At 42.5% G+C, this 276,154-nt stretch overlaps 3 protein-coding genes and 14 non-coding genes across 21 annotated transcripts; 6 read left to right on the forward strand and 11 right to left on the reverse strand.

The window, feature by feature from the left end:
- The first annotated feature begins 25,094 nt into the window (after nt 1–25,094).
- Nucleotides 25,095–138,960, forward strand: htr2cl1 (5-hydroxytryptamine (serotonin) receptor 2C, G protein-coupled-like 1). Of its 2 annotated transcripts, none has more exons than XM_085450753.1 (8): nt 25,095–25,213; nt 88,023–88,198; nt 99,305–100,334; nt 115,201–115,401; nt 127,872–128,035; nt 128,140–128,293; nt 130,844–131,076; nt 132,288–138,960. In XM_085450753.1, exons 3-8 carry the CDS (start codon nt 99,911–99,913, stop codon nt 132,870–132,872), a joined length of 1,761 nt encoding a protein of 586 aa, XP_085306879.1. In that variant the 5' UTR covers nt 25,095–25,213; nt 88,023–88,198; nt 99,305–99,910; the 3' UTR covers nt 132,873–138,960. The 2 variants fall into 2 exon arrangements, with proteins under 2 accessions (XP_085306879.1, XP_085306880.1); XM_085450754.1 differs by having other exon boundaries at nt 88,023–88,187.
- trnak-cuu (transfer RNA lysine (anticodon CUU)) lies at nt 107,728–107,801 on the reverse strand. The gene has a single exon. It is a non-coding gene; the product is annotated as a tRNA-Lys (tRNA).
- On the forward strand, nt 113,530–113,602 carry trnak-cuu (transfer RNA lysine (anticodon CUU)). The gene has a single exon. It is a non-coding gene; the product is annotated as a tRNA-Lys (tRNA).
- On the forward strand, nt 121,251–121,323 carry trnak-cuu (transfer RNA lysine (anticodon CUU)). The gene has a single exon. It is a non-coding gene; the product is annotated as a tRNA-Lys (tRNA).
- A 13,451-nt stretch (nt 138,961–152,411) lies between the features above and the next one.
- LOC146714289 (actin-binding protein WASF3) lies at nt 152,412–217,915 on the forward strand. Of its 4 annotated transcripts, none has more exons than XM_085450757.1 (11): nt 152,412–152,505; nt 189,069–189,213; nt 198,630–198,764; nt 203,444–203,597; nt 203,686–203,803; nt 208,688–208,756; nt 209,292–209,336; nt 210,677–210,810; nt 211,314–211,616; nt 211,721–212,133; nt 212,458–217,915. In XM_085450757.1, the coding sequence occupies exons 2-11, from the start codon at nt 189,081–189,083 to the stop codon at nt 212,613–212,615; spliced, it is 1,662 nt and encodes a 553-aa protein (XP_085306883.1). In that variant the 5' UTR covers nt 152,412–152,505; nt 189,069–189,080; the 3' UTR covers nt 212,616–217,915. The 4 variants fall into 4 exon arrangements, with proteins under 4 accessions (XP_085306883.1, XP_085306881.1, XP_085306884.1 ...); XM_085450755.1 differs by lacking the exon at nt 152,412–152,505 and adding an exon at nt 153,100–153,135; XM_085450756.1 differs by lacking the exon at nt 152,412–152,505 and adding an exon at nt 188,802–188,883.
- trnak-cuu (transfer RNA lysine (anticodon CUU)) lies at nt 154,137–154,209 on the forward strand. The gene has a single exon. It is a non-coding gene; the product is annotated as a tRNA-Lys (tRNA).
- On the forward strand, nt 156,167–156,239 carry trnak-cuu (transfer RNA lysine (anticodon CUU)). Its single transcript has one exon. It is a non-coding gene; the product is annotated as a tRNA-Lys (tRNA).
- On the reverse strand, nt 156,674–156,746 carry trnak-cuu (transfer RNA lysine (anticodon CUU)). Its single transcript has one exon. It is a non-coding gene; the product is annotated as a tRNA-Lys (tRNA).
- Nucleotides 166,021–166,093, reverse strand: trnak-cuu (transfer RNA lysine (anticodon CUU)). The gene has a single exon. It is a non-coding gene; the product is annotated as a tRNA-Lys (tRNA).
- Nucleotides 166,465–166,537, reverse strand: trnak-cuu (transfer RNA lysine (anticodon CUU)). The gene has a single exon. It is a non-coding gene; the product is annotated as a tRNA-Lys (tRNA).
- On the reverse strand, nt 167,796–167,868 carry trnak-cuu (transfer RNA lysine (anticodon CUU)). The gene has a single exon. It is a non-coding gene; the product is annotated as a tRNA-Lys (tRNA).
- trnak-cuu (transfer RNA lysine (anticodon CUU)) lies at nt 168,278–168,350 on the reverse strand. Its single transcript has one exon. It is a non-coding gene; the product is annotated as a tRNA-Lys (tRNA).
- On the reverse strand, nt 169,609–169,681 carry trnak-cuu (transfer RNA lysine (anticodon CUU)). The gene has a single exon. It is a non-coding gene; the product is annotated as a tRNA-Lys (tRNA).
- trnak-cuu (transfer RNA lysine (anticodon CUU)) lies at nt 170,091–170,163 on the reverse strand. Its single transcript has one exon. It is a non-coding gene; the product is annotated as a tRNA-Lys (tRNA).
- trnak-cuu (transfer RNA lysine (anticodon CUU)) lies at nt 171,422–171,494 on the reverse strand. Its single transcript has one exon. It is a non-coding gene; the product is annotated as a tRNA-Lys (tRNA).
- trnak-cuu (transfer RNA lysine (anticodon CUU)) lies at nt 171,904–171,976 on the reverse strand. The gene has a single exon. It is a non-coding gene; the product is annotated as a tRNA-Lys (tRNA).
- Nucleotides 217,916–225,262: 7,347 nt separating the features above from the next.
- On the reverse strand, nt 225,263–235,733 carry gpr185b (G protein-coupled receptor 185 b). The gene is made up of 2 exons (XM_085450759.1): nt 235,475–235,733; nt 225,263–234,018 (listed from the first exon to the last, which is right to left on the reverse strand). The coding sequence occupies exon 2, from the start codon at nt 234,014–234,016 to the stop codon at nt 232,946–232,948; it is 1,071 nt and encodes a 356-aa protein (XP_085306885.1). The 5' UTR covers nt 234,017–234,018; nt 235,475–235,733; the 3' UTR covers nt 225,263–232,945.
- Between the last annotated feature and the right edge of the window lie 40,421 nt (nt 235,734–276,154).

Consider the following 276,154-nt stretch of genomic DNA (forward strand, 5'->3'; position numbering starts at 1 on the left):
CCTGGTCCACTTGATGGCTTTGAAAAATCATGCTAAATAACAGATAAGTAAATAAATGACATAAATGTTCCTGTTGTTTTACTGTATACCGTATGATTTTCTTTAACAGTGGCTCTACAGTTAAACGTTTTCTTGAATTAACATAAACTTAATGTTTTATAATTACAGGACAGTATAGGCAATGAGCTACGAGAACTTTCTCTGTAACTTTATACAATTTCTCACAATATAAGCTCAAAGAATTGCAGTGACAGATTTCGTGCATTTGTTACAGCAGCATCTCTTTATCATGTATAAAGACTTAGATGGGCTGTTGAAATTGAAACTCTTTTCCCTACACTGAGATATCTGAGAGACTAAATGTGTAGTTAAACTTCTTTAGACTGACAGAAAGGAGATTTTGGCTACGTCCACACTCGCCCGGATAGATCTGAAAATGCTCCGCATCCACACTAGTGTTTTCAGTCGTTTTCACAGAGTTGTGCGTCCACATTGAAACGGCCGAAAATGCTGAGGTTCCAGTACTGCGCATGCGTGAAACACAAGAAGATTCGACCTGCCTCATTTCTGTCTGCTGTTTATTTACTTTCCGGCTCTTTGAAAAGTCGTGGAAAAATGTCGAGAAAAGCACCGAGTTTTTTAAATAGACTTTCACTAGCTGGGCCCATGTTCTCATTTTAGGTTTGACAGTGTTTTAGTAAGTAAAAGTGAATGTTTTGACATGAATTGAGCTGCGGTTTGGGGAAGGCCTTGAAGGGCACTGGCGACGGCTCCCGGGCATGGCAGATCCCCGTGTACTAAATAGAAGTGAAGAAGTTAAAGAATTGAGAACAAGGAGGGAGGGTGGGGCACGTAAACGAGAATGATCAGCTTGCAGAACTGAGGGAACCTATATAGATGACAGCCGGAAGGAGCGTGTTTGAAGGCGTCGTCCTGCTTCCAATACATAATCTGCAAAACAATGAGGTGGAGTTGTTGCTGCAAGTAACACAAAAGTACAAAGTTGAGAGTGAGTGAGAATTAAAGAATTCAAAGAAAAGCTATCTGGAGCATGTACAGACTGATATTAATCTTTAATAGGGCTGTCAAAACTGAGAGCAAACAAAACAACTGCTGTATAATGCCCTCCGCTATCTTTCTTTAATCGGTCACATGACTGCATCACATGACTAAAATGCATCATCGTTTTCAAAAGTCTCCGTTTTCGCTGTCCACTCTGTGGCGTGAAAGCACCCTGTTCAAATGTATTCATTTTCGAGAGCATTTTCAAAACGCTGCGTTTTCCTTCGGGGAAACGAAAACATATTAGTGTGGGCGTAGCCTTCAATTGGTCCGGCCTACTTAAGGTCAAAGTAGGCTGCTCCAAAAAAAGCCTTTATTTGTCAGTTGCAGGTCTTTTGCCCACAAACGAGATGACAGACCTTGCCGACCGTACATATAATACAAACATCACATTGGGGAGACAGGTCAGGCTAGGTAGCGAGGAAAAAAAAAAACATTGAAATGTGTAACACAGAAGGATAATACAGGAATGCACAGGTATCAACACACCATAACACAATAAACACAGCATGGGATAGTGTTCCAGTGCGTACATCTGATCTGGGACCGCTGCAATCTTCGACTGCGCCTCCAACTGACCCGATGTCCACATCATGGGGGAGGTAAGCGTTGGAGGTGGCGTTGGATAGGGAGGGTGATGCGTCAGTGAGTGCTTATCAGTATATATATGTGTGTGCGTGTCTATAGTTCAGCTGAGACAGTGTCCTTCGCCCCGCCAGGCTAAGTAAACAGTCTTCCAGCCAACCCAGGTGGCCTTGCATGGAATGGGAAGGAACGGACTCAACACAGTCGTTATCAGGGAGTTTTTGTTCAGCTCCAGCCTTGAGCCCACAGCTGGCGCCGAAGGGGTAGCCGCATTATGATGGTGATTTTTCTTTTGCAAACAACTCGTGAGAAGTTCAAGCTGTTTTTAACACGCCGACACTGGTCTGTCAATCTCCCGTTAATAGCTGCGAGTTTCTCCGTGATGTTATTAGCCGTCGATTCTGTGGTCTTGTCACTCTTTTGCTCACAGAGCAGATTCTGAGACCTCACGACCGCAGCCAACTGATCCGAGATGTAATCCAGCTTCCGCCCAGAGATGTTGTTCTGAGTTGATTCTTTCCTGATGTAATCCAACATACATACGCTCAGAGGTCTTATTCTGAGCATTCACTGCAGTCGTAAGCGCCTCCAAGCTCTTAACCATGCTGCCTTCAGTGAGCCCTTTCTGAGAAGTCGCACCTGTCGTTCCAATCCCAGCGGGCAGCCTTGTGGGGGTTTGAACAGGTTTCCGCTCTCTTAATTCTCCGATAAGCCAGGGCCAAGCCAGCTCCGATCAGCAAGAACCCTGTTATCGTGGTTCCGAATAGGTAGATATCTTCAGCGTCCTCGATCGACAGTCCCGCCAGGCACACGATCCTCTGCCACCCGTCCATCGTGTATCCGGCAGGGAAAGTCCCTCCAGGGCACTCGGGTTCTCCCGAGCCCAGACTTCTCGTTAAAGGGTGTCAATAGCATTCAGAGACCAGTTGATCAAATCCATAAATGATGTATGAACGATGTAACACAAGAAAACCGATGTTTTCTATGAACAGGTACACTCACCACCACACTGCTGAAACTATCATGAGTCTCTACAGCGCACATGATCTATGTCAGCGCATCCATACAGCTCATAAAGATGCACTGAGCCCGCTAAACACAGTTTTCAGCGAAGGTTTCAGTCAACATACAACATGACATACAGTATTTTTGTATTCATGCACATCAGCTTATAAGATGATGGCAACTAGAATTCTAAGTCTTTACCTTGCAGCTACAGACTGGTTTCTTTACTGAATTACTTGAAAGGTGAAACAGGTTAAGTTTTGTAATTCTGCTGAGAAAACTTCTGTAGTTGTAATTCTGCAGTTCTGGCTTTACCTGCCGTTTCTGTCATATAACAAATGTTATCTGACTCATCGCAGTTCAGAGCAGATCAAAGAAACAAAAGCTGTTCATCATTTCCTTAGTTCTAAACTTATTTCTTCCAGTCGTTGGATGACTGATGCTGTCAAATTGTGTTTTTACTTAATAGTAATAATCCTCTAAATGGGAGCTGGTGGCTCAGTTGTTTGAACCCCACAATCGGACGAGTCTGCGAGCTTCTGCGGTGTATGGCAGGGGCCCAGTGGGAAATTAAATCTTAACCCTGGCTATGTTTGTTTTATGACCTTTTGTTCAAGCCAGCAGAACAGCACAAAGAAAGAACTGAACAGCCCAAAACACTACCCTCCCCCTCACCTTTGGCTCCGCTGAACCTTTTATTAGACATTGCAGTGAGAGGTACAATAAAATCTGTGAGAAAGGAAGAGGCCAGGGTCTATCGATAAGACTCTATAGAACCTGGTGAGTAAATTAATCCTAATCCGATTCACAGCATAGTCAGAGACTGTTCGGACTACAGGCAGGTGTCTAAATATGCACAGAAACTTTAATTCTCCTTTCTTTGACAGTAAATTTCTCTCATTTGTTCTGATTATGTGTTCTTTGGCTTTGATTTGGATTCAGACAAAAAGACTAAGATTAATTTGGGGTTCAGCTCAAAGCTGCTTTTACTTGGATTTGTTAACTTAGCATAACTAATCCCTTCTCTGACCTTTCTTCTCTCTACCCAAACCAGTTCAAAGCAGAAACTATTAGGACTCTCTGGCATTTTTAATGTCCAATATTTTAAAAGTATATTGTTAAACTCATGAAAGCTAAACCTGAACAAAATTAAATGCATGCCTAGGAGAATTTTCATTCTGTAAAGGACTTATTAACGGAATTTAATCTTATGATATTACAATATTTTGTGCAGTTGAAGAAATCCAGACAGCTTGCATGATGTTGTTCTCATTCTAAACATTTATACTACTAAGTTCAACCAACTGTTGATGTCTCACCACCAGTGAGGTGCGCTGCAGTCAACCACTAATAGTTAGGTGTCGAAAAAAAACAGTTATCTCTGTGCAGTCTGTATTTATGCACCTTCACTGAAATGCTCACCTAATGCTACAAGCCGATGTTAGAAGAACTGGGAAGTGCACAAGAAACTCAAAAGGCACCAAAACACCTTGAGCTAGTTTCATGTTCAGAAATTGCTCAATTTAACGACAATTTCCATCACTGCACCCCACGTTGTTGAGTTGGAGTTTGTATGTTGTCCAACAGTACAACGACATGTTTGGTCAACTTGCTATTCAGAACTGGCCATTGATGTGGAAGTTAAATAGACTGGTTCTTACATGGTGTTGTTACAAGTACTCAAAGCACTTTATACAACTTACCTCTAGCAATTCATACACCGGTGAACGCATCAGAGATAAAGGATTGACGGCATCGAGCCACCAACTTCCTTATTAGTAAATGACCTGCTCTGCCTCCCGAGCCATAGCCACTCCCTATGGATGGATGGATGAATGGGAAACAGATTTTTTTTCACTTTATTAAATGACTTGAATATATAAAACTCAACTGTCACTCTTATATAATAATTTTCAATTTTTCCTTTGCCCTTTCCTCAGATACTAAAACGAAGAAACATGGTCGATCTTGCAGTGCAGCGTAAGCTTGTCATGTTTTGCCATTTCAACCTTTGCCCTGACATTTTATTTCTCTGTCTCTAAAGTACAATCCCTCACTCACACTCTACGACAGGACCCTGCTGGGCAGATTAATCACAGATGCTGTTTGGGAGAAAACATGAGCAACAAACAATGTAAAGCCTGAGTTTGGCAGAAGCCATCAGCGAGCGTCACACCTGAACCTTTTAACGTGCATTGCCCTCCTTTCTTTGCTCTTTTCATTCACCTCTCTGTGGACATTTACTACAGCTGGCTTCAAGCACCGTGTGTTTGTATATTAGCTGTAATCAGTATGTATGACTTCTACCTCGGTTGCTTTACCTCCTGTCTCCCTCTTGTCTACCTCTTAGCCTCTCATTAAATTTGAAAACCATAATGAAATTCAAACAGGATGGAAAACACCTCCACTCTCCTCCTCCACCCTCGATTTCCTCTCTTTCTTTTCCTCACCTCGTCCCCTTGTTTTCAGCCTCCTCTTCTGCCTCCTCTCATCTCTCCCTGTCTCCTTATGCCCCTCTCACCTCCTCCATCGCTCTGTCCTTCTTCTTTTTTTTGTTTTTTTATAATGAAATCCACCATTTGGGGAAAAGAGAGTGAGAAAAAAAGACACAGAAAACAAAACAGAAAGTCTGCAGCACCTGCTCTCACAAAATGGCTGCAGTCATGTCTGCAAAAAGTCATTTTAAAAGTGCAGGTGACATCTAACCCCAGACTGTGAAACAGCAGCGTTTCAGAAGGCAGTTTGAACCGAGTGGAGACGTCTATTTAGACAGTTGAAGCGTGAAAGAAAATTATAACCTCTTAGCATCAAACTACCCCCTTTTCTCTTTTGTTTTCCCTCTTAAATATGCTCTCCCCCTTCCCTCTATCCCCTTGCTGTCTTTCTATTTCCCCCTCCCTCCTTCTTCCACCTCCTCATCTTCTTCACTCTGTCTTTCCTGTCTCTCTGTGGCAGTGAATACCGAATCAGTCGGAGACAGACGGTGCGTGGGGTCTCCCCAGAGGAGGGCTAAAAAAAACACACACACAGCGAGCGCACACATGCGCACAGACATATGCCGTTGCAAGAAAAGCCTCGCATCTCCATATGAATGCACGTATGCACACGAGGACACACGCTGAGCGCATTTTAGCGCTGATAAATTGCGACAGTGTAATTTGCCTTGTCGGTAAATCTGCACTTTCCGAGTCTCAGATGGCTTCTTCAAATATGAGTGAAGCCACGGGGAGGCTCCGACGAGGAGATTAATGAAAAGTAAATAAATAAAAACATAAATAAATGCACACATGCACGTTCACGTGGTGGCTGAGCTGTGAAACGGTGTGTGTTTCGGCAGGATTCGTGTCTTTGATCGTATTTTCAGTCATTTTTGCTTTTTTATGATCTTCCTGTTATCTACCAAATGGTAATCAAACCCTTCTTCCTTTGTTCATTCTTTTTGGTCTCTCTGCATATGTTCTTTCATCTTAGTCTCTCTCAACTTCACACTGAGTATCCTTTCTTCGTCTTCTGCTTTCCTTTGATTCTCATTAACTTTACTCTGGCTTCTTTCTCTTCTTTTTCTTTTTTTTCTGTGAATCTCACTCGTGACCCCGCACCGCATGATTCAAAGTTTACATGTCTTAAAGAAGTAGATACCGACTTTGCACGCTGTGAAGATAATTTAATAGTGTAAACATGCTACAGCCGATTTTCTTCCTGTGATGTCAAAAGCTTCCGAGCTACCAAGCGGACCTGCTGTTATACGCCTTTTGTTTCTGTGGTCAGCTTTTTAAATTCAAGGCTGCGCTCGAGAGACTGAAATTGGTCTGCTTATGAGTTGCTGTGAGAAAAGTTCAGCCCTCCCCTCCCACGCTGCCCGCCCCCATTGGCTGCCTATCCCCTCAAGGACGTCTCCTTGTGCACCACCATCAGTAATCCTACTGTGTTTGAATCTCTGCATGCAAGGTCTTTCCAGCCCACTTTCATGTGTCCGTGTCTCCATCTGCTTTTCCAGAGACCAAACAGCCTGGAGTTTCGAAGTGCACTGAGAGCAGTACCAGCAAATTTAGATGAAGTAACCTTGTTTTTCTTTTTTTGCATGTTGCCGGTGAAGTTGCAGAACTTTTTTGGCGCGTCGGTTTAACCCTCTCAGGCTCAAATTAAGTTTTTGTTGCTAATGCACAAAAGAATACCTGCAGTGGTACTTCTGAGTTAAAAAAAAACCCTCATAAAATATGTATGTGGGGTGTATGTGGGGTAATCAGGTTGTTAGCTTTTAACTGTTGCAAATCTGCAACGCCTGCCTTGAGAGGGTTAAGATTCTTGGCTTGAAAACTGATCTACACCTTTGAAATAAATGTGTAGATCAGTATAGTCAGTATTTGGACAGTAACTTTCTTCTTCTAGCTTCTCGGCCTTTGTTCTCCTCCTGCACTCGTCATTGTGCGTTTGAGTTCACCTGCCCCCTTTTCTATTTTCTCTCCTGGTGGTTTCCCGAAGGATCACAAGCAGCATTTCAACTTTAAGGCTTGATTCCAACCAAACCCCTGTATCCTCCCAGTCTGTGATGCTTGTAACCCTCACAACTGTGTAACACTTACAGCTCTGAAGGTTCTCTTAAATAAGTTGTGAGGTTGAAATCCAGCGGCAAGTTTTAGGATGTCACTTTCTGAAAATCAGCATCTATTACATCTTAACAGCTTTAAAAACCAGGGAGCTGGACTTCTTTAAGTTTGTGAAGACATTTTGTTCTTCTTTAGAAATGAAGAAGCCTCTTGGATAAGAGGTGAAACCTCTTCACAAACTTAAACTATCATGACTTTGATGACTAAGAACCTACATAGACGATCTATCACATGATAGCATGATAGCACTATGTAAAAGTCTTGAGCCATCTCTTAATGGGAAATAGGTGCAGCAAAGTATTGAATTACTGTCATTCTGAAAAATGAAGCTGGTGCCAATCAGATGTTTTCCAGATGGGGTAATGCATGGTAGATCAAGATCTGATGGAGCTCAAAGATCTTAAACAGCACTCGCTGACCATTATTGATGAGGCTTCAGTGAGCAGTTGATGGCTCAATTGAAGGTCCAGATGTATGTAGATTTGGCTAAAAATTGGATGAACCTGGACTATTTTTGAGTCTGAATGATTCATCAGTCAGTGTTCGGGAGCTTAACGACAAGAACATTCCTCTTAAAATGGTCAAATAAGGGCTGAACTAAAAATGGGTGAACAAGCAGCCAATGTCCTTCAGAAAGCCTCGAGAACTCTTGCACAAGACCACTTTTACAAATTACAACAAAGTCTGGCCCCTTTAAAAAGAAAAAGAAAAGAGGGCTGGCTTGAGAAATTTGCACAGTACAGATAGATGGATAAGGATCATGTCCAAGACTTTTTGGAAAATGCAGCTTTTCCATTTCAGTTTCATTCTAAAATGCCCCCTCTTTCCTTCTCTTGTTCCTTAGTTTTGGCATTTATAACAACAAAGATTAAAAGGTTATGAAGACCTTTTAAACACGTAGAAAGATCTTGTACAGATTTTACAGAAAGGCCATTTCATTTGGTCTGTTACTGAAAACAATTCTGAAATAACCTCATGAAACTCATTTCTGGCAATGTGTGGAGTTTCATCCATATCAGACACAACAGGTGCTGCAACTTCACAGAGGGTGGTTAATATAAGTCACTTGCTCTTGAGACTGTTTGTTTCAGAATAGCACTTAATGTAGCAGACCCTCCACACAAATGGATTGCCACCTTCCTGCAGTGCTCAATGTTTAACGTTGCTTTAGTTTTATTTTCTGTCCAAGTTATAATTGTAACCTCAAAATCTGGCATTTACGAGCACGGGTGTGTAGTTCTGCTATAACATACAAACAAAACCTTGTGATCCATCAAATCAATATATGTAAAATGATTTTTTAAATTACTATTAATCATATAAAACACAATTTGACCTGTTAAACTTTGTCATTCAGACCATATTTTAAATGAAGAGGAAAGCAAAATTACTCAAAGCGCAGTTAAGTCAAGCAAAGAGCCGATACGTGGAGCTCTGCCTGGATTTATTATATAAAATCAAAAACAGTTTTTATTTGGCTTTGCTGGGCTCGGTCCTTCGCATCCTCATTTGTCTGAGGATGAACAGTGCAAAGGAGAAGAAATATGGCTGCGGGAGAAGTCGTTGAAATAAAACTGTGATATGAGATTATTGCTGAGTCTGTGCCTCGATGATAAGATGCAAGAGAGGTGAGTCAGCATATATAAAATAGCATTTCATGCCTTTCTTGAAATAAGCACCAAATGTCTCGTGTGCTTTATTTGCTCTTGTGATTACTAGAGTCTGATCCATTCCAGTTGGTCACAAAAGATGAACCCAGAGCGTGTTTGTTCGCTCTGGGAAGCAGAGAGGGAGACGCGGGGAAGGTGTGACAATAAACGCTAAGGAATGCGGCAGAGAAGTGACAAGGCAATTTTTAGCTGAATGGAAATATGGGGACCTTCAAGAAGATACAGAGCGAACAGACCAAACACAGGGAGATGGGGGCACAGCAAGATTTGAGGGCTGCAAGAGATTTATGGCACAGAAATGGAGTCCCAGAAATTAGAAATGGGAAACATAAGGAGGAGAATAAAGTTGATAATTTAGAGGTTTCAAATGTAAGAGAAAGGGACAAATAATGAAGGGATTAAGGGATGGAAGACAAAGATACGGGAAGTTAGAAGAGTAGACGAAAGGTGGAGATGGGAAATACCCAAAAACTGTTTTAAAAGCAGTGATGAGGACTGACCAAAGAAAGGTCAGAAAGCGAAGATTAGAGAGGATTTTACACGGGCAGTGTAAAAGACATATATAAATTATGCAACCATAAAAGAAAACTTTAAGCTGGAAGCAGTAGCTGAAGAAGCAAAGGCGAGAAGAGGGAATTCCTTTGCTCCCCTAAGAGAACAAAGCAGGGAAATGAAGTTGAGAGGCCAAGATGAAAATGAATAAATTAACACTGTAGTGAAAGAAAAAGGAAAAACCCACAAGTTTAAGTTGAGTGAACTTATGAACAAATAACTCACTCAAGTCATTAAGTTCAGTCTTATCATCAAGATTAATGTCTCTATCTCTTACATAACCTTTATGTAATATCCATCTCTGTCACTTCCATTCCTTTCACTCTTTAACTCAGCATGCAGAGGTAAATTAGCTAATCAGTGGAGACACACCTATCAGAGGCAACATTATGATCGCCTGCATATTTTGGGTTGCTCCCCTTTTGGAGCCCTGACCTGTTGAGATACAGACGCCACTAGACCCCTGAAGGTGTGATGTGGTATCTGGCACCACAGATGTGAAGGCAGTCTCCACATCTGTGGTGTAAGTTGGGGACTCCAGGTGTTTGTCCAGCACATCCCAGTGATCCTCCATTGGATTGAGATATAATGAATCTAGATGCCAAGTCAGCCCCTTAAACTCATTGATGTGTTCCTCAAACTATCCCTGGCAGAGCACATTATCCTGCTGAAAGTGCCCCACAGCCATCAGGGAGTGTTTCCATGAAAGTTTTTGGTCTGCAACACAAGATAGATAGGTGGTAGTGTCAAAGTAACATCCACATGGAAGGCTTCTCAACAAAACACTGCCTACCAGCTTGCCTTTCTATAGTGCATCCTGGTGCCAGGTGTTCCGCAGGTAAGTGACGTACACACACACGGCTGTCCACGTGATGTAAAAGAAAACGTGAATCGTCAAGCCACCTTCTTCTATTTTAGTGTGAGCTAGTTCTGATACTCACCATTGCCATTGTTGGAGCTTTTGGCCATGGACAGGGGTCAGCATGGGCATCCTGATTGGTCTGTGGCTGTGCAGCCCCATAATCAACAGACTGTGGTGCTCTGTGTATTCTTGCAGCTTTCTATCAAAACCAACGTGAACTTTTTTAGCAAACTGAGCTACAGTAGCTCATCTGTTGGATCGCACCACCATGGCCCTGTCACTGGTTTACCAGGGTTCCTTCCTTGAACCACTTTTGATTCTGACCACTGCAGAGCTGGAAAAACCTACGAGGGTGCCGTCATCCTCCTAAAAACGAACACTCAAAACATAAAAACCTATCATTTATCAGTGTATGCAACAATTTGATGCATACATTAGGCGTTAGTTGAACCAGATATCCATTACATGCTGCAAACCTAGGCCCTTGCTGCAGAGGCCTAGCCAAGAGATCATTGTGCATGTTCATCATGGTAATATGTGCTTAAACATCTTAACCCCGACCCCCCCCCAACACACACACACACAATTAGAGTCCAACTCTAGCACATGAGGCGTGTCTATTTGTGTGTGTGTGTGCGTGTGTTACTAACAATCTGCATGTATCCGATCGTTTTGACACATTTCTCGAGTCTGCCGGAGCTCATTTGGTGAAAGAATGAAGCATTCATAAAACTGCATATAGAATTCCATCTTGTGCTGTAACATTAATGCAACATCATCGAGGCAAACCTGCGAGGAAAGTGTTGAGCCTATTCCCGTCACGTATGCTCTTTTCCTCTGCATCCTAAAGTCTGAGCAGGACTGTGGGGCCAATGTAAATGTAGATTTTTAAGTCATCCCTTGATGCCTCCTACCCATTTATTTTTACTCCCAGTAGTTCTACCTGCTGCTCTCTGCTGCCTGATGTATATGCACATATACGCACACATATGCACCATGCTTGACTGCACACTCTTCACCAGCGCGCACACACTGGGGATTTCATATTTATGCCTGCCTGTGAAGATGGTTTCTCTCATGCACACAAACACAGTGACGTCCAGGTTAAAAGAGGAGAATGAGAATCTCAGACAATATTATCTGCATTGGTCAAGGCTTTTGCAGACTGGCACACATGCACAGACAAAATGTACACGCACGCACACACTGATGCTGGTTAAAAGCGTGCAACAGCCACAGTCTCCCAGCAAATATTATCTGCTTTGGTCAAGGCCCTGCGGCTAGCACGCGCTATGTCTCGTCACTAATGCAATGTGTTTTTTCATTAGCATTCAGTCATAGGAGACAATTACACGGGTCATCCTGCATTTTAATGGAGAAATAATGGACTTGCAGGGAGAGATGGTTTGAGGGTAGAGACACAGAAAGAAAAGAAAGACTATGAGAAAGACGGGGAGAAATAATACGCTGATGTGGACTGTCTGTCTTACTTTTCCTGCATGCTTATCAAACCCTCAACAAAGAAGCATCTGTGTGTGTTTGTGTGAAGTCCTAAACATTCACATGCATGTGTATGACATGGATAAAATTAGCCTACAGTAAAAACAACCAATGATTTTTCTATAACCTTTATTTTATCAGGCAGACACCCTGATATTAAGGCTGTCTGTTCTCAGCTCTGAGAATGATGTGAAGGCAGTGACTACAGTGTTTTTACAGAGGCTGTGACCGGCTCTTATTAGCAGAGGTGGACAAAGTACAGACATCCATCACTTACAGTACAGACACTTGTATTAAAAATACTCTGGTAAAGCCAGAAATGTGAAAATGTACTCAAAATACATATAAAGGAAAAAGTAGCTCCTTGGAGGACGTTTCTATACTAGCTGTGTTTTGGTGGTTTTGCCAAGCTATTTGAATCTCATGGCACATTCATATAACGATGAAATAATATTACTATTAGGGAATAAGGATTTCCAACTCAATTCCAATTCAAATTCTAATGGATTTACACTGCTTGACCATCTCTTAGGTTTTTTTGTATTTCTCAACTTAAATGTTTCAGGTCATCGAACTGATTTTAATAGTTGAGTAAACACAATGCTGTTTTTTTTTTTTTTTTCTGCCGCCTGTCCCATTTGGTTCTTTAGCCATCAGAATTGTTGTCTGAAGACCAACAAGGATACCCAATGGATTTACTTTGCCAAATGGATCATCGTGGCATTGCTGTATTGGTCCATTTGGTCGATCTTTGTTTTTATTATTTATTATATTTTATTTTCAGATGTTACAGACGGGACAGACATGAGTGAGAGATAGCAAAGGGAGAAAGAAAGAGGAAGGAAAGGAAAAACAGAAGGGGAGAGGGACAGTGAGAAAGGGGGGGAGAAAAAACAATAAAAATCTCCTGGATCACCTGTTGAGAGAAGAATAGAAAACAAGCAAAAAAAGACAAAAAAAAAAAGCAACATACTAAACACAACACCATCGCATTAATCTAGCTAAGTGTAAACAGCAGTAAATACTAAATATTCAATGTTGTTGTGCAGCACGCAGGACAGATGTGCTTCGAAGTAGCAGCCAAGAAAGGTGTAATTTGGGTCTACGAGCAGTGAACACCCGTGTGCATACCTGTGTGGATCAGCGCGCTTGTATTCCAAAGGTTTCTCCATGTAACGATCTGCTAGGGAGTGTGGGGGGGCCACAGCCCCGTCCTCCAGGGTGTGAAGCAGGTATGGAGGAGATCAAAACTCCAGACATCCAGAGGCCCCCAGAACACAAGAGACCAAGGAAGACCAACAGAGGGGCAGCCGCGCCACTGTCCCGGAAAGAGCTGAGGAGAGTCCCAGATGAGGGTTCACTCAGCAGCCGCGGAGCAGAAGCCAGGGGGAGTTGCAGTGACGCGCCCGTGAGCTCCGCCGGCCGCCAGCTGTGCCTGAGTGACCGAGCCCCAGGCCGAGAGGCCGGGGGCACCCCACCCCCGAAGGGGCCCAAGCGAGCCCCAGGCTCCAGGCCCCGATAAGCGGCCGCCAAGGAGTGAGCCGGTGTGTACCTGGACGCCCACCCCCAGACACAAGGAACCACCAACGCACCGACACCTGAGGGAGTCTGCCACCGGCAGGGGAAGTGGTGGTAGGTGGAGATAGGCCTCTAAACCTTGGAGGGCCTGAGGTGTCCCCAGAGAGGTGGCGTCTGATACCCAACCTGACATATAGACACAGACATACAGGCACACACAGACACAAACATCCATTCCCCCCCTCATGCTCTCATATGCACTCACTCCACACTCAACCACCGTGGAGACAGACATAAAGAGACGCTGTACACACGATCACACTCCCCAAGCGTACTCTACAAACCGGGTCTAGGTACCCTTGCCCCTGGAGGGGGGAACTGCACCCAGACCCAGGTGGTGTTACCCTTTTCCCTGCGGTGGGGAGAGGCAGACCACCCCGACTCCGTAGCAGCAGGGAGGCCCCACACTCCAGACCGCAGTCGGACGGCCAACTCCACCTAGCCCTCCCGCTCCAGCAGGCCGCAGAGAATGGGGGTGGGAGAAGACTCCAAACCTCCCTCCACCCGCTCATTGTAGTGCTGATGCATGTGTGTTCTAAGGTGCAATTAAAACCCAGGAGGGCATGGAGCTACCTGCCAAGGAGCAGCAGGTAAGCGCATAGTCCCTCCTGATAGCCCTCAATGTCTAAGTGTATTTAAAATTGAGAGGTGGGCAACGACGCCAGGGGTGAGGTATACACCCTGATGGTAATTTGGACTCCGTGATTGTGCCCACCCCCAAGATCCTATATGTATGTGTAATGAGAGTGTGAATAATGTGAATGTCTAAGTTGTGGGATAAAATTGAGGCAGAGGCAGCCAGAAGGGGACAGAGGGGGGGATAGCCTCCTCTTCACCCTGGTGACATACCCCTACTCCAAGGCCCTGCATGTGTGGGTGGTTGTGGTGGAGCGGGAAGAGAGAGGCAGCTGGAGATGGGGAGGGAAGGAAGGGAGGGGCAGGTGACCCCTCCCTGGGGCCAGCTCCCCCGCTGACCCCAGTAGGCACTCCCACACTCCGCGACCCGCCAGGGAAAGGGGGCCCAGGCCCATCCAGACCGGGGCCCAGTGCAGCAGCGCCCCCCCGGCCCCACAGAGCCCGGGACAGTCCACCCAACCCCACCACAGAGAAAACTGCACCCACCCCACCATCCACTCATCTTCCAGACTACATGAGACAGTAAACGCCCAGGCTGAGATCTTCCTCCACCTCTCCTGTATCTCCCCCTCCTGCAGAGAGAGTTCCTGAAGAGAGGAAAGCTCCTGCAAGATGTGACCATCTCCCCCACCAGTTGAAGAGCCCCCCAGGTGGTTCGACGCACCGGCGGCACCCTGCTCCAGGGCCGGGCCCCCATGCACCCACCCGCCCACAACCCCGGCAACACACCAACCAGGATCCAAGCCCCCGAGGCCCGGCCCGGGCCCCAGCCCAGAGACGGAGTGCCCCCAGAACCTCACGCCCATCCCGGACCCACCCAGGGCCAGCCAGGCTACCAGGTCAGTAACCCACGTCCGTCAGCACAGACCCTCCCCTAGCCCCGCTGCACGCAGCCGCGAGGAAACAGTCACCTGAGAGCCAACAGAGCCCCCAACCGGACATGACCGCTACCCCGGGTTGAGCCCCCCAAGGAAGATGCCTCCGGGGAACCCCCCGACGCCCTAAGCCTGTCCCTACCCCCACACCAATCACAACAGTGAAGGTGGGACCAAATTATGACCCCCCACCCCCACTAGGTGATGGAGCTGATAAAAGGAGTCCAGAGCAATTGATCTGATGTGGTGGCAGAGGCTGTATCAAGACTAATGTAATCTAATAGATAATTTCTATATTGGTTAGAATTAAGATTATTTTTATTTTTCCAGTTCATGAGGACTGTTTTCTTGGCTATGCATAGGGCAGTGAAAACCATATGGGCTATATTCTTTTCTGAAGTGACATTATCTAAGCTGCCCAGTAAACACACTAAGGGGGAGACACAATGCTGTTTTTAAATGATGATTTTATTTATTAAAGGAATAAAAGCTACTCAAACCTACCTGGACCTATGTCAGAAAGTAACCACCCTCCAAACCTGATAGCTGGTTGTTCCATAGTTGTCAGAAAAAACTGCAATCAGATGTTTGCAATAACTAGCAATGACTCAAAGTAAACGTGTCTTACTGCTGAAACCAGTTGCAGCCTTTACTTTGAAGGTGAACAGCACGGTGGCACGGTGGTTAGCACTGTTGCCGCACAGTGGGGCTAAGTTGAGAAGATAGAGCTGGGTGACTGCTGGTGACTGCCCAACAAGTGATATGACCATTCAACAGGAAGATAACATCCAAACTGGGTACGCATATTCAGGCACAGCCATGTACTGCACACTGCCTTTGCAATGCTATTGAGTAAGTGCTTTCCAAAAGGACAGAGTGGAGCAGAAACAGTGTTATTGATCAGTGTACAGATAAATGTGACTGATGCTGCATAAGTGATTTAAGATGTATGAATGCTTTTAGATGTTTTTCACTGACCGTGGACAACCACTTGATTCCTGTAGCAGCTTTTAATTATTGCTAAAACCTCAAAAAATGCACCTCAAGCATTTGCAAATCAAGTATTTGACAGTCAGATCGCAACTGATTAAATATTCCTTTAATTTGTAGATGTTGAGTTTCCAGCCTCCATAAGCAACACCGGGGTCAATGTGGATTATACTGTGTATGATACTGAGACCTGAGGGAACTGTAACAGAGGTTTGTTTAATTATAAAAATGCTAATTTCGATCTGTGCTGACTTCCTGTGTTCCATGTAACTCTTTAATAATGGTTCAAAATGAAAAAGAGCAGTGTGTGCATGGAATATCACACAGAAACCTTTCTGTACTAAGATAAGTGTTTTCCATGCATATGTACATTTTATAACATATCTAATGGATGTGCAAGATGTACAATTTGTGACAGACAGAACGTGATTCATTGTAAATGTGATGCATTTTTATGTATATAACCATATTGCACAAGAAGAAGAAATAAAGCATATAATAGAATGTAAGTTATTTTAATTAAGTTGAATTATTTAATCAGTTAATTAATAATTAAAATGTAAAAAATGTATAATAACTGGTAGCGACAGAGGTAACTGTGCACTGTGGGTCTCCTAATTGTACTGGCCTCAAAGGGGTCTGTTTACCAGATTGCTTATTTATTACTAGATGTATTACCAAGTAGAGCACAACAAGTCAAACGAACCAGGGAAATTTCAGCAATTTAAAACAGTAAGAAGGGCAATAATATACCCTAACACACCTAGCTAACAAGCCATCACACTAATGAGGTACACAGCACAGGCTCATATTGTCACGTTGTAAGGGTAGGATGAGGAATGTGGACAGAGCCCTGCACAAATAAGTTAATTTACATGCAAATATACAGAATAATCAGAATCATCTTTATTTGGCCAGGTTTGTTCACACAAACAAGGAGTTTGACTCCGGTTCACTTTGTGCTCTTCATACAAAAATAAACATTTTTAAATAGACAATATATAAATTGGCATATTTACACAGAAGGAGAACATAAATACGAGAAGTTTGAAAGTAAGTAAAACACAAGTTAATCTTAAGAAACTATACAATTAGAACAAATTACAACTGGGCATGAATGGTAGGTATAAATAGGCTGAACATAGTGCAACCTGGATGAACATTATATATTAATATTTCTAATAATATAATAATATCCAAATGTACCCAGCCCTATGTGAAAAAGTCAAAGAAACGTGGAAGTATGACAAATATGCAAAAAGGAAATGCTGTTTCCTCTGACCGTCTGTCTCAGGGACTTGCTTTTTGTTGTTTTTTGTTGGACGCTTACTGTTTCTGATGGAAAAACAATAACATTTGTTGCACAGGATGTTTATCATCTAAATATTTATCATGATATGATCAACTTTAAAAGATTGAGAAATATACTGTTGTGTTTTTGGAGTGATGTCATGATTCATATATGCACAACAACCAATGAGTGAGGTTAATGGTAACGTCTACACCAGGGGTGGGCAATTCCAGGCCAGGTTAACACGGCCTGTTCATGCAAACTGAAAGATTAGGAGCTGTGGCCCAATACTTTTGTCCATATGGTGTGTGTTATGTATCCCAGCGGCAATAAAGACAAACTGGATCTTAATCAGACAAGTTGTGATACCTCATCAGAGATTGGTTGTTTTCGGATCAGATGAGAAAGAAGCAGCTTTCCAGTCCTCTGTTACGTATCGGCACAAGAAGTGGCAGGTCGTTAACTGCGAGGCCGAGCTCGGTCACTGATGAAGCCCCCTTCAATGGATCAAAGTGCCTTCTGTTCACGTGATTGTGAAACTCGAGTGGCTTGGCTTAGTTGCCGTCTCCTGAAAGCTGCTTCGATCGTGTTTAATGTGTAAATGGCTCATGGCGTTCGTGATCAATGGATTGGGTGAGAGTTTACTACAACCTCTGATTTGAAGTAAATTACAACATGCAAGGTTTCCAAATTAGTCTGTTGTTTTAAAGTTATTCATTCTGGTTTTTGAGATTTGAGGATTTGAGTTTCTTAACAAGATATTTTATGATAACTCTAATGCCAGCTAATGCATATAGAGCTTGCATTACAGTTCCCTTTAATGTGTGTGTTCATGTTCTGTCCTTTTATTTGAGATTGTACTTGAAGAGCTGCTACAATCAGCAGAAAGCTAATTGAATGGTTTGTGTGTGTGTGTTTGTGGCACTGCATATGGAGTATCTATTTACTTTACACTGTAGCTGTGTGAGAAAGCTTTCTCTTTGGAGTATATGATTAGTGAAAAGCTATTTCCTATACGTGGGTAGTAAAGCCTGCGTGTGTGTGTGTGTGTGTGTGTGTGTGTGTGTGTGTGTGTGTGTGTGTGTGTGTGTGCTGGTCCCATCTGTTTTCCACCCTCTCACTCTCTCCATCTCCTCAAGCCTGTCTGCTCTTGGCTACAATCTATCTTCGTCGCCATTTGATGCCGCAGCTAATCATCACAAAATCTACCAACCTGCATTCTCGTGCTCGTCCTTTTTCTTTCTCCCCATTTCATATTTCAGTTTTATGGCTTCTGGTTTTTACTATCTCTCCTGTAATACAGCAGTCTGCCTCTCTCATTCTTTTCTCCCTGTTGTTTTTTTATTAAATGCAAACAAAAAGATAACCTTCATCACATCTACAGTGTCAAACACTTTCAATATTTTTTGTTTGTATAAATGTGAGCTGAGGAATGTGTGTATCCAGGGCTTTGTCAGAAGAACATTTCTATTACACCTATGGTGAATGACTAACACTTAAGTGGCTCCGCGCTGCACAGCATGACAATATCGTTCATTAAATTGCCACTGCTGTCACAGAGGTGCTACCGGGAGATGTAATTATGTAAAAACATTCCCCTGTGCTGCTCGGATGGTTTAATATCTACAAAAATCTGCTGTAACTCCAGCATTGCTGATGTTACCATTGTAGTTGAAGGCTGCTGCTAGGTGAGGAGTAAAGGGAGCAGGATGAGAAATGCGAAGGACAAAAGGCAGCACTGGCAGAACTGAGCTGGAAAAACAAAGATGGTGTTTTACTTGGCAGCCTGGGAATGGAGGAAAAATGAAACAAAGGAGGAAAAACTAGAAGGGAAAGGGATGACAAAAACTATTGAAAACAGTTACTTAAACAATAAAACAGCAATGCTACCCTCTGCTTTCCATAAGACCAAGTTGTTCTACTTGCAAGTTTAAACTGATCTGTCAGGTCAGAAAATATGAAGTCAACACTAATATGGTGACATCAGTCATAGCCACAGCAGATCACGCAGTCAAGGTCAACCAGATACTGGGCAGATTACTTGATCTCAGTGCCAGCCCACATCAGCTGGCATATATAGAGCAGGTTATTTAAGTTGCTGTAGCCTGATCAGAGCTTTTGCGCATGTGCAAGCTGCTCTGCAACCCACCTCCAACCCATCTCCCAATTCCCATATCATTTATATACAGGAGACCAGAAAGAGATCCAACAGTGAGTGTCTACAGCCATCTGTAAAACACGATGGAGGCTCTGTCATGGTTTGGGCCTCTATTTCAGCCTTCGGTGTTGGAGATCTTGTCAGCCTTGTCATCTGAAAGCATCTGATTGGCATCAGATTCATTTTCAAGCATGACATTGATCCCAAACACACACCAGTGCAGCAAAAGCAAACCAGGAAAACTAAACTGGAGCACTACTAGTCATGGATTGGCCTCCCCGGAGCCCTGACCTCAACATTATTGATGTTGTTGGATCATCTTAAAGAAGAGCTTTGAATGTCCTTCAAAAAGCCTGGAGAGCTATTCCTAAAGACTACTTAAAGAAACTACAAGAAAGCTTCCCTGAGAGAGTTCAGGCCGTGTTGAAGGATAAACATGGTCATACCAAATATTGACTTTCAAGCTTGGTACTGTAGAATTGTACAACCTCTGTTTTTCCTTATATACTGCCTTTCCATGTATGTCTGCACATGTTCCAATAAGTCGCTGTACCTATTTCCCATTTTTCTAGCAAAATACAAAGAATTGATGGATGTCTCGAGACTTTTTTTTACAGTACTGTATTACCTTTGCAAACATTAAAATTGCTGTGTACTCTACACTCAACCGATGGCTTCAGATAGAGAATTTAGAGAATTTAGAGTGTGTGGCCTTAGCACATCTAGTTGTGTCCCTGGGATTTACTTTGCAGAGATGTCCCACACAGATGTTGTATGTGATTTAAAATGAAGAACTACGTGGTTAGCATAGCGCATGTCGTGCCTCATACACCACTAAAGAAAAACAACAAAGGGTCAAAGACAAATTCACTGAAAAACGTCTGCATCAGTAAGTCTTTAGAATCTAAAACGCAAAACACGCTACCGTACAAGGACGACACCCGTGAATACACCACCATTGTTAACCTTGTCATTTCAGTTAGGGTTTCCAACTACAAAGCCTGCGTTCAGATGTGTCTTTAGGCTAACTGTCTAATCCGTTGTGGCTTGTGTTTAGCTGATACTTCAAGCTAATTACATCTCCATCATTTCCAGAAACAAAATTAAATCAAGCAAGATAATTAACGGACTGAGAGCTTTCTACCCTTGCTGTTGTTACATCAGAGCTTAAGTGTTGCTTTTTTGAGATCTTATTTAACAACTCTGACAGCAGAAACAGCTTTGTTAAAGATTGAGGATAAGCTCTTGTTGCCTAGAGAGCAAAAAGTGTTGCTTATTGTGGTTTCAGCTGAGCTTTTTGAGTAGTTGGAGGCATGCTCCGATCCCAAAAAGCACAGCCTTGCCAACCCTGGTGGTAACAGGGGATCTAATTAGCAAATTAGCAAACTTTATTGTTCATGTAGTGCTTTTTTTCCATATGCTTTTGGAAAGGAAAGTCAGCTTGTACCTAGGCATGTTAGTGTTTGAATGTTAAGTAGGGTTTATATTTCCTGAGACACACAGAAGTTAAAGGTTCATTTGGAAATATATACTGAGAGCTTCTGCACTCCACATAAATGAGAGAGTGACAGAGCAATATATTTCATCCCTACTGGCCGCCACCGCAGCTTTGACCTTTGCGCTTCTTATATTGGCTGCTTGTGATGGTGGCTTCTCGCATTAATAGCGCTGGTCCAAGGTGGCTGACAAGGAGGATCGTGGCTGGGTTCTGTTGTTCGATTTTCGAGTCGCTGTCACAATTAACTGTGAAAACAGAAAACGAGAGAAGAAAGAGTGAAGCGGGACGAGGGATCAATAAATGTCACAGCTACATGAGATACACATGAATGCACCTCTGCCTTAGGGTTGGTTGGTTGGTTTATTTCTTTGTATTAACTTTCTGATATCTTTTGCATTAGACATGCAAATGGGGTGGATCTGTGGTGACTTTGGTGAGTGGTATTTAATAAGCTGCACAGCAGTCCCTGAAAGGATTGAAATTCCCTGACTCTGATGATCCTCTCTTACTGCCACAAGACTGACATTTGTGATTTCATTTTAAAGATCTTAAAAAAACACCTTGGATCGATTGGCTCAAAATTTGGTACACGGGTCAAATTCTTGTCTTTTCAGTAAGCACGACTATAACACCTTGATAGAGAGGATAGTGTTGTCCTCCCTGGACTTCCTGAGTTGCTGGAGTCTTCCTCTGTGCACTTTGCATGTTCTCACTGTGCATACATGGGTTATTTTCAGGTACTCGGCTTCCTGCCACGGTCCAAAGACATGTTTACATCTATTAACCCAGCACGCATGAGTGTGAATGGTGGCTGTCTTCCTGTTCGCCCTGCGACAGACTGGCGAACTGTTCAGTGTGTTTTTTCACTGTAATACAGCTGAAATAGGGTTCAGCCTATAAGTAGTTAGGATAATGGATGGACAGTGGTAGCATTGTACAAACCATTATGCAAATACTTTGGCTTGTGACCACATACCACAGCTAATGACTGTTCCTTAACTGAGCTCAGCTGTACTTTGTAGAAGTATACCAGCATAATTAAGTGCTCAGGCAAAAACAAACATGGTATGTCATAATGTGCATGTTATTTCTGTGACTTTAGATCCAGGTCTTTAAACAACTTCTAAATACCTTTTTTGTTTAAGTTCCATAGAGCGTTGTTATTGGTCATTATTATAAACTCTTAGTTTTCTTAGACACAACAGGAAAAAAATATCCCACGGCCACTTCTCAACACATTTCTTTTGTCCATATTTGTGCAATGTGTTCATGGTGCATGTATGGTGATGCACTATGTTGGACTGGTGCAGTTCATTGTAAACGTTAAATTATATCACAGGTAGCAGATATCAGTTTATATTAAAAGCAATAACAGTGATTAGAGTCACTGAATTCTACCTTTTTATAGAAGCATTGTGGTGCCAGGGGGTTGGAAATCAGCCAAATAACCTCTGCTTCTATCTTGTTGAATTCAATTGGCTAAACCCACAAAGAGCAGTGACTCTCACAACAACAATTGCAAAGGTCAGCTGATTACAGCCTCTACTCAATGCAGGGTTGACATTACTCATAATAAAATTAATGTCATGTGTAAATACAGTTCCTTTATATATCCGTATGTCGTTTTAAAATCACAAACACAGCTAACAATATTAGCTCGGTGGCGAGTAGCCTTCAGTATCTTTGATATCCTATTGCTGTGTGATTTATTACTACTACTGAAGTGGCACATAACCCAGGTAGCTACCGCAACTAAAACAAGGTAGTTGCAGTGGGCTAGCGTTAGTTTTTTAGAAAGAGCTTACCTCCTGATGTTTCTTTAGGTTGGAGTCTTTTGAAGCTGAGAGCAGCTTGGTTGCTGGCAAACAGAGTTTGCATCACACGGTCAGATTTCGCCCATTCCTTTCTTCTTTAAATGTGAAGTGTTGTCTGAATTTCCAAGTAAGAAATGCATTCCTGCCCGCACACTGCTGGCTCTGTTGTGCTGGCTTTGGGTCCATAGTGTACCTGACACCACCAACATTAACAGGACACTTACATTAGAGCTCCTTGTTACGTGTTTTGTTTGGGTTTACGGCAATGCTAGGAATTATCAAAATTAGAGAGGGGATAGGAAGGGGATAGCCTAACATATGAAACAGGAAACACCGCTTTGTAATCCATTTATTTCAACAAAGTAACTGTATTCTAATTATCACCTTTTTAAATGGTAACTGTACAGTTAGTCATATTTTGTATTTTAAATACGTAACAGGAGATATTCTGTTACTCCCCAACACTGGTGAAGAAATTTTTTTTTTATCCTTCCTGTTTCTTTTTTCAAATGTCAGATGGCTGGTAGAAGACGATCTGTGAAATACGAAGCAGAGACAAAAGAAAGCATCAAGTCCGAGGGTAATGAAGTAACAGTAAAAGCAGCACTCTGACAAAGCCAAATGAAGCGTTCATGGCTCATGGCTCAGGCTGTTTATCGTACTGAAGAAGAATGGATGGGTGTAAATGGCTTCTGAAATGGTCAATATTACCTGTACATATAAAGAAGCAGCCCCTTTGAATATTACTGTTCCACTGAATAGCAATTATCAGGTGGAATTACTTCCATGGAGAGGCTAGTTACCGCCCTTTAGTTACTATCATAGCCATTATCCACTCTAATGACCAATCAAAAGAAAGTAAACCATATTATGATGGAGGACTCTAATGCTCGTACGTATAAAGTCTGAAGACCTTCACCCTGGTGACCTGGAAAATTGATCCATATGGAACATATGTTAAACTAAAGAGCACATGAAAATGAACTAAAGTCAAGCATGGAAATGGAAGTCACTTCAATAAACAGGTGGTGAGAGATATTCTGCTACCACACGTCTCACAGTACATCATAAATTATGACTTGATCCCTTAATGAATTTTGCTCACTTCCAAAGGAACAAACAGTCTCTGATTTTATATAAGCTTCATTTTAATGGAGAGAGACATAATATCAACAAAAAAATCAGGTCAAGCATGCTACATAAAAGTTATAAACTGTTTTTTGTGCATTAAAGTGAGTTAAAGAGCTTCGAAAGAAAAGTGCTCAATTGGACAGAGATCTACTGAGTGCGGAGGCTGTTTGAGTACAGTGAACTTACTGTAATGTCCAGGAAACCAGTTTGAGATTATTTGAGCTTTGTGAAATTGTGTGTTGTCTAAGGAGCTTGGAAAGAAAAGCGTCTGGACTTCTTTAAGTTGCTTGAAGACGTTTCACCTCTCATCCGATAAGCTTCTTCAGTTCTAGCATCAAATGGTGGAGAGTCCCAGATTTAAGCTCTGTGGGAGTAACCCGTCAAGAGGGAAAACGGGTAAATAGTAAATGGTCTGTATTTGTATAGCGCTTTTACTAGTCCCTAAGGACGCCAAAGCGCTTTACACAACCAGTCATCCACCCATTCACACACTGGTGATGGTAAGCTACATTGTAGCCACAGCCGCCCTGGGGCGCACTGACAGAGGCAAGGCTGCCGGACACTGGCACCACCGGACCCTCTAACCACCACCAGTACGCAACGAGTAAAGTGTCTTGCCCAAAGACACAACGACTGAGACTGTCCAAGCTGGGGCTCGAACCGGCAACCTTCCGATTACAAGGCGAACTCCCAACTCTTGAGCCACAATCGCCGATCGCCATTGTAAACCACCGCCTCTGTTCAAAGATGGTCGCTCACAGTGCACATAGATGGCTTCTTTCACTCCTCTTTCAAACCATCTGTCCTCTCTGTCCAAAATGTGAACATTGACATCCTTGAAGGAGTGACCTTTGTCCTTTAGATGCAAATGGACAGCCGAGTCTTGTCCCGTTGAGGCGGCTCTTCTATGTAGAGACTATGATGATCTTAGACTACGATGACCTGGATGACTGAGAACCTTCACAGACATTAGAGTGGTTTAAGGATCCAGTCCCCAAGTAAGATGTTTTGTATCAAACTATCAATCACACCATACAGACATGTCAACTTGGCCTACAAGACTACCTGTAACGAGCTACGAATCCCTTTTTCAATAATCACAATTGTTTTGCTATATTTATTTGTATATATGAAAAAAAAAATTTTCCAGCAAGACGCTGTGACAACTCTTGCCTGAATGCCATCCGGGATTATTGAATGAATGAAAATTGTTTTTCACTCGGCACCAAATAGATTCTAAAATTCTAAATTTATCCACCATTTGTTTCTCTTCCAGACTGAAAAGCACAAGTCAGATGTTAGACACTTCAGTGTTTCCAAAGCACACATGAAAGCACGCTGAGGCTGTTCACCCATGGGAGACCGTTACACGCGAAGATCAAAACAGCATTTGGCACGGGTGAGTACATCACCGACACACACATATGAACACAAAATGCGACCGGATTCAGTTCAGTTATTCATAAGTATGGAATGCAGACTTAGAGTCTCAATCAGTCATATTAGTGCGTCAGATTGTGCGCCGACTGGCTGGTCAGTCATTATGCTGTGATATAAACAGGAAGTATATGAGATTTCACAGCTTTGTTTGTGTGTGTGTGTTTTTCAGAAATGGCATTATGCCATATTTTTTGTTATTTTTATAGTGTTTGCTTGTAGATGTGGGCCGTAGCGGTGTGAGAACTCAGTCTTAAACAACCTGACACAATCTGAATTTTGCCACAGGCTATGTATCGTTTGGATGCGTCTCACAGTGGGATCTAGGACCACCGTTTTGCCACATTTGTCAAGGGACTGTCAACTTGCATCTGAAGCAGCCCAAAATCTCTAGAGTGTAAAGAACTTACACATGCACAAACACATACAGACTCACAATCCAGTATCATACAGTCAAAGCTGTGCAGAGCTCAGAGATGCTGTAGGCGTGTTTAGTGTTGGGTTCAGACAAAGAACATTCAGTGTTATGTGGCACCATCTGTCCCTGAACAGCAAAACTCCCACGTGAGGGCATCTACACACACTTACAAAGAAGCACACACAAACATAGATGGATATACAATAAGTAAATACTCTCATGTCCCCCTCACATGTTCTCATATTTTGCTAATTATCTCCCTTACGGATGCCTGATTTCCCCTCGCTTCCTCCGTCTTTTTCACCTCTGTCTCCTCTCGTCTCCCGCTGCATCTGATAGAGTCTATTTAAGGGGACTGCGCACACACACAAACGCACACACACAAACGCACACACACAAATCGCCCTCTCCCTGTTGCTCTCAGGCTGTCTTTCACTTTGGGAAAGTTGCAGCTTTCATCCAACTTTGACGACTTCACATTAATTAGCTCAGTGGTTTGTTCTTCTGCTGGAGTGTGTGCTAGTTAGCAAAGTGGTGTCTGCTGATATTTGATAAGTGGGTGTGCACTACACTTTCTCTGTGACATTTCGGTGTCTGTCATTCGGAAAAAGCACACCCACATTTTGATGCCACGGCATGAGAGACCCTTATTGGCATAATCCCCTAGTTACCAAGGGCCTGGTTTAAGATAAGGAGTAGTAGAATGGCTTTGTAATCAGTGCAAAGTTTCTTTAATGAAACAATGAACTAAAGGAATTTAATTACTTACGCTTCCCTGGTCATGAGGAGACCAGTTGTTTGGCTTTTGGGAGGCATGTTGGCTCCACTCTTCTCTAATAGTTTTCTAACTGGTCAACAGTCCTGGGTCTTTCTAACATTTTTCTTTCATGAGGGAACAAATGCTGTTGTATTAGATCCAGTGTAGTATTGCCTTCTGGATATTGAAGGCCTTCCCGGAAGTAGATTTCTGGATAGGAGCAGATGTTTGAAAATCTGTGTATAGCTTTCAGGACTGATGCAGCCTTTCCAGATGTGCAAGATGCCAATTTCATAGGCACTAATGCGACCTCCTACCATCAGGTATCTTGGCTTTTTGAAAAAAGTGTTAGTAACAAGCCGGATGATCCCTTTCCACTTTAGTAACTTTTAAAGTGAGCAATAGTTCTCCAAGTTTTTTGAAGGTTGTTGAAAGTTTTTTTGGTTCATTTTCACTCATTTTCAGTCCAGTCCTTGTACTTAACCATCTTGGGAATAATGTTGACTCAGGGATTAACCAGTGGTGTGTCTACGTATAACAAAAACTTAAGAACAATTTTTCAATTGTATCTTTAAACACTTTGTTACTAGCAGCCTGTTGCATAAGCACACGTTCCCATTTCTTTAAATGTTTTTTAAAAGGGGGGAAATATTCCTGCACAGACCTGACATAGGGATCGAGGGCCAGTTCTTTCAGGTGATCCATCACCAAAGGTCTGATGGAGTGAAAGGTTTGATTCAAATCATCATCAATACTGTAGAGAAGGTCAGGAGGGCAACGGTGAGTGTCCACAGCCATCTGTAAAATACGGTGCAGGCACTGTCATGGTTTGAGGCTCAGGTTCAGTCAGTTGTGTCGGAGGTCGTGTTAAAATGAATGGAATTATGAAAACAGTACAGTCAGATTTTGATTCACAATGCAATAACATCCTAAAAAAATTTAATAATTTCATTTTTACGGCATGACAATGATCCCAAGCATACTGTCAGTGTAGTAAAGACATGGCCAGAAAATCACACAGTGAAACACTATCAGTCATGGATCGGCCTCCCCAGATCTCGAACCTCAACATTATTGAAGCAGTGTGGGATCATCTAAATGCAGCCAACATCCAAAGAAGAGCTTTGAATGTCCTTCAAGAAGCCTGGAGAACTATTCCTACTTAAAGAAATGACAAGAAAGCTGCCTGAGAGAGTTCAGACTGTGTTGAAGGATAAAGGTGGTCATACCAAATATTGACTTTCAAGCTCCTTGTATTGTAAAAGCTCTGTTTCTCCCTTATATAATGTATTAAGATGTATATTTGCACTTTTCAAAAAATCAGTACACTTTAATATTAAACCCTGGTCACGTTATGTTGTGGCTGCACAGTCAGCTAATGCTTGTTTTGCTCTTGTTAGCATGAATCCACGACACATATTGCTGTTACATTTCACGAAATGTTTGTTTTAAGAGTCTTAGGATTCTACTGACTGTTATTAATATTATTATTGTTATTATGTCTATTATTGCAGGACCTTTACCTTATAATACAAAGTGCTTTGAGGTGACTGTTGTTGTGATTTGGCGCCATATGACTGAAAATGAAAACTGAATTGAATTTCCGTGCAAAGAAAAACTGGCTTTATGAGTGTCACTTCAATAACTTTCAGTAATATTGCATGTATGTTTGTAGCTTTGAAGGGTTAATGAGACTACATATTACCACCACTTTTCAGTTTTATTAGTTTGCCTTAATTATGCATCAAGTGCAAGTACCACAGATCCATAAAGCCACTGCAGACTAAACAAGCTTTGCATTTCTTGGTAAACTTTGTTGAATTATGCCTGACTCTCATTCTCCTGACTTAAGGACTTCTGGTTTTCCTGTAATATTTAAATTTGGGGGTTTAAAAAAAGATGCTCCAATTCCAACCAAAAAGCACTTCCTACCTTAGAGAGACCAGCCTCCTCAAAAAACTTAACTTCTTCTGACACGTAAAATTGGTTTTTACAGAGACAGAAGTCAGAGATGCATACCCTGACATTTTAGAGTATTTTTAGTTGGTGTTTGAACAAGTCAGAGAGTCTGAGTGTCTGTTTTCCTTCCTCACTACCTCTCATGCTGCAGCTCTCATGTGATGATGAGACATTGTGTCATGTGCCCATCTGTCAGTGATGACTATGCCCTGATATCAGTACAAAATACACATATATACTAAACACATGCATGTTCTCTGTTGAGGAGGAGGAGAAAAAGGCCGTGTCTCTCAAGTTAATTAGTCTCTCTGGCACTGCGCTCCCCTCTTCCCTTCTCCAAAAGAGCACCAAGGTCAGATTACTTCTCATGATGGATCTCCGCATGTGTTCATGTCCCACTTTCTCCCGTTTTTCTCCGTTACACACATAAAGACGCACGTGCTTTCACAATGTCTTTGATCCTAAAGCCAGAATCGATTTGTTTTGTTGATGCAGTAGAGCTACCGAGTGTAATGACCTCTTCACTGTAGCTGCAGGGACAACATGTGTGTGTATGCGTGTGGCTGCAGGGATCAGCCATAATGAAGTGTGAATCCATCTGATAAAAAAAGTGTGTGAGTCGGTGAACTTCCCCAAGGGACTTACACACTGCTTTTACACAGATTACCTCTGCAAGAGTGCGCCTCTGTCTAGTTAAGCTACTTTCACTTCATTTAATCTTAATTTCCTTTTAGTTTGACGTGCAGCTTTTTGATTGTTACAAATTAAACGTGAGTTAAGGCCTCTACACACCAAACGTATAAAATTTGTGGAAATATTTCGTGCGTCAAAAATATTTTTGAATTTTCCTATTCCTAACGCTACAGAGGAGAATTAGGGCCACATTAAGAAAAAAACATATATTATTGTTCATTTTGAAATTTTGAAATTACACTAGACTCACTATTTAGAGAGTAAAAAAGTAGAAATACTGTTTTGAAAAGAAAAAAGTCAAAATGTGGAGATTTAAGTTGTCCTTTCAAGCCAAATTCCTTCCATGGCTGCTGTGCTCTGCAAAATGCCTTCACCACAGAACACCAGACGTGGCAGGCCCGCCATCAGAGCTCAGCTCTCTTCACAGATGAGAGCAGGTTCACGCTGAGCACTTGTGACAGACATGAAAGAGTCTGGAGAAACCGTGGCGATTGTTAAGCCGCCTGCAACATCATCCAGCATGACGGGTTTGGCAGTGGGTCAGTGACGGTGTGGGGAGGCATGTCCTCCTTTGTGTTGGTGAATGCCACACGGTGCTGGGTATGTGAGCAGAGGTCCCACTAATGGACGTCAGGACCGCATGGAGTCTGTGCCCGACGAGTAACCCGCTGGTGCTCGTTTTGCACGTCTCTCGGGGCGCGCCTCCTATTCCTCCTCACACACAGCAGCAGATCCTGAGCCTTAGGATGGTGTCTCCTCCACACTCTTGACACAGGATGCTACTTTGCAACCTGAATATGCCGCAGGTTATCTTTCCTAAGCGGGCAGATTGACATCTCAGAAGTTTAACTGACTTTGTGTTTTAATGCTTTTTTACAAAATCCTTTAGTTGTTTTTCTACATTAAATTAATCACATTCTCAGGCTTCAAACAGCAACATGTAGTGATGAAAAGAACCCATAAAGTGTGAGCGGTGTGTGTTCGAGGAGATGTGTGGCAGACGCTGAAGGAGCAGGTGCAGAGTGGACCGGCGGGTTCACAAAGGCGAGGAGCTGATTGGCAGGACTTTGCAGAAAGCTGACTGGCTGGCACACGCGGGAATCTGGAGTGCAGAGAGTTTGGAAACTACAGAGAAAAAAGTAGTTGTTATTACTGCTACACTTAATGGAAAAATTTGACAGAGAGTGGGTGGAAGAGCTGGAGTTAATATACTGCAGGACGATGATGTATACCTGTGTGGGGAAAGATGCTGGTGGAAGGAAGAACGTGCACAGGAAAAAGATTGATCTGAATCACAGAGCTGTATCACAATAAGTGAATGCAGATGTGCATTAATTTACTCATGACTCATGACAGTCTCTTCCACATATATCTGCATGCAACATGGCAGCTTTATATCCTTACTAGCTTCACATATGGTGACTGTCAAAACAATAAGAACAGAAGAATAAACGATACGTCAAGACCAAGTAGGAAGAAAGAGAAAAAAACTGAAAAGTAAAAGTCCAGTGAAAAAAACAACCTTACTCATAAAACTTAGGATGCTCTTTTGAAGTCGGCTTACACATATGGAGAGTTTGCTTCTGCAGAGGTTTGGTTGCTGAAGGTTCAGTTCTTGGTAGTGAATGACAGGAAACTGTACTTTCCCGTTGTTGCCAGGGAACTGGGAACTTTTACTTTTGCACGAGCAGGACCTTTCAAGCTCTACTAATCCTTCCTGCACCGCGCTGCATCTCTATGTTTGCCTGCGTTGCCCGTATGCTGCCACTTTGACGGCATCACGCTCATCACCAAGAAGCCAATTCGCTCGCTTAGTGCAGAGCCACTTCACTTCTCACTCACTCAGCTCAATTAAGGCTTAAAGCACTTGAGACAGTCATTTTCTGTAAATTGTACCGATTTCTTCTAGAGCAGCATCTGATGCACTGATTTTTAATGACTGGGTCACAACACTCTGGCTGAGGGTAGTTCTGACATTGCAATTGCTGCATCTTCCTTTACGTTTGTGGTGGCTTTTTGGCCAACCGAGGAACAAAGTGCATCACAAAGTACTTTGACGCTTCCCTTCCATTAATAGTGATTATTAAGCTTTTTTTCCACCCAGAAAGCTGACGCTGCAGTGGGAGTGGGACTGTCTCAAACCCCAACACTGGTATTTGTAGCCGCTGCCACTGTGTTTAAGTACCAGCTGAGACCATGAGCATGAGCAGTCCTATCTGAGGACTTTTGGGAATAAACTCTGAGTAACCCAAGTTCTTAAATTTATGCCTTGTGCAATCAGGCTGTCCAACACTATCTGTGGTGCTAACGCAGCCAAAAGGACAAGCTAATCTCCTTAATTATCACCGTAAGCTATTCATGATGATGATGCAGTCACTGTAGTGCTACAACAGGTTTATGGCCTTTGGATTACCCCGTACCCAGTACACTGGGGACATGGATCCCCAGGACATCTTTGTCACGGGCTGGGTCTGTGATCCAGCATTTTGGGTTCAGTTTGTATTGTTGACTTATGTTATTGAAGATATGTTAAGTTCTGGTTGTTGCTATTATTTATTAGGATCTGAGTTTCCTTGTATTTTGTCATTCATTGTTTATGTTAAGTTCATTTAGATATTAGCTCCTAGATTGTTTTAGTTTTTGTTCTTTGCTTGTTAAAGCCATTTGTGTCTTCGCCCCCTGTGGTTAAGTCTTTCTTGTTGGCTCATGTCTTAAGCTGTCATGTTTCATGTCTGCATGGTTCATTTGTCAAGTATGTGTCTTGTCTGCATCCCGTCATGTTTCCTGTTTATTTTGAAAGTCTTGTTTCCATGTTCTATGTGCTAAGTTTACACTTCCCCTGCGGTCTCATTATGATTTTTTGTGGCAGCTGTTTCCTCATGTGTTTCCACTTCCCATGATCACCCCTTGTGTGTCTGTGTGTTTCCGTTCAGTCTTCGTCAGATCGTCTGTACTATTTTCCCCATGTCAAGTCATAGTTCAAAGATCATAGTTACTGTCATAGTTCACAGTCATAGCAGTCACAATCGTCATAGTTTCCTACTCAGTCTGTCTCTTCGTCTGTGTCTGCTCCTGGGTCCTCCTCACTCTTGTTCTTATCGCTAAAATGGCCTGCATTTGTATAGCGCTTTACTCAGTCCCTAAGGACCCCAAAGCGCTTTACACTACATTCAGTCATCCACCCATTCACACACACATTCACACACTGGTGATGGCAAGCTACATTGTAGCCACAGCTGCCCTGGGGCGCACTCACCGAGGCGAGGCTGCCGGACACTGGCGCCACCGGGCCCTCTGACCACCACCAGTAATGGTGGTGGTCAGAGGGCTAATGATAGTTCCTCATGGTTTGCTTCATGTTTGGGCTCATTGCCAATAATTTATGTGTTTAATGCATATGTACAGAAGAGAAGATGACAAGCATGTGCCTGTATAACTCTCTGGCCAGCGAATGTAACGCAAATACCTTCAGGACTTGACGTCATTTCACATGCGTGTTCATCAGGTTTTGATAGGGTGATTGGGGTTTTTTGTTGGTTTTTTTGCTCTTTGTCAGTATTTACAGTATTTACATTTTCTTGTGCTATGTTGTCCTATTCTTGTGAAAATATGTCATATTCAACAGTCAGGCTTTCCTATTGGCTAATTTTTGAGTCATTTTCCACTTATTGTAAGCCTATTAACAGGAAGCGATTGGTCATGCACAACAATGCCTCTAAAAGAGCCATTAATCAGCCATTTCATTAACTTTTCACCTACTTATTACTCTAATCAACCAATCACATGGCAGAAATTCAAGACAACCTGCTGAGGATTAAATTAGACATCAGGATGAGGAAGAAAGGCGATTTACTGTAAGTGGTTTGAATGTGTTGTGGTTGTTGGTGACAGATGGGCGGTCTGAGTATTTTTAGAAACTGCTGATCTATACTCAGATATCAGCTATCTGCTACACCCCTTGCCCCACAGGCTAAGTCAGCAAAGCGTAACTAATAAAACCACTGGTGAGTGTAAAGAGCCAATGTGGTACTAATATGCATGCTTAAAGCAGCTTCTAAGTGTCTGAATATATGTTCCTTTTCCTCTTGGCTGAATTCCTTGTAAAGAAAGTATAGCAGCAATTATTTGCTGCTATACTTTCAATTATTTGAAAGTATAGCAGTTGCTATACCAGGAAAAAGTATCCAAAATGTATCTGCAGAGGAAGTGCTCTTATTACGAATCATTTCAGTGAGGGAAATGCGGCATTAGTCAGCTCAGCCCTGACAGGGCTGCAGACCAAAAACAGCTGCTGAGTCTGGTTTAGGAAGCGTTCCTCCCTCTAATCAAGTGTTTTTCTTTAAGTGGGCAATCACTTATTAATTAGCAACTCCCAAGCCATAGCGAGCTCTCCTGACAGGCTGCCAAAAGAAAGATAATCAGAGTATATGGGCCTTTCAACTTTGGGGAACACAGTTGACAACCCATCACCGCACCCCCTCTGGGTGCACAAATCCAAATTAGCTCTCGTCACACCCTCTTGAATTTTTATGTCGATAGCAGACGCATGTCCCCATGACTGCCGGCCAAGATTCTGCAAATGTTTTAGGTGAAAAAAAGTCCATTATTCATTATCTGAATTCTCCACAGCGGTGTCAAATGGTAGAAATATAAGTGAGCGTCCTGCATTTGGGTGAAATTCCTCACCGGTGGGCAAATACTGAGAACTGCAGATTCATATAAGTCAATGCATTGGAGTTGATGCTGGAAGATCAGGTTAGAAACAGCCTTCAACTCACTTTTACCTCAATCTTAAAACGTAGTAAACATGAAGTACTGACTGTCTCAATACCACAGTCACACGTATACCCACAAACTAATTGCTCTCCTTCAGGCTGTCTATCAAACAGCTCCTGGCTTTTTAATGACATGCTAATAAGGCACTAACGACAGAGGGAAAAAAAGCCTAACAAGCTTTGCAATTAAAATGGCCGAAAAAATTTTCCTCCTCCTCTTCAGTCCTTCTTCTCTTCCGCTCCTCCCCAGGCGGGGGGTTGCCGGGCGTTTTGTCAGCCCTACTTGGTTTAAGTAGTTTTTATAATGGAGGCTGCCACATCAAGAAAGCGTCAGGAAGGATGCGAGTGCACATGAGAGGAGAGAGAGTGTGTTAAGTGTGTCCTTTTTGTTTCGTTTCCAATAATGTTCCTTTATGAGAGAGAAGGGCTGTGTCAGAATGCTGAGTAAAAGTCTCTGGAGGGTTGCCTACACACAAACACACACGCACACACACCGTGTGGGCGCACGGACACCCACTCGCAGTTTTTGTGCATTTACACACAAAGCTGTGCACTCTGGTCCTCCCACTCGCTCTGCTTTCTTCTTCACCTTAGAGTCTTCGCAATAATGCGAAAGGACAAGGTCTCTGAAAAATTCAAACGGGAGCGGGAAGAGGGAGAAAAAGGAAAAGAGATGGTCCCCGTCACGAGAGGGATGAAGGGTCACCCCGTGTCCGCGTCGTTAACATAAATTATCGAACGCGTCTCCCCTGTTGACTGTCAAGCTGCTGCCCATCCACCCTCTGCCCCTCATTAAATATGAACGTGAAGCCCTTGCGGTGTGCGTTGGGGGAATGTAAGTGAAAAGTGGCCAAAACATGAACTTTCAGCATATGCTGTATCCTCTGTGATGCTTTCATTGCTTGTTGCGACCAAATTCAGTCAACAAGGGAGCCAATTTTCAAGAGTGTGTGCTTTTTTTCTCTTGGTGAAGGAAAATTGGATGCTGTTCATCTGCGAGTATTGTGTAGTTTGCATTGCTGGCATGTCTCTTATTAGTCTCCTCGGCAACACTAACACCAGACTCATCTGTACTGAATAGCATGAAAAAGTCACAGCACAGTACTTTGGATGCAACGTGGACGCACAAAGTCGGCACAGCTGCTGATCAAAGAGCTTCAGTCCGATGTTTATTTAATGATTCACATGTGGCGTAAATGAACTGACTCCATCTTATCCAATCTCTTTTTCTCTATTTTTACTTGGTAGGCTTTTCCTTTGCATTAGCAATGTAGGCATCAGCAACTTTTAAACATCTGGATTTCATGTGTGTTTATATAAAGTTAAAGGCTTTGCTCGTCTACCTTCACACACATATGAATGTTAGGAGTGAGTTTATGGGAATTTTGACCATTCCGCCAGAAGCACATTGGACGAGAAGGCCTGGCTCACAGTTTTTGCTCTAATTCATCCCAAATTCTGTCGGGTTGAGGTCAGGAGTCTGTGCAGGCCAGCCAAGTTCTTCCACACCATAATCGCTCATCTAATAATAAAATGGAAGATCAGATCATTAAATAATTTTTACTGCTTGTTAGCCAGCTACTGTGGTTATTTAAGGTACTTGCAACCATATTTTAGTTATCCAAACCTACCAGACACTTTGTGTAGAAGTAATTGCACCAAAATTGGTTGAGTCACGCGTGGCTAGAAGAACTGCAGTCAGATAACTTTGACCTCTTCTCTGTGGAATTGTTTTTCACATCGATCGGCTATGTTTGGATATCTGGTTTCCTTAATTCCCTTTTGAGAACTGCATTTTGTTTTATCTTGGGTTGTCTTTGTCTAATATTGAAATTTGATTCATGATCTAGAACATGCTCCTGTGATAAATATGCAAATAATAAGAAAAAGAGCAAATACTGTCTCACAGCACTCTGTGTGGATCCATCCACTGTGGCGACCCCACGTGTGAGCAGCTGAACGAAGCTTTTAATGTCATGAACTTTGAAATTTAACTCGCTAGCTGAGGCTCACACAGGCTGAGATGTAGCTCTTGGGTTCTGTGTAGTTTCTCTGAGCATTGCTCAGTCTGACCTTCGAGTTCACTCCTGTGAAAACTGTAGCATTGTGTTAACTCACACCTGACTGCTCCACAGCACAAAACTGCCAAAACTTCTGATTTTATAGAGGTGCTCACCCTTCTTGATGATAACTTGGCTGGCTGCTACTTATACTCTTAATTCCCAAAGAAGCAGTAAGGATGTACTTAGTATTTCAAAGGACTGCAGAGAGTCCTGTGAAAACTTTGTTTCTGAGATTACTGTCTGTATGTCTGTATAAGGCAACATGCCTTTTCTCCCCATGGATGTGTTGCTGTCTAGCAAACACATGCACGCAGGCAAGAAGAAACAGTGCCTTGTAGAGTCATCGCAGCAACCTCTGAGCACCGCACAGTGCAGGTTTTAGTGGCAGCTGTGTTAACTTTATTATCTGCTAAGTGCTCAGATTGTACAGAATTTGTTTGTTGAGCCCGTCTATAAATCAGGAATACAAGCCTGAAATGCACAGCCACACAAACGCTCAGCTCTTAATCTGCTGTGCAGACAAAGTAGCGAGGGCAGGAGCAGCATAAACAGGAGCCGTGCATTCATAAAAAAACTTTAAGTTGTGTTTGTATGAAGTTTCTACAAACCCGTGATCAGGAGAAACTCTTGGCAGTGAATTATTTCTTATGATGTCACCTTTATACAGTTTGCAGCAACCTTTAAAAAATAATCTTTGCTTTGGTAATAGATAGATTTGGACTAGATTTGGAGAGTTGGACTGTCTTTTAATTCTTCATGGCACAGGTTCCTCAGAGATTCTGGTCAAACATTTGGCTGCAGTGTTACACATCTCCCAAATTTCCAGTTCTACCACATCCCAAAGATGCTCTATTGGATGTATTGGACTGAGAGTTTTTAAATTGTGTTGATAGGCCACGTAAAACCAGAGTTATGATAAAACATGGCATTTAGTTGTTTTGAACGGGGGGAAGTTTTAGGAGTGACGGCGGTGTTTTGAGATGTGAAAGATTTGCGACATTTAGCGCAAATCTTGTGTCGTTAGTGTGTAGTGTAGTCAATAGTTTTGTTGTTTGTGTCAGAACAATGAGGCGACTGCTGAATGTTACAGGTGTTACAGGAGTGATACGTCTCCTGCTGTCAGGCCTGCAGGTATCAGGCTGTTGTTCTCCTTTATATCATAGTGGACAAATTATTTTTTGGAGCAGCACAAATAATTTGTTTGGCATCAGATTTGATGCAGAACAGCTGATTGTTCTGTAAATAGTTTGAAATGTTTATTTAAAAAACGCCTCGGCTGCATTTTTAGATAAAACAGCTGCAAAAAACGTTGTTGTTTCAAAAACTCAGTAACTTTTTTGAAGAAGTAACTTTATAAGTAATTGCCCAACATTGGTCATTATTTACTGTATTTTGCAGACAGAGTTACAGGACTCTCTCCCAGACCACAGACTCATACTCATAATACCAGTCAGAGCTTTATTTAAAAAAGAAAAAGAAAGAAAGGAAGTTTTGTTTTCAAAATTGGAGTTCAAGTTGTTTTTACTTCCAATAGTGTTAACGTACTACACAGATCATGAACAAGATTTTTTTTTTCATTGTAAGTGGGCTAAAGCAGTTAATTAATAGTAGTCTAACATAAATGCTGTAATTTGATTATTTTAATAAACCATGTAACTTGGATGGATTCGATGCTGGCGTGACCACAGTGCACACGCCTGCTGTCACTCACAGTGGTCCAAGGGACCGCTCATGGAGTTTGTGTGTTCGCTCAGACACGTGAAAAATTAGAGGGAGCATTGACCAACACCATTACCCCACCAACAGCAGCCCGTGTTGATTCAAACCTGGATGGATTTTTGCTTTGGTGTTGTTTAAACCAAACTCTGAATGTTGCAGCAGAAATCAAGATAAACTTTAGTGAGCATGTGTGAACTGTAGCCTCAGTTCCCTGTGTCACCCTGTTTGCTCTGCTGACATTAAAGAGGGTAAGGAGGTAATGCTTAGTAACCAGTAATTAGACTACTTTTCTATTGTTATTTTGGAAACAAAAGAGAATCAAAGGCCTTTTGTGCACTGCGAATACATAAGTTCAGATTTCAAAAGAACTCTACTCTTTCAGTTCACAAACGAAGCGCCGTGCTTTGGGCCAAAACAATCTTTAAGGACACGTTCAAAGCTAACATCAGGCAGTCCGAGGATCTTGAGTAAGGTGTGTATCAACGTGCTGGAAGCATGCAACACTCAGAGCATTAATCCAGAAAAACACAAAGTGAATTTCATATTTAAAGACCAACTTTGAAAACAAAAAATAGACCTGAAAAAATCACAGCCAGTACTTTAATTCCTGTTTTTCTTATAGTCCTTAAACTTCAATTACATTCCTCACAGCAGGAAAATTGTCCTACAGCCATTTATTTATTTTTTGCACCAGCTTTTATAGGGGGAGAGGTGGTGTACGCTCTCAGTCTGCTGCAGGGCTAACACAGAGACACAGACAGAGTCACACATGTGGCCAATGTTTTTGGACTGTGGGAGAAAGCCGGAGAACACATGCGGACACCTTCCACACAGAAGGGTCACAGTTGGCTGATGGATTTAAACCCACCATCTTCTAATTGTAAGGCAACGGTGCATTGTTCTTGTTTTTTAAAAAAATAGAAAAACGAAAAGAAAAAAACTGGAGTTCATCCAGTCATTTCCATGCCACCTAATCATCCCTGCTAATGGATTATTCCTTTAAAATAACTCATGTTCAGAATAATTCATGCAGATCGGGGCAGTCCAGTAATTTTATGGGACTCTCTAAGTGTGTGGTGCAGCAGGTTCCTGTCAACAGATTGCCAAAAAAGTAATGAAGGAAGAGGTAATAACAGAGTCTGTTGTAAACCTACAGATTAGGGTTAGGAGCTTTACACACACCCTTACTAACGTAGGGCAGTTTTACATAATCCTGTATCACATAGTACTCCCTCTCAAATCCACACAAACTGGACCATGAGCAGAAACAGAAACTGCACTCTGTGACTGTTTATATTGGAACTGTGAGGTCTTTCTCTGTACTCGGACTGGAAAAATCTCCACACATGTTATGATGACATTGTTAGTGTCGGGCTTGCACTGTTAGTGAGAAAACTGGGGAGTTAAATCGGCTCACAGACCGTATGAGCAGAGAAAACATGAGTTCCAGGCTTGATATTTTTCTATTATTAAGTTGGGAAAAGTTGTCCTCTTTTTTCCCTCACAGCACATCCGAGGTGGTCACGCAGCTCTTGGCAGTACATGTTTCTCCCGCACTTTTTCAAATATGCAGCAATAACCCTTTAAACCCTAAACCATCAGCATTTTTAGCAAGGGTGGGCAACTCCAGGCCTCAAGGGCCGGTGTTTTGCAGGTTTTAGACATCACCCTGGGTCAACACACCTGAATCAAATGATTAGTTCATTATCAGGCCTCTGGACAACTTCAAGATATGTTCAGGAGGTAATTTAGTCAGCTGTGTTAGATCAAAGATACATCTAAAACCTGCAGGAAATCGGCCCTTGAGCCCTGGAGTTACCAACCCCTGGTTTAAAGGGTAAAATGCCACAATTGCTTTTGTTCCCCCAAGTTTTCCTTCAGGCAAAATCTGTAGATATTTTCCAGGTATCTATTTACCAGAAAAGAAATTGGAAATCAGAGCAGCAACAGGGAGAAGGTCAACCCTAACTAAGTAAGACGTGATAGACCTAAATTACAAATACTGGAAAGGCAATATATTACACAAAAGTGGTGAACGAATGATTTAGGGTAATTGCATTTTCATTTTGGAGCTAAACAAAGCTACTATGCTAAACAAAGTCTCTCTGATGGCTCAGTCACACCTCCTTGTGACTATGTAAAAAGGCGGTGATTTTGCCGTCATACACTAATTGCCAGTAGTGTGTCAACATAGTGGATGCCCAGAAGTTGACCAGTCAACACTCTCAACCGTTTTGATCAAAAGGTTGCCCTTTGTGAGGCAGCCTGTCTCCAAACACTAAGGACAGACTCCAGTCATCCTTGGGGTGTTTTCACACCTGCAGTGTTTAGTCCGTTTAAATTAAACTGTGGTTTGTTTTCCCTCTTGATGCATTTGTGCAGATGTGAACACAGTAATCGCTCTCAGGTGTGGACCGAGAAACTTCAGAGAAGGTGGTCTCTATTTGTGCCGTTTCAAATTAACTCCAGAACAATTCAATTATGCTGTAAACATAATCCGACCTTAATCCAATTACTAGGTGTACTTTGATGTTAAAAACATCCCCTAGCCATGTATGCTTTGTATTCTGGGATGGAACAGGGTACTACAGATGTGCAAAAGTCTGTACGGGCTAGCAAGTAGCCTGGCCAACAAGCAGACTGAATATTCTCACATGGTTTGTAGTGAAGCATTTTGGTTCAGTTGGAGTTTTCTCTGCGAGAAAAGAAACCAAATCAAATCACGTGGAAAAGCTGCAAGCTTAAAAACATAGAGAGAGTGAGCTATAGGTGTAAAAACACCCTCACACACACTGGGATTGGTTTGCTTATACTTGCTGCCTAATTTATAAACACAGATATGCGATATGTCTCTTTGCAGTTGGGACTCATCTCAACTGGCTGTATTCTGGTCGTATTCCTATATATGCAGTTAAATTGCTGTCCTGCAGCAACAAATTGCATCTAACTGACAACTTGACCCCAATCAGTCACAAACTGATAGCAGACTGATTTTCTCTTATGGCCATTTTATTGACTTCCTGACACATCAGAGTCACTTTGAAGATGGCAACTGACTGCGAGTGGGCCTTGGTCCCTGTCTTCAAAGCAACCAGTTCATTGCCGAGTGGCAGTAATTCTGCTCATTCTGTAATCGCCAGCCACTGTTGTCTGGCCACAAAGTTATTTTGCCTTTGCTTTCTGCTCCTTCTTTGTCTTCATCTATCCCTTTTCTCATTATGCTCTCAGTCTCCCTCCTTGTTAATGTGACCAGTGACAGGATTCAGCACAATGAAACTACAGACGTCAGTGGATTCATCAAATGCCACCTACGCGGCATGTGCTGTGTACCAGTACTAAGGATGTGAATTGAAGGTGAAGGCTCCAGTATCGTCGCGCTCACCACTACACGCATGCCTTTCTCTCTTTTTCTGCCCTGGTGCCCTTTAGATGAAACAAGAGAGAGGGAAAAGGTAGAGTGTAGGGTTCAAGCAAAGCTGATACCATCCTAGTTCATCAAATTGTGGCATGCAGATAACATAAATTTAAACAAATGCCAGGACAAAGACAAATAGGAACCTAGCAAATGGGAGAAGGTGAGAGATCTAAAGATGTCTAAAAATCTGTACGTGTGTTCTACAATGGAATGTCTATTAACTGTGCAACATTTTCAAAATATGTCAACATTTAATGGATTTCATGTACGGTGGCCCTGAGAGTTCAAAGTTGCATTTTAACTTAAGAAAACTCCAGCAAACAGAAAATGGCTGCAAAAGCACACAAAAGACAACAGATGCTGAATAAAACACAATATAGGACACAAACTGAAAATCTCACTCACAATGGAAGTGTTTGTGAGGGAACAGCTGCAGAAATGAACAGAAACCAAAACGTGCCAAGGATTGCACTTAAAAGAAGCTGAGGGCTCATGGTGAGGGAGAAAAAGATGGAAGGTAGTGTGTGTTTTAATCATGATTCATGTAATACTGTAGATACATGTTTGCTATTAGCTGTTTACTGTTAGCTTGTCACTTCTGCAGCTGGTCAGTCACATATCCGTATGCGTGGGTTAGAAATAGATCCAGGGTAAAGGAACAATCCAAAAACTGAAAATCAGTGCAGCAGATATTGTGCATTGAATGACACAGGGAAATGCTATGGTTTGGGTATAGGTGAGGGTTAGGCCATCCTCCATGGTGTGAAATGATATGTGAAAAGCTAAATACGTTGTTTCAGCACTTCCCCATACCAGGCTGTAAAGCTGCTGCAATCTGGATGTTGCAAGTAACTGGTCATAAGGGGGGGATTATGCTCCTGGAAAGGCAATAAGAAGACAAAAACCATTTCACAGTGAGCCTTGTTTTACTGGTTAAACCCCAAATTCTGCATGGAAATGTGTGAATCATATTTGAGTGGCAGGTTTGAAATAAGATAAGATAAGATAAGATAAGATAAGATAAGATAGAACTTTATTAATCCCTCGGGTGGGTTCCTCTGGGAAATTCGACTTCCAAAAAAAGCACAGCAACGACCAAAGTTACAGTTACAGAACTGTTATATATATATATACACACACACACATATATAAATACAGAGACAAATATAAATAAAATATACAAAGGGGATAAATAGAATAAATAGAAATAAAAAATAAAAATACAAGTGAATTGCACATTTCAAGTATTGAGTCTATTGCACTGTTGACTATTTACAAAAAGTATTGCACAAGGTATTGTACAGTGAGGTGAAGAGGCACTACAGCTTAGTTGTTCCCCCCTCCTTTGTCCTCCTGTTTCCCCTCCCTCTCCCCTCCAGAGAGGAGTTAAACAGTCTGATGGCGTGTGGGACAAAGGAGTTTTTAAGTCTGTTAGTTCTTGTCTTGGGGAGAAGCAACCTGTCACTGAACAGACTCTTCTGGTTGTTTATGGCCGTGTGCAGAGGATGCCCAGCATTGTCCATAATGTCCATCAGTTTCTTTAATGTCCTTTTCTCTGCCACTGTCACCAGAGTGTCCAGCTTCATGCCGACCACAGAGCTAGCCCTCCTGATCAGTTTCTCCAGCCTGGATGAGTCCTTCTTTGCTGTGCTGCTCCCCCAGCACACCACAGCATAGAAAAGTACTCCAGCAACCACTGACTGGTAAAACATCCTCAGGAGCTTCCTGCAGATGTTAAAAGACCTCAGCCTCCTGAGGAAGTACAGTCGGCTTTGGGCTTTTTTATACAGGTGCTCTGTGTTGCATGACCAGTCCAGTTTATTGTCCACCCACAGCCCGAGGTACTTGTACTTGTTGACCACCTCCACCTCCTCCCCCTCTATCTGAACTGGCAGTGGACCTTCTCTGGACCTCCCGAAGTCCACAACCAAATGACGATGAACAAAGCAGTCAAAGTTATGCAAGTAGAGCATTACACAACAAATTACACAAAAGAAACAGCCGTGTAGCTGTCTCTGGGTGACCCTCGTAGGTGTTTGCCAATTTGCATTTGGTTGAAGCATGTGCTAGCCTTAAGTCACAGCTGAGACGCTCATGTGTCCAGTGGGCATTTGCTACAATCTGGCAGCACAAATGAATGCACTGTGGACATTTTTGTGCTGGGAATAATACAGGCAGCTACACTCTTCATTTGGCAGAAGCCAAATGAAACTCCAACATGTCACAGGAGGACAGTTTGTTTTTAACAACCAAACAAATTTATCTTAACATGACCGCCATAGACACAAGAGATTGTTTCCATCTGCAGTAACATAAATCTATTGTATGTATCTATCACCCCAGCACAGAACAGAGCAGGCATTAATGCCAACAGTTAATGTTGTGGAAATTTTAACAATAACCTGCAACACACCCAGTGAGCTTGATTTGAAGTGGGTTTAATAAACACATTGCAATGTGGAGAGAGCATCCCAGTGAAACACCAGGACCATCTCTGAATTGTGGCCACCGCCCTTACATCTTATATACAGACACACAGACAAAGAACATTCCTCAAACTCTTACATGTTGGCCCCTCTCACGGGGGGGGGGGCTATACAGGGAGTGCAGAATTATTAGGCAAATGAGTGTTTTGTCCACATCATCCTCTTCATGCATGTTGTCTTACTCCAAGCTGTATAGGCTCGAAAGCCTACTACCAATTAAGCATATTAGGTGATGTGCATCTCTGTAATGAGAAGGGGTGTGGTCTAATGACATCAACACCCTATATCAGGTGTGCATAATTATTAGGCAACGTCCTTTCCTTTGGCAAAATGGGTCAAAAGAAGGACTTGACAGGCTCAGAAAAGTCAAAAATAGTGAGATATCTTGCAGAGGGATGCAGCAGTCTCAAAATTGCAAAGCTTCTGAAGCGTGATCATCGAACAATCAAGCGTTTCATTCAAAATAGTCAACAGGGTCGCAAGAAGCGTGTGGAAAAACCAAGGCGCAAAATAACTGCCCATGAACTGAGAAAAGTCAAGCGTGCAGCTGCCAAGATGCCACTTGCCACCAGTTTGGCCATATTTCAGAGCTACAACATCACTGGAGTGCCCAAAAGCACAAGGTGTGCAATACTCAGAGACATGGCCAAGGTAAGAAAGGCTGAAAGACGACCACCACTGAACAAGACACACAAGCTGAAACGTCAAGACTGGGCCAAGAAATATCTCAAGACTGGTTTTTCTAAGGTTTTATGGACTGATGAAATGAGAGTGAGTCTTGATGGGCCAGATGGATGGGCCCGTGGCTGGATTGGTAAAGGGCAGAGAGCTCCAGTCCGACTCAGACGCCAGCAAGGTGGAGGTGGAGTACTGGTTTGGGCTGGTATCATCAAAGATGAGCTTGTGGGGCCTTTTCGGGTTGAGGATGGAGTCAAGCTCAACTCCCAGTCCTACTGCCAGTTTCTGGAAGACACCTTCTTCAAGCAGTGGTACAGGAAGAAGTCTGCATCCTTCAAGAAAAACATGGTTTTCATGCAGGACAATGCTCCATCACACGCGTCCAAGTACTCCACAGTGTGGCTGGCAAGAAAGGGTATAAAAGAAGAAAAACTAATGACATGGCCACCTTGTTCACCTGATCTGAACCCCATTGAGAACCTGTGGTCCATCATCAAATGTGAGATTTACAAGGAGGGAAAACAGTACACCTCTCTGAACAGTGTCTGGGAGGCTGTGGTTGCTGCTGCACGCAATGTTGATGGTGAACAGATCAAAACACTGACAGAATCCATGGATGGCAGGCTTTTGAGTGTCCTTGCAAAGAAAGGTGGCTATATTGGTCGCTGATTTGTTTTTGTTTTGTTTTTGAATGTATATTTGTGAATGTGGAGATGTTATATTGGTTTCACAGGTAAAAATAAATGATTGAAATGGGTATATATTTGTTTTTTGTTAAGTTGCCTAATAATTATGCACAGTAATAGTCATCTGCACACACAGATATCCCCCTAAAATAGCTAAAACTAAAAACAAACTAAAAACTACTTCCAAAAACATTCAGCTTTGATATTAATGAGTTTTTTGGGTTCATTGAGAACATGGTTGTTGTTCAATAATAAAATTATTCCTCAAAAATACAACTTGCCTAATAATTCTGCACTCCCTGTACCTCCTCCCTCACAGAGAGAATTATGACCTTGTTTTCTGCTTAGCCATCACCTAATGCTGGGCTTACACTGTGCAATTTTTGCCCCATTTTGAGCCGATTTTTGAGTCGTGTGACCGTTTAGGCGATCGGCCCGATTTTGGCCTTCATCGTGCGTCGTGCATCTTGTAGTATACGTGGGGTAACGAGACGCGATTAACACCTCACGACGAACTCCCGATCATCAATCGCTTGGTCGCGAGGATTTCAAACCTGTTTGGGTCGTGAGGGTGTCACCGCAGTTTGTCACACTGCGCACGCGCAAACACAAATGTCAGCGAAAAAGACGGCGCAGCACGGCAGTGCAGCGTGTGCACTATCCACAAGCGATGGAGGCACAACTTGTAGAACTTTGGAAAGCTCATCCGAGCCTTTTCGATGTGGCCTCACAAAATTATCACGACACAACAACCTTGAAAATAGTTGGATCTACACTGCTGCTCAATCACAGCTGCCTGATCAATGTTTTTCATTAGCAATTTAGCAAAGTTGATGGTGGTGGTGTGCGTGTCTGTGTGAGTGAAAGACAGAGAGGGAGAGCGAGCGACAGAATTTCTGTTATAACCTTCATTTTATGGACGCACAGTGTGAACACTCTGGTCGCATCAGAGCATCGGGCTGTATAGTGTGAGACCCTGCATCGTGACCTACGAACTTCTAACCCCTGCGAGTCAATCGTACAGTTTGAGCAGGAGCTGAATCGCGCGACTGAAAAAATCGCACAGTGTCTGCCCAGCATGAGGATTTACATCCCTGATAAGCAGAAGGAGCCTCACTATCTGTTTAACGTCTCCCATTTCAATGGCCTCACTGTGTTAACTTTCCACATGCATGTAAAGTAGTGGCAGGAGTGCTCTTACTATAGTAAAGTGAGAAAGTAATATTACTATAACTAATGTGATATGATTAAATATGTGATTAATACATGAGAAAAGAAATCTGCCACCACATTACATTGGTTTAGGTGGGTTGCAAAGAGGCTTGCAGATGTGCAGCCATTGTAACGCAACTTATATAGCACACCCAACTTAATATCTGACAAAAGCAGAGCTGTCAGGTGGAAGTCTTTGTGCTAATTACATTATCTTGAATTCATATTATGTGTGATTGACTGTGTGTATCATGTGAAGAGAAATATATGAATTATATGGCATGTTCTTTAAACTTATTACACAATAAAAGGCCTACGTTCAAGACGTTAGTGAGCAATGAAACCAAAACAGAATCTTTTTTTTTTTTTCAGATCTTTGAGGCATCGTTCATTTCTTCTGAGAAAAACACAAGAGTATGGATGTATGCTGAGGGACACAATTTTAGTACCCTATTTTTATACTATATTTTATACCCTATTTTTTGGACTATAAGGCACACTTAAAATCCTTTAATTTTCTCAAAAATCCACAGTGCGCCATATATATGAATTCTGGTTGAAAACAGAATTTATTAAATTTAACGGAGTTACAAGTTAGCAGGAAGTTAGCTCGCTAGTTTCCACCTAAACATCATATGCCATGTTCTGACTGAGAGATTTCTGAAAAAATGTAATTGTACAGCTATGCTATCACTCCCAACATAAATGAAGACAGAAAACTAAACAGTAGTGACGTTTCAGGGTTACTGAAGTTGGACTAGATGGTATATAATGCTGTGCTACGTGATCGCTAGCAACACAGCTACGCTAACAAACAGTTATGCTAACTTAGCATAATAAACATTGAAGCTGGAGGATGAACGCTAACTTTTTTCCACTCGATAAAAGTTAACGTGAGGGTTCCCGATGGTTAGGGACGAATGCAATCGCATGGCAGGATGCTGTAACTGGACCAAACTTCAGCCAGGAGAACAACTGAGATAATCCATCCACAATACGAGGTTACTCATTAATATACTGCAGAGAGACGTGCATCAGCAAAATTAAAACACGTTTCATTTATAGCTTATTTTTATTCCTTTATTTGACAAGCAATTTGATTATCAAGATGTTGGGAAAATTTTAAAATTATATTTCTGGAGGTTTCTCAAGAGCTAATTCATATTTGTGTGTGTATTTACATTTTGTCACGAGACAGAGGCGTAACTTAAACACAGGAAATGTATGTTTTAGTGGTTGGATTATTTGAAAAATTGATGGATGGGACAAAAAAATTCCCGCCATTGTAAATGGTAAATGGCCTGTATTTGTATAGCGCTTTACTAGTCCCTAAGGACCCCAAAGCGCTTTACACATCCAGTCATCCACCCATTCACACACACATTCACACACTGGTGATGGCAGCTACATTGTAGCCACAGCCACCCTGGGGCGCACTGACAGAGGCGAAGCTGCCGGACACTGGCGCCACCGGGCGCCAGTGTCATTGTACAGTGCCCCCCTGTATATCTGAAAGACTATTCAGATGTCTCCACGGGGACCATATCTTACTAAACTGTCTCACATAAATTGAAAATTTTGCCTTCATTTTTGCAAAAAACGATTTAGTTCGGATTCATTCATCTCTTCCTTTTTGCTTCCATGCTTCCATCTTATTTGCTCATTCAGTCTGAGCAAACAGCTAAAGTTATGAGCCTGAGAAGAATTGAAGGCGTTGATGGACAGAAAGAAAGATGAGGGCAGAAAAAGGGGAGAGAATGCATCAGTTGTTTGACAGAGAGGATGACCCTCATCAGCGCTAATGGATGCTGCAGAAAACTGCTCTGTAATGAACATTTTTATTACTTAGTTGTCCCTATGTGAGCGCTCCGTGTGATATGAACAGTATGCTGGTCATCACCCCATCCATCTCCTCTGTGTCTTAGTCGCTCTGTCTTCTAGTGTGTGTGTGTGTGTGTGTGTGTGTGTGTGTGTGTGTGTGTGTGTGTGTGTGTGTGTGTACACATGAGGGTTTGAGAGAGCAGTTTGTGCTGTTTATATTTGCCGGCCCGAATCGTTTGCATTCTATAATAATGTTTGCTGAACTTTATCTGTGCATGCTCTCTTGCAAATTATCTGTGTGTGTGTGAAAGAGAGAGAGAGAGAGAGAGGGAGAGTCACTGATACATATTCTGTTAGATGTGATCAGCTTGCTTATGTCCTGTGGTCAAATGTGCTTCCTTTGTTTTCAGCCTCTAATAAACAGCAAAAGTGGCCGTTTAAGGTGGAATGAAAGAACCTGAAATACAACAGCAGTACTTCCCTAGAGGGAAACCCAGATATAGAACACTGTTTAGCATTTAGAGTTTGCATTTCTATGTGAATACAAGCTACTCAGCAGAGGCTGATTTCATCATGATCAAACTCTACAATTAATCATACTAAGAGCACTGCACATCCAAATTAAGGGTCTTTACAGACCAATTTATTAGATGGCCTCAGATGGGGGTACTGGGATATACAGCGATGCTTTCTCATAGAGTTTCTTTATATTTTGCTCCCAAGGAGTCAGGCTTTCTGGTAATTTTCAAGTGGTCTTGAACAATTTCGGAGTGTTTATATGGACATTGGCTGCATTTCAAAGTGTTTTCAGCTGTGTTCGTTTCAAAAATTGTGACTGCAAAAGGGTTTTCTCATTGGCTGCTAACGTGACGAGCACAAATCACAAGCCAACGAGCACAACAGTGATAATTCTCCTTTCAAAAATGTAGAATGACCAAGATGTTACGAAATGGACGAAGTGAACGACTGAGCCCACATACTCATCAGGAAAGCGTTTGCAGAGTTCAATCAGAAAGCTGTTTTTGCCCTACACTTCTGTAGGACTGGAAGTTGTTTTGCAGTCACAGCTATCGCCTTCTGATGCTTCCATCATGTCTATTAAAGCAGCGGTCCTTAACCATTTTATCGCCACGGACCGGTTTATGTCCGACAATATTTTCATGGACCGGCCTTTAAGGTGCTGCAGATAAATACAACAAAATAAAACTAGTACTGATACCAAAAAAAAAGAAGATACACAGGGGAAAAAAACAGGGAAACTGAGTTAATGATAAAAATGATATAAAAATAATGCTAAAAAACCCTGAAAACCATCAATTTCACACCCGAGCCCCAACTCTCGCGGCCTGATACCAAATGACTCATGGACCGGTACCCGTCCATGGCCCGGGGATTGGGGACCGCTGTATTAAGGAATTAAGCCGATACAAACAACAGTATGCCGCTACACCATGTAGATGGTGGTCATCAAAGCTCTGTGTAGCACGTGTGGACCACCAACCCACACTCTTTACATGGAACATAGTATCTTTTGCATGTAAAACCTGATAAATTAAGACAAAAATTGATTGAAAGGTGAACATTTGTTAGCAATAAGAAGCTACGGTTTTAAAAAGCCACAAAATAACAAGTAAACAATAAAATAGATAAACAGTTATTAGGCATGACAATATTGTGACAATTATCTTCATCCCAGTATCCAGTCAAATAATACTATTGGTGTGTTTTTGTGTCATGTTGAGAGTGAATAATGTAGAGAAAAGCCACAGTGATCCATCACAGCCATCCTGCTGCTGATGGATCACTGTGGCTTTTCTCTACATTAAAAAAACTGCCATAATTGATTTACCTCCACCCTTTAATCACTGTCGCCCTCTCTCTCCTTTCCTTCTTCTTTCTCCCCCTTGTTTTTTGTCCCCATTTGCCATCTTTTGTGAAGATGACAACATTGATCATGTGTATTTGAGGAGCTGTCCCCTCTTTCAATAGCAATCTAATTCTCATTTTCACCATTTAAACAGTCAGGGTACCTTAAAAATGACATGTCAAGACTAATCTTTTCAGAGACTTTTGACTAGAATTAGAAACTGTAATAAGGGAAGACTTTTTTGCCCTGTTTTCCTGTTATTTGCCTCATTGCATCTTGTCCTGCATTATAGTATAATAAATAGTCAGAGCTCTCTTAATCCCAAATTATCCCCTGTGGATTAAGCCTTCTGAATATCCTAAATAAAAGAAACTTGAAAAAGGAGGCGCTTTTGTAAACCTGAAATTCCTTTTTTCTCAACTGTGGTCTTGACAGAGCTTAAATGCATCTCGCAAACATAGAGGGAGCAGTGTAAGCAGTCAAACCCACGCCACACCTATCTAAAGCAGAGAAAGCATGTTGTCTCACACTGATGTTCCAGCAGTAAATACACACATATACACACTTCCTCAGGTGATTAAAAGGTCTTCACCAAAACCCTGCTGGGTATTTCATTTCATGGTGCATTACCCCCTTCCCTTGTCTGTGCGCGTGTGTGTTGTTGTGTTCCCTGGCGTGTGAATCCAAATCTAAGCCTTCATCCTTATGTTTTCCTGTTTGCACAGTCTGCATCTTCTATCCGTAAATTAAGAGACACGCAGAAGCATCGGCGGATCGGTCCCAATTTGGATTTGCTATTAGTATTTGTGTTGCCCACGCCACGCTTTGTTGGTTGCATCTTCTTGTGTGCTGCATGCCGATGAAGGTCAATTAAATTGAATCGGACAAAACGCAGGCAGACAGTGATGAGACGCCGCAAGCCTGAGAGCCAAAGCAACCAGTGCGAGTGAGACAATGAAGGGCATGAAAATGTGAAAATACAGCAAAGGAAAATTGATCAGTGATCAATTTAATTGGATCATTTGGAAAATGTTGTCTAATCTTAGTAGTGCATTTACCCTAGGTAGCTTATAAATGCCAGGATGCTATAGCTGACGTCTTCTCTCTTCACTGCCTCCATGTCACCCTGTCTCTCTGCACATCCTCCTTCACTACATCCATGAGCCTCCTCTGTGGTCTTCCTCTTCTCCTCCTGCCTGGCGGCTCCATATTTGTACAGGGCTTAGATGTTTTTGGACGTGTGCAGAGGAAGGTATTCCCCCTAAGCCTTCTCTCTCTGACTTTGTCTCCAAACTGCTCAATCTGAGCTCTTCCTGTGATGGAATCATTTCTAATCACTGGTCATAACCAACAATAATCCCATGTAGACCTTCCTTCTCTCTGTCATATCAGCCTTTTTAGGATTTTTAAAGTCCTTGGCCTCACCTCCACCCTCCTGCCTTTCCTACTCTCTCACTGCCTCATAACATGCCTTCCCCCTTTCCTCTTGTCTTTGTCTTTCGCCATCAATACCCTGTTTGCACACAGCACTGGAGGCCAAAGCATTAAGTAAAGAGCATCAACTCTATCAAGTCCCTCTCTCTTGGAAAGGCTTTAACAAGCAATTATTTATTTCTCCGATTCAACCATTGGAACATTAAGGCATGTTCACATGATTTTGCTATGGTGAAAACAGAGAAGATGTCAGTTTATAGTACAAAACTCAGAGTTTCAGAGTGGTCAGTACTTCACTGATGGTCTTGTGTATTGCCTAAACTAATATACTACAGAGTAAATTGCTGTTCCATCAAAAAAAAAAAAAAAAAATTTACTTGAAAAAGGAAGCCGGAGTTTTGGATCAAAATTGTTGACATAAAATTTCTTCTATACCGTGTATAACTGTATTAAACATAGCTTATGTTGGCATTGCAGAAACCGACAGGCAGACCAAATATCTTTGAAAAGGAAACATTTTCTGGCTGCTCCTTTGCCTCTTTCAGGTGGCTCCAAATAACATTGTTTACTGCTCTCCTCCCATTTTCTCCCCTTCTGAGTCATCTCCGTCTTTCATTTCTGCCTCTTTGTGCCATCTCCTTTCTACTCCCTGACTTTCCATCACTGCTGATTGCAGCATGCGATCTGATTTCCACCTGTGTGTGCATGTGTGTCCACTGCTTTAATTATGTTTGTCTGTATCTGTGTAGTTTTCTTCATTGTGTGTGTAAAACCTTGTCTTTCTTATATTGTCTATTTCACATTGTCTTGACTGAACAGAATGAATCAGGCTGTGTTTACACGCATATTGGACAGGTTTAAAGCCCTACATCTTGATGAAATTTGGGTTTTTAAGCCCACTAGCAGTCTCATAGGTCTTGGCATGATGAAGATAAGCAGTACAAACCATGGTTGATCATTTCCACCTTGTGGAAAACTCAGCTTATACATAACAACCTCTCAAGAACTAATCCCCTCAACTTGCAGGCTGGAGCTAATTTGCATGAGCTGGTGGACAAGGCTTTTTAAATTTATAATGTAATCCTTTACCATCACATTTCTTCCCTATAGAAGGCAATACATGCCGACTCATACATCAGCCCAATGCAACCCTGGACAATTTGGTCTTTTTCCTTCAGAACTGGTTCCTGGTTCAATTGGGTATGGTTGAATGACTTCAATTTACAGTTGTCTATTGTGTAGTGTGGTGGATTTTACAGTGTTTGAACAGAGTCCGCTGCAGGCAAATAGTGGAGGTCTCGGTGGAGACAGATTTGAATAATCTTCGTTTCGGCATAATAAAGAATGTAAAAGTTACAGCCAGGCTCTTTAAATGCATGAAGTGATTATTTTCATTTAAAATGATTAAATATGTAACTTTGAGGGGCAGAATTAATTGTCTATTAGAAATTTAATCAGCTTTAATAACATTCAACTATAAAGGCCCATCGGCAGTGTTAGTCATCTTTCCTTATTAGTGCGGGTCGAAGCTGCAAGAGGACTTTAGGTCTACAGTCAAGGGCACTGAGAGAAGACTGGAGGGTCTTACTGCTTAAAGACCTCCAGGAGACCAATTAGATAAGGGGATGGAGGAAGGAGTGATGGATATACAGAAGAAGAAGAGTGCTGGGAGGGATGGGCTGATGAATTGTAGGGAGCAAGAAGTGGTATAGCCAGATGGAGGAAAGAGTCCAGTATAGCATCAGACGGACGGAATAGGAGAGGCACATGAATGCAACAGGACGAAACTGTGGAAAAAGGATGAGATGACAGAATGCAGGAACACAAGGAAAGAGGCGGCCATCTGCGAGGCTGTAATTAGGCAAAGTGGTGCTTTGAGGTAAATGCTAATGCCCAGATGCTAACATAGCTAATAAAAATTCTAAAAGATTGATGTTTAGCAGGAACTATTTATCATGTACACTCTCTGAGTTTAGTACTTCTAACATTTGCTAATTAGTATTGAACGTGTTGAACACTGAAAGGAGTGGAGTATAAAGTGGAGTAGTGAGCCAAGCATTTATGATCATTCTGACTCTTGATGCATGCTGCTGAACTGAACATGGTGCATCAATTTAGGACCACAAAAGAAAAAGCTGTTGACCTCAACATGCATTATCTACCACACACATCAGTTAGAGGCAATTTGAGGTCCAGTATCTTCCCCAAGAACACTTGAGCCTTTGGACTAAAGGAGCCAGAACCACCAACCTTTCATTCCCATTTCGAAATCACAGACATCTGTGTGGTTGCATTAAGCAAGTGTCAGCTAATAAAGCTCCGAGCCTAAAGGATAGATGAGAATCAGGCTGCAGATTTCTGGTAACTTTTTCTTTTTAATTTTCTTTTTTCCCAGTCTTTATCCCTACTGACACTGGATTAGACTTCATGGAGCCCTGAACCCACAGAAGGATTTATACAACTGTTCACATTAAGCAGTAATGCTCCCCAAGACTTTGATATGTAAAGTGAGTTGTGTTCCCTTTTAAGGGACCACCAGTACCATTACAAGTCATCCTGAGGGGAACGTGGTTTTCATTGACCTCTGGTGGCAGCTGAGGTAATACTTGTTCATTACAAACCGAAAGAGAACAATTCCGGGAATCACCTGAGTCATTAGGATTCACTGTCATCCATCGCTTGGCTTAATTATTATATTAGACTTTAGATTTTAGTCTGGACTAAATTGAAGACTGACAGGCAGTCATTTGCCATTTCAGGAGCTTCCGGGCTTAAAGTCCTCTGGCACTGTATCGGAATTCCGGTGTAGGGCAAAATTCGATTTACGTACATTGTAGCATGTTTATGAAATAGTCAATTGAATTCAGTTTTATTTATATAGCACCAAATCACAACAGACTCCTCAAGGCACTTCATATTGTAAGGTAAAGACCCTACAATCAAGCAATCAAACAACCCTTGTTTGATGGTTGTGCAATCACCTTGTGATCAAAAGGGGTGTGCTACATGTTCAGGTTGTTGCACACTCAAGCTATGGGCGATCAGCTGGTCATTATAAGTGTTTGCACTCAGTCTCGAACTACGGATTTTTCCTAGTCACAAGGAGTCATTACATAGAAAGAAGCAACTTTCGTAGGCTATTCCTTATGGCTTTAAAAAATTGCATGGGTTTGGATACAATCACATTGAGATTTTTGACTGAGGAAACAGTGAATGATGCATTTTTGTTTTGGTTCAAACATTTAGGAGCTAAACGCGTTGACGCAGTGCAGCCCTCACACGGGGCGATCCGCGTTAACTCGCTGACGGAGGTTAATGCGGTTATGGTGTTAACGTCATTTTCAAGACAATTTGATGAGATTAACGCTGACAGCAATAGTTGCTTCTAGTTTGCTGCATTTATTACTTCATTATTATACTTCAACTGTTTAGTTTACTTAGACACGTTTTTACCATCAGTGGTGCAGAAAAGGTAAGAAATGGTTCATGACGTTACACCTGAATACAAAACGTTAAGCTGACCCAGACTCTTCACAAAATTAGAAATGTTTGCTTGAACAGGAATTGTGTTGGTTGAATGCCATGCTTAAAGGGGTCAAAAGAAAGGTGGCAACTGAAATGAGGCATAAAGATAAGATAAGATAACTCTTTATTGTCATTGCATATTCATACTTAGTACAATAATACAACGAAAGTGGAAAAAGGCAGAAATGCAGAAAAAGAAAGAAGGGAAAGGAGACAATGTGTGTTGAGGAAGCTAGTGTAAAAAAGGCAAACAGATACACGTACTGAGAAGAATAATCGTAACAAATGCCACATTAACAAATAATGATAGCAGTAGAATATTGAATTGACTAAGAAAAACATTATAAGCACTTGGGAGGAAGCTAAATGGGTAAAATTCAGCAGGAAAAAATGAGACAAAAGAAGTACGTGATGGTGTTAAGGCTAAATGGAGGTTAAATGTGAGCATTTTCAGGTATTGCCATTCCCCTCACCTATTAATGTCAGCATCCATCAGCAGAGACCTGACCTCCACACCAATGCGGTTGGATATACTGTACCTGTGTGTCTGTGTGCAGTCGTAAATCTTTCAAATCCTCCTTCAGAACAGAAAGTCCTTGTACAAAATAGCGTGTCCTTCCGCACTTGCAGATAAAAGCCTCAGTGATGTACCGTACGTGATTCAGTGCAACACTGGCTGAAGCCGATCATCGTCAATAACAATACAAACATAGTACAAACTGGTGATTTGTTGGACTGGACTGGAGTACTGAGTACATAAGATCTGCACACAGCGAATGAACACAAAGGTCATTGTTCTGAATGTCCTACATACATAGGCTATCATCACCATAGTAAGATGCCCATACCGCCACCTTTATATTTTGTTTAAAGAATGAAAGCAATATCTTGTTTCTTAAAATTTATTTGTGGTTTTGTATTGCATATTCCTTTCATGTTATTGTGTTAGGTCTTTGCATCATTAAAACTCAGGTGGTCAGCACAGACTCTGACATGTGAAGCTAATCGGATGGCCGTGTTTGTTTTGTCAAAAGTCAATCTTAGTAGCACAACTTTTTACTGTCGCAGCAGCAGTAACAAAGCACAGATATTAAGAGTTATAACAGCGATTATTGCTGTTTGTTCAATTTAGGGAATCGTCAAACCTCGTGGTTCCAGACCTGTGATCTGTTATTCCATTACTTTATTCATGGATTTCATATATCAGGAAAACTCAAACTCCAAGATTAAATTATCATCTTTATCTGTGATAGTGTAGTGGTTTACACTTTCCTTAATAAGCAAAAGAACCCCGGTTCAACTCGTGTACTCATCAGAGTAGTCAACATTTTCCAGTCTTCCATTATCCAAGTTTGGTGACTCCATGGCGTCACGTGAAGGCTGTGTGCAGGCAGGAGTGGTAGTAGGAGGACCCACTGTGCAAACACTCAGAGGCGGAAAGTAACTCAAACTCAGATTTATTGCTAAAAGCAAACGGTAACAAACTTGGTAACAAACTTGCACATAAACTTACACAGACAGACCACAGAGCAAGTAGCGGGTAGATCATGGCACAGACACAGAGAAACACAGGGCTTAAATACACAGAGGGATCAATCAGGGAATGGGTAACAGGAGGGAAACACAGCTGGGGCAAATCAGGCCTAACGAGACAGGGGAAGCAGATACATTAACATAAGACGTGGACCTTCAAAATAAAACAGGAAACAGACTGAACTTATAGACACAGACTAACAAGCAGGCACTGTAACAAAGACGTGGGAACAGGGCAGACACAGACACTGACTGGACACAGAATAGAGGGAGTATGGAAACCCAAACCTGAGAACTACATAATCAAACATCAAGAAGAACTGGGGAAAAATTAGAAATGCAAAACCAAAACCAAGATGAGAACACAAATAAAAAGGTACAAAACTGAAACCACTGGGTCAACAACCCAGGTACCCTAACACATGGAAATAGTTGCCTCAGTTTCCTGTTTTTTTTTTTTAGGAACAGCAGTGCCACCTGGTGTTCTGCTGCTACAGCCTCAGAGGACCAAACGAGGACGATGTGTTGTAGGTTCTTCTTCTTAAATATTTTGATTGCAACAGTTGATCATTTAAGTTAACTTTTGCTTTCCTCTCCGCTCGAAGCAGTCTGCCCAGTCTCCTCTGCTATAACTGCTACTGGGTGGGTATTTTCACTTTCAAGCTATTCTCTGTAAAGTAGAGATGGCACGATACCACTTTTTTATGTCCGATACCGATATCATAAATTTGGATATCGGCCGATACCGATATGAATCCGATATAGTGTTTTTTAATCAACAAAGCTGTTTTTTAAATATCTTGCTGCATTTTGTATAAGTTCATACTCAAGTTTAAAACAACAACTACACTAAAGCTATTCTGTTATACCTGTATGCAAAAAAAATGTTTCATAGTTCAGCAATACTGATCAATCTAATAAACTTAAACCTACACCATCCTCCCTATTCTGGTATTTTAAAGAGTACTTAGCATAAATATTAAGCAACCTAACTAATAGGGTTCCAACTCCCAGCAACAACAAAAATAAATAAATAAAAAATAGGGAACCACCCCTCACGCTCCACCTCATGATGCTTAATCGACGTAATCAACCTTAATTTGATGCAGTGTGAAAAAAAATACACAGAAATCAATTATTTTTCAAGAAATATTAAATAGATTCAACATCTTTCTTCAACAAAATTGCAGACTGCACAGATGGTACCTTCCCAAAGGAAAAAGTACTATAGCTTACTAGGGTATATTAGACTTAACAGTTACTATATGCAGTAATTGACTTCTATACATTTTACATCAAATTAAAACTTTGGGTGTCAGATAATTATTTATTAAAAGCTCGACATTTTAAATGAGAATAAGAAAGAAAAGTATGTCTTTGTGCCCCCTTTTCCCTGTTCATGCCCTATCGGCCCCCCTGGCTAAACTTTGCTAGATGCGCCCCTGCACAGTTACCAGCCGTCAGCTACGTAGAAAAAGATCCTGGTGTAGAAAGAAATATTAAATAAATTCTAACAACAGCTTATCAAGCTTAAACGTTCTGCTGTTGTTCAGCCGCTGGTTTCCTCTTTCTGGTGCAAAGTGGGCCAAAAGCAAACTACAGACACGGACTCGCGACAGAAAAGCCGATCAGCTGATCGTTAAGCAGTTTCATGATTGAAGTAGCAGCAGGAGAGAGAGGCAGTCGCTTGTTAAGCTTAACGCAGGAATGCTTTACAAACATTCAGAGATGGACTTACACACTTGCTTTACTTCTCTCGGGGATAACTTTGTCGGAGATGAAATGCCGGGTTGCTAGCGAAGCTCCAAATGCTATCCAGACCACCGACAGGTCCCGCATGCCACAGCCGCTCTATCACGTGATGCATACTGCTCCGACGTGCTAACGTTCTGAGGCGAGTTACGGCGTGTTGCAAGTTTTGTGAGGTGCTTTCGTGATATTTAATGGATCGGATTACATTTTTTATTTTTCTCCGATATCCGATCCAGTAATTTAGGTCAGTATCGGACCGATACCGATACGTAATATCGGATCGGTCCATCTCTACTGTAAAGCTTACAAATATTTATGTGAAAAAATTCACTTCCTGAAGGCCAAGATGTGGCATGGAAATTGGCAAAGCACGCCCCTTTTATGGCTACACTCGTGTAGTGAATGTGTAAGAGTACGACAACGAGAAGTAAACAAACGTGCTTCAAAATGTGACCTGGGTTTAAGCTTTAAAGAGCCGAGGAGCACTTTTGTTCTCCTTCAGCATGCTCTATATAAGGTAAAAGTGGAGTGGCAAAGGATCAAAGGATAAAGAAAAAGAGTGAGTGGGGGTGTGGAGATATAAATATCTAGAGCAACAGAGAGATGAGGACGTGTCCCTCTCTTTCCTCCGTCCTTCAAATGTCTGCTTTTCAGTTTTTCTCCTCCACTTAAAATTTACTGGGAGGCATGGGGAGAGATGGATAGACTGAGAGGAAGAGGCAGCGCGAGAGATGGAGGAGTGTGTCGCTGCCTACTCAAGGGCAAAGAGCACCTTGACAGCCTTTCTTGAGGAAAGACTAGTCATGTCAGCCTCTCCTCTCTGTGTGTTATTCTGTCTCATATACAATTTCTTTTCCTGTCAATTTATTTCTTATTTCTCCCTTGCTGGCTTTCACTTCCCTTTCATATAGGAAACCTGAGCAATATGCACAACTGTTTGTTCAGAAAACTTTATTTAAAAAGGAAGTTCAGAGCAGCTCAGCCTAACACTCCTACTGAGGAAGCGACCGCAAACGCATCAAGCATTTATGCATTTGTGTTCAGTTAAAACATGTGTCCTGATATTTAATTATTGTTTTCACTCATTTTGATAAAAGCAACATTTTCTAATTTCTGCTTGGTCTCTTCTCCTGTTTTTTTGTTTACTTTTTCATTTTTTGTGCAGTTATGTGTGTAAATAAAAGTCCCAGAATTTGCCTTGTACTGGAAATCAACACTTGGCAGGAACGAACGTGTTTTCTAATATGCCAAGAAATTATTGTTTTCCTCCCAAAATGCTAAAAAAAAAACGCACTTTTTTGTAAAACCCAAGTCTTAATAATCCTTCAGCAAGATGTGAAGAATAGCCATCTGTGCACATAGATGTTCTGCAAAAAAAGCATCACTTACACCTGAGCACCTGCACAGAGACATGTTGACTGAGGTTTGTATGTGACAGTTTCACAGATGTCAACTTAACCCAAATTTATAAGCAAAGGTTCCACTTCTCCAAATCAGGTTTGCTGTAAGTCAACAGTGCTAATAATACATTGCTAAAGAAGTCCCAAGTTGAAATTACTGAGTTCCCGTTTGGAAATTGAATCTGGAACACTCCCTCAAATGATTTCTGACTTGAAAAGCACTAGCAAGTGCGAGTTGACGATTCAAGATGGTGGTGACCACAAACAGTGGTAAAACAGTTTCCATCAGTACTGTCACTGTTGTGTATTTGTGCCTCACTAAATAAGCCATACACAGAGTAGGGGCCGGGGTCTGTCCATTAATGTCCCGCAGCTGTGTTTATAAGCTCACTGTTGGTCTGTATTACTAGTGACACATGAATAGCTAAGTTGCTAAGAACCAAAACACATCCTATTTTTCCTCGCTTTTTCTGCTAACTCGGGACTGACATCACTCCCGACATCTGACATCCGAGTCCCGATGTATGTGGAACGCACCATGATCCCTGAATCTATGAACGACCGGTACGCTCCAACCTTGTACACAACGTAACGCCCAAATCTTGTCACGGTGGGGCGTGACAACTTTCACTGTTCACTTGTGCACTAACATGTACCACTCTTTGGCTTGTGCCACTATAATGAGATCATCTATCTCATTTGACTGGGACTGGTTTTAAAGATGCACTGATCAGTGTATGTTACTGCCTTCCTTCCTCTCTCTCTGACACACACTCGAATGCACAAACAGCTGTAATCCATCTTAATACCTCAGGGAGTGATTAGTGGGATAGACGAGGATACGTCTGTAACTGATGGTCTTATAGGCCGACATATAATAACAGCTACTGTGGCTGATGTTCTTACTGTGTGACCCAAAGGCTGTGTGTGTGTGTGTGTGTGTGTGTGTGTGTGTGTGTGTGTGTGTGTGTGTGTGTGTGTGTGTGTGTGTGTGTGTGTGTGTGTGTTGTAATTTTCCTGATTTTTCTGATTTGTTTATTGCTGCACTATGAAAGCTTCCTGTGTGTGTAAGCACCATAAAGGTAATGAATGTTGGCATTACAAATAAAAACATAAATCAAGTATTTAAACATATCTTTACACACACACACACACATCAAATCCATTTTGTGCTTGGCAGGTCTTTACAGTAGAATTATCATGAAAGAGCTGTTAACCTTGAGCAGATAAGCTTTCTCTGCACCTTTTTTATTATAGTGCACATGACACACACACACAGTCATCATCACCATCGTATAAAAGTCTTTAAGGCAAAAAGCTCAAACACTGAAACACACACACACGTTTTCTTTCATTCGCTCGCTGATGACTTGATGACATTAACCCTGAATGACATGCAATGACTTCTACTCCAGTCTTGTGCCGAAGTCGATGTGGTGAAAGCCGCAATGTGTGCATCATCTGCAATAGGTGTTAATTTTGGATCAACTTACCCGTCCAGATGTTTTTGTGTTGTAATATTTTTGTTTTTGCCATTAACCCAACACGCAGAGCAAGTATCACGAGCAGTCAGCTGAGTTTTCTGTCGAGTCCTACTGGATGATGAGAACAATGCAGGTGAAAACAATTTTTATGTGTTTGGCTGCATGAAGTGCATAACTGTATTTTAATGTGTATACCATTCACTTGTGTCTCTTTCTATTATGTTTAATAGAGTAGCAACTCTTGTGCTTAACATAGACTTGAACATCGCATAAAGCCTGAAGATTTATCAGCTTCACAACAGGCATCTACTTATTGATAATAAACAGTAAACCAATAGTTAATGTAAGCTTACAGCAGATGGATGTCTTCCTTCTCTCACCCCAACCGGTCGCAGCAGATGGCCGCCCCTCCCTGAGCCTGGTTCTGCCGGAGGTTTCTTCCTGTTAAAAGGGAGTTTTTCCTTCCCACTGTTGCCAAAGTGCTTGCTCATAGGGGGTCATATGATTGTTGGGGTTTTTTCTCTGTATCTATGAAGCGCCTTGAGGCGACTTATGTTGTGATTTGGCGCTATATAAATAAAATTGAATTGAATTGAATTGAATTGAAATTGAATTGAATTGACTACAGCTGCTTCTAGGTTCAATGTGTTGTGCATTCAGAAATGACTTCCGCATGTTTGTAATCATTGATTATTTGAGTTATTGTTGCCTTCCTGTCAACTCAAAAAGCAGTCTGCCCATTCCACTCTGACCTCTGGCACCAACAGGGCATCTTCCCTCAGTGAACTCACTGGGTAGTTTGTTGTCAGGACATTCTCCTTCCCTGTAAACCTTAGAAAATTCAAATTCAAATTTTTATTTGTCACGTACACAGTCATACACAGTACGATATGTAGTGAAATGCTTAGACAACTGCTCGTGACCTAAAGAAAACAAAAAAAGGAAAAGGCTATGAATAAGATAGGAAATAAATATGAAAAATTAAAAAGGGTAAATTTAACTAGGAAGGAATAAAATATAAATTAAGGTTAAAAATGAAATAACTGTACAACACAAATTAGAATGAAGGGTAAATTTAACTGGGAAAGAATAAGATAAAATATATAAATTAAAGTTGAAAATAAAATAACTGTACAACAACATACACAATACACAGTATAGAACTATATAAGAATGTATGAAGAAATATAAATAAATAAATATATACACAATAACAGCAGCTGTACAAGTATTAACTGGAAATGAAGAATGTAGTGACCAGTGTTGTGCAATCCACATTATGTCTTGTGCAGTGCAAATATGCTTAAAGTGATTTAAGTGATGAAGTGAAACAAAGTCCAGAATGTCCAGTGTGTGTGTAAGAACTATATGTGTGGGTCAGTACTGTGTGGTGGTGTGATTGAGAGACCGTATCGCCTGCGGGAAGAAGCTCCTCCTCAGTCTCTCTGTGTTGGTCTTCAGGGAGCGGAATCGCTTTCCTGACCTCAACAGACAGAACAGTCCGTTGTTGGGATGGCTGAGGTCCTTCACGATCTTCCTGGCCTTGGTCCAGCACCGCCTGCTGTAGATTGAGTGCAGGTCAGGGAGCTCGGAGCGGATGGTGCGCTCAGCTGACCGCACAACCCTCTGTAGAGCTCGTCTGTCCTGCATGGTGCTGTTCCCGAACCAGGTTAAGATGTTTAAGATGTGAAAGCTGTGTGGGGAAATCCCAGCAGATTAGCAGGACGGGCTGGGCTGAAATACTCACACACTACATATTCATACAGTACTTACTACAGCCCATCTGGGACCAACAACCAATCACATTTCTTCCTCATTCTCATGCTCAGATTGAACTTAAGCAGGTTGCCTGGCCATGTCTGTAAACCTGATTGCATTGAGTTCCAGCCATGTGTGACTGGCTGATTAGATATTTGTGTTGATGATTAGTTGAACAGGCGTACCTAATTCCCACCTGTCCTAATGTAAATTGGCTGGTGAGTGTATACTATAATTTATATTATATTCTAATTACTTTGTGTAATGTGAAACAACTGCTTTATGAATTATATATTATGTATTGTATTGCAACTGTAAAAATAATGATTGCATTATCAGTTTTGTGTTTTACCACCTCCTCTGCCTTCTTTCATGTTTTTTGGAACAAACATCATAAGCTACGCATTCAACATTATGCTGGCCATAAAAAATGCGCTCATAGATGCACGAAATGGTATTTGTCAAACTTCATAACCCATTAGTAAAGATTAGTCTAAACGTACGTTTAATTAAATAATAATTCACCGTTTGGTAACAATGGAATTATACAGCGTTACAAAAAAACTGATAGATGAGGTAACGTATGGATTAAAACCCAAAGGCTGTGTTGTGTTTTGGTGTCACATAATTGCTTCGCCCCCCTCATTTTATACTCTGTTGTCAAAACTCAGCCGCTGTGTAATTTAATTCAGTTTGGATTGCTTTCAGACAAAAATGTTCAATATTTAATTTGACTCTCTCCACATTGTTCTGTGACAGCTTCAGACGCCTGCAAGTTTTAATCACAGCTGAGTTTTGCAGAGCTGAGGTCTTGACAATTAACATGCGCGATCAAATGTGTACAGGGTGGTCCATATATATGGATACACGGTAATAACATGGGAATGGTTGGTGATATTAAAGTCCTGTTTGTGGCACATTAGTATATGTGAGGGGGCAAACTCTTCAAGATGGGTGGTGACCATGGTGGCCATTTAGAAGTCGGCCATCTTAGATACAACTTTTGTTTTTTCAATAGGAAGAGGGCCATGTGACACATCAAACTTATTGGTAATGTCACAAGAAAAACAATGGTGTGCTTGGTTTCAACATAACTTTATTCTTTCATGAGTTATTTACAAGTTTCTCTTTGTTCACAGCCATTGATATGTCGAAGAGGTTAACACGTGAGGAGCGGATCGAAATCGTGTTGATATCTGGTGAACGCAGTAACCGGGTCATTGCAGCAGATTTCAATGCAAGACACCCTACGAGACCACCCATCTCCCATGCTACAGTTAGCAAACTGCTTGCTAAGTTTCGTGAAACTGGTTCAGTGTTGGATTTGCCAAAATGTGGACGCAAGAAAACTGTCACTAATGAAGAAACATCAGTGGCTGTCCTAGCTTCATTCAGCAAGAGCCCACAGCGTAGCACTCGTCGCATGTCACTGGAGAGTGGCATTAGTCGAACATCTCTTCGGCAGATATTAGCTACTCACAAATGGCACCCTTACAAACTCCAGCTACTGCAGCATATCAACGAGGATGACCCAGATTGGCTCACAGAATTTGCAGAATGGGCAAAACAAAAATTGGAACAGGACCCTCAGTTCACACAGAAGATTTTGTTCAGTGATGAGGCAAACTTTTATGTGAATGGTGAAGTTAACAAACAAAACGAACCCACATTGGATGGATCCCTCCAAGACTGTTGGAACAACAAAAGTGATGGTTTGGTGTGGTATATGGGGTACAATGATAGTGGGTCCATTCTTCGTCAATGGAAACCTCAAGGCCACTGGATATTTGAATTTGCTACATGATGATGTGTTTCCCTCTTTATGCACTGAAGCTGGCACGTTCCCTGAGTTTTTCCAGCAAGATGGTGCACCACCACATTATGGGTGCCAGGTCCGAGCATTCCTAGATGAATAGTTTCCTGGAAAGTGGATTGGTCGTTGTGGGCCAGTTGAATGGCTCCCAAGGTTTTCTGATCTGACCCCCTTAGACTTTTATCTTTGGGGTCATCTGAAGGCAATTGTCTATGGTGTGAAGATATGAGATGTGCAGCACTTGAAACTACGGATACTGGATGCCTGTGCTGGCATTTCTCCTGCGGTGTTGCTATCAGTGTGTGAAGAGTGGGAGAAGAGGGTTGCATTGACAATCCAACACATTGGGCAGCACATTGAACACATTTTATATGTGGTCAGAAACTTGTAAATAACTCATGAAAGAATAAAGTTACTTTGAAACCAAGCACACCATTGTTTTTCTTGTGACAATACCAATAAGTTTGATATGTCACATGGCCCTCTTCCTATTGAAAAAACAAAAGTTGTATCCAAGATGGCCGACTTCTAAATGGCCACCATGGTCACCACCCATCTTGAGGAGTTTGCCCCCTCACATATACTAATGTGCCACAAACAGGACTTTAATATCACCAACCATTCCCATGTTATTACCGTGTATCCATATAAATGGCCCACCCTGTACAATAAGGCTATGAAAAAGTCATTTGATCCAGACAAAAAATTCCAAACTTTATTTTCAGAGTCGTTAAAATTCCCCTTTCTTAGCTACCACTCAATAGATATTAAATCAGCAGCAGCAGAGCCATCATTTACAAAGTAGAGCACTCATAATCTACTGCAGGAAACAACTAAAGAAGAAAAAAAGGCAGCCTTTCTCCCGTTTTTACACCCGGTGGCTGTGTTCAACTAATGATACTCCTGAAAAAGCCAATATTTTACAGAGTACAAAACAGTAAAGCTCAGTGATTTCATGAAAATAACTAAAAAACATCACTTGCTGTTGTTTGAAAAAAAAAAAAAAAGAGGGAAGGGAGGTAAAGGCCAAGAGGATTTCTGCAGTAAATGGAAGGCTCATTGTGACAAAACCACCTCTGACACTGAAAGTGTAAGCGGATGATTTAGAGGTTGGAGAGGGTCTCACATACACAGGGACGCAAACACATTTTGATCAACAATAACAACTACAGTCAAAGGAAGAAGGAAATAGGAAAATTACAAAAGCGTATTTTAACAAACTGGATGACATTGCATACAGAGGACAAAGAAAACACAAACTTCAAAGATGGTTTTAAAATAGAAACACTATAAAGGTCGGTAACTAGCTCCCTTGTTAGAAGAGCTGACAGTGACATTAAGAAGCAACTAGCTGTGCAGTGCGGGCATTAGAAGCCCATCTGGGACATCTGTTTGAGCGGTCCAGTTGCCCTGATGAAAATACACTCATACAGCTTACACTGTGTTCACGCAAGTGGTCACCATCTGGTGTGCTATACATAGTCCTGTCGGGAAAGTGATGCACTTTCAGTACATTCCAGGATGGAAAGCTATGCTCCATAAGACTTACGAGCACCACTGGAACAAATGTTTGACTATTACATTGCTCATACATATTATGTTTGTTTGATTTTGCACAGCAATTTGTAGAAAGTGCTACTTCAGGACTTTCCTTTCCATGCATGTATGGAAAGTTTTTTTAAAAAAATAGAGAACAGAAAAAACATTAAGCATGAGAAATATGACAAATGAGTCAAAAGCAGCATAAAAGGTAGAAACTGGAGTAGAGCTGGGTTGCAACGTGCCTTGCAGATGTTAAATGCTGAGATGAAACCTTTATTTTGAAGGTGAATGGTCTCCATGTCCTATGCGCATTGCACTCTTCAGTTTCACTCCCATTTCACTGGCAAGTGTTAGCAGACAGGTTAGCATCATTCGTGCAAATGACAAATTACTGTACCAATCTGCTATGACAACACCAAGAAGTACTGTTCTGTATTGCACCTTCCTTGCAATCAATTTTGCTCGGCGACAGCCAGCAGCCTTTAACAGCTACTTCTCAGCCAGTCAGAGACTACACATTTTTCCAAAGTGACCACAGGGTGCCAAGTGGCCACTTACCTGCGTATGTAGGTTTGTATGATTACGGTTTAACAATCAATTTTGACTGACAGCAAACCAGTCAAAGCCAGTCAGAGAATACTCATTTTTCCCTGACAACCTGTGGTTGGTTAAAAAGTGTTCCTGCTTTACCAGGTGTAACAATTAAGTTTAGCATCCAGGCATCCATGAAAACAAATTTATAAATTTAACAGAGTTACAAGTTAGCAGGAAGTTAGCTCACTAGTTTCCACCTAAACATGATATAGCATGTTCTCACAGAGATGTTTCTGAAAAAATTAAAATGTACAGCTCTGCTATCACTTCCAACATAAATGAAGACAGAAAACTAAACAGCAGTGACTTTAGGGTTAATGAAGTTGGACTAGCAGGTATATAATAATGTGCTACATGATTGCTAGCGACACAGCTATGTTAGCGTAACATAAACACAGCAAAGCTGGAGGGTGAACGCTAACGTTTTTTCCACTTGATAAAAGTTAACGTGAAGGTTCCCAGTGCTTTAAATGGACCAAACTTCAGTCAGGAGAACAACTGAGATAATCCATCCACAATACGAGGTTAGTCATTAATATACTGCAACAACATGGGAATAGAGCAGCTGCGAGAGAATTCAACATTAATAAATCAATGGTACAGAAGTGGAGGAAGCAAGAAGAATGAGTTGAGTAAAGTTTGACTTATCTGACTGTTTTGTTTCGCTTAATGCACCTTATGGTCTGAAAAATAAAATATGATTTTTGTATTTTTCTCCAGCATTACTGGTTCTGTTTGTCAACTATCAGATACCCTAAAGTGTTCACAATCCACCCAGTACAAATATAACAGACTTACTGACTGGATATATCAAGTACACAGACACACAAAACACACATCGTATTTTACCTTCAGTCTCCCACCTTCATTGTTTCTTTCAGTCTCTCATTTCTCGTGATCTTTCTGGGGTGAAATCAACTTGTCCAACAGCATCTTTTATTTTCTGTTTCTCACTATATAGTTCCCTCAGGGAACGCTTCCTTTATTACTTTCCCAGAACTGGATATGTAGTGATAGATCTGTCAGTGTATTTTATTTTGAACACAGAGTTTGATAAATAGCTGCAAATAAAACAAATGACAACACAAAAATGAATGCATGAATAATAAATGAATAAAATATTAAACCTTTGTTTGAAACTAATGTATGTAGGAAGCTTGAAGATGCCACACAGGTTTTTTTTAAAGACACTATGTCTTGATTCCCACTTAAAACGTGTTCAAATTGCAGTTGTGCAAAGCCCTAATAGAAATTATTTGATGTCTTCGAATGCCACTCAAAAATAAGAATTAATTTACAATGCAGCCATGTGAAAAAGAAAGTGTATATAAGACTTTATACACTCCTGTTAAAAGCAGGTACACCCTGTGAGTGAGTAGAACCACCTTTAGCAGCAATTGCTTGAAGTAGTCATTTTCTGTATGACCTGATGAGTCTGTCACATCATTGTGGAGGAATTTTGGCCGACTTTTCTTTACAATGTTGCTTCAGTTCATTGATATGTGCAGGGATTCGTTTATACACAGCTCTCTTAAGGTCCCACCGCAGCATTTAAGTCAGGTTGAGGTCTGGACTTTGACTGGACCAGTGCAGCACTTTGATTCTTTCCTTTTTCAACCATTCTGTTTTTGATCTGCTGCTGTGCTTGGAATCATTGTCCTATTGAATGACCCAGTTTCAGCCAAGCTTTAGCTGTCAGACAGATGCCTTACATTTGGCTCTAATATACTTTGGTATACAGAGATATTCATGGGCAACTCAATGACTCCAAGGTGCCCAGGTCCTGGCGCTGCAGAGAAAACCCAAATCATCACCCCTCCACGCTTCAAGTTGATGTGAGGTGGTGGAGGGGTGATTTGCTGTGCCTGGGCTAATCTGTCCAAAGGACATTGTTCCAGAGACACTGTTCTGTCATTGTCTTTTTAGAAGAGGCTTGTTCATTCTTTTTAATTGTACTGACATGAACTTTAACATTTAGTATGCGAAGGCCAGTAGAGTCTGAAAGGGGGAAGGAAAAACTCCCATTTAACAAGAAGAAACCTCCAGCAGAATTAGGCTTAGGCGGAAGGGGAGGGATAGCCATTTGCCACAACCATACTTACCCCCTTTATTTCTAGAGAAGCAGTCGCTGTCTACATAGTTTGTCACTTGTATCCAACACTGGAGCCACTCATGCAAGTTTTGTAAATATATATATTAGAGATGGCACGATACCACTTTTTTATGTCCGATACCGATACCGATATCATAAATTTGGATATCTGCCGATACCGATATGAATCCGATATAGTGTTTTTTAATCAACAAAACTGTTTTTTAAAATATCTTGCTGCATTTTGCAAGTCTGCAAGTTCATACTCAAGTTTAAAACAACAACTACACTAAAGCTATTCTGTTATACCTGTATACAAAAAAAATATTTCATAGTTCAGCAATACTGATCAATCTAATAAACTTAGACCTACACCATCCTCCCTATTCTGGTATTTTAAAGAGTACTTAGCGTAAATATTAAGCAACCTAACTAATAGGGTTCCAACTCCCAGCAACAACAAAAATAAATAAATAAAAAATAGGGAACCACCCCTCACGCGCCACCTCATGATGCTTAATCGACGTAATCAACCTTAATTTGATGCAGTGTGAAAAAAAAATGCACAGAAATCAATTATTTTTCAAGAAATATTAAATAGATTCAACATCTTTCTTCAACAAAATTGCAGACTGCACAGATGGTACCTTCCCAAAGTAAAAAGTACTATAGCTTACTAGGGTATATATATTAGACTTAATAGTCACTATATACAGTAATTGACTTCTATTCATTTTACATCAAATTAAAACTTTGGGTGTCAGATAATTATTTATTAAAAGCTCGACATTTTAAATGAGAATAAGAAAGAAAAGTATGTCTTTGTGCCCCCTTTTCCCTGTTCATGCCCTATCGGCCCCCCTGGCTAAACTTTGCTAGATCCGCCCCTGCACAGTTACCAGCCGTCAGCTACGTAGAAAAAGATCCTGGTGTAGAAAGAAATATTAAATAAATTCTAACAACAGCTTATCAAGCTTAAACGTTCTGCTGTTGTTCAGCCGCTGGTTTCCTCTTTCTGGTGCAAAGTGGACCAAAAACAAACAAGAGAGACGGACTCGCGACAGAAAAGCCGATCAGCTGATCAGTTTCACGATTGAAGTAGCAGCCGGAGAGCGAGAGGCAGTCGCTTGTTAAGCTTAACGCAGGGATGCTTTACAAACATTCAGAGATGGACTTACACACTTGCTTTACTTCTCTCGGGGATAACTTTGTCGGAGATGAAATGCCAGGTTGCTAGCGAAGCTCCACATGCTATCCAGACCACATGCTATTCATGCCACAGCCACTGCTCCGACGTGCTAACGTTCTGAGGTGAGTTACGGCGTGTTGCAAGTTTTGTGAGGTGCTTTCGTGATATTTAATGGATCGGATTACATTTTTTATTTTTCTCCGATATCCGATCCAGTAATTTAGGTCAGTATCGGACCGATACCGATACGTAATATCGGATCGGTCCATCTCTAATATATATATACCGTTGCAGAAAAGATGAGCTGTATTGTAACAGGCGGCAGAAACAGTATTGACCATTTTAACCTTATGCAGCTCATTTTGTCTGACACTGAAAGAAGTGGTTAGGTGCATTATGCCCACTGGCTGCACATTGTGGGCATACAGGTGGATGATTGAGGTAGTAAGGCTGAATCAGAATATTTAAGTTTTGGCCATAAAATAAAAAATGCTGTAACACTGAATGTTACTGCAGAGTTGTTTAATTCTTTGCCAGCTTTTCACATCGCACAAAAAATGTAAAACTAATCATTTAAGTTATCAAATGTCCCCTGTCCCCTTCTGGCTGCCTCTGCCTCAATTTTATCCCACAACTTAGACATTCACATTATTCACACTCTCATTACACATACATATAGGATCTTGGGGGTGGGCACAATCACGGAGTCCAAATCACCATCAGGGTGTACACCTCACCCCTGGCGTCGTTGCCCACCTCTCAATTTTAAATACACTTAGACATTGAGGGCTATCAGGAGGGACTATGCGCTTACCTGCTGCTCTCTGGCAGGTAGCTCCATGCCCCCCTGGGTTTTAATTGCACCTTAGAACACACATGCATCAACACTACAATGAGCGGGTGGAGGGAGGTTTGGAGTCTTCTCCCACCCCCATTCTCTGCGGCCTGCTGGAGCGGGAGGGCTGGGTGGAGTTGGCCGTCCGACTGCGGTCTGGAGTGTGGGGCCTCCCTGCTGCTGCGGAGTCGGGGTGGTCTGCCTCTCCCCACCGCAGGGAAAAGGGTAACACCACCTGGGTCTGGGTGCAGTTCCCCCTTCCAGGGGCAAGGGTACCTAGACCCGGTTTGTAGAGTACACTTGGGGAGTGTGATCGTGTGTACAGCGTCTCTTTATGTCTGTCTCCACGTTGGTTGAGTGTGGAGTGAGTGCATATGAGAGCATGAGGGGGGGAATGGATGTTTGTGTCTGTGTGTGCCTGTATGTCTGTGTCTATATGTCAGGTTGGGTATCAGACGCCACCTCTCTGGGGACACCTCAGGCCCTCCAAGGTTTGGAGGCCTATCTCCACCCACCACCACTTCCCCTGCCGGTGGCGGACTCCCTCAGGTGTCGGTGCGTTGGTGGTTCTTTGTGTCTGGGGGTGGGCGTCCAGGTACACACCGGCTCACTCCTTGGCGGCCGCTTATCGGGGCCTGGAGCCTGGGGCTCGCTCGGGCCCCTTCGGGGGTGGGGTGACTCGGGCGCAGCTGGCGGCCGGCGGAGCTCATGGGCGCGTCACTGCAACTCCCCCTGGCTTCTGCTCCGCGGCTGCTGAGTGAACCCTCATCTGGGACTCTCCTCAGCTCTTACTGGAACAGTGGCGCGGCTGCCCCTCTGTTGGTCTTCCTTGGTCTCTTGTGTTCTGGGGGCCTCTGGATGTCTGGAGTTTTGATCTCCTCCATACCTGCTTCACACCCCGGAGGACGGGGCTGTGGCCCCCCCACACTCCCTAGCAGATCGTTACATGGAGAAACCTTTGGAATACAAGCGCGCTGATCCACACAGGTATGCACACGGGTGTTCACTGCTCGCAGACCCAAATTACACCTTTCTTGGCTGCTACTTCGAAGCACATCTGTCCTGCGTGCTGCACAACAACATTGAATATTTAGTATTTACTGCTGTTTACACTTAGCTAGATTAATGCGATGGTGTTGTGTTTAGTATGTTGCTTTTTTTTTTTTGTCTTTTTTTGCTTGTTTTCTATTCTTCTCTCAACAGGTGATCCAGGAGATTTTTTTTTTCTCCCCCCCTTTCTCACTGTCCCTCTCCCCTTCTGTTTTTCCTTTCTTTCCTCTTTCTTTCTCCCTTTCCTATCCCTCACTCATGTCTGTCCCGTCTGTAACATCTGAAAATAAAATATAATAAATAATAAAAACAAAGATCAACCAAATGGACCAATACGGCAATGCCACGATGATCCATTTGGCAAAGTAAATCCATTGGGTATCCTTGTTGGTCTTCAGACAACAATTCTGATGGCTAAAGAACCAAATGGGACAGGGGAAAAAAAAAATTATCAAATGAAGTATTAGTCACTGAACAACAAGGTCATGTTTCAACAGCTATGCACCAACAGGCAGGAATGCATGTTAGTTGAGACTTTACCAGTATTTAATAATGTTTAGTTCTATAATCTTTTGACCGATTCTAGACTTCAATTACACAAATCCAATAAGTTTGAGAAAATTTCTGCTTGTAATATGAATACGCTGAAAGTCAGCAGAAAGACCAATATGCTCTTAAGGACAACCTCTAGGTCTCTTTTTACTTGAAGACTCTGTAGTTAAGAGGAACATTGGCTGAGCAGGACATAAATCAAGGAGGAAGCCCATTTCTAAAACCTATTTGAGTGGGTAAAATTTCTTTTTTGATTGCCTCTATTTCAAGGCTCACCCAGTGCACCAATTGCTGTGCTTTATGGCGTTGCTGTTGACACATCAGCTGCGCTTTAATGGAATTTTTGACAGCATCACACACACACACACACACACACACACACACACACACACACACACACACACAGTCAAAGACAAACAAAAAACTTACTAAAGAGTCAACTTAGAGCTGAAGCAGTTTCGTGCACGCGCTCAAACAACCACACGACTTTTGTTTTGCTGGAATGTCATAACTTTTAATCAGAGTTATACTGAAGGGCTAGATCAGCTGTTTTATTATGAAAAGAAACTTTATTCTCAAAGAAAAGAGAAAGTCACAGGCAGCTACTGTGAAGGTGAGAGTGCGCACAGTACAGGCTCTGTGGCATCCGTGGCTGGTTTTAAAGTACCTTTTTTGTTTTTGGGATCCTTCAGTCCTTGTATTTCCATAATAGCTTTAGGTGCAAAATTATCAGCTAACGCTAACAAGCTAAACTGGCAAATCTCCATTCATAAAATTTATGTGTGAAACACACAGATACAAGTACAGTATCTGTATCAGTATCAACAGAATAAAGAAATACTATCTTTACCAAATCTGTAGCCCCTATTTTTTGTCAGATATATGTCAGTTATGATTTTGGTCTTGGCGCTCCAGCGGTTCACTGGGTGCTGAGGTTGAGTTCACTCGCTCCATTTATAGCAGAAGTGACGCCAAGCAGACGCCACTCAGCTCCCTCTGTCGGACCACCTGTCAGTCAAACTGGCCATGACCTCCAGTTCAGTATCCAGATGGATGGGTTATAAAAAACTAATCTATACAGTTGAAGGGGAACTTCTCCATGGAGAGCAAAACCATTTTTGTACCAGGCTGCAAATATGCTTTGTAATGCTGTAATATTGGACTTCATAACATGGGAGTGGAAGCAGAATTTGGTGCCACCCTCTACAGGCCTTTAGAAGAACTGCAGTTCTTAGCACCTGTGCAATCACTTCATTTTTCTATCATACAACACATTTGACAAGATGACAAATTACATTTACTTAATTATCTTTACTACAGTCTTGTGTTACTATTCCTCTTTTACAGTTTCTGCTACTTACTACTGCGTTCAAGTATAAAAAACTACTTTTTACTGCAATACATTTATTTGCTAGCTTTACATGAAACGGTCTTTATGCATCCCAAAAATATGGGAAATAACATACAATGTACAACCACGAATAAATCTCCAGTACATCTTCATAGCTACCCGGCAGCATATAAAATAATCATAAACTGGCATTGATGGACCTCTGATCATTATCCAGTAATATCTTTTTTTAAATGGAGCAATCCACAAACCAGCAACTGCATGCTAATGGGAATATATTTGTTCTTTTATGTACGTAAATGATCTCAAACTATTTCCAATAGTTCGTGATAAGTTTTATGGTTGTTTTCTAATTTGCAACACACCAACCACTGTATTAGTTACACCTTACTAGTACTGGGTTGGGCCCCATTTTGACTTCAGAGCTGCTTTAATTATTTGAGACACAGATTCATGACAGTGCTGGAAACATTCCTCAGAGATTTTGGTCCACACTGATATGGCAGCATCACACAGTTGCTGTAGATTTGTCGGCTATACATGATGATAATCTCCTGTTCAATTACATCCCAAAGTTGCTCGATTGCACTGAGATCTGCCGACTGTGGAGGCCGTTTGAGTACAGTGAACCTACTGTAATGTTCAGGAAACCAGTTTGAGATTATTTGAGCTTTGAGACATGGTGTGTTATCCTTATGGAAGTAGTCATCAGAAGGTGTCACACTGTGATCATAAAGGGATGGAGATGGTCAACAACAATGCTCCGGTAGACCGTGGGGTTCACATGGAGATTAGTTGGTACTGAGAGCTGTGCTAAGAAAATACCCCACATACAAACAGTGTTGGGAAGGTTACTTTTAAAATGTATTCCGTTACAGAATACAGAATACATTCCTAAAATGTATTCTGTAACGTATTCCGTTACGTTACTCAATGACAGTAACGTATTCTGAATACTTTGGATTACTTAATATATTATCATGCTTTTTACAACAACGTGAATGTACTATTGCTGTGTGATTTATTACTATTACTGAAGGTCCGCGACTCCGAACTGTAGTAAAGGGACCTCTGACTAATACGGCGGGGTCCCTGTCGGCTCGTAGCCGAAAAATAGCTTTACTTTGTTGTGTGGGTCAACTTTTCTGGCGAGAGACAGAGAGAGGCGTTGAAAGGCTGCTCCAACGGAACTTATTGTTTTCGGAGGAAAACACGAACACGGTGTACAGTCCAAGATAAAGACAATGTTGGATAACACCTCCCACCCACTCCATGACATGTTGGTCAGTCACAGGAGCACGTTCAGTGAGAGACTGAGATTACCGAAAAGCACCACTGAACGACACAGGAAATCATTCCTGCCTGTGGCCATCTCCCTGTACAACGCATCCACTTAACACACTGTTTGCTGCTACAACTACACATGTTTCTTTTCCAAATATTTATTTATAAGTGACTTATGTATGTATGTATGTATATATATGTATATATTGTACTATTCTTAGTTAGCGTATTGTCTGTCTTGTCTTAATGTTGGTTTAAAATGGAGCACTGTAACAAAAAATAATTTCCCCCAGGGATCAATAAAGTATTCTGATTCTGATTCTGATTCTGATACAGTCGAGTTCTTAATAGCTTACTTACAACTGGGCTCGTCAGGCACTCTTATTGGCTGAACAAATTATTATATTTAGATGCTTCCAGCTTCCGTTTTTCCTCGATGACAACTCGTACCTTTCCACTCCCCTTTTTCTCCCTCCTCGCGCTCACAGACCCATAATGTGTATGGCAGTCCATTCTCCCTGCAGCACGAACTACACTCCCCATGATGCTACATTCTTTAGAGCTATGCTTGTAGCATTCTGCCTGTTAGCTTAGCACAACAACAACAACAACAACGAAAAGGCGCTCTCTCACCCAGGAAACACACAGTTGCAGAGAGAGAGAGAGAGAGCGTCGCCCTGTAACCATGGCAACCGTAACCCTGCCGCCTGGAACAACAGAACGTAGCTGTCAAACAAAACCCAAACAGTCCTGACCCTCGACAATATGAAACAGGGAAGTACCGCAGTGTAATCCATTTATTTCAACAAAGTAACTGTATTCTGAATACCACCTTTTTAAACGGTAACTGTAACGGAATACAGTTACTCATATTTTGTATTTTAAATACGTAACGGGGGTACATGTATTCCGTTACTCCCCAACACTGCATACAAACAACCTGAACCGCTGATATGAGACAGGATGGCTCCATGTTTTGTGTTATTTACATCAAGTTCTGACCCTTTAAACTGAATGCAGTAAATGGCCTGTATTTGTATAGCACTTTTCTAGTCCCTAAGGACCCCAAAGCGCTTTACACAACCAGTCATCCACCCATTCACACACACATTCACACACTGGTGATGGCAAGCTACATTGTAGCCACAGCCACCCTGGGGCGCACTGACAGAGGCGAGGCTGCCGGACACTGGCGCCACCGGGCCCTCTGACCATCACCAGTAGGCAACGGGTAAAGTGTCTTGCCCAAGGACACAACGACCGAGACTGTCCAAGCCGGGGCTCGAACCAGCAACCTTCCGATTACAATGCGAACTCGAGCCACGATCGCCCAGTAAATCATCCAACCAAGAAATTATTTTCTCTGTTGTGCAGTTAGGGTTAATTATAGCCTCAGTTTCAGGTACCACTCTGGTGTGGTCTTCTGCTGCTGTGGCCGATCTGCTTCAAGGTTTGTGTTAGTTGTGTGGGAAAATCCCAGCAGATCATCAGCAGTTTGCAAAATATTCAAACCAGTCCATTGGTACCAACAACCATGCCACATTCAGTGTCACTTAAATCACCTTTCTTCCTCATTCTGATGCTCAGTTTGAACTTCAGCAGGTCTTCTTGAACACGACTACACACCTAAATGCTGTCACGTGATGTTTGTATTAATGAGCAGTTGAATGTGTACCTAACAGAGTGGTGGGTGACTGTCTTCGGAACGCAGTTCCTCATGATGAGAGAGATGAATACAGACACAAAAAAAGTCTTTATAAAGAAACAGATACTTTGCTGCCAGCATCGTTCACCGCCTCCTTTTTACAGGAGGACACTCCCATCATTTTGATCATTAACCCGCGTCCCCAGGTTTTCCTGGGGAGGCAAATTATCTGTCACACAACTGCAAGAAGTTTTTTTACTATCATAAAGCATTTGGCTCGTGTTCACATGACATATAATATTTCTATTATTAATAAGATGCTTTGGGAATATAAAGCTGCCACCAACGCAGGCTTGAAACTGTCTCTGGGCTTTAACCTGGATTCCCATTATTAGTCATAGCGTCTCACTTTAGAAAAGCAGTGAGCCAACATGAGGTCCAATTTCCTCCAAATGGTAAAAACAGCATTTATATTCACTTCAGGCAGAGCTTTTTTTGCCATTAAGAAGACATATATGCGTAAATCACACATTCAATCAAAATTAAAGTGCAGCTAAACTATGGATCAAAGCAAGTGGATGCCTAAAGGTTCTGCTACAGCATTTTCTGTCCTGATTTCTTACATGTTGTTGCAGTCACCACCTAGATTACGTATAATGCATCACATGATCTTAAATCCTTATAAGAGAGATTATTGAAAGTGTCTAGTATTTAGAAAGTCTTTTCATTGATTTATTGACCTTTTTGTGGATATGAATATGGCATTTTCTGTCTTGACATTTCTAAAGTTCAATTGTAATCAGTCTTCTGCCTCCTTCTGTTTTGATCATGAATTCACCTCTTTCAGTGGGGCGTTGATTCGTTCGCTCTGTATTCTGTTCTTTCCCCCACTCTCTCCTCCTTCAGTTGAAGTATGAGCTCATAAAATGCAGTGCACAAGTTCGTACTGACACTGCCCAATATGGGGAAGTAAATACTATGGTGATATGTTCTTTAACCTGCTTATCAGCTCGTTCTCCCCACCCCGGATTCCTTTTTCCAGTTTTTTCCTACCTTTTCTTCATTTTCTTTCATCTGTGCCACATTTGTCTTTCTGTTCCCCCTAAAAGCACAAAATAAATTCTACAATGAGCATATAACTTTTAGAGCTTTTTCAGGGGGCAGCTGAGGCCTGGGAGCTTTTGTGGGATGTCCATTAATCAGTGGTTTTGGATCCCGGCTCCTCCAGTCTGGATACTAAAGTGTGCTGGGACCAGATATTGAGCCTCAAGTTGCACTTTTATTTGTATTAGGGGCACATTAAGAAAATAAATATGTTATTTATTAAGCACTTAAATTAAATCCCTCTATAAAATGCCTTGTGTAGGTAAGTTAGTGAAGCCATACTTCAGAATCGGTTTAAGTTTAGTAGATAGAGTGTGTGGTGTGGTGATAAGCAGAAGGACGTTGATGAGATGGTGCAGACAACTCCATCTGGTCAGAAGGATAAAGCACACAAACTTGGAAGAGCTTGTTGATGCTGTACGGGGTATTGACTGTGTGCATTGGTTGTATTTTAACAGTCAAATCCATGTGTAGGTTAACCTCTTCACTGATGTCACGGCTGCCGAGGCGAGCCGTGTGGAGTTGGAAGAAGGACCCAAGATGCAGGCAGTGGATGAAATGCTAGTGAGGTTTATTTACAAAGGTGTAGTGGCAAACAAGCAGTGGGGCATGACAAATAACTGAAGACACCTAAACTGGGAGAACTAAAAATAACAGACCTGGGAGCATACGACAAAGGGCTGAGAAGCAGAGCGACGCAGACAAGGAACAGGACACCGTGGAACACAGGGTAACGCAGACGAACCGGCAACAGGCAGGAGAACACACAGGACTTAAATACACACACCAGTAATCAGGGGATGAGAGACAAGAGGGCAACACGGCTGGGAGGAATCAGAGCTGACGGGACAGGGGAAACGTAAACTGAACACACTCACATCAGACAGAGACCTTCACAATAAAACAGGAAACTAACAGACACAGAACCAGACAGGACACTGAACTTCACAGGTGGACTCATAAGTAGACACAATAACACCATGGACAGACAGAGGGAACACAGAGAAGTGGGAGCAGGCAGGCAAAGAACAGAAACCTAACAAATGGCAAAATCACAACAGAATACACACTCGAATAAACAAAAGCACAAGGAAACACAAAACACTGAGTCCTCAGACTCAGGACCATGACAACTGATCTCCTCTATGATTTGTGTTTTAAATGTAATAAAAAATAACACGAAGGCTTCAACTTGCTGTTCTCATAACTGAATGGGGACGGCAGATGGAAATCCGCCCACAGTGTAGGGTAAAGACTGGCTCATTTGGTAATATGGACATTTTCAGTTTGTTATGAACACATCAGCTGCCCTGCAAGCAAAGAAGTCAGGTATAACTGTGCTAGCTGTCCTCAAGAGTTTGATCATATTACAGGCTGTTCTTCAGCAGGCGAGTGCTGCTGTCCAGACATCCATTTTTACCGAGCACCTCAAGGAGTCTTCATCTAAAAACTAAAAGGGTCGAAGGTCAGTCTCAACCTTGGAAACACTGCAAGGGAAAACACTCTGGACTCAACTTAGCTGCCGGGTCGAAAGGTTGGACCGAAAAAAGAGAAAAAGAAGCGTGCAGGGCAGAGGAATTTACGAGTTTTATGGCAAGTATAATGAAAACTCCATTTGGTAATAAAGATTATGCCATAAAACTGTTTCAGGTGCATTTCATGAGTTCATTAAAAGAACCAAAGTGTGAGGAAGCTCCTCTTTCCTCTCTGTTTCATTCCTCACTTATTTCCTCCTTCCTCTCCTTCATCTCCTTCATCTCCTTCTCTTTTAAAATAAGTTGGTAGTTAACACTTTGTCATAGTGAGCCACTGGTACCGTCCCGTTGGTTTTTTCTTTCTATTATCTGTCTTCCCTATGCTTTGAATCTGGATTTTTGCACTCTGCAGCTTTCTCTTTTCTCTGTAGTGTCCAAATGCTGGGCTTTCTTTTCTTCTCTGGCTTTTTTCACACAGCTGAGTATGTTTGCTGCGTATAATCGTAAAGTCTCGACCGATTTAAGGAGCGCTCTGTTCTGCTCTATGTTGTTTGTCGGAGTGAGCTGCAGTGTGTTATCTGTCTGCCTGGTTTTACACACTGCACAGCAATGCTTTTGACGCATCAGTATGCCCACACCCATTCAGAAATCCCCTCTCCCCCTATCCCTTCTCTCTCTCTGACACACAGACACACAGATGGAAGGATTATGTGGTTTTACATTAGCAGCGCAACTCTTTGTTAATGGCCTTTCAGTCATTAGCAGCAGAGAATACATTTTTCTGTTTTTGACTCTTTCAGCCTTCGGCCTCTGTTATTAACTCACTGAACAGCTGTTGTTGTCAGTAGTAATCCTGTGCCGACTAACAGGCTTATGCAGCAATGCATAATATTACACTTTATTTTGGAGCTGATAGTTCAGCAATGGGAATACCCAAAGATTATAATCCCCAGGGGTTAAACGAAGATCCCGATGGGATGTGAACTGTTCTGTCGCATAAATGACAGCTTTCAGTTATGCGACTCCCACCCCTTCACAATCTGAATGCATTGACCAACTGTTGCACACTTAGATTAAATTAAATTTCTAACCAGCGTGGCTTTATGAGTCCGCCTTTACAATATGATCTGTAAGTATGAAGACATAGGACATCATTTTGTATACTTTTGTCTTGAGACTAGCTCGGCATGCTAGGTTTCAAATGCTAGAGAGGTTAGATGTCTAATGCTAAACAACACGTACTTCTTACAGTAGCATAAATGAAATCAACATCAACCAAAGATACTGTGAGTCCAAATGTTAATTCACTGTGATTACAGATAGGTTTGTGTATAAAATCACCACAGTGCCACAAGGTCTCCAAATGGACTAGTGAATTAGCTTTAGTTGCTAATAGTTAGCTTCACTGCTACAGACTAAACACATAATGGAGACTCTTGGCCAACTTACCTACTTTCTCTTCAACCCTGTGGATCAAGGTCAATCTATTTACTATTTTGTATTTCCTTACCTGCAAATATAAAGACATTGTTACTAGTGCTGTCAGCGTTAATCTCATTAAAATGACGGTAACACCATAACCGCATTAATACGGCAAATCTCCGTTAGCGAATTAACGTGGCTCGACCCGTGTGAGGGGCTGCAACGCTTTAACGAGCTAACCGTGCAGCCCTCACAGGGGGCGTTAACTTGCTAACGGAGGTTTGCCGCGTTAATGTGGTTATGGCGTTAACGTCATTTTAACAAGATTAACGCTAACAGCGCTAATCGTTACTTGTTTTGTACACCTCATTTTAGGAGATAGTCACTCTTGTGTTGTAAAAACGGAATTACTCTTCCAGTATTATGTATCACTGGAGATTGTGGCGGGGCATGGTCGGCGGTGCCACTGCAGGGTAGGTGAACGCACCTGCAGGGCATCTCCAATCATGCCTCGCCGGGTTAAGACTGTCATGTTGTAATTGTGGGTATGTGTGGCTGGCAGCTAGGGAGCTGCAGCCATGGAAGCATGTTAGAACAGCAAAGTATGCTGGAGAATGCAGAATAGTGGTCGCATCCAGCTTCATTCCTGCCGCAGAGATTTGGGCACACATTATAAACAACTAAAGCAAGTAACATATTTGAACAATCAGAACATTCTAACAGCATACAGTATTATAATTAAATAAAACATGCGGGGGTGTACCCTTACAGTACACATCATGCATTCAGTTTGAGTTCATGGATAAAAAAAGATATTTACAGCACTCTTTCAATCCACCAGAGAGATAATACAGGTCTTACTCCAGAATCAGAAGGAGTCATCATCGGCTCTGCATGTAAACCAACCAAATGTTTTCCAGCGTGCTTAGCTTTGAGCTAATAATAGTAGTATATTACTTATACAACTGCACAAGAAAAGGAATGCAGCCAAGAGAACACCAGTAAGAGGGGATGTCATGGTCCTGGGCCATGTTGGCCCAGTATTCTTAGTTTTCTTGTATGTTTGTATTTTGTTCCCTATTTAGGCCATGTTTCCTGAGTTGCCCTGTTGTGTTGTTCCCTAAGTGTTTTCCCTTCGTGGCTTTTACCCCCTGTGTGCCCCTCTGTGTATCTGTGAGCCCTCGTCTCTCCTTATGTTTTATTCCATGTTTCCCCAGCCCGTTATGTCTGTGTTTTCCCCGCGCTCTCTCTCCTCCTGTCTGAACCTCTGTACTTCCTGTTTGACTCTGCCCGTCTCCCGTCAGTGTTATGTTCACCCCGCCCTGTCTCGTTATGGTTATCTGTGTCAGCTGTGTTCCCCGTGTGTTCCCACTTTCCTCGTTAACCCTCTGTGTATTTCTGTCTGCGTCTCCCTCTGTTCGGCGTCGCGTTCTCCCTCATGTTGTGTGGATCTTCCTGTGTCTACCTGCGAGTGTTAGTTTACTTTTCCCCAGTTTAGTTTTGTATTTCCTGTGTTCTACCGTGCCAGCATTAAAGCTGTGTTTCTCGAGTTCATCCCCGTGTCTGTGAGTTTTGCATTTGGGTCCTCCTCCTGCTTGCCACACAGCGATCCATGACAGGGGATGAAGGTTAGATCAAAAAATAATTTCTGAAAAGCTGAAAGTAAGAGATTGGTTACTCCAGAGCAGATTATATTATGAATGTTATTGTAGGGTCTTTACTTAATAATATAAAACACCTTGAGGCATTTCCTGTTGGGATTTAGCACTATATAAATAACACTGCCTGTTGCTTCATGTTGAAAAAGCAGCAAAAATCAGCACAAAGAACATAGCAACTCGACCATTATCTTCTAAAAAGGTATGCACTGAAAACACCGTTAAACTGTCTGAACTGCACCTAACTATGCCAAAAGTCATTCAGAGGTTTTGCATGCACACAAATGTTGGAGGCCTTCCATGTAATCTGGGTTATAGTCTGTTTATCACTGATTAGAATTGGGCAATTAATCGCCTGCTAGTAGGTACAGCAGGTCTCCCGCTGGTGATCTCAATGGGAGTGATTACCACCTACAAAGTCCCATCAATGAGAGGATCTGATTTGAAGAGGGTTCAGCACTTTCCCTTTACTGCTCGTTCCCTTCTGCTGCGCTCTTCTGACCTCTCTCCAGATTTTTTCATTAAACTCAGCTGCTGCACAACTTACTGTGGGAACATCTGAAATTACAGCTACATGAAATATGAATCATTGCACTTTCACCACCATAATGTGAATACATTCAGTAGGGCATGCCAGGTTTCACAACATCATTGCACTTCGTTGCTACCTCCACCTGAGAATTTCATGTCGTTTCTGAGTTTTATCGATCTATCTCTCGAACTACCCTCGGTATTACCCTAACACTGTTACACAAGCTTCTTTGAATTTCTGCCAGGTAAATCTACGAGCAGCTCAAGACGAGTGGTGAAGATACAATCCTGCACTTTTACTATGTTGTACATAGTAATTACTGAATGAAAGCAAGGCATTAAAGTCAAATAGACGTCTATAGGAGAGTCTCCTAAGTGCGCCGTCCTTCCACTCACTTGTGCATTCTCTCTATGAGACGTGAACTGAACCAACAGGTTTTTCTCAGAGTGGAAAATTAGCTTCTCCATGCAAGCTGTATTGGTCTGCTGTGGTGAAGCAGCCTTATGGGTGAATTACGCTTCAGCAGGAAATCTACGTCATGACTTACGATGTAACTGGAATCCCCTTTTAACTCTATGCCATAACCTTCCAAGTAACCTGAGATGCACCTCCCGAGAAGCAGAGCTATGTTTCAAGTCAACGACTGAAAGGCGATGAAGGTTACGGCATAGAAGCATAAATCAGGCATTATAGAGAGGATGAGCAGTTTTGTCAGTACTTTTCTTGCTTAGAGGTCACTATGCTTCCCTTTTCCCAAACATCAGAGGAGCTCCATGATGAAGCTGGCTTTGGATCCTTCACGTTTCCAGTCTGTTTTGTTCAGCTCTGCCAAAATGGCATCTGTTGATGTCTGTGTGTCACTTTTACCAGCTGTTGCTGTGGTTAGTAGGCGCTCTGTGAATTCATCCCAAATGTCACTCGTGCCATTTCGGGTCTTATGCCTCGAGCGTGTTGGTTTCCTGTTCCCGCATATATTTGAATGTATTTGCTTTAGAATAAGACTCCCAAGGCTATAAGCACATGTACATATGGTATAATGGAGTCAAAGGAAATAGACCTGTAAGAAAAATAATTTTCTGTGGGATTTAGGTGTTTCAGGATTATATTACAGACTTAATTATGACTTTTTTTTCCCCATTCTTGTCCCTCCCTTCTGTAACACTTTGAGCTGTGAAGGATAGGCTTTTATATAAGCTTGGCTCGCTGTGAGATAACTGCCTTTTGGATCCTCTTTAAATGTTTAATTATTGCAGAGTGTCAGGATTTCTGTTTGGAGTGTTGAATGTGCCATTAATTTGTATGCCAAGTACGATATTTAGCTTATCCTCTCCACTCTTCTTTACTGACAGAAAACACACTAATCCAGGTGCTTCGTCAAGAGAAATCGAGCAATGCAGAACCCCCAGTTTCAAGATAATGTTTTGGCTTTATATTCCTTAAACTGCAACACCACGCACAGTCATCTCCTTTCAGGGTAGCTTTTCAATGTTAGCTTTTAACAGTGGGTTTCTTTGGCTTCTAACTCTTTCAGCATCTCTTTCTGTTATTTAACCCACCTGGCAGACTGACTCCAGCCAGGCTGTCTTATTGTTGTAACTTTGCTCCATCTGTCCAGTCCATTATGTGGCCTCATGGCTTAGTGACCACGCTGATGGAAATGACCCGTGTGACATTTAAACACAATCCATATCCATCCAACGCATGCCACATGGAGCACGACATTTGATTTTTGTGTCAGAGCTGCATCAAATAGCGTCACTGTTACACATGTGGGACCTGCCTGTACACAGGCCTGGGTGCTGATTGGTAGTAATGTGATTTGAACACCTTGCAGTCATCACTTATTTCAGTGTGTTTCAGTGAAGCTTAGGTGGCAGTTTTAACCAAATGATCAACCAAAATTTCATCAAGAAAGAACAAAGTACCATATCTGAACTTAGTTTGAGAAATTGTTGGATTTTTGTCACTTTTTCCCATCCAGCTTTGAAAAAACTCTACTAAGTGTGAGTTATTATTTATTTATTTATTAACCTTTATTTAACCAGGAAGATCCCATTGAGATTAAAAACCTCTTTTTCAAGGAAGACCTGGCCAAGATAGGCAGCAGCAGATGTCTCACGGTTACAGAAATTACTCAAACACAGGCAGCAACAACACACATGCAACAATAAGTGAAAGAATACAAATAAAATAAAATTCAATAAAATTCAAATAAAATAAAAAAGTCAGTTAAAATGACAATCAATCTAATTGAAACAGTTGCATGTTATGGACTTGGCCTCAAGGATTCGTAGTTTAGATTTAAAATCACTTAATGAAATGAGTTCAGTCATTTTCCATTCCTTCTGCAGTTTGTTCCAGGCCAAGGGTGCTAAATGGACAAAAGCTCTTTTACCAAGTTCAGTTTGGGCAAATGGAACAGAAAGCAACAAGTAACGATGCGGACGAAGAGAATACCGACCAGCATGTTTCATTACAAGCAGGGAACATAGATAAGAAGGCAGCAACCCAAGTATCGCCTTATATATAAAACTGTATAAATGACAGTTCCTCCGACTTACCAAAGCAGGCCATCCTACCTGAGAGTATAACTCACAGTGGTGAGTCTGAAATTTACAGTTAGTGATGAACCTCAGAGAAGCATGATACACAGAATCAACCAGTTATTGTCTTCTTAATGTGTTCAGTTTAATTCAGTTTATCTATATGGCGCCGAATCACAACCACAGTCTCCTCAATGTGCTTTATATTGTGGGTGGTTGGTTAAAAATTGCAGCTTTATCCATCCATTTAATTTGCGTTACTTATCTGGGTTCGGATCATGGGGGCAGCAGTTTAAGCAGAGACATCCGGACCTACCACCCACCTCGTCCATCTCTTCCGGGGGGAGAACCAGGGCATTCCCGAGCCTGTCGAGACATCAAACCTCTCCAGTGCGCCCTGGGTCTACCTTGGGGCCTCCTCCCAGTACAAAATGCTGGAAACACCTAACCTAGGAGGCACCCACTTGGTGTCCCAGTCGTGCCTGATTGTGCAGAGGACCCCTCCTGACTGACTGAGAGCCTCGACTTATCTGGCTGAGCTCAGAAACCCTAAGAAGAAAACTTCTTCCAACTCTAAAAACTCATAAATATTATTTTTTTGCCATCTAGAAAAGGTAGTAAGAAAAGAAATCAATGAAATAAAAGAAATCTATGATAAAAAGTTCTTGAACACATACTTTTTCAACTTCAACTTGTGGGCCCTGTGTGTTTCACATTAAACAATTTTTTCCTGAAAATATTCATAACAACAAACATATTTTTTAAAGATACGTGACGAATCAGAATCAGAATCAGAATACTTTATTGATCCCTGGGGGAAATTATTTTTTGTTACAGTGCTCCATTTTAAACCAACATTAAGACAAGACAGACAATACGCTAACTAAGAATAGTACAATATATACATATATATACATACATACATACATAAGTCACTTATAAATAAATAGTTGGAAAAGAAACATGTGTAGCTGTAGCAGCAAACAGTGTGTTAAGTGGATGCGTTGTACAGGGAGATGGCCACAGGCAGGAATGATTTCCTGTGTCGTTCAGTGGTGCTTTTCGGTAATCTCAGTCTCTCACTGAACGAGCTCCTGTGGCTGACCAACATGTCATGGAGTGGGTGGGAGGTGTTATCCAACATTGTCTTTATCTTGGACAGCATCCGCCTCTCCGACACCACCTTGAGGGAGTCCAGCTCCATCCCCACAACATTGCTGCCCTTACAGATTAGTTTATTAAGTCTGTTGGCATCTGCGACCCTCAGCCTGCTCCCCCAGCATGCAACAGCATAGAGGATCGCACTGGCCACAACAGACTCATAGAAAATCCTCAGCATTTTCTGGCAGATGTTGAAGGACCTCAGTCGCCTCAAAAAATAGAGACGACTCTGGCCCTTCCTGTAAAGTGCTGTGGTGTTTTTAGCCCAGTCCAGTTTATTGTCAATGTGTACTCCAAGGTATTTATAGTCCTCCACAATGTCAACACTGACCCCCTGGATTGAAACAGGGGTCAAGTGTTTCCTGGTCTTCCTGAAGTCCACGATCAGTTCCTTGGTCTTTGCCACGTTGAGCTGCAGATGATTCTGCTCACACCACGTGACAAAGGAGTCGACCACAGCCCGGTACTCTGTCTCATCATCCCTGCTGATGAATGACATGAATCAGAAAATACCACTGAACATGTATAAGGAATATAATGTCCTATAAACACTGTTTTGCTTTGGCACCATGTAAATAAAACTGAATTGTGTTGATTGCATTTTTGGTGTCAAACATAAGGCCTGAGGGCCATAACTGTCCTGGCAAAGACTCCAAACTTTTAAATATGTTTTAAGAAGATTTTCAGATAGCAGAAGGTTTAGTTTTACCTCTGATTATCAAAATTTCTGTTTTTTTGTTTTTTGTTTTTTTTACAGTGGGTCAACAAAAAACAAATAACAGAACAGAGATTTTCAGTTTTATAATTACAGGACCATTTGGCAAATGAGCAATCAGCAGTTTCTTCATTTACTACAGCAGTATTTCTTTAATATGTAGAAAAACTAAAATGTACTATTGAACCTGCGCTTATTTTTCTTATACTAAGATATCTCAGGGATTAAATGTGTAGACAAACTTCTTTTACTGACAGAAAGGGGAGTTCCCCTGGTCCGGCCCACCAGTCATTGATCAATGTGAGTCGTATGAGGCTAACGACATAAGATGAGTTTGTTTAATATCCTCACGTACTGAACAGCAACATTAGTAACACAGGCAAACAGAGAGCCCTAAATAGGATTTATCTTATTTCACACAGTTAAAATTGATGCTCTGTACCATGTTTGCAATTTATTCCACATAACATACTACACAACAGATATTTAACTAAGTGCCTTTTCCTGCTTTTCTAATGTTTCTAGCTCCTAAAAATAATATAAGTCTTTATTCAGTGCCACTGTGCTTCTGCTGGATGAAAGAACCGACGATTAATGGTACATTCAGTTGTGGTGTTGCTGCTGGAGTGTGGGTGTGTGTAGGAGTTAGTGTGGTTTTGTGTTTTCACTCACTTTTACCTCTGTTTTGAACTGAAATGTTTTACAAATGAGCATCAAAAAGTCAATAGCTCATTTTTCTCTTCCTTTTTTTTGCCCTTTTCCTCCCTCTTTCACTGCAGGCAGATGGATGATGCTGCTGATCCCTCGCTCCGGAGGCGTGGAGTGACAGATGACAGAGGTTTTGGTACAGCAGGAGGGAGAGCCAAAGAGAGAGGCGACGACGGAGAGACTCGCCACTGCTGATAACCGAGAGAACAGAAAAGGTCAAGCACATCGATTGGGAGGTGAGGTAGAAGTAAGTGACCGGATTTACCGATGCTGCTCTTGCTCTCTGTCTTTACATTCTCTCTTTTCTCCGCATTGTTTCTGCAGCTTCATTTCTTTCTTCTTTTTTCTTCCTCTGTGCCCTTACCACACTGAAAAAACACACCTCCACCTGCACAGCTCAGACTGCTCAATATTTCTCAATAAACCCGCTTCAAAGTTGTAGTTGCGATGCAGCGCTTCTGTGCTTTTGTGGCAAAAACTCTCCCAGTTTTGTTGATTTGGCTTTAAATTTGTGGATGAAGAAGATGTGTTCCTACAGCACAACAGTGACCTAACACACAGTCAACTCATTTAACTTCCTCTGTTTTAAATTCTCACTATGTTCGTGCTCGTTCCGGGAAGCAAAAAAAACCCGTCTGCCCTTGAAGTGCACATAAAATGTTTAATGAACGGCAATTTGTTTTGAGCAGGAATGTAGGCAAAATACAAAAAGCCATTAAAAACCACAGAATCTGATCTAATGGTTGTGCAGGTCTCAAACTGTGATGGTTTATGATCCACTCTAAGAACAGTAACGTCTGCCAGATAAAGCTCAACTGTGCTAAAGCATTGGGAGGTTTTCTCAGTAGCAACTAAGGCATAGTTGTTTGCACTGTAATTTCACGCACGGTGGCTCAGTGATTAGTACCGTTTAAAGCAAGATGTTCCTGGGTTCAAGCTTCAGTAAATCCCTGTGTAGAGTCTGCATTCACAGAACCACCTGTGGAAAGCTGTGAACCCATTCACAGGTTTCCTCTGATTCTAAAAACAACATGGCAGATGAGTGCTGCTTCCTGTTGTCCTGGGACACTCGTGCAAAAGCAATTCTTTAACTGTTCATTCACTTTTATATATGCAGTGTCAGGACTCTACAACTTCAAATAAAGTTTTTTGGTGTTTGATTTTTCAGGTTCTGTTTAAGTATCTTTAGGTTGTTAAGTTTCCTTTTCATGTATTATTCGAGAACTCCTGTTACATGTCCTGTAGTTTAGTATTTTCAGTGTTTAATTGTTTAGTTATTCATGTTTCTAGCTCTTAGTTAGTCCCCTCCCGTGTTCATCTTAGTCTTGTCTCTGTGTGTTCTTCCTAGCGTCCCCTGTATGTGGTCCATCGTGCATTCGTGTTTGTTTAGCTCAGTCTCAGCGGTCATGCTTCCTGTTTTATTTTGGTGATCTCTCACCTCGTGTGCATTGTGGTTTGTTTTGCTTCCTTGGTTTAATGCAGTTCTGCTGCGTCTCCACTTGTGTCTCAGTCACCTTTCCCTCGTCTTTATTTTGTACTTTATCATCAACCTTTTGCTTTTGGCTCCAGTTTCCAACACATGATCTGCATTCCCTGCAGATCACGACACATTGAACCACAACAATCAACAATCAGCTTCCTATGAGTCACACTTGGCAATGGTGGGAAGGAAGAACTCCCTTTTATTGATAGGAAGGCTCAGGGAGGGGCAACAACGTAATTCCACTACATAGACTAAGGGTGAAACCCAAGCTGGGACAGTAAGGATAAAATCGAATGCTCTACAGCAGTCCCAAAAAGTTGAAGCTGTTAATCTGGATGTAATGTTTTAGTGGGAGAAATGTTTCGTCACTTACCCAAGCGAATTCTTCAGTCTGAAGAACTGAGGTGACTCATCTCTGCTTTAGCTTGACGCATCAAGTCATACAGTAGTGGCTTCAGAGATTTTGAGAAAGCGATCCATGCCTTCATCTCATCTCGTCTCGACTTCTATAATAGCCTCTTTTCTGGCATTACCGCTACATTAATTGGCCAACTGCAGCTAGTCCAAAACGCTGAAGGCTTTGCCTCCCATTCAGTTTTTAGAAACTCAAGCAAACTCAAGCAAACCCCAACAGAACACACAAGGCTGAGTGTTTTGTTGGGGTTATGTGACATTTTGAAGTTATGATGGGGCCTGATCGTGCAGGACATTGAATGTGAGGAATACGATTTTTCACTTCAGTTCTGGATTTAACAAGGTGGCAGTTTTCAGTGTTCTTCCTGTCACGTTTTGGAAAATCCAAAAGCTTTTCAGGAAATTTTTAAAACAGTAATAAGTACTTACAAGTTATAATAATTTCTGTGCTTATTAAAACAGGCAGGCTCAGTTAAATGTATAACGTGCAGGTTAATGGAAAAGCACTGCTTAAAAATGACTCCAAGGTTCCTCACAAACATCCAGACAGCAGATGTTGGGGGGGTTCATCTGCCATCTGGTATTTTTTATCTATTTTTGAACTTCTAATTTTAGCAAAGTAAATCTGTAATTTAAAAAGAAAAAGAACATGTAAAAAAATCTAATTAGAATCTTCTGCAAAGTGCATTCAAACATCCCTCCAATCCTAGACTCCATTTTTCTGGATTACAGTTTTATGCTGCCAAGGCTACAGCTCACACAACGCTAAACTGAGATCATTTTTTAAAATTGACACAGGTTTATCCTGGAGTTTTTCCATAAAAACTCTGCAAAAAGTTATTTTATTTCAGTGCTGTCTCTCATTTATTACATTTATTAGTCTGGAGAAATGAGGCTTGTTCCTGAGGTTTTCTTCCCACATTCAAAACACAAGATAGCATCCGTTACAGTAAAAGATATATATATAAATCTTATAAAGTTTGTATCTGTCTTGTGTGAAACTTGTATGTAAAGCATACAAGAGTGAAAACAGATATAAGATTTGATGCAAGTCTTTTATACGTTTTTCTTATATTTCTTTTCCATATGGGAAGGCTGTGTGTGTCAGCATATTTTGAGACCATTTTGAGTCTTCCAGTTATTAAAAAGAAGGTCAGGGTACTTCTCATTTCTGGCAACTTAACCCTCCAAGGATTAAGGTAGCCAGGAAGTAGGAGGAACAATAGCTTTGGTTACAATTACTTCACAACAGCACCAAAATAATCCGATGTACTTTAAAGGCAGCAGGAACTATTCTCTACTCTTATTTTTATCCTGCAAAGCAAATAAAAGTAGACCTGTGAGCGGAGAAAAGAGGGAAGACGAACCACCTGCTGCTGCCTCAGTACAAAATGTTGCCACAGAAGTTGGCATTCACCAGCATATAGCTGGTAAATACATAGCTGACACTGTCTATTGTTAGGGAAACATAAACGCTTAAATGTTAAGCCTTAAACCAAACAAAAAAGGCAGTTAGTGTTTGCTTTGTAGGGCACATTAATAAGAAGAAAATCCCCCCATCCCATTTTGCTTTCCCCCCTCTGCTGTTTTATCTCGCAGAGCAGAAATGGCTTAAACAAACAGAAGTGCAGCGGCAGTTTTATTTTCCCCACGGTGGAAAGCGCCAGCGACCGCGGCGGCGCCTGTGCCACGACTCTGCGAGTCCCCAGCCGTGTCTGCGTAACTCTCTCCAGGATGAGGGCCGGAATGCGTTCTGCAGTCACAACACCAAATATAAGCCTAATCTACATGTGATGTGATTGGCTAGCTGAGGCCCGCATCTCATCTTTGGTTTGAAACTAATGAACTGTGTGCTTTCACTCGAGTTTCCAGATAAAAAGATAATCACTGGTAGAATAACAAGTTACTGTCGTGTGGAGTCGAGAAATTGGCTTCATTCGGCGTGACTCATGGTTTCGTGCGCGTCTCTCCTCCCTCGCTTTCTCATCTCTTTTATCTCTTTCCTCTCCTTTCAATCACTTTTCCTTTATCTCCCCAATCACTGCTTTGTCCAACTTCCCTCCTCCTCTCCTCTTCCTCCTCCCCTCTCTTCGTCGTCTTCTCCCTCTCTCTGTGACATATTGCTGCTTTGTCAGGCCAGTTAAATGGCTTGCCTGCAGTGCTGTTTAGTTTCCTGTGAACTATGCTGATAGAGGAGGCGATAGGAAGCAGCTTGTCCGTTACACACAAAGCAGCGCGCTGGTGACAAACGCACTCACACACAATCCATAATCACACGTATAGTTCTTCCCTCGACTCGATTTAAAGTTGCGTTGGTTTTTCTGTGTTGCCTTTTTCATTTTCCAAGGGTAGAATTTTAAAGCGCACGTTATTACGATGCTGTTTACCTTTTTTTGTTTATTTGGTTTAGTCAAGAAAAGACAAGCTCAGCAGTTTCATTGGATTTATGTTGTCCTGAGAAATAATCAATAAATTGTAGTAGCCTCCTCTATAATGTGGTCTTCCCTGTCTTGCTCTTCAAATCTATAAAATATGGCCCCATAGTCCAGGCTAAAGCCCTACCAGGAGCTGAATGGTGGTGAGATTACATGATGATTTGGTCTGATGGGAGAGGCAGTCATTAATATTGGTATCATATATAAAATCTATCCTCCCCAGAAAACAGATAACATCCTTCATTGTTATGCTTCAAACAACCGTTTTTCATTTTCTAAACTCAAAATACTAAACCTAACTTTGGTTGTTTCATTAGCTTAGCTGTGATCACAAAACCATGGAAGTTATTCAGGAGTTGAGCAAAGTCATTATGTTGCCTAGCACCCACCTACCAATGGGCTAAATGGCACCTAATTTATGCTCCGTATAAAAGCTTTGCATTGTTTTAATATCACAACAGCACACAACAACCTTTAATTCATATCCACAAAAGCTGAATTATGTCATATTATGATGTTGTTACATTTCAGCAACCCCCAGAAAAACGAAATGCAATGTAGATACACTTAATTACACCTTGCCATTTGATAGCTAGCATTTCGACATATTTAGTTAATATGTTAGCTACATAAGTGTAGCATGTAGTACATCTCTAAACAAAACAAAATACTGAAGTAACAGTTTGGAGCATCTCCAAGAAAGCGACTGGACTTCTTTCAATTTCTTGAAGATGTTTCACTTCCCATCCAAGAGGCTTCTTCAGTTCTAAGAGGTCCAGTCGACCGTGACCCGGATGACTGAGAGCCAACACAAACATCTGATGTAGCAAAAATGCAATGATTCCACTTTGTGGTTTTGTGAGACATTATGTGTCAGAGTTTTGTTACACTGGAAACTCATTCAGTTTACCAAAAATGAATAAATGAGATAAACTCAGTTACATGACAGGAATAAATGACAGATGATGTGCACTGTGGTAGAGCATGTTTGACCCTCAAAAGTCTAGATTGCCTGAGCTGTGTGGTTACCGCATGTCAGCATACTGAGCCCTAGCCATGTTGGAAGAGTGGATATGGTATCTGGTGTGAAAGCTACCTGTGCCCAAGCTCTGAAAATATCTGTGTTAAATAATTTAAATTGTTCAAAGGCATGTGAAAGTAGAGTATGTTCCAAAATGACCCCAAATACACCACAAAGAAAATGGACTCACGAACTGTGTGCTTTTCTTTCTTTTTTCTTCTTTTTTCAGTCCCATTATAAAAAAGTGTGTGTGTAAGAGAGAGAGGAAAGAGTGCTCCTTTCTAATGTGTTATAACCCCAGGATATCAAATACTGCCATTATGAGTGTTACAAGGTGTTCTTGGGCATTGATGCCACACTGTCCCACCAGTATTGAAATTTGTGATAAAGTTTCTCTTTGGAAACGCAACAAACCCAACGCTTTGGGGCAGGTTTTCTCAGACTTTAGTCACATAGACCTAGAGACCAGTCAGCAACGCTTTTAGAGACTTAAAGATATGGAGATCTTTGCAGCTGTCCTTATTGCACTTGCATGCAGAAAGTTTCCTTATATCAATCAATCAAAGCTTTATCCGTCACATGCAGGTTGCCCTGCAGTGAAATGGGACCCCCCCCCGACCTTACACATATAGCACAAACATTACTTGGGGATACAGGTCGGAGATTGGTAGAATCAGAGAAAAAACATTCAAATGTACACTACAATGGGGAAAGTACAAGAGGAAAAAAAGAGACCCCTACTCATGCTGTGCTTCCATGGTAGGACAGCATGAGAACAGGAAACAAAAAAACTCCTCTGCACAAAAAAGCACATAAATGTCCACAGCACAACATTGTGAAGACATGACAAGCCGCAGGGGTGGGTGGTTGGTGAGGAGTAATCCGAAGCGAACACAGCAGCCGCCCTGCACAGCGCTACCATTCCAGCGCGGCACACAGACCCGCCGTGTTCCCTCGCAGGAAACAAGCATCGAAGGCGTTGGAAAGGGAGGGGGGATGAGTGAGTGCCTATGCCTATAGTGTTATCATTCTTTTGATTCTGAGACCTCACCGCTGCAGTGATCCGTTCCGCGATGTCTTCCAACTGTCGCTCAAGGGTCTCATTTTGAGCAGGCCTCTCTCTGATGTATCCCCCCATACGCTCAATGGTGTTGTTTTGAGCCTTCACAGCAGCTGCAAGCGTCTCCAAGGTGTTGACCATATTACGTTCGTTGTGAGAGATTGCGCCTCGTTCCATTTCGATTCCAGCGGGCAGCCATGGGGGGGTTTGAACAGCCGGTTCTGCTCTCTTATTTCTCCGATAAACCAGGGCTAAGCCAACTCCGATCAGCATGAACCCTGTTATCACGGTTCCGAATAGATAGATATCTTCAGCGTCCTCGATCGACAGTCCCGCCAGGCACATGAACCTCCAGTTCTGCCACCCGTCCATCGTGTATCCGGCAGGGAAAGTCCCTCCAGGGCACTCAGGCTCTCCCGAGCCCAGATTTTTCGTTGAGAAAAGGGTGTCAATAGCATTCAGAGACCAGTTGATCAAATCCATAATTCTCTTTTAGGTTTTAGAGGACGACAGTGGGAGGCTATTCCAGGGAAAGTAACAGAGGTGGGACCAAGTCATTGTTTTGCAAGTCTCAAGTAAGACTCAAGTCTTTATCCTCAAGTCTCAAGTAATGTCAGGCAAGTCAGAGTCGAGTCTCAAGTCACTGGTGTAAAAGTCCAAGTAAAGTCACAAGTCTGAAATTTTGAATTTCAAGTCCTTTCGAGTCTTTAAAAAAAAAAAACGAAAAAATAATGTTGCAGTTATATGCTAAATGTAAATATTAGACCATGTAATTTTTAAATCTGTGTTTTTCTCAACACATACAAAATAGTGAACTTAGAAAATATACACAAATTGTGAAATTGCACCTCTTTAAAATGCAGCTCAATTAAACCTAGCTCCAAGAATAATTTTCACCGACAGTTCTGAGATAAGCTGCATGTTATTCTTGGATGCGGTTGTAGGACTGGCTTTAAAATCGCATGACAAAAATATCATACATATTAAAAAAAACTGCATCACCAACGTAGCCTGGAAAACATTTGCTAGTTAGATGAAGTCAGCTATCTCATCGTAGCATATTTATATGCATATTTATAATCATACGGTTCTTGGAGTGAGTGCATACACTCATGAAGTTTAGTAACTTCCGGTCACTGCAACAAGCAGGACCTTGAAATGCACCGTGTAGAACGAAAGACCATCGTACGTATCATAAGTTTACCAGTCTCACAAATCGTCTTCATAAATACACATTCGTTAACTGTTTATTAATAGGACCTTTGAGCTCAATGGTAATTAATTAGCAGTGGAAATAATTTCTGGTAGCATCACAGAAATGTAGCAGTGACAATAATATTGTATGTTGTAATCGCACTGGACAATTAGTGATACAAAACAACTGTTTTATCCTGTGAATAAAAGTATATGTTTTTGTCAATGTACCATAATAACAGAAGCGAAACACAATATTGTCTCAGGACAATTCACTATTTATGCACAATAAACAAAGGAGCATAGCGCGACAATTTCTGCTCAGCGCCAGACTTGCTTGTAACCTATATCACCAATTATGTTATGAAAATGATGTATTAACTACAACAGCAGACTGACCTTTGTGTAAATGCTTGGAGCAGACTAACCTGAGCTGGAGGGTTCTGGGACGTTATATTTGATCTTTGAATGGCTGCAATCCAGTCGCCTCTTTGTTACTTCGGAAACATGGCTCGAACAATTTCTCTTCAACGACGTAATCCGATAACAACCGATCTCTTTACCCGTCGGCTTCCCGTGGCTGTCATGCGACCGGCTATTGCAGTTAATAATACAACAGCTTCTTGACATTTTTGTGTTTCTTTTTATCGCTGTGTGACTGATTTCAATTGAAAGCCTGCGTGCGCTAGTACCGCTTGCCACGAGTTCCCAGAATCCTTTGCGGTTCTACCCGTGAATGACGTCACATTTTCAATCTCTATATAATATGCATGTTAAATTTTATATTTGGGGTAAAATATCAAGTCTTTTCAAGTAAACCGGTTCAAGTCCAATTCAAGTCCCAAGTCATTGGTGTAAAAGTCCAAGTCAAGTCACAAGTCTTAGAATATTTTTTCCAAGTCAAGTCTAAAGTCATAAAATCAAGTCCAAGTCATGTGACTCGAGTCCACACCTCTGGAAAGTAATGCACACAAGACAAGACAATGACATAGAGGCTAAGCAGGGAAGATAAGGGTGAGGAGGAGAGGAGAAAAGTGTGACCGCCTTCGCTGAGAGCTGAAGAAGAAGTGTCTAATATAGAGCACAAACTTGAGGGAGGAATGTATTTAAACAAAAAGGAATGTATTTAAACAAAAAGGAATGTATTTAAACAAAAAGAGCACGAACTGGTGCAGCTGGACTGTAGTGGGCACTGTGCCAACGCTTTAGGCTCTATAGCTCACTCCACATGTTTAGAGGGTCCTCAGTAATACTGGTATTTGGATGAAGCACAGCAAAACCTAACTGAACCTCACAGGCAGTCATGCTCTGGTATGATGAAAGGCAACCACACCTAAAAAGAGTGAGACATGCGGGCTCCTGTTTTAGTTCTTTGCAGCATCCAAACACCTGTGAAATAGCAAGTGCATGTTTCCCATAGAGATATACGAAATTACAAGAAATTATTTGTGTCACTTTCAAAGAGGTGACTTCATCCCAGCTCAGTCTCAGGAGTTTGTGAAATAGTCACCCAAAAAAATGAAAGAACTACACTTTTGTCAGTGAGCACAAATTTGTAAGTCATGCAATTCAGTGGGAAATATGTTTTGTCCCAAAAGCACGTATGTTCTGTAGAAAAAGCAAGTGTCACCATGGCAACCAGAAAGAAGTGTTTTATAAGCCATGGCAACTGTTGCGTTTATTTTTTAAACCTAACCCAGCAGATTTTAATGCCTAAAGCTGCGTCCACAGTGGAATCAATTGGCTGCGACCTGGCAACCACACACCACAGAAAATCAACTTCAAGCGACTGCACTACTTGCAAATAACCCCTGACAATGTAAAATGTAAAATGGGCGGGACCTGAGATAACCATTTCTCAACTTTTAGGCGGGCAACTGTAGCGACTAAGTGAGCACAGGATACTACTGATTGGCATGTGGCCTGGTAGTAAATACATGCTTTTTTCAGACAACAGTGCATCCCTCACAAAACCTTATTTTGGTTAGTACATTACTTGCCCACTAATCAGCCCATCGGCCCAACACTAACCCAACAAGCTGAAAAATGATACCAACTGGTCAGGTTAGACAGGTTGTTATAGGATGACCCCAAATGGGTCACATTCCTATTTCCAGCCACCCTGGGAATAAGAATGTGCCATCCTGTCAGTTGAGTGGAAAATGAGAAAAGAAGTGTTTACGTATAATAAGTGAAAGCAAAACAAACAAAAAAAAAACATTAAGGTCCAATTACTGCATTCAATATGATAAAAGACCAGTTGGGGAGGGTGTGGTTCAAGGTAAACTGGTAGGCATCTACTTTAGACTCAGTTCAGGGGTTTTTGAAGGTTCTCAGTCATCCAGGTCATCATCATCTTTAAGTTTCTTGAAGACGTTTCACCTCTCGCCCAAGAAGCTTCTTGAGTTCTAAGAGGTGGAGAGCCCTATTTAAGCCCTATTGGGAGTGTCCATAAGAGGGTTGCTGACCCTCTATTGATCATCTGCCTAATCACATGAGCCAAGGTGTGAAAACAGGTGCTGGTTACTATCAGCCTAATTGTCATTTAAGTACGAGGATGGGTTGTTTTTATAAACAACACAAGTTGGAACACACACACCCAGACACACACACAACAGTAATCTGAATGAATTATTGTGTTTGCACTCAATCGCACCTAGACAGTTCATTTGCATTCAGAGCAATTTACACAAATAAGTGCAAAGCAGAGACAAATGAATACACTTACACACATTAAACAATACAAATGTTAACAGACCCACACCCACAAAGAAGCACAGTTTTTATTATTGTGTATGTAGCATTCAGTAAAATATGGACAGACATACTCTATCCTTCCTGATATTATCATAGACTCGCCGCCCACTAAAATATCTCAGCTGGAGGCTTGGTTGCGTCTGGAGATGTGCTCGCTTATCATCTCAAAATACACACTCACAAGTGGACACATGGGAACGTAGAAAGAAAAAAGCACAAAAATAAACACACACACACTTATTCGCATTTCATTCTTAAACATCCCACGCAAACGGGAACACGTCTCAATGGTTTTTGGTCGTTTGTGCTCTTCACAGGCAAAGACTCACTGTATGCGCGTGCTGACTATCACACACACATAAACTTTGACTCCTCCACCTCTCCTTGAAGACATTTATGAGGTGCTAAATCACTAAGCTGCCTGACTGGTAAGGGTAAATAGAGAGGAGAGCCATACATACACACACACACACATGCTGTGATGTGAAGGAGTAAACATCAAAGCATCTGTTGGATTTTTATCTTTAGTATATTTTTGAATGAGTACAATGTTTAACATTCTTTTCAGACCTTTTTTTGAGGAGTGTGGACAAAGTCTAAATTAGTCTGGTGGAGAATCACTTGGAGGGCAAAGGAAGCGGAGAAAATGCAGGACAGAAGAAGATTTGAGTGGGCGCGCTGATGGATGGCTGAAGAGGGAAGAAGAAATGGATGAAAGCTCAAAAGATTTAGAGAACGAAAGCATGGAAATTTATTGAGTAAGACTGAGGGAGAGGAGTGGGTGAATGGAGTAGATGGATGGAAGGAAAGTAATCGGAAAGGGGGGATATATCAAGAATATATCAAGACAGACCAGAAGGAATGTAAGAGAGAGAGGTTTGATTTATTCTCAAATCATGAATGACTGGGTGAAAACAACTTGTGCATGCAGGAAGTTCAAATTAGATGATCTGATTCTTTTTTTTTTCTTCCATTGCTTCTTTCCGCAGTTCGCCCTCACCATCATCTTGGATAAACACCTCAGATATGTCCGTTCACAACAGCAAGGTTCAAAGCTGAATGCAGATACTGAAACCGACTGACACCCTGTGGCAAACGGACTACAGCGATTGGGTGGACAGAGGACGATGGTGGCCCGGAGCCATGGATATGAGTCATCCAATTTCCAGCTCTAAATTAAAAACTCTTAAAGTCTCACTTCCACTTGGATGTAGATGTGGCTGAACACCAAAAAGCAACTCGGGACAGTTTTGCTCAGCATATACCTTGAGAACTCCCTGGCAATGATTTGTTGGCCAGTAATGGGAGATACAAGCCTAACAGAACAATTTGAGGCTGTTTGGAACTAGCAAGATTTATTAAAACACAATAATAAAACCAAGAGCCCTTGTAGCTGCTTCTTCCCTATCCCCCTGCCCCAGCTTCCCTGTCATTCACAATCCCCCAGATTTCTCCCTATCCTGCTTTCTTCCCATCCCATCTGATCAACTCTTAGGTGATATCCTTCAGAGAAGTGTCCCTTAATTTTGAGTGCAGCTTCTTCTTCTGTATGCTTCTGAAGCAGATTGTCCAATCTCCAGTAATCTCTCTTTGAAATGGGTGGCCCAGCAAGGGCTCTTCTTGGCGGGTTCGGGACAACCACATCCTCCTTGGAGGTCGGGAGTCGAATGGCTTGGCCGAGCAACAACCCCTTAGATCTCAATCAAACCCTCCCATGGGGGATAGGACTTGGAAGCAGCAGCGGAGGTGGTGGTGCTTCCGGCATGAGTTTAGGTCTGGATAATTTAACAACCCAGGAGTCTGTGAGCAGGGCGGTTATCAAAGAGAAGAACTGGCCAGCACTGCTCATACTCGTCATCATTGCGCTGACGATCGGCGGAAACATTCTGGTCATCCTCGCGGTGTCGCTGGAAAAGAAGCTCCAGAATGCCACCAACTTCTTTCTGAGGTCACTGGCTGTAGCGGACATGCTCGTAGGGATCCTGGTTATGCCAATCTCTCTTATCAACATCCTCTATGGTAAGTTTATGGTACCCATAAATGATATCAGCATGAAACACTTATATACAAATAAAATTCACAACTCATCTCTGCTGACAGTAGCATATTTATAGTCTTACGCAACTTTAAAACATCAGTGAACAATTGGATGAGTTGGTTTGGTTTATATGTAAGTATATATGTTATTGCTTTCAGCGTTAATCTCGTTAAAATGCCGTTAATGCAATAACCGCATTTAAGGCGTCAAATCTCCGTTAGCGAATTAATGGAGATTTGCCACGTAAATGCGGTTTTGGCGTTAACGTCATTTTAACGAGATTAACGCTGACAGCACCCAAAAGAAGTCGTTCATTTTACTTTCTGTATCTTTGATTTTTTTTTTTTCCATTTTTCTTTTCTTTTTCTGTTTTAGCCATTTAAGAATGATTCAAGAGTCAATCATCATCTTTGTGTGCCGTGATCTCAGCACTTGATCGGATGTGTTCACGGACATAGTGCAACCTGTGATCAGACCAGCTGATATCATTTAGGATAACTTAGTAAATTAGTGTTTGCAGTGAAGATAAACTGACCACTTAAACATTTAAATGACGCTTTTCTAGTTTTGTAGCTTCAGGCTGAAAAATCAAAGAGAAGGTGGAAAAATTGCTGCAAACTGAGAAACTACATTACTCCTACATTCTCAGTAAGCTCAGTACAGTCAAAAGGAACTTGTAAATTACTCGTACCGACTTTGAAAGAATAGCAAAACAGATGATCCACTTTCCTTAAGTGTTTGTAATTATGTATTCACTTCTTTACAGCCCCTCCTTTAATAATAAAAAGCCAGATTCATCCCTATAAATCTCAATCTTTAGACAATCTGCACCTGATCTCAAATATCCACCCACTTGCCAGCTGTTGTCAGCACACTGACATGCGCCTGCCATCATTAAAAAACATTTTTCCGTGCAGTTATTGAAATGATTATTACTTCTCTGAGACGGCGCACACTGTTATTTTGCAAGTGAATCAAAAGCCGGAGGATGCCAGCTTAATAATTGCAATTTCATACCAGCTTTTTACTGCTGTTCTTGCTTCCAGTGTCCATGCCAGGATTCTGCATGAACGCCCACATTAGCATAATAGGATATGTGCATTCCCCAAGCACGTGTGAAAACATTCGATTAAAGATAGACTGTCTTCTTCTAATGTTTCAGCTAGCTCTCGACGTGAACGCCTCAGGAGGGAGGTACATTTCCTACTTCATACCTGTAAATGTCACCATCACAGAGACGATCACAGAGCTGATAGTCAGTGAGAAAATCTGTTTCAGAGATGTAGATAAACAGATGGTGACCTTTACAGGTTTCAGTGACAGCATTCTTTCTCAGTGCTCACATCACCGGCTTCCAAGAACTCTTAGCGCCTTATAATAAATGTGTCTATGTTTTTTGGCTAATATCATACTTCCAATCGTATGAAGCCATATTTTAAAGATTTTTGATTAATCTGTTCAGTAATCTGAGAAACGTGAGGACATTTATGAAGGTATATTTTCAGGGATGCTGTGCACGATATACCTTTTTAAAGGGTAGCTATAATGCTCATTGTTTCTAGACCCATGTTTTTATTATTCAACTGCACTGGAGTGTCTTTGCGTGATTTACGTTTTAAAATAATCTTTTTTTATCATTTAGCTTTTCTGCAGTTCATTCACTCTAAAGCAGTGTGTTTGAGCTCCCTTCCATCTCCTTTTAAGACAACTTTGTTCTGATTGGCTGCCCCTCACAATTTGAATAGCATGTGGGTGGGGCTTCTGTGCTACATGCCCACAGTTAAGTACAGACAATAGTTGTAGTGAAACCAAGTGCATAGAGGACTTGAGCTTTTGGTTCACGGAGATTGCTTGAATATATACTCTGACCTCATTATTTGAAACTGTGGCCATGTTTTGAAAATGCCACTGTGACAAAATATATGACAGAAATTAATGAAACCCATAGTGTGGCTACTTTGACCTCTTTACAGCTACCATGTTGCTGGCAACGATTAAGGCAGGATTTGCCCTTTGTGTGGAATTATAGAAATTTGATCAGATCTTCTAGTTTCCAAAACTAGGCTTCCTTAGCAAAACGCAAACTAATCCTAACCCTCATTCAGTGGGGATTCTGGTGGAGGTTAGTCCTCAGTCACAGAAGCCTAGAGACTGGTCTGCAAACTCATGGAAAAATTAATATTCCCAGACTGGTTGCAAGGGGTTGCAGCCATCCAGTCGCTATGGAAAGATTTGTATTCCACAACAAATTGGCAAGTGGTTGCTGGAGTTTGCTGGCTAATACTAAATTGGTGTCAAAGAGGTATGCAGTGCTGCATTGGAAACTGCGTCGGTCAATAGCAGAATGCTCTGGTCTCCAGTAGTTTGCATGGAAGATGCCAACCAGTTTGCAAATACTTGCAAACTGGTTGCTAAGTCAAAGTGGATTTGTGAAGATTTGAGGCTAAATGTAAATGAAGAACTTTTACGTTCAAAGTAAACGTTGCACTTTTTGAAATGTGTTGGTTGCAGCAGTAAGGCACAACTTGCCTTGAAGGCAAATGCTCTTCATTTCTGGTTTGTGTCACACAAGTTTCGCCACCAGTAGTTGGTTAGTGCTAGGAGGAAATACAACCATTCTCCAGGCATGTGTAACTCGGGCTTTAAGAGCTTAGTAGAATAGAAGAATATACAATGTTTTTAACAGTGATGACAGCAGCGCAGCCCTTTCTGCAAAAGCTTACCATGAAATTAATCATTAGGACTTGTAACAGGTCAGAACTTGAGGTTTTCACTGTGAAATTTGATGAAGCATGCAAACAAAGTATGCAAACTAATTGGATAAAAGGAAAAGTAAACTTAAGCAGTCATCATCAGTTTCATCATCTTGCGTGAGCAGTGCTTCAAGCAGTAGAACTAACAAGTCAAAAGCCAAAGGATAAGTCACATGAATTTAATTACACCATTGTAATTGAGTTTGATCACATTTTAAGTTTAAGAATTTTAGACACCTTAGTTCAGCTGATTTAATAATCAAATTACCTCAGAAAACATGATGATGAATAGCTTTCTTTATTTTTCTTGGAAAGTTAATCATACCTTGACACAATGTCACAATCTCAGCTTTTGTTGCATTCTCACATCCCACAGCTGCAGATGCACGGCTTTAATCAGTTGTGAATCAAGGACCCTGAACATGAACCAGGAGTTTTGACAGGAGTCGTGAAAGACTTTAAGACCTGTTTTAAAGAATAAAAGGTGGGGGGAAAAATAAAAGAATAGAAGGGGCTGTGTAGGTGTGTGGGTTAGTGAGGATGTGTGGAACCTCTTCTCCTTTAACAAAGAGAAAACTTCAACAGAATCAGGCTCAAGGATGATGGCCATCTGTCTCAAACGGTTGTGGTAAGGGTGAGATTGGAGACAGAAAAGAAGAGTGAGGAAGAGAGGCAACAAACAATACAGCGATAGACACTCAGCAGGTCAGTGAGGCCGGTGGCTTCAGATTAGAAACATGCAGCTCTGGAGGCAGAGATACCAGCAGACAGGGCAGAAAAAGCACAAACACGAGGAAAAAGAAGGCAAAGGAGAAAACAGGAGATCAGTGAAAGACAGTTTATTGAGGTCATCTTCATGAGGTGGGATTCATCTGTATGAGTTATAATAAGGCAAGAGGAATATAGGAGAATGAGAAAGATGTATTCTTTATCTCAAATATAAACCAAAATTAATCAATCTATCGTCTAAACATTATTTAGAGAAGAACGTTTTGCCATATTTCTTCCATCCCCCATATATAAACAAATACAATAAAGGCTTTTATACATTAACCCCTCCATGTATCTTGCGTTAACTAATAACGCAGTAGGACTGTCCAAAAGTTTTTTTCCTTCTTTACGATCACCACCCTGGTTATATCCTGGCGTCAAAATCATTTATACCCCCGTCGTTTATGCGCCATACTCAATTCAGTGTTCTCCTAAACAACAAAATCTCTACATCAGCGCAGCTTTAGAAGAAGAAGGCGAAACGAGTTTTCTCCAGGAAGACATAAGACGTATTACAAACTTATCCGGTTGTATGTAGAGACACTCAAAGAGGAAGAGGAAGGAAAAGAGGAATAGCTCAGGGAAGATTCATGGATGCAGTGAAGACATGAAGATTGTTGGTGTGACAGAGGAGGATGCTAGGGATACTGTGAGATGAAGGCATATAATCCACTCTGTTGACCCATAATGTAAGTAGAAGAAGGGTTATACCGGCAAAAGAGCTGGTATAAGTGGACAGATATCAGCAGAACAGATGAAGTGGTTTTAAGCTTTCCTGGTTCTTTGTTTCTGAAGTCATGCTCACACTGGAGATAAAGATATATCAGCCTCTAACCCACCTGTTTCTAAATCTTTCTTTTATGACCGCTACTTTTACGGCAGTTCAATAAAATACTAATAATGCTGCAGGCCAACTTCAATTCACCTTAAATGTATCAATTCTTTTTTTTTTTATTTTTGGCCTGTCCCGTTTGGCTCTTTTGCCATCAGAATTGTTGTCTAAAGGCAAAGAAAGATGCCCAAAGGATTTACTTTACCAAACTGACCATCCCAGCCTTGCCGTAATGGTCCATTTGATTCACCTTTTATTGTTTATTTTATTTTCACTTACTGAATACGGGACAGACTTGACTGGGGGAAAGAAGGGGAGAAAGAAAGAGGGAAAGAGAAACAGCTGAGAAGAGGGACGGGGGAGAAGGGCAAAAGACAAAAACCAACAGAACGGGCAGAGAAAAAAAAATGCATATATCAATCACCTGGGTCACCTGCTGAGAAAGAAAAAAGAAAGCAAGCAGAAGAGAACAAGAGTAATAGAATAAACAACATCACAATGATATATGGGAATATGACAGTAAATACTAAATGTTAAACATTATTGTGCAGCACATAAGATCAACAGAACACAGTGTGCTTTGAGGTAGGAGCCAAAAAGGGTGTAGTTTGTGGGTGTGATCACCCGTGTGTACACCTGTGAGCATGGACGCGCTTGTTTTTTGTTTTTTAAAAGGTTCCTTCATGTAATAATCTGCTAGAGGGTGTGGGGGGGCCACAGCCCCGTCCTCCAGGGCATGAAGCAGGTGTGGATGAGATCAAAACTCCAGACATCCAGAGGCCCCCATGTATCAATTCTTGCTTCCCAGCTTATAAAATGCAGATGTGATTCTGCACATACTGTGTGGATATTCATGCTTCGGTCTAACTCTTTTATTTTGCCCTGCAGGCCTTTTGTTTCCCCTGCCAAACCTGACCACATTCACTACAGTCATGTGTTGGCTTTGTGGCAGGCAGGCATCCTGCTGGAATGCTAAACAGGACGGGGAAGGTTGATTGCTGCTTAATGGGCCACGCGTGGCCAACGGACACACTCGCTGGCCCGCTCTGTGCCTGTCTGTTAGTTCAAGCCACCGCTGATTGCTCACTGTGGTAATCAATGTTTCACACAGACACACACTGAAACAAAACACTGACAAGTCTGTCCTTTCCTTTCGCTCTTTCAGATGCACAAACACACTGAGACAGATTGGCTGTTTGTCTCTCTGTCATTTATATTACACAGAAGAACACGAGTCCCTGCAAACACACCCAGTGCTCGCACACACACTTGAGTGGAGTCTGGATCTTTACGTGCAGTGTTATCCATCAGACTGGTACTTGACTGCATTGATCCTCACGGCTGACTGAGTGATCGACCAGACACACACACACACACACTCGCACGTCACTGAATGTTCTCACACCATTTCGACTGACAATAAATTATTCCAGCTATCATAATAATGATGATGCTAATGAGAATGATGATGATGACAATCATGATAAAAGATGAAGGGAATGGTAATTTAACAATGGTTTTTTACCCTCTCTCTTTCTAATGCATAGGCCTACATGACATTTACACACACACACACACACACACACACACACACACACACACACACACACACACACACACAGAGCTTTTAGAGAATATGTGTTTGCATTTCTTTAATTGGAATTGCCAGATGATTAAATTAAATTGATGGAGCATAGGCTTTTTAAAATAACAAGGATACACGCACACAAATACCGGCAGGCAATTTGTCATGTAATATAAAATGATTAGATAAATGTTCTTGGACAGGAATTATGAGTTTAATTATCATAATCAAATCGTGCATCTCTGATAAATCTCTAGAAACCCAGCTAACACCAACTGTTGGCATCTGGGCTCCAGTTAGACAAAGACATAAACTTGTTGTGTCTTCTGTTGGGTGTAAATGGTGCACCATTTATCCATGGATAAAGGTCTTCATGAATCATGTATTGCCATTACAGAGTGTACTAGAACTTACATAGATCTTTTCTACTCCACACTCTACACTGCTTTCTTACTACAAGCCTCAACTACCGGTTCACACATTGCCTCTTTTCTGTGCCTAAGCACTTACACAAGCTAATATTCATACACAGGTGCATCGGGGGGGAGAACACAGTGTTCAATATCAGTATCAGTGTTGTAAGTTAAAGACCCTACAATAATACAGAGAAAACAGAGAAAACCTCAACAATCATATGACTCCCTGTGAGCAAGCACTTTGGCGACAGTGGGAAGGAAAAACTCCCTTTTAACAGGAAGAAGCCTCCAGAAAAACCAGGGTGAGGGAGGCAGGGACATCTACCATGACCGGCTGGGTTGACAGGAGGAAGGCAGGACAAAGACACACTGAGGAAGACAACCAGAGATTAATAATAGCAAATTATCAATAATAATACTGTAGCAAATGAGTACCTTGCCCACAGATTCTTAAAGGTCTGGAGCCATGGTAGCTCACTTATTCCACACAAGATAAACAATTTGCACACTCCAAGCAAAAATACCAGCTAGTTCAGTCAGTAGAGCATGAGATGCTTAAGCTCAGGTTAGTGGGTTCAAGCCTCACGTGGGGCGTTTCTCTTTTCTCTATCAAGACAGAACTTATGTGAGTTTACTCTCATGTAAGGTGCTGACAAACAAGATTCTTTGGGCATCATACTGAATCTTAGTGTGGATTCAGGAGTGGAGGTTGTCTCCTAATTGTGAAGGTTTTTGGTTGAATCCTCACATTCTGTAGTCTGCATGTTGATAAATTCTTGGGAGTCAATGAATCCTCTGAATGTGAACTTTTGGTTAATAAAGCTTCTGTGTGTGAGTGAGGCTAGTGGTAAGAAGTCATTGCAAGAGCTCCTATCAAGTACCAGTCATTTACCACTAAGCCACCAGCTTGTAATCCGCACACTGGAGGAACTGTGGATTATTATACCTTCTCAGTAACAGCTTCCACAATTAGACAGACTTTATGTTAATTATTTATACTAGACTGTAAAGTCCTAAAGTTCTAACGCGGGGGTTGAACCCACGACCCTGAGATTAAGAGTCTCATGCTCTACCGACTGAGCTAGCCGGGCCTGCATTGTGTTTTTGTTGTGCATTTACTTGCAAGAAAAGCTCTGTCTGATTTGATGTGGAAGCTGTTATTGCGAATATTCATTCCTCGAAACCCAAACACAGTCCCAGCCCTTCAGCTTGCTTGGTTTCCTTTAATAAATGCTTTCTTGGTGATTCTTTTGGTGTCAGTTGCTAGTTTCAGTGTGAGACACTGAGAGATACTGCACGCCAGTTCCAAACCTGTCTCGTTACCTTCTGTTTCTGTCAAAACACAAAGGCAGCGGCAACAAAGAAGAACAGCTCAACACTTCACAACAGGACTTTGCTCATCATGGTGGGGGCATCCATCTTTCATACACAGCTGAAGTCTCTCCTGTATGCAAACTTTGTTGCTGTGTAGTTAACTTTTTCAGCTGCACCAGTAATTGATTGAGTAGAGGGGAGGAACGTGAAAATCTTTTAACTTATCAGAAATATCTGATGCTTTTCCTCTTGGTAGGACAGTTTAAAAAAGCAACAGCAAGAACACGGAGGTCTTCTTCTGGGTAAGACTTATGGTTCTGTTTTTCAGGATAATTTGTTCTGTTTTGCAGACGCGATCTAATTTCCATTCTGCTTTTCAGCAATTTGTCCATGTTTTCCCTTCCTCCACATTGAGACCTTATGACGGGAGGGAGATATGGTGCCATCTCAACTGAATGTAATTCAGATTCATTTGACTTCTTCCCTTCCTCAGGTCTCTGTTTGCTCAGTGATAAAACATACAGTAGACGTGATAATAAAACACTGATAATACATGAAGCGAGGAAACTGCTCATTTTTGAAGGTATCTCACTTCAAGTCTTATGGCCAAATATAAAACAAATACCCAAAACTATGAATTATTGATGTGGGGGAGGGCAGAATGGTTAGGTAAGGATGAAAATGAGATGGAACAAAGGCAAGAGAAAGGAAATGATATCTCATGGACTAAATTAAGGCAGGAGGAGATTACACAGACAGGAAAACACAGCCAAAAAAGTGCATGACATGCAAGGTCAACTCAATCAAAGTGTTCATTGAAGGCTATTTCTCTGCTCACAAACTGGAAACATAGATTCCTGAAGAAGACATGTTTAAAAAAACTGATTTTTCCCCAACAGTGAATTAACTCAGCACATCAAAGTCTGTGCTTTAAGAAACTGGAAAGAAGGCCAATGTACACAGCCAGAGAAGGCCTATTATCATCTATCATATGTCATATACAGACATACAGGCTCGGGCCTTTTTTAGTCAGTGAGGGCTTGGATGCCTCTCCACACCTGGCGGCGGTTGTTGTCCTTGAGGAAGCCCTCTATCCTCCTCCTGTAGGCCTCCTTGGCCTGTTTGATGCCCCTCCTCAGGTTGGCTCTGGCAGTGCTGTACAGGGAACTGTCCCTCAACCTGAAGGCTGAGTTACGAGTTCTGATCAAAGTCTGTACTTCACTCATCATACAAGGTTTTCAGTTAGGAAAAATCCAGATGGTTTTGATCACAGTCACATTCTTTACACAGCACTACATAGACTGAGTGAAGGTCTCCAAGTCCTGCTGTTCAAAGATGGACCAGTCTGTCAGATCAAAACAGTCCTGTAGCTGGAGGAGAGCATCATTTGGCCATGTTTTAATGACCCGGGTGCTTGGAGGGGGATGTAGGCAATGATGTTGAGTGATGTTACTGTCCACATGGTCCAGTGTCCCATCTGCCCTGGTAGGAATAACATGGTGGTGGAATTTGGGGAGTACAAATTTCAAACATGCCTTATTAAAGTCCCCAACAACAATATGGGTGCCTTCAGGGTGCTCTCTCTGCTGTTGAGAGCCTCCTGACGATAAGTTGGAAGTGGTTGAGTACTGAGCTAACGTTAGCATCGAGGAGGATGTAACCAATGGTAACGTTGGCTACCGTTAGCACATGAAGTAGATAAAGTGGGCCTGCACTAAGCGGACATGGCCTCTAAGTCTAGTGAGTAGTGACTGTCTATTATTCTACTGATCTGGAACCGATCCCGAAGCACATAAGCACAGAGCCCACCACCACTTCCCCTACCGGAGTCTTTGTTGTGGTGCTGGCGATGTAATGTCCGGCCCAGTAATTCCACTTGGGATCGAGGATGTTTGGATGGAGCAAGGATTCAGTTACCATCAGTAGACAACACTCCCAGACAAAGGTTATTAAGTGGATATCCACTTTATAACCCACAACCTTAAGCCATAACACAATACAAATTAATGGGTTCGATAAACTCTTAAATTTGCCTTGAAGAAAAAAAGTAGCTATAGAGACCAAAACTGTCCATTGTACCCAACTGTTAACATGTTTTTTTTTCTGGTTTTTGAGCCAGCCTCAAGCTGATGGCGGCAAGCCCATTTTTCCAACATGGTGTGTAAATGTTATGTGAAGCACATACTGAGGTCAGCTGAGTGCATAGACTGTGTGCACACGTGTGAAGTGAAAGGTAAATGTCAGTGAGTTTCCAAGAGTTCTAGTGCATGAAATCTGATAAAGTGGTTCAGGTGATGTCACAAAAAGCTTTCAAGGCGCATGCCCAGCTAGTTCAGTCGGCAGAGCATGAGACTCTTAATCTCAGGGTTGTGGGTTAGAGCCACATGTTTGGCATAGCTGTTTTAAATCACAATATGCTGGAATAAAGTCTTGAGCAAGGGACCAGGAGCCTTATGTTTTTATAAAGATGTGTGTCATACTGTATGAATGTGCACTGCGCAAAAAAATATAGAGAGCATTGTTATTCCAAGTATACCACCAAGTAAGTTAAACTTCTGAGATATTGATCTGGTCAGTTAAGTAACATAGGAAGTTGTTAATGAGTTTCAGCTGCTATTGTATTAATGATATTAACTAGAGGGACGACAATGAGACAACTCCCAAAACAGGAATGGTTTTACAGGTGGAGGCCACTGAAATCCTTCCATCCTCATCTTTTCTTATTTTTTTCAATAGTTTTGCATTTGGCCAGGTAGCACCTGATACCTGGACCCTACAGAGGTTGGACAGGTAGAACAGTATCTGCTGCTTCGCGCAAGGGCGAACAGGATGGTTGGTGTGACCAAGCAATCAGAATCATGAGGGTAACCTGAGGGCCTGACATCCTCTGTGCTAGTCTTCTAGCCCTGTGCTCAGTGCTCATTGGCTTTAGGACAAATTCAGACATATAGTGGTTAACACATTTGTTTGGGAAGTGATAGTTTGCTGATTTAGTTCCAGCCAGAGACACAAATTCCCCTTGGGTTTGTGTCTAACGCCAGGAAAGACATCTGGCATTAAAATCTGCCAAATCAAATTTGCAAAGCTCCATGCTTATCAAGGGATATAGTCAGGTAAACATGGAGAATTTAGTTAAGATGCTAAAAAAGCATGTAATTGCTGTAAAATCTGAAGCTGTTGCTGAGACAGAGCAATCCTTAGCTCCCCCTGTCTGCAGGTACAAGTGTCTCAGAAGGTTATAAAATGTTAGCTGAAGGCCATGAGTTTGAAAACCAGGAGATTTTCTTTTAGAAAAACAAATTAATTCATGTAACAAACTGTAAACATGCCTCTTTTGTTTTCCTGGTGAAAAAATGGACATTTTAAAATAGTAGTCTGTAGAAATTTGCTTGTTCAGTCAGCCTCAAGTGGCCACTGGAGGGACTGCAGTTATTGACTTCTTTTTTTTCAGTTCTGGAGTTCAGCATTTGGTCGAACGTGTTCATGGACATCACACGTCCCATGATCAAACTAGCTGATGCTTTCTTTTTATTTTTGGAAATCAGTGTTACATCAAACTAAAGTGAGCAGAAATACAACACAAATTCCCACCACAAGCGCCCTTCTTGACTACCATCTGACCTGTTCATACGTCATAACCTTTCCGTATTATGCAAAGCCTGACAAAATGTGCGATGATTCAAAAGTGCTGTTTAATTATCAGCTATTTTGTACAGTTGACTGCAACACTCAGTTATTTTCACTCGGTCTATTTAGAAGAAAGTCTAACTCACCCGGTAGCCAGCTGAGTAACACCTTGTGTGTTTGTGTGTGTCATGCACTGCCCCCCAAAAAGCGTTTGACCTCTGAAACATTATGCAAGCTGCCTCCCACTCAGCATGCACACAAACAAGCATGTGATTCATTCCACATGCATCACATACGTGCTGCTCGTCCTACAAATCAGAGATGAAATTAAGCAGCCAGATTACACGCTCGCGGGTTTGGCCCCAGGTCATGTCCTCGGTTCATATAAATAGCCGCGGGCACAGAGAGACAGTTTTTGCGGTATATGCCCTCTTTAGGAGGATGACACAGCATCAGTGTTGCTCACTTTTATTTATCCTTAACAGAACAGCTTTTCAAGTGAAACATATCACTCAGAATCAAAGATTGCCTTTACTGGATGATTTGTGATGCACTATAGTCCCTTGAAATGTGGAAGCAATGGCACGGATTTCAGTTAGAAAGATATTTGAAATGAAAGTGACGGAAAATAGATATGAGCCAAAGTAATTGAAAAAGACGGAGGAGACAAGAAGGATGCAAGCTGTGACACTGAGTACGGTAATGGAGCATTCGTGCCTCGAGCAGTTAGCATAATTGTAGTTGATGTTTGGTTTTACTCGTTTCATTTCTTTAAATAAATAGTATCTTTCTTGCAAGTGCCAGAATATAATTTTAACCCACTCAGCAGCCAGCCTGCCAATCAAGCTAATTATTTAAGCCCAGTTTAAGCAGTGTGTGACCTGCTGATTGTAATTACGCATCCGCTGGACTCTGCTGACTCCCTCACGTGTGTTTGTAGCTGCTGTATTGTTATCCCAGGGGGTGTACATGGGCCCAACGCTGAGATGGCAGAGAGCGATTTTATTCCCAACGACCCCAAACTGCTCACCCAACAAATCAGCGAGGGGAGACTGACTAGCTAGTAGCTCTACAGGGTATCACACTGGTACTAGATTTGACCTTTGATCTCCAAGCGCAGGGAGAGATAAAAGAGGAATTCACCCTCTGGGATCGTACAGCATCACTGAAAAAGAAAAAAGAAAAAAAAGAAAGCTGATCTGATTTTAGTTTCACAAACTGTGCATCGGATGCTAGCTTCTGTTTCCTGCTGGGAGGTAAATTGAGCCCACTGTGGTCAGGAATGATTTTCTTTTATCTCTGTTTGACTTTTAATGTCTTGTTTCACGCCCAGCACAGTCACTCTGGGCTATTGGTCGACACTCCAGTTAGGTTGGCGAGAGACAAGCAAATCAATGTCGTTTGTTCTTATACAGTTCTCTATGTGCTCATGAAAAATGAAGTGCACCCCATAATTCAGTAGAGCCACTTTTAGAAGCAATAAACTGAATTTGTTTCTTTGTGAGGTGACTTTATTATCAGTCAGGAATTCTTGCCTGCTCTTCTTTACAGCTTTGCTTGAGTTCATTGAGGTTTGTGGGCATTCATTTGTGCACAGCTCTCTTAAGGTCCTGCCACAGCATTTCAATCAGGATGATATCTGGACTAGACCATTGCAACGTCTTGATTCTTTTCTTTTTGCTGCTTTGCTTTGGACCATTGTTTTGTTGCATGGCCCAGCTTCAGCCAAGCTTTAGTTGTCACACAGATGACCTACCATTTGACTCTAGAATAGTTTTTTGTACAGTTGTATAACCCAGGTTGTTAAGTCTTTTTCTAATGGGTCATGAACTTTAACATTTAGCATCCCGAATGACACTGGTAGACTTTCAGATGTAGGCATGGCTAGCTCAGGTGGTAGAGCATTAGACTCTTAATCTCAGGGTTGTGGGTTCAAGCCCCACGTCAGGTGTAGCTGTTTCTTCTGACTTTGTGGTAAGTTCTATTAAGATTGGCCTACTACATACATCTAACAAATATGCTGGAAAAAACTGCTTGAGAGAGTTCACAGTTGCTAATGATCAGTTGACTGCATCTTGTTAGCAGCCCTGATTCATACTAACCCAGTAAGTACGAGCCTGCTGTCTTTCAAATCCCTGTAGCTAACCTTGACTATGAGGAAAAATTGAACATTCTTGATAGTCTGAGAATTTATTCAACAACTTTCATTTTTCCTGTTAATAAATACATGAAATAAATCTTTCATGTATCTGAATAATTTGCGGCTTTTGTGTCCTGAATGTTTTTAGCAAAGTCTTCCATTCAAATGTTTTGAGGTGCCTCATCATAATGGTTTGTAAAAAATGCATTTGTATTCAGAGTGGTCTTTAAAACGAATGCTTAGAGTGGGAATACAAAACTCAAAGACTGCAGCTAGTTCTTGGCTTCTGCAAAGCCTTGTTGTTTTCAGTCTGCGGCAATACATTTTGCTAAGTAGTGGCAAAATGCAAGTATAATGATACAAGGAGCCATTAAGAAAAACAATTTAGTAGCAGTCATGCTAGCAGCTCTGTGAGCCAATCAGCACTTAGGTTAAGGTCAGTGGGCATGATTTACAAGACTGTAGTGAATTTTTTCAAACATGCACAACCCAAAGTGTAACTGGGGCATTTTGAAATTTGTAAGAATTTGGTCAGTTTAGGATTAAGTCTTTGGGCACCCTCGCATCAGATTTTAAGGTGGTTCATCAACTATTTAAAGCTAAAATTATTGAATCTCATTGCTATTTACATAATCACATGTTCTCTCCAGTATTGTCTTTTTTTAATCTTTTTTTCATCCTTGTTTGTTTGAAATATTGTCATTGTAATTTGTTATTGACAAGTTCAACTTTTTATTGAATCAGTTATCTCTTTAGAATCGGGGCTAATCCCTTATTCCTCTTTGTTAGATTCATTTTTTAAGGATGCAAGAAGCAATAAACCTTAGGCTACAACAACAACTACACCTGCATCACAAAAGCACATACTTATACAAATACTGATTTTCACACATAATTTTGGTGTAATCGCCCTGTACAGATGATAGCTATGGGACATAAAACACAATCTAAATTAAACCTTATATTCATAGTGGGTTCATTGATATGCAAACTGATAATCTACTCTTAAAATCTAATTCCCAGCCATTAAATTAGACATCTAAATAACTCCGCCTAAGCCTAATCATAATTTTTACAATAAACCAGAGAAATGCTGTAATCAAACTATCACATTTATCTGATTTTTCACAGAAACTTGGAGCTGCATGTAATTTTCATTCTCCCTTTGATGTACTCTAATTAATTAACATTTAGTCAGCCTCTCCATGCTGCATCTTAAGCCCTCAAAGTCTGCTAACCCTGATGCCATTCACTCAGCCAGACTCCTAGAATCGATTGAAAAAAATGAATTACTGCTTTTAAAGTCAAGAGCAGCAACCGCTGCCCATGAAAAAACAACAGGCAGCTTATTATTATTTACATCACCTGGCAGCACGGTAATCTTTCATGTTCTCTCTCAATTCTTCCAGACTACGCCTGGCCCCTCCCCAGCGCTCTGTGTCCGATCTGGATCTACCTGGACGTGCTGTTCTCCACTGCCTCCATCATGCACCTCTGCGCCATCTCCCTCGACCGATACGTCGCCATCCGCAACCCTATAGAGCATAGCCGCTTCAACTCTAGAACCAAAGCCATGATGAAGATCGCTGCAGTGTGGACCATATCTATAGGTCAGCATTTGCATGTTAATACATAAATGTAGATTTGGCTCCTTTTCCACAGGCACTGTTAGATTCCTAATTAAAAATATTTCAGTTAGTTAGAAGTGTAAGTGATGGCGTAATTATACATAATTGTGCTGTTTATATTCATGGTGTCAAGAGGTGGAGGCCACTTGACAGCATGAATATCACAAATACTCCAATTTCAGCCAACAAAACTGCTGCACAGGCTTTAGGATGGACTGTTAGTTAAATTACCCGTGCAGAAAACCATATTATTTGCCAAATTATCACATTAAGACTGCTCCAAAAGGCACCAACATCACAGAAGTGGTCAGGTTTAATGAGTAGCTGGCTAACAGACAGCTGGTTAGCAGACAGATACTGGTTTAGCAAATTAGTGTAAAAGATACACGTAACTACCATGACATCATCCATTATTCTCTATCATATCGAGACTATCTCTCCACTCCGCTACATACTCCATATGTACAGAGTGGAGAGATAGTCTCTCACTCAGAGAACCAAGGTTACAATGTAACCGTACAGTTTGTGAAGCCATGTTTTGAAGCCTCGACACGGTTGTTTTCACCGTCACCATCTTGGTTTTAAAAAAAATGGAAGTGATGAGGACAAGAGTGAAACGGCTTGCTCACTGGTTAATGTCATGTAAACCACAAGTCATTGTTTAGTGAGCGCACCACTTCCTTTTTGAAACATAGTCTCCAACTCAGATTAACAAAATACACTTATATTTTTTACTTCCTATGACCAAAGATTTGTGGCTCAGCACATAAACTCAGCAGCAAACTGTTTACAGAGGCTAGGACAGCAAGTGGTTTTGCCAAAGACTTGTGAAGGACTGGACATCTATGTACCAAGTCTTCCACCATACAGCCTTTTTTTCAGGCTAAACTATATAAACAGGACAGAGCAAATCTTTTATTTGAATGAACTGTTATGTAAATGTGCCGCCATAAGGGACGGCCAGAGTTTTATGACTTTACGACTTTGTTAACAACTCGTGACAAAGCGCTTACAGACCAACATCTTTGACTCATCCCACCATGTTGATTGGTGTTGTTAATCAAGAAAAACATGAAGTATATGAGGCTGTTACTGTAGCAAAACAATTTGTCTGTGTGAGCATGTGCAATCAGATTTGTAAATGTGTTAAGAAATCTGTAAGTGTGCACAGTGATAATGGTTGAAAAGTCTAAAAATCTTTGTTGACGCACTAAGAACACAGACAAGTCACCAGTTAGAGCTCCTGGTTTAGATTCCATGATCTAAACCAGGGGTCCCCAATCCCAGTCCACGAGGGCCGGTGTCCCTGCAGGTTTTAGATGTGTCCTTGATCCATCACAGCTGATTTAAATGGAGAAATTGCCTCCTCAACATGTCTTGAAGTTCTCCAGAGGCCTGGTAATGAACTAATCATGTGATTCAGGTGTGTTGACCCAGGGTGAGATCTAAAACCTGCAGGGACACCGGCCCTCGTGGACTGGGATTGGGGACCCCTGATCTAAACCTTTCTGGATATTATCTGTGAGTTAATTAGTCTCTGAACACGTTCTGCTTTTGCGCTGGGGTTGTTTCTCTTTTTTTCTTTAATTCAGTGAACTGGCCTTTCATCTTCACACATCTATAAATGAGCACAATGAAGAAAATACATTCTACCTTTGTGTCGTTTTGTGGTCAACTGCAAGACTGGATTTTTATATTGCACCACTGTTAATTTAGCCGACCCCTACAGGTACACATGGAGAGTTTCGAGACTGATGACTGTTGTTAAATTTAATGACTTTTCAGAATCCCCCTCGCAGTGTCTCCAAAGGTCCTATCAGTGCCCCTCCTGACTTTATGAAGCAGTGGGAACCCTCTCAGTTTGTTGACGCTCAAAGCGTCTGGCTGTGTGTTGTTACAGTTGGAAGTGATTTGCATCACAGACTTTTTACTCCCCAAAGGTGATCGCAGCACTTTTCTTATTTGATTTTGTTAGAAGCTAGGACGAAAATATGCGAATAAATTAATTTTGTCATCTTGAAATGTAATTGTTAAAGGTAGCCAGAAGATATGCCGTAGAGTTATTGACACTTCATATATATATATACACACTGCAAGTCAACATTCATATGTGGATTCCTAAAAGATGACTTTAAATGTTTTACCACAAGGATTTTAGAGGGAATTGTGGCTTTGCTGGAGTAAAAGCAGTCATCTCATATAGTCTTATGATTTTTATTTTATTTTTCGTTGTTATTTTAAAGGGACAGTACACCCCCAAAAAACAATTCGACATATTTTTTCCTCTTGCTTTTATAATGTTCATAAATAGGTGTAGATATGATTCTCTTGCCAAATTTTGAATCAGGAAAAATTCATCTCAGCAACAATTTCTCTTTAAGAAATCACAACCCGGTTTCATTTAAAAGCTGCTTCCTCTCTGCTGAACTGCACCTGCAGCTGGGTAACATTACAGCTCAGCCAAGGGTGTTTAAATCTTCTCATGCTGTCGCAAGCAAGAGCTTCCCACCACACATACTTCTCAACCCACTGTCTCCCTACTGGGAGTCAAATACTGACATTTTGTAAAAATCACTGGCATCTCGAAATGATGCACAAAACATCCTTTGACATCTGCGTCATGACGAAACAGGTTTAGGCAATATAAAAGACATGCCTCGCTCCCGACTCTCAATTTTAAACGCACTGGCTAAGGCCTGATTGAGATTCTGCAGTTGCATTGTAGGTTAAGGAGTAGATTCGCAGCTGAAGCATAATTCAGGCATATGGCGTCAGTCGCACAGGTGTAGAAACCAGTCAGTGAGTCCCCTATCAGCAAGGAAAATATGTCTCAAGCTAGATTGCTTTGGTTACTGTCAGCTTGCTGCGGTTGCCCGTGGTTTGGATATAAATGGAAATTGTTTGCCTTCAAAGTAAAGAAGAGCTGCTTGCAAAAGCAGCTTAGGGTGGGGGGAAAGGAGGGTTACTTTCCAGTCTTCTGTGACTGAAACTTTAGCAACTGCTTTCCAACAGGAACCGCTCACTATCAGTCTCACTTTTCTTTAGAGATCGTTCTTTGCCAGGAGGTTGCAGACTAGTCTCTGGTACCTGCGCTTTCAGCAGTGGTATAAATGGCACAGAGCTGTCGGGATGTCACCGTCTTACATGCAAAGCAACCAGTGTGGCAGATTAGGACAGATCAGGGATCGAAACAGCGACCTTCCGGTTACAGATACGCTTCCCAAACCCCCTGAGCCACAGGGGGCGTGTGTTGCACAGAGGAAAGTATGACCTCCCTGTGAGGAAAGTGATGAGGGATCAAATGACTTTTAAAACTTTTCCCTCAACCCTCCCTCGCTCTGTCTGACCTCCGGCTCCTGTTGATGTTGTTCTGAGCCCTTTAACACCCACGAGGGCTTCAAGTCTTGACACACACATACAAGGGTGAAAGTGCGTACCGCTACTGTATGTCCTCGACCCCCAAAGCAGCTATGCAAAGTCACTGCATGCGTGCATAAACTCCACCTGGGCATCGATTGTTGCTGCATTTAAAGTCACGGTGTCACAGAACAAAATCCACAGGCTATCAGGTTTCCCGTGTGGGGATTTAATACGTGTTTCACTAAGAAACAAGTGAATCAAAAAGCGTCTAATGAAGGGCAAAGGTTTGTTATCTTTTGGTTGGATGCAATTAAATGTTCGGTCGTGTCCTAATGATGAAACATTTTATTAAAGGTTAAAGCTGTTGAGACTATCAACAGCTAGCCTCGTGTTGACAAATAAGTTGGTTTGTGAGTGCTTAAGGCCAAAAAGTGTGCCAAGCTATGTGCTCACAGTGGCTCGGTCAAAAAGTCCCAAAAGGTAAAACACAAGCTGTATCGATTCCAGGACTCAACTTAGTTATCTGCAGTTTTTTCATCTTATCACACACTGATACAAAAAAAACATGTATTTCTTTGCCCGAGTTGAAGAAAAGAGATCAAACATCATTAAAGTTTTATATAGTGCTTCTTTTCACTTTCTTTATTCTTTTATGCCCTTTTATGTGGAAAACAATCTACTCCTAACCAAAGATGATTGAGTGATCCATCTTAAAAGGGAAAATAGTATTTATGAGTCTTTTAATAGTTTCCTACATAATACATTTTTCCATCAGGTAAAAAGTTGTTTTGCTGACAGGGATTACTTCCTGTGAGCTACATTGACAGACTGAGTTGATTGATGCCTCCAGATAGCAGGTAGGTTTTTACTTTTCTGTCCTTTCTTGCTCTGCACTCATTGGCATCCGGCTTTAAATCAGAAGAAATTGCTCTTTTCCTGCTGGCATTTCCTTGACCCCTCAAGAGGTTCTGCACCACAATGTTCAGCTGTGATTGAGGTCTGAGAGGGCTTAGAGAGATCAATGCTAAAGGATTAACAAAGAAACACCCAAACAGAAGATGTTTTCTGCTTCTTGTTGACTTTTTACTTTCTAGCATTCGTGTATCTTCCGGCTTTTTTCCCGCTGTCCATTAGAGCTAATGTGTGTCCTCTCAAGTGTCTGTGTGAACACAACCGTTTTCTCATTGGTGACAAATTAAAAATGCAGAGCAGGAGGTTTGCATGAATGACCTCAGTCTGTTTTGGTCCGAACTGACAGCTGTTACATATTTAGATGCACTTGTACTGCTCAAAGGTTTGAGGCTAATTTCTATAAACTGATGTCATCTGGAGCATAAGGACAACGTTTTGGGTACTGGGAGCTCTATGTTCTCTTTTTGTAGTCTAAAATGTGCTGACCCATCATGTTAAAGCAGCTAGTTGCAGTCTGAGTGATGACCAAAAGATGGAATACATTTACTGAAATGCAGTCATATTCTGGTGACGGCTTAGTGACCACTAAATGGGACTCTGAGTCTTGGCCCAAATATTTGATGGCTACATTGAAACACTGACCCCAGAGATCATCAGACTGAATTCAGTGAGTTTTGTGAGATTTGTTCATCTTTCTGCCATTTAGTTGTTTAGGAAGGGTGGGGACGGCGGGGGGGTTAGGAGTGACGGCGGTGTTTTGAGATGTGAGAGATTTGCGACATTTAGCGCAAATCTTGTGTAGTTAGTGTTTAGTGTTGTCAATAGTTTTGTTGTGTGAGTCAGAACAATGAGGCGACTGCTGAATGTTACAGGTGTTACAGGAGTGATATGTCTCCTGCTGTCAGGCCTGCAGGTATCAGGCTGTTGTTGTCCTTTATCTCATAGTGGACAGAAATGGTTTTCTGGAGTGGCACAAATAATTTGTTTGGCATCAAATTTGATGCAGAACAGCTGATTGTTCTGTAAATTCAGTTAAACAGCTGCAAGAAACTTTGTTGTTTGCAAAACTCAGTTACTTTTTTGAAGAAGTAACTATATAATTAATTGCCCAACATCGGTCATTATTTACTGTATTTTGCAGACAGAGTTAAAGGACTCTCTCCCAGACCACAGACTCATACTCATAATACAAATCAGAACTTTATAAAAAAAAAAAAAGAGGAAGAAAAAGAAAGTTGTGTTTTCAAAGTTGGAGTTCAAGTTATTTTTACTTCCAATAGTGTTAACATACTACACAGGTCATGAAGATTTTTTGAATTTTCATTGTAAGTGGGCTAAAGCAGTTAATTAAAAGTAGTCTAACATAAATGTAAATGCTGTAATTTGATTATTTTAATAAACCATGAAACTTGGATGGATTTGATGCTGGCGTGACCACAGTGCACACGTCTGCTGTTGCTCACAGTGGTCCAAGGGACTGCTCAGGGAGTTTGTGTGTTTGCGCAGACACATGAAAAATTAGAGGAAACATTACCAGTGCGGTTTCACTAGGTGTGCAAGCCCGGCTAGCTCAGTCGGCAGAGCATGAGACTCTTAATCTCAGGGTCGTGGGTTCGAGCCCCACGTTGGGCGGAGCTATTTTAAGACAGAAGTTATCAAGAAACTCTCTGAAGTCCTGGATTCAGCTGATTTTGTTATGACCTTGTTATTCCAGACATGTGAACTGCCAAAACTTCTGCTTCATAGAGGTTCTCACACATGCTTACAGTTAGACGCAGATCATCATCTGGAAGGTGTAAAGGTGTGCTTGATTTTCTATAGGACTGCACAGAGTCCTGTGAAAGCTTTCTTTTTCATCTGTAACTGAGTCAGATGCTCTTTCCTCGATGGAAAATAAATATTGGTGCAAATGCAAATCATGTCTTTATGACCTTCTGGTGCCGATCCGTCCTCACGTGGACATTTTTGCTAATATGATTCTTCAGAAGGTTTTTGGTCAAGTCTCAAGTCAGTGCTTTATGAAGTAAAATCTGGGCAAAGTCAGATTTCGCAGGCTGAGGTTGGCTCTTGCTGTCATGATTGACATGACAAAAATGAACTTGAGCTGGCAGAGCAAGCACAGAGAAAGGTTGAAATAAAAGCAAGTTTAATGAAGGATAATAAGAAAAAAAACCACATATGTTTTTATATAGCTCTACCTCGGGATCCACATGGTTTTAAGGTGAAATGAATTAATGAGGTGAATCACAGCTTTTATTTAGATTCACCTGATTGCTCGCTCTAAATGAGAAAAACACCAGATGGAGGCAATTGTTTATTCTCCTTGCGTGATGCATTTTAAAACTTACATTTACTCTCTTGGTCTGAAGTTTATCGCCATGCTCTGCAGACATCTCTATAAGACTAAGAGCATCTGTTAGCAAACTGAAAACAAAATACTAAAGGTTATATTTCAGCTGTCCAACGTAGTGAGTATTTTATTTATGATTGTTAGTTTAAAACAATCACTGCTGGGTCGTTTGGCTCTCGGCGAAGGCACTCGCACTTTTTCTCCTCTCCTCCTTCCCCTTATCTTCCCTGCTTAGCCTCTTACTGTATGTCCTTGTCTAGTCTCGTGTATTTTTGTATTACTTTTCCCTGGAACACCCTCTCACAATCTGTTCTCTAAACCTAAAAGAGAATTATGGATTTGATCAACTGGTCTCTGAATGCTATTGACACCCTTTTCTTAACGAGAAGTCTGGGCTCAGGAGAGCCCGAGTGCCCTGGAGGGACTTTCCCTGCCAGATACGCAGTGGATGGGTGGCAGAAGTGGAGGATCGTGTGCCTGGTGGGACTGTCGATCGAGGACGCTGAAGATATCTACCTATTCAGAACCATGATAACAGGGTTCTTGCTGATCGGAGCTGGTTTGGCCCTGGCTTATCGGAGAATTAAGAAAGCGGAACCAGCTGTTCAAACCCACCCACGGCTGCCCGCTGGGATTGAAACGATGGGACGGGGCGCGACTTCTCAGAAAGGGCTCACTGAGTGCAGCATGGTTAAGATCTTGGAGAAGCTTACGGCTGCCGTGAATACTCAGAATAAGACCTCTGAGCTAAAGTTGGATCACATCGTGGAGCAGCTCACTGCGGTCGTGAGGTCTCAGAATCGGCTCTTTGAGCACAAGAATGACAAGACCACGGAGTGCAAGTTTGATAACATCATGGAGAAGCTCACGGCTCTCCAACGGGAGATTGAGAGACCAGTGTCGGTGTCGGAGTGTTAAAGAACAGCTTTGAAATTCTCATGAGTTATTCGCACAAACGAAAAATCACCATCATAATGCGGCTATCCCTTCGGCGCTAGCTGTGGGCTCAAGGCTGGAGCTGAACAAAACTCTAAACGACTGTGTTTAGACTGTTCTTCCCACTGCATGCAAGGCCACCTGGGTTGGCTTGTAGACTGTTTACTTAGCCTGGTAGGGCGAAGGACACTGAACTATGGACACGCACACACATACATTTACACTGACAAGCACTCACTCATCCCCCTCCCCTTCCAACGCCTTCGATGTTTGTTGCCTCCTGGGGAACACGGGCGGGTCTGGGCCCACGCTGGAGAGTCGGCGCAGTGGCAGGATGGCTGCTGTGTTGCCTGGGATTACTCCTCATCCCCTACACAACCCTGTTGCTGTCACGTGCTCTATAATGTTGTACTGTGGACATTTATGTGCTTTCTGTGCAGAGGAGGTTTTTTTGTTTCCTGTTCTCATGCTGTCCTCCAGCCCAGCATGAGTAGAGGTCTCTTTTTTTCCTCTTATACTTTCGCATTGTAGTGTACATTTCAGTGGTTTTTCTGTAATGCAACCGTTCTCTGACTTGTATCCCCATGTGATGTCTCTGTTGTATGTGTAAGGTCGGGAGGCGGGTTCATTCCACTGCAGGGCAACCTGCCACTGCATGTGGTGAATAAAATTTGAACTTGAACTTGGTGCAAAAAGTCTAATCCCAGAGTTCCAGGCTCGTCTCTTGTAGAGAACCTTGTGGATGGTTTTAGCATCTATAACAACTCAGTGTCACCTTTAATAAACTCTTAGTGAAGTTGTTCCTTTGATCTCAAGGAAATCTCCAAAAGAACAGGGCTCTGCAGATGTAGCCAGCTGTTCATTTTCTCCCATTTGTTTAGAAATTTTGTTTTCCTTTGTCATGTCCCATTTTACCCATGTGGCCTGTGTTCAACTCCCGGTATGGGAATTGTCCTTTTTTACTGAGATCTATGTGAAACTGAACTTTGTGGAAGAACTGGCCTGGCAGAGGGATCAAGCTTGAAAATATGTACTGCAGATTAGGGGTGCCTAAGGCCCGAGGTGAAACTGGACTAATAAGTAAAGAGAGTCTATCTAAAAAGTGGAAGGAGTAATTTGAGAAGCTCATGAATGAAGTGATGAGTGAATCAGGAAAAGAATGAAAAGTGCAAGAACAGTTGTTTAAATGCCATAGGTATGGAGATATGAAGGAGAGAGTGTAACATGGTAGACTAATGTGCCTGTGTTAATTCAGCTCCATATTATTGTGTGAAGTTGCACTGGGTTGGGAGTGGTTTTGTGTGTGTGTGTCACATTTTTGGTGAGCCAATGGCTGGAATGGGGTTGGACTAATTAGAGGCAGGTGTACTTGGTTGCACTGATACACTGGTCTACTTATAGCCCACACTACAAACACTGCTGTGTCATTTTGTCTCTCTGTGCAGGTATGTAATGTGATGAAATCAAATATGTTTGGGATGTATGGGTTTTGTGCTATGAATTCTATAGTGAAAGTGTCATTTTGTCTCTCTGTGCAGGCCAGGGCCTATTATATGCCACAGCCTAAAGGCAGCAGAGTTGCAGAGGCTGGAGTGACCACTGGCTATATGCTTGCAGGGTGGTGGGTCTCCAAGGACAACTTCTAACCCTGTTAAAGGCAACACGTGGAGTGCACCTGGCAGTGTGGCATAGCTGGCTCTGGCCTTGGGACTGTGTGTTTTTTATATGATTCATAAATGGGACACTGGACTGTTTTATCTTTTATCTCTTGATATTTTTGTCAATAAATTATCTTTTAGAATTTTATTGACTCTCATCTTTTTGCCCACGACTGAGACGGTTGGTCAGACCTAGAATCTTTCTTTGGGTGTGTTACAGAGAGGGCCTGCAATTTTTATATATATATTTTTCAGCCTTTTACTGGCTTTATTACACAGATACAGTGAAGGCTAACAAGAAAGCAGAGGGGGAGACATGGAGCAATGGGTCGGACTCAAACCCGGGCCAGCCGCTCGCAGCCATGCAGCGTATGGTCACCTGCTCATCCAACTGACCTAAACCAGCACCCAGGGGTTTCAATCTCTGATTGTAGACTAGCTAACCATACTGGATCAAACATTGGTAACGCTAGCTGAAATTATGGAAAAAAATGTCAAATATTAGTAGCTAGCTAACACTACAGCTTGCAGTGGGATGTGTTGGTTTAAAGTTGAAATAATTAAAAGGTAAGATAATCAATTTAAATCATTATCTAACAGCATGAATAACAAATAGAGTTGTTAGCTAATCGTAACGACAAACTGGGACAGATAAATATAACCAACAGCTTTTAAACAGAGTCGTAGAATCAATTTGTGGATAGATTTCTAAAATAGTCAAAGGAGCTTGCAAAGAAAAGCCTCTCCACCATCTGACCTTAGAACTGAAGAAGCTTCTCAGATGAGAGGTGAAACGTCTTCAAGCAACTTAAAGAAGTCCAGACGCTTTTCTTTGCAAGCTCCTTTGACTACGATGACCTGGATGACTGAGAACCTTCACAGACATTTCTAAAATAGTAAGCCCATAGTTGGGTGGAAATACTGGAAACATTTTTCTAACCATAACTGAAAGTAGTGCAGATCGAGTTTAAAAGAAGTTGAAATAAAGATATTTGATTGTGAGAGGTGGTGTTAATAAAGTTCATTGAGTCAACCTGAAGGACATTATAAGCAAAAAGCTGGGAGCCGTTGGTCTACACACTGTGTGCGACCAAGACCGCTGGACAGCCTCTTTACTCAACTCTATTTACATTCATAAGTTATTTGGACATTCACAAAAGTAAAATGTACTTTTAATGCGGACAAATTCATCCTTCTGGGCAGCGTGTGTGTGCAGTCGATTGCAACGATTGCATTAGGGGAGCCGCTACGACTCCAAATTGCATTTTGATGTTGGCCCGGTCGCCAGCAGTCCGGGAGAAAACGATAGATCTTGCACTTACGCCTGCCCACACTTCTGGCATTAAACAGCTAAAAGGGGACCGAGATGTGCGACCAGTCTGTAAAACAGTGCTGTTGCCTGTAGAGCTTTAAAACACGTCGCTGCTTCTCCCCTCGGTATCTCCGTTCTGAAACAGAGCCCAGGGCAGCAGACACTTTTAACACAAGCGCTCTTTGAAATCAGAAACGGCACATTAGTCAGTGTTATTATCATAGGTCAGAAAATCAGCTCTGTCTCAAAGGATGCCTCTCACCTCAGGCTTTTATCAGCAGTATCCTCTAACAGCACCAAAGCACCGCTATAAACATCCATTACACACTGATAGATTTCTACAGATCCAGCTCTCATTTAATATATTTAATGTGTTATTCTACAGCACCTTATAGTTATTTACTTTCATTATCATAAAAGGAGCGTGTTCACGGACCGGGGGTACAAACCACCAAATGTGTTTTCAGAGATAATGTTGCATTTTCCAGCCATGATTTATGATTATTACTCTGAAAATGACCCTCTGTGTTTCCAGGTAATGACTCCGGCTCTGAGCATTTAAAGTAACCTAACGCTAAAACTGAGTGGAAAGTGGTGTTGTTTCAGGTGTAATTAATCATTACCTTAAAAACTGCAATGGGAATTTGCAATAGGAATCATTAGATACAGCTTTAGTTACTCGATGCATGGAGTGAAAAATGGTGTATACAGAACCAGAACATTAATACAACCTGCATGAGATTCCAATCAGTACATTCAGCTTCGTGCCTCCAAATGTCTCTGACACCTGCTAGGGTGTGGATGTGGGACCTCTGGGGATTTTCTGTGGTGTCTGGCATCATGGGGTTTGCAGTGAATACTCTGGGTTTTGTTGCAGGGCGGAGCTTCTGCTAACCAGGCTCATTTCATTGCATTCCAAGTATGTTTGGTCAGATTGGCATCTGGGGAGTTTGGAGTGAAAAAATGTGGCTCTTTGTTATCTTGCTTGAGCTCTTCCTCTGCAGTTTTTTCCAACGTCACCCTGTATATTATCCTGCTGGGCGATGCCATTCCTGCCTGGTGCTTTTGGAGTGTATATTAGGTTCATGTCAAACTAACATTTGCTTGAATGTCAGGTCCAGCAGTTCCCCAGCATACCACTGTTTCAATTTACATTCTAACTCATTGGTATTCATCTTTTGCTTGTGCTATGCCTGTGTAATATAACAACACTACAAAGACAAATCCTAAAAATTGCCCTTATTGTTCATATTTTGTTCCCATTCACTCTTCTAACACTCTTAAAAACATTTTAATGGTCATCCAGCTCCACATTTATATTACTGGACTGCAGCACAGTAGCTTGTTTTGGACATCCTCTGTCCAAAACAAGTTGTTTTAGCTCCTCTTCCTTCAAGCCGTCTTTGTTCTGATGGGCAGTGCCTCACAGTCAAAATATTTGGCGAAATAGGTGGTGCTTCTGTGCTCAAAGAAGACCTGAGAAGACCACACAGAACCTAGAGTAGAGAAGGAAAACTATCTGAACCCAAGGCAGAACCACAATCATCTTTAGGGTTTGTGGAGAAAACATCCAATCAGCAGCAGGAGTGAAGATGCATTGTTGATGCCAAAGGAGAATGGCAAGACTGGCAAGAAAGGCAACTGCAAGTTTAATAACAATTTGTCACAACCAAGGTCTGCAGAAGAGCGTCTTGAGCTTTGAAGCAGATGAGCTACAGCTACAGAAGACCACACAGGATGCCACTTCTGTCAGCTAAGAACAGAGGCTACAGTTCACATGGAAAAAAAATATATGCCATGCAGCCTTTCCTTTTAATAACCTAGGAAATGAGGGAGGGGCATGCACCAAAATGTTCCCACAAAATATTACAAATGAAAGATGTTCAGACTTTTCTCCTGCTACCCTCGTTCTTTCTTTCTGTAGGCGTGTCAATGCCCATTCCAGTGATTGGCCTGCACAACAAGGACAAGGTCTTCGTCAACGGCAGCTGTGTCCTCAACGAGGAGCGCTTCGTGCTGATTGGCTCCTTTGTGGCCTTTTTCATCCCGCTCGTAATCATGGTGGTGACATACTGCCTCACCATACAGGTAGGGCTTTTTTTTTCGTGTTTGTGCGATTGCTCTTCTTTGCAACATGCATCTGTTGTAATGTCTTTACTTTACTGCCTTCATCTATGTCCCCTCCCCTTCAGGTGCTTCAGAGGCAGGCCACAGTCTTCCTGTATGAGGCAAAGACTTCTTCCCAGCAGCCTTTGCACACACCAGCAATGGGAAATACATTGCAGCCTCCACCCAGCACCTTCCACCTTCCTCAGATCAATACACTTGCTCCTCCAGACTCACAAGGTAAACACCTACCAGGACTTTACTGCACCTGTATGTCAGCAGGAAAATCTCCCACTAACTTAACCAATGAATTTATGGTAAATACATGAATTTATTCTTGAAAGTATTAGCAAATAACACACAACCACAGACACATAATTATTGTTAGTGATTTTGTTTTCATGTATTTTATGCTGGTATCCCAGCATGTTTTACTTTCTGAAGGATTTGAATCACTCTAAGTATTAAACCCTCCAGCAATTAAACCAAGAAGAAGCACAAAACAAATTGATGGCTTTTTATTTTGCCACTCTTGAGATGTTTGAGTCATACCGCCTAAGCATGGCATATTTCAATTTGTGTTTTAATAATGAAGAAGGCCTCCACAGCAGCTCAGCACCAACAGCATGCTTCATTGCACACACCCTAGGTTTCTTATTCGACTTGGTCTTTAGCTTCAGGGCCTTCAACACTTTCATTATTGGTATGACAAGACTGTACAAATGCAGATAATCAATTTCTAATTAGCATAAGGTAAAATTATGATACTGGAGGTTCCTCTGTAAGTGATGTGTGTCTGTGCTCTTTCAACATATCCCTGTGTTAAGACACATAAGAAAGCTCTTCACTTTGAGTAGCTCCATTTTTGATATGGGAAAGTTTGAAACCCAGCCTCTGAGACTCAAGCATGTGGATCCATCACAAGTAAAGCAGCAGCTAAAAGAATCAACTCTTCTGACTGTACAACAAGTTCTTACCCTGTTTGTCAAATCATGGCCTAGAAACTAGAATCGTGTTTGGGATATTTTTATTTTTTCAAAATTAGGTTGGCCATTGTTTCCCTATTTTGTGGTACTCTGTCCTGGACGTCGCTCTATCAGAGTTGTCAGGACATTTTCTGGCTCAGGTGGGTGAGCATGACTCATCGGTGTACAGTAAAGGCAATGGGTCTATCACCCTACTTCACAAAAATCTATAGATCTGCCTGTTACTTCTGATTGTATTGATTGATCCCCTAATTGAGTCTGTTTACATTTATTATGAACAGAAGTAGCAGAAGGGTCCCACTTCAGTGACCTCAGGATCTCGTCTCTGCTTTTTATGGATGATGTGGTTCTGTTGGCTTCGTCAGGCGGTGGCCTCCAGGTCACGCTGGAGCGTTTTTTAGCCGAGTGTGAAGCGGCAGGAATGAGAATAGTGAGGAGGGTACACTCTGGGTCAGGGATGAGTTGCTGCTGACGCGTTTTGCCGTGGGCTTGTTCACGAGTGACGGGGAGCGGGAGATGGACAGACGTAGTGTGGCGGCATCAGCTGACTCCACTCTGGATGCCTCACATTGCACAGTGTAGGGAACGGCAATGATTTGCCCATGAATGTTTAGGGAGTTTTGCTTTCAATTTGCTTTCGGTTTTAAGCAATTTCATTGTTGCTCATTTAATTATGGAAAGTCCAAAACATGATTGATATTCAGTTAACTGTGCAGCTGTATCCTTGTTTATCAGTTATGTGAACGTCAGCTGTTTTCACACAAATATGTGAGCTAAGCACTCAAACAGGTTGAACGACTTTGGTCTGGTCACATGAGTGGATACAAAGAGCCCCTTCTCTCTTATGTGATGAAGCAGCTCTTGGAAATAGCTTTAGATCACAATTCTGGCATCTTCAATCCATTTCACGTCTCTAGAAGCCTGCAGGCCATCCAGGCTGAAGGCAAAAGATCAACCTATCCCGAAGGAAGGGTAGACCTAAACCTACAGGGTGTACCTGATGTAACAAGTCTGCTTATCTTTCAACATTTGATATCAGGTATTCCCTTATTAAATGCATCTGCTCTCTAAGTTTAGTTATGCATGAGAAAACCCATAACAGATGTTTTTCAGGTTTATGATACTAGAAATAATGAGCTTGGTCTACACCTCTCTACAAGGCAAGTGCTTCTATAATTACTGTATGTTCTTGAAGTGCATAATTACAGGATTCCCAGAGGGATTTCTCGATACCTAAGAGTTTGTATTGTCATCGTAAATCACGTGTAGGCCACGTTGCTCAGCGGGAATAACAGAAGGACAAAGCTTTGCAAAAAAGTTTCTCCAGCTCCGAGCACTTACAGTGGGTAAGGCGAAACAGAAAGCACACTTCGTCAGCTGTTTCCTGAGATGTTGTTGTGCTGCTGCGAAAACAGCATCTATCTGATCTGATCAGTTTGGGCGCCACTCGGACGTTTCCCATTCCAGGCCAAGCCTTGGCTTCTCCAGTTCAGATAAAATTGCATGATACTGCAGTCTCTGCCCATTTTCCATCTTATCCTCTCTCCAATCCCAGACACAGAAAATTGAAAATGAAACATTCAGCTCGTGCCTTAACTTTTCATCTCGCCTCTACCCTACAAAATATCAGCTGCAGTGTTAATAGAAAACTTGACATTCTTTCATTGGCTGGCTGTACAGGCAGCAGTTTTCTGGTTGACACATAATGATAACATGTGCAAGTCCAGCCATTCAGCTTTCCACTAAAACATTTTAAAGGCAAAAGTTTGAAATTTAAATGGTTGTTTTTTTGCCCCTTGCTCAGAGTTGAAGGTCCCGCCTCCTCAAAGCAGACGAAACACCTTGAGCTGCCTGAAGGGCACAGAGCCCAGCATTCTGCTCAGCGCCTCCACCTCAGATAGCATCAGCATCATTCCCAGCTCTGAGGTGGCGTCCCAGCTCAGCTCGCCGGCAGCTGGACCGGGCCGGAGTGATGCGTCAAGTCACGGTCGCCGGGGGATGATGCAGGCCATAAAAAATGAGAGACGGGCCTCGAAGGTGAGAATAAAAAGGAGTAATCAGGGGGTAAATGATAAATGTGCAATAAGTACACCCTCTTAAAGTTTTAATGGTTTACAAATCAGGACATTAAAAAGTATATATTTGGTCTTAAACACAACCTGAGATGAACAACAACTGAAGTCTGCGAGTCTGAGATCAACCTCTACAAAAGCAGATGTTTTGTGTCATGCAACAGGACAATGACCCCAAGAATAGCAAAATCCACACCCCAACAATTTCAATTTCGGAATGCTTTGGTGGAAAAACCTCTAAAGCTTTCAAACAAAAGGCTTTTTAACTTGGTCTTACTTTGGTTGTGCTGTGTTAAAATAAAATAAACTTACCATTAAGTTAAAAAGGTGATTCCTAAGTAATAATCCTCAGGCATACACCATCAGCGGTGTAGTCAAAAACGTTCAAATAGTGCTCAGTACTACTTGGACTAGAAGTAAATACTTAAAAGTGCGCCACTGTTTGACCACTAGGGGTCAGTGTACACAGCAAATTGTATGTGTTTGCCAAAAGGTTGCCTTATACAGTTGTTATAGCATACTGTAGCCTTTTCTGAATAATAATAATAATAATGGATTGGGTTTATATAGCGCTTTTCAAGGCACCCAAAGCGCTTTACAATGCCACTATTCATTCACTCTCACATTCACACACTGGTGGAGGCAGCTACGGTTGTAGCCACAGCTGCCCTGGGGCAGACTGACAGAAGCCAGGCTGCCATATCGCGCCATCGGCCCCTCTGGCCAACACCAGTAGGCGGTAGGGTAAAGTGTCTTGCCCAAGGACACAACGACCAGGACAGAGAGCCCGGGGATCGAACCGGCGACCTTCCGGTTACAAGGTTACAAAGTCTGAAAACTATTTAATGTCTCATTTAATGCATCATCATCACTTCTCTTCTGAATGGCGTGTTTCTGTGCCAGACACTTTGAGTAAAAAGACTTGGAGTCGCTGAATGTGTGACTCGGGCTTGGCATTGTCCTCTGAAAATTCAGGTTAACTCTGGATGAAAACCAAAGCCCTCTTATATCTGTAAAATAAGTTTAAATCCTACTAGAAGTGGTGCAATCGCTGGGATATTGAAAGAAAAAGAACGTTTCGGTTGGAAGGTATTCAAACTCGCAAACTTTCTATTCACTATCTTCTTCTTATTCTTTCTTTCCTCCTCTTCCTTTTCCCCCTCTCTCTTCTTCTAGGTTCTAGGAATCGTCTTTTTCCTCTTCCTCATCATGTGGTGTCCCTTCTTTATCACCAACGTCACCTTCGTCTTGTGCAGCAACTCCTGCAACGAGTCACTGCTCCACGACCTCCTCAACGTCTTCGTCTGGGTGGGTTACATCTCCTCTGGAGTCAACCCTCTGGTCTACACCCTCTTCAATAAGACCTACAGGAGAGCGTTCTCCAGCTACATCAGGTGCCAGTACAAAGTCGGGGCCAACGCAGCCAGCCAGGGTTGCAAAACCCTCCTCGTCCCGCCGCCATGCCCTTCACACGCCGTGACTCCTCTTCTTATGGGCGATCACGGGAAGGCAGGTGTGGACCGCAACAGTAACTGTCGCAATGGCGGTAGGGGGGATAACGGGAGGCTCGCAGTGGACCCGGAGGACACGACGGACGATGGGACGCAATTCGGAATAACCTCGCAGAGCATTTCGGAGTGCCAGAACATTTGCATGCTTTCAGAAACAGAGCCGGAAACGGAGCTGGAGCCGGAGCTGGAGCCGGAGCTGTCACTCATCAGCTACAGCCCTGCCCCGAGAGAACACACAAGCAGCGTGTGACTGTGTGCATCCGGTCAGTTTTAGTCTTCTGCAACCTGCAGATGCTGTTCCAAGCAGGGCTGGTGCTTGGACACGACAGCTTTTCTACTGGTTTCAACTGTAGTGAGGACTCTTACTGGGAAAAGGACTAGTCTCTGCTGACAAGCCTTTTTCTCCGTACTATGTTCATCAATGTGGAAAGAAACCGGAAGAGTTAATATTTCGGGTTGGAAAGGTAGAATGAAAACCAATATTTCCAGTGTGCTCGTTTTGTAAATGTTGGCTTTCATAACATTAATAGAAAACAAAGGCATCCACCAGGCCTTTACCTATACATCTAAGCACTCATCAGTGGCAAGATGTGGGGGCTCCTCATGGCATTGACAATACCAGCTGAGATCCACTGAAAGGGATGAAGTGAAGAGGTCGGTGGAGAGCCAGCTCTCGTCAACCTAGCATTAAGTCAAGTGGCCCTTCACGGAGTCCCACAGATGCAGGTTACAGAGTCAAGCACCAACCGGGAGGCCACTGGGGTCAAACTACGCCTTCAAGCCTTCACACAGAGTCAAAATGCAGTCCGAGCTCGGGTCCACGTGGATTCCCTCCACACCAAGCAAACTAAACCAAATATATTTTTGTGCCGGTCGAGCTTGACAACAACAGCAGTCCTGAGAGCCATCTGAATGAACCTCTCCAGCATGTTTAATGAAACTATTCAGCCGACAGGAGGGGGATGTTTCTCTGAAGGAAACTGCAGTTGAAGCGTGTATGAGGGGACCAACATAAAGGAATGTACTACCGCTGGTCTCTGGTGGACTCACAGTGCCATCTAGTGGTCACATGACTCAGAGAGGTCGCCTCTTACCCTCCCCCTTTCTCCTTTATTGGACTGAACAAGGGGGATACAAGAGCTAAGAAACAAGGTGCAGGCCTTTGGCTTAACACAGCTGACAGGCTCTGGCTTCTGTTGACCAACAGAAACACTTTGCAAAATGCTAAATTCACTACTTCCACAGGTTTTTAACTCAAAGCAACCAATGAAATCTTAAATAAAAGTAAAACAGTCTAAAAGGAATGCATTATATGTAATTTTTTTATGTTAAGTTGAACTCTTTTCATGTTTACACTCATTACTCATTCCCACTCTTTTCTTTATACAAGCCAAACGGGGAAATGTATATCTTTTGCATTCACCCATTAAAACAAGACTACAGTGTAACGTAGCCTCATGCAAATAAATGAAAAGTTTGAGTCAAAGCAGGTTTGATTTTTGATTGATTTGCCACAACTTATATGTGACTTTAATCTTGACTATATCCCAAACCAATGAGCATGCATATCATATTATCAGGTTACGCATCAGGATTTTCATATCATCTACAAGCACAAATCTTCGCAATTTGATATTCTGGGCATCTGTGAAGGACACATCCTTGAATTGAAAAGAACCTCTGTGTCATCTACTTTAAAAAAGAAAAGAATGAGGGATTTGTATTCAAGGACAGTTTTTAATTTAGTCCCGTTTCAGTCATTCTGCAGGCTAAAACCTGCTTGAAGGGTAGAGTGAAAGCCAAAAAAAGGAAGAAATTAAAGAACACTAGTGGCTTTGTTTGCATATAAATCAACAAATTTTAGTAATAATCGAAGAATTACACTGAAACTAAAGCTCCAATGATGGTTTGCTTGGCAGCGTTTCAACCCTGCACTGAGTCAGACTCTCTGATCTTCTACAGCTTCACAGTAACTCACAGTTAAGACCAAGTAGCTTTAGATTTCATCCGTGAGACGGACAGAAAGTCGATACCCTAAGAGACAAAGTCCCCAACACTCAGAGCCCTGTCACTCTGACTCCACCTCTCTCACTCCCACTTTCCCTCCTCCCACATTTTTATTGACATCTGACAAGACGGCATGCTTCATCCACTCTGGATGAAATACCTGCAGTTTGATTTTCTCATGAACAAATTCACAAATTTATCCGAGATAACAGAGGACATCATGAGGTAGTTCTAATCGGCCCGATTCTAATTCCTGCTAGAAATACCTCAGCTTTTAGTTTTTACTGTCAAGGCATTCACATTTAACGAACGATCCATTTACAAAATCGATGAAGAACAGCCTGAGATGGCCTGAAAAAGGAACTAGATCTTCAAAAATATGTCTTAGTTCTGGTCGACCGTCACTGCAAAGAAATCCCAGGGTCATAAATCAAACAAAAGACACAGCTCACTGGTTTTACACAAACTTGGTTTGGTGTGACAGACCATTAATAACATCTTTGTCAGGAAGAAATAATCAGCAGTTTGTCCAGTCGCTCTCATGGCAGTTTGTAAAACTTTGTGTTAAAGACAAAAATTCCTTCTCTGCACCCTGAACGTTGTTCAAAAACACTCGGCCAACCAGGATGGGATCCATTTGCTGGGACGATTCTGGACAACACCCCTAATGTAGACTATATAATCTTAAGTCAAAGACGCAGTCAAAGATGCAGATAGGTAATACAGCACTCTGCTAGCTTTACAAACCTGCTTGTTTTTATTGATCCAATGTGTCCTGTGGAAGTAAAATACCCAAAATGCTGGATGGAAAACTTGTTTTAAAACAGCAAAGACTAAGTATCTGCAACACTCCGCCTTACAAAAGATATAATACTGTGTGGAGTTTGAAGGTCAAGTTCATGCTTTTCATCAAGAACTTCGCCTCTTAGAAGATAAGATATGAATGTATAAAGAAGATTTAACCTTAAATTAAAAGTTGGGCTAAATTTACTGGAGTTTTTCAAAGAAAAACAAAATCACAGCGCTTCTCCATAAAAGAAAACAATACTAGAAAGATGGCTATTTAGTAGAAAAAAGACCCTTAAAATGAAAGATGAATACTTTGCATTATTGGAAAATCTCTTTCCATCCACTGTTTCCACTTTATTGACCAGTCTTTGTTCAATCTGCCTCGTTTTTCTAAACGAATACTTTCTAAAACATAATATCTCTGACTGGCTCACACTTAATGACTACTTTTGTATAGTAGATGGCAGTTTCTCTAGAAATCAATATTTGATGTTCTTAATAATCGCCTCAAGCATATAAAAACACTAAGAATTTACAAACACTTGAATGTTTATTACCCATAATCTCCCCTATGCCCTTCAAAATCAAAGAGTAAAAGGTCAAAGCCTTCAATGTGATCAATCGAACCTAGAGCCTGAGGTCTGCAGCCACCTCTGCATGCAATTAGAATGAACCATAATAGTTCCCTTTGTTCTAATTCTATGCGCCTCTGTATAATTTATCCACTATTTGTATGCTACAGACTTACCCAGTGGGCATTGGCACCACTTTTGTCTCCACAAGGAGAGATCTACATGAGCTAATGTTGGCAAGCCAACAATGAGGTTTGACCCACGAATATCATGCATGTTTAAAGTGTTGTTCAAAAGGTCCTCTCTGCCTCACTTAGGTTTTTGCTTTCTTGTGAAGTACAGGAAAGAAATAAAGAACAAACACAGGGCAATCAACAAAACGCACCATCCAAACAGCATTCGGGCATTTTATCCTCATTGACTTCCCAATTATCACAATAATATGTAAACAAGGGGAAAAACAAGAAAAAAAATAAAAGGAGAAGAGAGGACTCTCTGAACGTGGTTGAAAGGATTGTGTTCCGGCATGGAAAGAGCCGCTGCCAGGCCAGCCAACTCACTATGTCACAATGTAATAGCTCTATGTTTCTCGTGTACCTGTGTGTGTACCGAGCTTGGCTCAAATTGCAGTCTGAGATTGATTCAGAAGCTTTTCTGGGTTTTATTGATTGTGTCCAGCACAGTGGACTGAACCGCGAACGTCCCTGCAGGTGCCAGTCCTGTCCGGACAGCTGAAAGCAATCACTTTGAAAAGATTTCAGTGAAATTCGATCCAGGCCTGGTGTGTATAGACATAGCTGGAGCCGTTTTCTGACAGACTTTCTTTTCAGTACAAAGAAAGAGAGAAAGATTCTTCCCTCTCCGAGAGCTTTTTGGGTTTATGTTAAAGATTAAAGGAAAAATCCCAGAAATGCTACAGCAGTATATAGAAACTCATAAAGGGATGACAATGCGCTGTATCTTGTGTTAGCTGACACATTTTCTTACCTGGTATGAATCATTTTACATTTTCAAGGAATTATGTGTCTATACAGAGACTCAAGGAATGTTCTGACATTATGAGAAATGTGTTTTTTTGCTTTAATTAGATGATCATTAGCAAAGCCAGGACACTGTTAGCCTAGGCTAGCATAAACACTGGGAGCAGAGTGAACCTGCTAGCCTTAGCAACACATCTGAATAATACATAATCTGTCATTTATTATTTATTTAAAAAACCCAACAAGTAGAAGTATTATAAGAACTTCTTTTGTGGCCACAAATTGTGAATTATAGTTTTGGAATTTCAATAGCACCTTGGTTAAGCTAACTAGCTAGCAAATATTAGTTACTCCATGCTAGCACTTGAAGACAGGTCTGACATGCTAGTGCTAATGGGGGTTCATTTCGTAATTTTTATGATTTTTTTATGATGATTACATCAGAATCTCCTCCTTTTGGTATAAAATGATGCACTATGCCAGGCTTCATTTTGCTGTAAGTGCATATTTTATAACGCATTATGATTAAATAGTATATTTGAATAACACCTGGCACATAAGCCGGGATTATACTTTGTATGTCTGCAAGTAATTTCATCATCAAACAGTGAGTGCAAGGGTCCATGTGGATGTCCCTGTGCTTGCATGCTTTTTGTAACAGCTCTGAGTTATCCGAGGAGAAATTGCATGCCAACTATGTAAGCGCCTCAGGTGGCAGACTTCAATCAGGAAAGACTACTCAGTCATCAGGTGTCCACAGTGGAGTATACTCAAGAGCTTAACCTTTTAACATCCTCCTGGTCTCCCCCCAGGGTGGGATTATGGTTGCAATATACACACAATTAATAAATTCATTTTGGCATTGCAGGTATTAGTGTTTGCATTTCTTCCAAATAGGCAGAAATTCTATAGAAAAACTTTGACTTTAACATATCCCTAACCCTACTCTCTAGCATCACCAGATTTAGTGCCTGTTAAAAGGTTAGAAAATAACCTTTTTTTTTATTTTCCAGCAACTTATACAGAACAGAAGATCTATTCTGTTTGGCAATGTACCCTGTTCATCATGAAGGAGAAGAAAAAGCACTATAGCCAACCTTAGCAAGCCTTGATTATTTAATATGATCCTGATTCTGTCTGGACTCACTTTGGCCCAGAAAATATCATCCTGACAGTTTTCTGGTGTGATGTAAGCATGTAGCAAAAATATCCTCTGCGCTTTTACATCAGTTCTCAATATTTCAGTCCAAACATAACGCTGGACAAGACTTTTGAAATGCCAACTCATATGAGCACATCCTATTGTGTATATAAAATCATAAAAAACAGCAACAAAGTCAAATGCACATATTTCCCAGAATGTCATAATCTTTACTTTTCTATCTCACGGAAATAGCAATAAATTGCTGCAATTAAACACAAAATAATTCCTGCCATTTCCGGATCATTTGGAAGGATGTCAAAGGGTGTAAGAGAACCCCAGGAGCTCGCAACATGTTACAGTTTTCAGATAAAAATGCATTTGCAAAAATGCTAATCAGACTTTTCAGCAGAGCTTTTTGAAAGGTACTCTGGTTGATCTTCCCAAACATGCAACTCTGTCACTAAACGGCTCAGAAAGTAGCCAAGATGTTCAAGAGTCTGACAAACCCAGCAACTCTAAATCCAATTTCATTGCAGACGACATTCGTTCTCGAGCCCCGAATTTAAACACCCTCTTTGATGCTGGTTTGCATCGACACAGAAATCTGGTTTGTCTCGTTCTTGTATTATCCGGCGCTCGTGGGTTTGAACTTTTTATGCGTTGAACTTTTTTGTGTTATGTAGTGGATGTTTGTTTTTTTGTTTTATTTAATTTTTTTGTTTTTTATACCATTTTAATTGTGAATGTTTGTCTATGACACATTTTTATGAGTTTTTACAATTTATGTCACCATCCACATGATGTTTTTTTTCTGTGTGATGCTGCTATTTATTTATTAAAATATTATTCCAATGTGAGGACAATTGTGTTATTTGTACATTTAGCCACATTTGAATCCATCTTAATGGAAAGCAGCCTGTTTTTGGTGCTTTACTGATGGGCTATAACTAGTTGAAAGTTTTCTTTCGAACTTCTGATTGTTTGATTGTTGGAGTTTCTCTCTCTATTATTGTAGGCTCTTTATCTAACAATATAAAGCGCCTTAAGGCAGCTGTTCTTGGGACTTGGTGCTATTTAAATAAAACTGAATTGACAAGACAAACACACTGTGGAACAATAGTGACAAGAAAAGCTTAAAAAACAAACAATAACACTACTTTGAAAGTGGTGGCTGAGATGAATTTCGATTTCTTTCTTTTTCTGTCATCAAACCACAATCATCCCTCCTCTCTAATGATTAACACCTAGCAGTGTAATGTGGGGAATTTGATAATAACAGTACAGGGCCCAACCCCCTGTTCTGACACCTCACTCTGCTCTACTATTATGCTCATTCTACTGCAAACCTCTGCCAATCAGTGGAGGCTTTTATCCAAAGTGCTTCATGAACAGAGCTGAACCTGGAGATAATTAAACTCTTGGCTGTGTTTTAGTTTCATGCTCCATGCAGCGACCCATGTAGTAAAACCCAACATGAGTATTATACTCGTGCTGGCCTGAGTATAGCATTACCGCTTGATCTTGTGCATCTACGGTAAAATATGATTGTGGGCAAGTTTCCTGGTCCGTGCAGGGTTGGTATTAATACTGCTAATCAAATACTCAGTAATTACCTGAACTTCAATTGAGATTTCTTACAAAACACACTTCATTCAATTTTAAAGAGGCTTAAAGCTGTTTGGTGATGGATGACAGTGCTGTGAGCGCTACTTCATGCCTCTCGTGCTCGACTCTATAGTGAAAATATGACCATATTAATCAGCAGTCAACTGAAAAGGTTCCCATTCTTTTGATAGTCGGTGCATAAAGGTCCAGTGTTACTTACACAAGGGTCCACACTGTTACCACGCCAGCATACAGTACACTCATGAATATCATGCTAATTTTGAGCTGTTCTGTTAACTGTTCTTTTTTCCGGTTGGGATGACTGTACAGCATCTTTAATGATTTTTTTTTTAATGAGAATTAGGTGCACAAGTTTGAATTTATTTTGGGTTTTCTCTAATCAACACAGGCTCAAATATATACATACACCCTCACTAATATTTGGTTAAATGTCCCTTACGTTGCACCCTGACTGGGTTGTTTTTGGTATCCATCAACAAGTCTCGGAAAATAATTCTGACTGGATATGTGACCACTCTGTTTGGTAAAATTGGTAGAGTTCATTTAAATAGACCTATTTATTTAGGTCTGAGCAGTTTTATAGTTTTCATAAATTTTCATTGGGCTTTGGAAAGACCTTTCCAGAAGCTTAATGTTAGCCTGCTTTATCTATTCCAAAGCTAATTATGATGTGTGTTTGGGAAGATTTTCCTCATGGAACACCTAACTGTGTCCAAGTTCCAATCATCCAGCTGTTGATTGGAGGTGAAACTGAACAATTTGGACAGAGTCCTTCTTCATTATTCCATCCACTTTGCACAATGTACCAGCATCACTGGCAGCAAAACAGCCCAGATTGTGATGCTACCATCACCATGCTTGACATTTGTTACAGTGTTCTCAGGTTTGAGAGCCTCACCTTTACTCCTCCACACATCCCTCTTATCATTGTGGCCAAATACATTATTTTATGTCTTGTCTGACTGTAGCGGGCCACTAAGGCAACTGCATAGAATGCAACCTGTCTCCAAACTATTGCAGTCCTGACTGCAATCAGTCTCAGATAGTTTGTTAAAGGTTTTCTAATAGCTGCTGTGTAATTTTTAAATGCAGACAGATTGCCTTCACGTTGTAATTTCTGAATTTCTGTTTCTAATCTATGAGTTAGTGGTGTGTTGATACAGCAAATGTTGATATCGATCCAGTTCCAAATGAATACAGAGTAAGTATTGGCAAAACCAATACCAATATTTTTAACCCATAATAGCTTATATAGGGGTGAGCAGGGTGTCGTGGTTAGCTCGTTAGCGTGGTTAGCTCGTTAACGTGTTAGCACCGTCCGGCCCCACCACAGGGCGATACACTGACAGCACTACTTAAAGCAATTCAGTTCAATTTTCAATTCAGTTTTATTTATATAGCACGTAATCACAACAACAGTTGCTTCAAGGGGTTTATATTATATTATTTATATTGTAAGGTAAAGACGGTACAATAATACAAAGATAGCAGAGAAAACACCAACAATCTATGAGCAACAGTGGGAAGGAAAAACTCCCTTTCAACAGGAAGAAACCGCTGGCAGAGCCAGGCTCAGGGAGGGGCGGGGCCATCTGCTGTGACCAGTTGGGGGTGAGAGAAGGAAAACAGGATAAAGACATGCTGTGGAAGCGAGCAAAATATTAATCATGTGGGCTCATTTCAGTGGGCGACACACTGAACTTAGAGGATAGAAACAAAGTATTGATCCTTTCACCCTATTGATCCAATACTTTGATCGCTCTTTGGTAATGATACCATCGATACATGGATCAATCATCGCACCTCTGATGGATGAATCTGGCTGGACTCTGAATGTGAGTAGTAAATATGAATTTCTCTTTAGGTGTACCACAACGGGCTTGCAGTTATTCCCAGTTATTTAACATATTATCAAAAACAAATTGCATGTAAGGGTCAACCTGACCTCATTCAGCTGCAAGTTGAGAGCAGACTGACTTTTGCTTTGAAGATGGTAGCTATGAGTGGTCACATACCTGGTCCTCATCTTTGAGGCAACCACTTCAATGGCAACGAGTTGATTGCACACACTCACAATAATGGTTATTCTCTATTTTTCCTCCCGTGAGTGTAGCATAGGAAACATTTCTTCCCACCAGCAAACCTCCTAAGAAACCCATTCCTCTCTCAATCTTCATCATCACTTCTCACTGGCTTGTGCTCAGGTTATTGGAAAAGAAGCCTACACAAGCTTAAAAAATAAGCAGATCTGTATGTCCCTTCTGAAACTTTTTCTTTCACTCTTTTTCATTTCAGAGGCTGAAAACAAGTCACGCATCTCATACCACAATTTTCATTAGCAGTAACAATAAGAAGGGATCCAACCTTAATACACGTCATTACAATCATCATAATCAATCAGCAGTCTCCTTATCTTCACTTCATCTTTTCCCTTCACCTCCCTCCCACCTACAGTTGTTCTGCTCCCAGCCAGTGGCGTCCTCCCCACAGTCTGTAGCTTCACAGGGTTTATCATTTGATTCTCAGTCACAAGATGGCAGCAGAGCAACCCAAACAATGTGATCAGAGTGGTAATGAACAACTACAATGTCATGAATCTCCACAAGTACAACAGGTAATGAGAACGAGCCACCGCATGACATCACCCCCGTTGTCCTCTGTTTCACCTGTTCTGAGTAAGTCTCACTTTGCCAGATCCAGGTTTCCTGCTTGTATATCAGGCCAGAACATGTGAAGCATACTGCATGCAATAAGTCATCCCCTACACATCCCTCAGAAGTCCTGGTTATGCTAATATAGGCAATTAAGCATAATGGCACTGCAGGGAAGCATAACGGAGCCAAATACCCGCGAATAAAAGTGGACAGCTACATAAACACATAATTACATGTGGGTAAGTTTACAGGATTAATCGTGTTTGTTTATGTATTTATTTGCTATTTACTGAGCTCCTTTCTGGGTGGCAAATCAGCACCACGGACAGTGACACAGAAGTCAGCACCCAGGACAGAGACAGAGGTGACATATGAAGCAACAGCGCCACTTTGTGGGCGAAAGGGGGCACAGCAGCAGTGTGTAAGGTTATTTATGAGGACTGGATAAGCTGCTTCTTATCCAGGGTGATATTTCAGCTTGTTGACAGACAGGTGGAGCTGTAAAGTGGCTCCGGGAGCAACGCTGGCTCAGACAGCATACCTGGTGGCCCGATGAAAGGCATCTCCAACACCTCCGTGAGCTGCACTGCTAAGCCATATACCATGATTGGCATCTTTTTACAGAGATTGTTGTACTGACCGGGCCAACGGGTGATACAGTTTCCTTTTCACTTCAGTAGGTGGATGGTTGGTGTTAGTTAAATTGCTGTTTCAAGCCTGTCCCTTCACACCACATGCTGTTCACATGTGAGTCATTTTTTCCTCCTGTGGTCAGCAGTCTGGAGCAAGAACACAGAACAGTTTGCTGATTTAGGACATAAACTAGACTCCAGATACTGTCTTTAGTCATTGATAAAGAATATTTCATTGATAAAAATATGAAGAGCATTTTTCTCTTTCAACAGTCAACCTTAACCTTAATACATACACACGCACACACATATATATGTGTGTTTGTGTGTGTATGTATATATATATATATATATATATATATATATATATATATATATATATATATATATATATATATATATATATCTGTGTGAATATATATATATATGTGTGAATATATATGTGTGTGTGTGTGTGTGTGTGTGTATATATATATATATATATGTGTGTGTGTGTGTGTGTGTGTGTGTGTGTGTGTGTGTGTGTGTGTGTGTGTGTGTGTGTGTGTGAGAGTGAGTATGTAGGGGGAGAGAGAGAGACAGTGCTTATACACATATTCACAGTATCTAGTAAAGACAGGTGTAATTATGAAAATGATGAGCTAAGAACACACAATCAGTAACATCAGGGTGGATAAAGATATAGTTAGTGTTGGAAAATAAATGACACCAACCTCTCCCACAGGGGAACTGTAGAAAAGGGGAGAGGCCGAAGAGGTTCCCCAAATTTATAGGGTTGCACCAAAGAAGAAGAAAAGGATGAGGAGGGGCCCTAACCGATAATGAAGATAGCTACAAGCTACAGGCTTAAAGGTCCTAAACGTCAGGTATACCGGGAACAGTTTGGGGATTCCATTTTGTGTAAATACAATAATGTGTAATATATATATATATATATATATATATAGAGAGAGAGAGAGAGAGAGAGAGAGAGAGAGAGAGAGAGATATTATACTTTCTAGTTGTTCTTCCTTAATTAAAGAGAAACGAGCCTCCGATCGACGTGTATTTAAATGGAAGTGTCGTATTCCCGGAGGCCTGCGGCGGCTCTGCCTGCTCATCCCCGCTCTGCTACGCGGAGTGTGGGTGGTGGTCCTCGGCCGCCGCCGGCAATCGTCGGAATGCTTCGGACAGCGCACGCGCTCTTTCGTCAATCTGCTGCAGCCCTCTGATTTGACAGCTGCGTCAAGCTAGCGGAAGGTAGCAGCGAGAAACGGCGGCTGTTAAAGGGCCTCAGCTGTCAGCATAAAGGTCTTAAAACGATTGAAAAAATGTAGGTAAATATATTTATGCAGACCAGCGTTTAGCTGCTCTCACTACCATCTTGTAAACGTTTTACTCTTGCTGCTATCCTTCTGTGAGCATCATAGTCCGCACAGAAGAGGAGGCTGGGGTGGAGGTGGGGAGTAAATAATAAAACAGATAAACTAAAGGACATGATGAGATGTAGTTTATGTTTCTAGCTCAGCTGGCAAAAAATGGCAGGATTATTATAGTTAACTGAAACTAAAACTGTAACAAGACAATCCACTCTGAAACGAAACTTAATTTAAAAAACAAAATAAAAACTTCAAATAAACATAAAAAGCCAAACTAATAAAACAACTTAAACAAAATAGAAAATACAATATTAAAATAACTGGGCCCTAGCCATCAGACTTGCCTCTTCCCGTTGATTTTTTTATAGGCTTTCATTTCATGTCCCTCCTCCCCTGTAATTTTCCCAGATTTCACTAATTATTTCACAGCAAATTTCATTAAAATTCCTTTTTAATCTAAAATCCATGAAATGAAATTCATGCTTTGAAATAGTCGTGTCATTTGTTTTATAATGCTTTTTTTTTTAACACCCTCTTAAAAATACAAAAAGTCATGGACATTTTAGCTTGTATAAAATGTAAATCTGAAGGAGACTGCACATTCAGAATGTAGAGTTACCTGGCCTGTAGCATATGTGGAAAATTTGGACAAAATTGTTATAGCACAATATCCTGTGCTTGACCAGTCTATTTTTTAATAGCTGAAATGATAAAAACATGAAAAATCATACTTCTTTTTAATGTTGTTACTACCATGAAATGTCACTGAATCGTTGCTGTGACCCAGTGCTGATATTTCTCCCTAAGAAAGGAAGGAATGTGTAATGACCTGTTAGTTTGTTTATCATGTTCAAATTTTGTGATATAGTAGAAACCAATAGTAGCTTGAGTCGGGGCCACATCAAATGTGAAAACCACTCAAAGTTTTATATTACCCACAATTTTCTTTGTCTTCAAACGTCACAATGACATACTAAGCTTTGGATTACTTTGGTTAAGTTTTAAAGCCAACTCTTCTCCAATCTGATAGTTAAACACAGAAAAATACACCATTTTAGTATGTAATCCAACATAGATCAGAGGTCACGGCCACATTTATGTGGAAATATAAAAGCAGGCTGATGTCGTCATATTGTAATAAAAACGTAATAAATCCAGTTTTATTATAGCTCTTACCCTGTGGAGAGAGTTATACTGTGTGAGTGCTCTTGTTCTGATAGTTACAGATGAAATGATAAAATCATGGAAAAATTGCCTTTTTTTCCCCTTTTTCTTGTTTTTTTTTTTTTGGTTGTTGTTTGTTTGTTCACAGTGTTACTACCTTGAAATGGCACCCTGCTGATATTATTTATCTTGTGGCAGTTAGTGGAGTTAGGTTAATTGGTTATTCTAAATTGCCCATAGGTGTGAATGTGAATGCGAATGGTTGTCTGTCTGTATGTGTTAGCCCTGCGACAGAAGGAGCCGCTTTTGGATCGTTCGCACAGGACCCTCCAACCCGCACCTAAGCCTGGCGACCGTCCACGAGCCATTGTATGCAGGTTTCATTACCACACTGACTGTGTCGACATTTTACGACGTGCTAGAGAACACCGACAGATTAAAGTTGGAGATCGGACCATCTCAGTCTTCCCCGACTACACCGCCAGGGTGGCACGGGCTCGTGCTGCATTCAACACGGTCAGGCAGCAACTCCGTGGCATTGACGGTGTTCGGTATGGCCTGCTTCATCCAGCGCGACTCCGCATCACATATAAGGGTGTCGAGAAGGACTTTGTTTCGGCAGAGGAGGCCAGTGATTATGTCAAAACTTTGATTTCTGGGTGAGCCTCGTTAGCTCCTCAGTTTGATACTGTAATGCTGCTAAGGGTTCACGGTCTCCTTAGGTTTAACGCCACCTGTGCATTGTTTTCTTAGGCCATTGTGCTGGTTATTGTACTGTTGGTGTGCTGGTTCCTTTTATTTTCATTGTTATTTATTGAAACTGGATCATATAATATACTCTTGAACTTCGGACCAGTCCGGCACAATCTTCTCCAAGCTTGCTGCATTGATTTGCATAGGACTGAGTTGTTTTTCGTTTCTGTTAAATTTTTATTTATTTATTTTTTTGTTTGGTTGTTTTTGTTTTAATTGTTTATCTATTTATGTATGTTGTTTTTGTTTTTTGTTTTTTTAAATTTTATGCACTTTCGGTGATTTGTTGGAAAGTTCTCCTTCTGAGGAAGTCATATTTTGTACTGTGAGATCTTTTTTTGGTTGGTTGGTTTCCTTTTTATTTTTTCCCTTTTTAAAAAAAACATGTTTACTGTTACGCGCACACTGTTATGCTGTAGAGAAGTTGGTGAGAGGTTATTTTTCCCTCTCTCGCTTTTATTTTTATTTAGACAACAATTAGTCCAGTCACTTCGGTGAATCATTTTTGCTACTTTGGGGGTACACTGCTGTCTCCTTTGTTCTGTTCTGTGGAGACTTGGGGGTGTATTTGTGTTCAGGGTTGGGTTGGGGGGGGGCTGTCCCATTTCGGCTCTTCATGGCCACTGGCATTTTGGTTTGGTCTTTTTCCTCTTCCTTTTTGTAAATGGTTAATGGAAATATAGACCCCAGCATTGCTGGGTCAGGTATGCCTCTTAGATTCATTAGTTGGAATATCAGAGGTATGGGTAACCCTGTTAAGAGATCTAAGGTTTTTACTCACTTGAAACGTCTAAATTCTGACATAGCATTTTTACAGGAGACTCATCTTCGCATTAAGGATCATTATAGGTTATATTGCCCTTGGGTAGGTCAGGTCTTTCACTCAAATTTTAATTCGAAGGCTAGAGGAGTGGCCATTCTCATTAATAAGAAAGTTCAATTCACTTTGACCAATGTTGTCGCTGATAGGAACGGTAGATACATCATTGTTGCTGGTACCCTAATGCAGAAAAAGGTTTTGTTGGTAAATGTATATGCCCCGAATTTTGATGATGCTGAATTCGCTAATAGATTGCTGAGTAACATCCCCTTTCTGAATACACATTTGCTTATCCTTGGTGGTGATCTGAATTGTGTTTTTGATCCAATTTTGGATCGATCTAGTCCTCATAATTTGACTCAATCATCTATGTCTAAAACATTCTCAGATTTTATGAAACAGAATGATCTTGTTGATCCATGGAGATTTCGCAACCCTTCAATCAAAAAATTTTCATTCTTCTCTCAGGTCCACCAGTCTTATTCCAGGATTGATTATTTTTTCATCGACAGAACTCTTAATTCATGTGTTAATTCTTCCGACTATTCTGGTATTGTAATATCTGATCATTCTCCTCTGCTATTGGATGTTCATCTTTCTACCCATAAACGTAGCCCTCCACTTTGGAGATTTAACTCTCTCCTTCTGGCGGATAAAGAATTTTGTGAATTTATTTCAGGCTCTATTGAGGAGTTCTTGTCCTTCAATCAGGATGATTCTGTCTCATATTCTCTGCTATGGGAGACTCTTAAATGCTACCTGAGAGGTCAAGTTATTTCTTACTCTGTCCGTGCTAATAAAAAGATTAATGCCAGGCTTAAAGAACTTATAGCTGCAATTAGTAACCTTGATCAAAGTTATACACTGAACCCTTCTCCAGAATTACTGAAGCAGCGCCTTGATTTGCAAGCAGAATTTGATCTTATGTCAACCAAAGAGGCTGAGCACTTATTACTACGCAGTCGTGGCTCATATTACGAATATGGTGACAAGGCTAGTCGCTTGTTGGCACATCAGTTACGACGTCAGGCCTCCTCGCGTGTGATCCCCATTATTAAACACTCTGATGACAATATTACTACAGATCCCTTGGAAATTAATTCTACCTTTAAAACATTTTACTCTTTGTTGTACAGGTCCGAATTTCCCACGGATAAAGCTAAAATGAATGCATTTCTTCATAATCTTTCAAACCCTGTTATTGGTGCTAATGATGCGGGGCAATTGGACTCCCCATTATCTGTTGAAGAAGTATTAAAAGCTATTACAGCTATGCAGTCTAATAAAGCCCCGGGCCCGGATGGGTTTCCAATTGAATTCTATAAAACATTTATTGGTAAATTGGCACCATTGCTTTTGTCTGTGTTTAACGAATCCTTGGAAACCGGTTCATTACCACCTACTTTCACACAAGCAACCATAGCGCTCCTTCTCAAAAATGACAAGGACCCAACCTCCTGTGGTTCCTACAGGCCATTATCTCTGCTTAATGCCGATGCAAAGGTATTGGCTAAAGTAATTTCATCTCGCCTTGAGGATGTGCTTCCTCGAATTATATCTGAAGAGCAGAATGGCTTTATAAAGGGACGGCAATTGTTTTTTAATACCCGTACACTCTTTAATGTTATTTACTCAAAGCGTCTATCTGAACTTCCTGAACTTGTGATTTCTTTAGATGCTGAAAAGGCTTTCGATAGGGTGGAGTGGGAGTACTTGTTTGCAGTTTTAGAGAAATTTGGTTTTGGTGATAAATTTATTTCCTGGATTCGGCTTCTTTATTCGTCCCCTAAAGCCAGTGTTCATACTAATGATGTTTACTCTGATTATTTTGCGCTGGGTCGTGGTTGTCGTCAAGGTTGCCCTTTGTCTCCCTTACTCTTTGCCATTGCCATCGAGCCTCTGTCTATTACATTGCGATCTTCTTCTGTATTCAGGGGAATCATCCGTAATGGAATTACACATAAAGTATCATTGTATGCGGATGACTTGTTATTATATATGACTGACCCCGCATGCTCCATCCCTGCTGTTTTAAGTATTCTGGAGAACTTCAGTTCGTTTTCAGGTTATAAATTGAATTTGGGGAAAAGTGAGTGTTTTCCTGTTAATACGGCAGCACGTCAACTTCAACAGTCCGATCTACCCTTTCGTCTCAGTCCGTCTGGGTTTAAGTACTTAGGGATTAACGTGACTCGCTCTCTAGCTGGCCTTAAATCAGCAAATTTGTCTCCTCTTATATCTAGGGTCACATCTGATATTCAAAGATGGGGTAATCTCCCCCTTTCTTTAATCGGTAAGATTAACGTTGTTAAAATGAACATCTTACCAAAATTTTTATTTTTATTTCAGTCAATTCCCTTATTTTTGCCGAAACATTTTTTTGTTTCACTGGACAAGATTATTGGTTCTTTCATTTGGGGAGGGAAGCCACCTAGGGTCTCTAAAACTTTGCTGCAGCGATGCAGATTTAGTGGAGGACTTGCGTTACCTAATTTTTTAGTCTATTACTGGGCCGCTCACATCCATAAACTTTGCTACTGGCTAAAATCTTCTGGTTCCTCGTGGTGTAAATTGGAGCTATCATCATGTAAGGGCTCTTCTTTACCGGCTTTGCTCTATTCCTCTTTACCCGTGAGACCCTCTCTGTACACTGATAATCAGGTGGTTCTTAACACACTCAAAATCTGGTTTCAGTTTAGACGTCACTTTAATTTTGTAATGCCGTCTTCCTCGGGTCCTCTAAGCAAAAACCATTTGTTTCCCCCTTCACTTTTGGACTCAACATTTTCAGTGTGGTGTGACAAGGGTATAAAACAGTTCAAACATTTATATGTGGATGGTGTTTTCGATAGTTTTCCCAACTTGTCTTCTCGTTACAATCTCCCTGTTACCCATTTGTTTCGCTATTTTCAAATTCGAAATTTTGTTGCTAAGTGTTTCCCAAATTTCCCCTCTTTACCTCCAGAACAGCAGTGGGAAACTACGTTATCATTTGTTCCTCATCACAGAGGAACCATTTCGAAACTCTATGATGCTATTCTGTCTTTTAGTAACCACTCTAATGTTAAGCTTAAGCGTACATGGGAAGAAGAACTGGGATTTCGAATACATGAGGAGTCTTGGGAACGGGCTATAACGAGGATACGATCTTCCACCTCCTGTGCTCGTCTTGGACTTATTCAATTTAAGGTCATACACAGGGTGCATTTCTCTAAGTCTAGACTTTCTGAATTGTATCCAGAAGTGGAAAATAAATGTGATAAATGCCATGGTTCTCCTTGTCACCTTAGCCACATGTTTTTTCTGTGCCCTGAGCTACAAGGTTTCTGGACAAGGTATTTTGCTATTATGTCAACTGTTCTTGGGGTAACTCTTCATCCTTGTCCTCTGATTGCTGTGTTTGGGATTCCTGCTCGCTCACTTACACTTGATTCCACACAAAGGGATATTATAGCCTTCACATCCCTATTAGCGAGACGTCTAATATTGTTGCATTGGAAGTCTGCTAAGTATCCTACTATTTCCCGGTGGCTTAAAGATGTCATGTTTTTTTTAAAACTTGAAAAAATTAAATATACGTTGAGAGGTTGCACAGCCAAATTTTTTCACAAGTGGCAACCCTTTATCTCTTATTTTGCTAGTCTAGAGGTATTGCCTGTTTAAATCTACTTTTGTTACTGTTATATTCCTCTAATATGTTTGATGGTTGTGTTGATCTGTGTGGGACTGGGGGGGTGGGGGGGGGGGGGGGGCGTTGTGTTTAGTCTTTTTGTTTTTTTTGTTGTTTTTTTCATATATATATATATATGTTAATTTACTTAGGAAAATTAAGAAAGGTTGATTGTATTTCGGTAACTGCAAGTACTGTTTTCTTTTTTCAATAAAAATATTTTCAAAAAAAACATTATTGTGCAGCACATAAGATCAACAGAACACAGTGTGCTTTGAGGTAGGAGCCAAAAAGGGTGTAGTTTGTGGGTGTGATCACCCGTGTGTACACCTGTGAGCATGGACGCGCTTGTTTTTTGTTTTTTAAAAGGTTCCTTCATGTAATAATCTGCTAGAGGGTGTGGGGGGGCCACAGCCCCGTCCTCCAGGGCGTGAAGCAGGTGTGGAGGAGATCAAAACTCCAGACATCCAGAGGCCCCCAGAACACAAGAGACCAAGGAAGACCAACAGAGGGGCAGCTGCACCACTGTCCCGGAAAGAGCTGAGGAGAGTCCCAGATGAGGGCTCACTCAGCAGCCGCGGAGCAGAAGCCAGGGGGAGTTGCAGTGACGCGCCCGTGAGCTCCGCCGGCAGCCAGCTGCGCCTGAGTGACCGAGCCCCAGGCCGAGAGGCCGGGGGCACCCCACCTCCGAAGTGGCCCGAGCGAGCCCCAGGCTCCAGGCCCCGATAAGCGGCCGCCAAGGAGTGAGCCGGTGTGTACCTGGACGCCCATCCCCGGACACAAAGAACCACCAACGCAGATACTGTCTTTAGTCATTGATAAAGAATATTTCATTGATAAAAATATGAAGAGCATTTTTCTCTTTCAACAGTCAACCTTAACCTTAATACACACACACGCACACACATATATATGTGTGTTTGTGTGTGTATGTATATATATATATATATATATCTGTGTGAATATATATATATATGTGTGAATATATATGTGTGTGTGTGTGTGTGTGTGTGTGTGTGTGTGTATATATATATATGTGTGTGTGTGTGTGTGTGTGTGTGTGTGAGAGAGAGAGTGAGTATGTAGGGGGAGAGAGAGAGACAGTGCTTATACACATATTCACAGCATCTAGTAAAGACAGGTGTAATTATGAAAATGATGAGCTAAGAACACACAATCAGTAACATCAGGGTGGATAAAGATATAGTTAGTGTTGGAAAATAAATGACACCAACCTCTCCCACAGGGGAACTGTAGAAAAGGGGAGAGGCCGAAGAGGTTCCCCAAATTTATAGGGTTGCACCAAAGAAGAAGAAAAGGATGAGGAGGGGCCCTAACCGATAATGAAGATAGCTACAAGCTACAGGCTTAAAGGTCCTAAACGTCAGGTATACCGGGAACAGTTTGGGGATTCCATTTTGTGTAAATACAGCCTCCGATCGACGTGTATTTAAATGGAAGTGTCGTATTCCCGGAGGCCTGCGGCGGCTCTGCCTGCTCATCCCCGCTCTGCTACGCGGAGTGTGGGTGGTGGTCCTCGGCCGCCGCCGGCAATCGTCGGAATGCTTCGGACAGCGCACGCGCTCTTTCGCCAATCTGCTGCAGCCCTCTGATTTGACAGCTGCGTCAAGCTAGCGGAAGGTAGCAGCGAGAAACGGCGGCTGTTAAAGGGCCTCAGCTGTCAGCATAAAGGTCTTAAAACGATTGAAAAAATGTAGGTAAATATATTTATGCAGACCAGCGTTTAGCTGCTCTCACTACCATCTTGTAAACGTTTTACTCTTGCTGCTATCCTTCTGTGAGCATCATAGTCCGCACAGAAGAGGAGGCTGGGGTGGAGGTGGGGAGTAAATAATAAAACAGATAAACTAAAGGACATGATGAGATGTAGTTTAGTTTCAGAAGAATTATTACTTTACATTATTGTTAAGCACTTTGTGATTTGTATCTTTGAAACGCGCCGTGTGAATACGTTTTACCTACTTGTGTGTAAGAAACCTAAAAAAAAGAGTAGACTTTTATTTTGAAGGACAAATCGGAAGTGGTTTCTCAGTACGCCAGATTGCAGCTTGGCGGTCATCGGGTTAGACGGACGCTGCCTTGGAAACGACATAAATCCGGTCCACGCGAGCAGGGACCCAGATTTCTCCACTTCAAAGGCTTCCGCTCCTCTGCCCGCTCCGCCTCTTCTCCATCCAACCATCCATCCTCCCTCCGGCCCGAGCCTCCAACACGGTCGTTCCGAAATGAAATGCGGAGCAGGGTGAGAAGGAGAAACGGTGAGAAGCGTTTAAATAACCGAGAGAGGAGAAGCGGAGAAGGTGACGGGAGAGCCCGAAGCCAGGTAAGAGGGGGCGTCTAAAAATCGGTTTTGCGTTTGACAGCGATGGTGTGGACACATGCCCGCTCCCCTTGGGAGCTGGTACACGGGGGAAAGGGAAAGGGAGGGCGCATTTGTTGTTGTTGTTGTTGTTGTTGCATCACGGAGCTGCACGCGCAGAAAACACGAAGCCCTTTGATAATCGAGAGGAAAGAGCTGCATGCTTCTTTAGGACGGCCGGGTTTCACACCAGTTTCTCCCTCCTGTAATCCCTCCATCTCTCCCAGTGCGGTTGGTCAGGTGCCTCTCCTCCCCTCTCTCTCTCTCTCACTGGCTGCAACAAAATGTCAGCAGTTGGGAGAATGTGTTGTGGGATTTGGCTGCAAACTAGCTTGTGGCGGCTAGAAAAAAAGAGCAGTGGGGCTTATGCAGGAGGTATGCAGGAGGTGTGCAGGGTGTGGGGGGATTAGCGTGCGCAGAGGATCCACTTTGTCTCTACGTGTCTGTCCCCCCCGTTTTTCTGTCTCTGCGTACCTGACTTTGGAATTTTTGGAATTCCTGCAGATATTTTAATACGTCCATACTGACTTAAATTGGCCATTAAGCTGTGCTTTCATGTCTTTAACCGTGAAACAGGCCTCAGTCAGATCAAAAAGATTCCAGATGAGTAAGTTTTTATTATTGTGGCTCCTCTCTTGCTGCTTCTGCTCCCGAGGATGCTCCTGTTGCTCCTGTGTTTAATTTAATTAATTAATTCATTTCATATTCCCAGTATGGAGGCCTGCTGCAATGTGAATCCAGCCAACTCAGCCACCTGGAGGGATTTGTGCACATTATTGGCTCTCTACCATGTTTTATTTAAGCAAGAGGCAGGGGATAATGGTCCAAAAAATGGGGTGGGGCAAAGGAATTAAACACTTGTCTGGTTGTCATCCAAATCTTTATTATTTATTCAGTAAAATTTAATCTGTTGTTTATTTGTATCTATATGTTCCCAACAGGCAAAAGTGGTTAATCTTTTGTAAGCCCGGCTAGCTCAGTCGGTAGAGCATGAGACTCTTAATCTCAGGGTCGTGGGTTCGAGCCCCACGTTGGGCGCTGCACTTTTAAGACAGAACCTATTATGGATGGTTTACAGTTTAATGCCCCTTTTCCATTTATACCTCCTTGGATTTACTCAACTGGTTTACCATTACAATCAAGTAATGGTTGTTGTCAAAGCAACATAGCCCAGCGTCCTGTGACATAATTGGTACGAGTCATGAACGCTTCAACAAATGTGGACGTCGAGGCAACAATATACCTGCTGCTCGGTCTGTGGCTTTTCATGTATCTACCACATCGTGTTTTTGTTTTTGTAGCCATTTTCCTCATTGCCGGGTTTCAGAAATGGATGTTTTGATTTTTTGTGAATGAGACACTCTAATCACTCATTGAGTGACGCCACTTACCAGCCAATCGGTGGCCTGCATGACCTGCTCGGATTGCTTGGAAGCCCGGGCGAGCAGGCACCATTTAGTACAAAGTACTATGACCAAATGGAAACCCCTTAAAATCGTGGCGATCTGAGTAAGTACTAATGGAAAAGGGGCTCAGCAAACTACAAGTAATTACTATAAAGTCTGGCTTATGTGCAATCTGTTACTCAGAAGGTAGAATAGGCCACACTCCTACCACTTTGCAGAGGAGAAGCTTCCTTTGGCGTAACACCGAGTCCTGATGCATCAAGTGGAAGGTCTTATCGTTCAGGGCATAGAGGAGGTTGTTTCCTCCTTGACAAGGGTTGGTGGTTCAATCCTCAGATGATGACAGTAGCTTTAGACCTCTCTAAACACTTGGTTTCAGATTTCTTTTTTTCTTTTTTCTTTTTTTACCAATAACTCTATATGATGTCAGTGAGTGCAGAGCACCGAAGCCCCACCCACCTCTAGTACAAACCTTCTGTTTACATTAAGCAGCCAATCAGAATAACAGCTTTATCTGCATGGATTGGATAGGATCTTAAAGTGAGGCCTCTACCAGTGTAAGCGATCCAGGAAGTGGAATGACTTCAAGATTTGGCCACTGAAAATAAGTGCTCTGTTATGAACTAATGTACTGAGTCCAGTTCTGTGAATCCTTTCAAGTCTAGACTCCAGCCTGGGTGAACAGTGATTAGATAATAGGCTTCTTTTATGTGCGTTTGTGTAGCTGCTGTATTCATTGGAGACGGTGCTCAGAGAGGCTTGCGCTGATTTCTTACATAAGCGAATCATCGAGGAATAAGGGCGAAGAGCGGTGAGCACTAAATAAGCATAAACGCTCCAACAGGGGACACACAGCACAACACACACACACAGATGCCTAACTGTACACACATAAACACATTCGTACACTCGTACACAGAGTTACTTCAGGGCTTGAAGCAAAGACAAAGGAGGGGCGATGCTGTGCTGGGTGACAAAGGCATGCGCTCTGCTGTGGCCACAAAGGCTAGTTTTCTGGTTTTCAAGGGCTTTTTACATGCATAATCCCCCCTTTCCCCCAAAGGTATTTTTAGTCCACTTACAGTTACTGATGCCCTGACTACAGCCAATTAGACAACACTTGTGAAAATACATTATTAATGTGTACAGGCACTAAACTAAGGTCTGTTTTGAGGAAGTTATTTCCTAAGTGTTTTTACTTAATGCATTATGGTGCTATTACTTATTAGCCTATTACTTAGCAACATCCATTAAGACTTGTTGAGCTTATCTAGCAAAAATCCATCCGCCCATCCTTACACAGTGTTTTGTACTATTTATTTGTTTGTAGATCCACTAATTATTTTGTCATTCTTAGAACTTTGGTGTGTTAGAACCTTTGTTTTCTTTCTTTTTTTTACATGGGAACTGAGCCAGACTTGCATTTTCTTCTCTTGAGTAATGAATTAAAATTCCTGCAGTGATTCAAATATCTAATCAGCCTCCTGGCAGTAAATTGATGCATCTATTCATGTCGATGTGGTCAAGATGATGACCTGCTTATATGGTATGTTGTACCCCTGGAAATGAAAGTGGTTTAGGTTGTGTAAGCCCGGCTAGCTCAGTCGGTAGAGCATGAGACTCTTAATCTCAGGGTCGTGGGTTCGAGCCCCACGTTGGGCGATTCTCTTTTAAGACAGAACTTACATCAGTTTACTGTCATGTAAGCTGCTGAAAAACAAGCTTTGGGCATCATACTGAATCTTGGTGTGGAGGTTGTCTCCTAATTGTGAAGGTTTTTGGTTGAATCCTCAGATTCTGTAGTCTGCATGTTGACAAATTCTTGACAGTCAATGAATCCTCTGAATGTGAACTTTTGGTTAATAAAGCTTGTGTGTGTGAGTGAGGCTAGTGGTAAGAAGTCATTGCAAGAGCTCCTATCAAGTACCAGTCATTTACCACTAAGCCACCAGCTTGTATTAATGTATTAATCTGCACACTGGATGAACTGTGGATTACACAGTGTGCAGATTAATACATTCTGACTAACAGCTTTCACAATTAGGCAGACTTTATAGCAATTATCTGTACTAGACCGTAAAGTCCTAAAACACTAACGCCCAACGTGGGGCTCGAACCCACGACCCTGAGATTAAGAGTCTCATGCTCTACTGACTGAGCTAGCCGGGCTTGCACCGCTGGATGAGTTTTCGAAACACCACTGGCTACTTGAATATTGTCCAGCAGGATAACACACCATGGCCCAGAGCCCAAATCACCTCAGACTGGTTCACTATACTTAAATGGCCTCCACGGTCACCAAACCTCAATCCAATAAAGCGGGAGACTGAACAGGAGATTCTCGTCATGAATCCTGAATCATGTCAATATTTACCAAAATCTCTGAGTCTCGATTTCCACTGCAGCTTTTGGAAGATAGAGTCTGAATTTGGCATGAAACAACATGAAAGCACGGCTCCATCCTGCCCTGTATGGTTCAGGATGATGGTGGTGTCATGGATCCTTTAAACACCACAGCCTTCCTGAGTGTTGTTCCTGACCGTGTTCCAGCATGTGACCAGCAGAATAACACACACAGTAAAATTACTGGAACACATCTTTCCTTTAATCTCATAAAAGAAACAAGTTAGTTCGACTCGTCCTTTATCCACGCTTTGCGATGAAGGCTGTGTTTATGTTCAGCACCAGGCCTGTTTATGAGCGTTCTTTTCAGAACAAGGATCAAATATAGCTTCAGCCCTTTGTTTGTGCCTCACTCCTCTGAGTTTCTGGTCTTTTAGAGACCTCACGGCCCCCTAGATTCAAATGAAGGTTGTTGTCTAAAAGTCACATATGAGTGCTTATTAGCTCTGATTCAGTGATGTTGATGCTTGAACTCTCAGTTTCATCCCTGCAGAAATAAATGGGTAGCTTCCAGCCGGAAACAGCCTTCCATCTTAGATGAGTTGTGCGTGTTTTTTTTCTGACTTTGTGAGAGATTTAACCCTCAGTCTCCCACGTTTGCCTCAGAGGATGATTAGGATTCCATCAGGAAGTGCCGTGTTTTCACCAAAATCTGTATTTCAGGAGTCAGCCGTTCAGGGGATCCTCTTTTTTTCTCCAGTAGAAGGCACATTATTCATTTTCCAGACATGCATTTGCTGTTCTTTCCTCCCTGAGGGGCCTGTTCTGGTATTGAACCTCCAGCCTGTTTCTCTGCCTCTGAACCAGAGCTGGTCAGCTTTAAACATTTCCAGGTGACAGGAAGTGGGGATTTTATTGTATTATTGCAACAGATCTCTGCCTTCCTCGGATTTTCCCTCCAACACGTGTTCAGTTGTGGTTAATGGTTTGAATTACTTCTGAAGATACACAGCAGGCTCTTCAGGGTGCACTCACGCTGAGTGATGTGGCCGCTTAGAGGTGGACTCTTGGGCTTTTTTGTTGTTTGAATAACCATCTGACATGCTGAATAGGATCTGTCTGTCGTGAATTTTCCATGCTCTGTTCTTACTTAAAGGTGGTTGTATCATATTCGCTTAGAGCCACTGCCCCATTTACTTCTCATGAGTGTCTTATTTTTGTCTTAAAACATAAACAGAGCTCTGCTCAAATATGTTTTTTAAATATTCACTTGGCAACTTAAAAGAAAGCAGTGTTTTCCATTAGGTTGTAGTACCTGGTACCAGGTACTTTTTTAGTGCCTGCTTGCCCGGGTTTCCAAGCGATCCGAGCAGCTACTAAAATGTGCCATCGTCAGACTGCATCCCACTGATTAGCTGGTAAGTAGCGTCACTCGATGAGTCATGAGACCATCTCGTTCATAAAAGTTAAAACCACCATTGTTGAAACCCAGCAATGAGAAATATGGCTACAAAAACCAACACCCTGATCCCCGAGTCTAATGAAAAGCCACAGACCGAGCAGCAGGTATATTTTTGCCTCAACGTCCACTTTTTGTAGCGTTAGTGTTGCATATTAATTACGGCGCAGGACGCTTGGACGCATTGCTACAATGGCGATCACGCACGTTAGGTAGTACTGGATTATAATGGAAAACCAGTTGATCCGAGTCGATTCGTGGCGATCAGTGGCGAGCCAATAAGAGTAGGTACTAATGGAAAAGGGCCTTTAGACTGCGTTGCTATAACAACCCTACCCACATTGAGGTGGTACTCAGTTGTAATGGAAAATGATCAAAACAGAGTCGAGTCTAGTTAAGTAGGCGCTAGTAGGGTGAATATGAGTGTGACCTGTCCTCGTGCACCCCACCTCTCACGCTATAATAGCCGGGATAGGCTCCAACTGGAATTGAGTAAGCAGAAGAAGATGGATGGATCAGTGACTGCATGTCGAATATGTACCAAGCCTAAAGTGGTTGAAAGTAAATTTTTTAGTTGATTTGCATGTTATAGATGTTGTTCTTTATATCTTTCTGCTGTTTTCTGTGTGTACAAACCTCACATTCCCCGTTTCTTACTTGATTTCTCCTGCTGGCTGCACTGTCAGAGTCCATTTATTATTAACTTACTTCTGGTGCACCGTTCTTTAGGGAAATTATTTCAGATTGTTGGCAGGAAATATTTACTTTTTGTCTCTCTCAGCTGGATGCGTTTCCAGGCCGTGTTTTCCCTCAGAATCTGCAGAATGTGATATTGTTTTCTCACCCGGTCGTCAGGACCTGAGTGCTTCTGTTCTCAGTGGGAAGAGCCACTGCATTCATTTATGCACGGCTCTCTGAAGGTTTTAAACAGGTTGTGGTCTGGATCGTTGCAACACCTTGAAATGTTTTCTTTTTCAGTCATTCTGTTGTAGATCTGCTGGGATCGTTGTCCTGTTGCATGACCCAGTTTTAGAGTGTGAGATGTTGCCCTTGGGTTGTTTGATTATTGAGGGTTTCTCTCTGTTATAGGGTCTTTACTTTTAACTGTTGTCTTTTGATGCTATATAAATAAAAGCTAAAATTGAATTCGGTTGTTTGCAGTTTCTCTGAATATTGCATAGTCTGAATTTTGGGTGAATGTGCTGGGACGTGCGCTCCTGGTAGGATTGTTTATTGTGGTAACGCACACCTGAATGCTCCAAACCACCAAAACTTGTGCTACAGCGGCGCTCACATTTGCTGATGATCATTTAATCAAGTGCATTTGATTATCTTACCTCCTTATCTCCTATGAAAGCAGTGAGCGTGTACTTGTATCACAGGACATCATTGCTTTAATAAATTTGTTGTCTCTTGTTGTTTAAAAGATGGGAGCAGTCACCATGGCGACATGGTGGGTGCTTGACCTTATAATTCAAGTATTTTCTTCCTACTTTTTTACAATGTAAGATTTTACAAATTTACTTGATCTAATACTTTATGAAATCACTGTTTTCTGCATCTACTAAACCAAGTAACACACTTACTTAATTACTTACATCTGTAAATTTGAAAACCTCCAATTATTGAGTTTTCTGTTATTCCATACGAGTCATTTTTCATCGAATATGTCGTGACAACATGTCGCCTTTCAGAGGAGGCCCGTGTTCTGCAGCTCTGCGTGTCTGAGGTGTTTTCTGCCAGAGTTAATCAAAAAGTGGAAAATGTAATGTTGTAAAGTGAAGCTTTCTGTGGGCTGAGGCTTGCACACTGTTGCTCGACAGACAGCTTGGATTGCACTCAATTCCCCGCTTCCTGTGAGTCTGACGGTGCTCTGCTGTGCAGCAGCGTTTCACTTGGCCAGAAAAAGCAAATCTGTGTGGGATGGATGGTCTGCTGTGTTGCAGCTCTGACTTTGAACTTAGACGGGTTTTTTTGCATGAACGCCTTCATCGCCACATTAGAGCAGAACATTCAGCTGTGAGCGTGTCACACATCGTTAAGGAAAGAGCAGTTTGTCAGTGGAAGTACTTGTTACATGTGCAGTGCAATAATGAGAATGATGAACCCTTCAGCTTTTAACAAATTCCACGTCGTCTGTAACACTGCAGCTCTGCAGTAGAAGAAAACGACGGGGCGTTGTGAAATAGAAGCCCTGAGCCTGACCGTTCAGCACTGCTGACAGGCTGCTGGGCCAGGGTCACTCACCTCTAAGGTCTTCGCTAGCTTTGCTTTAGCATGCTGTCTGCATGCACGGATGCCTGCAAACAGCCAAAGTTGTTGTGGAAGTGCTATAAATATGTCCACGACGCAGTTTACTGTCACGCTCTTGTGCTTTCATGCATTAAAAATGACAAAATCACCCACCCCACCACTTCACCCTTTTCCTCCTCCCTTCCTGCACAGCTAGCTTAAATCAGCTGATAGCAGTGCGTGTACACAGGAATAAAAGCCACGTTTGAAGGTTTTTTCTTTTCTCTCCACCCATTGTGCAGATAATTAAAGAGCCTTTGTAATGACATAACTGTAACTGTTGGGTAGTTAATTGGAAATTTATCAAAACAAAGGGGATTTCTTTCAGTTCTGCTAATTTAAAAATATTCTGTTAGTATTTTAAAAGGCGAGATATGCTGTCTCTAATGATCTTTAGACTAGGCCTAGTAACTGTAAAGCAATTTCATTTTTTAGAAGCGAAGAGTAACAGAAATGGGGAAAAATATAGTTTTACCAAAATGTCATGAGCACAAAATATGCTTCAGCTGTGGTGGAGAAAGTTATTTAAATGAGGAGTCTTTCAAAAATGATGAGTGCTGAGTAGCATGGAACGCAGTGCTGAGGTCAAACACTGTCAGGAAGTAAGTATATCTTATTCACTTGCATTGTATTATTGTCTTTAAAAATAAATAAAACTGAATTGAATTGAAAAGTGCGTTTTAAGGACAAAAATTTCATTTTTTTTTTTACAACACAAAATGAGATCCAACAGTTAAAGTGACACAAATGGATAAAACTAAAAAAAGGCCTTATTTTTCCTTGAGTAAATTACATAATCAAGCACAAAAACGTCCAGCGCAGCAAAAATGATACAAATTAAACCAGAGATTCTGATTTTCTGATGTTTCTACTGTTAGCATGTAGCTCCTCAGCTTTAGGAGTCAGAGAGCTGGAACCAGCAGATTTTCTCGCCTGAGCTCGCCGCGTTCCACCTCCCCAATTTTTGAACTGGGAGCAGTGAAACTGGGACACTGTGAGGCATCACATCCACAGCTTTAATGTGACCCGTCTCCCCTCGCCTTCGTCCCAGTATCCGGGGCTCACCGCCCACCAACCCTGCACCAGGAGGCCCAGTTTGCCTGTGTGCTGTAAGTGTGACAGTGTCAGGTCACACGGTTCTGCTGGATGACTTGTTGCAATTGCGCTGAGGTCGGCACATTTAATTGTGAGGGTCGCAGAGGGGTGCGAGGGGAGTTTTCACAACACACACACACAGAGTGGTGGACTGAATGCAGCTCAGAAACACTGCGCTCACTGCATTCATTCTGTGGCTGACCTGTTTACTAACCACATTAGTGGAGGATAAAAGAGGGCATGGAAAATGATTGTGTGTCTGAAGCGACTGGCATCTGCTATTCTGTGGCCATATCTTTGGAATAACTGTTCTCTATATTTATTAAGGGGTTAATCAGGTAGTTCCTTAATGCACCCCACGGAGTTTTAAAGCAGTCCCTGCAGGACTCCGTGAGGAAAGCTGTTACAGCTGTGGTCATTGCGCTCTTCCCCCTCATGTGTTGCTGATTCCATCCTCACTTCTCCTCCTCTGTCTCACCTTCAGCTGTCACCGATTGCAGCGGTGTCCTAGTTCTGCTATCCAGCTCCAACACCAATCATTTGCTGTGAGAGCTTCAATGATTTATAGTTAATTCATACTAGGCCTGGTTACCTCACACCGTGCCCGAGCACAGTTGGCCCCTCCTCCTCTCCGTCTCCGATGCACGCTCCATCTCGCTTCAGCATCTCAGCTCCTTCCTGTCACGCGCACTCTCCTCGTCTTTAATGCACACGCATGTTTCTAAAGAAGCGCTCTGGCGGAGCACAGAAACGTTAATTATTTAGAAATTGTGCGGTTAAGAACGTTTTTGAGGTCCGTGCTTGGGCAAGGTTAGTGACCACACTACATTTGTAACATGTACAAATGCTACCGACTCCACACCCCAACCCACGTGCAGCAATCACACCAGATACAAACTGGACTTCAGGGATCGGCTGTGCTGGGGATCAGCGAGCATGAGTAAAGCTGTAGTGTAAGCAGCACTCCTCTCTCTGTTTCATACTTCTGTGTGATTTAGCTCGAGGCTGCTCGGTAGCTTTTTTGTTATCTAACAAGCTTTGTGCCTGTAATCTACTTAGCATAGGTGCTTGCTTTTGTTTTTGGTTTTGCTTTTGGTTCTATAACCTCTTCTGATCACTAATCTCAAGAGACTGAGGCAGTGTTCATTACCTCATGCACCACACCTGTGTCTGCTGTGGTGTATGGGTTGTGTCGGTTAAGCACTACCCTTTTCCCCAAGGTCACTGAGGCCTAGAGACTGGTTGGCAATTGGTTGGAGGTCGCTATGGAATTTGATTACTAAAGACCCGGTCACGCAGTCACACACGCCTAGAGACCTGTTAGTGGTAACCACCAATCAGTAGGGAAAAGGGCTGTAAATGCACTGCATCTGCTTGAGCACTTAAAGCACTTTGTACTACAAGCCTCGTTCTCCCATTCACTTTTTTCCTTGCCTAAGTGCTTTCTGTGTAACACTCACACACTGCTCAACAGGAGCACACACCAGTGTGTGAATATTAGCTAAAGCTTGCCCAGTCTGCATATTTTGGCATGCAGTTAGCGAGTGCTCGCAGACAAGGAGGCGTCTTCCATGCAAACAACCGCGGCAGTGACCAAAGCAATCACAGGGAGGTTTTTGGTGTTGCATCTAAATAACCTAGCAACTGCCAGCAACCACTGTCCAACCGCTCAGGGAACACACATTTTCTCCCTGCCAACCTCCAGTCCCTAGGCTTGTGTGCCTGAGGCCTTACCAGGCTAGCTAGTGTTAGCTGACAACTGCCTGCTCCGCCCTCTTGAAGAATGTAATCAAATCAAATCAAATCACTTTTATTGTCACATCACATGTGCAGGTACATTGGTACAGCACATGTGAGTGAAATTCTTGTGTGCGAGCTTCACAAGCAACAGAGTTGTGCAAAATACAATAATGTAAACAAGCAAAATACAAGAATGGCTACATCTGAAACTAATAAATATATGTACAATATATAATAGTATATGCATTTCTGGATGTGTATACTAAATATTTTTCTACGTGTGTGTGTGTGTGTGTGTGCGTGTGTGTGTGTGTGTGTGTACACATATTTTACAAATTAAATAGAGTAAACAATAAATAAAATGTAAATGTGTCCATGAAGAATTTAAAGATTAAGGCTTTAAAATATGTTCATCACAGTGGATACATTTATCTTTTATCTATAGTCTGAGTAAAAAGGCAGAGCATTTGCACACTTTAGAAACTGCACAGTTGGCCTCCACAGCCATGTTTGTGAAGAGGGGCGAGAGAGCAGTAACCGGGTGCACAGCCCGCTCACCAGTTATAAATAGGACTGGATATTAGGATTGATTCAGCTTTATCTTTCAAATCCAGACCAGCAATTTGACCATAAATGGTCTCTTTGTTTAAATGATCCATGTGGCAAAAAAGGATGATGAATTTAGGAAACGGAGCCAGAACCCTGATTCTGAATGTTATTGCAAATGCTGCTGGACAGTCAGGAGTGTGTGCACTTGGTGTTTATCTGATATGTTTTGTCTTTAAAGTAGCTGTTTCATAACAGCTCATCTGCATTCAACCTCACTTAAGAGGTACTGTAGGCACACACACAGACACTGGAAACAATGAAGTGACTGAGATCCCTCGCAAAACTCGATCGCCTCGGTGTAAACTCTCTTCTGTCTCTCGCAGCCCTGCTCTGATCGCCAAAAAATGAAAACGCTTCCCAAGAAACCATGACAACAACTCCACAGAGTCTGCTGGTTCTTCTCACAGAAGGAGGGGGGCAAAAAAAAGGAGAGGAAGTAAAAAGAGAGCGTTAAATCGCCCGTCTCTTCTTCTCTCTTTTGCATTATTTGTTTTTAGTGAGGATTAGCGCAAAAAAAAGGTGTGCATGTGTGCTACTGCTGTAATTGACATCGTTTTTGCAGAATTGCTCCTCATCCAAGAGCATCAACAAATGCAGACATCAAAGAGAGCTGAGCCTGAGCGGGGGGGAGGGCGTAAGGGATACAGTTAGTTAAAGGATGAGGGAAGAGGGGAGGAGAAAGGAAGCAAGAGTCAGCGTGCTGGGGGTTGGGGGTGGTAGAAATGAAGCTGTAACTGACATCGCTGCTGTTAACATTCAGTGTGGTTCATGCAACATAAGAAACAAACACTTTTCTGCTCTTTTCTTTGCATCGAGCCTGCCTTTTATCACGTGATTTTCATACAACACTCGTCCCACTAATTTTGTTTGTACATAGTTTTGTAAATGTTTTATTATTTAGTGCTTTGTTCTGCTTCGTACTCGCGGATGCCTTTTGTTAGCTGACATTTGGCGTTCCACCAAACTGAGAGCTTCCCAGGCCTGCAGAGCAAAAACCAGAGTAATCCTGACTCAGAATAAAACATTAGCTCTGTTTCACTGTGTTGGCTCGCTTTGCTGTTGTCATAGCTGTGCGCTCCCAGACTGTCAATCAGGCTTGGCTGTACAAGCCTAGCTGTTAACATTACACAGATATTAGTGTTTGCTTCTTGGCTCCACAAGGTTCTGAAGAGCTGCATGTTTCTTCATCCAGAAAAAAGACGTTAAATGATCTTAGTCATGAAAAATGAGTTGTTTATGATGTTTTCGTGTGGCTCCAGGAATATTTCAGATTTCTGATTGGTCAAACTCCATAAGAAGAACTCAAGGCATGTTTTACAAATTGTTCATCTGTTCATCAACATATCTTTCTCTATGGATTTTATACATAATGGGTCTCTTTACTGTTTTAAATGTGAATAAGCAATAGTTTTGTAAAATTTCTGTCACTTGTGCTTAAACCCTGAATTCAAGGTTCAAGGTTTTGGTCACTTCATTAGCTACACCCATTCGCCTGTTTGGTAACTTGAATAATGAGCCGTATCACATGGCACTGCTTTAAGGCATGTAGATATGATCAGGACAGCCTACTCAAGGCCAAACTGAGCGTCAGAGTGAGGAGGAAAGGTGATTTAAGTGACTTTGAGTGTGGGATGGTTGTCGGTCTGAGTAATTCACAAACTGCTAGTCTGCTGGGATTTCTCACACAGTCATCATGAGTCTGAAAGTCTGAAAAGGAGAAAACATCCAGTGGGTTAAAAGTTATTGTTCAAGCGAGAATGCAGAGGAGAATTGAAAGAATGCAACAAGCTGACAGGAATTCACGCACATCATGTGTCATCCTTGAACCAAGACCGCATTGCCAACTGACCTCTCAGCCCATGTGGGTTGTTATAATCTCACCTGAGAGAAACCTCATAAATTCATTGCCCAACATGGGGCTCGAACCCACGACCCTGAGATTAAGAGTCTCATGCTCTACCGACTGAGCTAGCCGGGCTTGTATTGGCATTCAATCTTTCTGAGTAAGACCTTCTACAATAAGTCAGACTTCATAGTGTCTTGATGCATCCTCAATCATCCAGGTAAGTAGATCCCAAAAGGTTGATTCTGTTCATCTGGACGTAGCGTTTTCAGTGGGAAAATCCTTTCGTCTTTCGACTGCAGGTTTCCCCAATCTTAGTAACAGTACATTTGCATAATGATTGAAACCAGCCCACTGAATGAACAACGGACTGTGAGTTCCTTGATCGTTAATATGCAAATTATCATTGCCATTGATCAACTAGATTGGAGCTCACCTAACAGTACACGTGGGTTGTTAGACTCTTACCTGAGAGCAACCTCGTAATTTCTGACCTAAAACTATGTCACCCAACGTGGGGCTCGAACCCACGACCCTGAGATTAAGAGTCTCATGCTCTACCGACTGAGCTAGCCGGGCTTCTGCATGCAGTGGCTGTGTGAGGGATATTTTCGTCGCACACCCTGTACCACTTAATTAAAGTTAACTATTGTTTAAACCCCTACCTGGATATTGTTGCTGACCATGTTCATCCCTTTATGACCACAGTGTACCATCTTCTGATGGCTGCTTCCAGCAGGATAACACACCATGTCACAAAGCTCACATCATCTCAAACTGGTTTCTTGACCATGACAATGAGTTCACTGCACTCAAGTGGCCTCCACAGTCACCAGATCTCAGTCTAACACAGCACCTTTGGGATCTGGTGGAACGGGAGATTCTCCTCATGGATGTGGAGCTGACAAATCTGCAGCAACTGTGAGATGCTGTCATGTCCAAATGGACCCAAATCTCTGAGGGATGTTTCCAGCACCTAGTTCAATCTACACCATGAACAATGAACCCAGCTCTGAAGGCACACCTTGTCAAACCTTGAAGCAGATGGGCTACAGCAGCAGAAGACCACATTGGATGCCACTCCTGTCATCTAAAAGCACGAAACTGATACACTTCACATTTGCTTATCAAAATTGCATGACAGAAGATTGGAATAACCTTTCCTAATTAGATGAGTCTCGCTTTATGCTGCAACATTCAGATGGTAGGATCAGAATTTGGTGTAAACAACATGCAAATATGGATTTATGCTGCCTTGTATTAACAGTTCAGGCTCCTGGAGGTCGATAGTCCTGAACCACAATCACCTCTCATCAGTATTCCTCCCAAGGAACTTTCTCTTCTGCAAACTGGAAGAACTGCTTTCTGAGTAAGACCTTCTACAATAAGTAAGACTTCATAGTGTCTTGATGCATGCTCAATCATCCAGGTAAGTAGATCCCAAAAATTGATTCTGTTCATCTGGACGTAGCGTTTTTAGTGGAGAAATGTTTCGTCACTCATCCAAGTGACTTCTTCAGTCTCAGCTGACTGCAGGTTTCCCCTAAACAGTAAATTTGCATAATGACTGAAACCAGCCCACTGAAGGAACAGTGGGCTGGGAGGTCAGTTCCTTAATCATAATTATGCAAATTCTCATGACCATTGATCAACAACCACTGACTAAAACCCACTGATCAATGGCCATGAGTACCATTCACAGAGAGTTGGGGAATGGCTGCAATCACAGCATTGTAAGATTTGATCAACTAGATAGAAACTGACCTCTCAACCCACTGGGGCTGTTGGACTCTTACCTGAGAGCAATGTCATATTAAGTTCTGACCCAAAACTGCATCGCCCAACGTGGGGCTCGAACCCACGACCCTGAGATTAAGAGTCTCATGCTCTACCGACTGAGCTAGCCAGGCTTGTGTTGGGGTGGCCCTCCCAAGGAACTTTCTCTTCTGCAAACTGGAAGAACTGCTTTCTAAGCAAGACCTTCTACAATAAGTCAGACTTCATAGTGTCTTGATGCATGCTCAATCATCCAGGTAAGTAGATCCCAAAAGGTTGATTCTGTTCATCTGGACGTAGCGTTTTCAGTGGGAAAATCCTTTCGTCTTTCGACTGCAGGTTTCCCCAATCTTAGTAACAGTACATTTGCATAATGATTGAAACCAGCCCACTGAATGAACAACGGACTGTGAGTTCCTTGATCGTTAATATGCAAATTATCATTGCCATTGATCAACTAGATTGGAGCTCACCTAACAGTACACGTGGGTTGTTAGACTCTTACCTGAGAGCAACCTCGTAATTTCTGACCTAAAACTATGTCGCCCAACGTGGGGCTCGAACCCACGACCCTGAGATTAAGAGTCTCATGCTCTACCGACTGAGCTAGCCGGGCTTCTGCATGCAGTGGCTGTGTGAGGGATATTTTCGTCGCACACCCTGTACCACTTAATTAAAGTTAACTATTGTTTAAACCCCTACCTGGATATTGTTGCTGACCATGTTCATCCCTTTATGACCACAGTGTACCATCTTCTGATGGCTGCTTCCAGCAGGATAACACACCATGTCACAAAGCTCACATCATCTCAAACTGGTTTCTTGACCATGACAATGAGTTCACTGCACTCAAGTGGCCTCCACAGTCACCAGATCTCAGTCTAACACAGCACCTTTGGGATCTGGTGGAACGGGAGATTCTCCTCATGGATGTGGAGCTGACAAATCTGCAGCAACTGTGAGATGCTGTCATGTCCAAATGGACCCAAATCTCTGAGGGATGTTTCCAGCACCTAGTTCAATCTACACCATGAACAATGAACCCAGCTCTGAAGGCACACCTTGTCAAACCTTGAAGCAGATGGGCTACAGCAGCAGAAGACCACATTGGATGCCACTCCTGTCATCTAAAAGCACGAAACTGATACACTTCACATTTGCTTATCAAAATTGCATGACAGAAGATTGGAATAACCTTTCCTAATTAGATGAGTCTCGCTTTATGCTGCAACATTCAGATGGTAGGATCAGAATTTGGTGTAAACAACATGCAAATATGGATTTATGCTGCCTTGTATTAACAGTTCAGGCTCCTGGAGGTCGATAGTCCTGAACCACAATCACCTCTCATCAGTATTCCTCCCAAGGAACTTTCTCTTCTGCAAACTGGAAGAACTGCTTTCTGAGTAAGACCTTCTACAATAAGTAAGACTTCATAGTGTCTTGATGCATGCTCAATCATCCAGGTAAGTAGATCCCAAAAATTGATTCTGTTCATCTGGACGTAGCGTTTTTAGTGGAGAAATGTTTCGTCACTCATCCAAGTGACTTCTTCAGTCTCAGCTGACTGCAGGTTTCCCCTAAACAGTAAATTTGCATAATGACTGAAACCAGCCCACTGAAGGAACAGTGGGCTGGGAGGTCAGTTCCTTAATCATAATTATGCAAATTCTCATGACCATTGATCAACAACCACTGACTAAAACCCACTGATCAATGGCCATGAGTACCATTCACAGAGAGTTGGGGAATGGCTGCAATCACAGCATTGTAAGATTTGATCAACTAGATAGAAACTGACCTCTCAACCCACTGGGGCTGTTGGACTCTTACCTGAGAGCAATGTCATATTAAGTTCTGACCCAAAACTGCATCGCCCAACGTGGGGCTCGAACCCACGACCCTGAGATTAAGAGTCTCATGCTCTACCGACTGAGCTAGCCAGGCTTGTGTTGGGGTGGCCCTCCCAAGGAACTTTCTCTTCTGCAAACTGGAAGAACTGCTTTCTAAGCAAGACCTTCTACAATAAGTCAGACTTCATAGTGTCTTGATGCATGCTCAATCATCCAGGTAAGTAGATCCCAAAAGGTTGATTCTGTTCATCTGGACGTAGCGTTTTCAGTGGGAAAATCCTTTCGTCTTTCGACTGCAGGTTTCCCCAATCTTAGTAACAGTACATTTGCATAATGATTGAAACCAGCCCACTGAATGAACAACGGACTGTGAGTTCCTTGATCGTTAATATGCAAATTATCATTGCCATTGATCAACTAGATTGGAGCTCACCTAACAGTACACGTGGGTTGTTAGACTCTTACCTGAGAGCAACCTCGTAATTTCTGACCTAAAACTATGTCGCCCAACGTGGGGCTCGAACCCACGACCCTGAGATTAAGAGTCTCATGCTCTACCGACTGAGCTAGCCGGGCTTCTGCATGCAGTGGCTGTGTGAGGGATATTTTCGTCGCACACCCTGTACCACTTAATTAAAGTTAACTATTGTTTAAACCCCTACCTGGATATTGTTGCTGACCATGTTCATCCCTTTATGACCACAGTGTACCATCTTCTGATGGCTGCTTCCAGCAGGATAACACACCATGTCACAAAGCTCACATCATCTCAAACTGGTTTCTTGACCATGACAATGAGTTCACTGCACTCAAGTGGCCTCCACAGTCACCAGATCTCAGTCTAACACAGCACCTTTGGGATCTGGTGGAACGGGAGATTCTCCTCATGGATGTGGAGCTGACAAATCTGCAGCAACTGTGAGATGCTGTCATGTCCAAATGGACCCAAATCTCTGAGGGATGTTTCCAGCACCTAGTTCAATCTACACCATGAACAATGAACCCAGCTCTGAAGGCACACCTTGTCAAACCTTGAAGCAGATGGGCTACAGCAGCAGAAGACCACATTGGATGCCACTCCTGTCATCTAAAAGCACGAAACTGATACACTTCACATTTGCTTATCAAAATTGCATGACAGAAGATTGGAATAACCTTTCCTAATTAGATGAGTCTCGCTTTATGCTGCAACATTCAGATGGTAGGATCAGAATTTGGTGTAAACAACATGCAAATATGGATTTATGCTGCCTTGTATTAACAGTTCAGGCTCCTGGAGGTCGATAGTCCTGAACCACAATCACCTCTCATCAGTATTCCTCCCAAGGAACTTTCTCTTCTGCAAACTGGAAGAACTGCTTTCTGAGTAAGACCTTCTACAATAAGTAAGACTTCATAGTGTCTTGATGCATGCTCAATCATCCAGGTAAGTAGATCCCAAAAATTGATTCTGTTCATCTGGACGTAGCGTTTTTAGTGGAGAAATGTTTCGTCACTCATCCAAGTGACTTCTTCAGTCTCAGCTGACTGCAGGTTTCCCCTAAACAGTAAATTTGCATAATGACTGAAACCAGCCCACTGAAGGAACAGTGGGCTGGGAGGTCAGTTCCTTAATCATAATTATGCAAATTCTCATGACCATTGATCAACAACCACTGACTAAAACCCACTGATCAATGGCCATGAGTACCATTCACAGAGAGTTGGGGAATGGCTGCAATCACAGCATTGTAAGATTTGATCAACTAGATAGAAACTGACCTCTCAACCCACTGGGGCTGTTGGACTCTTACCTGAGAGCAATGTCATATTAAGTTCTGACCCAAAACTGCATCGCCCAACGTGGGGCTCGAACCCACGACCCTGAGATTAAGAGTCTCATGCTCTACCGACTGAGCTAGCCAGGCTTGTGTTGGGGTGGCCCTCCCAAGGAACTTTCTCTTCTGCAAACTGGAAGAACTGCTTTCTAAGCAAGACCTTCTACAATAAGTCAGACTTCATAGTGTCTTGATGCATGCTCAATCATCCAGGTAAGTAGATCCCAAAAGGTTGATTCTGTTCATCTGGACGTAGCGTTTTCAGTGGGAAAATCCTTTCGTCTTTCGACTGCAGGTTTCCCCAATCTTAGTAACAGTACATTTGCATAATGATTGAAACCAGCCCACTGAATGAACAACGGACTGTGAGTTCCTTGATCGTTAATATGCAAATTATCATTGCCATTGATCAACTAGATTGGAGCTCACCTAACAGTACACGTGGGTTGTTAGACTCTTACCTGAGAGCAACCTCGTAATTTCTGACCTAAAACTATGTCGCCCAACGTGGGGCTCGAACCCACGACCCTGAGATTAAGAGTCTCATGCTCTACCGACTGAGCTAGCCGGGCTTCTGCATGCAGTGGCTGTGTGAGGGATATTTTCGTCGCACACCCTGTACCACTTAATTAAAGTTAACTATTGTTTAAACCCCTACCTGGATATTGTTGCTGACCATGTTCATCCCTTTATGACCACAGTGTACCATCTTCTGATGGCTGCTTCCAGCAGGATAACACACCATGTCACAAAGCTCACATCATCTCAAACTGGTTTCTTGACCATGACAATGAGTTCACCACACTCAAGTGGCCTCCACAGTCACCAGATCTCAGTCTAACACAGCACCTTTGGGATCTGGTGGAACGGGAGATTCTCCTCATGGATGTGGAGCTGACAAATCTGCAGCCCAGGAGGACCTCGATAAATATGTCAGTAGTGGGTATTGATCGGCCTTCATGGGGAGTGGTTGGATTGTCTTTCACTGCATACTTTGGAACAAGACCCAGTTAAAACCTTCAGATTTAATCAGGTTCATGTTTGAGTGCTTATGTTTACAGTTCAATATACGAGCTGTCACTTCTAAAACAACATGTCTTCATACTGTTTCACAGTCAGGGTGGTGCTTTGCAAATTAGCACATTTTAAGACTGCAGACTAACGAGTTAGTATTAAAAGTAACAAATATGAGCTTATGCAAATCATTCCCTCAATTTACACTTGAATTCACCGCACACACAATCCGCTGTTAGCCCGGACTTTAATCCATTTACATTAACACGCGCCCTCATAACACTCAGCCACGATCTTCACCTCTTCATTCTCACATGAGCTGCACCGCTTGTTCGGACCAGCCTGCATGTTTTACACAACAGATAAAAGGACACAGGTCGCAATTCATTTAACACAGAGATGTTTGTGGTAGCATGTGGAAGGCATATTCTATTTTCTTATTGTTTTCTTGCTCTGTGAATCACTTTGAGGTTTGTACCGTGCAGCCATGCAGAATTAATCGAGGCAGTTTGTAAAACCTCTCTGTTTCATCATCGTGAACAGGGATGCACCATGAAACACTAATCCGCTTGTGAGGCGATGACATAACAACTCTTTTTTTTCTTGTCAGGCTTTGAATGAGGCACTTTTTGAACAGCTCCAAAAAGCTGCTCTCCACTCGCCTCCAGCTTTTCATAAGCACTTATCAAGTAATCAAGTCTTAAGTGTGGACATTAAGTTCACGATCAAGACTTTTTCGTAGAGAGTAATCCAAAAAAACATAACAGCATATTATTGATTTGCTTTGTGTTATAAGCAGGCTCATCTCAGTGTAGTTTCACGGTACAGGGTGGGCCATTTATATGGATACACCGTAATTAAATGGGAATGGTTGAGAATAAAGTTACGTTGAAACCAAGCACACCATTGTTTTTCTTGTGACATTACCAATAAGTTTGATGTGTCACATGGCCCTCTTCCTATTGAAAAAACAAAAGTTGTATCCAAGATGGCCGACTTCTAAATGGCCACCATGGTCACCACCCATCTTGAGGAGTTTGCCCCCTCACATATACTAATGTGCCACAGACAGGACTTTAATATCACCAACCATTCCCATGTTATTACTGTGTATCCATATAAATGGCCCACCCTGTAGATCCTAAGTATGGATTTTTGCAGAGAGCAATTTAACTCTTATGCTACACCCAGTGGTGTCAAAAATAAGGCCTGGGGTCCAGAATCGGCCCACTAAATGTGAAGGAGGGCATAAATTTTAGGCAGGTTCAGATGTTTTACAGCTTTTCTAAATACCTCATGGCCATTCATACTACAGCAAAGTAAATAAACAATGAATGTTCCTGTTTTTTCACCGTCTACTATGGAAATTTATGATATTTTGACTGTCTGTTCATTTAAAACAAAACACAATTTTTGTACTTTTAAGCTAACGGAACATATTCTGTAAATTTATACATTTACTTGGGCTTCAGTTGTAAGAAATTTAAATTTAAGGACAGATAATATTATTTTTGTTTAACAGCTCTGGCGTCATATTTATATAAATTCTTTCTGTTACATTTTCTCCATGCGGGCTTGCTTTCTGCAGCATTAGTGGGATTTTAAACAATATCTTTTTATTAAGAGTTTTTCTTTTATACATATAAAGAAAAAGAGAAGAAAAGGATTACAGATGATCTGTACATTCGGGGGAATTAGCCTGTACATTTAAGGCTGTGAAATAGAGAAAAAAATTTTTATATAAACATACTTATAATATTTAACAAAAATAACATAATCCCTGCAAAATGATCCCATTCATTCCCACCCAGGTCACTTCACCTAGACCTGCACACTGTATTTCCACGCCTGACATAAGAGAGTTTGCTGAAAGATTCTTATAAATTTTGAAGGGCATCAAGGAAAGGACCCCACATGCTTTTAAATTTCCCACTCCATTAGTCTGCTAATCATAGACGTGACTGCGTGGCTGATGTTCTTTAAAGTCACATGCATGCGCATGGTGACATTATGCAGAACCAGCTAGCTGTCGCGCAAATGGGACTCTTAACTTAGCCCAGTAAGTGTTCTAATTATATCGTTAGATCGAATCAGTGCTGGTCGTTTCCATTAGTTACTGCACAAAGCTAATTAGCTGTGCTTATACTAGGGCTGAACGATATATCGCATTTGCGATAATATCGCGACATGATCAAGTGCAATTTTCTAACCGCAAAGGCTGCGATTATACTGCGATTATAAGGCTGTCCAAATTACTACCATATCCCAGAATTCATAGCGCGGCCCAGCCAAACTCCAGTTTCCAGCAATGGCGGCCGCTACTAAGTTTTAAAATTACTCATACTAATCTTTCTGGGTCACAAAATAAACTTTTAACATATTTTCAGGCGAGAAAGTAGTTGTGTAAACATCAAATATCTGCTCGGTTTATCAAGATATCCCATATTTGCAAAAGTGCTTCGACGTTTGGCAAATCTGATCACGCCGCCATCTTCCTCATGCCAAAATACAAACAAAGGCTGAAACAGGAAGTTCCGGTTCAGAGGAAGGTCGCGCGCTGGACGGATCAATCGGTGGCCGCGTTACAGGACGCACTCGATGACGCAGACTGGGGCATGTTCAGAAACAGCTCCGACGATGACGTCAACGTGTTTACGGAAGCGGTTGTGGGATTCATCGGGAAACTAGCGGATGATACCGTGGAGACAAAGACTATCACAACGTTTCCCAACCAGAAGCCGTGGGTGGATAAAACCATCCGCGACGCTCTGAGATCCCGCACCGCTGCCTACAACACGGGACTCATGACGGGGGACATGGACCCGTACAAAGCCGCGTCATATAACGTGCGGAGGGCGGTGAAAGAGGCGAAGCAGCGCTACGGGAGGAAACTAGAGTCACAACTCCAACAGAGTGACTCTAGGAGCCTGTGGCGGGGACTAAGGACAATAACGGACTATAAAACACCAACAACCGGTATGACGAACGCGGCCGTGACTTTGGCAGACGAGCTGAACACGTTCTATGCTCGCTTCGAGGCTGCAGCTAAGGTCTCCAACAATGCTAGTGTTAGCGGCGCTAACGGCTGCAGACAGGAAGATACTGCCAGCACCGGAAACGTGCTCGTCATCTCCGAGCATGAAGTAAGGAGAGCCTTCAAGAGAGTAAACACCAGGAAAGCAGCAGGACCAGACGGCATCCCAGGTCGTATCCTAAGAGACTGCGCATACCAGCTAGCTCCTGTGTTCACTGAGATATTCAACATCTCTTTATCTCAGTCGGTGATCCCCACATGCTTCAAAGAGTCCATCATTGTTTCTGTCCCGAAGAAACCCCACCCTGCTTCTCTCAATGACTATCGCCCTGTAGCCCTCACCTCAGTAGTGATGAAGTGCTTTGAACGCCTGGTCAGAGACTTCATCATTTCTTCACTACCAGACACACTGGACCCACTACAGTTCGCTTACCGTCCAAATCGTTCCACAGACGATGCCATCTCTCATCTCCTCCACACATCACTCACTCACTTGGACACTAGAAGGGGGAATTATGTTAAAATGCTCTTCATAGACTACAGCTCTGCATTTAACACCATAATTCCCTCCACACTCACCACCAAGCTGGAGCATCTGGGACTCAGCTCATCTATGTGTCAATGGATCTCCAACTTCCTAACTGGCAGACCACAGGCAGTAAGGATGGGCGGACATGTCTCAGCCTCCACCACTCTCAGCACTGGAGCCCCCCAGGGGTGTGTTCTGAGCCCCCTGCTGTACTCTTTGTACACATATGACTGTGTGGCCACTACCAGCTCCACCACCATCATCAAGTTTGCTGACGACACCGTCGTGGTGGGCCTGATCTCTGATAACAACGAGACGGCCTACGTGAAGGAGATTAGGAATCTGGAGAACTGGTGCCAGAGGAACAACCTCCTTCTAAACGTCAGTAAGACAAAGGAGCTGATAGTGGACTTCAGCACTAAGCAGGAGAGGAACTACCAGACCCCCGTCATCAACGAGTGCCCAGTGGAGAGAGTGGACAGCTTCAAATACCTCGGAGTTCACATCACGCAGGACCTGTCATGGTCCTGTCACATCAACACCGTGGTGAAAAAGGCCCGACAGCGTCTCTACCACCTCAGACGCTTGAGAGACTTCCAACTGCCCTCCAAGGTGCTCAGGAACTTTTACTCGTGCACCATAGAGAGCATCCTGGCGGGAAACATCTTAACCTGGTTCGGGAACAGCACCATGCAGGACAGACGAGCTCTACAGAGGGTTGTGCGGTCAGCTGAGCGCACCATCCGCTCCGAGCTCCCTGACCTGCACTCAATCTACAGCAGGCGGTGCTGGACCAAGGCCAGGAAGATCGTGAAGGACCTCAGCCATCCCAACAACAGACTGTTCTCTCTGTTGAGGTCAGGAAAGCGATTCCGCTCCCTGAAGACCAACACAGAGAGACTGAGGAGGAGCTTCTTCCCGCAGGCGATACGGTCTCTCAATCACACCACCACACAGTACTGACCCACACATATGGTTCTTACACACACACTGGACTTTCTGGACATTGTTTTTGCACAACACTGGTCACTATATTCTTCATTTCCAGTTAATACTTGTACAGCTGCTGTTATTGTGTATATATTTATTTATATTTATATTTCTTCATACATTCTTATATAGTTCTATATTGTGTATTTTGTTGTACAGTTATTTTATTTTCAACTTTAATTTATATATTTTATCTTATTCTTCCCAGTTAAATTTACCCTTCATTCTAATTTGTGTTGTACAGTTATTTCATTTTTAACCTTAATTTATATTTTATTCCTTCCTAGTTAAATTTACCCTTTTTAATTTTTCATATTTATTTCCTATCTTATTCATAGCCTTTCCTTTTTTGTTTTCTTTAGGTCACGAGCAGTTGTCCAAGCATTTCACTACATATCGTACTGTGTATGACTGTGTACGTGACAAATAAAATTTGAATTTGAATTTGAATTTGACGTTTTCAGAGGCGTCTGCTACCCACCAGCTCGACAGCTAGCCGGGAGCTCGAGGATTACTGATGCGGCCGAGAACGGCACAACTCCCGGCACATCATTTTCAGATCACCGCGGAGTTTCGCTGCTCGGGTTAAACGTAATATATAAGTCACTTAGACAACCTAAAAATGTTATTGTTGGGCTTTTTTCAGTGTTTTGTTTGTTCGTGAGTAAATCGGTTTGGCTGAGATTAAAGTTATTAGATTAGATAAAATAAAACTTTATTAACCCTCCTGCCATCCTTTAAAAAACTCACACCCATCACCCTAGGGACCATTCTCAGCCACGCCATAAAAAGACCATATATCCATATTTTATTCCACTTTAAATTAGCCAACCTTGTAAAACTACTTCTCCCTGAAATATTCATGTAAAGTTTTAATTATATTTTCGTTGTTTTAACCCTTCAAATCCCAGTGTTATTACATGAGCGCCCTGTGTTATAAGCCCCAAAAACCAAAAAACGAAACTAAATATTTCCACAAAAAACCAGTTGAAGTAATATGTGATTGTCATTATAAGTAGGCCTTTAGATGGACCAAAGATTGGCACCAACATACATTTTGACCTGCCATTATTTTTTTTGCATTTTTTTTGCAATTTAAAAATTAAAACTTCAAGGCCCTGAGTCTTCATTGACATCCAAGAAAAGAAGAAAAAATAAAATCATATGATGATAATTTGGGGTTGAAAAATAGCGTTTATAATGGAAGTCAATGGGCAGAAAATGGTCCCCAGGGTGATGGGTGTGGGGATTTCTGCTGCTCAGCCATTTTAGGCTGATTTAAGGAATTCACACTGGAATATTAACATTGACAGGTAAAAACTATCCTGTGGCAAGTTTGGTTATATTCCACTGAACACAGTGGAAATGGCAGCCATTTAACACATAGCAGTGGCACAAAAAGGTCCCAAGAAGGCAGGAAGGTTAATACCCCGGGTGGGTTCCTCCTTGGTTTTCACACAGCTGACTAAACGTCAAACAGAAAACTTATTAAACAGAAGTATGAGACAGTCGAGAATTTACACCAGTGTCTGGTTATATTTTAGATAGCAAGAAGCAGACGGCCGAGTTTATTAAACTCCACCGAGACAGCGGTGACGCTAATCAGAACTAGACCGTCCAATTTCACGCCTTTAAACTTTAAAGGCGTGTTTGTGTGTGTGTTTATACAATTGCTATTATGTTTGCACTTTATGTGTAATGTTACTGACTGCAGAGATCAGTAAGATGTGTGTATTTTTTATTTATTAGTTTTATTTATTTAATATTATTTTTTAATTGAATGACTGTCTAGTAGTTCACAGATGTCGAAAAACTGAGTGTGGTAAAGCCACTGATTTTTTTTTATGTATATTTCTGCAATCTGCACATTGTACTGACTTTCATTTTAATGTTTACACCAGGGTTCCTTGTCAGCACTTTATGCTCAGATGTTTGTAAGCTAAAAATAAACTATTGTGTATGTTCAAATATACTGTTGTGATTGAAGAAGTTAAATAAAAATGTCAGTCATCAATTCATGCATCACCTCATGTCATCATAACAGAGGTCTGTCTTCCAGGAAAGAACAGTTTAAAATTAATGTAATATAGTATTGGCCATACTATATGATGTATTGCTTGTCTTTGTTTAATAATACAGAAGACAAAGACCTTAAAAAATAATCGCATATCGCAATCGCAATATTGGGGCAAAAAATCGCAATTAGATTATTTTCCATAATCGTTCAGCCCTAGCTTATACAGGTGGCTCCTGTGGAGCGCGGTAGTGGAGGGAGGGCAAAGGGGGTGGAGACAGGTTGCTAACCCTTCTCAGAACTGACTGAGGCAGACCAGGCGGGGTGTAGCACAGCAGGACAAGTGTGTGTCTGTGTGTGTGCGCCTGGCTGAGCAGACGGAGCAGTAATAGCATTAGCTGACTGACTGCCTGCAGGAATGATGAGTTTGGTTGAGGACAGTAATTAATACCATCTCCTCTTTATCTGCCCGTCTGTCAGTTTAAATCAAAATGAAACTGCTGCAGCTTCCAAATTAAATATGCAAATCATTTTAGAGTAAAAACAAATTGTCGTTTCATTTCTGTGCAGAGGCTAAACAAAATCGATTGGTTTATCTCCTGGGAAGATGTTTGGGTGCAACACACAAACTAGGAGGAGGGGGGGTCTCTGCTCCTCCTTGCAAACGGGCTCCACTCAGCTTTGGATCAGAAGGATAAAGTCTTATCTGAGGATAGCTGTAAGTTAGCCCTCAACCATCTAAACATGAGGAGGATGACGTGTTGGAGATACAGAAAAGGGAGACATGTCAGTGGACCTGCAGCGGGTGTCCAAAGAGCCCGGTTGGTCAGAAAGCAGATCCTGTAATGCAAATATCACATCTGGGATCTTTACTTGTGTGCAGCTCAGCAGCTCGGCTTTTAATGTCTTAACATTAGCCTGACGCTTCGGGACAGTCTTGGCTCGGCAGCTCGGTGGTTCATCATTGTGTCTTTGTGCGAGATACTGAACAGACAAAATTCCCCCAGTGCAAAGGTTAAAAGCGCTGCATGTATACAGTAAGGACCGCTGTGCCAGTGAGGGACTGGGGCTTGTAGCATGAAGGGATTTCAGTGCTTTATAGTGCTAGAAAAGTTGTGGATGAATAACAAGGCTTTTTAACCAGAAATTGGCAACTTTTAAATGCATTTATTTAATTAATTTTAATCTGTTTTCCCTTTTCTAATAGTCCTGATGTTAAGAGTTTAAAAAAAAATAAAGGAGAAAAAAACAGCGACTGTGCAAAACTGTAGATGATTAATCTTAACAGTGAAGAAGCTGCTCATCCCATAAATCCTGATTCCACAGTGAACCTTATTTTCATCACTGTAGTGATTATACGGTTCATAATAACGTTAAAAAATAAGAAATTTGAATGTATTTTGGAGTTTGTGTGTGTGGTTGCCAGTATGGTACAGTACAATCACTCCTCACAAGCTTTTTGATGCTTTGGCTCACTAAACAACAGGACGTTTGCAGGTTTAAACAGAAGTTTCCATGGTAACAGTGAATTCCACCAATTGGCGGTGTTGCTGTTTCAGTTTAGGATTGTGGGTAGAGCAGGGTGGACTCGTGGTTCCTACAGGAGCATCGTTTCACAGTCTTGTAGCTCTGCACGTTAGATGGTTACAACAGTTTGTTTCCTAATGAAAAGCAGGATTTTGACTTTCTGAACGTCACTGTTGTGTGTGCACTGATGCTTTTGAGTATTCCTCCTTGAAAGGCTCAGGTTGAACTAGGATAGATCCTGATAAATGCTGCCGATTCGCTGTTTCTAAAGACCTTTAAAGTGATGTGTTTAATGACACAAGAGGCATGAAAATCACATGTCTGTCAGTCCTGATAAAACTAGAAAGTCTGTTTATGTGCCACTAATTTTGTATGAAATGAGCTTTGAATGAGCTCATGGGTGGATGTGGTTTCCAGTTTTCCTGTCCAGGCTGCAGCTTCATATTTAGCTGTGTCTTCTTCTCTAACCCGGTGATCATAGCAAGAATCATAGCAAATAGCTGTTAGCCATTTTTTATCTCAAGATCTCTGTCAAGTAATTTCATACTTGACTTTCCTACAGTTTGAGCTGTTTTGGCTAGTAGTAGAAGTGTCATGAAGTGAGGAAATGAGTTCAGAGGACGTCCTAGGACTCCTTTCTTTTAAGGCACCAAAAGGCAGCAGCCTAGTGTGGGGTGATTCACACGACCCCAGCTCGTCTCCGCAGAGTCCTCAGACATCTTTCATCCTGTCACAAATCCTCCTGCGCTGTATCAGCACCAGCGTCAGAGTGGAGTAAATCCTTGTGGAGTCTGTCATGTCAGAGTTTCTCCTCTAACTCTAACCGTCTTCCTCTCTCTCCCGTCCTCTTTTCCCCCCTCTTTCTCCGTCTCGTCCTGTCCCCTTCTTTCTCTTTCCTACTATTTTGGGAGTCGTGCCAAGTTCCACTTTTCAACAGCAGAGCGGAGTCCTCGCCACGTTGCCGTGGCAACACTCCCATGGCTCACCGACATACTTTTTTCCTCCTCTTCCTCTTCTTCTTCCTCCTTCTTCTTGTCATGCTAATTTTCTCTTTCCCTCTGTGCCCTACAGTCCCAGAAACTCTTGAGATGTTTAAAGTCATTTAATCCAGGTAGAGATTTGATAGGGTGTTCTTGTCTAATATTTTCATGTGTGTGCGCATGCACGGGTTTGTTGGTATGGGTATATATGTATGTGTATATGTATGTATGTATGTATGTATATATATATATGTGTATATGTATGTGTATATATATATATATATATATATATATATATATGTATATATATATGTGTGTATATATATATATATATATATATATATATATATATATATATATATATATATATATATATATATATATATAAAATATATATAAAATTGTAGGTTGTGTATCCTTCAGGTGTTAATGGGGTTATTGAAAATGTGTATATGTGCGTATGTGTGTATATACGTAGGTATGGATAGATAGAAACATATATGTGTATATATATAAAAAAAAAAAAAAAAAAAAAAAAAAAAAAATTACACATAACATATAATGTAATTACAAGGAGGTATTTCTGTAGTCTATTGATACTAGATAGTGGAAAAGGGGTGGGATTAAATAAGCCTATGCTTCTTCCTGCTCCTTTTTGAACATGGACGTTATTTGGAGTTGTGGTTGCTCGTTTTCCTTTTGTTTGCTTTGTTCATTTGTACTCTTTTAATTCTATTTTTTTTTTTTATACTTTTTCAACATGTTCAAAATAAAGATTCAATCAATCAATCAATCAATCAATCCAAACTCGCAGTCGTGCCTGAACGCATCTTCGTAGGACTGAAACGCCCTGGCAGAGGTCTTCTGTGCCGCGGTTGTTTCTATTGTGTCGTTTTGGTTTTTGGGTCAGTGTGGTTGCTGGTAAACTAGTGTGACCTTTTCATTACACAAAGACAAATCCCATCAGCCCCTTTAAAGCAGCCCATGTTATCGATGATGGGTCATCTAAACTTTTCAGAAAATGGGTTGAAGTCATGTAATAATTTCAGGATACTGCTGCCTTGTCGTTACTGCCCAATAATGTTGACCTACAGATGGAACAGTTTTGTCATTTGATATAAGCTAATTATCTTTGATCTTTGAAAGCACAGGCTTTCTCATCGCTCATCTCCTCAACTTCTGGATAGTTGCCCCATCCCGAACCGCTAAACTGTCTTTACTTTAGCAACAGTTACAGCAGAGTAAAGGACAGTTATATTATTCAACTGTTTGTTTCTAGGGAAGCATCTGTATTTCCCAACTAGTTGGCAGCAGTTGTGGTTGGTTGCAAATGCTGACTAACTACTATCTGACCACTAGCAAAAGTTGAAAACCTGAAACGGAGAAGTGTCACCTTCAATGTAAGAGCTGCATGCAGAAACATGTTGGCTGCTGCACAGCTTTGCAGGTGAACCTTCTGTTTCTGGTTTGTTTTGTGTTTTTCAGTTTCACTGCAGCTCAGAGAGAAGCTGCACAGTGTTTGTAGACAAGTGCGTCACATTTAGACTACCACAGCAATATGCTCGCAACCAAAGCAGGTTTGCACAATCAGTTGGGGAATACACATTTTCCCTAGTGACAGGTGGTTGTCAGGGGTTACCGACCAGTCTGTAGTCCTTTGGCAGTCGTTTTCCCTTCACCTGGTTTCAGCCTGCAGCGACCACTTGTTACTACTCAGGGAATAAGGATTTTTCCCTTATGAGCAGTAGTTCCCAGATGGCAATGGGAATTTTATTTATGTAACACATGTCTTCAAAGGAAGTTAACACAGCAAAATAAAATGTATTTACTTAATAAAACACCACACAAACACTGATGATTGTAGGTGTGTGTGAACAACAAAGTTTTTGAGTCTGTCGTTGAATGTTAGCACAAATGGAACTGATTTCAGGTCAGCAGGCAGCTTTTTCCAAAGAACAGGAGCGCAGTAACTAAACGGAGCCTCAGCGTGCGGATCGTAGGAGCATTTAAAAGACGTGAACCTGTTGACCTATAAACAGTGAGCAAGTCAGAGATGTACTGATAACAGCTTTATTTAATGACCCTACACAATAAGTCCAAAACAGCAAATCAGCCTGACGTGGTTAGTCACATGTCTGCCAAACCTCAACAGAAAGAGCAAGACTGATAGATACATATAGATAGATACATATTCACTCATACATGTACAGTAAAGAAATCTTTTGTTTATTCTCCCTGTTGATGGTGTAACACGCCACACTGATGGTATTTATCCCCACAGCTGACCTGAAGTCACTTGTGGGTTGAGGCCTTTGGGTCAAATACAGTCAGTGTGTGTCTGCGACTGTGTATCAGACACACACAGGAGCCACATATTTCATGTATGTCAACTTGTGTTAACATCTGAAGCTAGCAGACCTTCAAATGTTGCACACACACTCACACACACACTCACGCGTGCACACTCAGCCTCACTGCAGTCTTATCCTGCACCGAACACACACTTACCAGTTTAAAAGCACACGCAGAGATTGGGGGAAACTCACTCGGTGTTGGACACTGGGGAGTCAGAGGAAGAGATATTCACCATTACTGGTTTATTAATGAGATGGAGAGGAGATGGAGAGCGAGAAAACAGGCAGGAATGCGGGGAAAAGTCGAGGAGGGAGGACTCCGACAGATGAGACAAATCTGAGATGAAGAGCAGCTACCGAGGCAGCAAAGGAGGATGAGGAGGAGTGCATATGTATTATTAAATACCCAGAGTGTTAGATTATTTACAACAGCTGGAGGAGGGGGAGGTCGATACTGGCTCACCCACGCACTGGTAGGGACGCTCGCTCGCACTCTCACGACGAGCCGGCGGCACAATCTGAGGTGGTTTGTGTAATTGAATGTCAGAAGCTATTAGAAGGAGGAAGGGCGGAAGAGTGTGTGAGAGACATAAAGAGGACAAACCAGTCAGTTTTTATTAAAGTTGGCATGTGAGTTTCAGGCAGGACAAACAAATTAAGGAGCATGTGAACAAATACACGTTTAGTGTCTTACAAGTGTAGAAATCGATTTCAGGGTTGAGGCACCAAAGTGGGATTATCACGTACGCCGTCATCAAGATAAAGTTTGCATCACAGACTCACAGATTCACCCTTTCTGCCAGTGTTTTTGTTTACCTCCATTGTCTCGCCTTAGTACTGTTGATTGTGTCGTTGAATATATTAGAACTGTGGGAGGCAGCGCAATAACAGCAGAGCGCTGACCTGGGAAAACACACTCCTCCCACATCTACATACTGTACGGACACACACTCCAGTGTGCACACTTTGGGAAAATACACACCATACACAGATGCCATATACGCACATATGAATACACACAGACTTGCACAAAACCCTGGCCCAAAAATAACAAGCGTGTCCCACATTGAGAGTTCACTGCAAATGGAGAAAAGCCAAGCAGCTTCCTCTCACGTGTTTGACTCTGTCGGGAGCTCTGTCACACTTATTTTCCAACTTTTCTTTCTGTCTTTCTTCACCGCTCTCATGACAGCCTCTTTGGAAGAGTTGGGCCAAATGAGACTGTGCTGTTAAAGCATGTTGGATCCCATTTGGTCAATAATGTGATAATCTTTGAGAAGGAAGTTCAAATCTCCTAACTCCCTTTTTATATTTCATTTTAAGACTGTTATGGTTCGTTGGGCCAGTTGGCTCTTTTTTGGTTGGTTGTCTGGTTGATTAATCTGTCTTCTTGTTTGAATGACTGGGCAGTTGGTTGATTGGTCTGGTTGGTCTCTTTGGTTAGTTTGTTTTTTGGTTATTTGATTGGTTGTCTGGTTGATTATTCTTTCTTCTTGTTTGTTGGCTGGTCACTTGGTTGGTTTGTTTTGTTTGACTGATCATAATAATCATTCTGTGTGTTTGTGCGGTTGGTTGTTCTGGATTGTCAGTCTGTTTTTATGTTCAAGTAAACGACTGACACGTCCCATTTTCATGTTAAATATCCGCTATTCTTTTCCAAAGTTGCATAATCTGTTTACAGATTATCAGTACAGTCTACAGGTGTGCAAGAGCTGAACAGTTATATCAAAAAACACAGTTGAACAACAGATATTGGAGTCACGGTCCTGGGTTGGTGGCCCAGTGCTTTGATTTTTGTATTATTATTATTATGAATCGTTGCTTTCATCTTGCTTTATGACTGCTGGTGTTTTGGTTGCTGTTTTGTAATTGTAGCTCTCCAGTTCCTCTGGGTTTGTGATTTCTAGGTCTCAGTTTTAGGCTACGTCCACATGTACGCAGGTATTTTTGAAAACTGGAAAAGCCCGTCCAAACGTGCAGTTTTGAACAAATATCTCAGTCCACATGTAAACGCTAAAAACGAAATGTTGGCCAATCAGAAGTCTAGAAGCCTGGGAAAGAGTACACAGGGTTTTGTACACTCACAAAAACTTTACGTTTTTGTTTTTCTGGAAAGGCAGATAATTTTGTGTTACTTTTCAAGTGCCTTCATCATTTCAGATGTTATTAACTAAAGGCATTATTTTGGTTGGTGTAGACCAGCGGTCCCCAACCTTTTTTGCGCCACGGACCGGTTTATGCCCGACAATATTTTCACGGACCGGCCTGTGAGGTGTCGCGGATAAATACAACAAAATAAAACTAGTACCGGTACAGAAAAAAAGAAGATTTATTCATAACACACGTGAAAAGACCCAGGAAAACCGAGTTAACAATCAAAACGATAACAAAATAACGCTGAAAACCAATAAAAACCCTGAAAACCATACATTTCACACCTGAGCCTCAACTCTTGCGGCCCGGTACCAAACGACTCAGGGACCGGTCCGAGGCCCGGGGGTTGGGGACCGCTGGTGTAGACTCACAACTTAGGAATGAACAAAATGCATACAAAATACATACATTTAATTTAAGAAAGTAAATTTATTCAAGACCGACGTCAGCATTTAATGCAGAAGCCACGTCCGTAGTTCACTCTGATGCCTCTGTCTTTCTAAATAGAAGGACAGTAACTGCGCATGTGTATGTAAGCGTGGAAAAGTATCTTATCTCTATCTGCCACTGCAGTAATTTATGTAAACAATAACGTGGCGGACAGCGTGACGTCAAGAACGGCGCACACCTGTGACGTTGCGAGACTAAATCTCAGTTTTCCTCGACCACACTTAAACGCAAAAATGGAGTCTTTGAAAACACCTGTGTACGTGTGGACGTAGTTCTAGTTCTGCCCTCGTGTTTATTCTCTTGTTCCCCAGTCAGTCGTCTCTCATGTCTTTTTGGCACTAATTTATTCTTAAGAGGCTTTAAGGTTGTTCATACTGTGTGATAACTTAGTTCTTCATTAAGTCCTATATCACAACTATGTGCAATAGTGAAGCAAAAACAGAACTTTTCATATGATGATATAGTAGAGCTGGGCGATAGAACGATAACGATATGTATCGCGATATAACTTTTACTCGATAGAGAAATTAATCTATCGCGATAGAACTCGCCGCTCTTGTCCTCTTAAAAAAAAAAAAAAGGTCAGCCAATCCAAATTAAGTAGCGCAGAGCCGAACCAATCACAGCCGCAGCGTCACGTCACGTGACTTGTTACGTATAGCACAAGTGCCAAGCCGCACATGTGTATTTGTTTGGGAAGCAGCCAGCCACCGTACCGCCCGGGTAATGGAGGAAATGAGTGTGCCGACTAGAAAAATCAACCGAGCGTGACCGAAGAGAAAACAGATGACGGTTCCAATGCCGGAGAGATTGTCGAACGGAAGAGCCATAGAAGTTCCGTAGTGTGAAGGTATTTCGGCTATTTCAAGTCTGACAAAAAACAGAGTAGCGTGCACTGTAAATTGTGCCGAAAGCAAGTCTGGAAATACAATAAACTGGTGCATGCGTCACACTGTGCGCCACGTTATTGTTTCGGTGAAATGAATTTCTACAATACTGTTACTGTTAATTCTACTCTCTGCAGTGTTTAAATGCTTACATATACACACAGTTACTGTCCGTCCACACATACGACTCGGTTCTGCTTCTATGCCCCAGCTTTGTTTACTTTTTCCCACCGAGGCTTCTAGACTTCTGATTGGCCAATATTTCTGCACGGTTAGGAATCTAGCGCCACCTGCTGCTTTGGCATGTTCATAGCAGCGTTTTCCTTCATTTCTGCCTTTATGTGTGGACGGGATTATTTTTTAAAACGAAAACGGAAAATCTCCGTTTTCAAAAATACCCGTGTACGTGTGGACGTAGCCTCAGTGTCTGACTGGAAGCGCTAATTCGTCATTCGGCTTTTGTCAGACTAAAGTAACTGTTAAAACTGTTTGAAAAGCTCAGCTATACAACAAGGAGAGATTGAGAATTTCCTTTTAGTTCTCAGTTTATTTGATATTGACAAAAGTTAGTCAGTTTTGTCTGTTCTTCTGTAAAACAAACTAAGATTTATTTTTAGAATTAATATTTTGTTTCTAAGTGGAATTGACAATTTAGTAGTTTGTTTCGTTTGTTCTATTTTGAAACTTAAACGCTTTAGCGGCTGCCTTTTGTGTAGTTTGTAATATTTGCCTTTATTTATCTGAAAAAGTCTCATGTTCCTTAAGTACATCTACCCTGTTGAACTTATTATGGGAAATAAATATTTAAATAAAAACAAGCTGCTGATTATTTCACATTTTATTTGTGAGCAACGGCACATTTAAATCTTACAAATATAGTTATTTGGCTTATATCGTGATAGATATCGTTATCACCTGAAATGAAAAAAACATATCGTGATATGAAAAAATCTCATATCGCCCAGCTCTATGATATAGCGTTACTTTCTGTTATTGTTACTTTCTGTTACTAACTGTAATAGACTTACACATTTTTTAAATTACATTGACTCCCATATATCTGGGTTTTTCCCATTTCACTCGGCACAAAGACATCTGGCTTTCTTCATCATACAGGACAGGATCTGCAGTATATGTAGCTCTTCTTCGTGACGTGCCCTGACATCCTGTCTGTTCTCTCCTCTTTCATATTCAGCTCGTCTCTCCTTCTGTCACTCCGTCTTTCTCTCGTGGCTTCTCTGACCACGGTTGCTGCTCGTTAGCACCATTTAAAAACTTCTTTCTGGCTCATTGGGCTCTTGGCTCATTCCAGCAGCACTGACATTAAGCAGCGTGATGAGTGACTGTGCCCCGCGGCAGACATGACACCTCCGTTTCCATCAGCAATCACAGCTGAACATCAACCCATTTTTTTTCCTTAGCTTTCCTTCTTTCTTCCTTGTCTGCCAGGACGTGGCTGTGATGTTAGCTGTGTTTCCCAAAGGGGGATTTAAATAAAGAGCAACAGCATATTGGCTGATGTTAGAAGATATTCTGCAGACTACAGGTGAGCTGTTAGCCGGCGGCTTTGGAGATGTAAACTCATTTCGAGGATGTCATGTATTTAAACATTAGTAGAAATCGAATCAATGTTTCAAGTGAAAATCGCATAACAATTTACCTCTCTCTCTCTCTCTCTCTCTCTCTCTCTCTCTCTCTCTCTCTCTCTCCTTGTCTCAATGTCTTCTTCAGGTATAGACCAGCATGCCGTTGGTGAAGAGGAACATTGAGCCCCGGCACTTGTGCCGTGGAGCGCTGCCAGATGGGGTGACTAGTGAGCTGGAGTGCGTCACCAACACTACACTGGCAGCCATCATCAAGCAGCTGGGCAGTCTAAGTAAGTATACTGTAGTTCAGCACAAGAACATCCTGTAACATTCACGTAATTTTCATTCCGACATTTTAGCATTAACATGCTAGCATGAGTCTTTAGCATGATCTGATATGATGCTCGGTTTGGGGCTCTTTTTTTTGGAGGGCGGAGGGGCTTTTTATTAAAAAAACTATTTTGTAACATTATTTCCTCTTTTAAAGAAAAATGCACTGCTGACACAAGCCAGGCAGTTTTTTGGGGTTGGTCAGTAAACCCTGTTCTGTAGCCTTGGTTTATCCAGCATTCACTGAATCAGCCCTACTGAAGATACTCAATACTCAAAGTTGCAGTCAGTCATTTTGTTGAGGTTATTTAACAGAAAAAAAATGTTGTACTCATAAATCTCTTGAATACAGTGGTTAAGATGGAAATCAACCGCTGCACATAAACGCATTGTGTGTAAGTGGCTAGAGAACGGCTACAGATGTAGTATGTAGTACAGATGTAGGCGGAGGAGAAGAGAACTGTACTGTGGAGGCACCATGTCTGCACCTTCAACATATGAAGGTCATACCTATGTTTTATTATATGAAGGGGTCTGCTTAAACAAAGAAGCAGAAGAAAACATAAAGGAAATATACATCACCGTTGGAATCTGGATAAAACTTCATCTTGCTCCTCACTCCAAGCCTTAGCTCTTGAATTGAAGTCATAGCTGTAACACAAAAAATATGCATAAACATGCTTATTTATTCCCAATATTGAAGCAATTATTTATTGTTAGCAGGTTAGACATATCATCCTTCCACTCTCCAAACAGCTGACAACAACAACGCTAAACAACAGCAGCTACCAGCTAATGCTATGCTAAGTTTGAGCATCCTAAAAATCATACTTTTCCTCTGATAAACAGTTTGATTACATTTTCATTTCATAAGTGTCAAAGTTTAGCAAAATTAAATCCACTTCAAAGAAAGTTTAGCTGCTGGCTAACCGGCTAACAGCGGCTAACAGCAGATCCAAGATGGCGGCGCGTGAACAACGCGAGGCTCAGTGTCTCTCCAGAATCTGCTATTTAGCGGTTTTTAGCGGTTTTTTATCTACTTTTAACCGGATTATTCGTCCAGAATTGTCGATCTCCGACTCATCCCAGAGATCTCCAGAACACCGGAGGCTGCCCACTCTCCCCGGCTGGGCGGAAGTGCACGCAGACGGCGCCGAGATCGTAAACAAAGGCGAGGTAGGCGCGGAGGGCTACGGGCTAAGCTAAAGCTAACACCACACCGGCTGCCTTTACCCAGTATTTTTCTCGCCAATGTCCGTTCTCTGGCAAACAAAATGGATGAGATACGGCTCTCCATCACTAACAACAGACGGATTATGGACTCAAATGTCATGTTTTTCACCGAAACATGGCTGAACAACAGCTGCCCGGACAATGCTATCGAGTTAGCAGGACGCCACACACACCGAGCCGACAGGCTAGCAGATGACTCCGGCAAGACCAGAGGTGGAGGTTTGTGCATTTATATTAACAATGCTTGGTGCATGAACTCCACTACTACTGAGAGTCACTGCTCACCTAATGCGGAGTTTTTAATGGTCAAATGCAGACCTTATTATCTCCCCAGAGAATTCACTTCGATCATACTCACTGCCGTGTATATACCCCCCGACGCTAATGCTAGGTTGGCCATGAAAGAACTTTCTGCAGCCATTAACAAACACCAGAATAAACACCCCGAGGCTGCTTTTATTGTTGCTGGCGACTTCAACCACACCAACTTAAAGACAGTCCTCCCCAGATTCCACCAACATGTCTCCTGCCACACCAGAGGAGACAAGACTTTAGACCATGTGTATTCCAACCTGGCTGGAGCCTACAAAGCCACACCCCTCCCCCACATTGGACAATCGGACCATCTCTCCCTGTTCCTCACACCTCGGTATTCACCACTCATCCAACGTGTGAAACCTGCTGTGAGGACAATTAAAGTGTGGCCAGAGGGGACAGACGCAGTGCTCCAGGACAGATTTAAAAACACAGACTGGAATATGTTCACCCACACAGACCTGGACCAGTACGCCTCATCTGTACTGGATTACATCTCCAAAACCACAGACAGTGTCACCACCCAGAAACGGATCACCATGTACCCCAACCAGAAGCCTTGGATGAACCGGGATGTTCGTCTCCTCCTGAAGGCCCGCAACACTGCCTTTAGGTCAGGAGATGCACACGCCTACAGTACAGCCAGGGCTAATCTAAAGAAGGGCATCAAAAAAGCCAAACACCATTACAAAAAGAAGGTAGAAGAACACTTCTCCAACTCCAACCCCCGACGCATGTGGCAAGGACTCCAGACCATCACAGACTACACGACCACCAAACCCTCCCCTGCATCCTCTGATGTCTCCTTCCTCAACGAGCTCAACAACTTTTATGCTCGTTTTGAGCGAGGGTACCCCACAACCACAACCAAAGCAGACATGACGCCAGACCACCAACCTATGACTCTCTCCCCCACCGATGTAGGAGCGGTGCTGAGCAGGATCAATGTCCACAAGGCTGCAGGCCCTGATGGCATCCCCGGGCGTGTTCTCAGAGCGTGTTCTGGGGAGCTTGCAGGAGTGCTCACAGACATATTCAACCTGTCCTTGGCCCACGCTGTGGTACCGGCCTGCTTCAAATCCACCTCCATCGTCCCGATACCCAAAAACTCCAACCCATCTTGCCTCAATGATTACCGCCCAGTAGCACTCACCCCCATCATCACTAAGTGCTTAGAGCGACTGGTCCTAGCACACTTCAAATCCTGTCTCCCCCCCACCCTGGACCCCCACCAATTCGCATACCGCCGGAACAGGAGCACAGAGGATGCAGTCTCCATCGCAATGCACTCTGTCCTCTCACACCTGGACAACAACAACACCTACGCCAGAATGCTGTTTATAGACTTCAGTTCAGCATTCAATACAATCCACCCCTCACAACTCATCAGGAAACTGACAGACCTGGGTATCAGTTCCCTCATCTGCAAATGGTTACTGGACTTCCTGACCAACCGCCCCCAACATGTCCGGCTGGATAACCGCTGCTCATCTACCATCACAATGAACACGGGTGTACCACAAGGCTGTGTGATGAGCCCTTTCCTCTACTCCCTCTTCACCCACGACTGCAGACCTGCTGATGGTTCCAACACCATCATTAAGTTTGCAGATGACACCACGGTGATTGGCCTCATCAGTGACAACGATGAGGCCGCCTACAGGGAGGAGGTGGATCGTCTGGCTGAGTGGTGCGACAGAAACAACCTGCTGCTTAACACCGAGAAGACCAAGGAGCTCATCGTGGACTACAGGAGGAATGCTGACCCACATCCACCCATCCACATTAAGGGGACGGCTGTGGAGCGTGTGAGCAGCTTCAAGTTCCTGGGAGTCCACATCTCCGAGGATCTCACCTGGACGACCAACTGCTCCAAGCTGGTCAAGAAGGCTCACCAGCGCCTCTTCTTCTTGAGGACTCTGAGGAAGAACCACCTGTCCTCAGACATCCTGGTGAACTTCTATCGCTGCACCATCGAGAGCATCCTGACCAACTGTATAACAGTCTGGTACGGGAACTGCTCTGCCTCGGACCGGAAGGCGTTGCAGAGGGTCGTGAAAACTGCCCAGCGCATCGCCGGAGCACCACTTCCTGCCATAAAAGACATCTACAGGAAGCGGTGTCTGAAAAGGGCTGGGAAAATCATCAAAGACCCCAGTCACCCATTACATGGACTCTTCACCCTCCTGCCCTCTGGGAGGCGCCACAGGAGCCTCCGGACTAAGACCACCAGGTACCGGAACAGCTTCTTCCCCACAGCTGTCAGACTCCTGAACTCTGCCTCCTGACATCTGACCCACGTTAAACTCATGGACTGAACATACACACACCCACAATGGACAACTGTACCCTCAAACACACAATAATAACATGGACTGAACCACCACTCACAACCACCAGCACTTTATATAGCCTCTGTAGAAACTATCTACACCCTCACTTATCTTAACTGCACTACTGTATAGCTCTGTGTAAATAATCATTCTGTACATTCGATAATCTTTAATCCTACAACTGTTTACAACTTGCATAGTTCCCATTTCTGTATAGCTGTATATCCCAGATTCTGTAAAGTTATTTATTTCATATTCTGTATAGTTTTTCATATTTATATCCTGTTCATATCCTGTACATAGCTTGTACTCACTACAGCCTGTACATACTTATAGTTATAGAATATTCACAACATACTTCATACCGTGTACATTATAACATACCATAATAGACCCATTTCTGTAATATACTCACATATCTATATTATTGCTAATATATATTGTAATATATCTATATCACTAAAGCACTTCTGGATGGATGCAAACTGCATTTCGTTGCCCTGTACCTGTGCATGTGCAATGACAATAAAGTTGAATTCTATTCTATTCTAACAGCGGCTAACAGCAGCAAAAATAGAAGCTCTGACCAACAGAGAAGTTCAGTATATCCTCAGCAACTCACCACACTGACTCATCAGCTCATTTCACAAAGTTTTGCACATATCGACAGCTGAGCTAAACAGTGAACTGGAAGCCTACACTCACTACAGATGAACGGCAACCGCAGTTGTTTGTACAGAGGCCACCAAAGCTACGATTATTCACTTACTTACTGACATCTTGTGGTGAGACGTTACACATTATAATTTTAAAAATTGTTTTTCACAGGCCCGTGAAAAATGAAGTGCACCCCACGATTTAGGACCTCTTAACCACCTTTAACAAAAAGTTCACGAGTTTTTTTCGTGACTGTAGTGAAGAGGACCTATGTTGTTTACCCTCCATCGCAGTCACATGTCTGTCTCTAACACTCGTGAGCAATCAGAGCCCAGCATGTCTAGGCATTTACATGCAATCACACCTAAAATGAATTCAGAGCCATGCTCCTTAATGCAGACCACTTGAGATGTGTTGAGTGTGAATAAGGCCGTGCGTGCATATGCTGATTAGTTTGTGCGTCAGCAGTTGTTTGCTGATGAGCACAGTTGCCATAGTGATTGATGGATTGATGTGAAAGTAAGGTGAATCCAAGGTGATTTTTGTATTTTTTATCAGGTCTAATAACGTGCAGGTGAGCATGTTTTCAGAATTCCTTCTGAAGCATCGTATCCCGCAGTTTAGCGTCCTCTGTATTCTCTTTATTGGAATTTCTCACCCTGAACAGCTAAACACATTCTTCATTTGAAAGCAATGAAGTCATTCATAGCTGATGTGCTCTGTAGCAGACGAGGCATACTTCAATGGAAATGAATTGAGTGTGAGGGGGGAAAGGCTATTTAAATTCGATTAACAGTTAGAGGATAGATTATATTCAGCGACAGCTCACTGCAAATGAGCGAGCGCTCTGCCTCTGCTCCATCTGTGATGACGTGGGCCGAGAGATGGAGACGCAGGACGAGAGAAGAGAGCGAACGAGGTGGCGAGACGCTGAAATGAGTGTGCATGTGATTCAATTTGAAGGTGACAGTGTTATTGAGGAAGGCTGCAGTTCTGCATCTCGGTAAATGCATTTAAATATTTGTGCCGCTGTCGTCACAGACGTGCAAACGCTCTCAGACAGAGAGGCCCTGTTTAAATATTCAGTCCGACAGGTGCACAGCAGGAGGCGGCTGGTCCTGCTGAGGCAGACGCCGGGAGGAGGGAGGGGAGCAACCTCCATCTCTGAATTTCTCTTCTCGTACATTTCATGAACGCCTTCTTCACAGCCACCCTTCAACTTAGACAATTCTGACGAGGCTTCAGAGAACAGTAGATGGATCAGATGAAGGTCCAGATGTGTCTCTCAGGCCCGTGTCAGGCTTCTGCTGGATTTTTTTCTCTATCTTAAGGACATGACATTCAGATACTGTCCATGTCCTTCTTTTGTCCAGTTTCCATGAAAACACCCTGCACAGCAAGCTGAGGTTTGCCAAGTTTTCACCTATAAAGCTCTTTGGGAACCACCTTGTCTTGTCTTTCACATTTTTCATAGATTCAGCTAAAGAAATGGGAACAAATGAGGTTTTTGGGACAGGCTGCGAGTAACAAAGTGCCCAGAGATACAATTTAAAATGATCCTTTTGCTAAGTTGTCTGGTATGTGTAGACACAACACTGGTTGAGTTGTGTTGAGTTAGGTGCCTTTTTGCACTTGAATGACTCATAGGCCAGTGATAAGTGGCTTAACAAACAAACAGGACTGAATGAAGACTAGGATCATCTCATTATTTATTTATTTTTTGCAGTTCATCTTTACACAGGAAAGGACAGACAGCTGGCTACAGCTAGCATGCTATAATAGAGCCTCATTTGGACAGCACACTGCTCTCTGAACACTTCCTCCAAGTAGAAATCCAATCAACTCATACATACAGAGCTACCTTACAGTGTTACAGTAAGGCAGAGAAATGAATCGGTTAGAATACAGCAAAGTGGAGAATATCTGATCACAGGTGAGTCCGTGCACACTGTAAACTGTATGTACAGTGGTCCCTCATTTATCGCTGGAGTTACATTCTAAAAATAATATGTGAAATCTGCAAAATAGCCAACTTAATTTTTTTACAATCATTATAGATGTTTTAAGGCTATGAAACCCCTCACTACACACTAGAGATGGACCGATCCGATATTACGTATCGGTCCGATACTGACCTAAATTACTGGATCGGATATCGGAGAGAAATAAAAAATGTAATCGATCCATTAAATATCAAAAAAGCACCTCACAAAACTTGCGACATTGCATAACTCGGCTTATAACCGTAGCACGTTGGAGCAGTGTAGTCACGTGATAGAGCGGCTGTGGCGTGCGATACCTGTCAGCGGTCTGGTTGAGCATTTGGAGCCTCGCTACCAAACCGGCATTTCATCTCAGAGAAAGTGATCCCAGAGAAGTAAAGCAAGTGTGTAAGTTCATCTCTGAATGTTTGTTAAGCATTCCCGTGTTAAGCTTAACAAACGATATATGGGGCGACTGCCTCTTCTTGCTGCTACTTCAATCATGAAACTGATCAATGATCAGCTGATCGGCTTTTCTGTCGCGAGTCCGTCTCTCTTCTTTGTTTTTGGCCCACTTTGCACCAGAAAGAGAAAACCAGCGGCTGAACAACAGCAGCACGTTTAAGCTTGATACGCTGTTGTTAGAATTTATTTAATATTACTTTCTACTCGAGGATCTTTTTCTACGCAGCTGACGGCTGGTAACTGTGCAGGGGCGGATCTAGCAAAGTTTAGCCAGGGGGGCCGATAGGGCATTAACAGGGAAAAGGGGGCACAAAGACACACTTTTCTTTCTTATTCTCATTTCAAATGTCTAGCTTTTAATAAATAATTATCTGACTCTTACACCCAAAGTTTTAATTTGATGTAAAATGTACAGAAGTCCATTACTGTATATAGTAATTATCCGGTTGTTCAGTGATGACGCGACGAATCCTACTTCCGGGTCTAAAGTAGTCTGTGTTTAATATGGCTTTTGTGTTGTTAACATGTTTAATGTTATGTATTTTCTTCTATTTGATCTCAAAAAGCTCCTAAAACAGTCAGTGATCACTGTTGACCTCCCTCGTCTTTTATTACCGCTAATCATTTATTTAAGCTCAGTTTTTAAAACCTTAGGATGTAACTACAGCCCAGCCCATGCAGCAGTATATGAATGACTAACCTCGTATTGTGGATGGATTATCTCAGTTGTTCTCCTGGCTGAAGTTTGGTCCTTTTACAGCATCCTGCCATGCGATTACATTTGTTTCTGACCACCGAGAACACTCACGGTAACTTTTATCGAGTGGAAAAAAGGTTAGCTTGTTTATATTAAGCTAACATAGCTGTGTTGCTAGCGGTCACGTAGCACATCATTATATACCAGCTAGCCCAACTTCAGTAACCCTACAAACGTCACTGCTGTTTAGTTTTCTGTCTTCATTTATGCTGGAAGTGATAGAAGAGCTGTACGTTTTAATTTGTTTCCAAAACCCCGCAGTCAGGACATGCTATATTGTATTTAGATAGAAGCTAGCGAGCTAACATCCTGCTAACTTCTAACTCCGTTAAATGTCATAAATTCCGTTTTCATGGATGCCTGGATGTTAAACTCAATTGTTACACCTGGTAGAGCAGAACGCTGATCATTTTATTAAAGATGAAAGACTTGACAGTTTTTCAACTCTCAGTAATGCCATAGTGATCGTTTGATATATGGACCTGCAGCGGAGTTTAGGGCCAGACACGGCTAGTGACGTCAGACTTAACGACCGGATTAAGTCTAATATACCCTAGTAAGCTATACTACTTTTTCCTTTGGGAAGGTACCATCTGTGCAGTCTGCAATTCTGTTGAAGAAAGATGTTGAATCTATTTAATTATTGTAGAAAAATAATTTATTTCTGTGCATTTTTTTCACACTGCATCAAATTAAAGTTGATTATGTCGATTAAGCATCATGAGGTGGAGCGTGAGGGGTGGTTCCCTATTTTTTTTTCTTGCTATTTTTTACATACAGGTATAACAGAATAGCTTTAGTGTTTGTTTGTTTTTTACTTGAGTTTGAACTTATACAAAATGCATTAAGATATTAAAAAACAGTTTTATTGATTAAAAAACACTATATTGGATTCATATCGGTATCGGCAGATATCCAAATTTATGATATCGGTATCGGACATAAAAAAGTGGTATGGTGCCATCTCTAGTACACACTTTATACACTTTTCTCAGACAGGCATGAACATTTTCACACTTTTCTCTCTTGTTTAAACAATCTCAAAGTTCACACCTCTGTAGAAAAATAAGGCACCCGTGGTTGCGTCAACATTGTTGTGTTTGTTGGGGAGAAAACTTTCAAATATACAGTGCAGCACTTCAGAGTCACACTGCTAGCGATCAAAGATTTATGTAAAGTTGGCAGCTGAACACATTCTGTACTGTACAGGAGACACAGCACGAGATTGATTGACAGTGGTCTACAGCCAATCAGGATGCAGAACACAAAAAAGCAAAATTGCACCCCCAAAAAATCTGCGAAACAGCAAGGGCGCGAAATGTGAACCGCATTATAGCGAGGGACCACTGTATACATGTAGACCTTCTGTTATCACACTTTCTTTTGTCCTTTTTGGACGGAAACCTGAAGTAACTCTGAACGTCTTTAATTGTGTCAGCTTGCTCTGCTTTTCCAGACAGTCTGATTCTCCCAGCTGATTTAATTCTCGCTGCATGTTTTATTCCTGCGGTGTGAGGCAGAGTTCAGCTGGCCAACATGGAAGTGTGAATGTAGCCTGTTAAATATCCCTGGATGAAAGATATTAAAGTGGCGAATCTGACTCTGTGTGTGTGTGTTTCTCTCTCTCTGTGCAGGTCGTCATGCTGAGGACATTTTCGGGGAACTGTTTAACGAAGCCAACAGCTTCTACCTGAGGATGAGCAGCCTGCAGGAGAGGGTGGACCAGCTGGCTGTGAAAGTCACCCAGCTCGACTCCACTGTGGAGGAAGGTGTGTGTGTGAGGATGTGTGTTTTTATTCTCTTTGTGTGTGTGTTTGCAGCACTATAGATTATTAATTGTGCTGTTAGAGAGCACTGACTGTTTCTATGAGTGTACACGTGTTTATGTGAACTGCTATTAGGACTAGCGTGGGTGTGTGTGTGTGTTTGTGTGTGCAGCATTTTAATGGCTGTGCTGATGATTTATTGATGAGGGGTCTCTAGGCTCTTATATTATGCCCTGTGTGGGTGTTTGAGTGTGCGTTTGAGGTCCTGTGAGTGAGTGAAGGTGTGGCTGAGTCTCACCTCAGAGTAGCCGTTAGGACTCGACTTTTGGAGCTCGAGTTAATCCTCGGCTCAGGGTTGGTCGGGATAAACCGAGGCATCTGTGAGTCCTCGCAAAGGTAGAAGGCCATCTGCTTGGTGCGTGTCAACAAGCTGTTTCACTTTCTTTGTGTCTGTCCGCCTCATGTTTGTGTTGGAGTAAACACTCTGAGATAAACGCATCTCTGCAAAGCTTTTAACCTGTGTGTGTGTGTGTGTGTGCGTGTGTGTGTGTGTGTGTGTGTGTGTCCCCGGCACTATGGATTATTAATTGTGTTGTTAGAGAGCACCGACTATTTCTATGAGTGTACAAGTGTTTATGTGAGCTGCTGTTATGACTAATATGTGTGTTTGCTGTTTGCACAGTGTGAGTCAGGATCTTTATCTCCATCATTAAGCTTCAGTCTGTCTCTGAAGGTCAATTCTCTTAATGCAGTAATTGATAGGCCTACACACACACACACACACACACACACACACACACACACACACACACACACACGGGGAGTTCTGTGTGTATGTTCTTTTTTTAAAATCTTTGATCTCTCTCAGACGTTTATTTATCCTCCTGTGCCTCTAACCTTTTTTGTCTCATCTTTTCTTCCTCCATCCTCTCATGTCGGCCTCTCTGTTCCTTTTGATTTGGCTCAATTTTCTCTCCTTTTATCCTTTTCCTGCCTTTCCTGTTCTCTCCTCCTCGTCACTCTCTGAGAAGCCCTCATCCCCCTTTCTTTTCTTCTGTTTTCCTTGTTTTCTTTCCCCACTGTGTCTCCCCGCTATCCTAGACTCCTGTTCTTCCCCTAATGCCCTCTCCTCTCCTCTGGTTCCAATTTCCTGTTTCTTTGTTTCTCTTCCTCCTCCCCTCAGTCTTTCCCCACCTTACTCCTCCCTTTTCCTCTTTCTCCTCTTCCTCCCGTTTGTCTGGATATATATTTTTCGTCTGTAGCTCTGTGCGTCTCTCTCTGTCTGTGCTGATACTGCCGAGTCATTCTGCAGCACGCCGGCCTCAGACAGCGTCAGAGAGAGCAGCACAGACGAGGATAAAAAGGAAAAGCTCAGCAGTCTTCTGTCTTATCCTTCCCTCCCCTTATCTCGCCTCCTCCTCCTCCTGCTCGCCTCCTCACACTTTTCCACCCTCTCTCTCTCGTCTCTTTCTGTCTCTTTTTACCTCTTCCTCCTCCTCTTCCTCCTCCACACAAACCATTTCTCAGTCTTTTAATTCCTTCGTTTCCTTTTCCACACATTCACTCAAATTTGTTTTCTGTCTCATCATGTCCCACTACTCATTTTTCCACCTCCTTTCTGATTCCTCGCTTCCTCTTCTTCATTGCTTCTTTTGTGCACCACCCTTTTTTCTTCCGTACATGAAGAAAGGAAAGGAGGAGAGAAGAGATGGAAGGAGGAAGGAAAGAAGGATTGCGAGAAGGAAGTGAGGAAGAAATGAAAGCAAAGAGAAAGCAAAGAAAGATGATCTAAGGTCAAAAAGGAATGAAGGGAGGTAGGAAATAAGGAAGGATGGAAGAAAAGAGAAAAAAGGGGGAAGGAGCCTACAGGAAGCAGCACGTCCCTCCAGACAGTAAAGTGATTATAAATTGTTCACATAAATCCAAATAACTCTAAATTCAGAGGTTAGGTCAGTGCAGAGTTCCTTAATCAGTGTGTGCATTACACGAATGTGGTTATTAATGGTGTTTAACACAGTTTATGCATGTGTATGTGCAGAGAGGGAGGTGAGTGTTAAAAAGGGCCGGAGAGGAGAAAGAGGAGAAGGAGAAGAAGAGCAGAGAGAGCGAGGTCTCTTTGAAGATGTGTCTGAATGAAAGTTGCATTAGCTGCGAGTTTTGTGGATTATTCATTTGGCTGTAGGGAAGGAAGCTTAGGGAGGAATGATCAAACAGACAGGAGTGTGCTCTGACTGCACACACACACAGATCAAACGGCCAGTCGCCCTTTGGTGTCTGCAGGCGGATTTTTAAGCTAACCATAGATTTTTCAGTAATAAAATGTGTCCATACAAACACAGACATGCTGCGTCAGTGCACAGAGCTAATGACAGGAGCGTGTGTGACACTGACGTGGTTTAAACTGATCGTATAGGACACTGATCACGCCCTGATCGTCTCTGTGTGTGTGTGTGTGTGTGTGTGTGTGTGTGTGTGTGTGTGTGTGTGTGTGTGTGTGTGTGTGTGTGTGTGTGTGTGTGTTTAGCCATCTGCTAGATCCTGGATAGCACTGCAGCGGTGATAAATCTCTCACAGGATTGACACACATACGTGTCACGTTCTGACACTTAACACACCGCCCAGCCTCCTGTTGTTGTGCAGCCACAGTTTGCATGCGTGTGTGTGTGTGCGATGCTTGTTAAGCTGATGCAACAAGCTCCAAGTCTAATCTGACCCTGCTGTCCTATTATTTGTGCATGCGTATGTATGCGTTCGAGTTCAAACACCGTTTAAGCTGTATGTTCTGTATCAGTCGATATGCACACGATGTGCGTGTATTTGATCCGTTTATCCGTTTTACTTCTAAAATGATCGTCTATAGGTTGCAGAATCGTAGCAAACATTTACCACGCCGCTTTTCAACGACCGATAAACCCATAAATCTCAACAAGGTCAGAGCTGCGTGTGTAAAGTTACCATTGAGGGTCAATAGCTGCTCTGAGTGTGTTATGGCTCCTGCTTGAGCAGCATGTGCCGTTTTATTTGTCGACGGAAAGGTCGAAACGATGAGGTTAAAGTGAAGTGCAACAGTTTGTATACTGACGGGGTTTTGGCGGCACCCTGCTGGGCTGGTGGGCGGGTGGACACCCAAGTTTGTGATTGCGGTAACTTAAGAACGAGACGACTTGCTAACATTCTGGGACGAGTTCAAATCCTGGCGAGCTTGACCTCACAATCAGAGGTCAACTGCTAGGATTTTCACATTTATACTACATGTGCATCTACCAAGAGGCTGATGGCTAGTATTATTATTAATATTAGTATTATTATTTTCTTTGATTAGTTGCTAACCCCTTATTTCCTGCGTATGTTTTAAGGCAAGAGAAACAAAATACAGATTCTTCATCCATCCATTCTCTTCCACTTATCAGGGTTATAAATTAGTCAAACAAATACAGGAAATTCGTCCAAATTCGGTGTGAATGGCCAGAGTTGTCCCAGCAGCCTGCTGATGTGTTTTGGAAAAAATTTGCGGACTTTGAAATTTTCTTTTTATAAATTCTACGGCTTTTCCTGCTGACAAAGACCTCCCCCACAGCCATTTAGTTAAGTAATTGAAGATAAATTATGTGAATTTCAGGAGCGGGACCACGCCTCCAAACACGCCTCTTCCGGGTCTTGTCCATATATGACCCCCCCAGTTCTACAAGCTGTTTGTTCTCATTTTCGTGCCCCACCCTAGTTCCCCCTTTTTTCAGTTCTTTCACTTCTTCACTTCTCATTAGTACATGAGCCCAGGAGCCGACACCAGTCCCAAACCTAAAATGAGGACATGGGCAAAGTTCCTGTTTTTTTACTATTAAAGAAAATCTTTCTGTAATTTTACACATTTGTCATGTAGAAAAACTGAGACGTGTTGTTGAAATTTGTCTTATCTTGTATTAAGACATCTCAGGGTTTAAATGTGTTGTTAAACTTCTTTACACTGACAAAAAGGGGGATTTCGCTATCATATCATATTTAATACCCCCAGTTTCTCAGACTTGAACATGCATATTTATAGAGTCTAGACTTCATAAAAAAGCAGATCATCTTTATTTAATGAAGAACTCCAGCAGACGCACGCTGTCATTCAGCCCAGAGCATGTGACGTGTGATGTAATGGTGTAGTGGGTATGATAAATGGGAAGTGATTAGATGCATTTTATCTGTGAGCAGTGACACAAGATTGATTAACTCCACTGTAGGAAGCTAAAAAAAAAAGAGGAAAATTATTATTTTCTGATGATTATCTGTTTTTATTTTTCACTCGGATTGTCCGTAATTGTCCTTAAACTAGATTTTAAAAAGTTTATTTTCCAGGTTGATGTTTTCTTTGGTCACTCCATCAGACTGAAGCTTGAATTAATTGGCATTAAAAATCTGCTAAACTTGTGCTAATTTTTTCTAAGAGCCCTAACAAGAGATTAGGCTCTTTTTCTCTTAATGCCACAAATCCTGGCTTTGATTCATGCGTTAAAAAAAAAATCGAGGGTAGAGGAGAGTGATGCATATGAAGGAATTAGTGGCTGAAACCGGCTGTTTTGGGGGATTATGATGTCAAACACCAGTGTTTGTGACTCTGCCGGCTTAATCGCCGTGTTGTTGTTTTTCATTCTGTTTGCTTATCATAATTTAATGCTGTCCTCCTTCTCTGTTTCCAGTTTCTCTGCAGGACATCAACATGAGAAAGGCCTTTAAGAGCAGTACCATTCAGGACCAGCAGGTGGTGTCGAGGACCTCTGTGCCCAACCCTGTGGTGGAGATGTACCACCGCTGCGACAAACCTCCACCACTTAATATTCTCACCCCCTATAGGTCAGTCTTTTAGCCTCTCTGCCAGTATTGATAATTTACCAAGCTCCGCTGTTTTTTTTTTCTTAGTTTCACTTCCTCCTCCTCGCAGGGATGACAAGAAGGACGCCCTGAAGTTTTACACCGACCCCTCCTACTTCTTCAACCTGTGGAAGGAAAAGATGCTGCAGGCCACTGAGGACAAGCGCAAAGAGAAGAGACGGCAGAAGGTACGATGTGTGCGCCGAACGAGTGTTTGTGAGCGTGCGCTGTATGTTTGGGTGTACGTCACCGTGGTCTGGAAACGGTTAAAGAAATTCATCTTCTGCTTTATTTTGCGAATTTTTATTTTCCTGCCCGGTGGTGCCATCTATGCTGTTATTTCAGTTTCATTTCTCTCTGACTGTACTCTCCATTTAGCTTTGCTTGGTTGTTTAATCGGCTATCGATGCAGCAGCAGCTGAGCAGGCCGGTTATCCAGAGACAACAACGTGATCAAGGGAGAACTTATACGAACGTTGTATTTGGCTGTAGTTACATACAGTGTAAAACTCTTGAGACACCACTCATTGCTTTATATTTTTCTTCCAAGCAGCCAGACCTTTAAGTGCTCTTGAGTAATAGTTCTCCAGGCTTTCTGAAGGTCTTTCAGAGTTCTTCTTTGGACATTGTCTGCTTTTTCACTCATTTTCAGTCCAGTTGTGGAACCTGACCATTTTTAGAGGATTTTGTTTGTTAGACCAGCGGTCTCCAACCTTTTTTGCGCCACGGACCGGTTTATGCCCGACAATATTTTCACGGACCGGCCTTTAAGGTGTCGCGGATAAATACAACAAAATAAAACTATTACCGGTACCGAAAAAAATAAGATTTATTCATAACACACGTGAAAAGACCCAGGAAAACCAAGTTAACGGTACAAACGATAACAAAATAACACTGAAAACCGATAAAAACCCTGAAAACCATACATTTCACACCTGAGCCTCAACTCTCGCGGCCCGGTACCAAACGACTCACGGACCGGTACCGGTCCGAGGCCCAGGGGTTGGGGACCGCTGTGCTAGACCACTGAACCCTGACCTATGAATCATTCAAGAACAGAAAAGGCACCTAACTCAAAAAGTGTTTTAGCATTAATCAGCAAGACCGTGGCTAATAGCTGTTTCACCTCGTCCTCTCATATTGTGTGCAGTGTGTCCCTTAAAAAGTTTGAGGAAACTTGACAAGTGGAAAGAAGAAGAAGAAGTGGCGAGTCTAAAAATATATATCTATAGCAGATGAACCGCATCTGAAGCTGTGTCCCAAAACCTAGGCCACGTCCTTCGGAGGACCCGGCCTTCGCGGTCTACGTGGGCCGGGTCCTTTGAAGACCGAGAAGGCTGGAAGTGCGAGGCTGTGAAATGGGACGGTCCAGCCTTCAAATCTGCGTCACCGCTGTCTCGGTGGAGTCCAGTAAACTCAGCTCTCTGCTCCTTGCTATCTAAAATATAACAGGACACGACCGTCTCACACTTCTGTTTAATCAGTTTTCTGTTTGATGTTTATTCAGCTGTGTGAAAACCACCCGAGGGATTAATCAACTTTTATTTAATTTAATCTAATAACTTTAATCTCAACCAAAACGATTTACTCCCCAACAAGTAAAACACTGAAAAAGCTAAACAATAACGTTTTTAAGTTATCTGAGTGACTTATATATCATGTTTAACCTGAGTAGTGAAAGACGGCGGGGGTCTGAAAGCGATGAAGCCGGGAGTCCGCTGTTCTCACCGGCTCGAGTGACATTGAACCCCCAGCTAGCTATCGAGCTGGTGGGTAACGGACGTCTCCGAAAACATCGGAGCGCTTTTGCAAATATGCGATGTCTTGATAAACCGAGCAGATATTTGAAGTTTACACAGCTACTTTCTTGCCTAAAATATGTTAAAAGTTTATTTTGTGACCCAGAAAGATTAATAACAGTAATATTAAAAACTTAGTAGCGGCCGCCATTGTTTGGAAACTGGAATTGGCTGGGCCGCGCTATGAATTCTGGGATATGGTGGGCCACGAAGGACACACCCGGCCCATTCTTCAAATCTGGGGAAAAGGAGGACGTATTTGTCGGCCGGATTCGGAGGAGTCTACGAATTTGGACAGTCTTCATCGTGTCGCTGTGACGTAATCGGTCTACAAATGTGGCCTCAGGAGGAGGCCACATTTGTAGCCTCCTCCGTAGGCGTTTCTGCTTGAAAGTCATGTCTTTTAGAGCCAGGGAAAAAAATCCAGTGAAGACCTGACACGGCCCTGAGAGATACAGTGGGGCAAAAAAGTATTTAGTCAGCCACCGATTGTGCAAGTTCCCCCACCTAAAATGATGACAGAGGTCAGTAATTTGCACCAGAGGTACACTTCAACTGTGAGAGACAAAATGTGAAAAAAAAATCCATGAATCCACATGGTAGGATTTGTAAAGAATTTATTCGTAAATCAGGGTGGCAAATAAGTATTTGGTCAATAACAAAAATACAACTCAATACTTTGTAACATAACCTTTGTTGGCAATAACAGAGGTCAAACGTTTACTATAGGTCTTTACCAGGTTTGCACACACAGTAGCTGGTATTTTGGCCCATTCCTTCATGCAGATCTTCTCTCGAGAGCAGTGATGTTTTGGGGCTGTCGCCGAGCAACACGGACTTTCAACTCCCGCCACAGATTTTCTATGGGGTTAAGGTCTGGAGACTGGCTAGGCCACTCCAGGACTTTCAAATGCTTCTTACGGAGCCACTCCTTTGTTGCCCGGGCGGTGTGTTTTGGATCATTGTCATGTTGGAAGACCCAGCCTCGTTTCATCTTCAAAGTTCTCACTGATGGAAGGAGGTTTTGGCTCAAAATCTCACGATACATGGCCCCATTCATTCTGTCCTTAACACGGATCAGTCGTCCTGTCCCCTTGGCAGAAAAACAGCCCCATAGCATGATGTTTCCACCCCCATGCTTCACAGTAGGTATGGTGTTCTTGGGATGCAACTCAGTATTCTTCTTCCTCCAAACACGACGAGTTGAGTTTATACCAAAAAGTTCTACTTTGGTTTCATCTGACCACATGACATTCTCCCAATCCTCTGCTGTATCATCCATGTGCTCTCTGGCAAACTTCAGACAGGCCTGGACATGCACTGGCTTCAGCAGCGGAACACGTCTGGCACTGCGGGATTTGATTCCCTGCCGTTGTAGTGTGTTACTGATGGTGACCTTTGTTACTTTGGTCCCAGCTCTCTGCAGGTCATTCACCAGGTCCCCCCGTGTGGTTCTGGGATCTTTGCTCACCGTTCTCATGATCATTTTGACCCCACGGGATGAGATCTTTCGTGGAGCCCCAGATCGAGGGAGATTATCAGTGGTCTTGTATGTTTTCCATTTTCTGATGATTGCTCCCACAGTTGATTTTTTCACACCAAGCTGCTTGCCTATTGTAGATTCACTCTTCCCAGTCTGGTGCAGGTCTACAATACTTTTCCTGGTGTCCTTCGAAAGCTCTTTGGTCTTGGCCATGGCGGAGTTTGGAGTCTGACTGTTTGAGGCTGTGGACAGGTGTCTTTTATACAGATGATGAGTTCAAACAGGTGCCATTCATACAGGTAACGAGTGGGGACAGAAAAGCTTCTTACAGAAGACGTTACAGGTCTGTGAGAGCCAGAGATTTTCCATGTTTGAGGTGACCAAATACTTATTTTCCACCCTGATTTACGGATAAATTCTTTACAAATCCTACCATGTGAATTCATGGATTTTTTTTTTCACATTCTGTCTCTCACAGTTGAAGTGTACCTCTGGTGCAAATTACTGACCTCTGTCATCATTTTAAGTGGGGGAACTTGCACAATCGGTGGCTGACTAAATACTTTTTTGCCCCACTGTACATCTGGGCCTTCAACTCATATACTGTTCACTGAAGCCTCATCAGAAATGGTCTCAGTGGAAGGGTGGCTGTGTGTGGGCTGAGGTATGCCAGATTACACAAGAACTGGACCCAAAATCAGTGACAACAGATCTGATGGAGTGATGAATCTGAATTTGAAAGTTTTGATTCAAATCCTGGAGGCTCTGTCGTGGTTTAGAGCTGCAGTGTTTTTGGAGATCTTGTCAAAATCGATGGAATTATGAATGCAAAAAAGTACCATAAGGTCCAATACCATCCAGCAAACATCTGATTGGATAGAAAAACACACAGTGGAACAATATCAGTTATGGATTGGCCTCCCCAGGGCCCGGACATCAATTTTATTAAAGCAGTTTGGGATCATCTAAATTCAGAAACATCCAAAGACGAGCTTTAAATGTCCTTGAAGAAGCCCGCAGAACTATTCCCGAAGACTGCTTAAAGAAATTGCAAGAACGCTTCCATAAGAGAGTTCTGACTGTGCTGAAGAATAAGAATATTTGCCATTTTCCTACAAAAATGTAAAGAAACCAGAGGTGACTCAAGTCTTTAGCACACTACTGTACGCTCACTTCCTGCTGGATTTAACTGAACTGTGTCCTGCTGTTTTAAAGTAGTGCATTCAGTTTGCAGGTCTGTGCGCTGGTCTACGTGAACACCAATAACCTGGAGCACTGAAAGGAGCTCCAGCACACCACCATTGCTCTCGTTTATTAATCCATTCAAACTAATAGGAACTGAGCTACGAGTATTTCAGAGCTGAGCTTCGGTGGTGTTCCCCTTCACACTTCCTTTGGCGCTCTCTTCCTTTGTTGGTGATTGTAACCGCTCAACAGCTGCTGCTGCATGTGTTTGCTGCAGTTCGGTCAATATTTCTGTTGAATTTAATGCTGCTCACATTTTTCTGTTCCCTCCCTTCGACCTGGAAACCATGCAGAACCTTCCCCCCCCCCCCTCCCACCTCCGAAACAACGCAGCTTCAGCTGTTACTCAACAGGTCTGAGAGCCCGAGCGAGCTGCAGGAGGATGGCTCCTCCACCTCTATCCTTTCCTCCCACAGCTCCTCCTCCTTCGTTTCTCTCTATCTTTAGTTTCCTGGCCTTTGAAGACACCCCCCACCCCCTCCTCCTCCGCCTCCTCTGCTCAGTCTAACGCACCAGCTTGTCTTTCTCCCATGTTTCCATAGGGCTGTCCGGCCCACCCTGACAGGCCCCACTCCAGACAGGCCCAACCCAGGAGCCCCCTGTCCATCTCTGTAAGACAACCCCGACCCCTAACCTAACCTGCCCCCGTTCTGCCCCCCCACTTCCCCTCCCTCCACTTCCTCCCCACACATCCCACTAGCACACATTACAGACTCACCTATCAAAGCAGACATGTCCTAACACCATTGAGACACGCTGATACACATGAAAGTACTAAGTAAATGCCAGCACACACACACACACTCCCTCCTGTTTGTCTGTGTGTGTGTTTAATGTCACCTCAGCTTAACACCTCACCGCCTTGCTAACCCTCCGTGTTTGGTTTGGTTGCTGTCCTGTGCTCCCACAAGTTTTGGCTCTGTCATCTGTACCGGTGTTTTTGGTGTTGTCGAATAGTGACTGGGTGGTGCTTACACTGTGTGTGTGTGTGTGTGTTGGGGGCTGGGTCAGTGTGAATTTACCCCGTGGTGAAGGAGCTGGTGATGGGGTTGAGCTTTTTTATATTTCCCTTTACACAGTAAATAAATAAATAGCCAACAGCTGAGTTTCCCTCTGCTCCTCTGTGTGTCTGTGTGTCACTCGTAGGAGCAGCAGAGGCAGGTTGAAGACCCGAGCAGAGAAGTGAAGAAGGTCAGTAATCACTTACTAAGTTTATTATTAATGGTCATTTAATTAGAGTTATCAACGTTCCTCTGAAACAAGAGTAAAGCAAGCGGTTAAATCCTCTATACAATCATTTAATGAACAGTTTTTAACAGAGTATAAAGCAGATCATAGTTTTGACAGGTGAAGTGAACAACACTGATTATCTCTCCATCGTTGCAGCTCTTAGTGGGCGGGATATATTAGAGAGAAGATGAACAGTTTATCCTCAAAGTTGATGAGTAAGAAGCAGGAAAAATGGGCAAGCATAAGGACTAGAGTGAGTTTACCAAAGGCCAAGTTGTGACGGCGAGACAACCGGATCAGAGCATCTCCAAACCGCAGATGCTGTGGGTTGTTCCTGGCCTGCAGTGGTCAGTGACAGGGTCATGAACGTCCAAGGCTCACTGATGATTGGGGAGCTAAGGCTGGCCCGTGTGGTCCGATCCAACAGACGAGTTACTGTAGCTCAAACTGCTGAAAAACGTTAATACTGCTTCTGATAGGAAGCTGTCAGAATACACGGTGTTATCAGTTTGTAGATCAAAGGGGTCAAGTTAGCAGTCACGCTTAATCTGTTTGTAATAATCAGCTGGTTTGGAGGCAGGTTTTCTATGTGCTTTTTTTGGAACTGAGTAAACACTTGCACATTTCAAAGCACGTTACTGTCCTTAAACATCAGTCTTTTCTTACATATCTCCTCCTCCTTAGACCCCAAATGACTCCGGGCTCCCCGACGTTTGTGGGAATATTGTGTTTCTTTCAGTTTAGCTTTGATTTCCATCGTTGACACCCATGAAAAATCGCTTTAATTCAAATTTACTGGCTTACTAAGAGTAATCTGACCTTCCTCCTTCATTTACACTGATTCTGCACTTTAGCAGATGTATTATCTGAGCTGGTCTTATACAGTCATCCTAACTGCATCAGTAACATCAAGAACTGATGAAGAAGAAAATAAATCACAAAGCTGCTTAGAGCCAAAGAAAAGTGAATTTGCTGGTAAAATACTTAATAAAAGTGGAATAAAAAGAGCAGAGACCACATTGTTAGTGTGGAGAGCTCCTAATCATTTTAAAAGGCATCTCTAGTAAATGCTGCTACTGGAGTAGAGGCAGTAAAAATCTATTTTCTATTAGTAGGGTGCAATACAGGTACAGCTGTTCTAATGCTCCGCTCTAAAGGTAGTGACTGTGAAAGGATTGCAGGAGAAAGATGTAATACAGCAGCTTAATCTTTCTAAACTCCATTACTATAATTATATACATATATAATTTTACCTGTAACTGCAGTGTAACGTGTCTGTTTCTCCCGGTTTAACCTTGAAGGTGCGTAAAGCTCGTAACCGACGCCAGGAGTGGAACGTCCTGGCCTACGACAAAGAGTTCAGACCAGACGCCAGGCTCGCCCCCTCCCCTTACCACGGCATGTCCTCTGAAGGCTCACTGTCCCCAGATAGCAGGTAAACACACGTGTGCACACACACATACATTAGCTACAAGTGAGGTTTGTCTCTGAGGTCCTGTTTCCTGTCCTAGTTTATGTGTACAGTCAGTGTTTGAGGATGGGCATTGGATGAGTGTTTCTCTCATCCTTTAAAGCCTATAAATACTATTCATATACTATAAATAGTACACAGTAAGCTGGCGTTGTTACACAGCCACTATAAGTGTCACATAATTTAAGCACATACCTGCTTAATACAGAGATTTAAGAAGTGCCAGCTTACTGTGTCGTTTACAGCTCTGTGCTGCCCTCTTCTGGCAAATGTAGTGCAGAGCACCTGGATTGCGTCACAGCAGGTTGGAGGAAACGATGAGGTTGACTTTCATTAGGGACTGAAGTCACTGCTGTGGCAGAGCAGGAAATAATACAAGGAATAGAAAATCTAACCTTTCTGTTATTATCATGATTCACTGCTCCTTCCTACCTGCCCTCTAATTTTCAATTACAACTCTCCAACAGATCAATGGCGTCCGACTCCTACCCAGCCAGCCCCAACCACCCCTCCACCCAGGCCTCCAGCACTGCCCACCCCGCCGACCACCACACCAGGGATCACCTCAGTGCCGCGGCCCAGACGCAGTCACTGGATCGGGGCCTGAGGCCGGCCAACCAGCCCCCGGGAGCGGGCGGTGCTGCGGCAACAGGTCGGCACGTGGCATCCCTGGGCCGAACCCCCTCGGGACACGGCGTCCAGGCCGGAGGAGATCCGACAGTCAACGGGCCGAGGCAGCAGTCGGTTAAGGACTACCGCGCCGCACACGGGTTTGTTTTCTGCGTGTTATTGCTTGATCTGTTTTACGGCTTTGTTTGCGTTTAGTTTGTTTCTACTCATTAAAAATCTTTAATTTACTTCTTTCCATCACCAGAGGGCAGCCCTCCACCATCCCCGAGTACTACATCCCGCCGGCCCCTCCCCCACCCCCACTAACCATCCCTTCTGCCCAGACCGCCTTCGACTCCACCAACGCCCCGCCCTCCGCCACCTCCGCTGTCCCCCCGACCTCTTCCGCCCTCTCCCGTCCCTACTCACCCTCTCCTCCTCCTCCCCCAGCCAACTACGTGCCCTCCCCCTCCCACCCGCCTTCAGGCGCACCCCCGGCCGCCCCTCCTCCTCCTCCTCCGGGAGCCCCCTTGGGCCACCAGGCCCACCCGTCACCCCCGCACGCCGCTATCGGTCAGTCAGCTGTGGACGCGGCACCCTCGACGAGGAAGTCCACCATGCTGGGGATGATCCCCATGAGCGACGCCCGCTCCGACCTGTTGGCGGCCATACGTAGAGGTGAGTGCGTCTGTATGAGGAAGGGACGCACAGGGTCTTTATTATTAGCCCCCACATAGAGCAGGGAAGTTAACACAGCTACGTTTCATTTTGGTTGCTTACAAACAAATTTATTTCATAAAAACTACCAGGATGGATGAGTTTGAATAACTGAAAAATGCCTTTGCATCCAAAATAGTTTGATTTTGGTGGAACAAACACATAAAGAAATTTTAAATGTTTTAAAGATTTTACACTATAAAAAAACCCCCAAGAATTTACTTAAATTTCTTAATAGAAATTATCTTTTTTTTGTTAACTCCGCCCTTCCTCTGCCCCCTCCAGGTATCCAGCTGAGGAAGGTGCAGGAGCAGAGGGAGCAGGAGGCAAAGAGGGAGCCCGTTGGTAACGACGTGGCCACGATCCTGTCGCGTCGTATCGCAGTGGAGTACAGCGAGTCCGACGACGACTCCGAGCTCGACGAGAACGAATGGTCCGACTAAAAGAAGAAAAAACAATAGAGAGATGAAGCGGGGAGAGTTAAAGGGGGAGAAATGTGACGCTAAGTTGAAACTTAAGGGGTTTGGTTAGTTTTAATGTTCATCATCAACTAAAAAAGTCTGATTAAAAAAGAATATCAGTCATACATTTCTCACACACCTGTTTGTGAACTTAAACCAGAGAGGTTTTTGTGTCCAGCCACCCAGGGCGTATGGCACAGTAACCACACACACTGTTTCAGCCCCACATCTGCTTATTTTTAACCTTTAACAACACTCAGTACTCAGCAGCTCCCCCTCCCCTACACGCTCTATTAGCAATATTACAGGCTCTGTGTGCAGGTGGGCCCCTAGTGAGTATGGGGGCGACGTGTTTACAAAACACAAGGTATATAGCACAAGACAAACTAATTATAGTGCAATCTTAACTCCTCTACCAAATGTTGAGAAAGGATTTATGGAAACGAGTAAGGATAATCAGGGAAAATAAAGAAAAATAGCTTATTAGCAGATAACTCGCTAGCTTTCTGGGTCATGCCTGTTTATGAAACACGCACACCTTCCTTTGGAGACACTGACCTTTTGAGAGTTTGGCTCATCTGAACCAGCATGAGACAGCAGGAGCAGCATTATCTCTGTGTAGTGAGCTGTCATGCATGCTAACAGGATGTGGCTAATGTAGCTGTAGCTAACGGGAGATAAAAGTGCTCTGCGGAGGGACGTACAGCTGGAGACGCTTGTCTGGAGAGCACCGTTAGTTTATGATTCAGTCACATTGACACATGCACTCAACAACCCTGCTTTTATATTGGAATATAACTAGTATGCAACCAGCTGAGCTGAGTCTCCTATTGCAAAGAGACGCGTTATAGACGAGTTGTGCTCTCTGGTGTTTAGAAATTAGAGGACAGTGATTTGCAAACCTTTGCCAGTCAGTCTGAGAGTCAAGTGTTCGAGTCAGTCTGCATTTGTTTGGAGACCGATTGCCTCCCACCAGGCAACCTGTGCAGTCGAGGTGAAAGCCCAGAAGGTTGGCGGTGCAGCATTTTGAAGCTCTGGACGACCAGTTAGTTGCTGTATCTACTTGAAGTCTGTTGGTGATTGCAAAAAAAATCCAATGCAATTACCAGGTAACCACCTTTTTTTTCTTCTGAGGTTTTTACTCCAGTGTGACTGAGCCACTAGCGTACTAAGGAAAAACTAATGGGGTTGGATTAAGTTACAAAGGATGTATGAAATTACATTTTTAAGAAAGCATTTCAAAGCTACACAGCCATAAACAAGTGCTAGTTAGCTGTTGGACGTACATGCTGTACACTCTGAGTTTTGGGCCTACCGTTAGTTAGTGAGGCCTTCCTGACTGTTACAATGATACAGGGAGAACGTGCAACATCGACACGTAAAGTCACAGAAGAAGAAAGATTAGGGGGTTTCCCATCGATTAATGTACAACACGAGGTCTCCCCCTGCTGGTTGAAGAAAGACTCCAGCTTTCATGTTGGCTTCACTTTTCAGACCATTAGCTGGGGCCATCTTTTATATACAGATTATGCTGGTGGGATATTTCTACAGTTGGGACATGTAAACAAACCAGTTCCAGTGTTGTTGGGCCACCGATGAGCAGATAATCTTATTCTCAAAGCCAGATAATATGCATTAACATATTTGAGCCCACTGGAAAATGTTCCTCGACATGATTATACAGCTCTTTTAAAGAGGTCCTATTCATAATATCAAACAAACACACGATCAGCAGCATTCGAAATGCTCAGAGTAATATTTTATGTCACAGGTGTGTTTATGAGCTCGCAGTACGCTGGCGTTAGCTTACAGGCAGAAACTACACAGAGAAATGTGGAAGCTGGCTCTCCAGGTACGTTTTGGGTACAAAAGTGATTGGACAGCCAAACTCTCAAAAACAAAAAAAGGGGTTGGGTCAGTGCATTTCCTAAAAACATACCTTCTAACGTTAGAATAGTGTGATGAAACTGTGATAAAAGACTCCACCCACCCAGGATGAAGCTGGTGTGGGAAAACAAGCGCCAGCAGCCTCGTTCGAGTTTCCCTCTCATTGAATAATTGAGCCCCATCTGCCCAGTCTGAACAGTGACTATCATGAAATTAGTTTTTGGTATTTTTTGTATTCGTTCATAAAGTGAAGCCTGACATTTCAGCCAGTGACTGTGTGCTGTGCTCTTGGTCTTATTATAAACGCTTCCACACTTAAACCACAGCTGGAGCAGCTCTCACAAAGCCCAAGGGTCAAAGGTCATGTCCACTCCTTCACTCGACCCTGGGTCAGCACTGCTGTCTGTGGAGGCTTTGTGAACGCAGCCCCTGGACTATAAATACATAAATGTAAGAGGCTCGCGGCAGTAATCTACAGTATATTCTCTCTTCTCTGTTTTCGGTATAGGTTTGGCTAATCCTCGGTATGAGCTGGTTGGACTGTAGTGTTTTTATAATGTGCTTTTTCTTTTTTCAAACGTGCTGCAGTGAGTTGTTCACTTTGATTTATTTTAGGCTTTTCTAACTGTCCAGGCCAGGATGAAGGTACCAGATAAAACAGGTATATCACAGAAGCCACGTAAAGGGTGATCTTTTGTTATTATTGTTACCAGATTGACCTTTAAACATTATCCTGCAAAGACAAATTCTAATATTGGTTTTAGTTTTCTTTTCAGTTAATCGATTTCTTTGTTGTTGTTAATGCTGCAACCTTTAATTGCAAAGCATTGTGGGAAGTGGAGTTCTACTCCTCCGTGTGCTAGCACTGCGGCAGAGATATTAACCCAACAGCGTTTCAGTCGGTTTTTAATTTGTGAGGAAAACGTGCGCTCTGAACAGTTTCTGATATTCAACGGTCCCACCTAACCAAAAAAAGTACAAGTGTACATGTGGAAGATTACATTAAAAGGTTTGCTCTACAACTTTTAGATTTGAAAAGTTAAAGGTGAAAATAGTTTTTTCAGGCTGTTAAGAAGGAAAGTGATTCATGAATCAAGGTGCATAATCGTGGATTCATGGTTAGAATTAAGCTGTATGGTGCAAAAGTCTTGAGTCACCTCATTTTTTTTTAATATTTGCTTCCAGGCAGCGTGGCTTTCTTGTAAATTTTGAGTAACCGTTCTCCAGACTTTGTGAAGGTCTTTCAGAATTTTCTTTGACATTGGCTGCTTTTTCACTCATTTTCAGTTCAGTCCTTGTACCTGAGCAGAGACTTAACACTGACCTATGACTCATTCAAGGATAACTTTACAGATAATTTTAAATTGTATCTTTAGTTACTTTGTAACTAGCAACCTGTTGCAAAGTTTTAATGGTTTTAATTTTTCTTGCTGAATCTAAGAAAAATTGACAGATAAATAGTATTTTTGTCTAAAAGTCAGAAATAGGAAAAAAATCCAACAAAGACCTGAAACAGACCTGAGAGATGCATCTGAACCTTCAGATGATCCGTCTACTGTTCACTGAAGCCTCATTAGAAATCAGTGGAAGTGGAAGGGTGGCTGTCAGGAAGGCTGAGGTATGTCAGATTACACAAGAACTGGACTGAAAATCAGTGACAACAGGTCTGATGGAGTGATGTAATAAGGTCAGAGTCTGCAGACATCTGTAAAACACGGTGGAGGCTGTGTTACGGTTTGGAGCTGCATCTCAGCCAGTGGTTTTGGAGATCGTGTCAAAATTAATGTGAATTGTGAACACAGAAAAGTACCATTGGTAAATCATTCAATTGGCAGCAACTTAATTTTTAACATGACAATGACCCCAAACACACTGCCAATGCAGTAAAATCATAACTGGATAGAAAAACACACTCAATGAAACGCTATCAGTCATGAATTGGCCTTCTCAGAGCTCAGATCTCAATATTGTTGAATTTGTGTGGGATCATCTAAAGACAGCCAACATCCAAAGAGAGCTTTGAATGTCCCTAAAGAAGCCTGGAGAACGACTCCTACTTAAAGAAATTACAAGAAATATTGTCTAAGAGTTCAGGCTGTGCTGAAGAATAAAGGTTGTCACACCAAATATTGACTTTTAAGTCTCTTAGAATTATACAAACTCAGTTTTTTCCTTATATGCTGTATTTACATGTATGTTTGCATGAAACTAAGGTACTGCACCTACTTCCAAAATGCAAAAAGATGAGGGATGGATCAGGACTTTTGCACAATATTGTAGTAGCCTGAAAATATGACAGTTTTGACTAGCCGGCCATATTTAGCTCAGAAAAAAGGGGGGGACATCAGTGGACATGTGGTGCTTGGTGGGACTCCACATTTGTCTAAATTGTACATTACAGCTGTTTAATTGTACAATCACTAACTTCAATGTCTAATTACTCTTGCACATGTAAAGTGTTCAGCAGCATTCGGCCTAATCTCGACCTCCATATCTCCTGCTGTAATAATCTAAGTCTGTATCTGAGACTGTTCAGACTGCTCAGTACTTTCACCTTTACCTGTGCAGGTTTATTCCCAATAACGACATGATTCTGAAAAAGGGACAGGGCTCAAAAGTAGCTTTAATTTTTTTGTTCTTGTATATAAACTCAATTAACTCAACAACTGCACTCTGCTGGAGATTCACAACTGGACTAAAGGGCGGACAATGAGTGGACAGGTTCTTGGTTTTCTCCCTGAATGTTTAGAATAAGATTTAAGGATTTGTGCCAAGGCCTGCGTTTATAGACATTATTACTGAAGCAAAAAAAAGCACATATGAAGAGATAGAGAGTGGATTTGCAACAGACCTGGCCAATATTTACCTAGAATTTAAAGAAAAAAAAAAAAGGAAGAAGGTTGTATCGTAACGGAGGATGCAAAAACCTAGAGAAAAGTGGTCTGATTGCTCTGATTGTTCTGATTGTTTATTCTATGGTCGTGTTGTTGTGCTGGAGCCATAGATATACTCAGTCATGAAATTCGCCCGGAGTAGCTGGTGACCCTGCAGCTTCTAAGAATGTAAAGCTGTGACTTTGACGATTTTGCTACTTCCCGTATTGTTTGATGTGCTGACAGCTTTTCCGGTCCTGGCAACAAAAGCAGAGACCTCGCATATCAAGCGTACCTTGTGTATCTATGGCTACTGGCTTCTAAGAAAACTTTGTTATGTGTTGAAAATGTGAAAAACGAACTATGTTGTAAAGACTTCTTTTGGTAAGGCAGCCTGTAAAGTAAAATTGGGGTAATATAACCTAGACAATGAAACTAAATGAAACTGTGTACTGCACACTAAAATCAACTGTAAGCAAGTATGCATGTAACTATAGCTAATAAATGGTGAACAAAACTGTGTATGCTGTACTTTTGTTTTAGGTTTTATGCATTAGTCACAGACCTGTTTTTTTGTGTCCCTTGTGGTTAACGTAGACACACTAATGGATCATCATTTGTAGCCCACCTTTGTTTTTTTCCCTCAGCCACATGTGAAAACACTCACCGCAAAACGTGCTAAGAAAACATCAGCATTACATCACTGTTCGTATGAGACAGGATGGAGCCTGCCATCTGAATGTCACAGCAGAAATCGAGACTCTTGAGTTGTGTGGTCGGTGTGGTCTTTTTCTGCTACAGACTCAGAGATGATCTTCTGCATACCTTGTTTGTAACAAGTGGTTATTTGAGTTACCGTTACCTCTTGGTACCAACAATGCATTTTCACGCGGTAAACTGCCACCCACTGGATATTTTCTCTTTTGATGGTTGGTTGTGTGGAAAAATCCCAGCATATCAGTTGGGATCGAATCACTAGAATTACATTTCTTCCCCATTTTGAGGTTAGATTTTAGCAGGTTGTCCATGACCATGCCTACATGCCTAAATGTACTGAGTTGCCGCCATAAGATTGGCTGATTAGGTATTTGCTTATTTTCAAATTATCATTATCAGTTAACTTTAATCAATTTAAAATAAGATTAATAGTTGTATTTGGGCACGTTCAGTCTTCTATAACAGGAGGATATAATAGAGAGATTTTTATACATTGATAGTTGTTAGACATCCTGTGACGCACATGATTTGATGTTTTCTGGCATTCATTTCTCCTTAACATCAGGTCAAATTATGTGCATTTAAATTTTGTTACAAAGAAGCAAACCTTACCAGCCCCTCTCTCACAGAGAATCAAATCTGATAAGTGTTACTAAGCAGTATCTGTCATTTCACAGCAATGACGTAAATCCAGCCATCATCACTTTATGTTCTCAGCGCTGTGACACGCCTACTGCTGGTGACGCGTTTGGTCCCAGCGCCGTGCCGTTCTGGGCCATTGGCAGGGTGGAGGAGGAACCGATGGGTGCTGTTTTGGACCGAGGAGTCATTTTGGGGCACAGATGGTGACACAGCAGTGAAGGAAACAGAGAAAAAAAAGAGAGCGAGAGACAGTTCAGTGGCAAAAACAACAAGCACTGCAGAAATGCTGGAATGATGAAGAGATTTTTATTTCGGACTAAAAACCTACAGCTGACCCATGCTCAGAAACAGAAATGTCTTGGTGATGGATAGTCCTTTTGCTTTGTTCTTTGCTTTGTTTTTGCTCCTAATTTCAGTCAGGATCTAATTTTGGAATCAAAGGTCTATAAATAAAAAATGTGCTTGATGGAACCGGTTCCCAGGATGACTTGCACAGATTGTATTTAAGAGAGGACAAGTGTTTGAGTCCGTCCTGCGCTGAGATAAATAAATATTCACCACTGATTAAAATATCACCTTCTCTAAATGATATAGAGGCACATAAAACAGTACATAGTAGTTGTGTGAGCTACTATTGGCATTATTTCTGTAGTTTTAAAGGGAGGACAAGGAGACCAAATACAGTTTTCAAGTGACAAGCAGTTTTTGTCGAGCTGCTCTGAGACCCAAAAAGACTACAAGGTAAAGAGTAACAGTACAGGTCAGTCAGTGGCGGTCCCAGCCTGTTTGGCGCCCTATGCGAACAATCCCTCTGGCGCCTAACCCTAACCCTATGACTATGACTGCACATTTACTCCAACATCATCCTCGTGCAAAGACAAGTGGAAGCAGACAAAAACAACAAGCACGCATGCTACAAACTTTACCCGAGTCATTTAGACAGCCGTTAGCACAGGATTCTCCTTATGGGGACCTGATATGTTTAATATGCTGCTGAGAATATAGCCCAGAAGAAGCGGATAGTATAGCTTTTGTTTTGGAAAGAGACATTTCTCTGTAATAAACTCTCTTTTCCAAAGATGAGTGATTTCTCGATCAGATAGATTTATTTTATCCCTTTGTTGTTTCAGCAACATTAAATTTAAAAACTGTACTTTTGAGATAAAATATATATTTATAATTTTAATAAATGACAAATTAAAAAAGGCATGAACATTTTTTTGTATCAAAAAAATATCGACCCGTGACACCAAAGTATCGAACCGAACCGAACCATGAATTTTGTGTATTGTTGCACCCCTACTACATACCTAATTGTACCTCAAATATGAATTTTATACTATAGGTGGATGAAGAGTGTGTAGCACTATTATCTCACAACAAAAGCGTCCACAGGTTCAAATACAACATCTGGACATTGGCTTTCCGTCTGTCTGTTCTCCCTGTGCCGGTGTGGGTTCCTCTCGCATCCCAAAGACATTCATGTGGTTAACTCATTATTCTAAGGTGGCTGTAGGTGCGAATGTGAGCCGGAAGGTTGCAGGTTCGATCCCCAGCTGTCTTTCTTGGTCGTTGTGTCCTTGGGCAAGACACTTCACCTACCACCTACTGATAATGGCCAGAGGAGCCAATGGCGCGATATGGCAGCCTCACTTCTGTCAGTCTGTCCCAGGGCAGCTGTGACTACAACTGTAGCTGCCTCCAACAGCGAGTAAAATTGTAAAGCGCTTTGAGGGTGTCGAAAAGTGCTACATAAATGCAATCCATTATTATTATGTATCATTAAGGCTGCCTCGACATATTTGGTAATTTTGGCTGTAAAAGGGCCAAAAATCATATTATAAGTGAATTCTTTTGCCCCTTTTTTCAGAATACCCTCAGCTTTCAATATCTGGAAGTCATTTTACATTATTGTATTGTTGTGACAATGAAACAACAGTTAAAAAATATCCAGGCCTTTTGGGGGCGTTGCCACTTCTCCACACCCATCATTCTGCTCCATGAGTCATCAATTTTTACATGTGATTGGACCGTCGCAGCTTGTGCCCCCTAATGATGCACCGTGAAGTTTCGTAAAGCTCGTTTTCTTGTCTTTTAGTCACCATTTGAAATGTCTCTCTTGCCCAAATGGTCGAGGAGTTACGCTAGTGTGAAGCGCACCTAAGTGGAGTTGGCTTTTCTTTTTCCAGAGCAGTAGCTTGCAAACCGTTTGTGCTACCGTAATACACCAAATATCCCTGTAAAGCGCAGCTTCTCTTCTTTCAGTAACCAGGTGAATTTTTTTTCTAGCTCAAATGGTCGATGAGTTACGGTAGTCCAAAGCGCACATGGTAAAACCTAGGCGAAGTCGAGTTTTCCTTCTGTGTTCACATAGCAGTAGCTTGTGAACGATTTGTGCCACAATGACAAGAGGTATGTTTGAAGGAATAAAGGTGAAGCTTTACAACCTAAAAATCCTATCCGGACCGGTCGTTAAGTCTGACGTCACTAGCCGTGTCTGGGCCTAAACTCCGCTGCAGGTCCATATATCAAACGATCACTATGGCATTACTGAGGGTTGAAAAACTGTCTAAAGTCTTTCATCTTTAATAAAATTATCAGCGTTCTGCTCTACCAGGTGTAATAATTGAGTTTAACATCCAGGCAAGACAGAAAACTAAACAGCAGTGACGTTTGTAGGGTTACTGAAGTTGGGCTAGCTGGTATATAATGATGTGCTACGTGACCGCTAGCGACAAAGCTATGTTAGCATAATATAAACAAGCTAACTCTTTTTCCATTCGATAAAAGTTAACGTGAGTGTTCTCGGTGGTCAGGAACAAATGTAATCGCATGGCAGGATGTTGTAAAAGGACCAAACTTCAGCCAGGAGAACAACTGAGATAATCCATCCACAATACGAGGTTAGTCATTCATATACTGCTGCATGGGCTGGGCTGTAGTTACATCCTAAGGTTTTAAAAACTGAGCTTAAATAAATGATTAGCGGTAATAAAAGCTGAGGGAGGTCAACAGTGGTCGCTGACTGTTTTAGGAGCTTTTTGAGATCAAATAGAAGAAAATACAAAACATTAAACATGTTAACAACACAAAAGCCATATTAAACGCAGACTACTTTAGGCCCGGAAGTAGGATTCGTCGCGTCATCACTTAACGACCGGATACCAACTGTCAAGCATGGTGGTGGTACCATCATGCTCTGGGCTGTTTTGCTGTCAATAATACTGGTATATGGTATGCTTTTGACCATGTGTGGATTAGAGAAATTCAGAAAAATAAATTCAGACTTGTGCACCTAATTCTTGTTTTCTAAAGCCTATGTGTGCTGGCCAATCATCCCACCCTGGAAAACAAACAGTTCAAAGATATGATTAAAAGCCCAAAATTACCCTGACATTCATGCCCATGAAGGGTGGATGTAAACTTCTGACCATAACTGTACGCTGGTTTCATCATTTGAAACTTTGGTCATGTTTAATATGTGCATGTAGCAGAATAAATATGACAATAAACAGGAAAACATAACAGGTTCTCTGTTGTATATAGCTGTGCTTTTGTAGCATTAAGGCTTCTCACACTTACCAAATCCCTTGTCCATGCATCTGAAGGGGACTGTTTTTGTATGTCTCAGTGGCGCCAAACAGCGAGAATTAAATCATGTCACATTTTTCAGGGTCACGTGTATTAGATGCTCCATTTACCAAAAAAATCATCAGTTCCTGGAAAACTTTAAAATATGCCAGATCAGTGACTTAATAACTTTCAGTTTTACATTAAGTCCACTCGTGAATCATCTCCTCGCCACATGGAGTAAGTCATCGTCACAGGCTCCATTCGAATGTTAATCAGTTTCATATCAGGCTCAGGATGTGTGTGCGTGTCGAGTCAGACACGACAGATGCGGAAACATCACCACCTTCTGTGCGTTCGTTTCTCCCTCGAACACATGCACATACATCGAGGTGATTTGCAGCATCCTGCAGCAGATGGTGGAGAGAGTGCTGTGACTCACTGAGGGTGTAAGGGTGCATACAGAGTGAGAAGGAGACAGTAAGGATAAGGAAAAGGGGAGAAGGGCTTTGCTTCGTGCTTGTTGCAAGAGAGCTGCTGTAATGACGTAAAAGAAGCCCATCGTGTGTGTGTGTGTGTGTGTGTGTGTGTGTGTGTGTGTGTGTGTGTGTGTGTGTGTGTGGATGCTGCGTCTTTTCCCTTAGTCTCCTGACTGCGCAGTACTCACCTCTGGCCACACGGCGGAGCTCTTCGCCTCCATGTGGAGACCGCATAGAGGTGAGTCAAGGAGTTTGAACATCACCTTTTAAAGTCTCACGCTGTCACCCACACGCTAGCAGGTGAACGTGTTTATCAAGAACTTAATTAAAGGTTAAACGATAAACACGCTCACCTGCGTCACCAAGTCTGCAGCGCCGTTAATTATTTATCAAGACCCCACCCTTCAGCAGCACCCTCGCTATGGCTATCGTTGTCTCCAGGGAATACACCAACCTAAAGACGTGTAGATCACACAAATGTGTGTGTTTCTTTTAGTTTTTAGGTTGCCACACAAATACATATACACTTTCTCACACCTTTCCCAGCATCCTGTCCCTCTGGGCTTCCTGTTTTCTTCTCCGGGAATATCAAACGTGTTTTTTGTGTGCGTGTTGCATCTTTTATTGGAATCTGTCCCTTCTTCTTTCCCGATCCCTCTTCTCCCTGCCGGGATATCTCGCCTTCTCTGCTGTTATGCAAGCAGGGAGTGGTTTAATAATTCAGCACCATCTTTTCTTTTTTATTCCCAGGCTTTCCTTCTACACTACAGTGACCTGCAATGTTGACTCATACGCACTCATAATCCCCACACACACTCGAAAATGACACCCACACACCGATAATGTCACACAACCTACAAAGCAATGACGTTACTCCACTCCAGAATTTTTTTTTCCCCTTTTTTATTCTTTTTATTTTATTTGGCAAATTATTCTCCACTTTTTCTTCTTTCAATTTTTGCAGTCTTTTTTTTTTTCATTGTTTCTCTTTTCATTTATTTACAATAGTAAAAATAAATCTTTCTCTTCAAGGTTTTACATTCGACATTTACAAGTGCAATGTGTAACATGTCCATCTTATAAAGTGCATTTGTACTTTTTAATCATGAGCCGACCGTGTTGCCGCACAAACCCGAGAGGAGCAAAAATCAAAGGAAACACAGTAAGAAATCATAGAAATCCAGGAAGAATGATTCAAGAACATCATATTAGCTCTCTGACATCACAGTATTGTTACCCAATAACACGCTCGGTGCTGCTTCTCATCGGGACCGACAGCATCGATGCGTAAAACTACGCCTTTTTCTGTCCGTGAAGGCCATACTCGGTCCGATAGAAAATTAGCTCTATAATGGTTTTTTTGAAATCAATTGACAATCTCTGCCAGGTTGTAGGTTACAGAGGAGACACATTATAAGCCTGACTGACAGTTGAGCTGGTCCTGCTTATTTGCTGTAGGCACTCGCCCCAAACCCTGCTTTTTTTCAAAAAAACACAAATAAACAGAACCTTCATGTAAATGCTTGTGCTCACAAGAAAATAAAAGAGGCTTTAAAGGATGGATAAGGAGACTGTATATAAAAATAGACACACGAGAACGAAGAAAACAAAGACCGGCAATGTTTTTCTGCCTACCGCAGCAAGGTGAAGGTTTGCCTCTGCCCCCTGGTTCATTTCGACTTATTTACTCCCACCCCTCCTTTTTCTTTTCTACTCCTCTTTTTCTTTTTAATCTGCTTTCGGTGGGGACTATTTTTAGACGGCGCCTGACCGACTAGCTTCCTGCAGGCCACGGATAGCAAAATGTTAGACAAGAGAAAGAGACAGAGGGAGGTGGGAGGAAGGAGTTGAGGATGGCAAAGACGGGCTGAATGGAAAGAAGAGGAGGGGGAGTAAAAAAGATTGATAGAAAGAAATGAGGGGAAAAGGGTGTTTTCTAAAGGGGGGGGGAGTGGCAGGTGAGTGAAAGCGATGGGGAGGAGGAAAAAGTGAAGTTTTTTCAAACAGAGGAGGGGGTGTCTTTGAAACGACCTGCTCCCTTAGACACGACTCAGACAATATGACGTCACCGGAGCCCTGACTCTGTGATGTAAAACTGCTGCTCACGAACTCTCCGTCTCCCTGTCGATCAGTGCGATTGTCCCCCCCCCCTTTCTTTTTTAACAGATAAAACCCTTCACTTTACTGCAATCTGTATCGAGGCTTGTGTTTATCTGCAGTTAGAGCAAAAAATAAGTATATATAGGTCAGAAAGATTTACTGGTTCTAATGACTTTGCGTCTTTGCCCTCCGATTAACTTAAGATATATACAAACCAAAAAATAAGACACTAGAAAGTCAAAAATTATGGCACTTTTTTTAAGCATATCCGACACACAACTTTCCCCCCCAAAGAAACTTTTGACGTTTGTTTATAGGAAGAACACAGAAGAATAGGAAGAAACACACGCTCACAACAGACTCACAGCAGCGACCATGTCTTGTAACTCATGCCCTGATGAACATTACAAAAATATACATTTCTGTACAGCATTGCATAAGAAAAATAACACACGCACGCACACATGCGCTCTACACGCTCACTTGTACGGTATTTCTTTTCTTTTTAAAAACTGAATTATAAGTCCTGTATAGCGGCTGACAAAAACCATTCTGCGTGTTTGTGTTTACAGTTAGAGTTGCTATGGTTCATTACAATTGGCTATGATCCCGGGCACACGCGTTAAACCCACACACACACACACACACATACACAAACACACAGTGAGTGGTCGCTCCACTCCTGTCCCAGGAATGGTAGACTGAGTAGTGGCATATTCACAGATGAGTCTTATTAATTGTTAAAACAACCGCTTGATGGACATGCCAGATGGGACAGTTTATAAAATACATCTGGAATTCACAGCGACTGATTAGTTGCCGCTGTGTTTGGATTTCAGCAGGCTTGTTATATTTATATATAGCAATTAAATATATATTTATATTTAAGATTTTATGCAGAGTTGGATCAAATGAACATTGTGAGTTTTGCTTTAGTTTTTTGGACACCCAAAAACTGCCTAAATAGTACTGTGAAAGTGCAAAACTGAAATCCTTAAATTTCAATCACAGCTTTTCAATTGGAGACTTAAGGTCACCAAATATTTAAACACACTGAGAATTATGTTATTTTAAAAAAGAGAGAGAGATTATATCTTTATGCTTTTGTCACACAAAAAAGTAAAATTTATGTGGTTTTATTTCATAAAATATGTGATTAATATGTAACTTACTGAGATGCCGACATGCTAGCGCTAGCTGGCAACCTGCTAATGCCAATTAGTCACAATATTTCTCTAAGCATCTGTTTTCTTCATCTTTAATGGGCTGTTTACACCATGAGTTTTTTGTTGTTTAAACTGTATATAATTCAATAGAATAAAAGGAGTTTGTGAAGGCAAAGAAGTAGTTGAAGGTAGCTAGCCTATTAATAGCTAGCAAGCTAGTTAGCAAGGTAGCTAACAGGATGCTAGATTCATGGATATTAGTACAGTACTTTTAAACCAAGATGGCTACAACACGAGGCTTTAAAACAGGACTTTTTTTTAAAGAACTCCTGCCAGGGTGAAGACTTTCAGAAACTTTGTTTCTGCGGCTACATGTGGACAAGAAAAACTGAGCTTTTGTTTCAGAGCATCAAAGATATTTATCTTTATCTCTTTAGCCACTATCTCTTTTCTGGACTCTGTTTATAGTAACCATTGTCCTTAATGTAAATATGTAAGACAAACTGCGTGTGTTTCTGTTCTGTGTCCTGTGTACTGTTTGTTGTATATGTGTCTTTCTGGCTGCCGTTACAACCAAATTTCCCCTTGTGGGACAATTAAAGGATTATTCTATTCTATTCTCTATTTTATTGTTTGTGAGCTTCTGACTTGCCAACATTTCCATATGGTTAGGGTTATGGATATCCTTCATCATCTTGATGGAACTTGAGTACAGAGATATTTTTGGAAACAAACTTGAAAAAATCCTTGTTTTTAAAGATATCCATGTGCATGTGGACGTAGACTAAGTAATGCGGCGTTCGCTAATTTAAAAATTTCCATGGTATCATTGAAATCCACATTTAGATATGTTGCTGTTTGGATTTAGGAAACTGTAGGAATGTCATAGCTTATACTAAGTCTACTTTTGATTGTTTCCACATTATGGCTCATAGTCAGATTCCCTATGGAGAATATGAATAGGATTTTCACTTCCTGAAAGTCATTGCTGAGCTGTATTTGAGTCTTTGGGAAAATGGTCCTCGCCTCAGTTTCCCTATGATCTCTGCAAACACTCTTCTTATGAGTTTATGGTCTCAGTTCCTAGCTTCAGGTCATAGTGAATAAAACGTGAATGCCATTTTGTAAATTTTGGTCATTCTTATATAGTTAAAAAAGAGAGTCATCCAGGATATGTCCATTGGTTGAAATCCTCAACATGTGCCATCAGCCAATGAGCCAATCCTTTACTAGGTTTCTTTATAATGGCAAGAGTTCAAAACAGGGTTTCATAAACCAATAGGTGAGGTCACGTGGCTACATACATTCTTTACACTGTTTATGTTTTCCTGTTTTCTTCCTCATAAATAAGTGCTGAACAGATTAGAATGGTAAATGCTGGTGTTCCCATGCCATATCTGGAGTCAAGACAATTTCAAATGTTGACATTTTTAGGTGGCCTTACAGAATCTAAAACAAGCCTCAAAATTTATTTCCCTTCAATCCAGTTCTGCTTCATGATTCTCTAATAGGTTTGATTAGCCTTTAAGAGGAAAGAAGATGAGTTTAAAAGCCACATCCCTGCTAGTGCAGGTCTTCTTTTACTATTACAATTAAAGGGCCAAACTGTACCACTGGCAACACTGGCCATCTGTTAGAAACCGTACCGGATGTGACATTATCCTCACCTCATTTGTGACTGCTCTGCATGTCCCATCTAGCATATCCAAACACAGGTGACCAGGCAAGTCTCGCATATCATTGTGCATACAAGAGAACTGTGTGCCAAAAGGATCCGCATCAGTTTCCTGTGTGAAATAGATTCATTCAACTCTTGTGCGTGGATATGTTTCACCCTCCCTCGCGCACTGCTGCGGTTCACCGAGTGCCAAATTTCATCCACATCATGCTTCCAGCCTCAGAGTAATTGAAAATATTTCACTTAATAATTGATGCAGGTGGTTTACCATTAGGCAGTTCCATCAATGCAGTGATTGAGCAAAAGAGAGAGGAAGGGAAGAGGTCGCACCGGCAACTTGTTCAACTGGTGGTTTTATAATTAAATTATCAAATTAGTAAAATGGCTGCAGATGCGTTTTATTTTGGAGGTTTCTGTCTGCAGTAGATGAGCTAAGAAAAGAAGTTGAGCATTTATTTACTCATTAGGTTTTCCATGCTTTTTAGAAAACCCCGACCAGGCAGCCAGGATCATATTTCTTTCCAATAAAACCCAATGTGCCATTTGTTGCCTTGAAACATTTACTTTGAGTTATTCTGCAAATCTTCCAAAGCCAACCGCTTCTCTTTCTCTCTCCATTTCTCGCTTGTGGCTTTTTGTACACAGCAAAACACAGTTGGACATTATTGCGAAGGAGTTTTTGTTGTTCCAATAAGGCCAAAACCAAACAAATAGAAATCAAAAGAAGACACAAGAGAGTCTGCCGTTTCCAAAGGAAATCATTGACAGAAACTCGTGTGGCTGTTGTTCTGCTAACAACTGCTGCAAAAACAACTGATTGTTGCTTCCTGCCAAGAAAAGTAGAAAATACTTCTACTCTAAGCTTTAATTTACATCATAGAAAAAGAAAATACCTGCTTCTCCTGTGCGCCATTTTCAGAGTTTCATTGAGTACATGTGTGTTTTTTGCTTTCACGCCATAATGTTGCGATTTATTTGGTAGAAAGCGTTGAATTTGGAAGTGACTCCCTGTAGTTACACAGTTTTTTTCCTGTGCTGAGTCTTACTGTTGCAGTTCGAAACTACAGCCCAGTTTCCATAAACTATTTTCCCAAAGCCAGCACACCTCCCACACATGTATATGAGCAGCATGCCAGCAGCTTAGTCATTGAAACTCTCTCCGAGGTTGCTCTGAGGAACACGAAAGTGAAAAGTATCTCCGCAGATCATTTAAATACAGATTGAGGTTGGCAATAAATCCCTTCTCCAACTCATCCTCACAGCATTCTCTGTACATTAGGCCAGCTCCCTGTACCATTACTGCTCAGATATTATTATCATTAGCTGGATTTACGGTGCATGATGCCCTTTCAGTGGGGAAATAACTTCATCCTGATTGGGTGCATGGTGGACGTGACCTGAGGTTGCGTTAAAGCGCGTCTCGCCTGGTGTTTCTATTTCACGCCACGTCACCTCACCTCTCTTGCTTCTCATTAACCTGCCGAGCCTTCAGAGGTGGCTCGCGGCGGAGCTGCACTGCTTCTTCAAGGCGGGGTGAGACTGTGTGCATGTCTGCAGAAGGTACCCAGCTACTGCTGACAGGCTGCACATAGGGAAATTAAAATGGAAGCCAGAGAATTTTTCGCCATATGGTGCTTTGTTTCCTTCTTAATATATAGACTTTTGCCATTTCTCCTGAATCTATGACATACATCTATGAGTGTTTAAGCGTAAGCATTACAAATATTTAGCAATAATACAAAACACATCCATTCTTCATTTATTTTCAGAGGTGCAAGAATCGCAAGTATGACTTAAAGTGTAGCGTAGCCGACCAAAGCTGCCCCCGATGAAAAACGACCTTTTCGATATGGATTGTGCTCAGCTCGGCTAATGTAAAATCAATGGGGCTGTGGAGCCAGAGTGCCGTCTAACTTTAGAGCCGCATGGCCAAAACAGCTTTATGGAGATTGCAGAAAAACACAGGTCCTGTTCGCCTCAGAAAAATATCAGCTGCTCTCACCTTTCCCGGTGACGACGGGAATTTCTGCTGATCGCAAACACGGGGACAGAGAGGACGGGGTCATTGTTTTGATTGACTGACTCCTGGAAATATTTTAAGATTGATATCGAGGCCGATATTTAAATACATTCATGATTGTGCATTATAGACAGAGTTTCCATCAGAGAAGTAATTTAGCCATGTTTCTGGATCTTTAATCCAGTTTTAAAGTTTTTTGATAGTTTTTTATGTGTCGAAACATCAAACAACAAGAGTATGCTAAAAAGACACTTTGGCTAAAATAACGATTGTAGCTTTTATCTAAAAAATAATTAAAAACTGGCCTGGCAGGGGTCAAATTAGGCTTATAATATGCTGGTCTTAAACAGTGCTGAGCTTTTACCATAGCTGTGTCTCAGATACTTCCATACTTTGTATTTCAAGCATAAAAGTAAACGATTCGCTTGACGCACATCGCTTTGAAGCTGACAGCTTGTAGGTGTTCCAGGCTGCGGTTGCCTAGGTAACCCTCTAACTCATTTACTAACAGGTCATATGTGTCCTGTGTTCTTATTAGTTCACATTGGTAGTCCCTTCTGGGCTTTAAAAAAAGATTATCTCAGATCTCATCCACTTTACGTTGCTTGCAGCTGTTTCGCCCATAGTTGCTAAATTTTCTTCGCTTTAGGGTTAGATAGATCATCAGAAATTTCTTAAACAGCAGAAAGCTGATACATTGTAAGGAACTGTGTCAGGCCAATTCTGGCTTGCCAGCTAAATAGCTAGCAGCAAACATTTATTATGCACTTGCAGTACATGTCGTGTGGCGTTCTTTACCCTTCTTCTTCAAAATAGTCGCCATTTTTGCCGCGTAATAAAAGAACAGGACCCCTCAGAAAAAATCAATACATTAATACAACAATGACAGGCCAGCTAAAGAACGAGCAGCAAATCTTTAGCATGCTTTGATGTGGTGTAGTGTTATTTACACTTTCCACCCCAAATAATTGCTGCTTTTGCTACATGGTAGAAGAAATGGCCAAAACATTTCAGACAGCAATATGACAGAAAGGAAATACATTCCAAGCAACGATGCTAGCTCCCAATGCTAGCTAGCCAGCTAAATAGCATTCACGAGACCAACTTTGGTTTGCTTTACTTGTTCATGAAAGTTAAATCAGTTTCTTTATTGCAGAGGAATCTTGTCGTATGTGCGGTCAGCTGCTAAGGGAGTAGTAAATGTTCTCAGATTGCAGCAGCTAGTGGGATAATCACTGTTATACACTGACAGTGATACTGATGCCAATATTTGGTCATTTAAAAATCTGAAATTCCGATATATATTTAAAAAAAAAAATTCTGTCAGACACATGAAATCTAAACAGACTTTTTAAACATTTGTTATATGTAGTTATTTATTTACCCGTTTACGCTCTGCCTGTCTCTGTCTGAATCAGTTGATTGTCGTATTTGTGGTGTTCCAAACACGTGTCGCCAACAGGTTACTTGCAGAGTGCCCTCTGGTGGACAAATCTTCAACACTTATAACAAGTTTGAAGTTGGAGTTTCTCCCATCAAATCTTTGTTAAATTTTAATTTATCCGCCGTTTTAAACAACAATACCAAAAAGCTGATTATATCATCCCACTGATAGATCAGTCAGGCTCCGATCAATGTCCAGTCATCATTTCTGGAAAGTATACAGCTTGCTGTGGTCAGTTTGAAACAACATTACCACGTTTAATTTTAAACACTATGCAAGTAAGGACATAGCGTAAATGCAAAGTGCATGGAAGTATCCAAACCGAGACATAAGGTTTGCAGATGTTAGCTATTGATACTAATCATAAATGTCTTTTGTGCTCTCTTGTGCCACAGTGATTAACTAGCACTATTAATGTTGTTCTGCATGTCTTTTTGAAACTGAAGCAATCACATAACAGAAGAGTTTTAGCAAACACAAATTTTTAAATACCTTTATCCATCCAGGGGTGGACAAAAGGGTGAAAGAAACTCCAATCATGCTGAAATGCTCCTTTAAGGCCCGTCTCACATTTCCCCATAAAGAGGGTGTAAAGAACAGCGTAGCCTACTTTCCGGCGCTCTCCCTCCCCGCAGCAGAGAGCATTCCCAGGGTAGCAGCGCTCTGCAGTGACGCTGTCCTTGGTGCTGAATTCAGCTCTCTCTGCTTCGCAGTCACGGCACAGCGGCAGGCTGAGAAACCCATTTTTCTCCGTTGCGGAGCAGATTTCATTTCAACGAACCAAGGACAACACATGCCAGTCTAAATATGGAAATCCCTCTCTAGATTCTTCAAACTAGCCGGGCTTGTTTATGCATTCAGAGACTGGTACATTAGATTTCATTTCGGATTTGAATGTTTGAGGAGGGATGTTGTGTGATTAGCTTTTTTTCACTCTTTCCTGAAACTTGCATCGAAATGGGAAAAACAAATAATAAAGGCTGTGCTTCTGGCATTGGGAAAAGGCTTAATGGGCAAGACTCAGCTACTTAATCTGCATCAGCTGAAGGAAACATTGCTCAAAATGTTTCCAGGGAGGAAATATTCTCGTTTTTTTACCAGGAGAAAGTAGCTCATTGTGAATTTTCAAGGTCGTTCCTTGTGTATATTTAGCTCATTGTATTTTTATCCACACGCCACTTAATTTCAAACACATCAGTTAAAACACAAACAAGTATTTTAAGACTGTTTCACTCCTTCTGATTGCATAACCATGCAGTGCTGCCCAGCCTCAGGACATGCAGAGATTTAGCAACTTTCTTACTAAATCTCAGCTTCACATATATGCTACTCTTGAGAAGCAGGACTCACTTTTCGTGCCCTAACAGAGGCCAGTGGAAAAGTCACCTGACACTTCCCCCACAGCCTGCCTCAGCTCCCACAGCCATGATGAGGATACCTTAAACAGGTGTTTGCAGTTGGTTTCCACACCATCTCCATCCATGATTTTGGTTTTCTCAAGGCTACAAACTTTCATATCGTTTTTCTTTTTCTTGTTTTTTTTTGACTATGCATCGTCCTCTTCTCCATCAGCCGCCAGTGCCACATCTACAGCGGCCAGCTGAGTGTTCGCCATCAGCCTGCCCCGATATGAGAAGCAGAGGAAATCTCTTTCCTCTTTCCTCCTAGCCACCTCCTGTCCCTCCAACCCTGACTCGACCTCAAGCATCACACTAAGGAGACTCCAACCTTCCCTGCTACACATCACTGGAGGTCCTGGGTCTTAAGGAGAGGTTGGAGGGGACGCACCCACAGCAGGCCATCCATAGCGACTTCTGGATGTCTGGGTTTCGGAACGCATAGATGATGGGGTTGATTACAGAGCAGCAGGTGGCTGGGAGGACCGTGGCGTAGGTGTATATTACGGGGTAGCTGGAGTCAGCCACAATGGAGTACATGGCGAACGGCAGCCAGCATGCCCCGAAGGCACACAGGATGGCCGACAGTGTGGAGACACCTTTGGTGGTGGAGATGGCCAAAAACTGGTGCTGCACCGCGATCTGCTGCGCATGGCGGAAGGCGATTTTGCAGATTTGAAGGTAGAGCTGCATCATGAGGGCAAAGACCAATAAGAAAGTGACGGCGAGAGCCACGGCGTTGTTTTTAGTGACCGGTCGGCAGATGCTGCACGTACTCTCGTCTCTCAGACAGTTCCAGCCCAGTGCCGGCAACAGGCCGAGCGTGAGGCACGACACCCAGATAAAGACCACCATGACGTAGGTGAAGGTGACCGTCCGTTCAGTGTGGTAGGTCAGGGCGTTGTAGAGCGAGAGGTACCGGTCGACCGTGATGGCGAGGATGTTGAAGACAGACGCTGAGAAGGCCGAGATCAGCAGTCCAACGGACAGCAATGTCACGAACTCCACCGAGCTGTCGATCAGATAGGTGAAGACAAAGTTCAAGATGAGGCCCAGGCCGGCCAGGAGATCCGCCACCGCCAGCGATCCAATCAAGATGAACATGGGAGCGCGGAGCGTCGGCGTGTAGAACAGCACAGCGATCACCAGGGCGTTCTCGCAGGAAATGAGAGTCCCCGTCACGCAAAGCGCAATGTCCCATGGGCTGACTTCCTGAAGAGCGACGGCGGTGGTCGCTGGCTGGAGGTCAGGGGTCACAGTTTGCACTACAGGTTCTGACGAAGAGTTGGCGGGGTCCTCAACCAGGCTCCACGAGGTGGAGGAGTCGAAGGGGTCGAGGGGAGAGGAGGAGTTGAGGCTGCTACCGCCACCGCTACTCATGGCTGCCGCCGCGGCCAGGGAGAGAATCATAGCTGGAGAGAGGGAGGAAGGAGGGAAGAAAGGAAGAGGTGAGTCAGGAAAGAGGTGGAGCAGAGGTGCAGACGTTTGTGTGCAGGAATGTGACATAGCAGAAAGATGGAAGCAGAGAGATGAGTTAAAAACACGATGGAAGAAGTTTTCAGAAGTGGAAGTGAGGACGAGAGGAAAGCAAAAAGAGTGGAAGAGGACGTGAGACGGGGAGAGGAGGGCAAAACAAACGAGAAAAGCAGGGAGGAGGCGGAGGAAGAGGAGGCGGAGGAGGAGCAGGGATGTGTGCTCAGCCATCCCGTTTCACAAAAGAGACCAAATAAGAAAATCACTTTTTTTTCATCCATTCAGAAACTCGTGAAAACGACCGAGCACTTTTACCCTCCAGCATGCACGTCATCAGCAGCTTGTGCACCACGCTGACAGGTAATTATCAGCAGGTGTGAACACACACACACATACACACACAAGGACAAGTCTTCCATAACTGGCAGTACTCTTCCTGCCATTTTGGCTTCAAGCAAAACAACACATACACCAAATAAACAATACTGTCAACAACAACAGTAATAACAATAACGAGAGTCTGGCTCGCTCCTACCTGACAGAGTCCGGACAACCAAAATCATCACCGACTCTGTCTATTTTTAGAGCGTCTCTAAAAATGGTGCATGACGTCCTGGGGCACGGCTGCCGTCCTATTCACCGGTGGCGTGTGTGAGCGCGAGCCCAGACACGGGCACGTGCGCCCACAGTTTTCATTTAGAAGCTGCTTAATTCGGATTCTGATCCACATATTTGCGGCTGCTGACGCTAATTTTAGCCCAGCAGCAGAGCAGCCAGCGCGCGCGCACACGCACGCACAGCGACACACACACACACTCGCAGCCGCGTGCGCCAAAGAGAGATGTGGAGCTCCATTCATAAAAAAAAAAATCTCTCCCCCCCTCCTCTCGCACCTCCCACCTCAACGCCCCCACTCACCCCTCCTCCCCCTCCTCTATTCTTCAGTCCTCTTCAGTCCTCCTCTCGCACGCCCACACGCACGCGCACACACCGTCAATGACTGGAAACGTCCAGGGAAGGTCACCACCGTCCCCACCACCACCACCACCTACACCAGCATCAAAAGCCCCGCAGCTGAGAGGGGGAGGAGGAGGGGGGTCTCACATCCCTGCGGTAACGGGGAGCTCGTGCGCCCCAGAGCCCAGCACACAGCACTCACGAGCCTTTTTTTTGTTTGTTTTGTTTTTTGTTTTTACGCCCCTGCCGAGCCTCCAGCACTGAGGGCAGGCTGTGTGCAGCAAAGACAGAACAAAAGCTTAAATACCTTCATCGGTTTCATTCAGCTGCAGCAGTGCAGTCCCTGAGCCAGCGCGCGAGAGCGAGAGAGCAGGATGGAGAGAGAAAGTGGGATGGATGAAGACCACGCCACACACACACAAACACACACACATTTACCCGCTCCGTGTCTTCTTCTTCTGCTTCTGCTTCTCGTATCTCTCTCCGTCCTCCTTTATTCTCCACTTCCCGTGAACGTGTTTTCAGTATTTTCTTCTTTCGGGGTTTCCCCCTGTCTCTCGCGCGCGCTTCTCCCCCAGTCAGCGGCGCGCGCTATATTCCTCCGTTGGCATGGTTATTAGCCTTCTGTCGGCTGCTCCGTCCTCGCGCTGCACATCCTCGGCCCCTCATTGGACGCGCTTGTCATTCTCCTCGTCTGACGTCAGAAGTCTCCGCTCCTCCAGTCACCGTCATCATGGTCTGTGTGTGAATCACGGAGAGAGGGAGAGTGGATTAACACATCGTCACCTTCACTGAGTTTATGTGTTTGTATGTAGGTCAGGTTTCAGAGCTCCTTATCGCCATTACTCTATCTTTATTAATATTGTTGTTGTTAAACAGCGGGGTGAGCGTGTAACTACCTGTGCCTCAGAGTTGGTGTTATCTGTCCTGGACTTGGAGGGGTGACTGAGCAACACTGTGCATCACACAGTGACTGATAACCCGCTCAAAAGGACAGTGGGAGACTTTGCTGCCTCCCACTTTAGGTTCTGCGTCACCAGGTGTGCTGATAGAAATAAACAAACAGCTACAATATGAAAATAAATTGCTGAAAGTGCATGTGCAAAAAGTACCTGTCTGTGTGTATGTGTGGTCTGCAGCATAACCAGTCAAACTGGCTGTTTGTGCTGTGCAATACCAAGTAACTAGTATTACTGATACCAATACCGATACTGATACGTTCAACTTACAAAGGTAGCTTGTGTAGTGTTGATCCGTGTGTCAAGATTTATGAGTGTTACTTTCCGCAGTAATTAGTTTATTATGGTAAATGGTAAATGGCCTGTATTTATATAGCGCTTTACTAGTCCCTAAGGACCCCAAAGCGCTTTACATATCCAGTCATCCACCAATTCACACACACATTCACACACTGGTGATGGCAAGCTACTATTAGCACTTAGTAATCTACAATAAAGCATATAGTTTTAAACAGGGTTTTTAGCCCAGCAGTCTACATATTGAACCTTCAGGATTAAATGAAATATCAATCCTATCGCGCTAGCATCGATCCATACTATTGATATCTGGATCGATCCACCCACCTCTAAGTAGGGATGGGTACCGGTATCCGGTGCCATAATGGCACCGGATACCGGTACGTGTGTTTTTGCATTTTGTATTCTTTTCTTATGATGATGATTATGAATCTATGTTTCAGTTATTCTTGTTTAGGGATTAGTTCGTAGGTTTTGTGTTCTCATGTTTATTTCAGGTTTAGTTCAGTGTCTAGTCTGTCTCAGTGTCGTGTCTGCGTCTTTGTGCATTGTTTTCTTGTTTCCTGTTTTATTGTGAAGGTCTGCGTCTCATGTGAGTGTGTTCAGTTTACCTCCCTTGTCTCGTCTCGTTAATTACTCCCAGCTGTGTCCACCACCTGTGTGTAATTTCCTGTGTTTCTCTGTGTGTATTTAAGTCGTGTCTTCTGTCATTGTAGTTGCTGGTTCGTCTGTGTATCCACCATGTCTCACTCGTGTGTTTTCCCTGCTGTCAACCGTCGTCTGCCTCTGCTCGCTCTCATTCTTGTTCAGGTTCATGTCCAGTAGTTAGTTTGTTCCCAGTATAGTTTAGTCCTTCCTCCGTTTGCCATTTGTCCATTTTTATTTTGTGTTTAATAAACCACCTTCACACCTTTACAAGTGCCTGCATTTGGATCCTCCTTTATTACTTCCACACGGCTCATCTCACTCGCCGTGACAGTACGGTCCAGCCAGATATGGATCCAGCGGCATTCAGCCCACCCAGGGAGCTTCAGGAGGTCGTTATCGACTGCTTCAAAATTAATCAACCTGTGGTTAGAGCATGAGGGAGAAGCGTTTCTTTACACTGTGGAAGCCAACCTACAACACCTTATTTCCGGTTATCCCTGGCTATTGGACTCAGAATTTTGTTCTCCACGAGCTTCACCTTCACCCCCCGGCCGCTACCGCTCGCCCGCTCGCTTCAACGGAGGACATGCCGTCCGAACCGCCGGACGAGGAATTACCCGGCCCGTCAGAGCCGTCTCCGAGAAAAAAGCGACGTTCACGACGTCGTTCGCACAGCCGGATGTCGGGACATGTAAACAACCGGCAGTGGTGAGTGAGAGGGACACTGTTTCTGCTTTGTCAGATACAAGGACTATTTATTCTGGGGCTATTTTTTTGTGTTTCCACCGAAGATAATAGTGGTTTTTCTGTTTCATCTATGGCTATTGCTTCAAAGACTGTCTTTCCTGAGCCCACGCTCTGTGTTAATGACTGTTTCCACTTTGTTGTTGCCAAGCATGGAGTTACTGAGCCTGGCATTATGAACTTAGAGAATGGAAATGTTTGGGACTCTTTTTCACCTGCACTGGTCCATTCAGGGGAAGCTGTAAACCTCACTGAAACAGTTTTTCCTGACCATGTTCTCCCATCCACACTTTCACCACAGTCTAACGTTGGGTCTGTAACACAGTTAGCAGTTCAGTCAGCAGCCCAGCTGCCCACAGTTCGGTCAGCCACTCCACCACCTCTTACACCTCCGCTACCATCGCTACCTGTAGCTCAGTTGCCACTAGTTCAGCAGCCTACCCACTCATTCATTCAGTCACCATCCTCACCGTCTCATTACGAGCAGGGAACACACTTCACCACTGTACCTGGTGGATCTCCTAAGCTAGCCATCTGACACCCAGCCTCTGGGGAGGCTGGGTGTCAGTCACCAGCCAAGTCTGGACCCCTAGAGGTCAAGACGCCAGCACCAGCAGCTCCACCGGAGAACTCACCAGAACAGTCTCGGCTCTCAGCACCCCCTGAGAGTTCAAGTGAGTTCACCCGTCCGCCTCCATCCTCTGAGTGTATTAGGGAACACTTTCTGCCCTCCGAGGACTGCATCCCACTGTTGCTGCCTGAGTCAAGCCACTGTGCTGCTCAGAGGTCTCTGTACCTGCTGCTTCAGTGTCTGTCTCCACTGGAGGGCTCGAGGAGCTCGTCCAGTCTCAAGCCACGTCAGCTGGGGGTTTGGGAGAACCCAGCCAGCCTCAAGTCTCGTCAGCTGGAGGGCCCGAGTCGCCCGTCCAGCCTCAAGTCTCGTCAGCTGGAGGGCCCGAGTCGCCCGTCCAGCATTATGCCTCGTCTGCTGGGGGGCCCGAGGAGCCCGCCTGCAGCATCGCCGCCTGCAGCATCGCCGCCTGCAGCATCGCCGCCTGCAGCATCGCCACTGCCGTCAGGTTCCATGTATGGGGAAATGTACGCCGACCATCTGTTCAAAGATGGTCGCTCACAGTGGACATAGATGGCTTCTTTCACTCCTCTTTCAAACCATCTGTCCTCTCTGTCCAAAATGTGAACATTGGCATCCTCAAAAGAGTGTCCTTTATCCTTAAGATGCAGATGTACTGCTAAGTCTGTGTTTTGGAGTTTTGTCTTTCGGGTGAACCAGTTTCTGTTTGAGTGTGTTGCTGGGTCTGAAATGCACCGGGATGTCATGCTTGGAGAAAACCCTCCTGAGTTTTTCTGATACACCGGCTACATAGGGGATGACAATGTTGTTGCGTCTGTCCTTCTTGTCCTCCCTCGCTGGTGTCTGGTCTTCTTTTCTGTGCCTCTTTGCTGACTTTAAGAACGCCCATTTAGGATAGCTGCACGTTTTGAGTGCTTCCTTTACATGTGTGTGTTCCTTCTTTTTCCCTTCAGGCTTAGAGGGAACATGTTCAGCCCGGTGGTGTAGGGTCCTAATTACTCCAAGTTTGTGTTCCAAAGGGTGATGGGAGTCAAAGAGGAGGTACTGGTCCGTGTGTGTGGGCTTCCGGTAAACTTCGATGTTGAGTTTGCCGTTCTCTTCAATGTGCACAGCGCAGTCCAGGAAAGGCAAACAGTTGTTTTTTGTGTCTTCCCTGGTGAACTTGATGTTTTTATCCACAGCATTAATGTGCGCAGTGAAGGATTCCACTTCTTGTGTCTTGATTTTGACCCAGGTGTCGTCCACATATCTGTACCAGTGGCTGGGTACTCTCCCTTTGAAAGAGCCAAGAGCCTTCCTTTCCACTTCCTCCATGTAAAGGTTGGCTACAATAGGTGACACGGGGGAGCCCATGGCACAGCCATGTTTTTGTCTGTAGAAGCCTTCGTTGTATTTGAAATATGTAGTGGTGAGGCAGAGGTCTAACAGTGTGCAAATCTGATCGGGTGTGAAGTTGGTCCTGTCTTCCAAGGAGCTGTCTTCTTGTAGTCGTTTTCTGACAGTCTCCACGGCCTCCGTGGTGGGTATGCAAGTGAGGAGAGAGACTACATCAAAGGACACCATTGTTTCATCTGGATCCAGGGTAAGTTTCTGGACCTTGTCAGTGAAGTCGGTGGAGTTCTTGATGTGGCGTGGGGTGTTCCCCACGAGAGGAGCAAGGATGGTAGCAAGGTGTTTTGCAATGTTATAAGTATCTTAAGGATAAAGGACACTCTTTCGAGGATGCCAATGTTCACATTTTGGACAGAGAGGACAGATGGTTTGAAAGAGGAGTGAAAGAAGCCATCTATGTCCACTGTGAGCGACCATCTTTGAACAGAGGCGGTGGTTTACGACACTAACTCTCTGCCATCTATAATCCAGTTTTGAGTTCCCTCCCCAGACGCCTTAATGCCGACTGACATCCTGGGCCATCTGACCTCAGGAATTCGCATGATAAGGTGGGGCCAGGTTTCACAATGAACTCACCCGAAACTCTGGCTGATTGGGACCCACACCCAGTTTCACACCTTGGCTCAGGCGATTAGAGGATCATCAGGGGGTCCTTTTGTCCCTCTGTGGGGGGTCACTCCCACTAGGTTTAAATCTGGGACTCCCCACCATTTGACCTTAGAACTGAAGAAGCTTCTCGGATGAGAGGTGAAACGTCTTCAAGTAACTTAAAGAAGTCCAGACGCTTTTCTTTGCAAGCTCCTTAGACTACGATGATCTGGATGACTAAGAACCTTCACAGGCAATAATAATAATATTATTCATTCAGTTCATTCCGAACTACGCGGGCAAAACTGCCCCTTTAAGGGACCTGATAAAGAAAGGTGGGCGTTCGAAACCTTAAGACTGAATTGCCTTGGACGTCCGCAACAGAAACCGCGTTCATTTCACTAAAACAAGACTTGTCGAGAGCCACTGACCTGGCCACACCTAATTATGACAAACCATTCTACTTAAATGTTTCTGAAACACACGGAATCGTAAACGGTGTGTTGTTTCAGAAAAAAGGGTGTGGGAGAGATGTACTCATGTATGTCAGTATAAGACTGAATCCAACAGAAACAAGACATCCCACATGCACACAACATGCAGCTGGGGTCGCAAAAATAATACAGAAAACAGCACACATAGTGAGAGAACACCCATTAAAAGTACTGACCACACATAGTGTAGTGGCATACGTGAACTCACAAGCACTTACCATGACACCACTGACACAACAGAGATTGAGTAAAGTTCTAGATGCACCAAATCTAACATTTACACACAAAGGAATCAATATGGCAGATTTAATGGGGTCAGGAGAACCACACAACTGCGTCAAAAAAGCGGAAGCTGAAGAAAAGATCAGAGAAGATCTGAAGGTAGAGCCCATCCCGGAGCTGAGGACTGGTTCACAGATAGATGCTGCCATCAAGATGAAGAAGGACTGAAAGCAGGCTACGCCATAATCTGCCGACAAGGAACTGAATTTGAGGTCAAAGAGGCCAGGAGACTTGAAGGGCAACAGTCAGCACAGAGAGCAGAAGTAATAGCATTGAGTCAAGCCCTGAGACTGGCTAAGGATAAGAGTGAACATCTACATGGATTCAGCCTACGCATTTGGAGCAGCCCACGTGGAGCTCGCTGGAAAAGAGCGGGGTTCAGAACGATAGGAAATGCGCCCATTTGCCACAAGAAAGAAATGGAGGAACTGGAAAAGGCCCTGGACGACCTGGACAAGGTGAGTATCATAAAATGCAAGTGACACTCACAAACAACGAACATAGTGGCCAAAGGAAATCAGAAAGCAGACGAAGCCACCAAGGAAGCAGCAGGTTACAAAGCACGAAGGCAAATGGTGCAGGTAATTGCTGAAGAGGAATCAAGCACCAATGTGCTGGAGGAAGCCAGACAGGCTCAAGAGGAGGCATCCCCGGAGGAAAAGGGGGTGTGGCAGAACCGAGGAGCCTGGAAAGAGGGAGGCCTATGGAGAGGAGCAGATGGGCGACCTGTCCTGACAGCCAAGATGGCGAAACAAAAGATAACAGAGGCGCACGGGCTCAGCCATGTGGGAGTGGCTCAGATGGAGAGGAATCTGTGTCACTGGTGGCCCCCATATTTGAGAGACATGATAAAGGAGAAAGCCAGGATGTGCCTGATTTGTGGGGCCCACAATCCAAAGCCAGTGATAAAGCCAGAAGCAGGTAAGTTTCTCATTCCAGAGAGACCAGGAGAGGAGATTGTCATTGACTTTACAGACATGATTGACATGGGCCCTGGGGGAGTCAGGTATTTGTTGGTGTGTGTAGATGCTCTAACCGGTTGGCCAGAAGCATGGGCTACCAAGAGGGAGGATGCTAGAAGTGTGATTAAGTATTTAGTCAACCATTACATCCCCAGGCCTGGGTTTCCCAAACGAATTAGATCAGACAATGGGACCCACTTTAAGAACCAAGACCTGGCGGAGGTGGAGAGGATGTTGGGAGTGCAGCATAGGTTTGGGACACTGTATCATCCTCAGTCTCAAGGGAAAGTAGAGAGAATGAATCTAAATTTGAAAAACAAATTGGGTAAAATCTGTGCACAGACGGGGTTGAATTGGGTTGCAGCCCTGCCAATTGCTCTAATGACCATAAGATGTTCTGTTAACCAATCCACGGGTTTCATGCCCTATAAGCTGCTGACGGGAAGGCAGTTTCTGGCGCCCTGGACAGCGGTCCCGGTGGAACAAGGCACCAAAAGTAACAGGTCTCATACAGAATATTGGAATGAATTAAAAACTCTTGTGTCTAGTTTCACACAACAGGTGGCCTCTGGAGTACATGCTGTGGACAGAGCGGTCCCAGACGCGAAAGTGGTGTGACTGAAGGTCATTAAATGAAAGCGGAAAGAGCCCAGGTGGACGGGTCCATACGAGGTGACTGCCCGAACAACAACAGCAGTTCAACTGAAAGGAAGGGGCGACACCTGGTTCCACTGGTCGCAGTGTGCTGTGGCGGACGAGAGCTTGGTGGAGAAAAGCTCGTCTCCACCTAACACAGGTGTTAACAAAACAGAGGCATAATAAACCCTCTCACCTGTGCAACGGGCCGACCAGCAGTCTACCTGGAAGGCCGAAGAAAGAAGAGGAGCACCGCAGAAAACCATCCGAACAGCAGAAAGGAGTGGTAACAAATTGAGAACTCCAAAGGGAGAGAAATTTTACGCTAAAGTACAAAAGAAATTCACACAACACAATGCCATCACACGAATCAGAGATACATAATGAAAAGAAATGTATTAAAATGTTCCTTATAACCACATGTTTGCTGTATGCAATAATATTGACCATGGCCGTGTGTTTTCTTGTTTATCTCTTGCAGAGCACCCCACGTGACTTGTCCAAACACGGAGGCCAGCCCAGCACCGTCTGAGACACCGATTACCGATACGGGGCCGTCAAAAAGATCAAAGCGCGAGGTGTCAGGTAAACGGGATAGGTGCCTCAGCACATATAAGGGAATAGAACTGGACTACGTTAAAGGGTCCACAAGCTCATTCACGTTCGACTTGTGTGAGGTCATTAATTGTAAAGGGACAAATAGCAGCTGGAGGGGATATGATGTGTGGGTTTGTAGCCACCCCATGATATGCACCAGGGGAGGGAGCCCTCGTTCCAGTCCAGGGATTCGTCGTTCAGTGAGGACATACACGGCTGGGCAGTGGTGTTTCTGGAATAGTGTTGTGAGTTGGACAGGAGCGGGCTGGCAACCACAGGTGCCCGAAAACCTGAAGGGAATAGCAATTCAGAGGGTAATTAGAGTAAACTTGGTCAGTCCCAAACCTAAGTCGGTCATAGGAAGTTCACAAACACAACAGGGCAATTGGGAAACGGGTCGTCAACTGTAGGACCAGAGGAGCAAGAACCAAAAGGGAGAAAAGTCCTGACGGTGGATTACACTAGGTTGAAGCCTCAGGACCTAATTGAGCGTGCCACCGGCTTCAGTGACAGTAACTTCTGGCTGGACTGGGTGGCTCAAAATGCTAAAGAACAACATGTCTCTGATTGTGTTGCCTGTGCTTCAGCTAGACCACGTTTGTTCACGGAGCCCGCACCACTGTATCCAGAGGACAAGTGGGGCTATGACTGCATGTTGCGGCTGACTAGAGAGGCGGTGAGTACTGGAAACTGCACTCTCTTGTTTAGTTTATTCCCCCCAATTCACAAGCAGACTTAAGTAGGACCATTCATGCCAAAACAAGACAACTATACATATTTTAAATTCTCAACAACGGACACAGTAAAGTACAAGTTGGGAGATATTGACCGAAGCTGGTGCTCTGTACACTCACGGGGAGAACCACAAACAATGTAAGTGATGCCACCATAATTGGAACATGGGCGAAAAGTGGGCTATATTATTACTGTGGACGTAATACCATTTTGGTTCGTGTTCCTGTGGGAAGTGTGGGGACGTGTGCCATGGTGTGATTAGGAGCTTCACTCATGCTAATCGGGAACACAGTAAAAGCCATACCACAACGCAACACACGCACTTTGGCGGCCAGATGTAAGAGACACATTTTGGCAAAGAGAGGGACACAGGAGACACATGCTTATGACCGTAGAATGAACTCACCTACCTGGATTGACTTAATAGGGGTGCCCAGGGGAGTTCCAAATGAGTATAAACTGGTGGACCAAGTAGCTTCAGAATTTGAAAGTATATTCATATGGATAACTCCAAATAAGAATGTTGATCGCATAAACTATGTCCATTATAATGTGCTGAGACTCTCTAACCTAACCAGAGACGCCATGGAGGGGTTCGCGGAGCAGATGGGTCCGACCTCGTTGATGGGAGTGTAAATCGAATGGCCCTTGACATGTTGTTGGTGGAGAAAGGGGGCGTGTGTGCCATGTTTGGAGACATGTGTTGTAAATGGCCTGGCCTGCATTTGTATAGCGCTTTACTCAGTCCTTAAGGACCCCAAAGCGCTTCACACTACATTCAGTCATCCACCCATTCACACACACATTCACACACTGGTTGTACCTTCATCCCCAACAACACTGCTCCAGATGGCTCAGTAACCCGAGCTCTGGAGGGGCTGAAAACTTTGTCTAAAACCATGCATGAACACTCAGTAATTGACAACCCACTGGAGAGCTGGATGACATCCGTGTTTGGACAATGGAAGGGGTTTGTTATGTCTGCAATGCTTTCTATTGCCGCTTTTTTAGGGATCTTGGTCACCTGCGGGTGTTGTCTCATTCCTTGTGCCAGAGGACTGCTGGAGAAGGTAATAACGAGGGCCGTGGACTCCGGCCCGATGGGTCCGGTGGTCATGATGCCACTGGTAGAGTTGGAGGCGGCCAAATGGGCCGAGGAGTGACACAACCCAAAGTATGGTGACCTTCCTGTCAGAAGGTCAAGAGAGGGAATGTGGGAATAAAGAAAGTATTTTACTGCTACATATAGCTTTCATCATTATCATTGCATTAAAACGTTCATTAAAAGCTACCGGCATTAGATTAAAACTTTTACTAAAGGTGCAGCTATAATCATTTTATACACACATTGCATTGTGCTCATGAAGAGTTGATGCTCAGTCCATTTAAAGGTCTTAAGCTTCATTTGGCGCGATGTCCCGACGATCCATGGTGTAAGTGACTTGGAGCAGCAGAAGGTTAAAAAGGCATACACGCTTACAAACATAAATGATCATAAAGATAGGCCAGGCCAAAGGCCTGGAATTCATTTACCTTCTAACTGCATTTGAGTTTGCCTAGTAACAGGTGACAGAAGAAGAGTCGAGAAGATTGCAAGCCCACAGGGACCATCTGGAGGGTGAAACAAATTGCCATGTATGGAAGAATGTGATAGAAAGAGGAACTTCTCTGTTTTTAGCTTTTTAATTAACCATTTACTGTAACTGATCCATGTCATATTCTTGTTAACGCATGAAGGGGCAGAACCCTGATGTATTAAAAGCAGTCTGAAGTGTATTTTTGGGCGAAGATCTATGCTGATGTGTTGCAGTGTATATCTTTCCACGCCTGTATTCAATAAAATCATTGTTTGACTGCACTCTTCTGGGCCAGTGTTGGTTTGTTCTTATCCTCAATATTTAGAATTCGGGACACAGTGTAGCAGAAATGATGAGGATGATGATGGCAGCAGCAGCCATTCTTCTCTACGCGACTAGCTTAATGTTGTTCGTTTGTAATTTACGTTGAGTAGGCTAACCACATTATTAAATTAATGCATGTAAGGTGAACTAGCAAACACCGTCGTAGTTACATGCAGCTGTCTTCTTGTTTGATGGCAGATACTCCCTTCACCCTGGCCAAAAAGGCTAAAATGACTAAAGAAAAAGTGGAAAACAGTTAAACATGAGAGGTTTTTGGACAAAGGTTTCGTTTAATGTAGGTCATGCTATCAAGTCGAACCCCAAGTTGGCATTCATGCTCAGCGACTATACTCAGGTTTACCCACCTCTCTGACTGCAATAATGACAATAATTTACGCAAAATCTACTTCAAATTGTATTCAGAAAGGACTTGGATCTAAAGACCAAGCACTCAGATTTGTCAGAAAACTTTCCCTGTGGCTTCTATACAGCCAGACTTCCCAACCATGAGCTCCCCGCCCCCTTGTTGGCCATTAGAAAGAACGTTGTCCTGATGATAAAAGAAACTCACAAATTGCCCCTTTAAAGAATTACGTGGCATTTGCCCTTCCATGAGCCTGGCTCTGCTGGCGCTTCCTGTTAAAAAGGAGTTTTTCCTTACCACTGTCGCCTAGTGCTTGCTCGAAGGGGGCTTGTCGAGTATTGTGGTTTTCTCTGTATTATTGTAGGGTCTTGACTTCGCAATATAAAGGTGATTGGTGTTGCGATTTGGCGTTGTGTAAATAATATTGAATTGAAATAGTCAGAGCCCTACTTACATTTACATCTGTAATTACAAAATCTTCACGCTATTACTGATGTATCACAGACCAGATGTGTCAGTTTTAGACATTTCTTAGAAACATTACAGCCATTATTGAAAGATGGTAGGCAAGGTTGTGTCGTGATGTTATATTTGAACTTTTAAATATTAATATGCCTCAACAACTCTCAGACCGCCTACTGTTAACCACTTAATGCCGTAATTGGTGTGGTAATGGTAACCCCCTCCATGAGTCTGAATATGGATGCGTGATGCAAACCACCTCCTTCCGGGCATAATAAATAAATAAATAAACAAGGACAGAGCTCATATTTTCTCCAGATTCACTTTGAGCTCAATTGGATCATCGCACCTTAAGTGCAGGAAACTCCCGAGCCGGTCCACAAGCACTCTGACAACCTTTCCCTCCTCTTTGTCTCCTCGTCTTTTTATTCCCTGCTCCTCTCTTCTCCTGTCTCCTCATTTATCCCCTCATTCACTGTGAGCCACATGAATAAAATAGCGAACAAGCTTGTGATTTCTCTTGATGCACAACAACGCACGCACACACTCATGCTGCCTTCAGTTAAAGCGTGCCGCTTCCCTTCTCTGTGCTGTGCACATCGTTATGTATGAATCACGCCGCATGATCAGAATACAGATGAAACGCGCGTGTGCACGTGTGCATGTGTGCTTTCATTGACGCCCTCTCCATGTCCAACTTCATTCATCTATCCGGCAAAGCACCATGGGTAATTGTGAGCCGTTACTTCATCTCGCTGTTTTGGTATGCTTTGTAGCGCAAAGCTGGTGTGTCTGTTTCACTTTCTCCTTCCCTCAGTATGTGTGTGTGTGTGTGTGTGTGTTTGTCTTGATCGACTCCATTTCTGCAGCACTCACACTCTTCTCGCTTCTGCTTCTGTGATGACAAAGCACACCAAAGTCAAACTGTATTACATCACTGATGCATTTCCAACATGAGGCTATGTTCTTCTCCTCCTCCTCCTCTACCTCGTGTAGTCTGGGCTGAAAGTCACCAGAGGACAGGCGATTCACATTGAGGAGACTGAGTTGTGTAACGTCTTGATATTTAGGGCAGTGGTGCCTGGTTATGCTTAGGTATCACACATACTGGGAAGATGTAAAGTGAATCCTTAGAAGTACAAAAACCCTAAACTGTGGGCTCGGTGGGGCTATTAAAGACCAGGATGCACAGGTTTTTGCTGGGTTAAATCCCCGTGCACGCACAGGCTGGGAACATCTCAGCAGTGAGAGTGGATGACTAATACTACTCCCACCCATTCACTCCCCTCCCTTCTCTCTTTGTCCCCTCACTTTCACACACACCTACACATCCCTTCACAAAACAGCCGCTGGGTTTCCCTCGAGCGTGATGCTTAAAAAAGAAAAAAAAATCACCTAATAACTTCTCTTTAGTCTTCCTTTCCTTCGCAGTGCTTTTGGGAACATCAGATGTGCTGTGCTGACGTAGCGGTGGCACCCACATATCTGTAGTAATCCACATCGCGGCACTGACGGCCAGGCGCCACAATGAAACAGCATCTCATCGTTAATTTATGAAATGACAGTCAATGGGGAAAAATTCAGGAACAGTGCAGTAGCAGAAACCATCTAACACTGTGATGAAACCGGCTCTCACGAGGCCCATTTAGGCGAGGGTTCCCTCTGCTGCAGAGGAGAAGTTTATTAAAGCTTCAGAAATCACCAATTAACAGCAGCTCAGCTTGGAGCCAGCATCAGCCCTTCACAGAGGTTGAATCACAGCCTCATCTCATCTGTTCAGTGGAGGCTGCGTGAATCGGGCTTGATAAAGAAATCCCTGCTGATAGATGTGCTCGGGAGATGGACAGCTAGACCAGTGGAAGTTCTGAGTTTGATCTGGTGAGTACAAATCTGTGTAAGAGAGGGTTCATGGATGATATCTGAACGTATGGTTCCCACTGTGAAGCATAAAGAAGGAGCTCTAAGGATGTGTGAGTGAAGAGGCTCAGGGAGGGGCGGCCATCTTTTTCCCCTCACCCTGACAGGACAAAGACATGCTGTGGAAGAGAGCAGGTGCAAAACAAAAACAAAAAAAGTCAAGCAAAAGTAGAAAATACAGAGATCCTCCCAAGGTTAATGAAGCCAAACTAAAACTTTCCATCCATCCCAGGGTCGCCAGGGGGCTGGAGCCTATCACAGCTGCCTTAGGGTGAGAGGCAGGGTAAACCCTGGACAGCTCACCAGTCTGACGCAGGGCTAACACATCGAGGCAGACCATTCACACCTATAGGCAATTTAGAGTTACCAATTAACCTAACCTCACTAACTTGATGTCTTTGGACTGTGGGAGGAAGCTGTGGGAGGGAGAAGTACCCGGAGACAACCCACGCAAACTCCACACAGAAAGACCTGATGGTGGAATTGAACTCAGGACCTTCTTGCTGTGAGTAAACAGTGCTAACCACCGTGCTGTTAAACTGAAAATAAATGTGAAAAAAACATTTTCATTAATTAAAGTGATTAAAAAAAACCTAGACTTATCTTTGTGAAGAAGGAAAGGAAGAAACTGGGATTCTCAGTTCATCCAGTTTTCACAATAAGGCAGCAGCAAGGAGAATTTCATGGGCTGATCCAGGAGTTGAAGCTACTGCTAGCTGTGTGTCTGAGCTAAAACAGAAGTTATCAGTGTTGTTTTACATAAAAAGCACAAAAAAATGAGCAGGCAAGACCAACCACCTGTGGTTGGATCCTGTTCAGAATGGTACAAATGTTTCATGGAACTGGTTAAATTCATAGAAATCTAGCTGTCACTGTAAAACTTTCTGATCTGCACTGACCCAGATCTGATGAGCTGAAGCAATGACTCATCTCAACGCTGATCTTGTCGCACTGAGGAGTTCCTACACCAGTCACAGGCCGCGATGATTTTCCTCTTGTTTCTTCTTGTTTCTCTTGAACTAAGGTCTTAGGGAGCTTTTCTTCAGATTGAATCACACGCTGAATCACCAGTGGCACGCTAGTTTCTTTCCCAAGCAGGAAAAAACATACATTATTCAGCACGCTGCTGTAGGATTAAGAGGAGGACACTGACTTTTCAGGCCTACCAAATCCCTGCTGCACTGAGGCTGTGTGATTCGGTAGTTAGCAATAGCTCCAGGGAGCCATAACTCTGCTTTGATTAAAGGTCTCAGTGAAAGGTCAAGAGGGAGAGGGAGGCTGAAAGAGCACAAGAGAGCAAATTGATGGACTACAGAGAGCTTTTGGTTGATGGGAATGCAAATGCCCCTCTTCACAGTCCAAGTGAAGCTTGAAGTGAGTGGGTATACTGCTGTGATATCATAATGAGTTGGAATGACTGTGCTCTAAAAACATTTTAAAATAATCTCCTTCATTACCTTTCTGTGGAGCTCGTAAAGTCCTATTTAGTCAAAACAAACAGCCAAATGTTTCTAGTTATTATTTTTTATTCCCCAATTTCTGCACCTGTGCGAGTTTAGACTTTATTTCATTTTTATTTCCCCTGTGGGTTTTGTGTTTCTGCTGCTGTTTTCTTTTTCTGTTCTTTTTCCATCCTTGTGCCTGCCATGGAAGATTTCGGGACACAGGAAAAAATGGACCATGAGTTTGGGAGAATTTTTATAACTTTTCTCTATATTTTCTCAGAATTGTATCAAAATCAGAACTTTTTTCTCATAAGTTTCTTTTGGCATTTAGCCTTTGATCTCAGAATTTAGATTTATTTTAGAATTCTGAGTTATTTCTCAGGATTCAGGCTTTAATCTAAAAAAAATTTGGACATATCTCAGAATCTAGATCTTTTTTCTCAGAAATTAGACTTTGATCTTAAAATTAGACACATTTTAAGATTTTATTTTCTCAGAAGTCAGACTTATCTTTTTCTCTCAGAATTCTGACAAACTGAAAACATTTTTCAGATTCTTTTCTTAGAATTCAGATCTTAATCTCACAATCTCTCTCAATTCAGTAACACTAAACTTTGATTTATTTTTTAGAATTCTGTTTTTCTGAGCATTAATTTCAAAATTCAGATTTATCTTTTTCTCAGAATTCAAACATTAATCAGAATTTTGACTTTTTTTCAGAATTTAAAATGTATCTACCAGTTCTCTATGACTATAATAAATCAGTCGCTTCAGTGTGTGTGTGTGTGTGTGTGTGTGTGTGTGTGTGTGTGTGTGTGTGTGTGTGTGTGTGTGTGTGGTTATGCAGCTTGTTGTCTTTGCACCTCCATCTCAGTTCCCAGAATTCTCTGTGTTCCACTTTCGGGCTGGATTTTGGACTTGGGTCTGCCCTTTGCTTGAATTGTCAGCCTTACCTTACTACCTATGTTACTGACTTTGGGTTTCAAGGTAGGTATATTACTATTTTAACTTACGAACTCTAATTTCTGGTGGAAAAAAAAAAGTCAAAATTGAGAAAATTTCAAGTTATCAAGGGAAAACTTTGAGATGATAATTCTAAATTATGAAAATTTCATTTATTAGAAATTAATTGAAATGTTCCTACTATAGACCTAGTTTCCTATTTAAATTTCGTAATTTAATCAGCTGAAGGCATGTGTTTTTCTTTTTATGTTTAACTGTCAATCCTGACAATCCTGCTTTTTGTTTTGTAGTTATTCCATGAGTAGGTGGTATTAATGTGGTTTTTGCATTTTATCTGGGATATATTAACTGTAGTTTATGGAAGCCTAAGCCAAAATTTTGACTTATTAACTCAAAAAGCGACTTAAATTTCAAGTTAGCGCTGCCAATCAGTAATCTACGTGAATGACGTTGTTTACTTGTTACCCGGAAGCTGAAGCCCTCAGCTACAAATGCTACAGCTAACCTAGTATTAGCTTAGCCAATACTAACTTAGCTAATACAGTATTACAGCCAGTCATGAATGCACAAATTCCTGAGTATTTTTAGCGTGGCTTCACAAATGATGAAATCCTTCTGATATTAGTTGAATCACTTGGCGTTACTATCAGCAAATGTACTCTCGAAAGCGCCAATTTGTTGCTATACATTGGTAGCTCACAATCCGGTTTTGAGTGCGAATTTCGCCACAAAAAAAAGTATCCATATCTCGAAATTTCACATTTTCTTTTCTCAAAATTTCAAGTTAATAAGTCAAAACTTCGAGAAAATAACTCGAAATTTTTAGTTATCAAGACGGGGTTTTTTTGTACGGGCTTCCATAGTAGTTTCTAAGTAAGTGTACATGTAAGTAAATTAGTCTTTAAAAAAAAAAATCCAAATCATGAATTCAGACGACTTTATAAAATCCGGAAAGTCGTCAGTGACTCACCCTTCAGACACTATCACTCAATTGCTGATTACAAATGTAACCTTTAGCTACTGTGACACCAGTATGAGCAACGTCCACAAGTCCTAAGTTTGAGGCTTTTTTAAAAATATACTCTGCAGATTCAGCTCACATCTAAATCCCATTCATTTATTCACATGGCCCATCACAGCTGTAACAATCTGTCATGCGCTCATATTTTGGCTGTTGCACTCCATTCCTCTCTTCTTATGCCCATCTGTCCATAAAGTGCAACATGTCCTGTTTTCCTGCCTCGGGGTTTTCCCCAACCGTATCTGTGCATTCATTTATCAGTCACAGCAGCTGGACTCAGACCTGTGTGTTTTAGCGACTACCCTCCAGTTTCTGGCTGGGGTCCTCTGGATGGAGTCCAGGTCATGGTGACCAGCTGCTGTTCTGCTTTAATAGCTCTTGCCCAGACCATGTAGTCACCAGATGGCCTCTCACCTCTGGACACATGTTGCCTTCAGTCAATCAATCCAACTTTATTTCATTTTTTTCTTATTTTAATACTTCTATTGTGACAAAATAATAATTTTTAGATATATTCAGCTGTTGCCATAAAGATTATGCTATCAAGACTCACACCAGCATTTCCTATTGTTAGCTGGACCCTCTGTTTCCTTCAGAGAGGTCTTAATGGTTTGAAGCATGTATTCAACAAGGTGCTGAAAACATTCCTGAGAGATTTTGGTCCATATTGAGACGACAGCATCACACAGTTTTGTTGGCTGCACATCCGTGCTGTGCTCTGTTCGACTGAGATCTGGTACCTGTGTGGAGGCCGTTTGAGTACAAAAAATCACTGTCATGATCAGGAAACCACCTTGAGATGATCTGAGCTTATCAACATGGTTTGTTGTCCTGCTGGAAACAGCCATCAGAAGGTAGTATGCTGTGGTGATAAAGGGATGGATACAGTCAGCAACAACACTCAGGCAAGAGTTAAAATGATGCTCAGTAGGAGCTGAAAATGTAGGATGCATGATGGATCCAAGCTTTAGTGTCATTTATGCTCGGCTGGCACCTAGTGTGGTCTTCTGCTGCTGTGCATTCAGAGATGCTCTTCTGCACACCTTGATTATAACGAGTGGTTATTTAGGCTACCATAGCCTTCTTACCGGCTCAAAGCATCAACACAGCATTTTCTCCCAGAGAATTGCCGCTCACGGGATATTTCTCTTCTTGCGATCTTGAACATGCTCTGTAAACTCTAGAGATGTTTGTGTCGGAAAATCCGATCAACAGTTTCTAAAATACTCAGAGCAGCCTGTGTGAAATCCACAACCACATTCAAAGTTACTTAAATCACACTTCTTCCTCCATTCTGTACTCAGTTTGAACTTCAGCAGGTCGTCTGGATCATGACAGGTTGGTTAATTAAATATTTAAATGATATATTGTGGCTGGTGAGTGAATAAAAAATTCTATTTGGTATGACTTTTTTTTTTTATCTCATATTTTGTTTTCCCTTAAATGTCATGTGATCTAGAGCAGACAGAGTGCACTACATGATTAAATATAAGCTCAGACCAGATCTTCAATCTGTTGCTTGCAGAGCTTGTGAAAGGGGGGAATAAAAATCATTTCTTGTCTGGAAAAACAAAGATAATATTTTAATTTTATAGCTCAGTCTTTACTCCTAATAGTGCATTTTGACTATCAGTCATTCTTAAAGCCCTACAGGCTGTGTTCAAAGGGCCTGCTTTGTCCTACATACAATTAAAATTTAACCATATTCAGCTTTCACAGCTTTCTTAAGAAAAGTAAAGAAATTAAGTAACTGATTAACGATTACGTTAAATAGCAACTTGTAAAAGTAGGTTTGCTTTTTTCAGTTCACCCTGTAATCTTTTTAAGCAATCACAGAATGACAACTGCTTTACTGCAACTATTCTTTACTGCAATTTCTCTTGATGTAAAATGTCACAGCGCAGCTCAGGGGAAGGATGAATGAGACTAAATCACATATAAATTTAAGATTTATTTAACAGGCTAGAGAATGAAGAAAAAAAATATAAACATCAATCACTTCAGTATCGCCTGCAACTCTTGGTTGAATGGAAAATGCATGTTGTAAAAAACAAATGGACTCAATATCTAAGTAACCAGCACCAGAGTGTCTAATTTTTTTATGACGTTTAAGAGCGTGAAGTCAGAAAGTGGTCAGCGAGCGGTAACAGGAACTCACGCCAGGCCCAGTGGCGTACCGTATACGCACATGGATGACACACGTAGACACAGTTGTGTCTTTTTGCCCATAGGTCCTACTATTCCAGTTAATTCGTGCTAAGGCGACTGGCAGGACTGAATGTGTGTGTGGCCCCTGCTGTGAGTGATGTGGCTGAAGGAGTTTCCCGCAGAGTGCTACAGTGGTGTTTTGTTGTAAGTCAAGAGGCAGCCAAGGACCCCAGTGTGTGTGTGTGTGTGTGTGTGTGTGTGTGTGTGTGTGTGTGTGTGTGTGTGTGAGAGAGAGAGAGAGAGAGAGAGAGAGAGAGATGGAGAGAGAGAGAGAAACTGTATAACGCTGGCAGAGGGGAAAAAGTGAAGATAGACAAAACAGTTATTGCTACCGATATTGCTCTCAGGAGCGAAGGGATCCGGGGAAAATTACAAGAAAGATGGACTGAAACGAATAAAAATCACAACAGGGGGGAACCATAAAGAGAGATAAATAAAGAATGAGAGAGGAATGCAATCATACCTTTCTGCAAACTCCATAAAGTCAATAAAATAACTTATAAATAAAAGTGGAGACCGTCTCAGTGCTTACAAACAGCACACAAAGTGTTCTGCTGTAGCCTGACCGGGAAAATCAGGTGATAGCTACCTGTAGGCAGGGCTTTGTCCTCTGTCCATACAACAGAAGGACATGTTGTCTTTAATCTTCTCATAAAATGAAATGTTGTGCTTTTGGAAATGTCTTTGTACTTCAAGGCTTCTGTTTAGGTAGATAGTAACTGTGGTGTTATACAGTAGAGAACAAGTCGAACTTATGTTCGATGTATAACCTATATGAGAGAGATAGCCTTTATTTGTCAGTTGCAGGTCTTTTGCCCACAACCAAGATGACAGACCTTGCCGACCGTACATAAAATACAAAAATCATCACATTGGGGAGACAGGTCAGGCTAGGTAGCGAGGAAAAAAAACATCGAAATGTGTAACACAGAAGGATAATACAGGAATGCACAGGTATCAACACACCATAACACAATAAACACAGCATGGGATAGTGTTCCAGTGTGTACATCTGATCTGGGACCGCTGCAATCTTCGACTGCGCCTCCAGCTGACCCGATGTCCACATCATGGGGGAGGTAAGCGTTGGAGGTGGCGTTGGATAGGGAGGGTGATGCGTCAGTGAGTGCTTATCAGTATATATATGTGTGTGCGTGTCCATAGTTCAGCTGAGACAGTGTCCTTCGCCCCGCCAGGCTAAGTGAACAGTCTTCCAGCCAACCCAGGTGGCCTTGCATGGAATGGGAAGGAACAGACTCAACACAGTCGTTATCAGGGAGTTTTTGTTCAGCTCCGGCCTTGAGCCCACAGCTGGCGCCGAAGGGGTAGCCGCATTATGATGGTGATTTTTCTTTTGCAAACAACTCGTGAGAATTTCAAGCTGTTTTTAACACTCCGACACTGGTCTGTCAATCTCCCGTTAATAGCTGCGAGTTTCTCCGTGATGTTATTAGCCGTCGATTCTGTGGTCTTGTCACTCTTTTGCTCACAGAGCAGATTCTGAGACCTCGGGACCGCAGCCAACTGATCCGAGATGTAATCCAGCTTCCGCCCAGAGATGTTGTTCTGAGTTGATTCTTTCCTGATGTAATCCAACATACATACGCTCAGAGGTCTTATTCTGAGCATTCACTGCAGTCGTAAGCGCCTCCAAGCTCTTAACCATGCTGCCTTCAGTGAGCCCTTTCTGAGAAGTCGCACCTGTCGTTTCAATCCCAGCGGGCAGCCTTTGAACAGCTGGTTCCGCTCTCTTAATTCTCCGATAATCCAGGGCCAAGCCAGCTCCGATCAGCAAAAACCCTGTTATCATGGTTCCGAATAGGTAGCTATCTTCAGCGTCCTCGATCGACAGTCCCGCCAGGCATACGATCCTCTGCCACCCGTCCGTCGTGTATCCGGCAGGGAAAGTCCCTCCAGGGCACTCGGGTTCTCCCGAGCCCAGACTTCTCGTTAAAGGGTGTCAATAGCATTCAGAGACCAGTTGATCAAATCCATAATTCTCTTTTAGGTTTTATACACAGACTGTGAGAGGGTGTTCCAGGGAAAGTAATACAAAAAAACCACGAGACTAGACAAGGACATAAGAACTAGCAGGGAAGATAAGGGAGAGGAGAAAAAGTCCGTCCGCCTCCTCCGAGAGCCAAAGACAAAAAAATATATGTATATGCACTGTGTTGGGTCATTGTGAAGACGTTGTTTTCACTACATTTAGCACTGATTTGCCCTCATTTCAACTATCTCTGTGCAACCCAAACAGAGAGAGCTTCATTAGCGTTAGTATACCTTTCTAATCAGGAAGACATCAGGGCTTTTTATCTGTCTGCACACTCTGACTAGGGAGGGATTACGTAGCACGAACATCGTTTTCCTGCGGAAAAGATCTAGCATTGATGTAGTTACCACTAATATAACACCTACTATAAATACTTAATTCAGTGTTTAGGCTGCTGCAAACATCTGTTTGGTATTGAAAAATGATTTATCCATACACAGGGACAATAACTACATTTAATCTAAGAAAACTCAATTCTGTTTTTTTAGGACAGTAAAAAAAAACAGAACATTTCCCATCAATGAACAGAAACTTTCTGTTTTATAATTATAGCACATTCAGGGAAATGAACTACCAGAACTTTCTGTAGTTTTACATTTTTTATTTCTTGGTGTTCAAGCTAAAAGAGCTGTGTTGACAGACTTCTTTCATTTATCTTTTTTCCATTCTCATATTTTGACGTCTCAGGGCTCAGATGCTTCAGTGCTGCATGTAAGATGAGTTTGACATCTCTGCACTGAATGCTCCGCTATGTTCACCAACTTGTGGTGAGTAGACCGCAACAGCTGCTTATCTTTACTTAAACCCACTAATCAGGTTGTTAAAGCAATGAAAGTAATCCATAGAAAAGCTAAAAACCTACTTTTCTGTTAGCAGGTATGCTAGTTTGTTAGCATGCTACCTAGCTAGCTAAAAGGAGATTTTCATCACACTCTTCAGTTTTTTCTTTGTTTGTTTGTTTGTTTTTTGGCGCGGCTGGCATCAAATATGGACCCACCTTTGAATTACAAAAGCTAGAGTGGCAGCTTTTTAAAGATGGAAGAAAACGGAGGCAGAGAACATGTGCGTGTGTCGGTGTGTGAATGTGAAAGGGTGATGCGGTCGGACAGGCTGTTGTCACAGTGAGCAGCTGGAGGTTAGGACCCCACTGTGCCACACCAAGGCTATCTGACACACGCACGCATACACATAACCACGCACCTGTCGGTCCAAATTACTGTTAACATGGGTGACTTGAGAGCCACACTGGGGCGTCAGATGAAAATAGCTCACTCTTCTTATTCATAGAATGAACAGCTTTGACGCTGAGTGAAAAGGGCAGTGCGGGTGCGTGTGGTGAACCAAAGCTGCATGTCAGTGGACATAAACGTGTCACTTGGACTCTTTGTTGTGGCTTAAACGAGCTCTGAGAATCCTGTCAGTGATGCTGCGGTAAGAAATTATTACTTTAGCAATAATTCAAATGAAGATATGAAAACGCTTCACCATCCATTCATTATCCACTTTACTGTTTATCCATCCATTCGCTTCCGCGTATCCTTTTCAGGGTCGCGGGGGGCGCTGGAGCCTTTCCCAGCTGTCATAGGGCGAGAGGCGGAGTACACCCTGGACAGGTCGCCAGTCTGTCGCAGGGCTAACACACAGGGACAGACAAGCATTCGCGCTCACATTCACTCGCACATTCACACCTAATGGCAATTTGGCTTTTCCAATTAACCTATCCCCACAAGCTGCATGTCTTTGGACGGTGGGAGGAAGCCGGAGTACCCGGAGGGAACCCACACAAACACGGGGAAAACATGCAAACTCCACACAGAAAGACCCCGGCCTGATGTTGGAATTGAACTCAGGACCTTCTTGCTGTGCGGCAACAGTGCTAACCACCGTGCCACCGTGCTGCCTAAACTAAACTTTACTGTTTAGTTTATCTTAAAGTCAGATTACTGGTTTAACCACTACACACTATCAAAATAGATAATTAAAGCAGTTAATTTCCTCAGCATTTGTTTGTATTATTAGCAGCTCTGCACACATTGATGTGAAAAGGAACATTTTTCGCGTCAGTGTGTGCAGAAACATGCACGTAGAACATGTAGAATCACCTTTAGCAGCAACAGTATGAAGTAATCGTTTTTTGTATGACTTTATCAGTCTCTCACATCGTTGTGGAGGAATTTTGGAACACTCTTCTTTACAGCACTGCTTCAGTTCATAGAGGTTTGCAAGCATTTGTTTATGCACTGCTCTCTTAACATCTTCTCACTGGTTCTTTCTTTCTTTAGCAGAGAGATGAAGCTTTCTCATGGTAACCTTTCCAAACAACTCTTTTTTTTTTAAGTCTTTTTCTAATTGCACTGTCATGAACATTTAACCTTTAACATGCTAACTGAGGCCTTTAGAGTGTGAGATGTAGTTCTTGGGTTTTTTGCAGTTTCTCTTACCATTCCACGGTCCAACCTTGGAAAGGAAAGGAAAAATTCCCATTTGACAGGAAGAAAACTCCCTCAAAACCAGGCTCAGGGAGGGACAACCATGTGCTGTGATTGGTTGGGGTGAGGGGAAGAAGTCAGGACAAAAGACACACTGAGAAAGAGAGCCAGAGATTAATGATAACCCCACCCTGCCTGCAGTCTCTTCTTCTCTCTCTTTTTCACTCTCCGTTGCTTTGGATGGCCAAGTATTTAAACTCATCCACCTTCACTCCACTACAATCGTTCACACAGTCATATGAAGACTTTTTGAAGCTCAGTATCCTACAGACATGCTGTGTTCTCATATACACAACAAATTGGATGAGTTTGTTGGGACATTCACTCCTGGGAAGATTGTGGCATTATGTTAAAACACATCTGAATCCTCCAGATGTGCAAACTGCCAAAACTTCTGCTTTTATAGAGGTGATGATCAGTTAATGATGATGACTTAATCAAGTGTATTTGATTGTCAGCACCTGGCTGCTTCCTGTGGAAACAGTAAGGGACTGCAGAGTCTTGTGAAACTTTATTTTACACATAATTGTAACTCTTCATCTTTGGCCTGCATCCGGTGATCACCAAAGCTATAATTTCTTAAGATACAATCTTTCTCTTGTCTTGTTATTAATCATTTTGCTTGCATAATAAGACTAAGTAGCTTCTATGCATAAAGACATGGATTTCCAAAGCTCACATACTTGCTGTTATGCTTCATGAGTCATTTCAGCAGAGTAAAAAAAGCAAATTTAAGAAAGAAATGTAAAGAAAAAAAGTCCTCACAAAGTATCAACAGAGAAAAGCTAAATTCTATTATTAGGTCATAGCAAATAAGCAGAGTCATCACCCTTCTGTTGTTCTGGGGTGACAGTGGTATTAGTAAGTTCAACAAATGCCCAAAACAGTATGTTTTACATTTACCAGGAGCTAAAAGGATTATTTTTGCCTGTAGTACAAAGTCAGGTGGGAAATGTAATAAATTGAGGAGGTCGGGGTGGATGGATGGTCAACACACAGTCTTCTTTTGGCTTCTTTGCCCCGTCTAACCCTATCCCTCCTCTGTCACACCAACCCTCTGCATTCACTACATCCATGACTCTTCTCTGAGGTCTTCCTCTGTTCCTCCTGCCCGGTGGCTCCATATTCAACATCCTTTCTCCAATACATCCACTATTCCCCCTCTGTACATGTCCAAATCATCTCAGTTTTGTCTCTCTTAGTCTGTCTAAAAGTGTTCAACCTAAGTTATCCCTCTGATGTACTCATTTCTAGTCCTGTCCATCCTGGTTACCCTCAATGAAAGTCTTAACATCTTCAACTCTGATCCATAGATCATACCATCATGTAAACCTTCCCTTTCACTCTTGCTGCTGTCATTAATCACCCTTGACACTCATCTCTGTTCAGTTCAGTTTTATCACAACAACAGTTGCCTCAACACACTTTATACTGTAAGGTATAAAACCCCAACAGTCAAAAGACCCCTTATCATCAAGCACTTGGCGACAGTGGAAAGGAAAAATTCCCATTTGACAGGAAGAAAACTCCCTCAAAACCAGGCTCAGGGAGGGACAACCATGTGCTGTGATTGGTTGGGGTGAGGGGAAGAAGTCAGGACAAAAGGCACACTGTGAAAGAGAGCCAGAGATTAATGATAACCCCACCCTGCCTGCAGTCTCTTCTTCTCTCTCTTCTTCTCTCTCTTTTTCACTCAGACAACCACAGCATACACGGTGCTGTGCAGAAAGTCTTGGGCCACCCATCATTTCTTTACCCAAATGGAAAATAGGAGGGATTTATTGAAATGTGCAAATATAAATGTAAATGCAGTATATAAAGCAAACACAGAGGTCCTGTGTCAGGTCTTTGCTTCATTTTTTCTTAAGGACCTGGCTTTAAATTGGTTCTCTGAAGTTGTTTGTTATGCCTAGACTCAAAGGAGTTGGGAGCCATTTTTATGCTTGAATGATTCATGGGCTAATGTTCAGTAGCTGAACAAACAAAAAAGCATACCAATGAAAATGGTCAGGTACAAGAACTGGACTGATATTGAATGAAAAACCAGCCCATATCCAAACAAAGACTTTGAGAGACCTTCAAAACACCTAGAGAACTATTGCTCAAGACCAGTTTGATAAAGTATAACTACACTACAACATCTGCTGTAATTGTGTGGTACAGCAACTGCTTTGAGGTCGAAAACATGTGGTAACATTTGCCCAACAGATCATTTACAGCAGCTTCTCATCATTAGAGGACATTTATATTAACAGATGCAGAAATCTATCTATCTATCTATCTATCTATCTATCTATCTATCTATCTATCTATCTATCTATCTATCTATCTATCTATCTATCTATCTATCTATCTATCTATCCATTTTCATCCGCTTTGTCCGGGGCCGGGTCGCGGGGGCAGCAGCCTAAGCAAAGAGGCCCAGACCTCCCTCTCCCCAGCCACCTCCTCCAGCTTATCCGGGGGAATACCAAGGCGTTCCCAGGCCAGCCGAGAGATATAATCTCTCCAGCGTGTCCTGGGTCTGCCCCGGGGCCTCCTCCCGGTGGGACATGCCTGGAACACCTCACCCAGGAGGCGCCCAGGGGGCATCCTTGTCAGATGCCCGAACCACCTCAGCTGGCTCCTTTTGATGTGGAGCAGCAGCTGCTCTACTCTGAGCCCCTCCCGGATGGCCGAACTTCTCACCCTATCTCTAAGGGAGAGGCCAGCCACCCTTCGGAGGAAGCTCATTTCTGCCGCTTGTATCCGCGATCTCGTTCTTTCGGTCACTACCCACAGCTCGTGGCCATAGGTGAGGGTAGGGACGTAGATCGACCGGTAAATCGAGAGCTTCGCTTTTACACTCAGCTCCCTCTTCACCACGACGGACCGGTGCAGCGTCCGCATTACTGCAGCTGCAGCCCCAATCCGTCTGTCGAGCTCCGGCTCCCTTCTCCCATCACTCGCGAACAAGACCCCGAGATACTTGAACTCCTCCACTTGGGGCAGGAACTCATCCCCGACCCGGAGTGGGCACTCCACCCTTTTCCGGCTGAGAACCATGGCCTCAGATTTGGAGGTGCTGATCCTCATTCCCGCTGCTTCACACTCGGCTGCGAACCGCTCCAGTGCGAGCTGGAGGCCCTCACCCGATGAAGCCAACAGAACCACATCATCTGCAAAAATCAGAGATGAGATTCTGAGGCCACCAAAGCGAAAGCCCTCCGCCACTTGGCTGCGCCTAGAAATCCTGTCCATAAAAATTATGAACAGAACCGGAGACAAAGGGCAGCCCTGGCGGAGCCCATCACCCACCGGGAACGAGTCCGACTTATTGCCGGCAATGCGAACCAAGCTCTTGCAACGGTTGTATAGGGATCGAATGGCCCGTAGCAATGGGCCAGACACCCCATATTCCCGCAACACCTCCCACAGGACACCCCGAGGGACACGGTCGAATGCCTTCTCCAAGTCCACAAAACACATGTAGACTGGTTGGGCAAACTCCCATGCACCCTCAAGTATCCTGGAGAGGATAAAGAGCTGGTCCAGTGTTCCGCGACCAGGATGAAAACCGCATTGTTCCTCCTGTATCCGAGGTTCGACTAACGGACAAACTCTCCTTTCCAGCACCCTGGCATAGACTTTCCCAGGGAGGCTGAGGAGTGTGATCCCCCTGTAGTTGGAACACACCCTCCGGTCCCCTTTCTTGAAGATGGGGACCACCACCCCGGTCTGCCAGTCCACAGGTACTGCCCCTGATCTCCACGCAACATTGCAGAGGCGTGTCAACCAGGACAGCCCTACAACGTCCAGAGCCTTCAGGAACTCGGGGCGGACCTCATCAACACCAGGGGCTCTGCCACCAAGGAGTTGTTTAACTGCCTCAGTGACCTCGCCCCCGGAAATTGGCGGGTCATTCCCCTCATCCCCAGACTCTGCTTCCTCCTCGGAAGACGTGTCAGTGGGATTAAGGAGGTCCTCAAAGTATTCCTTCCACCGCCTGACAATTTTCTCAGTCGACGTCAGCAGCGCTCCGCCAGCACTATACACAGTGCAGGTAGAGCACCGCTTTCCCCTCCTGAGACGTCTGACGGTTTGCCAGAATCTCTTCGAGGCAGCCCGAAAGTCTTTTTCCATGGCCTCTCCGAACTCCTCCCACACCCGAGTTTTTGCTTCAGCCACTGCCCGAGCCGCATTCCACTTGGCCTGTTGATACCTGTCGGCTGCCTCCGGAGTCCCACAGGCTAACCAAGCTAGCTATCTATCTATCTATCTATCTATCTATCTATCTATCTATCTATCTATCTATCTATCTATCTATCTATCTATCTATCTATCTATCTATCTATCTATCTATCTATCTATCTATCTATCTATCTATCTATCTATCTATCTGTCTGTCTATCTGCTAGCAAAATATAAAGAAATGAAGGGTGGCTCGAGACTTTAAGACTTTTGCACAGTACTATATTATGTGGTATAAAAAGATTTAAGAGACACTTGCATGTGGTGTAGTGTCTGATACCTCCTCTGCTGTCTTCCTGCAGCTGATGACTTCACTTCATTACTTCAGTTAGCATTTTCAACAGGCATGCTGCCGGGTTTATAAACTCTTGGTTATGTTTTATTTTGTGTTTGTGTAACGTAGCTTTTAGTGCCACTCTCAAAAATTAATCAGCATTACATTTGTGAAGGGGTGCTTAATGACCAAATAGTTAAAGTGGTTAACTACGATGTCAAGTGTATACAGTCAGCTGTCAAATAAAGGCAAATATGGTGTGTTTTAATTTGTAATAGCAGTTGCAGCAAATTATTTGGAATGTTAAGCATCACTTTAAATTTGTGTGTAGGAAGGTGTGATCTCACACAGCGTTGATGGTCTGTGTCAGTCATGCACACGCACATACAGTAAGAAGGCAGTTATTTCATGTGTAATGGGCCAGCTGTTCCAGCTGTGATGCAGTAGACGGGTACCTTTTCCCCCAAATTTAATTACGAAATTTCTCTCTGCCTTGATTCATGTGTGACATGTGGGCTCACATACTTACATGCACATGCAATCTCCCCGCTGTTAAGGTTACATAACGCAGATGCATCAGCCATACCTACTGCTGCGTCGCTCACTTTGAAGAGCCTCATTCTTCTTGCAGCACGCAGCTTTTTAAATGCCGACGACTTTAATAATATTACATTTTGAAATTTTGTTCGGTTGATTTTATTTTTTTATTGATGAATGTATGAGTGTGGTTCATATTTTTAAATGCAACAATCATCTCGGTTGTTTGTGTTTTATAAGAGATGCTTCTTTTTCTATTTGTCTGATTTCTTTTGTCTGACTCACTATCTTAATTGACTGAGTACAAATATTGTTTCACCATTAACATCGCTAACGTCATGAGAAAAGGCTTGGCATGCTGTTATTCAACTAAGGTCCTTTGTGCACAGACTGAAATAAAACAGATAATTCCCCATTTTGTTCCCTAAAAACTATAGAAAGACTCCAAAAATCTCTTTGCTGTTTCAGAAACTTCACAGAAAAGTTTAAATCAAATATTCCCAACACATGCACATGTACAAAATGCATATGAAATACTTTCATTGCTCTTAATTTGAACTGTCAGTACTATTTTCTTTCTCTTGTGTCAAAAATGGTCCAGTTCTAGTCGGACACCCTGGTAAATAAAATGGTTCAGTTTAAACATGCTGAAAGTATGAACGTGGGAATCACAAGATTCCTTTCTATACTTTAAATAATTTCAGCTTTGAACCATTTACAGTATAGCCATTTGACAGGCTGGGGAAGCCTAAGATAAGGTGGAGATGCACAGAGACCCACTTAAACTTAATACTTAAATGCATTTTTAAATTTTTTTTTATACGGGGTGTTGTAAACTCCAGTGGGTTTGCTTTTTTGTGTACGGACAAAGTTATCAGTTGATATGTGCTATTATTCTTTGTAGATTCACCCAGCTCAATTCAACAAGATAAAAGCAGATGTTACATAAACTATCACAGCTTATTTCAAACACCTAGACAGTTTTAAGCTGGAATAAAAGGTAGAATTTGGTGAGTGAATCAGCTTAAACTGATGTCTGCTGTCTCTAATGTAACCTAACAGGTTGCTGGGGCCCTGGCTGGGCCTTGGGGGCTTGGGTCCTGGTTGGTGTGTCGCCGGGGCTGTGGGTGTATGGGTGTATGGGGGCTCAGCCTTGGCACGGGGTGCCGCCAGTGCATCAAGCCACCTGGGGGGCTCTTCAACTGGTGGGGGAGGCTGTTACGTCTTGTAGGAGGTCTCCTCTCTCCAAGAACTCACTCTGCAGGTGTGGGAGATATAGGAGAGGTGGAGGAAGAACTCAGCCTGTGTGTCTATTGTCTTGTGTCTTGAGAAGTCTGGGCTCGGGTGAGCACTACCTGGGTCTGGGTGGAGTTTCCCCCTCCAGGGGCATGGGGTACCTAGACCTGGGGCATAGAGTACGCTTGGGGAGTGTGATTGTGAGTACAGCGTCTCTTTATGTCTGTCTCCACGTTGGGTGAGTGTTGAGTAATTGCATATGAGAGCATGAGGGTGGGAATGGATGTTTGTATCTGTGTGTGCCTGTATGTCTGTGTCTATATGTCAGGTTGGGACGCCACCTCTCTGGGGACACCTCAGGCCCTCCAAGGTATGGAGGCCTATCTCCCCCCACCACTCCCCCTGCCAGTGGCAGACGCCCTCAGACATCGGTGCGTTGGTGGTTCTTGGTGTCCGGGGATGGGCGTCCAGGTACCCACCAGCTCACTCCTGGTGGCTGCTTGTCGGGGCCTGGAGCCTGGGGCTCGCTCAGGCCACTTCGGAGGTGGGGTGCCCCCGGCCTCTCGGCCTGGGGCTTGGTCACTCAGGCACGGCTGGCTGCCGGCAGAGCTCACGGGCGCGTCACTGCAACTCCCCCTGGCTTCTGCTCCGTGGCTGCTGAGTGAGCCCTCATCTGGGACTCTCCTCAGCTCTTTCTGGGACAGTGGCGCGGCTGCCCCTCTGTTGGTCTTCCATGGTCTCTTGTGTTCTGGGGGCCTCTGGATGTCTGGAGTTTTGATCTCCTCCATACCTGCTTCATGCCCCGGAGGACGGGGCTGTGGCCCCCCCACACCCTCTAGCAGATCATTACATGAAGGAACCTTTTAAAAACAAGCGCGTCCATGCTCACAGGTGTACACACGGGTGCTCACACACACAAACTACACCCTTTTTGGCTCCTACCTCAAAGCACACTGTGCGCTGTCCATCCAACGTGTGGCACAATAATATTCAATATTTAGTATTTACTGTTATATTCACATAGATCATCGCGATGATTGCTGTTTTTTTGCTTTTTTTCTCTTTCTCAACAGGTGATCCAGGTGATTGATATATGTATTTTTTGTCTGTTTGTTTTGTTTGCTTTTGGGGGGTTTTGCCCTTTATCACTGTTCCTCTTCCCCACTGTTTTTCTTTCCCTCTTTCTTTCCCCCAGTCAAGTCTGTCCCGTGTGTAGCAAGTGAAAATAAAATAAACAATAAAAGCAAAGGTGAATCAAATAGACCATTACGGCAAGGCCGGGATGGTCTATTTGGTAAAGTAAATCCGTTGGGCATCTTTCTTTGCCTTTAGACAACAATTCTGATGGCAAAAGAACCAAACAGGACAGGAGAAAAAAAAAAAAAGAAGGGTCATCCAAAACTGACACCTGTACTGTGAACAAATTACAAGAATTGGGAAGAGAAAGATAGATTGAGGCTGTAAGTGAGACTGTGGGATGACATTACTTTCTTATTATTGAGCACCTCCAGGCAGTAACACATGAAAAATGAACTCATTCCACAGTTTTAGCCATTATTCTACCTTTCCTACATCGTTCAAGCCCACTTTAACGCTTGTGTGTAGCACAGAAAACATAAAAGTATTCTAATGGAACCTCTACAGGAGCTCTTATCCTCAATTAGGATGCAGAGAAGGAAGCTGTTGACCAGATTTCCGCTGGAAACACAAAACATATGCAAATTTTATTCAGCAGACATTCTAAAGATACATTTAACAGACTTTGACGTGTAGTAATATGTCGAATTGCCCCTTAACTTTTATGCTCTTTACTCATTGTGCTTTTAAAATTCTCAAAGGCCTTATCCCGAGCAACTCAGTGATTAGTGGCACAGTCCTTAATTTGAGTCCATGCATTATAAAAAGCTTAAGTCAAGTGCTCTTGTATGTGATACTCCAGTCCCAGCAGCTCTGTGGTGTGGAGGTGGGGTGGGTGTTGTTCAGTCTCCATTTAGCTTCGGCGTATTCCCCTGATGGGAGTAAGGAGGGAAGCTGAACTCAACAACATTTACTCAAGACAAACTCTTCTTAGTTTGACATTTGGTGCAATTCAGATTATGTACAGCTTCATCGATTAAGTTTCCATGAGCCTGACATAGACTGAGCTCTGTCAATGATCGTTTCGTGTTTCCCTGCAGTTCTGTGCTAATTCCTGAGCTCTTGTTGTCCGGGAAATGATTTCTTAACCACTGACACATCAGATTGATTGGAGTTTTAGGTAAATGTCAGCCTGTAAAGTGACTCTATCACATTTACACAATCCTATGAGGTAATCTATGTAAACATGTTGGTGCTCAAACAGACTGATGATTTGGTCAATACTTTTTTCTTTGTTCTTGCTCCTTGGACTTTTGTTGTGTTTCACATATTGCGATTTGTCCTGTGAGACAATAATGGGTATATTTTGAAGCATGCGCAAGATCGCTTTGATCCAAAGATATAGAGGAATTAATGTCATTTTTTTGCAACACAGTGTAGCTGTGCTGGATTCGTAATGACAGTGAGAAATCTTTGCAGTACTGTGACAGCAAAATTACATTTTAATTTACTGCACGAGCGCGTCGCTGCTCCTGTTTTTGGTTGTGAAATTTCCACGGGATTAGTACAGTTGTTGCTATTAATGCTTCTTACAACAGGACTGGCAGCTCCTCTGCTGCTGCTAGTGCTGATGATTCACCTCCATTATTTGTTGTGTCTCTTGGTAAATTAATTTGTTGCCTGAGGTTTAGTAAACTGCACTTTGAGGTTAACACCTGCATGCTTATCTTGATGCCTCTGGTACAAGTATGAGTAGTTCACTCACTGGCATCACAGTCATAAATAAAGTTTTGTGGTTTCAGTCAGCTTCTCACCAAAATGTATTGCTTTTATTCTTTGGGCCAAACACAGCTGATTAGTGCATTTCTTACCATATTAGTTACACTTGTTACATTGGTTGGTGCATTGGCTCCTGCAGCATGTTAACATGAATCTACAACCGGTGAAATGTGGACATCTAACTTCTTTTGTTACATTATTCCGACTGAAATCACTTCAACACCTCTAACCAAGCACAACATTATTTATTGATACACTGATTTATATTTATTTATTATTAAGTGGCAATCGTGGCTCAAGAATTGGCAGTTCGTCTTGTAATCGGAAGGTTGCCGGTTCGAGCCCCGGCTCGGACAGTCTTGGTCGTTGTGTCCTTGGGCAAGACACTTCACCTACCGCCTACTGGTGTTGGCCAGAGGAGACGATGGCGCGATATGGCATCCTCGTTTCCGTCAGTCTGCCCCAGGGCAGCTGTGGCTACAACTGTAGCTTGCCTCCACCAGTGTATGAGAGTGAATGAATAGTGGAATTGTACAGCGCTTTGACGGTCTTGAAAAAGCACTATATAAATGCAATCCATTATTATTATTTGGCGATGTTAGTCCTAATAACATATTTAACATACATGGACCCCATGTTGGTAGTAGGAATGTTAAGCCCTAAGAAAAACTCACTGTTTTCCTTTGTTTTCTTGTGTTGTTTCTTATTGGGCTAAAAGCACAAATATAGCTGAAATATGAAGGTTTTTCTACTTATTTTATTCAGCAGTACTCAGAGTAGTTATTCTGCTGGCTACCTTTGGCCCTCATCCGTTCATAAGGGAAGCGGGTAACTGGGGATTCGAACCAGCGATTTCCACCTCCACAGTCGTAATACTAACACACTGAGCTAAACCTCCGCGAGAAATCTATTCATAAGCCTGTCTCAGCATGTTGCTTCATTAGCAGCTCTGTGTTTGTGTGACGTGTAAGACTCCTGGTTGTAGAAGCCAACAGGATGTGTTGCTCTGCTCTTTGAGGTTACCACCTGTTCGCTCTCTCAGTCTTGTGTTCTCATGGAAACCAATATGGTGAAGAGCAGGCCCAGTCAAACACACAATGGCCTCTTTGTTTTTCCACTTGTGTCTCTCTGTCTGTCTGTCAGTGGATGGGTTATGTTCATCTTTCCCCTCTTGTTTTTTCCCCCCCTGCTGCTTGCGTTATTGACGAGACTCACGATGCACTCACCTAATTTCCAGTCCTCGTGTTCACCTGTAATTTTCTGCCAGAGCCATTGAAGTTTGACGTGTAGTCTGCACTTGTGGCTCAGCATGGGTGTTCAAAGCAGGTCGGGTGCATTAGACCAGCCTTCAAATGGCAGATGACTCAAATGTTCCTGATCTATGTATCCCACAGTGGTATTTATAGCTTCAATAGATCACGGAGGGGGGGATGCACTCAATTTTTTTTCTTTGTCTCTGTGTACTGTACCTCTGGCTCAGTTTCTTTCCTGCATTTGCTTCTTTATGTTTAGTTATCCTCTGCCTCTTTTTCTCCATTGTTCTTGCTTTAACAACCTTTCTCCCTCTGCCTCCACATGCCGTGTTTCTTTTTTTGCCATCAGGTATCATTCATTAAATGTCTCTGCTGTTTGATTCAACTGTGTCAGTGGGTCTAACACCTGTAGGAGACCCCAGCTGAGAGCAGAAATAGCATTCAGAAACTGACCTCGCTCCCATTCGACAGCTATTCAGGAGCTTTTACTGTACATGTACACGCAAACGTAGTGTACATGCAAGATGATAAAACTTTAAATGGACTAGAAGTTAGATTACTTTTCCATCTGCAGATTTCCAGAATTCAGTAATGAGCTATTACAGCTTTCTTCATATGCCAGTATTATTGCAGACATCACCAAACAAGTTTTTAAACTAGCATTTTTAATTAGTTTTACAATATTTTAACGATATGGATACATCGGCTGATACTGGCTATTTGCTGATATCTCGTGTCTGCATTTATAATGGTCATTAAATGACAATTAAAAATCTAAAAAAGAGATGGGAGAAACCCCCTTGAATCATTGGAGGAGTGTTGACATTGCATTGTTGGTCCTTCTCTGCAGGCTCGGTCCGCATGACGAAGTGTTGTTGGAAAAGATACTGAACCCCAAATTGCCCACAGTGCATCTGTTGAGAGTATGCAGAGTAATTAAAATGTGCATAAAAAGCACAAAGAAGCAGTGTATGGATGAGTGGGTGCAAATGCAAATACAAGTGAAGCAAAGAATGCAAAACAAAACAAGAATATTATTGTATTCTTAAACAAATACAATCTGTCATCTCTCAGGGTGATAATGTTGATATTTGGGGAGAAAGTTATCTTTTTTCTTCGAAACAAAAATAGAAAGGAAAAATGAGACTTTGCCGTTTTTAACAGACGCTCACGTGCCAAACTATTTCTTGGGGTCAACATGAGATGTCAGGAGGTTGCCTGGTGACTGCTCAGCACCAGGCAACCAGCATATAACCATCTGTAAAATGATTGATTACTGTGTTTGCCTTTTTTACACAGACTCGGTTATTAGGCTGTGAGGATGCTGGGGTGGCTTGTCACCTTTGAATGGAGTCCTGTCAGCGGTTTATCTCTCTGTTTTTATACAGAGCTGGGTTAAGGAGGTGGTGGCTCTTAATCCCTACTCGATGCAGATTTTTCAAGTCTTTATGTTAATCTCAGGAAACCACTGCGACAGCCACAGAGATGTGTGCCACTCAAGGTTTTATGTGTGACTCATACGTTCTTGTATTTTTCAACTGACACATAACAGACTTACAGAGGGTTTGTATCCTATGTGCACAGCAGCCTCGCATAAAGCTATTTAACTCTATGCAAGAATATAAATTCACTAAATTAAATGAAATTGGACTGTTTTAGAGCACAAAGGTACCATTTTATGTATTTTTGATTTTCTTTATAGGCTCCTAAGACACTCTGGAGTTGGATTTTCTTCATACTGTACACACAGTGGTGTGAAAAACGTTGTTACCCCCTTAAATCTAGAAGAAACATAGCATAAACAGTATACTACCAGTGTAGAGGATGGAAATAAGCCAAACAACTGCTTACGTCTTTTTAAATTCAGTTGTGTACATCCACAAAGAGTAGCCTGTACACTTTTTTGTAAATAGGTTGTACACTAAGAAAAGCTAGTAGAGCTCTCAATAGAAATTAATGTGTGTTTTTGATGTGATCTTTTCCCCACACTGAGCCACCAATTTTAGGGTTCCCCTATCTGCTGAATGCCGGAAGGACGCAACCCATAAGAGCAATGCTCAGTGGCTAATGGATCTAAGAACAGACCATAGCAACCTCCCTGACCTGGGTCCAGTAACAACCACTGAGTTGGACAGTACAAGGCCCCGACACGCCTACTGGCTGAAGAAGCTGACAGCACTCCAGGAGTGTCTGGCAGCACAAATGAACCAGCTGCTAGTTGATGAGCGAGACAACCAGAGTGGTTAACTGAAATCCGGACAGTTCTGATCCACAAGGATCCCGAGAAGGAACCGGTTCCATCCAACCGGCCTATAACTTGCCTCAGTACCGCATGGAAGTTCCTGTCAGGTGTCATGGTGGCTAAGATGAACAGGCGTATGCCTCAATACATGAGTGGGGCACAGAAAGGAGTTGGCAGGAATACCAGAGAAGCAAAACACCAGCTACTGGTAGACGAAGCAACCACCTGAGACTGCAAGACTACGCTGACCAATCTGTTCACCTGGATTGATTACAACCTGCAGAAGGTCAGGCAAGTCCTGAGGATGCAACTGAATGGTAAGAACAGTATCTGGGCTATCAACACCTCTGCCCTCCCCGTGATCAGATACCCTGCTGGGATAATAAGCTGACCAAAGGAGGAGGTGAAAGCCACTGACATGAAGACAAGGAAGCTCCCGATCATGCATGGTGGGTTTCACTAGGAAACTAGGTGAGTGTCAGAACCACGGTCGAGGATAGGACAATGAACATCCACGAGTACATCAGGAAGATGTCCACAACCGACAGCATGCTCAGTGAATACCTCAGGCAGGAGAAACCCAAGAAAGAGGAGCAAGGGGAGGAGCCATCATGGCAGGACAAGCTCCTGCCCAGTATGTACCACCAGCAGATAGAGGAAGTGGCTGACATCCAGAAATCCTACCAGTGGCTGTAAAAAGATGGACTAAAAGACACTCCAGAAGAATCAGCAAGAAAAAGAAGAGGCCAGCGTTACCAAACAACAAAATCCAGAGGCCCAAAATGAAAACATGTCAGAGGAAAAGCCCAAACAGAAAAAGAAGCGCAACTGGCTCCTTAGACTACTCACTTAAATGACTTCAACTCTGTTTCCTATAATATCATAGCCTAATTAAAAACGATATATCAAAATCACAATACCATTACAAAGGATTGGAAAATGAAATGTAGGCTGTTTCTTACAGAAAATGTTTTGGTAATGTAGTTAATCCACTGGAAAACAAAGAGTAGTCAAAGTGTAATAGTTTGTTGCTCCTCATATTTGAAAAGATGGAAGCAAACACAAAATTTTCTTCTTTTTTAAAAAAGAAATACACATAGAAAACTTGCAGAATTTAATCAAAATATTTTTCACTTTTAATATGAAGAAAAAGGGATTTAAAATATATTAAAAAACAACTCTGATCCATATCATAAGTAAAAACAAACACATTTAAGTCACAATAACAAAACCGTCAGACTGATAAAAGACACTTCAGTTTAAAGAGGAACGTATTCAGCACTGATCAAACGCTAATCACATTATCCATGACAATGTAATAATCTATTTAAATGAATTTCATAACTAATCAGGGCTGATTATAGTCACTCACTTTTTGTAATGTGACTAATAAGAAATAACCAAAATATCGCTCGAAGTATCAGTCTTGTTGACTGATACCAGTCTATTAAATGACGCTCTCCGATGTTGGGGGTGCACGTCGTATCACATGAAAGTTAAAAACATCAAAGATAATTTGAAGTATTATTATGACAGAAAGGAAAAAATAACTAACAGCAAAAATAAACCGTTATGGAAAAAAATATCGGTATTCTGCAAACCTGCTGTTCCAAAGACTGTATTGTATCAGCCCAACATTTCATAATCATGCAACCCTACTCTGTTTAATTCAGATTATATGTAATGACACTTTTTCAGATTTGTTAAACTCTGTTCAATGAAGCCTTTAAATCAAAACATTTAAATACAAGAAAGCTTATTTTTTATTTTATGCTCAACATATTTACTCTGGAGGTACGTGACACTGAGAAGATTGTATTTGAGTTTTCCGATAAGCAAAATAATGATTCAGCAAGCCACTCTAATCCTTATCACAGACAGACACTGTGGTGAGGAATAATGAAATGTCCTCCTTTTTTCCTCGCCATCTTCACCTTTAATCCTCGTCTTGCCATTTCCCGATGTTACGAGCGGCCTGTCTCCCATCCCCATCCTCTTTTCTTTCTGTTCTGCTGCTCTTCACCTCCCCTCGTCTCATCACACGCCTCATTAGCCTTAACCGTGATTACCCCTTCCCACAGATCAAAGGAGAAATCGTAGACCACACTTAATAATTAATACCCTCAAAGAGCCTATCGTTAGACTTCACCACCGCTTATCGAGCTTCCAATAACAAGTCAGCCTCCTCTTCTTCTTGTTTTTTTTTTCATTTCCTCTTATCCTTTTTCTTGAATTTCCTCTGCATGCTGAGTCTGTTCCTGCACACCCCAGGTTCATTTCTTTTAATAGAACAAATCACTAGGTGGCAGCATAGTAGCGCATGGTGCATACATTGACAAGGCAGAGGGTGCACACACTAAGTGAGCTTCAGGAACTGCATCATGTTGGCTCCAAACAATTTAAGATGCAGTACTGAGGGCTTGATCCAGGATTAGTGAAGGAATAACTGGAATAACTGCTGCTCAATTCCCCTGAATGTCTCTAATTACCCAACGCAATAAGCCCGGGGTCGATTTCAGATCAATTCAAATAATGTTGCCCTCACCCATTAATGACCTTTTAAAAGCATATTGGTTCTTTGCCAAGTTTTTAACCTCTGTTGTCCTAAAGTTAATCAGGAGATCAATTGCAAAGCACTTAGGAAGGCTTTAAGGGTTTTTAAAATCTCAATTATTTGGAAGGTATAAAGCAGATACAGTTTGCCTGTGCAGTTTTAGCATGTTACCACAATCAGCCTGAATATGCGGTTTGTTATTAGTTGTATGTAAATAGTAAAAGTAGACATGGTTTGAAAGCAAGAAGCAGGTTTTTTTAATCAAAACTGCCACAACAGATAAGATCAATAAGAAAGATATTTTATTTTGAAAATATTCTTGCCTGAATGTGACTTTATGGTATAACATGTAATATTTTCTCTGATAGAAAGAAAGCTTGTTAACAAAACCTTAAATCTTGTTTCAGTATCCTGTAATTTAGTCAGATAGGTATGCAGCTACTGCTTTGACAACAAACAAAAATAATAACAGCTGATTTCAAAAATAACCGTTAAAAGACACATTTAATGGCTGAGTAAGGAAACGGTTTTCTTCAACAGAAGCCATTAACTTCCCTCCGTGAACTCTCTTATGTGACTCATATTCGATATTTGTGGGCCGGCTTATTTTAAGATCTGATGTAACAATTTCTTGCGCTGTGTGTGTGTGGGTTTAGTTGTAGGTGGTGACAACATGAATGACAGTAGGATTAGGACTGGGATTATGGCATTTCCCATCTGATATGTGTGTCACTGAATGTGTGTGTGTGCCATCAGACAGGCTTCCCTGTTTATGTTTGACCCTTCTGTTTCTATTATAGAGTGTTAAATATGAAATAGTAGATTTAACCAAAAATAAAGCTATTCAGCTCTTGGCAACAATGTAAAGGAGTGTGTTTACAACCAATTTTTGAATTTGATTGTACACAGGTAGGTAAAATAATATATTTGGACAGTTAAGGAGCATCCAACCAAAACAAAGCCAAACACTACAAACTGCAGTTTGTAGCACTGTTACCTGCTAGCACTGTTAGCACTAGCATTTCACTCACCTACAGCAGAGACTTCCTGAATGGTCTGTTACTACAAGTAACTGCACAACAAGACATATTATAGGCTGGATAATTCTATAAAAATGCTTCAAAAGGCACTAATAGTTCAATCATCTAGAAAGAGCATTTATGTGTGCTTTACATGCAACTCAAAGGCCCAAAACACGAGCATAGTGACCACAGAGAAACAGCAGCACCACTGCTTTCTCCAGAATACTAAATAATGTGTATTTTCTCTGCAAACAGCAGCAGTAATAAGCATGAGAATACAAAGCGAGAGCAGTTCCTGCGATGTGTTAGCTGCACATTATTAAAGAGATAAATACAGGGTGTGAGAGTATAACTGGCTTTGTGAAAGATTAGTACAGGAAGTGCGACAGTCTGCTGCATGATGATAATGATTGTGCGCTAATTTGCCCTTCAGTTTGATACGTAACACAGAGCTGTTAATTATCTCTCTGTTATCAGTTTCTTTTATTGCTCGCCTCTGATTGCTGCTCATGCTGCGCGCCACTCGGATGAGGACGAGAGGAAATTTGACAACCTGTAAGCAGCTCCCTGGGAGACCTTGAAGGAGGTGTGTGTGTGAGAGAGAGAAAGAGTTTGTGTGTGACAGATCGAGCGAAGGCGCCAGGGCCTTGGCTCTTCCTCATCTCTCCTGCCTCCTCCTGCTTTTCCAAAGAACTGTAGCTTCTTTGGTCTGATCGGTAAAAGAAGCACACGAAACACCTGATTTATCTCACTTTTAATTAGCACAATCAAATGATAAAATAAAAAAGGTTTAAATTTTCCTAAACGTGACACAAACAACACAATCCACCACCTTTTTGTTTTTCTGCTCTGCTTTCTACTCTGTGCTCACCCCAAATGGTGGAGGCAGATGGCGGCCCTCTTTGAGCCTGCTCTGAGCCATGTTTTTTTTTTTTTTCTATTCCCCTACTGCTGCCAAGTGTTTGCTCATAGGAGATCACTGGGTTTCTCTCGTTACACAGGTGACTGTGAAAAACGTTTCAGTGGATTTTTAGGGTTGTTTTTCAAACAGAACTTGAGCACAGTGTTAGTTCACGCAGGCCATGGAGTTAAACTCCGCCTGCAGTCCCAGTACATCATCTAATAATAGCTGATCTCGATGCCAGCCCACATCATCTGGTGCCTC

Source organism: Copadichromis virginalis, linkage group LG3 (assembly GCF_057382275.1).
Source record: "Copadichromis virginalis isolate Kocher_CV1m ecotype Utaka linkage group LG3, C_Virginalis_male_GT1.1, whole genome shotgun sequence".
Classification (NCBI taxonomy): Eukaryota; Metazoa; Chordata; class Actinopteri; order Cichliformes; family Cichlidae; genus Copadichromis; species Copadichromis virginalis.

What these genes read in the sequence shown, in the direction of transcription:
- LOC146714289 (XM_085450757.1), top strand. Translation starts at nt 189,081, where the DNA reads ATGCCGTTGGTGAAGAGGAACATTGAGCCCCGGCACTTGTGCCGTGGA. An exon ending in CGACTCCACTGTGGAGGAAG is followed by an intron (nt 198,765 to 203,443) that starts GTGTGTGTGTGA and finishes CTCTGTTTCCAG; the next exon opens with TTTCTCTGCAGGACATCAAC. An exon ending in GGAGCCCCCTGTCCATCTCT is followed by an intron (nt 208,757 to 209,291) that starts GTAAGACAACCC and finishes TGTCACTCGTAG; the next exon opens with GAGCAGCAGAGGCAGGTTGA.
- htr2cl1 (XM_085450753.1), top strand. Translation starts at nt 99,911, where the DNA reads ATGGGTGGCCCAGCAAGGGCTCTTCTTGGCGGGTTCGGGACAACCACA. An exon ending in CATACTGCCTCACCATACAG is followed by an intron (nt 128,036 to 128,139) that starts GTAGGGCTTTTT and finishes CCTCCCCTTCAG; the next exon opens with GTGCTTCAGAGGCAGGCCAC. An exon ending in ATGAGAGACGGGCCTCGAAG is followed by an intron (nt 131,077 to 132,287) that starts GTGAGAATAAAA and finishes CTCTTCTTCTAG; the next exon opens with GTTCTAGGAATCGTCTTTTT.
- gpr185b (XM_085450759.1), bottom strand. Translation starts at nt 234,016, where the DNA reads ATGATTCTCTCCCTGGCCGCGGCGGCAGCCATGAGTAGCGGTGGCGGT.